Genomic DNA, 279963 nt, shown 5'->3' with positions numbered 1-279963 from the left:
GTCCACGTGCTCTGGTTCCTGTGGCTGGCGCAACTTCAGAGAATTGGCTTGAAGGAGGAGTCAGAGATTTTGTATTCAATAAGTTCTCAGTCTGGCTTTGGGGTGCCTCAGTCTCTCTCTCTTAACTGGGGCCAGTCAGAGATGTCCAGGCTCCCAGAGAAGTCCTTCTGGCTGTCTAACTGCAGGCATTCTCTCATCCTCCTACCTTGCCTCTTCCAACCTCCTGCATCCTGAGAGTGTTGGAGTGAGGTGACAGAAAGTCCATGGAAGTGGCTGACTAGCCAGAGACTACCAAGCGCTGTGGTCTTCGCCCCATGTCCAGAGTGTGGGGCCCAAACCTTGGCGCTACCCAGGGCGAGAAGGCGCGATCTTCCCTTTTAGAGACACTCTGGGGGTAATGAGGATGCAGACAAAGAGAGCCTGGGGTTTGGTCCACCTCTGGGTGACCTTGGGCAAGCTCTCTGGTCCTCAGTCTCCCTGTCTGTAAAACGGGGCGGTGCTACCTAGCTGATTGTGAGGGTCGTTCCAGAAGAGCCACACCTCCGTCGGCGGGAGCGGGGTGTGTAAGGTCCTTAACTGCCCGTCCTTCAGGAGCGGAAGGGGACCTCAGAGGGGGCCGACCCGGCGCCACCGGGCCGGGTACCGACCCTCTCCCACCCACAGTCCCTTCGCTGCACGGAGGAACCCTCTCCACCTGCCCCTAGCGGGGTGAGGCGGACGAAAAAACCCGGCAGCGGACTGTCGGAATGGGCTCCGGGAGGAGCGCCCCTGGAGCGAGGAGGAAAACTCGGGCAGGATCTCGGGCAGGAGCGGACCGCGCGGCCCCCCAGCCCGGGCTCGGCCCCGGCCGGCGGGCGGCGGGGACCGGGGTGTGATGCCCGGTTAGGCGGAGGGGAAAGGGGCAGGGCCGGGCCCCGCGGGCCGCCCGGGGCTCCGGGGCTGGGAGGGTGGGGGGCGCGGCCTCCGCAGTGGGGCGCGGGTCACGTGTGAGGAGGGGCGAAAGTCTCGCAAAGCGGAGCGGGTGCCGCGAGTTGGGAGTTCTCGGCGCGCCGCGGGCGGCGGGAGCTCGGGCTCCCGGGCGGGCGGGCCGGGGACGCGGCGCAGGCGGCGGGGGCCTGGGTCCGAAGGCGCGGGGGGCCGCAGCGAGAGTGGGAGGGAGAGAGACAGAGACCCGAGCGAGACCGAGAGAGACAGAGACACGCAAGGGAGAGACCGGGCAGGGGTGGAGGACGGCAGGGAGCAGACTGGGAGGGCGACGGCGACGGAGACCGCGACCCGCGGGGAGAGAGACCCAGGGGGCGGCAGAGATCGGGAGAGACAGAGCCCAGCGCGCGGCGGGGAGGTGGCGGCAGAGCCCGGGTCGGCCGGCCGCGGGGGTCTAGCGGCCGGAGGCGAGCGCCGCGGGCAGGGATCGGAGCGCAAGGCGGGCGACTGCGCCGAGGGGACGGCGAGAGAACGGTGGGGGCGGCGAAGGGAAGGCGCCCGAGGCGGGGGCGGGGGGGGGGCGCCAGCGCCATGGGCCCCCGGACCCCTGCGCTCTGAGCCCCGGCCCCGGGGCCCGACGATGCTGAAGCCGAGGCGGCGCCGAGGGCGCGGCACAGGGCAACGCTGAAAAGTTGGGCGGCCCGCGGAGAGCGGCGCGGGACGGCCCGGAGACCAGCAGACCCGGGGACCGACGGACAGACCCACAGACAGCCGGAGAGGGGGGGCGGGGCCGGCCCGCCGAGTTCGCGGGGAGGGGGCGCCGGGACTCCCCTCTCCCCGCCCGGGACGCCGCCCGCCCGATCGCGCCTGGGATGTAAAGCCGGCTCGCCGCCTCCCGGAGACTCGTCGGACCCTGCGCCCCGCGGTAAGCCGGGCCCGCGCTCGCCACTGGCGCTGTCCGTCCGTCTGTCCGGTCTCGTGCGTGTCTGTGTGTCCCGGGACCTGGCGGTTCGGGCCCCGCTCGCTCTGAACCTGATCTCTAACCCGGGTTCCCGCTGCCAGGCGCGCGTTCAGCGCGGTCAGGCGATTCCCCGGGATCTGGTGAGTTTTGTCCTCTATCCGTCGTCGTCGGAACCATCGAGGTCTGGGTTTCTGCCAGAAAACGGGGGTAGAGGTGAGGGAAAGGCTCCTTGACCTCCTGTCCCGGCCATGACCTTTCCCTGCCTCCACCCACCTCCAGTTGTCACACTGGGTTGGAGGAGTTTCGAGGCAGGTGACTTGTGGCAAGGGGGGAGGGGGAAGGGTCCGTCTCCTTTTCATCTCCCCAACTGCAGCCTGTTGGCAAACGGCCCTGCTTGAACAAAATCCCACTTGTGTTTCGAGTACCTACTTTGGACCCCAAGACCCTAGGGTGGGTGGACGAGTATCCAGGGAAGAAGGCAGTTCATGTTTCACAGTGTGGGAGGCAGGCTGTGGAGAGAGGCTAGACTGCTTTTCCCTGCCCAGACGGAGAACCCCCAGGAAAGAGAGGTCTGAATGAGCCCTGGAGTAGGGAAACTTCCCTCCAACTGCGACAGTGTCCAGCGTTCCCCGCCCCCCCCACCCCAGCATCTCCATCACACCTCTGTCCCCAGAGCCTAGGCTCTGCCATGGGGAGGGGTCGGGGGTGGGGGAGAGACAGGTGGAGGGTAGCCTGGCTCCGCTGGCAGGTGAGGGCCTTAAGAGCAGCAGAGTGCCAAGAAGCAGGCTGAGGTATTGGGGAACCAAGAGAGCGAGGCCACCCATGCAAGGCTCAGAGAGAAGCTGGGCCGCTGAGGGGTGTGTGTGTGTGTGTGTGTGTGTGTGTGTGTGTGCGCACGCAAAATGTCTATTCTGCTTCTCCCCCACATCCAGTCTTGTGACCTCCAGGGCTTTGGGATTTGGGGGAGCCCTTAGCAGTATTTGGGGGCCTGAGAGTCAAACTGTGGCCCCAGCTTGGAGAAGGATGAAGGGAACAAAATTTAGAAGAGAGCGGTGGGGTAAGGGCTGAGGTGCAACATGGCAGGAGCCAAGGCTATTGGCTGTTGAGCTGACCCACAGCCAAATCGGAAGGCTGGACCTAGAACATTCTACTCTGTTCTCCACCGAGAGGATGGGCTTTCTCTGGGGTTTTCCATGCCAGGCAGTGGGCCTTGTATACCCTCCATTCAGGCTCCTAGAAATCAGCTCAGCTAGCTGAGGAGCCAGCACAGGGGACAAATCCCTCTTCTCCCTGACCCTCAGCCTCCGTATCCGTGGAATGAGGACACCACTGCATGTCCCACTGACCTCCAAGTCGGGGTGGGGGGGCCTTGGCTCACATGAGCTGAGAGCTGTTCACAGGCTGGGGAATGCACTGAGCAGTTGGGAGTGAGGATTCCTTTTACCTTTGGGAAGATGAAGAGCTAATGAGGAGAGGGGAATATGGCCTGAAAAAGGGCTGACCAAGAAGAGGAGTGTTCAGAATTAGAGGAGGGACTTGGGGCTTGGGAGCTAGTTCTCAGGAACCTTTGGGTTACCCTTGAATGAGAAGCTTTTCTCCCATAAAAAGTTTTGGGGGTGACTCGGAACAGACAGAGCTGGCCTTGAATTTCCGCTGGGTGACCTTGGGCCTCTCGCTTGACCTCTCTGAGCCTCAGTTTCTCCACCTGGAGAGTGGTACTGATGGTACTGCCTTCACTGGGTTGCTGAGTGATTTATAGACTATGTCAGGTCTCGGGAAGCAGCGGACACAAGCCCAGAGCATAGTAGGTTCTTAACAGACATTTGCAGAGCTAGAATGAAGTCGCTTCAGGAGATGCTGTGAAAAAATTTCTCAGCTTAGGATCTAAGAGGGAAGGGGAGGAGGAACCGTGTAGGCTTACAGGGCGGGCTGGTTCTTAATGTGGATCTGGGGGAGGCGGGGGCGTGTGCTGTGGGGGGTGTGAGGAGGAGGGGGCCCCTCTGCGGGGACCACTGAGTCACGAGGACATGTAAGCGACATGACAACCAGCAACATGGTAACCAGGAGACTAGCGGCGGTGGGAAATGGAGCTGGAGCAGTGTGTTGTGAGGGGGTGGGGGGGCGGGCAGGACCGGCAGCACCGGGCCTGGAGGGTCCAGGGTGCAGCCAGGCTGGCCTCTCAGAGTGAGGAGGGGAGGCCCCGAGCCCAGGTTGAGCTAGGGAGGAGGGGGGCTGGAGTCGAAGGAGGGAGGCATTTAGGGGTCTGCTGGGCAGGGGGCCTTCTCCCGCACCTCCCAGGCTCCTCGCTCCTCTCCTCCACATCTCCACTTTTCATGCCTCTCCCCCTAGGATGCCAAATTTGGCTCACGCAATCTGTCGTCTCTCTTCTGAGATTGGCACCGGGACCAAAGCTGAGTGCATTACATCAGCGCCGCTCCCCCTGCACGAGGAGAGAAGGAGAGGGAGGGACAGAGGGCTGGGGGGCAAGCGGCCAACCCTCAACTTTCTTTCCTGTCTTCCTGCTCACTCTTCCCCCTCAGTCTCAGGTGTTGAGGGCTTCTGGAAGCCTCCAAGTCAGGCCTCGAGGCAGGATGAGGGTCTAATCGTGGCGATCCCTGGACAGGGCAGGAGGTCAGACCATGTTGCTGTCCCCCTGGCAGGGTGAGGCCTGGGAGGCAGGGAGCCTGGGTTCTGGACCCCAATCTGTCATTGCTTGGCCTGTGTGACCTTGGGCAGCCCCCTGACACAACCCCCCTGGACAAAGCGTACATCTGGATAGAGAACAGTTGGCCATTCAAGATCTTGGTGACTCTCCTGAAAATAGATGCCCTTGAGTCCTGCTGCTGTCTTGATCACAGAGTTGGTGTTCTGAACTTTGGCTCTCTGTGACCTTGAGCAAGTGACTTCACTTTCCTAGGCCTCCATCTCCTCACCTGTAAAATAGGGCTGGCTGATAGAGCCTGCAAAAGCACCAGATGTGAAAAAGCTACTAGATGGAAGAGGAGCATGGGGGAGGAGACAAGGTCTCTGGCTTGAAACCAGACACTCAGAGACCCCTCGGCTCCTGGCACGCCAGCCTGGAGGTGGGGTGCAAGCTGAGCAGCCACTGACAAGACAGGGTTTCAATTCAGACAGAAGGGTTGGCACTTACATCACTGATCTGATGGTCTTATTTATTTATTTATTTTGCAAAATTGAAAACTTAAGCCCAGAGAGGGAAGTAGACCACCCCCCCCCCCCCCCCAGGTCACAGTAATGGTTTGGGGTTGGAAGAAGCAGATCTGGGGCCTGAACCCAGAGCTTCTGGCTCCCAGCCCCAGCTGCAAGCGGAGAGACAGACAGGCACATACACGCCTCCTGTGGAAGGCTGAGCCCAGCCCAGACAGAACCCAGGAGCTCTGAGGAGCTCTAAGAGACCCTTGGTCCCTCCCTCCTCCCTCCCTGCTTCTTGGCTGTCCCACCCCCACCTTCCCTGACCATTAATCCCATCCCTTGCGTGGTCTATTTGAAGAGCTGTCTTTCAGACTCATTTTCAAGGCAGTTTCAGGCAGTCCCCATCAGAGACAGGCTGGATTGAGGGTTAAGATGGAAGATTCTGGCCCCTTCTAGAAGATTCCCAGAGCTGGAGGTGCTTCTGTGGATATTTTGTGAAGTAGTGAGCTCTTCATTCTGGGAGCTATTCAGACAGAACCAGATGAGTACCTGCCAGGGTCCTGAGCTGGTGACTCCTGCTTTTTGGGTGAGGTTGATAACATCCTCAGCTCCAAGATCTCCAGGGTCTCTGCTGTCCCTAGCAGGGGCTGGGAGGCAGCACCGTCACTTACCGGCTTCCAGAAAGAAACAGCGTCGCACCAGACATCAAGCTAGGAGCCTTTGTAAAAAGCCTTCTCATTTAACCCTCCCAGCAACCCCACAATGTCGAGCCGAGGTCCCCGTGTTACAGATGGGGGAGCCACGGCTCAGAGAGTCTCTGTGATTTGTCCAAGGTCACACAGCAGGGAAGTGGAGGAGCCTGGATTTGAGTGCGGGCCAGTCCAGTTCTCTGGGGCTGTCCCTGGGACTTCCTTGAGGAAGATTGGAAAATGTCCCTCCCCTGGGCTGGGGCTTGGCAAGAGATGGCGTGTCGCCCCCACAATATGACACCCCCTCAGAGATCCTCTGAGGGCTCCGTTCTGAAGACATAGAAATAGACATGCACCTAGGAGGAAAACTCATTTTACAAAGGGGAAGACGGAGGCTCAGAGACAGCAAATGGCCTGCCCAAAGGTGACTGGACAGTTAGATTTGGGCCAGGGCTCTGTCCCCTGCACTGGTGGCAAGGAGGGGTCTTTGGGCTGATGGTGGAGTGAGGTCTGGGGCTAGGGGTGCAGACTGCGGGTGGTTTGGCAGAGAGCTGCGTGTGTGGTTCTGGGCTAGGGGAGCCAGCCTTGGAAACAGGGAGAAGGGAGCAGGGAGAGAAGCCAATGGGGATGTCAGGTCCACCTCAGTCCTCCCTGGTCCTGCCCTAGGGCCGCCCACAGCTGTCAGTGTCATACAACGTGCGAGGTCTAGAGAAACCGTGGAAGGGCCTGTCTGGTGAGAGAGGGTCTTGGAGCCAGGAGCCATGGGTGTGGCTCACTGTGTGACCTTAGATCAGCTCCTCACCCTCTCTGAGCTTGGCATGCCCATCCGTGTGGTCAAGAATCTGGGCTGAGCGATCTGTGTCCACAAAGTAGCTGTGGTTGGGCTGTCCTCTAGAAATGCTCCTCCCATTCCCACGAGGACCCTGGGCCCCCGGGCAAGGGGCAGGCAGGAATCCTGGGGCTTGACATAACCTTTAAGCCTCCTCAGAGACTCAGTCCTCCTTGGAGTGTGTATGTGTGTGTGGGGGGGAATCTCGGAGCACAGCCCTTCTTCTCTTTTTCATCTTCATTTTTCTCCTGCTCCCTCTTCTCCTCGCTACGTGGGCTGATCGCTGCTCAAACTTTTAATTCAGATGGTAATTGAAATAATAATATGGGCTGAGGCCCCTCTGCTTGTGACGCTGCAGCTGGTGGAGCTCAGCTATGAATAGACCTTGAGTCACACGCGCGCGCGCGCGCGCGCGCGCGCGCGTGTGTGTGCGCGCGCTCCTGCCGGCGCGCACACAAGGGACTGCCGGGGTGGTGGGTGGGGTGCAGCCAGGGGGAGGGAGGGCTCACGCTTCAGCTAGCTCTGGGTCTCCCTCCTCTCCCCCGGCCCCGCCCCATTCCCAAGGGCCTGGGCCAGTTCTGCCCCCGCAGCCCAGCGCGCCGTCTGGTCCCCATGTTGAACCTGACTTGAGCGTTGATAATTCTGTCTGTTCACAGACAGGGAAACTAAGGTTCTGCGAGGGGGAGGGGCCGACTGGACACAAATGGAAAGCGACCAGACACCGGTTTGAAACCGAAGGGGTTTGCCAGGCTCCCAGACCACTGCTTCTGTTCAGGACTCATAGACCAGGCAAACAGGTGGGAGGAGTGCTGGGGTGCGGCCCCCGGGGCCCCCACCCATGTTTCCCCCATCTCATCCCAACTCACATACACCCCCTCTAACTCCTGAGCTCTCTGGCCTACTATCACACACAATTTCTCTCACATGCTTGCACACACTCACATCTGTTCACTCACACACTCATACATGTGAACGGCTCTGATGGATGGCAGCTGGGGTGACAGAGGTTTTCCCAGAGGTCCAGTTGCAGGAGTGGGACACGGTCCGATGTGCCAGACTCTACACTGGACTTAATGTTTGTGATCTCACTTAATCCTCCATAGCACCCTGTGAAGGCCATCACTCCCACTTCCCAGATGAGAAAACTGAGGCTCAGTGAGAAGGAAGAGTCTGCTCCAGGTCCGACAGGTAGAAAGAGCCATGCGTTGTTTGTCCTGCTGGGAATGCACCCAGCCCCAGTTCTAGGCATCCTTCACCCCTCCATTTGGCCCCCTGAGGGAAGGACAGTGCACCCCATCCAGCCAGGGCTCTCCTTCCTCTCCTTGCGCCCATCCCCTCCCCACCCTGCGCCTGTGGCTACCTGGCCAGTCATTGACCAGCCCTACTCCAGAAGCTGGAACATCTGGCCCATGAGCAGGGGGAGGCATCCATGAGGGGCACTGGCAGGTCAAGGAGCGGGGCTACAAAGAAAGGTAGGCCCTGGTGGTCCAGACCCCAGCTGGAGCTGTGTGGGGAGTCAGCGTTGCCGTGGTGACCCATCACCCAGCAGCTTGGGTCTAGGCCTGCTTGGGTGGGCCTGGTGTGGGGTCTGAGGGACTTCCGAAGGGCAGGGGCAAGATGAGGTGGAGTATGGGTGGAGCTGGGCAGAAACAGCCCCTGGACAATGGAGGCCACTCTCGTCACCTTTACCCTGCAGCCTTGGCCTGCTCCTGTGTCTGTTGTTTCTCTAGCACTCTGCTGGGAGCCCAGAGACCACAGTGATTTGCCCAAGGTCACACAGTGAGGGTGACAGAGTTGGGGCTGGACCAGAGCCCAGGACTCCTTCTGATTCCTTTGCCTCTCGCCTCCTAGGGCTGCTGACATCCCCTGTCTCGTGGGATGCTCCCAGTATCTACGCGGGGAATGAGCTGATCTGGGAAAACCTCTAGGTGGGAGAGAAGGGCAGGGGCAGTAGCCCCCCTTGTCACAGTGGGTGCAGCTGAGCGAAGAAGTTTGCCCAAGTCAGGTAGGCCTGGATTGGATCACTTACTTGTTCCCAGTGACATTCACCAGGTCAACGTCCCCTAGGAACCTCTCTTTGCTCCTCTGTGTGAAGGGACAACCTATAGTGATGGAGTTGAGTGGGGAGAGCCTGGCTTTTTCCTTTTGCTACCCCATCTGTTCTCGTGCCCACCCAGCCCCACCCAGGCTACCAGGATAGGAGAGGACCTTAGAGAGGCCAAGGAGGAGGGGCTATGTCCACCATGAGGGGCTGATCCCATTTTACTGATGGGGAGATTGAGGCCTCCCGAGGGGCGTTCACCCAACCTTGTCTCGGAGGCAGGATCGGCACCAAGTTTTACCGTCTGGCTTCTGGGATGCCCCAGTGAAGTCTCTTCCCCACCCAACCCGGCAACTCCTCTTTAACCCCCATCCCACATTCCTGTTGGAGCCTCCCTTCTCCCACTGCAGCCCTGAGAAGTTTAGCCCTCCATCCCCAGCCTGGAAGAGCTAAGGTGCCACTCAGTCTGGGTCACAGATGGGATGGGGGTCAGAAATTTGGGAACTCCATGAGGCCCCCCAAGGGAGGTGGGAGGCCCAGAGTTAGAGGGGCCCTGCTGTGGGTAACGTGGAGGGGGCAGACACGGCTGCAGTCACTCACCCATGGACATCAGAGCCCCCCCGCACCCTTTTCAGGGGGAGCTCCCCACCTCCTCCAGACAGAGCCAACTTGTGTCTGAAAGGTTCAGCTAATTGCTACCTGCCTGGCCCTACTGCCTTGGCTCTGACCCTGGGGTCCGAGGACTCCAGCCTGTTCCCCTCCCAGAGGCAGACCAGCTCTCCCCTGCTTCCCGCGAGGCTGCGCCCCTTTGGCTTCCGTGATCCCTGTGGGTGAGGGACAGAAAATCTGGGTTTAAGTCCAACCGCACCCCTGAGCGGCTGTGTGGCCTTCAGCAGCCTTTCCACCCCTCCAAGCCTCCATCCCCTGACTCGTTGGGTGGGCTAGTGCCCCTGCACCTACGGGTCGCCAGGGAGATCTCGTGAGCCTGGGAGTATAACCTGGCCTGTTGTGGACACGGGCTTCTGTGTGTCCCGCCCACTCAGTGACCACTCTTGGCAGACTTCCAGGTCCTCAGCCATCACCTTCAGGCTCTGCTGCTCTGGCCGTGTTGAGTGTTGGCACCTGACCTCTCCGCTAAGCCCTCCAGACCTGCTGGGTGGGGGTGCAGGGCTGGCTGAGCACCAGCGCCGGGCTGTGCAGCTGCAGATCCTGAGGCCAGCTGACCTTGGAAGGAGCCTCTCTCTGGCTGGGCCCCAGGGCCACCCCTGAGACACAGGGCAGGAGCCGGGCCACAGGGAGGAGAGGGACCCGAGTGGGGCAGAGAGCAGGCCATAGCCTCATGCTCAAGCTGGCCCAAATCCCTGAGATAACAGGCCAGGGGACAGCAAGAACAGTCAGCCCTGGGAAGGACTTCCAGTCATCAGCTGCCTTAATAGCTTGGCACAGCCTCACTCCCCACACTCGAGGGAGCTGCTGAGAAGCGGCTGAGATCCCTATCATGGGAGGTGGGCAAGCAACTGCTCTGGCGTCTGTTGTAGGGGACAGCAGTGGGTTCTAACCCAGAACCGGGGAAGGGATTGGACCCAGGACCTGAAGTCCCTCCTGTCTGGGCCACAGCGTGGTGGTCCTATGACCCTGAGGATCTGACAGTCTTGTCCAAATATTCCCCCTTGGCCTCCAACAACTCACCCCACAGTTGTGCCCCCCCAAAAGCCCACAATCCAAGAATAGTCACTCACAGTTTCAAGATAAGCTCTAGATCCCATCTCAAACTATTCACAGCTCCTAAGCACCACGAAGGTGTGTGCTTTTCAACCTGTGTCCACGTCCTGACCCATTAATGGTTGTGAAATTGAGTTTGTGGGTCCACTACTTCTGTTTTTTTAATGAAATAAAAAAATTTCAAACACTTATATGTGAGGGCAAATATTACTTTGTGATGCTCCTGTGCGTGCAAGTCACTCAGTCGTGTCCAACTTTTGCCACCCCATAGACTGTAGCCCGCCAGGCTCCTCTGTCCATGGGATTCTTCAGGCGAGAACAGCGGAGTGGGTTGCCATTTCCTTCTCCAGGGGACCATCCTGACCCAGGGATCGAACCTAGGTCTCCTGCATTGCAGTCAGACTCTTTACTGGCTGAGTGAGTAGGGTGAGGCTCCTATTTCAGCTTTTAAAATGTATGGACCATATTGTGTAACAAGTACAGTATGTTCGCTTTCACTCTGGGTCTTGATCAGAAAGCTGGAAAGCTTCTCCTCTGTGTAGAAATCTTGGAGGTGCCACTGAGAGAGGCTTGAGTGTCCAGATTCTTTTTTTCTGGGATGTTTGGTTTCTGAGAATGTAAGTGCCAAGAATTGCTGCTTTTCTCTCCTCAGACCCCTCTGTCTTTGCCCAGTAGCCCACTTAGCTCCAGGCCCCTGAGCCTCCTGGTTAATCATCCCACCCTGAGGCCTAGGTCCCACTTGCTGCCCCTCCCAGCCCTGATTCCCCTTTGGGGAATGTCTTTTGCTCCATGTCTTTCTGGGGACCTTCTCTCTAAGCCTTCTGGTCGTGAGAACCCTTTCCTCCTGTCTGCAGATACTTGCACACAGAACTCAGCAAAGCAGAGTGCTGTCGTATTCATTTTTTTCTCTCTGCACACAGTAGGTGCTCAATAAATGTTTATTCATTTCACAATAATTTACAGAGTGCCCTCTGAGGGAAAGCACTGGACAGTGTTGGACACACACCAGGCAGTTGTTGTTGAGTCACTAAGTCATATCCGACTCTTTGTGACCCCATGGACTGCAGCACGCCAGGCTTTCCCATCCTTCACCATCTCCCAGAATTTGCTCAAACTCAGGTCCATTGAGTCGGTGATGCCATCCAACTGTCTCATCCTCTGTTGTCCCCTTCTCCTGCCTTAAATCTTTCCCTGCATCAAGGTCTTTTCCAATGAGCTGGCTCTTATATCTGGTGGCCAAAGTATTGGAGCTTCAGCTTTAGCATCAGGCATGAGGGCAGTTGCCATTCCAGCTCAGCATGTTTTTAGGGTGATGAAGGAATGAATAAATGGAGTCTGAGAGTCTGGCATCAGGAGGCTGCTCAGATGGTCAAAGATGACTGGTGAGCTTGTAGCTCTTTGCCTGCACATAGTAGGCATTCTGATGGCGACAGTCCCTCATGGCCGTGGATGAGCAGGACTAGTCCTACCGCTGTCTCTGGCCCTTCCGAGGCCTGTCTACCGCTTTCTCCTGCTGGCCCTGCCTGTGGCCCACACCACCACTGCCCCCTCCTGTTCTTAGAGCTTGTCTTCTGGGCCTAGGACCTTGGGCACCCCACTGGGAGGACGCCTGGGGACACCTGCAAAGAAGCCAGTGCTCCATGAGAGCGTGAGGCGCAGGCCCAGGGCTCCAGACATCCTGCCCGGCTCCAGCACCACAGAAGGTCTCCTTCTGGTCCCCGCTCCAGAGGCCACCTCCACTGAGAGGCTCCCCTGACTCTGGTGACAAAAATAGCTCCTCCTGGTCACGTTCTGCCACATCGCCCTCCGTAGGTCCCTGACGGGAATTATGACGAGCTGAGAGTATCTTGGTTTTGGCAGTCATCGGATGTTTATAAAGTGTCCCCGTGTGCCAGGCACTGAGGTTCGGGGTGAAGCCGAGGGTGGAGGTCCCTCAGCACTTGCAGAGATTGCGGGTGAAATAGGTTTGGATCAGACAAACGCTGTGTGGAAGATCAGGACGCAGACGGAGAGCACCTGCGGGACCTCTCGGAGGAGGCAGCCTTTGGGTCAAGATTGGAATGGTAGGAAGGTACGAACCGGGGAGTCTCAGAGGATCTCATCCAGAAGGGGTGGCCAGTGTACAGACCCAGAGGGACAAGAAGGAGGACCCGCATGGCCGGGGGGTCAGGGTGGGAGAGGAGAGGGGAGGTCAGAGGGCAGGAGGACTCAGTGAGAAGCAGAGCTCCGCGCTAAGGAGTGACGTGGGTCCTCAGCCCGTGCGGAGACAGGATTGCGTGGGGAGTGGAGGCAGGAGGCTCAGAGAGGACCCCACGGAGTTGCCAGCGGGGGCGTGGCTGGCTGCAGGGAGGGTGCTGCAGGCTGGATGGACTCAGCGTGGGGCCCGAGTCCAGGTCTCAGTCCCTCCGTTCACCCGTTGGGGGCAGCTCCTGAACTCCCGGAGGGACGGTGGGGAATGAAAATAACAGCACCCAACTCTGGGATGTCATGAGGGTCAAAGGAGCCTCCAGGGCTTGGCCCAGAGTAAACACTCGTTTTAATCGCTCAGTCGTGTCCAACTCTTTGCGACCCCAGGGACTGCATGCAGCCCACCAGGCTCCCCTGTCCGTGGTTTCCTTCTCCAGGGAGAGTAAACGCTAATGTTGGTTATTGTGATGTTATCCTGATGCTTGGGTTTGGGGAAGGTTGAAGGTGTAATGCCTGAGCGGCCCCCAGGAGGTCACAGACTGAGATGGGGAAGTCAGGGGAGGGGCGATCCTCCCATCTTGGCCATGCTGGGTTCATGATGCCTGTTAGATGCCTCCTGACCCCAGAGCAGGAGCTGAATCTGCTTGTCTTGGGAGGGCGATCGGGGCTAGATGGTATCTTAAGTGGAGGCTGAGCCTGGACACTGAGTGGGTTCTGAATAGAGAGGCTGGGAAAGGGGTGACCCGGAAGAGAGGCCTTCAGACCTGGAAGACTCAAGGAGGCGGGCAGGGGCGAGCCAGCGGCCTCCGTGAGAACCGCTGGGAGGACTGTGGGCTCATAGGAGTCTTGGAGGGGCTGTGGAGAGAGCTGGATGACAAGTCATCCCCTTCAAGAAGCGTCTATGCACAGCTGATAATGCTTTACCCTCCAAGGTCACTTTTCATCTTTGCAACATGCCCGTGAAGTGGGTGTAATCCCTCCCCTTTTTATGGAAGCAATCCAGAGAGGTTAAGACATTTTTCCACGGCCAGTCAGCACCTAAGTGAAGTGTTCTCTCCCCTTCCAGGGTCACAGTCCCTTTTGAGGACCTTATGAGTGCTATGACCCTTCTACACATATGTACACATATAGTTTGATATATAGTTGATATGTGATAGTTGATAGTTTTCTATGTGATAGTTGATAGTTTTCTATGTGTCTTTTTTTTGTTGTTGTAGGTGATACATTCAAATGATTCTAAAATTAAAAAGATACAAACGAGAATACAGTGAGAGTTCCTCCTCCCACCCCTTCCCCAGCCACCTGCTTCCCCTCCCCGGAGGCAGCCCGTGTCACCAGTTTCCTGGGTCTCCATCCACAGACAAGCCCAGACGAGCAAATATGTGTATCTGTAAATTTCCTCCCTCTTCTTTTTTGTACAAATGGTAGATACTATACTCAGTGTTCCCCACGGTTGCCTTTTTTTTTTTTTTTTTCACTTAAAAACACATCTTAGAGACCCACACGGCTCCTGACCGGCCTCCCCCTCCTTTTTTCCTGGCTACGTGGCGCGCCATCCTGTTTGGGCTGCTTCCAGTCTGGGTTGGGCACACCCGGCACCTGGCTCCTCGAGTGCAGAACTGTCTGCAGGCCCTGGTCCCAGGAGCCCACACAACTGTCACAGGCAGTCCTGTGGCTCTCCAAAGACACCTGGGGTGGCCTCTGCTGAATTATCCCTGGCACGCAACTCTGATCCCCTTACCCACCCCGCTACATACACCTCTTCTCAGGTTTGGCCTGTGAACCCTGTGGAGAATCCGGGGAATCATGTGTGAGCTAGGGGCATCAACCCTGACTCCCCCAAGTCTGAGAGACCTACCTGCCCAGCCCCAGCTCCTGGAGATGTGTTTGCTGAGCAGCCAAGAATGGGACAATGGGGAAGGGGCTGGTCCTGGGGACAATCAGGGAGGGGCTGGCCAGGATCTCCATCCCCATCCCAGCTGGGGAGCTGGGGTGGGGAGGGCAGTCGTGGGCTGTCCTAAAGTCACCTCTGCTCCTGCCCCCTGCCTTCCCCTCCTCCCCCAGCTTGCCCAGCACCTTGCCCTCTCCTCTGCCCGTGAGGAGTCTTCACCTGTTTTCGGCTGGGGAGAGAGAATGTGTCCCAGTGGGGAGGCAGGTAGAGTCACTGGCTTTGGTGGGCTGGGCTGGGCTGGTCAACTGGTCAACTCTGTTCATCTCCCCCCTTCTCCCGGCTGTAGGGGCCCCACTGTCCTCACATTCCCCTCCGTCTGCCTCTTGGCCTCCATCTGCTAGGCCAGGTTCTCATTGATGTGCAGGAGATGCTCAGGGCTGGGTCTCAAGCCCCCGTCTCTTCTCATCCAGCATTCCTGCCCAGGAGATCTCATCCACTCTCACACCTTACAACCTCCCCGAGGTGTGCCCGCCAGATGAGTCTCTTGGACTTCCCCATGTGGCCATTCCAAGGCCACTGCACACTGGGAACTGTTGCTCCTTAGACCTGGTCCTCTTTCAGCATCTCACCATCACCTGTTTCTGACACCCCTCTTCCCTGCCCTCCACGTAGCCCACCCCAACAGCCTGGGGGCTCTTTGTCCAGAATGTGTCCCCAATCTGTTTACTTCTCTCGAGCAACACTGCCACCACCCTGGCAGCTCCAAGCCGCCCATCATCACCTGCCTGGGGAGCAGCAGTAGCCCTCTTGCCGACCTCCAGCTTCCACTATGCCCCACGCAGCATCCTGGCACATCTCATCCCCCAGTAAGCGGGCATGCTCGGGCAGCGGTGGCCTCTGAGGCCAGACAAGGGCAGGGGTGCCACTGGGGCCATATTGAGGATGGTTTTTTTCTAAAGCCCAGTGGTGGATACACAAGGGTCTATTATAATGACTGCTTATCCCTAGTTGTCTTAACGATGTCATGTGAAAGTTTAAAGGGTCAAACCAGGCAGAACCTGACCGCCTGCCGTTTCCCGTAACCGCGAGGGTGAATTCCACAACCCTGCGCCCCCCTCCCCGGGGCCTCCCCTGGGGCAGCTCTCCTCCCTCTGGCTCCCTTCACTCCTGCTCTCTGGTCTTGCTGCAGATTCTCTTTCTGGAATGTTCTACACCCATCCTTCACACAGATACACAACTCTTCGGATTGTCTTGGCGCCTACCTACTCCTCAGGTCTCAGTTTTAAACGTCATTTTCTCAACGAGGCCTTCAGGGACCCGCATCAAAGCAGGGCCCGTTGTCTTCTTTCTCACATTTCCCCATACTTTTCCTTCAAGCAGCTCGCTACAATCCATGGCTGCCGCCCAGCAAATGCTTGTTATGTGTTACGTAGAAGCTGGGTGAGTCCACGCCAGTGCCTGACCCGAGGCAAGTGTGCAGCAGGAGTGAGTGCCCTTGAGGGATGAGCACGCAGCAGAGAGGGTCCCTAGAAGCCCCAGCAAGGCCTTGGCTCCCCCAGTAGTGAGGCAGCTGAGGTTGTTCTGGGAAAGAGAAGCCTTTGGGGATCCGCCTTCAAATTCCTGTAAGGAAGAGGACAAAAGTATTTGAGGGGCCTCTTTGGTGGGACTGTCTGGCCAACAGAAGGGGTTCCTTTGTGGGTAGGGAGCCGCTGTCAGTCACGGAAGGGGCCAGGCCTCGGCATTTCAGCAGAGGGCATCCCTGCAGGTTAGAGCCGGGCCGTTGGATGCTCCTGCCACTTGGCCATGACCGGAAGGCCCAGCTGGACATTCTGGGGAATTCGCTTTCCAAACCTGCTCACCGGATGGCCAAATGGTTGGAGGGAGAGGTGAGGTGCAGAGCTGGAGGAATGAGCCAGTTGGCCCCACACTGCTCAGACCTGGCCAGGGCTGAAGTCAGGGACCCAAAGCTTGGCTCCAACTTGCCCTCTGACCCAGTTTCTCCTTTCCCGACAAGACTGAACTGGACAGAACTCGGCACGTAGAAGGGCAGGCGTGATCAATGCTTACTAAGTGGAAGAGACTTTTGATGTGACAGCATTACTCCAAGGCCAGGAGAGCAGACTGTCTAACGAATGTGCGCTGGCATCAACTGCTTGGGCCCAAATCCTGGCTCTACCACTTGTGAGCTGTGTGACCTTGAGCAACTTGAGGAACCTTTCTGTGCCTTGGTTTTCTTACTCCTAAAGCAGGGACAGGGAGTTTCCTGGCAGCCCAGTGGTTAGGACTCACGCTTTCACTGCAGGGGACACAGATTTGATTCCCAGTTGGGGAACTAAAAGCTTGCAAGCCACGAGGTGTGCCCCCCCCCAAAAAAAAATTTAAAAAATAAATAAAGTAGGGCTGAAAATGGAAACTTCCTCTGAGGTCACAGTGAGGACGGCAGGAATTGATCAGCATAAAGCACTCAGAACAGTGCCCGCCCAGAGCAAGTGCATACTAACTGCTCTGTGTGGATTTTGCTCCGTCACACCGTGCCCAGTGGGGAAGGGACTGTGCGTGCAGGAGGATTTCGGGGTACCAAAGAAGGTGTCGGGGAGGAAGAGCATTTCTTGAGTCCCCACAGTGTGGCCTGCACTTTTATGACAGTTGACAATCTGCTTCTGGCCCTCAGGACACCACCCTGCAAGGTAGGCGTTACTATGTTCCTTTGCAAATGAAGACACTGAAGCTTAGAGGTCAAGGATCCTGCTGGTGCCAGACAGGACTGAGCCTGCCTCCTGCCCAGCTCTGTGAGAGTCTGAGGCCACTGCTCTTATTTACCTGCTCCCTTGTGCTGGTGGAAGAAAAGTTGGATGGGGCCACGTGATGGTGCAGGGTGGGCTGCAGGGCAGGACATCTGAAATCCAGGGATGGAGTTTCAGGAAAGAACTGTTTGTATTACTTATCAACCTCTTACTCTGTGCTTGGCACCTGTGCATGATCCCATTTACTCCTCAGTGAGGCATACTATTCGTCCCACCTAAGGATGTGGCTCGCAGGGACCAGAGAGGTTAAGTAACTTGCCCAAAGTCACACAGTCAGAAAATGGCACAGAGACTCCAGAGTCAGAGTCACTGCCCTGGGAGGGGGAAGGTGTGGGATCTCGAGAATCGTCAAGAGAAAGTAGTTCAACCTCTTAGGGGGCCTGCAGAGCGGGACAGAGGCCCACAGAGGGCCGTGGGCAGGACGGGACACCCTTGTGGCTGCCATCCCCAGCTGCCTCTTACTCTTAGAGGCACTGAGCTCAGCTGCCTGCGTTAAGTCTTTTTCCTCCTCCAAATCCCTGGGTGTATATGATTAAAGGACGATCCCCCCGTCCCTCAACCAGATAGTCCAGGCCTGAGAGGCCTCAGTCAGAACTGGGGTAGAGGGAGGCCCTGTGCTCCTCAAAGGGCTGGAAAATGGGACAGTGGAGTTAATTCCTCCCACCTCCCCCAGGGAAATTATACCTCCCATCCCGGCCCTGCACCGCCCGCAATGCCCTGTGGGTTTGCCCTCTGGAGAAGAGTCAGTCTCCCGTTCAGGCCCACGAAGGGCTAATGGCATGGGGAGGCTGCTTAGACTCAGAAGCACCCACCCCATTGCCTGCCTAATTACAGACACTGTGCTGGGCCCTTCTTTCATTCCACTTCCTTCTTCCCCACTCCCCTGCTGGAGAGCTAGTAAGGTCCCCCATCTTATAGATGGAGAGAAGGAGCCCCTGGCTGGAACAGTTAGTGGTGGAGCTGGGTCTTGAAGCTGGGTTTCTGGTCTTCCAGGCCAGAGTTCTTACCTCATCCTCGTCATCATCATTTTCATCTCATCTCATTCTTTGCGTTTTACCTGCAATGCCCTGTTGACCCCTCAGCCGATGTTTCTATTATATAGGTGAGGTAGGCATTGTTCGGAGAAGGCGATGACACCCTACTCCAGTACTCTTGCCTGGAAAATCCCATGGACGGAGGACCCTGGTAGGCTGCAGTCCATGGGGTCGCTAAAAGTCAGACACAACTGAGCGACTTCACTTTCACTTTTCACTTTCATGCATTGGAGAAGGCAATGGCAACCCACTCCAGTGTTCTTGCCTGGAGAATCCCAGGGACAGGGGAGCCTGGTGGGCTCCTGTCTTTGGGGTCACACAGAGTCGGACACGACTGAAGCGATTTAGTAGCAGCAGCAGCAGCAGGAATTGTTAGCACCATGTTCATTTTGCAGATGAGCAAACTGAGGTTCACAGAGGACATGCTAGAAGGAGAACTGAGCCCAAGAGCCTAATGTGCTGGTTAAAGCCCCAAATGTGAGGCTTTAACCAGCCCATGTTTCCATACAGTTGAAGAGCAGTTGAGTGATGGCCAAGGGGCTGCAAGAAAGCAGGGCTGGCAGCTGGCAGTGCAGCCTTGGAAGACTTCAGAGAACAGGGGGGCTCGGGCTGAGCCTGGAGGGCGGGGGAGAGGCACGAGGGGGTCTGGGTTGCATAGGGCATCGTGAGAGGTGAAGGGAAGGCCAGAGGCTGGGAATCAGGGTGAGCCAGGGCCTGGAGCCAGCGGGCCTGAGTCAGAATCCTGGTTTGCCTCATCTGCTGTGTGACCCCATCTCTACTCCCCCATCCCCACCCCACCCCCAGCCTGTGATTCTTCAGCTGGGAAGAGAAATAATAACCCTGCTTGTTGCTGTGGTAGGTGCTTAATAAATACTTGTTAAATTAACAAAGAGTTGCAGTGATGCTTCAACGAGGGAGACCAGGCAGCGCCTGGCATAGAGCTGCCACTTCCAGAGTGTTCCTTCTCTGAGGGCGGCCACCACGATGGCAGGTTCAGCAAGGCCCACACTGAGCTGTGTGACCACGGGCTGGTGCCTTCACCTCCCTGTTGTCCCCCTGACATCAAAGGGATGGCCGAAGTCCTGCTGTTGGGCTAGTGTGAGTCGCTCAGTCATGTCTGACTCTTTGCGATCCCATGGACTGTAGTCCTCCAGTCTCCTCTGTCCATCAAATTCTCCGAGCAAGAATACTGGAGTAGGTTGCCATTTTCTTCTCCAGGGCCGGTGGGCTAAGGGCTCCCTGTATCCAGGCTTCTGCCCCCCACCTCCCTCCCGCGTCTCGGGGCTGAGTGCACCTGCCTGCCCTGGGTCTCAGGACACACTGCTGCTGCTGTCTGGGGCCAGAGGGCCTGCATGATGTGCAGAAACCACTGTGACTCCCCCGAGGGGCAGGGTACTCGTGGGGAGACTCACCCCACGGCCTGCCTGGGCTGCTGGAGCCTGCAGGAGCTGCTGCCACTTTAGCAGTTTCTCTCTTTTTTTTTTTTTTCAAAAGGAGTGGTGGGCAAGGAGGGTGCATTCAGTGTCATAAAATCATAAGTAAAGCCTAAGAGGACACAGGGGCGGGCTGGTCCTCCTGCCTCTCCGGACCCCCTGGCAGGCAGGGTCCAGCCCTCATTAACTCCCTAGGAAGGGGCAGGACAGCAAGCTGACAACCCAGCTGGTCACCTTCACTCCCTCCCAGAGGCTCAAGTGTCTGCCAGCTGCCAACTCGCGTGCTGCAGCCCTGCTCTCAGCCTCAGTATCCCTAGTTGTCTAGGATCCAGATGTTCACAGCATAGCGAAATTAACCATCCCCCCCCCCAAATAAAGTAACTTGTACAACATTGTCAATGCTCCACTTTGCCAAGAAAGGACATTACATTTTAAAAAAAGCAACCAGCATCTCCCATCCCCATCATTTCCCCAAAAGCAAGAACATTCACCACGAAAGATGTTGCAGGCTGCACTCTTAGAATAAAGGACAGGAACAGCAGGAAGCACCCAGCGGGGAGGGGATGGGCTTGTCCCAGGTCACCCAGGGAGGCAGCCAGGGGGCCAGCCCTTAGGGCCCCCAGCCTGGAAACCCTGTTCTCCGGTGCTTGCTCATGAGGCACATTCAGTGCGAGCGGGTAAGACCAGCTCCCTGCCTTCCAGAAAAGTACTTAGCTGTACTTTTCTGGAAGGCACCTGAACAGCCAGGGCTCTCTTGCTGTCTCTTTTAATAAAGCATCTACCGTCGGAGGGGGGTGGTACCCAATTGTCAATGCCCGTCGCCTCTCTCCCGTCATCTGTGGCCCTTTCTTTTTCATACTTTTCCCCTCGGGCCCTTGTGCCTTCGCCAGGAAGATCCGTGTGACAAGCGAGGGACAGAAAAGCTGGCCATCTTCTGTCCGCAGTGATCCGCGGGCCCTCGCCGAGCGTCGGACTCCTCGCTTTGCGGTGATCTGGTTGCCGGCAGCACAGCGCAGCCCCGCCCCCAACCCCGACCCGCGCTCCTGCAGGGGCTTGCGGTGACGGGGCAGCGGTGTATCTGGACGGTCACTGCAGACGAGGGGCTGGGCCTCTCACCAGCCCAGGTTCTTCAGGGACACGCGCCACACGCCGGATCCCCGAGGTGGAGGGTGACGGGCCTAGGGGCAGCACCTGCTCTCGGTGTCTCCTTTCCCAGCCGCCCAGGAGTGGACGTTTCTGATCCCGAGCTGATGCACCCGGCGGAGGTGGCCCAGGGCCTGGCCTAGGGCAGGGGCTCGGGAAATGGGGTCCTATGACCGAGAGAGGAGGCGCGGGGCCTGGAGATGAGAGTCTCCACCGGGCTACCGTGTGGGGCTGAGGCTGGAGGACCAGGCTGACAGAGAGCGGAGCTGATGGGAGGGCGGGGCCGATGAGAGGGTGGGGCTGATGACAGGGCGTGGCCGATGGGCGGGGCTGATTAGAGGGCCAGGCTGGGGCTGCGTTGAATTGGAGGGTGTGAGTGTAAAGGGTGGGGAGCATGGGGTCAGGGACATGCGGAGCCTCTTCCTGGGGCTTGGCTGGGACTCCTGTCACTTCCACGCAGGGATGGGAAACAGTGGGCATCGCTGGTGCGGGGAGCGACGTGGAGAACCTCTCCTGAAGCACCAGAGGAATCCCCAAGGTCAGGGCCCGTCCCTTTGGGCAGCAGACAAGGCCCGCAGCTCCGCGGGCCCCTCTGTGGCCTTGGGCAGGGCTCTCACTCTCTCTGGGCCCCACCATCTTCAGCCACCAAAGCCCAGGTCACTGCTCTCTGTCCCCTCTATTTCTATCCTGCAAAGCTGCGGCCACTGGGTCTAGGGCCTGCCTGGCTGGACTGGGGCCCTCTCTTCCCACACCCCACACCCTACCCCAACCCCCTCCAGGGAGGAAGCTCCTCTTTCCAGGAGCACCTTGAGCTTCCAGGAGTGGGATTGAGGTGATCGCCCAGGGCTGGCCCAGCTGCTCTGGGACCCTTAGCAAGTTCATCCCAGCTCTGAGCTTCCTTGGCCTCAGGTGTAAAATGAGGGTCTTGGTTGTTTTTTTTGGGGGGGTTGCTGTGCGAAGTCTACACTGCTGCCCACCGCCCAGCTCTTCTCTAGTTGTGAGGAGCAGGGGCTACTTCTAGTTGCAGGGCTCAGCTTCTCGTTGCAGCGGCTTCCCTTGTTGCAGAGCATGGGCTCCAGGGTGCATGGGCTTCGGTAGTTGTGGTGCGAGGGCTCAGTAGTTGCGGTTTCTGGGCTCTAGAGCCCAGCTCAGTAGTCGTGGTGCATGGGCTTAGTTGCTCCGAGGTGTGTGGGATCTTCCTGGACCAAGGACTGAACCTGAGTTTCCTACACTGGCAGGTGGATTCTTTACCACTGAGCCACCAGGGAAACCCCAAAATTAGGGTCTTGAAATCACTCATCTCGAAACCCTTCCTTTGGGCTCTGGTTCTTTCTGTGGTGCTCATGGAGGCACTGGTGATGATGAGACAAAGTGAAAAGGGACATATTTAGTGAAGGAAGACTTCCCTGAAAGCCATTTATAGCCTAGAAGGTACATCTGGCCCCCAGTCCCTTTGGAACTACCACCTGGAGCCCTGGCCATTGGGATGCTAGGGGAGGTAGCAGAGACGGCCTGACTCCCAACTAAAACCAGGACCTCTTAAGGACCGGCATTGCCCACCCTCATTCATTACCTGTTAGATCTTCAGACCCATGAGTCTCACTGGTCCCATTTTCCAGATGAAGAAACTGAGGTTCAGAGCCGTCAAGTAACTTGCCCAAGTTACATGGTGGATCTAGGACTTCCAGGACTGGGGGGATCCAGGGGGCTCATTTTAAGGGGGGAAGGGAGATGAACCCAGAGTCAGGGTGGGGTGACCGTGGGGGAGGAGGAGGGGCAGGGCTCGCTCTCCCTGGGCTGAGAGAGGGAGTTTCTCCTGGGAAGAGGCAGGCGCTGAAGCCGTTGATCTCTAAATTACAGCGTTGGCGCGCACCGGTTGCTGCGGCAACCGAGTTGTCCTGAACCGGGGAAGTGTATAAACATTGCCACAGATGCACAATTAGATCAGGAAGAAGAATAGAACAGAAAATAGAAACTTCCAGCCTTATATAATTCTGGGCCAAAACGTTACTAGGAACCCGGGCCTGGGCCCAGCCCCAGCCCTGCCAGCCAGCTGGGGCCCTGGACAGCACCATCGCTCTCTCGGGGCCCCATGGAAGGCAGGGGTGATAGGGGGATCTGCCCTCCATGGGCCCAGCTGGTACACCCGCCACCCAGCACGGTGAGAGGCCGCCTCCACTGAAACAGCTGGGGACGCTGACAGGCAAATCCTACCTCTCACCAGCTTCCTCCTGCTCCCTGGGAAACGGGAAGGAAGGCAGGAGTCACTGGCTTTCACAGAGCACCTACAGTCTCCTGGGGTTCCTGTGAGGCAGGGTTTTCATCCCCATTTTACAGATGAGGAAACTAAGGCTCAGAGAGGAGAAATGAGTTGTCTGCAGTTATATACACAGCCAGGTAGTAGTAGTATGTCTGCTTCCCTCCTCCTCCTAACCCCGCCCCAGGCCTCCACACAGTAAACTCAGTGGTAATGACAGCACCTGGGGGCTGAAGAGTTAGACACTCCTGGACCTGGACCCACTTACCTGCTGTGTGGCCTTAGATATATCACTTTTCCTCTCTAAGCCCCCATTCCCTCACCCGTGATATGAAATAGGGATGCCTACCCAGGGGTCAAAACTCAGAGCTCCCCTTCCTTCCGTCTTGACCGCCACTTTGGAGTCTTCATCCACCGCAGCTCCTGACAAGTCTGGGGACAGGACAGGAACTGAGGTGGGGCTGTGGGTCCCAGTGCTACCCAGCAGAACCTTCTGCGCTGAGGGGACTGTCCTGAACCTGCTCTGTCCGGCATGGTAGCCAGTAGCCACACGTGGCTACAGAGCCCTTGAAATGTGGCTAATGCAACTGGGGAACTGATGCTGACGTTTTGTTTAATTTTAACTGAATGTAAGAGGCACAGGTGGCCAGTGGGTGCTGAACTGGACAGCACAAGGGAATGTCCAGCCCTCAAGAGACCCAAAGGGCAGAGGCTGAACATAGGGAGGGGAGCAGGGCCCAGAGCATTCACAACAGCCTCTCTTCAGGGCCAGTGGGATGATCGGTGGGGGGCGCTGCTGAGATGGGCATCTGGAAGCTCCTGGAAGGAAAGGGAAGAGCAATCAAAGGAGGTTCTGGCGGGGGGATGATGGGCAGAGGGTGCAGCATGAGGGGCTGGGACTCGGACCTGAATCCCAGTGGCCTCAGCTACTGGTCCAGCAGGCCCCAACCCTGGAGCTGGGCTGGCCACAGAGGCACTTCCTCGCTGTTGTCAGAACCATCCTAACATTCTGCCTGAGGGGTGAAGGAAACCTTGGGTCCTAGTCCAGGCTTTTCCCCTCCTGGGCATCTTTGGGCAGGTTCCTTGCCACCCTAGAACCTGGGTCCCTGGGGGCATTTGGAGAGCCATCCCCCACAGTACCCACTCGCTCCCTGGCACCTCATGTGTCTGGCTTCTCCCCTGCAGGCCCTGCGTCTTCCCAGGTGACCACGCCGGCTTCAGGACATGCACGGGCACAGCCGCAACGGGCAGGCCCACGTGCCCCGGCGGAAACGCCGCAACCGCTTCGTCAAAAAGAACGGCCAATGCAACGTCTACTTCGCCAACCTGAGCAACAAGTCACAGCGCTACATGGCGGACATCTTCACCACCTGCGTGGACACGCGCTGGCGCTACATGCTCATGATCTTCTCAGCGGCCTTCCTCGTCTCCTGGCTCTTTTTCGGCCTCCTCTTCTGGTGCATCGCCTTCTTCCACGGTGATCTGGAGGCCGGCCCGGCGGGGGCCGCGGCGGGGACCGCGGCGGGAGGCGGCGGGGCGGCACCGGTGGCTCCCAAGCCCTGCATTATGCACGTGAATGGCTTCCTGGGCGCCTTCCTCTTCTCGGTGGAGACACAGACGACCATCGGCTACGGGTTCCGGTGCGTGACGGAGGAGTGCCCGCTGGCGGTCATCGCCGTGGTGGTCCAGTCTATCGTGGGCTGTGTCATCGACTCCTTCATGATTGGCACCATCATGGCCAAGATGGCCCGGCCCAAGAAGCGGGCGCAGACGTTGCTGTTCAGCCACCACGCCGTCATCTCGGTGCGCGACGGCAAGCTCTGCCTCATGTGGCGCGTGGGCAACCTACGCAAGAGCCACATCGTGGAGGCCCACGTGCGGGCCCAGCTCATCAAGCCCTACATGACCCAGGAGGGCGAGTACCTGCCGCTGGATCAGCGGGACCTCAACGTGGGCTACGACATCGGCCTGGACCGCATCTTCCTGGTCTCGCCCATCATCATTGTCCATGAGATCGACGAGGACAGCCCGCTCTACGGCATGGGCAAGGAGGAGCTGGAGTCGGAGGACTTCGAGATCGTGGTCATCCTGGAGGGTATGGTGGAGGCCACGGCCATGACCACCCAGGCCCGCAGCTCCTACCTGGCCAGCGAGATCCTGTGGGGCCACCGCTTCGAGCCCGTGGTCTTTGAGGAGAAGAGCCACTACAAGGTGGACTACTCGCGCTTCCACAAGACCTACGAGGTGGCCGGCACACCCTGCTGCTCTGCCCGGGAGCTGCAGGAGAGCAAGATCACCGTGCTGCCCGCCCCGCCGCCCCCGCCCAGTGCCTTCTGCTACGAGAACGAGCTGGCCCTCATGAGCCAGGAGGAAGAGGAGATGGAGGAGGAGGCTGCGGCCGCTGCCGCTGTGGCTGCGGGCCTGGGCCTGGAGGCGGGCTCCAAGGAGGAGGCGGGCATCATCCGGATGCTGGAGTTTGGCAGCCACCTGGATCTGGAGCGCATGCAAGCCACCCTCCCGCTGGACAACATCTCCTACCGCAGGGAGTCTGCCATCTGACCTCCGAGCCCGCCCTCTTGCTTCCCACGGGAGCCTCGCTGGGGGGTGTGCTGCCAGGACACCCCCTCCACACTCAGGACAGAACTCACCCTGGCTCCGGACCTTCTGGAGGGACGTGGGGGCTTCAAAGACTGGGAGAGCCCTTCCTACTGACTCCAGAACCCAGGCCTGGGAAAGGGCCAGGACACCCAACTCCCCAGCACCTACCCACTGGCGAGCTCAGGAACCCCAGACCCCTCACCCTTTCCCCACCGACCCTTCAAGGACATTCCCCCTTTGCTCTCAGAACCTTGGGGAAGGTGCCTGGACTGTTGGGGGGTGGGCATCTTGGGGTTCTGGGGTGGGCCACTGGCTAGTTTGGGAGGGTGGGAGGGGGGTGCGTTTCTTCTGCATGACTGTGGTCTGTTGCTCATGACTTTCTTTTGTAAATATCTATAAATGGAAAGATGGAGGCACCGAATCCACCTTCTGCCATGTGTGCCCGCAGGACCAGGCGGTGCAGGCCTTCTCTGGGCACCCCGCCCCCTCCCCACCCACCTGGCTGGTTGCTCGAGGCCGTTAGAGCCAGCTGTTTGGCCCCTGGATAGTGTTGGGTTTGGGTGCAGAAGTGGGACCCCAAGGAGCAGGATAAGGGCCGTCCCTCCCTGCGGTCCCTCTGGGCCCATAGGCCCAGCCCAGATTGACAATGGAGTTTGTATCTATATATTTTTAATAAAGTATATGGTCCACTAGGGGTGGGCTGGTTGAAGATGGAGGGTTGGGAAGAAGAGACAGAGAGAAAGAGGGACAGAGAGAGACCAGCATGATGTGTGTCTGTGTGGTATGTCTGTGCGTATGGGGTGCTTGCGTGTGTGTGTCATGTGTCTCTGTGTGTGAAGTGCATGTAAGTGTGGTATGTATGTGTGTGCTGTATGTGTTATGTGTGCGTGTATGTATGTGTGCATGGTGTGTGTATATGTGTGGTATGTATGATGTGTGTGTATGTGTGTGTGGTATGTATGTGTATGCTGTATATGTGTGGCATGTATGTGTGTGGTGTGTATGTGTGTGTGGTATGTATGTGTGTTGTATCTCTGTGTGTGTATGTGTGTGTGGTGTGTATGTATGTGTGGTGTGTGGTATGTGTATTGTATATGTGTGGTATGTATGTGTGTGTGGTATGTATGTGTGTGGTGTGTATGTGTGTGTGGTATGTATGTGTGTTGTATCTCTGTGTGTGTATGTGTGTGTGGTGTGTATGTATGTGTGTTGTATCTGTGTGTATGTGTGTATGGTGTGTGTGTGGTGTGTGTGTGTGTGTGTTGTGTATGTGTGACATGTATGTGTGTATGGTATGTATGTATCTGTGTATTGTATATGTGTGGTATGTATGTGTGTATGGTGTGTATGTGTGTGTTGTATCTATGTGTGTTGTATCTGTGTGTGTGTATGTATGTGTGTGGGGTATGTATGTGTGTATTGTATGGTTGTATATGTGTGTGCCCTTTTCTGAGAGACTGACCCTTGGAGAGAACTTTCTCACCTGCTGGTCTCCTTTCTGGGAGCCAGTGGAAAGGATCCTAAATGGGCATAGAAGGTCTAAGTGGGTTTGAGTCGGACTTTTGCTATTAACAAGCTGTGTGGCTGTCAGCAAGTTGCCCAGCAACTCCTGGCCTCAGTTTCACTCTCCGTAGAATGGAATGAACCATACCTCCTTTCAAGGGACGAGGGACATCCTATGTGGATGTCAGCCAGCCCTTTGTAACTCAGGGAAAATTGGCAAGGGCCCACTTGGTTTACATCCTCGCAAATACACACACACACGGGGCTGGGCTGATGAGCTTGACTCCAGGACACTGCGGTGGGAAGGGCTCTCGGGGCAGCTGGGAGACATGGTCATAGTTGGACTTGGTCTCTCCTCACTGTGGGGCCTTGGATGGGTCTCTTCCCTTCTTCAGGCTTCGGTTAGCTTGTCTGTATAACAGGCCGCCCTAGACGTAGACAACACTGGTTTATTCTTTCTGAGGTGGTGTGGGTGGGCTGGCGGGAGCTCCGCGCCCGTTTCTGTGGGCCACTCCAGCAGCCTTGCTTAGCGTGGAGGTCAGCCAGGCCATAAGGTCCTCACTGACTCGCATGTTGGGCAGTAGGTCTCACTGCCGGCCTGGGGGCCTCGTTTCTCCTCCATTGGCCTCTCCTCCTCCAACAGGCTACACCAGATCACTCCACGGAGTCTTGGGGCAGCAGTTGAACAGGGTGAAGGCAGCAGCTGCAAGGTCTCTTGAGTCTAACCTTGAACTTGTATAACGTCACTTCCATGGCATTTTATTCGCTAATCCAGGTCACGATTCAAAGGGCAGGAAGTTGACTCCATCCTCTGGGAACGTGGTTAAGTCCCTTGGCAAAAGGCATACACACCAGGTGGCCCTGTGGCCTTCCTTGCTATTCTGTCCCAGAACCTTTGAGTTGGGGGTTCTTTCCAGCTCTAAGTCTATAGTATGTGCTAACGGTGTACCCAACATTTGGGGTACAAGAAAGCAGAGGGCACCCTCCTTGTTCCCAGGAATCCGCTACACAGATGGGAACCTGGAGGCAGGCTCAGCTGCTGTCCAGTGCCGTTGGCTGCTTTGTGAAGCCCCACATTTCATGTTGGCCATTTGGGTAAATTATGATGCATTCCGTGTACTTTAACAGTTTAAGAAAATAACCTGAGGCCTCTTTCCTATAAAAGGGGGCCAAGCGCCCAAGAACTCATCACAATGTCTTTTTTTATTTGCATAAGACCTTCCAAGGCAGGTGGGACAAGGATTTGGTCTCAGAGAGGAAATGGAGGCCCAGAGAACTAAGGGGCTGGTCTGAACCAAGGTGGGAACTGTCAGAGCCCCAGGGGCCAGCTTCCCCTTCACTCCCATTCTTCCTGAGGTCGGGGCTAAGAGAGGGTGGAAGGGGCTTCCTCTCTTCCTCCTCTGTCCCTATCCAGATTTCCCAGAGTGCACCCGTGACCTCTGGGGGCCTTGAAGGGGCCACTCAGCCAGACACAAGTGTGGCTGCTCGCCTGCCCATGTTCTCAGAAGGGCCTTAGGTGGCCGCACCCCAGGGTCTTGCTCCCCAACCCCAGTGACATCCCTTCCTCCAGCCCTGCAGGCCCATGGGAGGACTCACTGACCTCATCCCCTCCTGTCTGCTTCATTTCAGTGATGCTCTGGCGCCGAGGGCAGCCGGCAGTAGCTAAAGAGGACCGCAGACTCGGGTACCTTCCACCTGGAACACAGGGTAGAGGTTGTCCTGCCGTCCACCCATAAGGACAGGGGGACAGAGTGTGCAGTCCACCCTAAGTGGGCCTCCCATCCAGAGCGATACAGGGGCCCTTCAAGATCCCTCCTAAACACCTTCCTTGTCACTGCTTGGCCACTTCGCTCAGACACTCGTGACAGCGGCTCCTTAAGAAAGGCCCCTGTCACTGTGAGATGTGCATGTGATACAGGGTAGGCAAGTTTTGACAAGCGCCCGCAGCAAGGACTCTCTGGGGTATCAAAGTGGAGGACACTGGGGTGGGGAGCACCAGGACTCGGGGGGCAGAGCGCGCAACGCAGCCAGCCCAGAGCGCAGAGGCGAGCACAGCGCTGCAGGGAGGCTCCAAGGCTGCAAGCCTGCTGCTCCACCAGTGCTGACTCACCTTGGCTCTCCCACCTGCTCCCTTCACAGCCCTCCCACCTGCTTTCCCTTCCCCTGCTCCCCGGCAGGCAGCTCCTCTGATCTCTCGCTTCACTCCTTCACTCCTGGCTCCTGGCGGCTCTGAAATGGGGGTGGGGGGAGATCGCTGAATCTGGGGGTGTAAGAACATTAGCTATCACGAGCTTGTAGTCACAGAAGGGGCCTTGGAGGCACCGTCACGCCCTTCCTCGGCTCCTGCCCCTCTCTCTCTCCTGCGGGGCCAGGGAGTGGGGACCCTGCCTCTCCCCTGTCTAGCCTCCTTCAGTCACAGCCCTGGCGGGACATCGAGTGGGAGAAAGGGTAGGGGCCAAGGCGTAAGAGGGTGCCACTCATGTAGCTGACAGCCGCCCGCATCCCAAATAAAAGCCCCACCACTGGGGCCTAATTCTTGTAGGTTCATCTTTGCTTGCTTCCTTCCTGCCAGCTTCCCAAAAAAAAAAAAAAAAACCAACTCATTTTCCTTATGAACTCACACTGCTTAAAGAGAAATAAAAAAGAATCTAGAAGGCATTCAACTCAGCTGTTTCACCCTGTCACATCTTCCCCCTTATCTGTGTCAGGCTTTAGTTAGCTCGCGTGGCTGTGACCCTGGCCCCTTCTTCATGGATCTGGCTTTTCTCACTGTAGCTTTTTCTGGTTTTTATTGGTATTGAAAGATTCTACACATTTTCCTTCTTTTTTTTTTTTTTTTAAAATACAGAGTCCCTGTGGCCCAGCACTGCTGAGAAAACCCCTAGCAGGGGTGAGGAGGTAGCTGGTGATACTGGTGGTTTTATTTCTTTATCTATTTATTTATTATTTCGACTGCGATGCACAGTCTACAGGATCTTGGTTCCCTGACCAGGGACTGAACATTGGGCCTCAGCAGCAAAAGTGCAGAATCCTAACCACAGGTTATTGTTATTGTTCAGTCACTCAGTCATGTCCGACTCTTGGTGACCCCATGGACTGTAGCACGCCAGGCCTCCCTGTCCATCACCAGTTCCTGGAGCTTGCTCAAACTCATGTCCATCGATCGGTGATGCCATCCAACCATCTCATCCTCTGTCGTCCCCGTCTTCTGTCTTCAATCTTTCCCAGCATCAGGGTCTCTTCCAATGAGTCAGTTCTTCGCATCAGGTGGCCAAAGTGTTGGAGTTTCAGCTTCAGCATCAGTCCTTCCAATGTATATACAGGGTTGATTTCCTTTAGGATTGACTGGTTTGATCTCCTTGCTGTCCAAGGGACCCTCAAGAATCTTCTCCAACACTGCAGTTCAAAAGCATCAATTCTTTGGTGCTCAGCCTTCTTTATGGTCCAACCCTCACATTCATACCTGACTACTGGAAAAACCAGCTTTAACTATATGGACCTTTGTTGGCAAAGTGATGTCTCTGCTTTTTAATACTCTGTCTAGGTTTGTCACAGCTTTTCTTCCAAGGCTCCCTTTCCCTCCTGTACATGGATGAATTCCAGTATTTCTCCAAGATACACAATGCTGTGATCAACATCTTTGTGCCTTTTTTTGTTTGTTTTTTAACTTTTTTTTCCTTCTTGTGGCTGTCTGGTCTGTGTTTGCCAGACTTTCTAAAAATGCAAACCCCCAGCACATGAATCTTTCCACAAGGACAGTGTAGGGCTGGGGCTCCCAGGATTGGAAAGGGGAGAAGTTTCAAAACCAAGCCCCACCTCCACAAGCTCCTCAAGGGGCTCCCTGTGGACAGGGTGAGAGTAGATGCGGGAGACTGGCAATGCACACAGCGCTAGCACGGGGGCACGGAGCCGAGAGCAACGGCATTTATGTCAATATTTATGAAGACTGTGAGTATGAGACCTAGGGGGTCCTAGCTTTGAATTCTGTCTCTCCCAGTTACCAGCTGTGTGACTTTGGGCAAGTCGATTTATGGCTCTGAACCTGTTCCCTCACCTGTTAAAAAGGGCCACTCGTATCTATGTCACATGCTTTGCTATTTGGATTAAATGAGATCTCATATGTGACCAGGCCCGGCGTGGTCTTGGGCATATTTTTGGATCCAGATCATGTGAACTACTTTCCAGCCAGGATTTTGATGGGCTGACCACACGAGACACAGTTTGCAAAACTGACCTCTGAGCTTCCTGGCAGCCATGACGATAGGGAAGCCTGATAGCTCACTTAGCTCTCAGTACATGAGGACTGGGAGGCTAGAGAAGGAGTTTGGGTTCTGACTTACCGTGTGATCCTGGCTAATCTCTTCCATTTTCTGAAACTCACTCCCCTCATCTTCACAGTTAAGACGCTGGACTTAATGACCTCCAGGGCCCTGACACGTCTGACAACCTAGGGCTCTGTTCCAACATCCTTCAGGACAACTGAAGGTCTTGGGAACATGGTGGGGAAGGACAGAACCGACACCTGGCAGAACTGGGAGGATGCCCAAGTCTAGTTTGGCCCCCTCCTCCAATTATGGGTAACCTCCAATGCCCCCCACACCCCCTACTCCACTCACTGCCTCAAATCTGTTATAAGATCCTACAGAAGCCCTTTGGGATCCCAACCAGAGGCGCTTGCCCAGGTCCTGGCCTCAGCCCCACCCTCTGCAGATGTCTGTTTCTTCCTGGAACAAACATTTGTTGAGCACCTGAGCGAGCAAGGAACAGCCTGCTCTAGGAGAAAGGATTTAGCACTGAACCAAACAGGAACGATGGAGCTGGGGCCCGGGCCCGCTGCCTTTCAGCCTTGCGCTGTGGCGCCGGAAGAGAGCTCCGGGCTGGGAGTCCTGAGGCCTCTGGCCTTGGCCCTGCCACCAATGCCAAATGGGACCATGGGCAATTCCCGACACCCCATGCTCAAGCTTGGGACACCGGCCAGGGATCCTTGGTTACAGTCACCGTAGCTGTCCATTGCACTGCAAGTACCATAGCAACAGGGCGGGTAGGCCAGAGCCCCTGCTGGCTGAGGGCTGGCTTCAGCTCTAACAGAGTCTGCAGAGGGAAGGAAGCCAAGAGGGACCCCTGGTCCCCATGGACGGGGGAAGACAGGCCCAGGGAGGGGGGTTGAGATGTCATACAGAGAGGCAGGTGCAGAGCCCCAAATTCAGAATCAGACCCCTGACCCCCCCCCCACCTGTCACTAGGATTACCTCTTCCTGGGATGTGGCCTCCCTGGAATGAGGGTCCGGAGGCCAGCACCTGTGCCTCGTGCTTCCGGGACCTTCCTTGCCTGGAAGAGCAGAGATTCAGCTGGCTGTCTCCCCTCCTCAACTCTTTCCAGGCTGTCTAAGCCTCTCTTTCCTCTCCTCCTCCTGGACCTCCCTGCCAACACCTGGGCCAAGGGACTAAAGGAGGGATCCAGGAACGTGGGAGAGGGTTCAGGGAGTGTGGACAGTTTGGAAGGCATATTATACAGCGATGCAGGAGCGGCCGTGACAGCAGTGGGGGAGGTGGAGAGACACAGACAGAGAGAGTCAGTGATGGAGTCAGAGACGGAGAAACACGGGGATGGTGGGCGAGGGAGGTGGCCTGTGGGAGAACGGAGGTTCTGAGCAAGCCAGAGGGAGGCAGAGGGCAACTCAGACAGCCAAGCGGAGAGCTGCCCAGAGCAAGGGAGGCAGGGAGGCACCAGCTCGGCAGGGAGACCCTCACTCAGCCAGAGTGGAGGGCAGGGATGTGTTGGGGGTGCAGACGGTGGCCTCCCCGACACATGAGGCCTGGTGGGTCTACGGGGATGGAGCTGCATGCTCTGGGACCCCAAGACGGACAAACCCCAGGCCTGCATCCAGCGAGGCAGAGAGGCATTCTCAAGAAGAAGCCTTGGAGGGGCAGCTCCGTGGAAAAGGCCGAGGCAGCCTGACCCAACAGAGCAGCTGATGAAGAGCCCTGTGCACCAGTGAGGGGGCAGTTTGGGGTCCCCTGTATGGCTGGACTCCCTGCTGAGGCCCTACAGGGGCTGGACTATGAGGCCACTAAAACTCAAGCTGGAAATGAGAAGAAGGCCAGAGAGGACAAAGAAACCCACTCCCAGCTTCTGTGCTGGGGACAGGCCTGGTGCCAACCCTCGCTTAGCAGCTGTGTGACCCCAGCCCCTTCCCTGACCATCAAGACAGGGAGCACGGATGCTGGTCCCTGAAGCCTGTGGGTGGGGTCGTGGCAACTCTGTTCCAGCCCCCGCCGTGAATCTGCCCCTCACGCCCAGTGCACACCCCCCCTTTACAACTTGAAGTTAATCTCAACAACCCCTCACAATGAAATGCCCGTGCTTTACAAGTTACAGAGCCTTTTAACCTCTGATTTCTCATTTGACCGACAGCCCCACATCAGCCCTGGAAGGGCAATGCTGTTATTATGAGGAGGCTCAGGGAGGCCCCGTGTCTTACCCATGGTCACGCAGCAGCTTGGGGCTCCACCTCAGGCTTTCTGGCCTCGCGATTGATGGTGTTTCAGGCCCTGAGCCACACACAGTGGATACCAGCCGAGAGGAGAGTGAGATGGGGTGGGGGCATGGTGTTGGGGGGGAGTCAGCTACTTCGAGGAGGCGGGGTGGCTGCGCCAGGAGAGGAGGAGAGTTCACCAGATGAGGGGGTCTCTCCCTGCAGGTTGTGGGGAGACCTGGGTGGTCTAGCAGCAGAGGAGTGAGAGATGGGAGAGGCCTTTGGAGGCTGAACATGGCCGCCAGTCGGCCCGGGGGGGAAGTGGGCAGGGAGAGGGCACCGCAGACCCGGGCGGGCAGGGCAGCAGCCCTGAGAGGGCTCGGCCTTGGTGCAGCCTGTGAGCCGCTGCTTGGGCCTCCGAAGGAAGCTGGCCGGGGCAATGGGACCCGATGGGGCAGCTTTCTGGGCTCAGCAACGAGATGGGCAGGAACTCCGGGCGCTGCTGGAGGGGCCTCAGCAAGGGATGGGGGTGGGGGCGGCAGGACAGGTGCCTGACGGGGAAATGGGAGGCATGGCGTACGTGGCTCTGGCCCTCTCCCCGACAGATGAGAGGGGAGAGGACATGCACAGCTGAGCACGGCAAGCGGCCAAGGTGGGAACCCGTGGTGAGGATGGACAGGGCCATTTCTGGCCGGGTCTCTGCGGGGGAGATGGGGCTGAGGAGGGGCCTGCAATGGCCTTGCTGCCACCTGCCTCCCTGGCCACCAAGAACCCTGGCTGGGGGCAGGTGGGGGCACAGCCTTTGGCTCAGGAAGGCCCTGGCTCTCGGTGGCATCAGGAAGGAGCGGCAGAGAGGGCAGGGATGGGAGCCGGCAGGGTTGGGGAGGGGCCAGCGGCGCCCCTTCCTCTCTGGGTTGTCCTGGCCCATCTGCTTGCCCTCCCTGGGCTTCATCTGTAAAAGCGAACTGATAATAACCATTCCGCGCATTCACCTGAAGTGCCGGAAACGGGTTTACAGGAAGTGGCAGAGGCTGCAGAGGCTAGGCTTGGAAAAGCCCCTCCAGCCCCCCGCCCTGCTCCCTGTCAGCCTCCCTGGGAGACACAGACCTTGAGCCCGTCTCTTCAAATGAACAGCTGGGGAGACAGGCCAGGAGAGAAGGGACTTGCCCGTGTTGTGTTGCGTTGCGCATTCAGGGCCCAGCTGTGGCCGGGGCAGCCCAGGCCTGACCCTGCTCCTCAGGTCTACCTGTGAAATGAGGGGTCACAGGGGCTTCTGTCCCCGGGGGTAGCTCAGGGGGTCACCGAGCTAGCGTGGGAGAGGGGTTGACTCGCAGTCGGTGCTCAGGACACGGCTTCGCCTTCTGCGTGTTGAGGTCACGCTCGGGTACACCACTGAGGTTAGCACACAGCCTCAGGCACCATCCGGGCCCCTGGCACTGCCGCTGAGCGGCCTGGCACAAGCTACTTGGCTTCTCTGAACCTCAGTCTGCTCTTCAGAGAAATGGGGAGCACCCCAGCTCCCTCTCCCAGGGCAACTGGGAGGACAGAGAGAAAATGAATGCCTCAGGCCCTGGAACAGCACTGTCTTCCTCTCTTCTCAGCCTGAGCCCCCCACCACCACCTCACACCCTACTGTCAAGGCCCACACCTCACCACTCCTGCTGGGCAGAGAGCCTGGCCTCGGAGAGACTGCGGCAACCTCTCCCGTCTGGCAGGGAAGTGATTCCAGCTCGCCTCGGGCCCCCAAAATAGAGTCCTATTTTAGCTTCCAGCTCCTCCGTGGAGAGGCCCAGAGCGCCATGCAAGGGTGTTTGGCTGCCGAGGGCATGCACCAACCTCCCTCCCCGCCCCCCATTCTGCCAAGCACGGCCAAGCTGTGCCCTTGGGCCCCTCCTGCCTCCTGCTAACTTCTTCCACTGTGGCTGGGATGCCTGCTCCTCCTGGCTCAGTTCCAATTATTCCAGTTCTAATGGAGGGTCTCGGTGCCGCCTGGACGCCATTTCTTCCAGAGGTGCATCATGAGAATCAGGACCTCCCCGTTCTTCATCTTGTTTTTCAAATGAGGCCTCCCGGGGCCTTCAGGCCGGTCCTTGTGTCCACAGTCCTATCTTAGGGGGAGCAGAAGCTCTCACAGGGGCACATGAGGGAGACGGATGCTGGGTGAGCAGTGCAGACACACAGCTTACTCACTCAGCCCCACAGACCCTGTGGGCCTATGCAGCTGCCTGCCTCGGGGCCTCTGCATCTGCGGTTCCCCTGACCAGAGAGCCCTTCTCCTCCATCACCAGGTGCGACTGGGTGACAGATGGCTTGTGCTCAGAGGCCACACGTTCAGCCCCACTATGGTCACGGTGGAAGGAGATCTAAGCAGAGGGATGGCAGGAGCAAAGCATGGTCTCATGAAAGAGGGGACTGTGGTCAATGGGCAGGGTATTTAGGATTTCTGGAGGTACAAGGGAATTTCACTGTTTCCCTTGTTTTGAGGACAACAGGCACAAAGAAGTGAAATAATTTGCTCAAGATCACTTTTGAGTGAGGAAGCTGGAATCTGAGCCTGGGGTGGAGGGGTGTGTGCGGGGGTCTGTCTCCAGTGCCACACTCTGAACCCTCTTAACTACCCTCTGGGCAGAGGCTCAAGAGGTTTGCTAGATGGGAAGAGAATGAAAGCCTTGATGGGATTCCAGCCATTGGGCCCACTCACTGCTCACCAGCTGCGCATCTTCGCATATCTTGCTCAGCACACCTGCCTTGCCTGTCAGTGTGGCGCTGGGAACTTTCCCTGTGGAGGCAGGGGGATGGGGGACCCACACCTCAGATCCCAGGTCTGGTGAGTCGGTGGTGGGGAGGCGGTGGAGATAGGTGGGAAGTGGGGGCAGGGCGGGGCGGGCAGAAGGCTGCAGATGGTTCAGCTGCGTCCCAGTACACAAGCCCACAGGTCAGTCGGCTCCTCTGGGTTGAAAGTAACATCAGAGGCTCAAGCAACCTTTCCAGAAGCCCAGGCTCACAACTGCCCAGCAGGCAAAGCAGAGTCCCTCTTCCAATACTTCCAGCCCTCCCAGAATCCAGCCTCAGTGGCCAGGCTTGAGACACACGCCCACCTCTGAGCCCACCACTGCGGCCAGGGGCATGGACCCCTCTGACTGGTGGACATGAGTTGTGGGCACAGAGAGGCTCCTTGTTTTAGTCACCAGACTGGCACCCTGGGGTGGGGGAGGGGGAAGGCAAGGCCAGAGAGGATGAGAAGGGAGGAAGGAAGCCAGGAACCAGAGATGAAGGGCAACAGCTGGGCAGGAAGAGGTCCCCCCTCTCCAGCCTCAGCTAATGTCTGGTCAGATGTGGGCACAGAACCCGGGAGTCAGGAGACAGGCCCTGCTGGCTGTGTAACCCCAGACAAGCCACACCACGACTCTGAGACTCAGCTTTCCCATCTGTAACATGGGTGCTATAGTAGTACCGACCTCATGGGCTATCATGAGAAAGGAGAGGAGATTAAGCACTTAGCTCGTTGCAGTTCTTTTTACTCTCAGCGTTTGAAGTTCACCTTTTAATCCCTGTGCAGGTGTTGACCCTGGATCCCTACCAGATGGATGGCAAAGCCCCTTTCTAGCCATCACCTGCAGTGGCCCTGCTTCTCCGCTGGGAGGTACCGGCATCACACCTGTACTGTCTTACAGGTGTTAAAACAGCCCTGGCAGCTTAAACAGCCTGCGATTCAAGGTTCCTGGACGGGTCAGAGCCGGGACGTCACCAGTACTCTCAAGCCCGAGTTCCTTCCATCACAGCAGCTGCTGGTTGACTTTCAAAAGGTGAGGGAAGGAACTGGTCCTCGCCTCAGTTTCCCCTCCTGCTGCAGAGGGAACCAGAACGATCCCATCCTGCCCTCCCCGGGGAAGTGATTACTAATACCTAGTTCTCGCCTCCTCTTCGCTGGCCCCATGCCAGCCCCAGGGGTCCCTGCGCGATCCCAGGGTCCCTGTCCCACAGCGCCGCCCCGTGGTGGCCTCAGGGACTGCAGTCTGAGTGCACCCGGCGAACTTGAACCCTCACTCCAGTCCCCACGGTGGGGGAGTCCCCGCCCATCGCTCCCCGGGTCTCTCCCTGGAGTCCTGCTCCGCCCTCTCTCCATCTCCAAACCTGTCCACATCCTTGACGCCTCCTTTTCACCAACACTGAGAGGGCGCCACATACCGGCTCATTACACCCTCCTCCACCATCTCGAGGAAGGACTATTCGCCCATTCTAGGCTCAGAGGTTTACGCCCTGGAGGTGAAGCTTCCACTGTCAAGGTCAAGCAGCGAGGAAGGGGCGGAAGCCTGGAGGCGGGATCTGAGCTCAGGTGTCTTTGTGGGCATACTTTGTTTGGGGCACCAGAATCTGCTAAGTGCTCTTCGCAGTCGTTATCCAGTCCAGCGTCGCTCCCCCTGTGGCCCCGGGCATCCAGCCTAGGTCACGACTGCGCTGTCCCGTGTAGTCGCCACGACCCACAGTGTCCTTGACACTTCTCAACTCAGTTGGACAGGACTGAGCAACGGATACTTTCACTTATTTCCACAGGACAGCACTTGATGAAAAGTGCCCATTCCGGTGTCCCACATTAGACCCCTGACACCCTGTCTTGGATGGGACCCGGGGACCTGCATGTTAACAAAGTCTCTTCAGGGGTTCTGCAGACCACCAAAGCTTTAGTTTAAGCTCCAGGCTTAGCTTCTGGCTTGTTCGTGGTTATATTTCTCAGAATCTGGCATAGGGCATGACACAGAGTTCAAATCAGTTCAGTCACTCAGTCATGTCCCACTCTTTGCAACCCCATGGACTGCAGCACGCCAGGCCTCCCTGTCCATCACCAACTCCCAGAGTTAATTCAAACTCATGTCCATTGAGTCGGTGATGCCATCCAACCATCTCATCCTCTGTCGTCTCCTTCTCCTCCCGCCTTCAATCTTTCCCAACATCAGGTTCTTTTCCAATGAGTCAGTTATTTGGATCAGGTGACCAAAAGTATTGAAGTTTCAGCTTCAGCATCAGTCCTTCCAATGAATATTCAGGACTGACTCCCTTTAGGATGGACTGGTTGGATCTCCTTGCAGTCCAAGGGACTCTCAAGAGTCTTCTCCAACACCACAGTTCTAAAGCTTCAGTTCTTCAGCGCTCAGCTTTCTTAATAGTCCAACTCTCACATTGATACATGACCACTGGAAAAACCATAGCTTTGATTAGATGGACCTTTGTTGGCAAGTAACCTCTCTGCGTTTTAACATGCTGTCTAGGTTGGTCATAGCTTTTCTTCCAAGGAGCAAGTGTCTTTTAATTTCATGGCTGTAGTCACGGCTGTAGTCACCATCTGCAATGATTTTGGAGCCCCAAAAATAAAGTTTGTCACTGTTTCCATTGTTTCCCCATCTATTTGCCATGAACTGATGGGACCAGATGCCATGACCTTAGTTTTCTGAATGTTGAGCTTTAAGCCAACTTTTTCACTCTCCTCTTTCACTTTCATCAAGAGGCTCTTTACTTCTTCTTCACTTTCTTCCATAAGGGTGGTGTCATCTGCATATCTGAGGTTATTGATATTTCTCCTGGCAATCTTGATTCCAGCTTCTGCTTCATCCAGCCCGGTATGTCTCGTGATGTGCTCTGCATGTAAGTTAAATAAGTATGGTGACGATATACAGCCTTGATGTGCTCCTTTCCCGATTTGGAACCAGTCTGTTGTTCCACGTCCACTTCTCACTGTTGCTCCCTGACCTGCATACAGGTTTCTCAGGAGGCGGGTCAGGGGGTCTGGTGCTCCCTTGGAGCGGGTGCTCATGAAATGTCTGTCTTGTGCATCATCTCATCCAGTACATACAGTAGGTAAGTAGAGGAGATAAGACATTTTCAGAAAACAGACCCAAAATTGACTTACATGTTCTGAGAAAAAATATGTCCAATATATATTGCTAAAGAACATTACCTATATAACCCCATCAAAAAAATATTTTTATATAAAGGATAAGTGGCCTGATTTCTTCAACAAACAAGTTGCAAGAAAAATAAAAGACAGTGGGAAACTATAAGTTGAATGAGAGTTAGGAGACATTGACCAATGACAGGCTTTCACAGTCCTTATTTGGGTCTTGACTCAAACAAACTAAAAAATTATATTTGATGATGTTAGGAAATTATTGTTACAGGATGATAATGGGACTTGGGTTTTTTTAAGTCCTTTTAAAGATATATATACAAATATTTAAGCATTAATTTATATGACATATGAGACTTGCTTTAAAATAATATGGGATGGCAGAGCTGGTGGGGATAAATATTTATGTTGATTTGGTATGTGTCTAAACTGATTGATGGTTACATGAGAGATCATTTTATAAATTCTGTACTTTGGTATATGTCAAAAATTTTCCATAATATGAATATTTTCAAAATAAGAAGTCAAATCACCTCTCACTAAGAAGAGAGAGGTAGTTTGGAAGTGATCTGGCCCAGATAAGAAGAAAAAGGGAAGTGAATAGTCCTTCTTTACCTGTAAAAAGACCAAAATGAAAAGATTTATTATTATTTAGACAGTCAAGATGAAAGCATTATTAGAAACAAGGAATATTTAACTCCAGGAAGATGTAACAATTCTACATTCTTATGTACCTGATAACACAACCTCAAAATGTATAAAACAAGGCAAAGAGAATTAAACACATCCATTATCAAAATTAGACATTTTTATCACAACTCTTTCAATGGCTGATATATCAAGAAGATAAAAGAGACACTAAGGATATGGAAGACATCTAAGAAGGTATTAAATATCATTAGCAAACAGGGGCATTAAATTAAAGCCAATAACAAGTTGGAATTTTACTCCCACTAGCTTGGCAAAAATTACAAAGTTGAACAGTTCCACATTTGGCAAGGATATGGCTCAGTGGGGACTCTCTTTCCCTTTGGGTGGGAGTAAAAATTGGTTTAGTCTCCTCAGAAAATAGTTGAGCCTTGCCTGATAAAGTTGAACATGTTACACACACAATAGTTGAACAGTTATAATTTTGTTATGTAAGAGCACATATATATGTGACCAACCTGTAAGGAAAGTCAGAAAAGGAAGGCGTGTGCACCTTCCAAGGGGCACAAAGGTGCGTTTCTAAGGTGCCGGCAATGTTTATGGGTGGTGACTACATAGGTGTCTGGGCTTCCCTCATAGCTCAGCTGGTAAAGAATCCGCCTGCAATACAGAAGACCCCGGTTCAATTCCTGGGTTGAGAAGATCCACTGGAGAAGGGATAGGCTACCCACTCCAGTATTCTTGGGCTTCACTTGTGGCTCAGCTGGTAAATAATCCGCCTGCAATGTGGGAGACCTGGGTTGGATCCCTGGGTTGGGAAGATTCCCTGGAGAAGGGGAAGGCTACCCACTGCAGTATTCTGGCCTGGAGTATTCCATAGACTATACAGCCCATGGGATCTCAAAGAGACAGACACGACTGAGAGACTTTCACTTTCACATGGGTGCCTGCATTGTTTTTCTTTAATTGTTTATCTTTCGCAAGTATATGTTACAATAAAAATGCTATCCCTATATATTTGCCTATATCATATCTGTATGTAAACACGCGAAAGTTGGAAGGGGATACCAGATCGTTCACAGCAGCTCAGTGTTGTGCTGAGGTGGGGGTGGGGGCGGATTCATATTTTATTCAAATATTTCTTGGTTGTTTGCATGGTTTTACAGTGTGTATGACCCAGCTGATATCAAAGACCCAATGAAAAGCAACAGAAACAATACCCAAATACAATTAACACGCGTGCTTAGTCGCTCAGTTGTGTCCGCCCTTTGCAACCCCATGGATTGTAGCCCCCCAGGCTCCTTTGTCCATGGGTTTCTCCAGGCTAGAATACTGGAGTGGGTTGCCATGCCATGAGAAGAGTGAGTATACCACAAGGGCATTTCAGGAGGCAGGTCCGTGGAATGGGAGGAGCGGTCACTTTCTGGTGAGTGATTCGATTTCCCTAAGGCTCAGTTTCCTCATCTGTAAGATGGGCCTCAAGGGGTCTGGTCTCACAGGATCTCAGGAGGACTGGGTGGGGATGAGACGGGTGAAGGGCCTGACCCAGGCCTGGGCCCACCATGAATGGTCGATACGCAGAAACGCACATGAGAGAGGGAACGAGTATTCTGGATTTCAGAGGAGGGAGATAGTGTGGGACTAGAAACAGACTCAGCTGGGGATGGGGAAGGCTTCTGGGGAGTGTGTGTGCACCAGGCCTTGGGGGACGGGGAGAATGTGGGGATGGGGTAAAAGAATGACATATTTGACTGGTGAACAGGGGATGAGGAGGAAGGTGCCTGCCCAGGCTGGCCAGGTCTGAGGATGGCAGCAGCGAAGGGGGAACGAGGTACGTCATGCAAATATATGCAAAAGACCATGCAAACTAGCCCGGCTGGTGGCCAGTGGAAGAGGGCCCGGCTGGTGATTTTGTTCCCTAGTGTGGCCCAGGGCCACCTGTAACAGAATCACCCGGGGAACTTATCCGAGTCCCCCGCCACCTAGACCCACGGCTTGCATCCTTTGGAGTTGCAGCCCAAGCGTCTAACGTGTCTAAGGGGCTCCCCTGGTGACTATTTACTTCTGAACTCGGGTATTAAACATGTGCGTAGTACATTATAATCATAACACATTGTAATATACGCACATTATAAGAGCGAAGGTAAGCATTCAAACAGAAAAGTAAACCTCCTTCTCTCCTCACGCTCCACCCCCATACCCAGAGGTAAGCACCAGTAGCAGTTCCTCTGTGTCCTTCTGGAAGCTAGTCCACACAGTCTCAGGTGATTCCCTCTGACCTTTCAGATCCACAGCATCTTGGGAGTCATAAGGTGATGTCTCTGGGTCATTCACAGACCAAACTGTCACTCATTCACGTCTCTGTTCACTCACTCAAACTTCACTAAGAGCCTGCAGGGCCCATGCCAGGCACCACCCTGCCCCTAGGAGCTCAAACAAGATGGGGAGCCATTTGCCAAGGCAGCATTGCCCAATGGTTAGCTCCCACCTCAGTAGTCAAGATGCCTGTTTCAACAAGACCCTCCCTCCCTGAGCCTCCACATCCCCAACTGTATCAGACAGTAACGGTACCTGGTGCTCAGGGCAGTGATGCTGTGTGTCAAGAGTAATGATGGGAGGGACTTGGTGGTGCAGTCGTTAAGACCCCACGCTTCCAATGCAGGGGGTGCGGGTTCGATCCCTGGTTGGGGAAATAGGATTCCATGTGCCATGTGGGGTGGACCAAAAGATTTAAAAAAAGGGGGGGGAACAGTAATGATGGGGACAGAGCAGCCTCTTTAATAAATGCTCGTTTCCTTCCAGAAGACAAGTCCTTGCCAGGAGCAGACCCAACGGGAACAGGGAGACTTTCCCAGCATAGACAGGCTGGGCGCCGGGCCAATAGGAAGGAATTGAGGGTGGGAAGGGGGCTTTGTTATCTCTCTTCTGTCTCGGGCAGAGATCTCTCCAGGCTGGGGTTCGGGGGCCTCCGGGGCCCGAGAGAGCGGCTGTAAGTACAGCATCTTTTGGTCCAGCGCTCAGGGGCCCTGGTGGCAGGGGAGTCAAACGGCTCACTCTGGATCTCTCTGAATCCGTCCTTACCTTCAAGGCAAGCCTCCTCCAGGCTGTTCCAATCAGAAGGGGAAAGGGAGCGGTGCTCATTTCCTGCCAGGCTTACAAGCCAGCTGCCGCTTGCTCTGGCACCTTCATACCTCTTAAAATCTAAATCTTCCCAACCCTTCTAAAGGGAGCTATTTCACATCATTTCACAGGTGAGCAGCTGAGACGGGCTTCCCAGGGGGCGCTAGTGGTAAAGAAGTGAAAGTTGCTCAGTCGTGTCCGACTCTTTGCAACCCCACAGACTATACAGTCCATGGAATTCTCCAGGCCAGAATACTGGAGTGGGTAGCCTTTCCCTTCTCTAGGGGATCTTCCCAACCCAGGGATTGAACGCAGGTCTCCCACATTACAGTCGGATTCTTTACCAGCTGAGCCACAAGGGAAGCCCAAGAATACTGGAGTGGGTAGCCTATCCCTTCTCCAGTGGATCTTCTTGACCAGGAAATCAAACTAGGATCTCCTGCATTGCAGGCGGATTCTTTACCAACTGAGCTATGAGGGAAGCCCTACCCATCTGCAAACGCAGAAGTATGAGACACAGGTTTGATCCCTGTTTAGGGAAGATCCCCTGGAGGAGGGCATGGCAACTCACTCCAGTATTCTTACCTGGAGAGTCCCACGGACAGAGAAGCCCGGCAGGCCACAGTCCACAGGGTTGCACAGAGTCGGACACAACTGAGTGACTGGGTACACACAGAGCTGAGACTTGGGGAGGTGAAGAGATGTACTTAAGGCTACACAAGGAATCAGCGGCCGACTATTTGTTTCCACAGGGGCTCTGAGCCTCCCCTGTCCTCTCCTTGGGACTCTTCCCCAAGATCCTGGATCTCCCGAAGGTAAAGATCCAGGGCCATGGCGGGGCTGGGATAGCTGAGATCCTGTAGCTCACTCAGCACCCAGCAATCCTGGCTGATCTGACCTCTCTCCTCCTCTCTCTAGGCCTCAATCATCTCATCTGTCAAATGGGTAGATTACCTCACCTGTCACAGGAAGGACGTCTGTGATTACAGTCCATCCTGGGCTCCTCCCCCTGGCTTCCCCAACTCCTCCAGCTCAGAAGGCCCCAACAGCTCAGTACCGCCATCTGGCCTTCTCTCAGGCACCCAGTCCCACAACCCCCATCTCCTGGACCAGAGTCCTGAGCTGCCCCTGGACGTTGCCCCTTCCTTGCCCTCGAACACAGTCACGAAGTTCCGTAGCTTCTCCCAGCAAAGAGCTCAGGTGGCTTCCTCTCTCACAAAGTTGCAAGCTCTTCAAGAGTGCGCCCCAGCCAGAGCCTTAGTGTGAGCCACTGAGTCCTGGGAACCCTCTCTGGTTGCAAAGCCTCATGATTTTCAGGCCAGCACACCAATCAGGCAGATTCTTGATGGACCCCTCCAAGGCAGAGAGATGGGTCACCGGCCCTCAGGGCCACTGGTTCAAATGACATCGCCTCCCAGAAGCATCCTTAGTTTCCCAGTTGTACGTGAACGTGTTCAAGGCCCTTCTCGGGGTCGCAGTCTCAGTCCCGGGAGTTTCGGGGCGGTCAGGGCCTATTTTCTCTCTGCCCGTGGCGCTCGCGTCGCCCTAGGCTTGGCCCCAACGAGCACCCGCTCTCCGCCTGACCCAGACCGAGCAGCACCACCGCGACTCGCCTGCAGCGCCCACGGCGGCCACTTGGGGGCAGCAGGTGAGCGCCCTCTGTGCCGCGCTCCTGCCCGCCGCCCGAGTTCTAGCGCGGGGAGGCAGCTGAGATGAGGCTAGAGGGAAAGCTTCCGGGGGTGGGCGAGGGGAAAGGCGGGTCGTGGGGTGGAGGGGACGTGAACTTGGGTCTGACCTGGCCCTGACTTCCCCCGCGGACCCAGGCGATCTACGGAGCCTCACTTTTCCCATCAAGCAAATGGACTATGCCATCTGCAAGGGCCTTAAAAAAAAAAAGAATCTATATTGTATATTTATTTACTCATTTGACTACCCTGGGTCTTAGTTGTGGCATGATGGCTGCTTATTTGCTTTTCATTCAGGATCTAGTTCCCGACCAGGGACCGGACCCAGACCCCCTGTTTTGGGAGCCAAGTCTTACCCATTGTGCCACAAGGAAAACCCTGCAAGGGCGTTTTTGACCCTGGTAATCCCTGAGCTCGGGGCTTCCCTGGTGGCTTAGAGGTTAAAGTATCTGCCACAATGCGGGGGACCTGGGTTCGATCCTTGGGTCAGGAAGGTCCCCTGGAGAAGGAAATGGCAACCCACTCCAGTATTCTTGCCTGGAGAATCCCATGGATGGAGGAGCCTGGTGGGCTACAGTCCAGGAGGTTGCAAACAGTCAGACACGACTGAGCGACTTCACTTTCACTTTCACTTTCATCCCTGAGCTCAGGGCTTCCCTGGTAGCTCAGCTGGTAAAGAATCTGCCCGCGATGAGGTCAACTTGGGTTGGATCAACGTGGTAGACATGGGTTGGATCCCTGGGTTGGGAAGATCCCCTGGAGAAGGGAAAGGCTACCCACTCCAGTATTCTGGCCTGGAGAATTGCATGGACTGTATAGTCCGTGGGGTCGCAGAGTCAGACAGGATTGAGCAACTTTCACTTTCAATCCCTGAGCGAGATTCAGTGACAAATGGAGAGCTCCTATTATGCCTGGCATCCCTGCTCAGAGCAGAGTCTTGTCTTCGTCTGAGCAAAACCTCTCAGGCCCAGGTGGGGAAAAGGAGCCAGGAGAGGGAGGCGAGGGCCCCGAGGTCACTCCTGACTCCAAGCGCAGCGCCCCACCTTTGGAGATCCCTGTGTGCAGCCGGTCCCCGGAGAGAAGGGGATCTGTCTGCTATGTCGCCAGGACAGGGCAGCTGAGCCTCCCTCTCTGCCCAGCACTCTCTGCACTGACCCCCTGGAGGTTTAAGAACCTAGCGGCCCCACTCCTACCCCTCACCTTGACTTGAAAAAAATTAAACAGAACAAGAATTGGCAGCTCACTGTGTGTACAGCCAGAGAAAGGGGAGGCTCCACAGGTACCGCGGAAGTTCCTGGACTCAGCGAACAGCCCCCATTCACTGCCTTCTGAGGGTCTGCACCAGGAGCCTGACCCGGCTGCCAGGACTTGTTTCCACTTGACCCTCTTCGAAATGTCACTTCGGGGCCAACCTAACCCAGGGCCTTCCATCTCCCTCAAGAGGGAGGAGGAAGCCAGGGGTGGCCTCCGCAGCCCCTGAGCATGGCCCTTCTCAAGAGCACAGATAGCAGCCCGGGCAGGCTGAAGAAGATACTGATGTTCAGAGTGGGTCAGAGGTGCGGCCAGGACTTGAACCTCCCTCTCTCCAGGCTGGCTATACCTCTGAGCTGCCCCCTACCCACCTCAGAACAGGAGAGGAGGGCAGAGGGGATATCTGCTGAGACTCTGCCTGGAGCCTGGCCCAGACCTCGCCTCACTGGATGTTCCAGCTGCTCTGAGAAGAGGTGCCATACCAGGTAGACATAAGCCCTGAGTCCCGGCCACCAGGAAGGAGCACAGACTGGGGTTTGAAGCCAGGTCAGCTTGGCTCCCAGCCCTAGCACGGAAGCTAGGGTCTGACCTGTCTCCTACAGGGACCCTGCAAGCTGCTTCCCCATGTGACCCCAGAAATCAGCAAGGGGAACAGCTTTTTTTTCTTCTTTCAATTTTCATTAAAAAAAAAAAAATGTGTAACTGAATTCAGGGAATCCTAGCATTTTACGGACCTCCCGCCTCAGCTATCACACACAGCTATGCCCTCTGAGAAGACCCTCAGGTCGGTCTTCTAAAAACCTCCTGGGATCCCCACAGTCTGCAAGATACTATCCAGAAGCTTTGGTCTGGCACTCAAGGCTCCTGGCCCCAGGAGACCTCTGCCATCACTTCTCTGGGGGTTGCACCAGACCCTGTACCCAGCGCCCACCTCCCGGAGTGGCCCCATAGGAGCCTCTGGTTCTGGAAGTCCTGCTCCCGCCCTCATCCCATGCCCTCACACTCCTCCCCCTGGAGCACCCTCCCCCATCCTCCAGGGGTGACCTGGCTTCCTCTTCTGAGTGCCTCCTGTCTGGCTCACTGGGGAACCTTCCCTGGAGACCCACAGGGCAGGGTTGAGTCTCCACCTACTCCAGGCCCTTCCTGGTGCCAATGCACAGAAGGCGCTCGGGTGGAATGTGCTGAGGGATTGGTTTAAAGCAGCTCTCCTGTCCACCCTCTTAACTCAGTGGGAGCAAGTGGGACTGGTAGAGAGTTAAGTGTCAGGAGCCCTGAGTTCCTGCCCTGAGATTTGCTTTGTGACCTCCAGGCAAGTGTCTCTCCTCTGTGGACTTTGGTTACAGCCTTCTAGGAAATGTGGCCTCCTGGGAAGTCAGTTCCATGGAACTTGCTCCGTCTGAGAGCCTTAAGGGCGGGACAGGCAGAATCATCAAGGGCCATGACCTTATTGACAGGGCCAAGGCCATCATCCCCATGGTGGAGTTTTCTAGGTGCTCACACACTGCCCCCTCCCCCCCACCCCAAGCTATGCCTAGCACTTAGCTGAACCCGCCCTGGGCTGTTAGAATGCCAGGGAGGGGCCAGAGCTCCACCCTTGCCACCATCATGCTCTTCATCACTACCATCATCTTCATTACCACCATCATCCCCGTCATCATCAAGAAGTTGAAAGAATTTCCTACTCTGGATGGCCCATCTCTGGCTGGAGACATGCTTGCTCTCTGTACACACAGTGGGCTGGACAAGAAGACCTTTTTAGACCCCTGGGAGGGGGTGGAGGGAAGCCCCTGTGAGTCTTTGTCCCTGACCTCCTCAGGGGTGTGAGGGAGGCAGGGGACCCCACTTTACTGAGGATCCGGTGTGTGCTCGGCACAGGGCTCTAGCTCCGTAAGCTTCAGGGCAGAATTCTTTCCCCATCTGAAGTGGCGGCTCAGAGAGGTCAAGGCTGCACAGGTGTGAGTGAACAGGGGTGGGGGTGCTCAGGCTCTAGTCTTCTCACCTACAGTTTACTCATCCCCCAGTGAGCCCACGTGCTGCGAGGCCATGCAGTGTGTTAGGGACCAGGCTCAGGCGCCTTCCTGCCCGGGTTCAAAGCCAGCTCTGGCTCTTTCCAACCATGTGCCCTTGAGCAAATCACGGCCCTCACCATGAGTTCTCCAGCCATTAACTGGGGATGCTAATAGGACCCGCTCCCAGGTTGGCATGAAGGCCGGGGCAGCCTATGGAAAGCACGTAGATCAGAGCCCAAGCCGGGCACATGGCCAGGCACCGATAAGCCTTGGCCAGCAGGATTAACATTTCCCTGCCAGGCAAACTCCTCTCCCTCTTCCTCGCCGACTACCCACCCAGGCCAAGCTGCCCTCTCCCTCCTTGGGAGCTTTTCTCATTCTCCAGGGTGAGGGACACTTATCCCCCTGTGCCTCGTCGTGGCAGCCCGTGCCCCTTCTGAGACTGGCGGGTGGCAGTGTCCTGCCAGGCCCCTGCCCGCCTCCCAGGCCCAGCCCAGGGCTAGCCCTGGCAGGTCTACTGATGGTAGAACGGGTGAGTCCACATCCATTTCTTCCTCCCACGACTGCCAGTCACCTCCTCACCTCCCAGGACTTTGTGGAATCTTCCCTGACCTTCTACCACCTCATCTCACAGCTCAAGCCTTGGGCTCCGCAGACCTCCCCAGCCCTCCTCCCTCTACACTTCAAACTGTCTCTACAGTCTCTCCTCTGCCCTGCACACCTCCTGACCTCAGCCCTGTCTTCCAGGAGCCTGGAGTCCTGACATCCCCTACCTGCTGGCTGTGTGATTTTAGGCAAGGCCCTGCCCCTCTCTGAGCCCCAGGATGTCAGGTCTAAAGGGAGAAGAACCCACATCTCAATGCATTCCTCTGAGATTGAAAAGAGGGGGTGGGGAGCTCTTTGTAAACTGGAAAGGGTGGCACACTTTAGAGATCTGTGTTAGTGGACATTAGATGCTGTCTGGAATGAGATTGGAGCAGTGGGCGGCTTTCAGATATAACCCCATCGTAGGTTGGGTTAGAAAGCCCCCCCTCTTCTCTCAGAAGACCTAAGTCGGAGGGAGGCTTATGTCCTGTGGCCTTAGAGTCAGAACACCTGGGGTCCCTTCTGTTGAATCATCTACTCCTGATTGGCCTGAGGCACCAAGACCGGTGCCAAGTACTGGGACCAGGTGAGTCCACAGACTCTGTCCCCAAAGAGCTGAGAGCCTGATGGGCTAACAGTTCTGGAAACCCTTCCCATCACCAGTGTGAACCAGGGAGCCAAACAAGGAGGCGTGACTGCTGTCAAGTGGGAGGGGGATGTCGGGGGGGGGGGGTCCCAGAGGGGGTCCCAGAGTAAGCAGCACTGCCCAGAGTGAACCTGCAGTGGTCAGAGTCTCCATCTCCCCCAGAACTCCCTGGTAAGGTCTCAAAAAGCCTCAGAGAGGAAGCAAATCAAGTCTTAAAAGAAACTGCCATAATTCAATCAGAAAAAGAATCCCATTAATTGAGTCAGAGAACCACTTAATTGAATTTCTTTCCAAATGCAGGCCTATTCAAAAAGTCAGTGAATCCAAATGCTGCTAAATTTAAAGTAAACTCTCGAATAATTTAATAAACAGGCCAGTCCAGTCAAATCCCTGATAAATCTAGCCCGGAGTCATTCCAGTCCTATGACCGCTCATGCAAACAGCTTATCCTTTTCTTTCCTTCTTTCTTTTTTTTAAATAAAGTGTAATTCAGGCGAACAATAGGCCACTTTGGTCAAACAACCAGAAAGTTTGGGATGAAGATGGCTGGCACCAGTTAAATGAGAAATTCGTCACGCCTACTGGCCAGCTGGGGTGACATGGTGTTGGGACGGTCAGTGGGAGGGCAGGAGCCATAGATATGAGCAGGATGTTGGCTGCCCCATGCACCCCAGCCTTGTGCCCTCAGGGAGTCTTTCTCCAGCTCTAAGCCTCAGTATTCACATCTGAAAAATGGGGAGGTAGCTGTGAAGATTAAAACAGGAAACCAAGGCGAGAGCACCCTTTTCCCTTATTCCCTTCTTCACTGGGGGCATTGTAGGAGAGGAACATGCAAACTCTGTTGACCCATGAGTTTCCCTTTCTGTAAAATGGATTCTTAAATTTTTAATTTAATGTAGTTTTTGGAATGGAAAATATTTTCACATGAATCAAAATTCCAAAGTTGCCAAGAAGGATATAGTAAAAGCCTCCCTCCCATGCCTTTTCCCACAGCCACCATTTCTTCTCCTGGAGAAGCCCCCAACAGCATCAGCCTCAAATATTGCCGGCCAGAGATACTCATATAATATACATAAAGGGACTTCCCTGACGGTCCAGTGGTTAAGACCCTGTGCTCCCACTGCAAGGGGCATGGGTTCGATTCCTGGTCAAGGAACTAAGACCCCACACATCTCAAATCATGGCTAAAAAAAGATGATGGATAGATAGATAGAAAAAGACAAATGCGCATTCTTTCTCCTTGCTGTCTTTTTACACAATAACAAACTACATTCTCTTCTCAGAAACTTGTTTTGTTTTTTTCCTACTGAACAATACTTCATGTATTAATAGATCTTTCCCCATTTATGCATAAAAATACTTCCTCATTCATTTATATGACCTCATTATGGTCCATTGGATGAATGTTCTATGATCTATTTTGTTGTTAGAGTTGCTAAGTCATGACCGACTCTGTTGTGACCCCACGGACTGCAGCCTGCCAGGCTCAGCTCCTTACTGATGGACATAAATTCCCAACACACACACACATTCACAGATATAAACAACCCCCTCTTTTTTTTTCACGTAGACCATTTTTTTAAAAGTCTTTATTGAATTTTTTGGAAGGACTGATGCAAAGTTGAAGCTCCAATACTTTAGCCACTTGATGCAAAGAACCGACTCATTGGGAAAGATCCTGTTGCTGGGAAAGATTGAAGGCAAAAGCAGAAGGAGGTGGCAGAGGATCAGATGGTTAGATAGCATCACTGACTCAAGGGACATGAATCTGAGTACACTCTGGGAGATAGTGAGGGACAGGGGAGCTTGGTGTACGGCAGTTTAAGGGGTCACAAAGAGTGAGGTTCGACTTAGCAACTGAACAACAACAATAACTGAATTTGTTACAATATTGCTTCTGTTTTAGGTTTTGATTTTTTTGGCCTCCAAGCATGTAGGATCTTAGCTCTCCAATCAGGGATGGAACCCACACCTCCTGCGCTGGAAGGTGAAGTTTTAACCATTGGACCACCAGGAAAGTCCCCTAACAAACCGTTTCATAAGCTAATTCCCTCCTGTGTGACAATAGTAAGGTAAATACCTGGATTTGGAATTCTGAGGGCAAAGGAAATGTGCAGTCATCATTTTGATGAGAGTCATCATTGCTCTCTTCCAGGACTGTACTTGTTTACTCTGCTAGGGATGAAGCAGTCTAGTTTCCCCAGAGCCTTGTCATTAGTGTGTTAACAAAATTCTGTATCTTTCCCAACCTGATGGGAATCTCTGTGTAGCTTTAATTTCCATTTTCTTAGTTTGAATGAGGCTGCCATCTTTTCTAAGTGTCTGAAATCTTTGCATTTCCTTTTCTGTGAACAGTCTTTCTGTATTCTTAGTCATTTTTATGTTATATTGTTTGGGCTTTTTTTCTTACCGATTTCTAGGTGTTCTTCGTATATTAAAGAAAGGGTGATCCGTAAACATTTTTCTTCTGGAAACTTCCAGAGATAGTCTATGCACATAGAAGCAAAGACATATATATTACAATGAACACTTTGAACTAGAATTTGCTGGAGGTTCTTTTCACTCAGTGGCCCAGGGGTCTGAGCTGGGGGCAGGGGGGTGGGTGGGATCCCTCCAGTCAGAACCTTGGAGCTGGAGCTGAGGATGAGGTTAGACTTTCTCCTTTCTGGGATAGAAGCTAATGACCCCCAGGTCAAGTTTCAGCAGGCTTCCTTAGGCCTTTGAGGGCAGGGGACACTACCTGGGAACAGTAGTCAGGCTTCATGGTCCTCATCATCAGACTCCTGGTCCAGGGCTCTTGGCATTGTTCACTGTGTGATAACATCTGCTTACTCTCAGTATGTGACGGGCCAAGCCACACCCTCCCTCTATTCCCTCTTGCCCAGGGCAGACATTTGTGATCATACGTCCACAGTGAGGAATGGAGTCGTAGGCCACAGCCCAAATCACACCTCAGGCCTTATTCACAGTGGTGGGCTCATTCCTCGGCCTTTACTCTCCACAACAAACTCCTACACGTCCTTGAAGGCCCAGCTTAGTGATGCTTCCTCTGGGGAGACTCCATGACTCTATGGTTCTTTTTGTTTTGTTCTGCTGCGACTGCACAGCTTGTGGGATCTCAGGTCCCTGAACCAGAATCGAACCCAGGCCCACAGCTGTGAAAGCATCCAGTCTTAACCAGTGGACCGCCAGAGAAGTCCCATCTTTTGTTCTCTTTTTTCTTTCTTTAAAATAAAAAAAAATTTTTCTCTATAGTTCTGATCACTTTGTCTATGCCTATATTTACCAGAGCAAGAAAAAACAGTGCTTTAAAAAAAAAACGTATTTATTTATTTGTGTTGAAAGTTTTTGAGGGGGAGCATGTGCCATATGGCATATGGGATCTTAGTTCCCAGAGCAGAGATCAAACCAATGTTCCCTGAGGTGGAAGCACGGAGTCCTAACCACTGGACCATCAGGGAAGTCCAACACTGTTTTTTTCCCACTTCTCTGTCTTTTAGTATCTCCTGAGATGAAGTACCAAATTTTACCAAGGGCACAGTTTTGGGCCTTAGTTTCCTGATTTGAAAAGGAAGATCAGAATATAAAGCCAACAAAGGATTGCTGAGAGGATTAAATGGGTCAGTTCATGTAAAATGCTCAGCACAGTGCCAGGCATACAGTAAGGGTCCAATATGTGCGAGCTATTGGTTGTCACTAACCCTGTGATCTGGGCATAACACTTCTCCCAGCCTAGTTTCTTTATCTATAAACTGTAGCATGAACTAGCAGACTGACTTCATGGTCATCAACGGAAGCTAAAATCACTGGGTAAAAGTTTGATGGAGAACTCTAAAACAGAAGGATGAGATTAATGACTCCTAAAGCCACTGATCAACCTTAGCATTGCAAAATGGTGGGACACCCCAGGCTGTGGCTGCTTCTCTGATGCACTGGGAGGGATACAACATAATCCATGAAACATTCTTGAGAGGATCATTGAATCCAAATCAAATCAAGCCTCCAGGGACTTCCTTGGTGGTCCAGTGGTTAAGACTCTGCCTTCTGATGCAGGGGGCCTGGGTTCAATCCCTGGTTGGGGAATTAAAATCCCACATGCTACATGGCCAAAAACAAATAAATAAGTAAAAATTAATTAATGAAAAGAAACAAGCCTTCAGTTTTTAGAATCTACATCTGATTACCAGTTTATGAGAAACATAGAGGATAGTGGAGCATGTTAAAAGACACCACAGGGATGCAGTCAACCAATTCTAGATGGTGGAAAACTTGGTCTGGACTATTATTCCGCCATGAAAAGGATTGATACCTGTGGCCACATGGTGGAAACTTGAAAGCATGATGCCAAGTGAAGCCAGACACAAAAGGTCGCATATCATATGATCCCATTTATGTAAAATAACCAAAGTAGGCAAAAGACAAAAGTGGCTGAATGGTCACCAGGGGCTGGAGGAGCACAGAAATGGGGAGTGACCGCTGGTGGGTATGGGGTTTCTTTTTCTAGGATGATAAAAGTTTTAGGGGCTTAGATAGGGATAAAGTAGTAGTTGCCAAACCCTGTGAACCTACGGAAAGCCATCAAATTGTACACCTTCTAAATGGTGAATTTTATGATATGTGAATTACATCTCAATGAAAGAAAGAGATTTAAAAGATTTATCCATCATATATAATATGCGGGTCTTGTGTGGATCCTGATTCAAGCAAACCAACTATAAAAAGATACTTTGAAGATTAGGGAAATTTGGACATGGACTGGATGTTAAATGATCTAACAAAATAAATGGCATTATTTTCGACAGATGTTATAATAGTTGTGTGTGGGCCTATGTTCTGTCTTTTAACAAAGTCCTTTTCTGTTAGAGAGAATTACCAAAGTATTTACAGGTGAAATATGATCTCTGTATTTTTCTTTTAAAAATGCGTGTGCAGTTGGGATTGACACATATGTATTACTATATATAAAATAAGTAACTAATCAGTCCCTACTGTATAGTACAGGGAACTCTACTCAGTACTCTGTAATGGCATGTATGGGAAAATAATTTTTTAAAAGAGTGGATATGTCTATATACACATAACTGATTCACTTTGCTGTACACCTAAAACTAACACAACATTGTAAATCAACTATATGCCAACAATTTTTTTAATGTGGGGGGGTAGATAAAACAAGAATAAAAAATGTTGGCATTTGTTGAAAATGAGTATTGGGTAGACGGATTGATTATACTATATCCCCTCTACTTTTTAGTATCATTTAAAATTTCCATAATAAATGATAAGGCGGTGAAAGGATTGACTTTTCTTCTCTACATTTTGCTTACTCTCAATTTTCTGTAAAACATAGATGTTGCTTTTATAATCAGAAGAATACATTAAGGCTATAAAATTAACTGAGGAGGCTGAAATATCTGAGCTGTCAACCTCAGAGCTTGGTCTCCCAGAAGCTGTGTCTGTGCCCCCACCTCTCACCCCACCCCCAGGGTCCTACCAGTGTCTCCCTAGCCTTGGGGCTTCCTGGTGGGAGGGAGAGGCTACTAATTGCTTCTTCAGGACTCTTGCAAGGATTGCTTGAAAGGGGCTCATTCTCAATTATAGGAAGTGCTCAATTAATGGGAACTATTTAAGAGATAGAGGGACTTCATAAAAGTGAAATGATCCTATTAGATGGAAATACAGGAAACAAGGATAAAAAAACAAGCTTCGTAGTGCTCCTACCCAGAAATAACCACAGGGAACTTATTCTTTAAAGGTTCTTTCCCATGCAGGAAATTGTGCTTGGCTTAAAGTACAACTAAGCCTGCTGTCACCACTCACTTACAGCCTGCTTTTATTCTCTTACTATTTTAACATATTTCCTTGTCTGCTTAGCTGTTTGTAAACATAACTCTTCGATGGTTGCATAATATTTGATTGTGTGTTTGTGCTCTTCACCTGACCCGGGTGTTGGACACCTGGGCTGGTTCCAAGTTCACCACTATAAAGAACACCACAGGGGACATGTGTGCCCAAACGACTTCCTCAAGATAGATTTTCAGAATGAAATCGCGGAGCCCAAGGGCCAGCACATTTTCAAAAGGCTTGGAGAGGTGAACCCGGTGGTGCTCTTGGTTTTTGCCACCGTTTTGCTAGAATTTTCAACCCTGAACTTTGCCAAATATAAACAGGCTCTGATACGAAGAAGATGGAAACAGTTCCTGACTATGGATGTCAGATGGCAGGTAATTTCCCGATACCCAAGGGCTGGAATCACCGTTCTTGGCCGTTCACGCACACCCTTAGCAGGAGATGGGGTCAGAGGGTAGTATAGAGAGGGGGGTAAGAAATGAAGAAAATACTCGGGGGGAGGGGAATCACAGGCTACCCCCGTCCCTCCGATCATTCCTTACCCCAGGTGATGTGAACCTGAAATCTGAGAACTCAGCACCTCTGTGTAAGCAGGGATTTGGGGGTGGTTGGTGGGACCTCCCCTCTCAGTCCGCCCACCCCCGAGGGTCGCACTTTGGAGGCACCGCTGATAGATGGCTGGGGGCCCAGTCCGAATGAGGTGTGCGTGTCGGGGGAAGTGTCCCCAGTACCTCACCCCGCAAACACGAGAATCACGAATCCCCGCGGGCCTGGAAGCGGGGGAGTGGCCGGGATGTCGGGGGCGGGACCGATCTGGTGACGTCACGGCCCCGCCCCTGGCCGGCTCCCTCCTTTCTGCGCGCAGCGCCCTCGCGGAGTCCTCACCTGGAGGGACAGGTGTGCGCATCTCGCATCGGAGGCCAGCCCGCGAGTGTCAGGTGAGCGTCCGCAGGAGCTCCAACTGGGGGGGTGCTGAGAGGAGGGTCTGGGGTGGGAGTCCTCACTGGACGCAGGAAAGAGCCTGGTCCAGCGTATGAGGAGGTACTGGTTTCTCCCCAAACTGCTACCTATCTCTTGTTTATAGTCACGTTGTATTGAAAACGTAGACTTTGGAGGGATTTGAAGGAGGGGAAGCTGACGGGGAAACAGCAGATTTCCAAATATTTCAACCACAAATTATTATTTTTTACATGATATCTTTTCTTTGTTGTAAAAGTAACAGACGCTGATTGACTGGCAACTGGGTAAAAGTAGGAAAGAGATCACCCATGGTACTAACACACAAGCAAAACAACTGTGGCTATTTTGATGCATTTCCTTTCCATCTTTTTTCTAGAGGCAATCATTGTAATGTAACTTTATCATAGTGTCTTTACAGTTTTTGTGTCTTCTCTCAACATTGTGCCATATGCATTTTCTTGTGTTGTTGTTAGTCATTCCAGTATGTATAATCATTATTTTTAATGGCTGCATAATGTTACATTTGAAGGATGGGCCGTAGTTGGGTACCATTCTGAACACTTGGAGGAAGGATTTGAAGGGGGGACAGAGATATATAATAGAAAGAACACGGGCTCTAGGTCAAGTAGGCCTTCAACAAAGGAATCTTGGGAAAGATCTTTGCTCTCTCTAAGCATCAGTTTCCACATCCGGGAAATGGCTACATAAATCTGTTTCCCCAGGGTATTGTGAGGATTAAGTGAGCTAATTTATGTAGACAATCCCCATCTCCCACCCAGCTCCCATGGCTCCGACAGAAAAAGGGTCCACTTGTTTGTGAGTTTGGAGGAGGGATTTGGATGAGTGAAAACTGCTCAACGAGTGGAGTAGAGGAAGAGTTGGGGAGGGAGGATGGGTTCTTGGGAAAAACCCCAGAATGGAGAAGCCTCTGGGTCTGGGAAAGATGAGCATGGCCATCCACTGTGTTTGGGACAGGCACAGACAGGGCCCCTAAGGCCCTGCTGGCAACCTCCAGCCTCACAATGGATTCATAGGTTCAACTCCTTGGGTTCAACTTCTCAGCTTCTGGAAAGAGTTCAGAGTGAGCAGATTGGAAGAAAAGTAGAGTGGGCAAAGGTGGAGCTTAGTCATCAGCCCCTTGTACAGATAAGGAAACTGAGGCTCGAGCACAGGTGATTTGTTCAGGATCCACACAGGCAGCAGTAACAGAGTACGTGTGGAGTCCCAGGCTCCTAATACCCTCAGGGGCCTCCACACCGGAGACTACTCAGTGTAGGAAGAGGAAGAGGTCAGGGCTGAGTCACCAGCTGCACTTATACCAGGCTAAGTTGTGCTTAGAAAAAACAGATGTCTCTGTTCTGCGAGCCTCCATTTTCTCATCTGTCAACTGGGGAGAATGACTCCTCACCTACCTACTCAGTACCCACTGCCAGGCCTGCCTATCCACAGCTAGCCAGGGCCTCCTTCTGCTTTCAGGGACATAGTCTATCTCTGGTCATACACCCTCACTCTGAGCCCCTCATCTTCTTGACCCCTAGCCATCTTCAGGGGGCTGAGGGCTGGGAACTTGTCAGCTGCACTAGGCTGTGGCCACACTTCAGTTAGAGTGGGAAACCAATCCATACTCTGCAAATCATGTTTCCTGACCTGGGACGTTCTGTTCTGTGTTTCTAATTTGGCTCTCCTGTAATGTGCCCTGACAGCCTGCTCCCGCTGGAGGATAAGGACTCTGAACCCTGGCAGGAACTCCTGAGGACTAAGAAAATCTTGTATGGAGGGTCTACAATCCTCTGAGGCTCTTTTCTTTATTCTGTTTTGGCCAAGCTGCGGAGCTTTCGAGATCTTAGTTCCCTGATCAGGAATCAAATCCCCCAGGGCCCGGCAGTAGAGACGCAGAGTCCTAACCACTGGACCATTAGGGGAATTCCCTTGAGGCTGTCTGTTTCTGCCAGGCCTGTCACTCCAGGACAGTAACGAGGGTGTCAGGGATCTCTGATGTTCTGAAGCAGAATCGGGGAAGTCACCTTCCAATTCACAGATAAGAACTGATACTTGTTGAGAGCCTCATTTGCCAGCCTCTTGTTCTAAGTGCTTTTGAGCCATACTATGAAGTTGTCACCTTATTGTTCCCATTTTACAGATGGTGAAACTGAGGCATAAAAAGTTAAATAAATTACCCACGTGGAGAATCCTGGCCATGCTAACTCAAGTGCTTGTTCCCGTTACTGCTGCCTCTTTAGCCTACAATGGTGTCTGATTGATGCACACCTGTTGTCATCTTTTGCCTGGACCATCAGGGCTTTCTGGGATGTTGATATCCTGCTGATGTGCTGTTGATGTCCTTAACCCTGCTCACACTGATTTCTAATGACTCATTCTGGGTTCTGAGTCTCCTGCAACTCACACACTCCATCAGAGCAGGGCCCATCCCAAGGCCCAGACCAAGCCTGGCTCTGCTTCCTGTAACTGAGTTGGTAATAACTGCACATATCAATATGTGTCAGGCTCTGGCTACAGACTTTTGGTCCATCACCTCTTTTAATCCACTTGAGTGCTATTACCACACCAATCCCTGAGATGATGAAATGAAGCTTAGGAAGGTTCTATAAACGCACCCTGCCACATAGCCCAGAAGTAGCTGATTGAGGACTTGAATCCAACTAGTTGAAGCAGGGTCTGTACCATCACTGCCTCTCAAGTGAGAACTCATTGCAGGGGTCCTAAACACGAATGCAGACTCTGGCTGCATACCCAGTCTGTACAGATAGTTTTGAGCACGACTTTTGTATTTAAATGTATGTCTGATTGTTACAGCTTAAGTGTGTGCGTATATATATATATATTCTCTGTGTTAATGTGTGTGTGTGTGCTGTGCACACTGTTTCTTCAGTCGTGTCTGACTCTTTGTGACCCCATGGACTGTAGCCCACCAGGCTCCTTTGTCCATGGGATTCTCCAGGCAAGAATACTGGAGTGGGTTGCCCTCCTCCAGGGGATCTTCCTGACCCAGGGATCGAACCCGTGTCTCCTGAAGCTACTGATTTACAAGCGGATTCTTTACTGCTAAGCCACTGGGGAAGCCCCAATGCATGCATTATTAAAAAAACATGAAATTAGAATACTTAGGGGATTCCCTGGTGATCCAGTGGTTAAGACTCCACACTTTCATTGTCAAGGGCTTAGGTTCAATCACTGGGTCAGGGAACTAAGATCCCACAAGCCACCCAGCATGGCCAAAAATAAATAAATAAAAATAAAATAGAATGTTTAGAAGGCTAAGGTGAATAAGAATACAAATTCCATTTTTTCTCTTCCCACACCCCAATGGATCACTGCATGAACAAGTATCTACTTTGGACATAACCACCTTAGTGGGCCCCAGAATCCCCTGGATGCTTCCAGAGTGGGTGAGCAGACTCATTCAGTGGGAGCCTGAGATAAATGGGCAGGTCCAAGTTGGCCCGAGGGAGACAAAGGCAGACTGGGGCCCAGTCCCCGAGGATAGGGTGAGGCTCCAGAGTGGACCTGAGAAGGTAAACTGAGCCTTTCATAGCCTTTATGAACATTAGGTCAGATTCTCCTGGACTCTCTCAGAGTTTTGAGCTGTGAAACAGGTGGGGCCATCTCCAGCCCCCAGGATTGTAGAATTCAACAAGGTTCAATCATGAGTGCCTAGGGCAGCCCCTGGCACGTTGTATATCCAATAAATGTCAGTTTTTCTAGTTCAACTCCTCCCTCTTCTTTTCACCCATGTGTAAAACTGGAAGCTGCTCTGAGCTAACAGTGGATAAATCCCCTATTTAGCTGTTTTGGTTTGGAGACCCTGCTGCCCTCCACCTTCCTTTCCAACCTTCTCCCCAGAGGGAGATTTGACTGGGTGCCATTTGACTGGTTGGCTCCCCAACCCCAAAATATCTGAGGTTCCTTCCATAGGGCATTCACCTGGGCTGTTCTTTTTTAGCTTCTGTCTCCTCGCCACCCTCAAATCCTACCCACTTTCAAGTCCCACCTCCCCCAACCCTCCCCAGTGGCAACTCCTAAGTCACTGGAAGGGCTGGGGCTCAGTGTGCTTAGAAGGGGACTCAGGGACTTGTCTGGATGCCGTATGTGTGCAGCACCTCACTTGAAGTTAAGAAAACCCAGGTTGTACATCTCATAGTACATCTCATAGAACGCCCCAGTGGAGGGCGAGGGGACGGCTGGCCGTCGTTTGGTGCCTCTGCCGACCGCAGGCCACGTGGCTCTGTCTGCATTGTTAGTCTATCTTTTTCCTCCGATGTACCTGGACTCCCCCCAGTGGATTTTCAACCCCTGGCGAACAGGGTCCGCTGAGCATCTCTCAGGCCCAGAGAGAAGTTGGCATCAGGAAATGTTTCTGGACAGACATGTGACACGGTGAAGACATGATGAGTCGCAGCAACTATGCTGAGTTGAGAAGTGCTGTGGGAATTGGGATTATTAGCCATGGCAATCATCGTAATTCCCGTGGCCTGGCTAATGAGTGGTTGTGTATCCTGGGGACGGGATTCCTTGGATTCCCAGAAGATGGAAGGTGTGAGTTTTGGAGAGAGTCAACAGCAGTGTGAACAAGGGAGGTTATGCCTTGTTCAGAGGGGCGGCCAGGGGACAGGCTGAGTTGTCGGAAGGAAGTGGATGGGGGTGGGGGGTGGGGCTAGAGGCAGGGGGATGTGGTCCTTTGGTGATGCTGGGGTATTTTTAGTGCTCACTGTGCCTTTGGGACACATGGGCAGACATTCCTAACTCCTCTGGGAGTTGATTTCCCTTAAGAAGACAGCAGCATAGGAAATGCTGAGAGAGGGTGTGCCCCTGCCGAAGGGCGGGCAAGAGCCCACCACAAGAAGGCAGGGAGAGGGTGAGGAGAGACCACAGGCCTGTCCCTGAGGGGAGGCTGTCAGGCCACATCTGGCCCAGGGATGGAAAGTGCCCTGCCCCGCCTCCACCCCCACGACCACACACCCAGGCAGAGTTTGCTCATTGCACAAGTATTTATGGACACCCAATACCAACTGAGGGCCCACGGGAGCAGCTACAGGAGGGGTCCTTTCTCTAGAAGATTATGTTCACGAGCATTAAAAATAAACAAGCTTGTGTGTTTGGCCTCCAGCAAGTTCCATAAAGACAATAAAGTCAGGGTAATCCAGCAAAGAGAGCTGGAGGACAAGGCGGCCTGCTTTAGATTGTGTGATCAAGGAAGGCCTCCGTGAGGAGGTGACTTCTGAGTTGAGTGTTGAATCACGAGTAGGAGGCAGTCATCGAAGACCTGGGTGGGCGAGATCATTGTAGGCAGAAGGAGCGGAGGGTAAGGGGCCCTGAGGTGTGACAAAAAGGAAAGACAAGGAGGAGAGAGTTTCAGGGTGAGACCTGAAAGGCAAACTGGGGCCAGATCGTGGCAGGCCTGGGAGAGAACATGGATTTCACGCCGCTAAAAGGAGCTGTGATGTATTTTCAGTAGCAGAGGGACACAACTTCAGCATTAACAGACCAGTGTAGGGTCCAAGTAATTCAAGCCAGGTTCAGAACACAGTTGGGAGGCAGAGCTGACAGGAAGTACACGTGTTTTGAATATGGGGGTGGTGATGGGAAGAGAACCCTTTCCCACTAGGCCCAGATGTGTGTGACCTCAGGTATTTCTTAACAGAGTGCCTGGATGTGGAGTGTGTAGGCCATTCCCCATCCGGTCCAGCCTTGAGTTTACGGACAGGAGGACTGAAGAAAGAGCCTTACAGGTCTCCTTGTCCAGCCCTCTGGAGGGGGGCTGTGAATTCTCCAAGGTCCCACTGAAGTTCAGGCCTCCTGGCCCCAGTCCAGGCCTCTTGCTGCCCTGCCCTGCTGCCTCTTGGCTGAAGCTGGCAGAGGAGGGAGGAATCACTGCCGGAATGACCTGACTAGTCATGACGATGTGGTGAGGTCACCCAGACGCAGCGTGGAAAAGCAGTGGAACCTGGAGAGGGCAGGCCAGGGCAGGGCAGCACTGTAGCAGCAGCCGGGGGGTGAGAGGAACATCTTGGAAGGGTCTGGGGCAAAGGGCCAGGGTGAATGGAATAAGGCAGCATTTTCAGGCTAGCATGCCTGAGGACAACCTCTGAGAGCAGAGCCTCCATGGGCCACTGACCCTCGGGGATCTCAGGAAAGACACAAGTAGGAAGACCCCAGATGAACTTCTCCTGGAACCAAGAACACAGGTGTAGACAGAGTGGGCAGGGCCAGTGGCTCACCTGGGCACAGGTAGGCCTGCATCCTTCCAGCCCACTCACCCCAAAGGGACTGGTGGCAGCCCCTCTAGGGGGAGGTAAGGTAAGGAAAGAAGAAGGAATCCAGGACAGGCCTGTTTGCTCCCTAACTGCTCCTCAGAGCAATCAATACCATCAGCATCTTCCTCTTATTTGGGACTTTTTCTGCACTAAGTTGTTTCTGTGCATGCCCATCTGTATTATCCCCACTTTACAAATGAGGCTCAGAGAGTGAAAGGAATCTTCCTAGGGTCACACAGTTCAAAAGTACCAAAGTCAACTTTTTAACCACTGTGGGCTACTGTCTCAGACTCCCTCTGTGACCTTGAGCCAGACTCCCCAAGCCCCAGGCTCTCTGCCTGTGAAATGATGGAGGTGGAGTAAGTGAGCCCCATGAGGCCCCCTGTCTCTCCACTGGGTCCCAGAATTGATTCTCCAGTAGAGGGGCTTCGTGGTCTGATGGAGGGGGCCAGGGTCCTGTCCCGGAGCTGTGTTCTTCACCAGCCTGGGCAAGGTGGTTAAGAGCATAGGCTCTGCCAGGCCACTATTTCTGCGGAGGATACACGTGAAGATTGAATGCAGGTAACAGGGCTCAGGGAGGGCCTGGCACACAGTAGGTGCCCAGTAAGTGATAGCTCTTAGTGTATTCTCAGAGCTAGTGAAGGGCACCCTTTCACAATCCAGCCATTCACTCCTTCAGCATGTATTTGTTAAATCCCTCCTGTGTGCCAGAAGGACATTAGTCTTGATCCTGGTGACCTAGTGATGCCCCCAGAGAGCTTTAACTCTCTGCCTTCTGATATTCCAGTGGGGGAGGCAGACCAAAAAAAACCCACATCAAATAAATACCATATAGAATAAGGTAGATAGTGATAAGTGCCAGGACTCGCTGGGAAAGACCCTGATCCTGGGAAAGATTGAGGGCAGGAGGAGAAGGGGGCGACAGAGGATGAGATGGCTAGATGGCATCACCAACTCAATGGACATGAGTTTGAGCGAGCTCTGGGAGATGGTGATGGACAGGGAAGCCTGGTGTACTGCAGGCCATGGGATCGCAAAGAGTCAGATACAACTTAGTGACTGGATAACAAAGTGCCAGGAGACAAAACGAAGCAGAAAAGGAGAGGGAGAGGGAGGCGGTGTCTGGAGGAGGGGTGGGGTTGGGGGTGGATCTTACCTCAGGACCGGAAGGCCTCCCTGTGCAAGAGACTTGAAGGTCCTGACCTGAGCAAGGGAGGCTGATCCCTGCAGGAAACATGTCCTTGGCAGCTGGAGAGCCAGGCCTGAGATCCTGAGGCTTTGGGACAGCCTTGTGGGACAGATTGTGTAGGGTCATTTTTTTTAATGGTTCTTTTTTTTTTTAATTCATTTTTTAAAAACAGTTTTATTTATTTATTTGTTGTTGGATGTGCTGGGTCTTCCTTGCTGTGTGGGCCTTCCTCTAGTTGCAGAGAGGGAGGGTTAGTCTCTAGTTGCGGGGTGCGGGCTTCTCATTGCAGTGACTTGTCTGGTAGAGCGCAGGGACGCTGGGCTTCAGTAGCTGCGGCTTCCCGGCTCTAGAGCGCAGGCTCAGAAGTTGTGGTGCCCAGGCTTGGTTGCTCTGCAGCATGTGGGATCTTCCCAGATTGGGGATCAAACTGTGTCTCCTTCATTGGCAGGTGTATTCTTTACCACTGAGCCACCAGGGAAGCCCCCATAATTCACTTTTTCAATATTTTCTCGGCCACACAGCACAGCATGTGGGGTTTCAGTTCCCTAACCAGGGATCAAACCCTCATCCCTTGCATTGCAAGCTCTTAAGTCTTAACCACTGGACCACCAGGAAGTCCTAGGTAGGGTCATTTTAAGGATCCTCCCTGCTGCGTGGTAAGTCTACCGTGACCTCCCCCTGCCCCAAGATTCAGGTTGCAGGTGCCTCGGGGGTCATACTGAAATCTTTCTTCTCATCACTGGGCGCCACAGTCTTCCCAGCCCAGTGCTCTGGGTTACCAGAAAAATCAGCTCAAACTCTCAGGAATGGCTGCCCCTGACCCAGTAAAGAGGAGCTGAAACCCAGAGCTGGACTCAGTGATTAGCTCTTCACTGACACCTATTGTCCCAGGCCTGATTGCATCTTCTGGGTGGGTGGGTTGGTGAGGGGAAGGGACGGAGTGGGGCTAGGGGAACTCCAGCCTGACACACCCTTGGGCTTTAAAGTTGGGAGTTAAGTCCTGGGAAGAATCTTCGAGAATCCAGTCTGGAACCCAGCCTCAGGCCCAAAGGGTACTAGACAGAACTCGGTAAGTTTTCCTTCCCTTTGAATCACCTCCCCACCTTGGCTGGGTTTTTCGTCCCCTCAGTTTTCCCCTGAGAGCTGAGAGGCAAAGTTCTTTAAAAGGACTCATGGGTGGTGTCAGAAGGGAGAAGGAGGGAGGAGAAGTTGAGCCCACTGAACAGCTAATTGGAAGGGGTTGTGGGGAGCAAGGAGGGAGAGGCTGGGGGCAGGCCTCGAGGCAAGGAGTGGGTCTGAAGACTGGTTACCAGGATAGGCAGTGGTGTGTGTGTGTGTGTGTGGAGGGAGGTCAGTTACAAGTTTTGGAATGGGAGGGGACATGTGACAAGACTGGGAGGGGAAGCTGGGACATCTGACTGTTAATGTGTGTGTATGTGAGTTGTTCGGTCATGCCCAACTCTTGGCGACCCCGTGGACTGTAGCCCACCAGGCTGCTCTGTCCATGGGATTCTCAGGCAAGAGTACTGGAATGGGTTGCCATTTACCTCTCCCGAGGATCTTCCTGACCCAGGGATCAAACCTGTGTCTCCTGCATTACAGGCGGATGCTTTACCATCTGAGCTACTAGGGAAACCCCTAGTTAATGTGTACCTGGAGGCAAAGGTGAGGAGCCTCAGAGTTCTCTCTGAACCAGGGAAAAGACAGAGGAGGATTCCATCTCCTCTATTGAGGATTGAGAGGGTTAAATAAGATAGTATGTGCTGGTGGGGGTGGGGGATTATCAGTCCCTTCTTGGAGAAAGAGGGCTGGGAAACAGGGCCATGTAGGAAGCATGGGATGGTTGGCGGGGATGGAGAGGACAGTGGCGTAGCCACCCTGCTTAGTAGTGCCAGGGGAGGCCCTCTGCCTGGGGACCCAGGCCTGGCACCTTGTCTTACTCGGGAGAACCTGTAGTCACAAGCAGGGTTGGCCTCCCTGGGCTCTGGAAGCAGGATTCAGGGTTGATGAGAGTGGGTTGGAAAGAGATGACAACAGAAGGGCCTTAGTAGCCAAGCCTGGTGGCTGGCTGCTAGGACAGGTCACACTTGGGGGCCTCCAGGAGATGAGGGAGTCATCAAAATGGGCAAAACAAAGCTGACATGAGGAAACCAGGGCCCTTGAGCGGTGACCAAAGTGGGTGGCTGCCACCCAGGCCAGCTAAGTGTGGCCAGGGCCCAGGGTGAGTTTGGGCCCAGAGTGGCAGTTCTCCCGGTACTTCAAGAGAAATAGGGAATACAGACCTGTCATCTAAAATCTTTCCCTTTTAAAAAATGTATTCACTTATTTAGCTGTGCCAGGTCTTGGTTGCCGTGTGTGGGAGCTTTCATTGCAGCATGTGGGATCTACCCAACCAGGGTAGATCCCCAACCAGGGATTGAACCTGTGCCCCCTGCATTGGGAGCATGGAGTCTTAACCACTGGACCACCAGGGAAGTCCCAAATCTTTCCATTTTAAAACTCTGAGAATCAGTTAACAAAGCAACAGGAACAACAACAAAAAGCACCACACAGGCCAGGCAAAGCCTACCACTTTTGGCTGGTGACCCTCTCCTCTGGCAAAAGTGGCACTGAGGGCAGGTCCCCAGTTGAATGCCCCAGACCTCTCCTGGAAGACTTGTCCTCACTCTCCTGCTCTTGGAAGCAAGATTGTGATAGACTCAGTTTCCCAGGGCCCAGTGGGAGAACAGAGACATCTTGGGCTGCGTGGCCCTGGGCCAACCCCTTCCCCTCTCTGGACTGCGGTTTCCTGGGCTCTGAAAGAACCCAGTCTGTGGGGCTCCGGCCAGTTTGGAGACTGTGTGACTAAGTCTTCAGGCTCCAAGGAAGATGCGATTATTATTGACGTGACTCTTCCCACCAGCCATGCTTCTGGGACTGGATGCAGCGCACTCCAGCACTTTGTGTGTCCACAGCCAGAGTTGTGTGCATGAATGGTTGTGTATCATAATTTGGAGCTTTGCATGGTATAGTGTAAATATCATTGTGATAATAACTCTGCCCTGGAACCTTTCATCCCTTGCTCTGGAAGCCAGTAGGAAGCCTTAATTAATTCTTGGTGGCCTTGGGAGGGGTGCAGGTGAGGAAACCTGAGCCCAGAGCTGGGAGGCAACTTGGCTAAATGTGCATCACTTGGGGGACCCTGACTCAAGTGTTGGTTCCAGGGCAGGGAAGGCAGGAACCAACCCGTGCCAGGCCGTTCCTGTGTGGGGTCCAGTCATTAAACGTGTGAAGACAGGATTGGGTTTGAGGTCAGCTCTGTGCTCACGGGTTTGAGCTGCTGGAAGAGGAAGAAAGCAGGAGAGGTTGTTTTTGATTTTTTCTATGGAGGGGAGAAAGCAGCACAGCCTTGGCTGCCTCTCTGGGCCTTTTGTCAATGTCCCTCCATCTCTTGCTATCTTGTCAAATAGTTGGCCCCTGAGTCAACCTGGCATGCGTGCTCAGCAGCGAGCCCCGAGGCGGAGTAAGCCCTCAACTCTCTAAACAATCTCCTTTTGCAGTAACTCACATAAACACCGGCCTTCGGAGGGGCCCACTGCTAGGGTATGAGAGGAGACAGAACCCGACAGAGGGGAGAGGACGGTCTGGGGCTAGAAGACCCCAGCTTTTCCTCCCCACCACCACCCAGGTTTTTCCACCTGTGCCCCCCACTGGATCAGTGGTGTCCGTGTCTCTGTGCGCTTCCTGGCCCCACACGGAAGACCCCGTTCCGGGAAGGCGCTCCTCGCGAGGCTGGTTGGGGGAACCGTGTTTCCCGGCTGCGGGCCCCCAGCGTCCCCGGGAGCAAGGGGGGCGCGGGCCCTTTAAATCCTCCGGGGCGGCGGCGGCGGGTCGGGGATGACATCAGCGGGCGGGCCCGGGGCTCAATGGGAGCCGGCGGGTGCGCGCCGGGCGGGAGCGCGCGAGCCGGCGGCGGGGGCGGTCGGGCAGGAGGGCCCGGAGGAGGGAGGCGGCGGCTGCGGCGGCGGCGGCGCTGAGAGCCAGATCCTGAACCCGGCCGGGGCGAGCGGAGCGGAGCGCGGCGGCGCGGCGGCGGCGGCGGCGGCGGCGGCTGGGCCGGGAGAGGCTGGCGCGGCGGGCGGCTCTGCAAATCCTCCGGCATCCGCCCCGGCGGGGCGCCCCCGCCTGCGGCAGCCCCCCGAGCAGCGGCCCGGCACCGGTGCCTTCCCGGCGGGGTAAATATTGGGGGGCCGCGGGCTGGCGAAGGGGCGCAAACCTGGGGGGAAACGGGGCTCCCTCCGCCTCTTTGTTTTTGCGCGAGAGGGAGGGGGGAGAGGGCGGACACACACGCGTTCGCACTCGGGTATGGGGGGCTGCCCGGGCGCCGCCCGCTCGGCCCGGCGAGGACAAAGGCGCGGCTGGGGACGAGAAGGAGAGGAGGGTGACTATTTTGCAGGCTTGCCCAGGGGAGCCCCCCCACCCCCAGTCCGGCTCGCCTCTCTCTCCCCAGCTGGACCCTTCAAGGCCCCGGCCGGCCGAGGCGGCCACCCCCGGCTGCGATTTGAGGACGCTGACGGAGGAGGGGGGGTCCGGGACTGGGGTGCCGGGGACACCCGATTCTGTTGATTCGGGATTCTCGGCCAAACCCTGGGCTTCGGTAGGCTTCACCAGCCCATCAGCAGCGCCCCCCACCCCTCCGCTCCTGGCTCGAGTGCTCCAGACCTGGGGGTCAGCAGGGCTGCTCCCGCGTGTTGGATGGGGGCGCTTGGGGGCCCTGGGGTGATGGGGTGTGTGGTCACCCAGCCACCGACTCTTGTTTTCCTTTGTGGAGAGAAAGAAAGGGGTGGGGGTTATTTATCAGATCGGATTCTCCCATTTCTGCGTGTGAGAAATCCATGTTTTGCAAGTCCCCGTGGAAGAGAAAACTATGTTTGTGCCTGGGTGTCTTTAGAGAGTGGATTCCCAAGCTCTTCACACCCAAACTCAAAGTGGGGTGAGCCCCCTCCCCAACTTTTTCTCTTAGTTTTCTTGCATATATTCTTGGATCAGCCTTCCTTGGGGAGAAGGATTTGGGGACACGGCCAGGGGATCCCCAGTGTCTTAAGTTGCACCCGTTCAATAAATGCCTGTGTCTTGGGGCTCCTTTGGCTGGCTGGTTGGGATGTCCCTCCAATTTTTATTTTAATGATCCAGGGAGGGAGGTGGGCAGGGAGTAAGAAAACTGCCCATGTGCCATTCAGCTTGGTAGTTTGCCTCATTTTTCTCAACCAGTTGAAACTCTGGAATCTTCACGTCTGCCTTTTTTATCCCCTTCATTTATTCCAGCGCCACCCCCCCTTCCTCCCCCCAAAAAGAAGCAGCAAAGAACTGGAAGGCCTCTCCCATTCCCGCCTCAAGTCTTTCTGCTCTCTGGGAGGCTTTTTGGGGACAGTGCTGGGACACTCTAGGCTCTCCTTGAGGCCCTGGCCCCTGGGGTGTAGGAGCAACACTGGCAGGTCTGGGTGGTGGCACAGAGCTGGGTGGGGGGTGGGGGTGGGTTGCCTGCAGGGCTAGTGGTTTGCACCCTCTCTTCTCCCCTTCTCTGCCGACAGCCGGGTAAGTGGGGAGGGGCTGGGGGGGTCATGTGCAGTGTATTTATGTAAGACACCCAGACGGGAGGGCACGGGTATTTATATAACCCGGCGTGGGTATTTATGTAATATAGGATGCGGGTGTATTTATGTTCCTTTCCGAACCTGCGGCTTTCCCGGCTGCCATGTGTGGTCTCTGAATTGGCGTTGGCGGAAAACGGACTAGGGGGGTGGCGGTGTTTGTGTGTGTACACACCCGCGTTCCCCCCACCCCACCCCCCGCCCCGTGCCCTCCCCACAGCGGGGCTCCCAGTACATGTCTGCGTTTCTTTCTTCCTTTGAAGTGTCCACACAGGACAGTGTGTGTGTGAGGTGTGTGGCGAGTGAGTTTCCCGCAAATGTGGAGTGGGTTCTCCTGGCCGCCCTGGCACCTCCGCTGAGACTGGCCGGGGCGTGTGGGCAGAGGCCCTTGGTGGAGAGCCCGGAGTTTGGCCAGCGCGGGGTGGAGGCTCCTTCCTTGTGACCACTGCTGAAGGGCTAGCAGCAGCTCCCTGGGAACTGGCACTGGGGTGGACGTCTCTCCTGGGCAGGAGCTGTCGGCTCTTCGCCTCCACCCTGGGGGGCAGAGAGTGACCACGACCTCGTGGAAGAAAGCTCTCCTCCCACCTCCCCTCCCTGGTGGGTCTGGCTTTCCGGATAGTCCTTGATGTGGGGAAGTGGCCGAGACTCTGTGCCGTTTTTCCCCCTTCCTGTGCAGCCTCCTGGCCCTGGCATGAGCAGGTGGGTGGGAGGCCGCCAGGTAGGGCAGCAGGAGCCCTGTCTGGGCCTTAGGGGAGGAGACTTGCTGCTGGAGGGGAGGTGGGCAGGCTGCGTGACCTCCCTGCTCCTGAGTTCCCTGTCTGTAGAGAGCGGCCCGTCTTCCTAGCTGTCTACACTGGCTGTCTTGTAGACACTCTGTGATTTTAGGGGACCCCCACACAACCCTCTCCTTATTTCATAGGCACCCCCCCCACCGCAAAGCAAGACCTCACCTCCCAGCCTTGGAGTTTCCTCCTCTGCTGGCCAGAACCTTGAGAGTGCCCAGACCTTTGCCCCAGGCCAGAGCAGAGGGGTCCCTCCCAGGGTGGTCCCTGCTGTTCAGAGAGCTTGGACACCCAGCGTGGGGCACAACAGGGAGGGAAGTGCTCAGATCGGCACTTTCCCCCCAGACCTCCTCCCACCCCACAGAAGCTGATGGGCGGCTCAAAACTTGGCTTTGGTCCCCTTGGTTGCTCTGCAGGGCTCTCTTAGGAGACCCTCCTCATCTTGAAGAAAGCCAGCCCCAAACTCTGTCTATCCATAGAAGGCCGTGCAGAGTCCTGTTGCGGTTCTTGGTGTTGCGAGGTTGAGAGAGGGAGAAGACCAGAAGCTGGATGTTCAGGGGGCCCCTTTCCGACCTTCCTCCTGAATTGGGGAGACCTCTCTTTGTGGGGCCCAGTGCAAACTTGCAGAGTCTACCTCTGGGAAGACCTGTCCAGGCTGTGGAGACCTGGCCTTCAGTTCTTGGTGCTGGAAGCCTGGGGTGGGAATGGGGTCACCGGGACCCCATCATTTCCACATCCTAAGGGGTCTGAGGAACTCCTTTGGGGACCCTCCATTCACTCTGTCCTCCTTTCCCTGGAGGTTGGAATTAGCTGGTGGTTGCCATGGCAGCACCCCCAAGGTGATCAGCTTCTGCATCTGCCCTCCCCATCACCCGCTCTGTCCTTGATTTTCCTTTCAGGGTCTTTGCCCATTGTGACTAGCCTGCCCTGAGAGACTCCTATTGGAGGGTCCCCAAATGCATGTCCCCCAAGGAACTTGCTCTTTTTCCTGCAACCTGTCTCCAACTCCCTTCTGCCTAGCTACACTGACACCTGTTCTGATAGCCTCACCACCTGTGGAGGCTGTTGGGCTAGCTGACACGTGGTTGCCCTCAGGCAAAGTGAGGCCAAATCCCTTCCAGGCCAGCCTGGATGGAGATCGCAGTGTCCCGAGTTTTTTCTTGTGGCTTTGCCAGACCTTTTTGGTGGGGGAGGGGTGGGGTCTGGGGGCTCATCCCCTTCCCAGCTCCCCTCCTCTCTGACCCTGCGTTTCTCCTTCCCTCTGCAGGAGTGAACCATGGAGCTGCGTGTGGGGAATAAGTACCGCCTGGGCCGGAAGATTGGGAGCGGGTCCTTCGGAGACATCTACCTAGGTGAGTGTTTCTGGCTCCAGCTCAGTGGGTCTGGAGCACCTGGGACAGCCCTGGGGACTTGGAGGAAAGATGCCAAGGTTTTATGCTCTGAAGCTAGAACCTGACTCTGGTACCGTGTTTTGGTCGCTTTGTCCCAGAACCATCCCAGGTGGGGAGGGAAGCTGCAGCCTGCGGGTGAGGCAGGCCAAGGAAGGGACTCCTCCTCAGTCAGGGCAGGAGGGTGGGCGTCCGGGATGTCAGTGCTGCCATCCGGGCTATGGGAGGTATTTTTAACTCCCGGTTTCTAGCTGCAGATGACCTGGGTTTCCAGCTGGGCGTGGGAAAGCCCAGGCTGGGTTAGCACCCCTGTCTTGTCTCCTGGGAAAAAGGATGCTGGTGGACAGAAGTGGCCTGGGCCACTGTTGCTTCCCCCGCTTGGCCTGCCTCGCCCTGTGGTCTGGCCGCCTGGAATTCAGCCCAGGAAGACTTTGGAATGATGCAGGCTCCCCAGTAACTGCGGGGGCGAGGGTGAGGCAGTGGTGGTCTTAACCTTTTAGAATCTCTCTCCCCGGATGTGCTTCCTGTTGAAAGGCTGAGCATGGTCTCCTGTTCTTGATTGAGTAAATCACTGACATCTCATTCCTGCCCTTGACCCCGGAGAATGCCACTTTCTCAGCGGCCCTGGATCGGGGCAGGGGGCGAAGTCAGGAGGCACGACCCTTCCTTGGCAGTTGTTGGTCCAGAGAGACTGTGTTGGTTGATCGGGAGTGGGAGTTGTTAGAGCGAGGTGGCAGCCCCTGGGGTTTCTCCCGGCTGCTGTCCCTGTGCTCTTGGCAGCATCTGTGCTTCAGTTTCCCTCCTGGAAAAAGAGTCGTCGGTCAGTTCTGTCCCGAGCGGAGGAAGCTGACAGGTCAGTATGCCTGGCTTGTTGCTTCAGACCTCAGAGGGTTTCTCTTACCCAGTGGTCTGGTCCCTGCCCTCTTGGGATATGAGATCTGCTTCTCAGTGAGCCACTGCTCCCCCATCAAGGTCAGGGGAGACATGTATGCCCACGTTCTTCCGGCAGTACTTGTGCTGGGAGCCCTGTGCAAATGTGGTCTCTGCTTACAGCAGCCTCTGGGGACAATGCCGAGCTGTTCCCGCTTTACAGATCGAGGCAGGGTGGAACGGTCAGGTTGGCCACCAAGACTTCTCTCCAAAACTAGAAAAGACAAGGCACTCTCCAGTGGTCCAGGGGTTAGGACTCCATGCTTCACTATCAAGGGCGCAGTTTTGATCCCTGCTCAGGGCACTGAGATCCCGTGGGCCAAGTGGTGTGGCCAGAAAAGAAAAGAAGAAACAACTAGAAAAGGCAGACTTTCTACCCACAGCTCTCCAAGGAGTGAGAGTGTAGAGGACAGAACGTGGGAGGGAGCCGCCAGAGCTGGCCTGGTGTGGTCGCGGAGGTTTGTGCGATGCTGCAGGTTTGTGTGATGCTGCCGCCTGGCTGTCCAAGGACCCCAGGAGGCACGTGAGGAGAGCATCTTGTAGGCTGGCAAGTGCCAGCCGGATGTGCACGGCATGGTCAGACACCTAGCAGACCACCCTCCTGTAAACACCGCAGAGCCCAGGGCAGAGGCGGAGGGGACAGCGCGAGCAGGAGCTGATGGAAAGGTTTGGTCTGCCACTCCGAGCTCCTGTGGCGGTGGGGGCGGGGCACTGGCTCACGTCCATGCTTTTGCCCCAGGGCTCAGCACATGGGGGTTCAGTGAAAGCCTCCAAAATGAAGGAATGAGGAAATGATGCTGTGACACGCAGAGGCCTGTGAAGTGGCCTCACTTGTGGCAGGGGAGAAGAAGGTTGGGATGTGGGGGGCAAGTTCAGGTCCCTGGTCTATTTCTCATGGGCTTTGTCACCTGGGATAAGTCATTTTCTCTCTCTGAGCCTCAGCATTCTCATCTGGTAAAGAGGGAGGTACCCCGTCTCCTTCCCGTTTGTGAAATTGGGGTGAATATAGAGGATCCTCTTATCGTGGCAGCTTCGGGCTCAGGACTGAAGCCTGGAGCCGTTGGTTTAAGGCGACTTTTGGCAGATTCACACCTGCTTCTAGACAACGCTGGGCCTTCTCTTTGCAGAAGGGAAACTGAGGCCCCGAGACGGAGGGCAACCCAAGGGCATTCAGAAAGCTAGTGTTCCTGGTCCTCCCTGGGACAGGACTTCTGTTTATCCAGTAATCATCTGTGTGACTTGCTCAGTTGTGTCTGACTCTCTGCGACCCCATAGACTATAGCCCGCCAGGCCCCTCTGTCCATGGGATTTTCAGGCAAGAATACTAGAGTGGGTTGCCATTTCCTTCTCTAGAGGATCTCCCTAACCCAGGGACCAAACCTGTGTCCCCCGCATTGGAGGCAGATTCCTCACCATGTGAGCCACCAAGGGAAGCCTTAATTCCCAGTATTCATCTAGCTCATTTTAAAGTTTAGGTCCAAGTTCACTCCTCCAGTTTACTTTGGAGTAAATTCTCCCGGGCTCTGGGTACTGGCCTTTCTTTTCCTCGCTGGGTGCCCTTGGACAGGATGGGGTCGTGGGGCCTCCAGGGTGGCGAGAAGCAGTGAGATCATGGCACACAGACCCTCTGCACGCACTCAGCCCAGCAGTGGTGCTTTCCTGTGGCGTCCCTCAGCCCTCAGTCTTGGTTAGAATTTGCTACCATCAGAGGAGCTGGGTCCTCTTGGGCCTGAGCGGGGGGTAGGGGCAGGAGCCAGTTCTCCGCTGACTGTCCAGCCTTCGCCGGTGCACAGTCCGCGGGGACCCCGGCCTGGTGCAGTGTCCTGCCAGCTCCTTCCTGGGCCCCTCTCACTGGCGTGGGGGTGACAGGGATTGTAGGGCCTGCCCAGCTGGCCTCGCTGGCTCCCTTTGTTCAGAGCTCTGGCCACATTCTCGTCGCTGGTGCTGGCGCCTGGGCCTGACTCCAGATGGCCTCTGCAGGTGGGGCTGGGCGCGGCCTCCGGGCCCTGCTTTCCAGGATTGACCGAGGGCAAGCACATTTGTGGATGTGGCTTCCCCACCTATAGTGGTCCTCTTCAGGTCCCTCCTCCCTCGCCCTTGGCATTGAAGGGGGCTGGCCAGCAGGGGTGGCCCGCTTTGCTAGGGCCTCACCTTGGCTGCATGGGGTCCAGAGGTGGCCAAGCTTGTGCCACCAACTCTACCAGCCGCTGACCGACTGCCCTCAGGAACTCTCTAGACCTCTTAGTCTCTGGGCCTCAGTTCTAAATGGGAAGGGGATGGCGTGCTGCAGTGGGTGATTGCGGGGGGTGCTTCATCCCCACCTTCTGTCCAGCCAGGTCCCTGATTGTGCCAGTGTCTGAGGGAGCCCCCACGTGAGATTGGTCATCCTCTTCCCCACCTAGGACTTGCCAAGGTCCCAGACCCTCAAGGGCTAGCCAGGGCCAAGCCCTTCTCTGTGTCCAAATTTGTTTTCCAGAGTGTTTCATTCCTGCCCCACCTCCCTGCAGAACTGCTGTATCCAACCAAGGGGCCCCCTCTGCTGCCCCCGCCTGGCACTTTGTGCCTAGTCAAAGTTATCCATTGTCATTGCCACAGAAGGTGAGCTGAGCTCCAAGGCGGGGCCGGCTCAGGGCTCAGTGTGTGTCTGTTGAGTGATGAATGAGATGCTAGGGAATTGAAATCAAGAAAAAAGCAGCAGCTCCAGAGATGAAGTTTCAGATCCTGGCTCTGCCCCAGCTGGTTCTGTGTGACCTCAGGCCAGTTACTTAACCTATCTGAACCTCAGGTCCACAGCTGTGAGAAGAAAGGGAGGTCAGAGAGAGGACTTGTGACTTCCTGGTAAGAGTTTAGGGGCAGTGCGGGGATCTGGTGGGGGTGGTGGGACCCGGAGGCAGCTTGGCAGCAGTGGGAGTCAGACACCTTTGCCTAACAGCTTAGGTCCCTGCTCAGGGATGCTGTGCAGCATTTGCTCATTGATTGACCTTTGGTGTCTCAGTTTCCACACATGTCAAATAGAGATAAAAGCAGTAGTACTTGCAGGATGGTGTGTAAGAGCCCACAGGGCCCAAAGGCCCCTCCCCTTCACTCCACCCCCATCTCGGGGAGGGGCGTTCCCCCTGGACCTCTGCTCTCGGCACAATCTGCTGAATCATAAGTGCTGAAGGCCCTGCATCGCCCAGTCCCTGCCCCCTGCCTGAGCGGGGCCACCGTCGTCTGCACAGTTGCAGCAGCCGCCGTGCAGATACCCCCCAACTTCAAGTCCTCTCCTGTCCTTCCTGATACACCAGTGGTCCCAACAAGGGGTGGGACTGCCAGATTTTGTCACACAGGAGACGTTTGGCAAGGCCTGGAAGCAGTTTTGGTTGTTTTGGCTCAGGGTGGGGGGACTGCTGGCAGCTGGTGGGTAGAGTCAGGAATGCCGGAGAGCACTCTGCAGTGCGCAGGATGGCCCCACCACAGAATCACAGGACCCCTGTAATAAGGCAGCCAGGCTTGGTCCCCAGAGGCTCCGGCTGATGCCTAGGACTGTGGCACTTGAGACCCTTCCTATCTCCTCCCCGCTCACCTCTTCCACTGTCTGCTTCAGCCCCCTCGAGCACCAGCTAGCTGCACCAGAACCACCCAGAGCTCACTGCACCCCACTCCCGTTGGGCCTTTGCACGTGCTGTGACCACTCTGGCCCAGTCCTCCTCACACCGCAGGAGCCTTTGCAGCCTTTCCTGCCACTGCTAGGCTGGTAGACTGCAGTGAGCCCCAGCCCCTACTGCCTGCATCCTTACTGTGCCCCAGAAACATGCGAGGCTTTCCCCAGAGATGAGTGTTGATGTTTCAGAAGCGCCTTAGAGTTTGCAAAGTGCTTTGTCTCTTCCCATCGCGCACTGAATTTGGGGATCTGCTTTATTTTTTAAATTTTAACTTTGTATGATTCAGAAATGAAAATACACACAACCGAAGTCCAAAATACAAAATCATGCTAAGTGAAAGAAGCCAGTTACGAAAGATCACATATTGTATGATTCCATTTGTATGAAGTGGCAGGAGTAGGCATATCCATAGAGACGGAAAGTGCCTCCGTGGGTGCCTAGATTGGGGGAGTTGCTGGGGGAGGTGGGGAGTAACTACTAAGAGATATGGGTGTTTTGAGGATGGTGAAAGTATTCTAAAATTGATTGTGGCCTCGGTTGCATAACCTTGTGAATGTACAAAAAAAAACCCCACTGAATTGTACACTTTATGTGAATTTTAACAAAGGTTTTGGGAAAAAAAAAAAAGGGCAACATATAACTTAGTATCAGAGAAATGTCCTTTCCCTCTCCTGCCCTGCTCCAGCCTTGTGGATTTCTCATGTTTCTTTTCAGTGTTTCTTTATGCAGATACAACCAAATACAGATACATATTGTGTCCTCGAGCATAGAACACATACTGTTCTATACTTCGCCTTTTCACTTCCTATATCTTTGAGATCTTTCCACTTCTGCACCCAGAGAGCTTCCTCATTCTTTCTCCATTGTGTTCCGCTTTATGGATGGGCCTTTCTTTATTTAACCAGGCCCCGCACTGGACATTTGGGTTGTTTCCAAGCTTTCACTGTTGCAAACAGCCTACAGCCCACAGCCCCATCCAGGCCTGTTTTGCCCTGTGTGTGCGTGTGTCGACTAATCTCCCCCAAGTGGAAGCTGGAGGGAGCCAGGCAGCCCTGCAGCCTGGCTTCCCCAGTTCATATGGGGCCTGCCTGCTGGGGAGGGGAGCCCCCTGCCCCTGCAATGCAGGCCAGCTTACATGGACTTGGTCTTTCAGGATATTAACTTAGATTTTCTCTTACAGGAGGTTGGGTGTCTTCATGAGTAAGCCATTTTTATACTAATAATTTCTTTTACTGTGAAGTGTGTGTTTGACTCCTTCAGCCTATTTTCTGTGGAGTTGTTGGTCTCTTTCCTGCTGATTTGTAGGCGCTCAGTATAAGTGTGATATTAGTTCTTTGCCATTGATAAAAGTTACGAGTATGTACTGTAAGTCTTTGGACTTTGTTTCTGGGGTTTTTGCCATGGGGAAGGGATTGCTCTTTTCGAGGGGAGGGAGACTTTTTTTTTTAATGGCTTCTGGATTTTAAGTCAGGGATAAAAAACCTTTCAGTTCAGTTCAGTTGCTCAGTTGTATCCCACTCTTTGCAACCCCATGGACTGCAGCACACCAGCCTTCCCTATCCATCACCAACCCCCAGAACGTACTCAAACTCATGTCCATCGAGTTGGTGATGTCATCAACCATCTCATCCTTTTTCATCCCCTTCTCCTCCTGCCTTCAGTCTTTCCCAGCATCAGGGTCTTGTCAGAACCTTCAGTTCTTCACATCAGGTGGCCGAAGTATTGGAGTTTCAGCTTCAGCATCAGTCCTTCCAATGAATATTCAGGACTGATCTCCTTTAGGATGGACTGGTTGGATCTCCTTGCAGTCCAAGAGACTCTCCAGAGTCTTCTTCAACACCACAGGTCAAAAGCATCAATTCTTCGGCACTCAGCTTTATGGTCCAACTCTCACATCCATACATGACTACTGGAAAAACCATAGCTTTGACTAGACAGACCTTTGTTGGCAAAATAAGCTCTCTGCTTTTTAATATGTTGTCAGGTTGGTCATAGCTTTTCTTCCAGGGAGCAACTGTCTTAATTTTCTGGCTCTAGCCACCATCTGCAGTGATTTTGGAGCCCAACCAATGTTTCCCCATCTATTTGCCATGAAGTGATAGGACCGGATGCCATGATCTTAGTTTTCTGAATGTTGAGTTTTAACCCAACTTTTCACTCTCCTCTTTCACTTTCATCAAGAGGCTCTTTAATTCTTCACTTTCTGCCATAAGGGTCATGTCATCTGCATATCTGAAGTTATTGATATTTCTCCCGGCAATCTTGATTCCTTCTTGTGCTTCTTCCAGCCCAGCGTTTCTCATGATGTACTCTGCATATAAGTTAAATAAGCAGGGTGACAGTATACAGCCTTCATGTACTCCTTTCCCGATTTGGAACCAGTCTGTTGTTCCATGTACACTTTTAACTGTTGCTTCTTGACCTGCATACAGATTTCTCAGGAGACCGGTTAGGTGGTCTGGAAATTCCCATCTCTGGAAGAATTTCCCACAGTTTGTTGAGATCCACACAGTCAAAGGCTTTGGCGTAGTCGATAACTCAGAAGTAGATGTTTTTCTGGAATTGTCTTGCTTTTTTGATGATCCAGCAGATGTTGGCTATTTGATCTCTGGTTTCTCTGCCTTTTCTAAATCCAGTTTGAACATCTGGAAGTTCTTGGTTCACATACTGTTGAAGCCTGGCTTGGAGAATATTGAGCATTACTTTGCTAGTATGTGAGATGAGTGCAGTTGTGCAGTAGTTTGAACATTCTTTGGCATTCCCTTTCTTTGGGAAACCTTGCCTATCCCTAAATTAAAAGCAATGCTCCCTTCCTGTAACATCTCATTGTTTTATTTTTTAAATTAAATGTATAAAACATGGGCACGGTTTAAGGCACTCTTCTCACCACTAGATGGAGGAAGACAGCTCTGTCACCCTGAAGACCCCTAGTACCCCACCCCATCCTGCCCTCTGCTTCCCCCCACACAGAGGTAACCACACCCCATCCTGCCCTTTGCTTCCACACAGAAGTAAGGACCGTCTGAATCTTACATTTTAAGTTATTCCCTTTTGTTGAAGAGTTTAATTACGTTTATATCCCTAAACTATATATATTTCAGTGTGGAATGTTTTGAAATTGAAACAGTCAAGATTGTGCTTGCATCCTTCTGTCTCTTCCTTCCTCTTTTTTTTTTTTCCCCTGAAATTGAGGTGAAATTCAGATGATATACAATTAACCATTTTAAAAGTATACCATTTAGTGGCACCTAGTACAGTCTCAGGGGCTTCCCTGGTGGCTCAGATGGTAAAGCGTCTGCCTGCAGTGCAGGAGACCTGGGTTTGATCCCTGGGTCGGGAAGATCCCCTGGAGAAGGAAATGGCATTCCACTCCAGTACTCTTGCCTGGAAAATTCCATGGATGGCGGAGCTTGGTAGGCTACAGTCCATGGAATCCCAGAGTTGGACACGACTGAGCTGAGCAACTTCACTGACTCTAGTACAATCCCAGTGTGTGTGACCACCATCCCTGTCTAGTTCCAAAACATTTTCATCACCCAGAAGAAAACCCTGCACCTGTTAAGCAGGGTAGCCTGCCCTGTGGCCTGTCCTGCTTCCCCCTGCCCCCAGTCCCTGGCAGCCACCAGTCTAACCTTTGTCTCCTGTTCTGGGCATTGGAGTGTGGCTGATCCACCGTGCGCCGTGTTTGTGAGGTTCGTCGACGTCGCAGCCTGTGTCAGTGCCCTGCCCGTTTTTTAGGGACAGGCAGAGTGGCGGTCCACGCCTGCGCTCATGGGCTCTCGGGTGTCTCCACCTTCTGGCCTTGTCAGCGGTACTGCTCTTTGCCCTCTGCTCAGGGAAGGTTTGGATGCGGAGAGCCACCCCCGCAGCCGTCGTGCTGGCTCCCCCTGTCTGTGGCGTCCCTGGGCGCCTGCCCCACCTCGTGGCTGATTTCTGGCGCTGGACGTTGTGGTCCTTTGCTGCTGTACAAAGGTCCTTGCTTGGCCTCCTGGCGGTCGCGTTTCTGAAAGATGTACCCTTGGGAGTGGCCTGGTTTGGCCGAGGGTCTGTGTGTGTTCAGCTTTACCAGACAGAGACCAACCTGGCCTCCAAAGTGGCTGAGCCAACTTGCACTCCGATCTTTTATCCCCCCGTGTGATCTGCTCTATCAGGACTTGTGGTGCGTGGCATGAGCTGTGTTGTCTCTCCTCAGATTGCCAGCTGTTCCAGGCATGTTTGTTGTGGAGCCCCATCTCGGGCATCCCCGGTTTGAGGTCCTGGCTTTATCCTGCCCTCCCTTCTCCCAGTGGCTGTCTCCTCCTCCGGACGTTCTGTGTTGTCTCTGTGCTGAGACTGCACCGTTTAGTGATGGCAGCTCTAGTTCCCCTTGGCTCCCAGCAGGAGCCGGCCTCTCAGCTTAGCCCCCAGCCCTCCAGCCCAGCTTGCCCGTGCCTGCAGGTGGGGAAACTGAGGCCCGTTGCAGCTTGGGTTGGGATCTTTCTTGAGACGGCCCTGCGTCTCTGCCTGCTCTCCTCCTCGACTCCACGCCCCACTGACGGCGCCTGTCTCCAGCTCAGGAGTCCTCAGTGGCTCCACTCTGCAGGACACAGCTCGCCTGACTGGTCTGGGAACGTTTTTTGGCCCCTCCCTGACCCCCTCACATCCGGTTGCCTGCTGCCCCAGCCTCCAGTTCTCTGCATGGTCCACAGCCCTTCCCTCCTTCCAGCAGCACATGCTGCAGTTCTGGTTCTCCCTTCGTGCCCAGGCTGGGTCAGGGAGCTGCTCTGTGCCCCTCGGTCCCTCTGCTTCCCCTGGATACAGCCTGGGGCCTCCGCCACCTTTCCAGCCTCTTCCTCTTCTCGGGATACCGAGCTGCTCAGGGGCAGACACGGAGTGGTCCTGGCCTGGTGCTGCCTGGCCAGCTGAGTGTGACCCGGGTCCCTCTGCCCCTGCAGGTGCCAATATCGCCTCTGGTGAAGAAGTCGCCATCAAGCTGGAGTGTGTGAAGACGAAGCACCCCCAGCTGCACATCGAGAGCAAATTCTACAAGATGATGCAGGGGGGAGGTGAGGGCCGGAGGGGCCGTGGGCGTCGGGGTGGGAGCTCTGCGCCTGTGCCTTGCGCACTTGCATGGGGAGGGGCCCAGGTACTGGTGGGCTGGGGAGTAACGGCGCCTGACTGCCCCGCCTCCGCACAGTGGGGATCCCATCCATCAAGTGGTGCGGGGCCGAGGGGGACTACAACGTGATGGTCATGGAGCTGCTGGGGCCCAGCCTCGAGGACCTCTTCAACTTCTGCTCCCGCAAGTTCAGCCTCAAGACCGTGCTGCTCCTGGCCGACCAGATGGTGAGTCCCCCAACTCCTCCCTCAGGCCGGGGGGCACTGGGTACCCAGCCGGAGGATGCTGGAGCAGAAAGCAGTGACAGCGACGTGGGACCGGGACCAGGGGACCTTGACCGTCAGCCATGGCTGGGGGGTGGGTATTAAAACACAGACTGCCAGTTTCCACTCCAGACCTGCTCAGCTGGGCTCCCCGGAAGGCCTGGGACTCTTCCCTTGGGTGACTGTAAAGCCTGTGGTCACCCAGACCTCGGGCCTGTTCCCATGCAGTGGCCATAGGTGAGCTGCTGGGCCTTGTCTCCTCAGGAGTGGCTCCCATTTGTGGGGTCACCTGGGACAACCCCTGGCACCAGTGCCCATGGACGAACATTTCTTGCGTCCTTAATTCTTTTATAAATTCAAGGGAGAAAAATTTAAAAAAAAAAAAAAAAAGGTAAAGCACAGGATCCTGGCCCGGGGGACTTTCCTGGTGGTCTAGTGGTTAAGACTCTGCTCTCAATGCAGGAGGCACAGGTTCAGTCCCGGGTCAGGGAACAAAGATCCCACAATACTGCGTGGCACAGCAAGAAAAAAAAGCCCCAAAATCCTGGCCCTGGAATGGAACACGGAGATCTTGTTCCCCAGGATCTGTGTCTGTGTCTGCCCTGCAGAAAGTCTGCAGACATCCTCCAATTTTAGGTTAAATGTGTGTGCGCAGAGAAGGTTGTCAGATTCTCTCAGGACGTGAGACTCAAAAAAGTCTAGGTTTTTTGAGTTTAGGAAATATTCAGAAGCTTGAGGCCCAGGGAGGGGGCCAACCTGCCGGAAGACAGATTGTGTGTGTATTTATTAACATGTGTTTCTAACACATTGTTAAAAGGAAAGGAAGGTCCCCTGTGTCTCCCTGACCTTGGTATCCTCCAGAAGCCAGGGGTTAAATCCTGCCTGTGTGCTTCATCTCTGTCACCCCTACCTACCAAGTTTAGGGTTCCATGTGCTCCTGTTCCCCCCAGTCTGGTTGGCAGAACAACCTCTGAAATGCCTCTCTGGTTCCTTGAGGGCCTCTTCCGTACCCTAAGGGTGTAGAGCCAGGCAGACGAGGCCTGAATGCCTTTCTGGGCTCCCTTCTAGATCTTGCCATTCGCTTTCCCGCCTTGCTTTCTTTCCTGTGTCACATCAAATCCAGTGAACCCCTCCATCAGAGTTTCTCTCTACTGTCACTTCCTCCAGGAAGCCTTCCCTGACCTGCCCCTTTGAAATCGTCGTACATGGTGATTACAGACTGATCTTGCTCCCCTGCCCGTGGCAGGGGTCCCCATCCATTGGCAGGGACCACGGCTGTGTTTTCCATTTGTAGGGCCCCAGCCCCCAGTCTAGGCCTGGCTCCGAGCATCTGGCAAGGCCTGCTCCCCTGCCTCAGCACTTGCTGAGTGACTCGCTGTCCCCTCCCCCAGATCAGCCGCATTGAGTACATCCACTCCAAGAACTTCATCCACCGGGACGTCAAGCCTGACAACTTCCTCATGGGGCTGGGGAAGAAGGGCAACTTGGTGTACATCATTGACTTCGGCCTGGCCAAGAAGTACCGGGATGCCCGCACCCACCAGCATATCCCCTACCGGGAAAACAAGAACTTGACTGGCACTGCCCGCTACGCCTCCATCAACACCCACCTGGGCATCGGTGAGTGCGCGAGGCCTGGGGGCAGAGGGTACCTGTGGGCTGCCCGCCAGGACCTTGGCTTCCTTCTGCAGCCTGGATTTATTCCTTGGCTGGTCACACAGGCAGGTCTTCTCCTTCGCAAGAAGCACTCTTTATCTCGTGCCTTAGTCATCCCCACAGCAGCCTTGGTGGGCGAGGACGTGTCCCCGTTTTTACAGGTGGGAACTGCAGGCTCACGTGTGACACAGGCACTTAGGGTCATGCTGCTTAGCAAGCGTTAAAGTCAGGTCTGGCCCAGCCCTGTCTGATGCCAGTGCTTGTGCCTTATCCACAGGGTGGGCTGGGCAGGGAGGCCCCGCGGTGCCTATTGCACAGTGGCTAAATGAATGAGAGCCTGAGCTGGAGACACTAGGCCCAGGTTGAGTAAGCAAAGCCCAGCCTCAAGCCCCTGCTCTGTAGGAGGGGTAATAATGCAGCAAACCAGCCTGTGGTGGGGTGGGGTGGGCTCGTGCTGAGTGCACAGGGTGGGTTGTTCGCCCCAATCAAAGAGCAGGTCCTGGAGAAAGGGGTCCTGGCCCCATCAGCCAGGAGCCCAGGTGGACCCTGCCCCTCACCTTGTCCTTGACTCCGCAGAGCAAAGCCGTCGAGACGACCTGGAGAGTCTGGGCTACGTTCTCATGTACTTCAACCTGGGCTCCCTGCCCTGGCAGGGCCTCAAAGCGGCCACCAAGCGCCAGAAGTACGAGCGGATCAGCGAGAAGAAGATGTCGACGCCCATCGAGGTCCTCTGCAAAGGCTACCCCTGTGAGTAGCCCGCTGGGGCAACGTGCTTAGCCCGCGGTCCCCAAGGCCCCTTCTGAGGGCCCAGCAAGGCCGCACAGAGCCTGTCCTGGGCCACCACTGCCTGGTGCCACAGCATCCGTCACTCGCAGCTCTGTTGTTGTGCAGGCTCAGCTCGTGTCCCCAGCCCACACTCCTGCCTCTCCTCGCAAGGGCTGAGTGTCGGGACCAACGCTGGACCTTCCTTGACACTAGCTGGGTGTCCTCCGTTTTAACTCACTTCCGACACTACCTCCCGGGAGGAAGCGTCAGACCCTGCAGTTAAGGGCTCGATCCTATGAGGCTGTTCCTGCCACACTTCAGATGCCAGTCCTGAGTCCAGGTTGCTGCCTGTGCTCCTGATCAGCTGGCTATAAATCTGAGTTTTCCCTCTTCGGAGTCGGTTAATTGGGCTCACCAAAGTCGAGGAAATTTAACCAGTTTATGAAAGGGTGTGATAAAGGATGCCGACGAGCAGCCAGTTGAAGAGAGACATGTAGAGTGAGGTCTGGGAGGGTCCCGAATGCAGGAGCTTCTTTCCTGAGTGGAGCTGGGGATGTGGTCACCAACCAGGAAGTCCTCCAGACCCCATGCTGTTGCAGTATTTATGGAGGCTTCATCCTATCGTCATGGCGACCATTAACTCCATTCCCAGCCCCGCTCCCTTCTCTAGGGAAGTGGGTAGGGGGTGGGCCCCGGGCATTCCAAGCTTCTGATCATGGCTTGGTCTTTCTGCTGACCCACTGCCATCCGGGAGCCACCTGGAATCTCCTCCGTTGAGGTCTGGACAGGATGCTCCTCATGCTCTCACCACTTAGGAAATTACACGGGCCATAGGAGCCCCGGGAGAGGAACCTGTGTGTGTGTGTGTGCTCTGTTGTCTCACAAGGGCCCTCCTCTCGCCTCTGATTTTCAGGGGAGGAAAGCCAAGTTTTCCTCCTGTGGCTTAGAATTTCCAGCGAGTTCTTGACTGTCTTTGGGGCTCATGGACCGTGGTAGGGAGGATGTCATCTTGACCCCTCTTGGGTCCGGAGCATTTGTAGGGGCGGGGTCTGGGTAGGACAGCGCCGTCCGGGGGGCCCCAGGAGCGCAGGCCTCACGACGGCACCTTCTGTCCCCCTGCACCAGCCGAGTTCTCCACATACCTCAACTTCTGCCGTTCGCTGCGGTTCGACGACAAGCCCGACTACTCCTACCTGCGCCAGCTCTTCCGCAACCTCTTCCACCGGCAGGGCTTCTCCTACGACTACGTCTTCGACTGGAACATGCTCAAATTCGTGAGTCTCCTGCAGGCCGAGGCGGGCGTGGCGGCCTGGGCCGGGAGGGCCAGCGTGACCCTGTGGTGGGCGGGGCTCCCGGAAGCGGGGAGCTGCGAGCCGGACGGCGCACGTGACCCCCACTCCAGCCTCATCCGTGCAGACGGCCTGTGCCGCCGCGGTCAGCGGGGCCCAGGTGGGGTGCCGCCTCCCAGTGGACCCAGGAGGGCCCGCCTGGGCCTCCTGTCCGTCCTGGACGCCTGGGTGAGCGGGGCCCGGATGGCACTGGTGGGCCCCCCCACTGTCTTGATCCTGGCCTGCAGCGTCTTGCTCTTGGTGCCCTGTGCGTGCCAGCTGGCGGCCTTCGCTGAGTCCCCCTTGGCCAGCCTGGGCCCCTTCGTTGTGGCTTCCTTCCCACTGGTTGTGGCACACTGGGTCTTGCTAGGCACCTCTCTTCTCTCTCTCTCTCTTAAGAGTCGTGGGGGTGGGGTGGGGAGAAGTGTTCGTCCGCTGGGCCTGGGACTCCGGAATCTGTGACATCCTGTGTCTTGTTTCACGTCTCTTCTGGAGAAGGGGGCTTCCTCGAGCCAGGCTCAGCCCCGCGACAGCGGAGCTGTTGCACTGCCCAGCCCCCGCCCCTGTCCCTGTGCCGGGCCGGCGAACCCACCCGTGTACTGGTAAGCGCCTCCAGGATCTGACTTCTCCGAGACTTACCGCTTGGCAGGGTGGGGGAGCCCAAGAGGCTGAGCCTCCGCTGTGCTCTCTCTGTCCCTTCCAGGTGCCCGGCGCCCCTGGGCACCCAGGGCCCTCCACATAGGCCCGTGGAGGAGGTGGAGGAGCTGCCCCCCCAAAACTACTGGCCTGTGGTCTGGACTGCAGGGCCCCAGTTCTGACATCACCGGGTGTGCCCAAGCCCATCGGGGCCAGGCCCGAGGAGACATCCCTTGACGTGGTGGGGGTAGAGTGGAGAGGGCATGCGGAGGAGCCCCTGCTGTGAGATTCTTGGGGACGAATCAGCTGCCTGATGAACAGAGCCTGAAAGAGACACGATGTTCCTTGCCCTGGAGGGCCTGGTGGCAGTGGACCCCAGGAACAGCCTTGGCCAGACCCCGCCGGCAGCCTCTGTATTGAACCTGAACTCATTAAACGCCCCTACCTGGAGTGCGTGTCCTCCTGACTGCCTCTTTTCTTGGCGGGCACCCTTCTGCCGGATGCTCAGGACAAGGCCTTGTTCTCCAGGACCCTGGGATCGGCGGTTGGTCTCTGGTTGGCGCTCTCTCTGACTCTCAGACAGTGGCCTAAGGAGCAGGGCGGAGATTGGGCGGAGGATGAAAATGTCCCATAGGCTGGAGGGCCCCGGGGGTGGGAGATGGGCAGTGGCAGCATCACTGCAGACCTTCTGGCTAGGAGCGCAGCTCTCACCCCAGGGCGCTGCTTAGGGCACTGTGCACACCCTCTCACCCTTGTACAGAGGTGTTCGTGAGTCTGGTTCGGGGTCAAGTTTGGCCCTTCCTCTTAGTACATCTCCGAGAATGGATTTTGCAAAGTCGGCCTGTGCCCGCCAATGTGGTAGCCACTGGCTACATGTGGCTAATTTTTCATTAAAGTTAATTAAAGCTGAAAACATACTTCCTCAGTTGCGTTTGCTATATTTAAAGTTCTCAGGAGCCACAGGTGGCCAGCTAGTGGCTGCCACACCTGTCAAGGTGGATGTGAACACATCCGTCATCGCAGAAAGTCCAGGGGCACCTGCAGCTCCAGATGGCTCCTCAAAGAGCCTCTCATGGGACCATCCAGCCTATAAGATCTCGCCTCAAGCCAGGCCGGGAGCACTGTCTGCACCCGTTGCTGGCACCCTGACCCTTTCCTGGAGTTCCCGTCGAGGCAGGCTCTGGAGCCAAAAGCTGAGCAGAGATGCCAACCTCCCGCACCAATCTCTGACTTGAGGGCCATCGGACTGGATGACTGGGCACCTCTGACCCCGTCCCCACTATGGCGAGCTTGACCACCTCCAGCGGCCCTTGGCGGAAGGATCTGTGGACATGCCCTGGGGACCTTCCATGTTTTCACCTCAAGGCCAAGCTCCTTCCACATCACCCCTCTTGCCCTGCCTGCAATAAGCCTTCACCAGCACCTACCAGCAGACTGGACACCATGCTGGGCACCGAGGGCTGCAAACTCTTCCATGGGAAGGATCCTGTCCTTGACTGAGAACTTCCCTCCTTGGAGGGGCAACGCCGTATTGTTCAGCATCAGGGCCCTGGAGTCCCCGGATACCTGGAGCCTGGAAGCTGCACAGAACCACTGTATTCTGAAGTCTAACCAGCCGGCCAGGTGGAAACTTTGACACTGCCGAGGACAGGGGTCTGCACGACACAGGGGAAGGCTCGTGTGACTTGGACGTTGACTTTTTGTGTCTTCTCATGGGCAAATAAAAGCCAAGAGACCTCCCTGGTGTGCATTTCTTGAGGCGTCACTTGGGTTGGATGGAAAACGGAATGAGTGACTCAGCTCCTCCTGCTGCTGGGCCACTGTGGGCCTGAGCCTGTGGAGGGCGAGGGCTCCAGCCCTCTGCTCAGCCACAGCCCCTGGGCTGGGCACCTCTGGGGAGTCACTTGACTTCACTGAGCCTCAGTGTCCCCCCACCAGAGAGTGAGTTCGGACCTGCCTTGCAGGGTGGATGCGCCCCCTCCCCGAGGGATGTTCAATGATTGGGCGTGGCAGCTCTTGTCACAGGTTTGGCCCTGCTTCTGGCTCAGTCGTTCTCTCTCCCCATCTGTTAACTGAGTGGGTGGGAGCCCCGGGTGAGGACCGGGGGTCAGGCGGTGGCGCCCTGGTGCTTGCTGGACTGCCTGGACAGGCTTGAGGGTGGGAGGACGGAGAACGTACATCTCTAGAATGTTCTGCCCGAGTCCTCTGGGAGCATGGGGAGCAGAACAAGACTGGGACGTAACCCAGCTCTGCCCTGAGCTGTGCGGCCCCAGGCCTCCTGAGGCCTCTCTGGGCCCTGGTTCTTCTGTAGGATCCAAGGATCCTCTCATCCCCCAGCCGCTAGCTCCTGGAGTTGCTTTGAAGTCCAGAGCCAGCCCCCACCCAATTTCTGAAGGACAGTCAGGCCTTCTCGGCCGGTTCTCTGGGAGAGACAGGGTTGTAGGAGCCTGTGGCCCATGAGCAGGCCGCCCCCGCCCCCCCAACTCAGCCTGTAGCTCTCTCCTCCACAGATGCGGCCCCCCTCATGCCAGCCCCCTGCCCTTCCCTGTGGACGACCCCAGGACCAACTAGGTAACGCGGCCGCTGCCGCCCCCATGCCGCGCTCCTCTCTCTGGGCCTTTCTCCTTTCCTCCTGCATTGGGGGTGGCAGTGGCCAGAGGGCAGAGCCCCCCACAGGGGCTCATGTACCTCTTCTGCCCCCGTCTGCCTGCTGGGCTTCTTTCTTCCACGGGGCATCTAGTCCATGCCTTCTCCAGCTCCCATCCCAAGCAAGGCAGCATCTGTGTGGGTCCCTTGGGCCTCTTAGTTGTGAAACCATTGCCAGGTCCAGGGGAGGAGCAGCCCTTTGAAAAGATCCCCCTAACTGGGCCCTGAGAGGCCTGGTTTGAGTCCTGGCCCTGCCTTCAGCTCGCCTTGTAACTCTTTTCTCGGCCTCTAAGCACCTGCCCTGCTGTGTTTGGAAGCAGCAGGGAGCCAAGGGCCTTCTGTACATGGGGGCGGGGGGAACCTAGGTTGGTTGGCCATCCTGGGGCATCAGTCCTCCCAGCTGTGACTCCAGGCCCCACGAGACCAGGACAGAGCGACCTCCCTCTGCCCCCCAGGTCGAGCTTTCTCCTGGGCAGTTGTGTGGCTTTGTGTTTTCTCTGTGCGGTGTGATCAGGGGGCATCTCCGGGTCTCTCAGGCTGCCTGCTTTGTGGGGAGGCGGTGGGACCAGAGGGTTTCTAAGACATACACCCGCCCCAGCCTGCCTCCCCTGCTCTGACCCTGATGGAGTGCCGGATCCTGGAGCACCCCGACCCTGCAGGGTTGACCAGGGCTCTCGTATCATGCCCGCAGGGTGCAGCCCGAAACCCCGAGGACGTGGACCGGGAGCGGCGAGAACACGAGCGAGAGGAGAGGATGGGGCAGCTCCGGGGGTCGGCGACCCGGGCCCTGCCCCCTGGCCCGCCCACGGGGGCCGCCGCCAACCGGCTCCGCAGTGCAGCCGAGCCTGTGGCTTCCACCCCTGCCTCCCGTATCCAGCAAGCTGGTGAGCGAGCACCTTGGGCAGCAGGCGGGGGGCTCCAGGGCGGGGGGTGCAGGGCAGCCGGGGCCTGGTGCTGAGGGCAGCTTCCCTCTCCCTCCTCCCCCTACCCCTGCCCCCCACCTTGCCTTCCAGGCAATACTTCTCCCAGAGCGATCTCACGGGTCGACAGAGAGAGGAAGGTGAGCATGAGGCTACACAGAGGCGCGCCCGCCAACGTCTCGTCCTCCGACCTCACTGGGCGGCAAGAGGTCTCCCGGATTTCAGCCTCACAGGTGAGCTGCCCTTGCCCCCAGCCCCTTCTGGGCCTCACCACTGCCTCAGCAAGGCAGTGGGAGTCAAGACCCAGCCCTCTGCCAGGGGCCCCAGCCCGGGTGGGTAGCAGGGAGCTCACAGCAGAGGGGCTCGTGGTCCCTGCCATCAGCATGCCCCTGCCATCCCCAGTCAGCACAGGATGGAGGGGTGGTCAGACCCCATCGGGTGGCCCCCACATAGGGGCTATGTGTGGACTAGGAAAGTGGGGAAGGGAGGATCCCCGGGGAAGGGGTCTGGCAGAGGTGGGCGGGAGAGCCGCTCTGGGCCTCCGGAGGTGGTGGTGGCACCCCAGCAGGACAGGTCGAGAGCTGGGAAGCCCACGGCCTTGAGCGGCTGCTGGGCCTCCCGGAGCAGCGTGCTTGTCTACAAGATGTGAACATCCGGGGTGCTTGAGATCGCACACTCACTCTGTTCGCGTGAGGGGCCTGGCGGGGTAGAACTCCGCAGTGGGGAGAGACTTGCCGGTCATCCTGCCAGCAGCTCAGCCCCTCCCACCCTTCTGCCTCCCTTCCCCCTTTCTGCCTCCCTTCCCCCCTTCTGCCTCCCTTCCCCCCAGACAAGCGTGCCATTTGACCACCTCGGGAAATGAGGAGGAGCCCCCATCGGACCAGTATTTGCTTAGGTGAGTCGACGTCTGCTGCAGTCACAGCCCAGCCAGGTCTGGACCCCCACGGTCCCTGGAGGAACCCCTGGTTGTGCTCTGAGCAGGCCCGGGCCACACCAGCTAATTTCTGCCGGAAAGCCCTTTCTTTGTGTGGGGCCAGCCTTCCACCCCCATGCTGCCCTAACTGTTCTGGGGAGTTGGTAGTAGAGATGGAACATGAGGGCCCACCCTGTGACCTTCCCCGGGGCTTTAGCCCTGGTCTCAGCCTCTGGGCCATTACGCTTCATTCATGCAAACCACTCAGAGTAGAGCCTTGGAGTCAGGAGTTTACCTCCTCTCCGAGAAGGCCCTTGGTGACCTCCGCAGCCCTGGGGCCGGGGGGGCCTGGGGCGCCCTCTGGTCAGTATGAGCCTTGATGGGACCTGCAGTTCACGAGGCTTTGAGGCGGGATGTTACAGCTCAGCTCACTGGGGCCCCATCTGGAAGGCAGATGGGGCAGGGACTAACTTGGAGGGGTGTGTGTGTGTGTCGGGGAGGGGTAGTCTGAGCTCCCTGGGGAGTATACACGTGGCTGGCAGCAGCTCACATCTCACGGGCTTGACCTCACACCAGCTGCATATGGCCTGCTTTGTGGACCTGCTTTGGATTCCGCAGGTCGCTCTGGGCCAGCATTCGGGCTTTACCTTTGTCAGCCTCACGCCCAGGAACCAGCCCTGTTCATGGCAGGGTGGGGTGCTTATATAGCTGGAGGGTGGTTGTTCACCAAAAGAGAGGAGAGAAAGTGATTCTGTGTCTTTTCTGTGAAAATGGAGCACCTACTGTGACTCAGACGGTAAAGAATCCGGCTGCAGTGCAGGAGATCTGGGGTTCAGTCCCTGGGTTGGGTAGACCCTCGAGGAAGGCATGGCCACCCACTCCAGTGTTCTTGCCCAGAGAATCCCCATGGATGGAGGAGCCTGGTGGGCTACAGTCCATGGCATCACAAACAGTCGGACATGACTGAGCGGCTGAGCGCACTGTGTGCTATAGAGAGGGACTGACTCAGAGCCTTGGGGCCAGGGAGACCGGAGCGGAAGGTGGCTGGCGGGTGGGTGACTGGGGCAGATGCCCACCTATCTGTCTTCTTTCTCCCCCTTTCTAGTGTCTTCACTGTATTTTCTTTAAAAAAAAAACAACAAAAAAACAAAAAGATGGGGAAAAGAAACCACTCAAAAGAACAAAAAGAAAAAAACCCAGCACAAAACCAACGATGGATTCTGTTTCGAATTTTTTTTTCTTTTTTTTTATTTGCCGATGGCAAGAAGATGGGATACCCTCAGCACAGAGAATCCTGTCCCTCACGTTCCCCGCTGCCCACAACCTCCAGGCTGCCAGAGGCTCCCAGATAGCAGACTACACTCACTGGACGCCACAGCCCCACCTAGCCGCCGCCTGACTTGGCCGGGAGGGACATTACTGCACTGGAGCTGCAGCAGGTCCTCACAGGCTCTCAGGAAGTGGCCCGAGGCACTGGGAGGAATGGATCGGCTGGTCAGAGGCAGGTCCCGCTGGGTGTTCATGAGCCTGGGGACCTCAGGAGATCAGTGCAGTCCCCACCCCCCACCCCCGAGATGCAGGTCACCCACTTTCTGTGTTGGGCTTTCGCCAGTGCCCCCTTGAGCGTGAGGGTCCCTTCTCTGCCTCCCCCGCAGAGACCTTGAGGAGTGGGGTGGTGAGGCGGTGGGGCTGAGAGTCCTCGTGGGCGTGTGTGTATGTATCTGACCTCGGTCTCCCAGGACAGCAGGTGTCCCGCCCGCCTGCCAGGCCAACTTTTCTGTTCTTATGCCCCTGACAAGGACATGGGAGTGGGCAGTGACCTCCATGTCCCTCAAGAAGGGCACAGATGGTCTTTGCCACCACTGATCCCCGAGACTGTCCTTGGCCTGTGGTCCCCCCTTTCTGGTGTTGGGACAGAATCCATGGAGACTACTTCCAGAAAGCATCTGGCTCCTGGGTTATGAATTAATTCCCTGGTTCTGACACTCACCTGGGTTCCCCCTGCCCAGTGTCCGTCTCTGTCAGGAGGAGCCTGGGGTTCAGCGCTGGGCACTGGATTTATCCATCCCACCTAGTTAACCCTTTTTTACTTTATTTTTGTTTGTTTTTTTTTTCCGTGTGTGTATTTCCTAATTTATTTACCTCTGTTTCCCGTTTTATTCTTTCTTCTTTTTTTTAATTAAAGAGCAAAGCTTTTTATTACTTTGTAATTTAAAAAACTGAAAAAAAAATACTGAAGAACTTTGGGGGGAATTTTGTACTTTTTTCCTGTGTAAATATTGGACTTTTTTGAGCTTTATTGTGGTTGTTAATTTGAAGTAATAAAGTAGAAAAGGATAAAGTGACCTGGGAAGCCCTTGGTCCACCTCTTTGCTCTGGGAGCTTCTCCCCAGCAGACCTGGCAAACCGGGTATGGCTGGGGACCCTCGAGCAGCGCTTGGTACCTCCCTGGGGCTGTTTTCAACCCTTTGCTTCAAAAACTACACACAGGGACGTTCCTGGTGGTGCAGTGGTTAAGAATCTGCCTTGCATGGGCATCCATGGTGGCTCAGTGGTTGAGAATCAGCGTGTCAATGCAGGAAGCACAGGTTTGATCCCTGGTTCCAGGAAGATCTCACATACCGAGGAGCGACTGAAACCCGTGAGCCACAACTGTTGAGCCTGTGCCCTAGAGTCCAGGGGCTGCAACTTTGAAGCCTGAACACCTATAGAGCCCGTGCTCTGCAGCAAGAGAAGCGACCGCAGTGGGAAGCCTACACACCACAACTAGAGAAAAGCCAGAGCAGCGGTGCAAACCCAGCGCAGCCAGGAAGCAAATAGATAAAACCTGCCTTGCAGCACAGGGGACCCGGGATCAATCCCCGGTTAGGGAGCTAAAATCCCGCATGCCACGGAGCCGAAAATACTGAAGCCCATGCGCTCTGGATCCTGTGTGCCACAGCTTGGGAGTCCATGCACTGCATGAAAGATCCTGTGTACTGCAACTAAGCCCCAACACAGCCGGTCAAGTCAGTTCAGTCAGTCGTATCCAACTCTTCCCCATGGACTGCAGCACACCAGCCTTCCCCGTCCATCACCAACTGCCGGAGCCTGCTCAAACTCATGTCATCATCGAGTCAGTGATGCCATCCAACCATCTCATCCTTTATTGTCCCCTTCTCGTGCCTTCAATCTTTCCCAGCATCAGGGTCTTTTCCAGAAAGTCAGTTCTTCACATCAGGTGGCCAAAGTATTGGAGCCTCAGCTTCAGCATCAGTCCTTCCAATGAATATTCAGGACTGATCTCCTTTAGAATGGACTGGTTGGATCTCCTTGAAGTCCAAGGGACTCTCAAGAGTCTTCTCCAACACCACAGTTCAAAAACATCAATTCTTCAGCACTCAGCTTTCTTTATACTCCAACTCTCACATTCATACATGACCGCTGGAAAAACCATAGCTTTGACTACATGGACCTTTGTTGGCAAAGTAATGTCTCTGCTTTTTAATATGCTATCTAGGTTGGTCATAGCTTTTCTTCCAAGGAGCAAGCATCTTTTGATATCATGGCTACAGTCACCGTCTGCAGTGATTTTGGAGCCTCCCCAAAATAAAATCTGTCACCGTTTCCATTGTTTCCCTATCTATTTGACATGAAGTGATGGGACAGAATGCCATGATGTTAGTTTTCTGAATGTTCAGTTTTAAGCCAACTTTTTCACTCTCCTCTTTCATCAAGAGGCTCTTTAGTTCCTCTTCACTTTCTGCCATAAGGGTGGTATCATCGGCATATCTGAGGTTATTGATATTTCTCCCAGCGATCTTGATTCCATCTTGTGCTTTATCCAGCCTGGCATTTCTCATGATGTACTCTGCATATAAGTTAAACAGGCAGGGTGACAATATACAGCCTTGATGTACTCCTTTCCCGATTTGGAACCAGTCTGTTCCATGTCCGGTTCTAACTGTTGCTTCTTGACCTGCATACAGATTTCTCAGGAGGCACATACGGTGGTCTGGTAATCCCATCTCTTGAAGAATTTTCCACAGTTTGTTGTGATCCACGCAGTCAAAGGCTTTGGTATAGTCAATAAAGCAGAAGTAGATGTTTTTCTGAAACTCTCTTGCTTTTTTGATGATGCAGCAGATGTTGGCAATTTGATCTCTGGTTCCTCTGAGTTTTCCAAATCCAGCTTGAACATCTGGAAGTTCTTGGTTTGTGTACCGTTAAAGCCTAGCTTGGAGAATTTTGAGCATTACTTTGCTAGCTTGTGAGATGAGTGCAATTGTGCAGTAGTTTGAACATTCTTTGGCATTCCCTTTCTTTGGGATTGGAATGAAAATTGTCCTTTTCCAACCCTGAGGCCACTGCTGAGTTTTCCAAATTTGCTGGCATATTGTGTGGCATCATCTGACACAGATGAATATTAAAAAAGAAAAAAACTACACACAAACCACCTGGGGAACTTGTTACAATGCAGCTTCTGACTCAGGAGGGCTGGAATGGGCCTGAGAGTCCGCATCCTAACACGTTCCAGGTGATGCTGAGTAGGGAGAGTTCAAAGCACTCTTCACAGCATTATCTTATCTACAATTCTGAATTATCCATTAATCCTGAGTTAGGTATTAACCTCTCTGCCTTCAGATGAAGGAACACCATGAAGACAGTTGTGCCATAGATGACTCTGGGCAGTCTATTCAGCCAAGCCCAAGCTCTGATAAAGAAACAGCCCTCAGCCTTAGTGGCCTTTGTCTGACCAGCTTATCCAAGAATTGGTCTAGCAGTCCATGTTTACCTAGCACACATTACTGTCCTACTTATTCATTAACCTAAGAGCCTCTGTTACCATGATCTCTGCCCATAGGCAAGAACTCAACCTGGGGAGGGGATGGAGGGCTCTGAGAGGCCCCTTGTAAGTCTTGGGCATCGCTCAAAATCCTCATAATTAAGGTCTCTTCCAGTGCTGGCCTTCCACAGTCTGGCTCAGCCCTAGTGAAGGGTCTCCTACTGGACCTTCCTTGAGACTGAGGAAAAGGTGGGTCCTTAATGCCTGTGTGTGTGTGTTACTCAGTCATGTATTGACTCTCTGCGACCCCATAGACTGTAGCCTGCCAGGCTCGTCTGTCCATGGGATTTCCAGGCAAGAATACCAAGGAAATGGGTTGCCATTTCCTTCTCCAGGGGATTTTCTCAACACAGGGATCGAACCTGGGTCTCCTGCATTGCAGGCAGATTCCTTACCATCTGAGACACCAGGGAAGGCTTAATTCCTCAGTGTCCAATTCAGTCGCTCAGTTTTGTTGGACTCTGCGACCCCAAGGACTGAGGCACACCAGGCTACCTTATCCATCACCAACTCCCAGAGCTTGCTCAAACTCATGTCATCATTGAGTTGGTGATGCCATCCAACCATCTCATCCTCTGTCGTCTCCTCCTACTGCCTTCAATCTTTCCCAGCATCAAGGTCTTTTCTAATGAGTCAGTTCTTTGCATCAGGTGGCCAAAGTGTTAGAGCTTCAGCTTCAACATCAGTCCTTTCAATGAACATTGAGGACTAATTTCCTTTAGGATTGACTGGTTTGATTTCCTTTCAGTCCAAGGAACTCTCAAGAGTCTTCTCCAACACCAGAGTCCAAAAGCATCAATTCTTCAGTGCTCAGCTTTCTTTATAGTCCAACTCACATCCATGGGCTTCCCTTGTGGCTCAACTGGTAAGGAATCTGCCTGCAATGTGGGAGACCTGGGTTCCATCCCTGGGTTGGGATCCTCTGGAGAAGAGAAAGGCTACCCACTCCAGTATTCTGGCCTGGAGGATTCCATGGACTATATACTCCATGGGGTCACAAACAGCCTGATGTGACTGAGACACTTTCACTTTCTCACATCCATACATGACTACTGGAAAAACCCTAGCTTTGACCATACAAACCCACTAGGAAACGCCAGAGGGTCCTGCTTTGCAGGCAGTGAACCACATGGAGACCTGCCTTGGAGCAGGGTCATTCTCAGCCCCTCCCATATGACTTCAAACAGTAGGTGTGAAGTTAGCAACTGTGGCCCCTGAGGGGAAATACAAGGAGCTAATCTTTTTTTTAAAAAAGAGCTTTTAATTTATATATATTTTTTGCAGTGAAAGTTTCAGTTCCTGCTAATACTAATGTGCTTATTTGCTGTACCCAACAATATATGTAAGTTTCGGTTTCCCTGGTGGCTCAGGTGGTAAGGAATCTGCCAGCAATGTGGGAGACACGGGTTTGATCCCTGGGTTGGGAAGATCCCCTGGAGAAGGAGATGGCAACCCTCTCCTTGCATTTGTGTTACCAGTATTCTTGCCTGGCAAATCCCGTGGACAGAGGAGCCTGGTGGGCTACAGTCTATGGGGTCGCGAAGAGTCAGACACAACTGAGCGAGTGACACACGCACACACTAAAAGTATATGGTGTGTTAGTTGTTACTTCTGATTCTGTGACCCTGTGGACTGTAGCCCACCCGGCTCCTCTGTCCATGGGATACTCCAGGCAAGAATACTGGAATGCCTTGCCATTTCTTTCTCCAGGGGCTCTTCCCCACCCAGAGATCGAACCTGAGTCTCCTGCATTAGCAGGCAGATTCTTTCCCTTTGAGCCACTCGTTCAGTTGCTCAGTCATGTCCAACTCTTTGCAACCCCATGGACTGCAGCACACCAGGCCTCCCTGTCCATCACCAACTCCCAGAGCTTACTCAAACTCACCTCCATCGCATCAGTGATGTCATCCAACCATCTCATCCTCTGCCGTCCCCTTCTCCCACCTTCAAGCTTTCCCAGCATCAGGGTCTTTTCCAGTGAGTCAATTCTTCACATCAGTTGGCCAAAGTATTGGAGTTTCAGCTTCAGCATCAGTCCTTCCACTGAATATTCAGGACTGATTTTGGAAGCCCAATACCTATGGGGTAAAGAGTTTTTTACAGACTCTTTTTCTCCCTTAGATTATATTCTGAGGAAATGTGGTCAGAGCACAGTGCCTGGATGTAACTTGAAGTCATTCTTTTCTCTGTGTTCTGTGTGGTAATTAATTTTAATAATGAGTTAGTGTCCCCCCTCTCTTTTGGTTTAATTTTTTTTTTTTTGAGCTATTACATATATGAACATCAAGCTGTATAAGTCAAGTTACGGGACTTCCCCGTAGTCCAGTGGTTAAAACTCCGCCTTCCAATGCAGGGGGTGTAGGTTCAATCTCTGGTCTGGGAGCTAAGGTCCCACATGCCATAGGGTGCAGCCGAAAATCAAAAATAAATAAAAGTCAAATTATAGAGAGTCATTACCATCCCTGCCCCCTCCACTGTGTTCCTACCCACGATCATCACTGGTGTCTGGTTTCTCTTTCCTGTGTTTCTTATTCAGGGAGCTAATGTATATGAGAGGGGGTGGTGGCTGACAGCCTCTGAGGAAGTGATATTTAAGCTGAGGCCAGGGAGTGACCAGGATGCGTCAAGCAGGCAAACAGTTTATTTTTATAAAGTACGCCAAACAATTGCTCGGAAATTTTGCCCAGATTGGAGGGGGCAACATGCCACTTGGTGAATCATTTTTGTTCATGCAACAAACACGGGCTTGTGGGTGCCGGTGCTGGGCTGAGGGGGAGTGGAGTGCAGGGGTGAGGGGTGGAGAGCACAGAGTGGAACCCAGAGGGCTGGCTTGGTCCCTCTGTGACCTGGGCCATTGTCTGGGTCTCAGTTTCCTCTCCTGTAAAGTGGAGGTGCTATTACCTGCTTCAGAGGTTGTAAGATTAAATAAAACCACAGATGCTCGTAAGGGCTGAGGAGGCTCCTGGTGCCAGGCCCTGTTCCCACCCTGTCTGCTCACAAGCATCCTAGGAGGCTGGTGTACTCTGATGCTCGCTGAATGCATGAGGACACAGAGACACAGTGCCCCATGCTCCTAACCTTCACTCTAGCCCGGTGCTGCGTAAGTGCTCAGTAACGGTTACTGCACACTGCAAACACGAGGTGTGACTTTGGCTTCCAAGGGCCCAAGTCAGAGGAAAGACTCAAGTTAACCAATGGCTTATCCCAATCCAAAATCCAGTGTGAGATAATGCAGTGTGAACTAGGGACAAAGGAGGGAGGGGGTGTGTCAGGAAGGTGTTCAAAGATCTGAGCCTTGAAATGTGAGTAATTTACTGGGTGGTGGTGGCCTGGGGGGTGGGGAGGAGGGATGAGGTGGGGACAGTCATTCCCACCAGAGGAAACAGCATGTACAAAGGCCCAGAGGTATGAACGAGGTCGATATATACTCAGAGATCCAAGCACAAAGGGGGAGGGAGGAGATACACAGCCGCCAAGGATGCTCGAGGAGGCAGAGGCCAGAACCCACTGGCCTGACTTCCATCCACCAGCGTCTGCACTGTGGGGAACCAACGATTAGAGAAAAGCCACGACGGCTGTGAACTTGAGGGATATGAATTTGGCAACAGTGGGCAGGGAGATTGGAGGATGGAGAAAGGAGGCAGGGAGAGGAGTTAGGGAGCTATGGTTACAATCCAGGCAGCAGACATCCAGAAGGCAAGGATGACTGAACCCTTTTCAGAACCGGTCTATTCTTAGTCGACTGAAAGAGAGGGAGGAGTCGGAGGCTCTGAGGTGATCTACGTGGGAGCCTGGGAGCATCGCAGGACCACTGACAGAAAGCAAGAACGCAGACAGGGCAGACCTTCGGGGCTTGGAAAACTTCGCAGCTTGGAAACCAAGGAGGCGGGGCCAGGGAGAGAGGAGCCGGCTGGGGCGGGGCTTCAGGGAAGAGGGTGGGCTCAGCGAGCTGAAAGCGAACAGAGCAGAGGAGAGGGGGCCGGCGCAAGCTCCCCACTGACCGTTTCCCCCTAGATCTTCTTTTTCTTTTCTAAAAATTGAAATATAACATATGCACAGAAAAACGCACACATCTTAAGTGTACAGGGATCCATAGCTTTTTACCTGTTTCTATGTACCTGTGTAATCACTACCTGAAACAGATGTGGGCAATGTCGACCCGCCAACAAGTTCCCTCATGCCCCTTCCCACCCCTGCAACTGTGCCCCTCATGCACACACAGGTAACCGCTCCAACAAAAGTCAACAGGTGACCGTTTATCTGAGGGGATGTGGGGAAGAGTGGAGGGGAGGCGACTGGGGTTGAGGTGTGGAAGGAGATGGTTTTGAGGATCCAGGAGGCCTGCTCTTGTTTGGAGGCCAAAGATCGCTGGAGGAAGGGGACTGAAGACCGGATGGCAGAAGGTCTGGAGGAGGAAGGAGGGGAGGAGACCGAGGAGACCCCCGCAGAAAATGATCTAGTACAGAAGGAAGGATTTGGCTTCCTCTGAACTTGGTTCAGTCACTCCCTGCCGTAAAACACAAGCCGCTGGCGCCATGGGGCTGCCCCGTGGCAGCCTCTCTCCTTCTCCCCTTTCCCACCTACCTTCTGATGCCCCCCACACCCCCTGACACCCACCTCTGCCGAAAGCCAGGGCCTCCCGTGGGGGAGTGGATCGGGCAGACCCCTGCCATCAGCTCCAGTAGGAGTCACTCCAGCCTGACTTTAGCCAAGGAGATAGCCTTCCCCTCCTGTATTCTCTCTCATTCCCTTGCCTCCCCCTCCCCCATCCCTGCTCTATTTTGGAAACGGAGATGGGAATAGTTACAGCTAAGAAGGCTGAGGCCTCCACGTCACATCCTTGTTCCCAAAGCCTGCAACACAGGCACCCACAGGAACCTGTCTAATCATTCAGAAGAGTAAACACATTCCAAGCTCCAGCCTCCAGCTGCCCAATCACTAGACATCTCCTCTCTCGCTCAAGCCACACTTGTCTGCGGCCAGCTTTCCGGGCTGTGCATGGCTGGGTGATGGAGAAGGGGTCTGATGAGCCGGGGATGTGTTGCCATGGTGACTGAGAGCCACCTTCCCCTCCTCCTCTTCCTCTGGCCTGCTCCCTTCATTCTTCCCTCCACCCTAGCCCTGAGACACCAACAGCATCTTCCTGTCTGTACTCCCAACTGTTCCATGTGAGGCTGTGTCCCGTTGCCTATTGAGGTGCAGGAAGCTGCAGAACTGGAACCTGGCTTCACAGAGGCTGCACTGCCCATGCAGGGGATGCTGATAGGATGGAAGAGCCGTCCAGCCAGCAGCTGCAGTGGATGAAACAGAGAGCCCAGCCCTGGGGTGCTGCCCCTTTCAGAAGGCCCCACTGGGGACCCCCACAACATATCTCTGCAGATGGTGACTTGGGCTCCTGCAGGCCCCTGAGAGAATGGCATCTCCTGTAATTATGCCTCCCAAGGCCTTTCATCCCTGCATCTTCAAAGCACCTATGATTAAGGTGCCGCCCCTCTGAAGTCATCCCATTCAGGTTTACTGAGTCACAGCAGATCTGAGACTGGGCCACCAGGCCTACTCTGGACGCTTCCCTCTTATTAAAGTCTTTCCTGGGAAACCCTGAACCCAGCCTCCCCAGCTCCTGCACGTCCCTGACCTGTGGCAGAACCTCCCTTTCCCGATCGCAGTGCTCGGGATAGTTGGCAGCAACCTGGGATTTTGTAGAGAACCCTAAACAAGTTCCTAGTGATTCCAAGGAAACTGGCAGTAAATCCTTCTGTTTGTTTTCATTTGCTTGTTGGTTTTGGCTAGGTAAGCTTGAAGTGGGACTCATCTAACCTTTGTTGGAGGCCCAGATGTGTAAGTCTGTGTGTGCGCGTGTGACAGACAGGCAGAAAGAGGAAGCTCTTCTCTGTGTCTCCAACTCAGGCTCTTTTCACAGCAACCCATAAATCCATCACCAGCTACATCTCTGATTCACACACACACACGCACACGTGCATGCACACACACACACACAACTTGGATGGCAGGAATGGCCTTGTTCTGCTTGCTGATGGTCACTATCCCAACAGGAAAGTCTTGGTGAACTCAGAAGCATTTTGTCTTGCCGGTTGATTTTTCCTAGTTCCCTGTGGGACTGGTGTGGGTCCCGGGTTCATTTAATAAACCTGGGACCACTAGGTCTCCCTGTGTGCTGGGCAGCTCAGGTGTGACTTTGGCCAGGTAATGATGCGTCTCTATGCCTCAGTTTCCTCATCGGCCAAATGGCAGTCACCACCACTGCTTATTGAGATAATGAAGAGCTTAGTACATTGCCTGCCACATAGCAACTGCGTAGTGCGTAGCAGTGGTGATGAATATGATGGCCTGGTGTGTCGGGTTTTGAGCAAAGATGACTAACACCCAGTCCTTGTTTGCCCTCTGTTCATGGGAGGGGCCATTCTTCTGCATTCCAGAAAATTACTATGCATTTTATTTATTTTTATTCATTTTATTTTTTTTTAGCTACACTGCACAGCTTGACGGATCTTAGTTCCCCAGCCAGGGATTGAACCCACACCCTCTGCAGTGAAAGCCCCAGAGTCCCTAACCACTGGACTGCCAGGGCATTCCCTATTTTTTTATGTACTTTTTAGAAAGCATTTATTTTTGGCTGTGCTGGGTCTTTGTGGTGTGTGTGGCATCTCTGTAGTTGTGGTGAGTGGGGGTTACTCTTCACTTGCAGTTGGGGGGCTTCTCACTGTGATGGCTTGTCTTGTTGGGGAGCTCGGGTTCTAGAGCCTGTTGGCTTCAGTAGCTGCCACGTGCAGGCTCTCAGCTGGGCTGTAGAGCACAGCTTCAGTAACTACTATGCATTTTAAACCACACACAAATAGATGTACACACATATATTTGCATAAATGATATAGTTAGTACTGTTCTGTATGATATTTCCTTTTCTCTACTCAATGACATATCCAGGGGAACTGACGTTTTATTAGGGACCTGACGGAGGGGCAGAAATTAACTAGGGAAGGAAAAGGGTGTGAGAAGAAGTGTGGTCCAGGTGATGGGAACAATAAAAAGGCCCTGACGCCGGACACAAAGTGGTTGCTGTGGACAGAATCACTGATGCCAGAATTTGAAGTAGGGTCATCAAAATGGACCCAGTTGGGCCTGTTTATGTTTTCAGTTGCAAACAGGAATTTCAGGAAAGGACTTCTTGCTAGTTATATTTACAGATATTAAAAATAGCACTTCCAGGCTTCCTTTGTGGCTCAGCTGGTAAAGAATCTGCCTGCAATGCAGGAGACCTGGGTTCGAATCCTGGGTTGGGAAGATCCCCTGGAGAAGGGAAAGGCTATCCACTCCAGTATTCTGACCTAGAGAATTCCATGGACTATATAGTCCATGGGGTCGCAAAGAGTCAAATGTGACTTAAAAAAACAAAACAAAACAAAAAAACACAGCACTTTCTTGAGGACTTCTCTGGCAGTCCAGAGGTTAAGACTCCTCATGGCCAATGCGGGGGCTAGGGTTCAATCCCTGGTCAGGGAACTAAGACCTCACTTGTTGGCTTAAGTGAAAAGTGAAAGTCGCTCAGTTGTGTCCGACCCTTTCCGACTCCATGGACTATATATAGTCCATGGAATTCTCCAGGCCAGAATACAGGAGTGGGGAGCCTTTTCCTTCTCCAGGGGATCTTCCCAACCCAGGGAATCTGCATTGCAGGCAGATTCTTTACCAGCTAGGCCACAAGCTTGGCATGCCCTAAAAATAGATAAGTAAATAAACACAATACTTTGTGAGTCCTTACAGCATGTCAGGCCCAGTGCTAACAGCCTTCCTTGTGTTATTTCATCTTCACATCAGCCCTGAAATGATGGTATGGTTGTTGTTGCTCAGTTGACAAATCATACCTGACTCTTTTGCAATCCCGTGGACTGCAACACACCAGGCTTCCCTGTCCTTCATCCTCTCCCAGAGTTTGCTCAAACTCGTGTCCATTGAGTTGATGATGCCATTCAACCATCTCATCCTCTGTTGCTCCCTTCTCCTCTTGCCCTCAATCTTCCTTAACATCAGAGTATTTTCCAGTGAGTCAGCTATTCGCCTCAGGTAGCCCAAGTGCTGGAGCTTCAGCTTCAGCATCAGTGCCTCCAATGAATATGCAGGGTTGATTTCCTTTAAGAATGACTGGCTTGATCTCCTTGCTTTTCAAGGGGCTCTCAAGAGTCTTCTCCAGCATCACAGTTCGAAAGCATCAATTCTTCGGCACTCAGCCTTCTTTATGATCCAACTCTCACATCTGTACATGACTACTGGAAGGACCATAGCCTTAACTATAGGGACTTTTGTCAGCAAAGTGATGTCTTTGCTTCTTAGCACACCGTCTAGGTTTGCCATAGCTTTCCTTCCAAGAAGCGATCGCCTTCTAATCTCATGGCTGCAGTCACCATCTGCAGTGACTTTAGAGCCTAAAAAGAGTAAATCTGTCCCTGCTTCCTCCTTTTCCCCATCTATTTGCCATGAAGTGATGGGACCGGATGCCATGATCTTAGTGTTTTTAATATTGAGTTTTAAGCCAACTTTTATACTCTCTTCCTTCACCCTTAACAAAAGGCTCTTTAGTTCCTCCTAGCTTTCTGCCATTAGAATGATATCATCTGCATATCTGAGGTTGTTGATATCTCACCTGGCAATCTTGATTCCAGCTTGGAACTCATCCAGCCCGGCATTTCATATGATGTGCTCTGCATAGAAGTTAAATAAACAGGGTGACAACAAACAGCCTTGTCGTACTCCTTTCTCAATTCTGAATCAGTCAGTTGTTCCACACAGGGTTTAAACTGTTGCTTAATCAATGAAAGAGTCCAAAATGCAGTACTTGGGTGCAACCTTAAAAATGACAGAATGATCTCAATTCGTTTCCAAGGCAAACTATTCAATACCACAGTAATCCAAGTCTATGCACCAACCACTTATGTCGAAGAAGATAAAGTTGATCATTTCCATGAAGACCTAGAAGACCTCCTAGAACTAACACCAAAAAATGATGTCCTGTTCATCATAGGGGTTTGGAATGCAAAAGTAGGAGTAACATGCAAGTTTGGCTTTGAAGTACAAAATGAAGCAGGGCAAAGGCTAACAGAATTCTGCCAAGAGAATGCATTGGTCATAGCAAATACGCTTTTTCAACAACACAAGAGATGACTTTACACTTGGACATCACCAAACAGCCATTGACCTAGGATTGGCCAATTGGAGCGCTGCAGTTCCTGGCTCCAGTGACTGGCTCAGAGATGGGAAAGTGATCCAAGATGGGCCAATCAGAGGCAATTATGGAACAGAATTTTTGGAATTCTTGGGAAAGGTATTATGGTTTTTCCAGTAGTCATGTATGGACGTGAGAGCTGGACCATAAAGAAGGCTGAGGGCTGAAGAGGATGCTGTGGTGCTGGAAGAAGACCCTTGAGAGTCCCTTGGACAGCAAGGAGAACAAACCAGTCAGTCCTAAAGGAAATCAACCCTGAATATTCATCGGAAGGATTGTTGCTGAAGCTGAAACTTCAATACTTTGGCCACCTGATGGGAAGAGCCGACTCATTAGAAAATACTCTGATGCTGGGAAAGATTGAGGGCAGGAGAAGAAGGGGACAACAGAGGATGAGATGGTTGGAAGGCATTACTGACTCAATGGACATGAGTTTGAGCAAGCTCTGGAAGATAGTAAAGGACAGGGAAGCCTGGCATGCTGCAGTCCATGGGGTCACAAAGAGTCAGAAATGACTGAGCGACTGAACAGCCACAAAAGGAAAGGTAGTCTGCTTGTTGTAGAGAGAAAAGACTACCTGGGAACAAGCCCCTCACACACACCCCCCCCCCCCAGAAGAATGAGGGAAATAGTGGGCTAATGAAGGTGTGTGAAGCCTCACACCCAGCTGTGCCTCACACTTGCTAATTAAGTGAGCACTTAAATCCTCTTTCTTTCTTTTTTTTCCTAAAGTTAGTTTGAATTGGCTTTTAATCCGCTGCAAACAAATGGATCCAATTCAGGTAATAAGTTAGTTGGGGCTTCAGCAGCCCCATGCCATAGACTGTAGCATTCTTGTCAGCCATGTGCAAAATTCTGTGTCAACACTTTTGTATGATGGGGAAACTGAGCCTCAGAGAGGCAAGGCCACCTGCCTAAGACCATACCGCTAGGAAGTAAGTGGAGCTGGCCCTGTGCTCTGCCTGCCACACCACACTGCCTCTCCAGGGCACTTGGCCAGAGCTCCCGCAGCATCCTTGGGGGCAAGCGGGAGATGCAGAGACTGCAGGTAAGTGTATCTGAAGTGCTCTGGGCTCTAGGCCACTCATCAGCTAGCACCACTGAGGCCCTGGCTCTTTCCTCTGTACTCTCCAGCAGATGCTAGGAGTGGATTTGGGATCAGAGGTAATCCAACCTGGTCCCCATTACCCATGAGAGGCCCTTAGTCTGGGGGTGGGGTGGGGCGGGGAGCCAGATGCATTCAGCTGAAATGATGCAAATAGAAGGGAGGGAACAACAAATCATTTCTTTAAACAACCTGTTGTCTTACTTTGAAAACAGTGCATGCTTTTTGCAAACACGTTTTGGAAAATGCAAACAAAAATTAAACAAGTAAAAGAGAGAGAAGGAAGAGGGGAGAGAAGATAATATTCATAATCCTGCTACTTAGGAGAACCCACTACTAACATTTTGTTATATTTCCTTCAAATCTTTCTTCTAAGGCTTATTATTTTTTTTTTTAACTACAGAGTTCAGATCAGGCTGCCATGCAAATTTATTACTTTTTATTACAAATTTACTACCTTTTCCGATGAGTAGTCTTCCTAATCACTGTCCGCTTGTTATTTGTAATGTGTAGAGGCTGTTCTGATATCTACACAATATATATCATTGTGTGTGTACCCGCGTGCTAAGTTGCTTCAGCTGTCTCTGACTCCTTGTGACCCCATGGAATGTAGCCTACCAGGTCCCTCTGCCCTTCTGCTCATGGGATTCTCCAGGCAAGAGTACTGGAGTGGGTTGCCATGTCCTTCTCCAGGGGATCTTCCCGACCCAGGGGTCAAACTCCAGTCTTCTACATCTCCTGCACTGGCAGGCGGGTTGTTGACCACTAGGGCTGTGGATCTACCATAGTTACCTAACTATTCTGTGATGTGTTTCAAACCATTTGTGATTTTTTTCTTGTTGGGGAGAAGCTAATTAAAACAGAATGGGGGAAGGGAGGGTGGGGGAGGTGGGGATCTAGAAAGAACCAAAAGATGACATCTGAATTGGCCTTTGAAGGAAGAGTAGCTGGTTGCTGGAGGTGGAAAAAAGACTCCTCCTATAGCCAGTGAGCAGGGATAAAGGTGTCTGGTAAGCTGGGGAACTGTTATTATTGTCCAGAACTAAGGGGGTCCCCTGGAGAAGTAAATGGCAACCTACCCAGTATTCTTGCCTGGAGAACTCCATGGACAGAGGAGCCTGGTGGACTACAGTCCAGGGGGTCACAAAGAGTCAGACATGGTGAGCGACTAACACACACCAAGGGGATCTGAACTAGGACAGAGGCCCTGGGCATGAAAGGGCGAGGGGACTGATGTGAGTGACATCTTTGAGCCAGGGTGAATGAAAATTTGCAAGGAGTGAGGAGGTGACAGAGCAGGGAAACATTTATCTTCTAAATTAGACAGCCTGGGGAGAGGATGAGGAAAGACAAGGAGAAAACAGTGAGGGCTGCCAGTGCCACCTGCTGCCAACCTGCCATGTCAGTCAGGCCAGGTGACTTTCTGTGTGTGAGCCCCTTTCTGAACAACCCAGACCTAAAAATACCCACCACCTGCCTCTGCTCCTGCCAGCCTGGGGCCTCTGTAAATTGAAACTCAAAGATTGCCCTTGGTGAACAGGGACTAAGAACTTGAATAAGGGTGTGGCTTGGTCTGATGCCAGATGTGTCTGTTTTCTAGGTGTCTGTGCTAAGCATAAGATACGGTGATAACTGAGACAAGGACTTTGCCCTGGAGGGCTTCATGTGCAGGGAGAGAGAATCGGGAAGTCATGAACAAGTGAAGATGATGCAACTGATGATAAATGTTGTTTGTGTGCTGGGAAAGCCCTCAGCAACTTCCTACCTGGGGGCTGGGAAGGAATTTGCCTAGAAGACTTTCTCTAGATGATCTCTGTTCCTGCTACAAATATTCTTAAAGCATGTTGTCTATACCAGCCCTAGTACTAAGTACTGGGATTATATCAGGAAACAACAAGGACAAAATCTTTGTTCTTCTAGAATTTATGTTTTATGGGTTGAAGACAAACAGTAAAACAGGCAAACTATGTTATGATAGAAATTAAGTGATGTGGGGAAAACTAGAGCATGAAAAGGGGGAATCAGGACTTGCAGGTAAGGAGTTTGCCAATTTTACTAGGGTGGTCAAGGCAGGCTTCCTGAGTGGGGAATGTGTCAGTAAACCCTAGAAGGAAGTGAAGGAGGTGGCATTCAGGTATCTGTGTGTGTGTTCAGTCACTAAGTCGTGTATGACTCTTTTGCAACCCCATGGACTATATAGCCTGCCAGGCTCCTCTGTCCATGGGATTCTCCAGGCAAGAACACTGGAGTGGGTTGCCGTTTCCTTCTCCAGGGCATCTTTCTGACCCAGGAATCGAACCTGGCACATCTTCTGCATTGCAGGCGGATTCTTTACTGTTGAGCCACTGGGGAACACCAATAGGTATCTGAGGGAACAGCAGTCCCAGCAGTGGGGAAGAGCCAGGGCAAAGGATTTGAGGCCAAGGGTTCATTTGTTCTAGAAACAGCAAGGGGTCAGCATAGAGAGAAAGAAACAGAGGAGATGAAGTCGGACATGACTGGGTGGGTGGAATGTTAGACAAAGCAAGGCAAAACTCAGCAGGGATCTGTAACGTCTTTGGGTTTTACTCAGAGTGAGTTGGGCAGCCAGGGGAAAGCTTTGAGCAAACAAGTGCTATGTTCTGAGTTAGATTTTAAAAGAATCCCTCTGGGGACTTCCCTGGTGGTCCAGGGGTTAGGACTTCGCCTTCTAATGGAGGGAGGTAGGCTTGATCCCTGGTTGGGGAGCTAGTCTCCAACATGCCTCATGGCCATACAACAGAAACAATATTGTAACAAATTCAATAAAGACTTTAAAAAGGTCCACATTAAAAAAAAAACAAAAAACACAACAACTAAACCTTAAAGAATAAATAAATGAATCCTTCTGGCTCCTGCACTGAAGTAAACTGGGGGCACCAGGAAAGCCTGGAAAAATGGAAACAGGTTAGGAAAATATCATAATCACCCTGGCCAGCTTCGGTTCAGTTCAGCTGCTCAGTCGTGTCTGACTCTTTGTGATCCCATGGACTGCAGCACGCCAGGCTTCCCTGTCCATTACCAACTCTCTGAGCTTGGTCAAACTCATGTCCATCAAGTGGGTGATGCCATCCAAGCATCTCATCCTCCGTCATTCCCTTTTCCTCCTGCCTTCAATCTTTCCCAGCATCAGGGTCTTTTCCAATCAGTCAGTTCTTCACATTAGGTGGCCAAAGTATTGGAGTTTCAGCTTTAGCATCAGTCCTTCCAATGAGCATTGAGGACTGATTTTCTTTAGGATGGACTGGTTGGATCTCCTAGCAGTCCAAGGGACTCTCAAGAGTCTCCTCAACACCACAGTTCAAAAGCATCAATTCTTCGGCACTCAGCTTTCTTTATGGTCCAACTCTCATATCCGTGTGCTTTCCTTGTGGCTCAACTGGTAAAGACTACTGGAAAAACCATAGCTTTGACTAGATGGACATTTGTTGGCAAAGTAATGTCTCTGCTTTTTAATATGCTGTCTAGGTTGGTCATAGCTTTTCTTCTAAGGAACAAGTGTCTTTTAATTTCATGGCTGCAGTCACCATCTGCAGTGATTTTGGAGCCCCCCAAAATAAAGTCTGTCACTGTTTCCATTGTTTCCCCACCTATTTTCCATGAAGTGATTGGACTGGATGTCACGATCTTAGTATTCTGAATGTTGAGTTTTAAGCCAACTTTGTTACCTCTTTCACTTCCATCAAGAGGCTCTTTGGCTCTTTAGTTCCTCTTCACTTTCTACCATAAGGGTGGTGTCATCTGTGTATCTGAGGTTATTGATATTTCTCCCAGCAAACTTGATTCCAGCTTGTGCTTCTTCCAGCTCAGCGTTTCTCATGATGTACTCTGCACAGAAGTTTAATAAGCAGGGTGACAATATGCAGCCTTGACGTACTCCTTTCCCGATTTGGGAACAAGTCCGTTGTTCCAAGTCCAGTTCTAACTGTTGCTTCTTAACCTGCGAACAGATTTCTCAGGAGGCAGGTCAGGTGGTCTGGTGTTCCCATCTCTTTAAGAATTTTCCACAGTTTGTTGTGATCCACACTGTCAAAGGCTTTGGCTCTGCATACAAATGGGTATATCTTTCCTTTTCTCCTTTGCCTTAAGCTTCTCTTCTTTTCTCAGCTATTTGTAAGGCCTCCTCAGACAACTGTTTTGCCTTTTTGCATTTCTTTTCTTAGGGATGGTCTTGATCACTGCATCCTGTACAACGTCACGAACCATAGTCATGTTCATAGTTCTTTAGGCACTCTATCAGATCTAATCCCTTAAATCTATTTGTCACTTCCATTGTATAATTGTAAGGGATTCGATTTAGGTCGTACCTGAATGGTCTAGTGGTTTTCCCTACTTTCTTCAATTTAAGTCTGAATTTGGCAATAAGGAGTTCATGATCTGAGCCACAGTCAGCTCCTGGTCTTATTTTTGCTTACTGTAGAGAGCTTCTCCATTCTTTGGCTGCAAAGAATATAATCAATCTGATTTCAGTGTCGACCATCTGGTAATGTCCATGTGTAGAGTCTTCTCTTGTGTTGTTGGAAGAGGGTGTTTGCTATGACCAGTGTGTTTTCTTGGCAAAACTCTGTTAGCCTTTGCCCTACTTCATTCTGTACTCCAAGGCCAAATTTGCCTTTTACTCCAGGTATCTCTTGACTTCCTACTTTTGCATTCCAGTCCCCTATAATGAAAAGGACATCTATTTTGGATGTTAGTTCTAGAAGGTCTTGTAGGTCTTCATAGAACCGTTCAACTGGTCAGCTTGGGCTGCTATAACAGATTATTGTAAACTGAGTGGCTTATCAACAAGAGACACTTACTCCTCATAGTTCTGGAGGCTAGAAGTTCAAGATCAGGCTGCCTGCCAGCATGATAGGTTCTGCTGAGGGCCCTTTTTTGGGTTATAGTCTGCTAACTTCTTTCTGTATTCTCAGGAGGCAGAAAGCAGGCTACAGAGTTCTCTGGGGTCTCTTTCTAAAATCCTATATAAGTTTGCTCCAAAAGTTGCTCTGCTCCACCCAGATGAGCTAATCACCTTCCATCCCCAACTCCTAACACCATCACATTTGGGGGTTAGGATTTCAGCATGTGAATCTGGGGGGATACAAACATTCATTCCCTAACAAGAATATTGCAATAATTATGGACAGAAAATAAGCAAAGTGGTTGGTAGCAGTGGAGACGAAGTGGAAGAGGTCAGAGTCTAGGTGGTGCCAGTGGTAAAGAACTCGCCTGCCAATGCAGGAGACGTAAGAGACGCAGGTTCAATACCTGAGTGGGGAAGATCCTCTGGAGGAGGACATGGCAACCCATTCCAGTATTCTTGCCTGGAGATTCTCACGTACAGAGGAACCTGGTGGGCTACAGTCCATGGGGTTGCAAATAGTCGACACGACTGAAGCGACTTAGCACGCAGCCAACATAATTTCCTGGTCTAGTGGGTAAGCATTTGAGAAGAAGGATCCAAGGATAACTCCAGGAGCTCTGGGCTGGTGTTGGAAGTGGGGAGCTGCTAACTGCTGTTGTGGGTAGGCTATGAGAGTGCAGGTCTCTGCAGTTTGAGAGGAGATGGTTCTGTTGTGGGTCTGTTGACTTTGAGCTCCTATTGGACCTCAAGGATGAGGTGTTGAGTACACAGTTCAGGAGAGGAGTCTGGGCTGAGGACAGAAATAAATGTGGGGATCTTGAACACACCAAAGCCAAACTTGATTGGATTTTCTGTTTTTCAGTTAAACTGCTGTTTGGTGTGGACCTGGCACTTAGAAATGAGGTGAGCAGTTTGAATGATATCTGAAGAATTTGCTAGTTACGCTACCTAGAGCGAGGTGGGGCAAGACGGAAGCGCTGCTAAGTGGAGTGGGAAGAAAAACCTCTTTCTTTTGCAATTTCATTTCGATTATTGCACACAGCACTTCAGCAGACATTCATTCCACAAACGCCTGCATCCTTCACTCAATTAAAAAGCAGTTACTGTTTCATTTTCAAACAGGCCCAAATTGAGGGAATTAAGGTTAAAAGAAGTGAAGTTCCATACAGCCTGAGAGTGCCAGGACAGAGCTTGGAGCCCACGACTCTGTCCCTGCACCCCCAGAAGCTCAGTGGTGGGCGGGGTTGGGGGGCGTCGGATGGAGGCGGGGGAGGCGACTCGACTGGTTTGCCGGCAGCTGGAGAGCCGAGATCGCTCCCACCACCAGGGGTGTGGGGCCGCGGTCCCTTTAAGGCCGGGCGAGTGATCTCAGCCTCGCGTTCGCCGCCCCGCCCTCCCCGGCGGCGCGCTCAGTGCGCAGGCGCGCCGCGGCGGCACTCGGCTGGGCCCGGGACGCGCCGGCCAGCGGCGAGACTTCGGGGCCGCGGTGCTGTCCGCCTGCCTCGCTCTCCCAGTCCGGCTGCCGCGCGTCGCCCGCACACGCCGCCGCCATGGGCTCCTGAGGTACTCTGCCCACCAGCGCTGCGCTGGAGGCCCCGAGGCAGGGGGAGGTAGCCGAGGGCTCCCGGGAGCGGAGGGGCTGCTCCGGTCTGGAGGGGCCCGCTCGGGGGGTCGTCCCCGCGGGTCGCTTTGGCCGCAAGTCCTCAGGCGGGAAAGGGGACGGAGGCGGCTGTCTTGGCAGCGGAGGGAGGGGGCGTCTGCGGCCCCGCCGGCCTAGCCCTGCGCCTTCTCCCCGCCCTGCGAGGTCGCGGGGCCGCCCGTGGGTGTGCCCTGGCCCCCTCCTCGCCAACGTGGCGGGGCCCGCGCCTGGAGTGTAATTGGACCTGCCCGTGGGGCTGGCTGGGGGAAGAGGGGAGGCGGGCTGGACAGGCCCTTTACAAGTGGGATTGTGTGCGCCTGGTGGGTGTGCTGGCGCCTGGCACGACCGAGTGAGTGGGGGAGCTCCTGTGTCGGGGTTGGGGGGGTTCGCGGCGGGGGCGAGCTGTGATCTGGGATGGTGGCTGGCCTGGCAAGGCCTCCCGGGGATGTGTGCATGAAGGTGTACACGGCTTGCATACAGGTCTGCAGTCTGGAGGGGCACCAGCAGGGACCTGGGGCTCCAAGGATGTTTTCGTGGGAAAGGACCCCCGAGACTGGTTTAGGGCGTGTGCATCCCTGCCCTAGGTTTCCTCCCTGGACTACCCTGCTGGGGTCTAGTGCTGATGGACTCCAGGCCAAGGCTGGAGGATAGGGTTGAGAGGTGGGCCTGAGTATCAGTTCCCAACTCATATATGTCCCCTGGAGTTGTGTAAGGCCAGGCATTACACACACACACACCCAGGGCACTTTGGGACTAAGCAGGTGTTTGCACGTCTGATACCTACGAGTGAGGCAAAGACCATGTATTATTTATCTGACTGCCTGGTGCTTTATGTAAGGAAAGAAGCAGCAATCAGTGCCCTGGAGGCCCTTGTGCCGTGGAGGCAAACAAGCTCACACACCTGCCGAAGAGGCACAGGTCTCAGAGGTTTGACTCCTTCACAGGTTACATGTGCAGCATCCCTTCCTATCTCCCTTCCTTTTCAGTGTGCCGTGTGTGTGTGTGTGTGTGTGTGTGTGTGTGTGTGTATCAGAGCTTGGACTGTGGGTGGGAGGGGCCCTGCATTCAGGCCTGTGTGCCCATTTTATCAGGCTTTGAACACGGAACACATGGTGCCTCTGGGATTCAGGACCTCTCCAGTCGGTGGGGGAATCCAACTTAAAACCAGGTAGTCACAATGATGTGAAAGATATAAAACAATAGAGGCAATGCAGAGTAGGTTCAGTGCTGGGGGAGGGGCACATGGCCAGCAGAAAAGGCTCCAACATGAGGTGGGAAGGTGCAGAGAGAGCTGAGCTGAAATGGAAAGGTAACTAGCATTCCTCTGATGCTATGGTGCTTTCCATGTGTGTTTCCCCAGTTAGTTCTCTCTGTGGCTGTCAGAATACAGAACTGTTTGTTATCCCTCTTTACAAATGTGGAAAGTGAGACCCAGAGGGAGCATGTGACTCCTTGTCCATGTTTGTGGGAGGCCCGGATGGAGTGGTCCATGAACCAGCACCACTCTCTTGCTGCCAGGTTTTGCTGCCTTGTAACTTAACCTAGCGGGACTTCCTAGGTGGCTCAGGGGTAAAGAATCTGCCTACTAATACAGGAGATGTGAGTTTGATCTCTGAGTCAGGAAGATCCCCTGGAATATGGAATGGCAACCCACTCCAGTATTCTTGCCTGGGAAGATCCCATGGATGGAGGAGCCTGGCAGGCTACAGTCCATAGGGTCACAAAGAGTTGGACAGGACTTAGCAACTGAGCACACACAGCTTACTGAGCATCTACTGCGTGCCAGGCACTATGCTAGGGGCACAGGGGTTTAAAGATGAATGGGACCTGGTGCCTGGCCTCTGAGGGCTTCTGGTCTGCTGGGAGATGGACGTAGATAGTGACCTCAGTCCAGACACGAGGCCCTGATAGCTAGTGTGCGTGGAGAAGGCACTGTTAGCTCCCTCCAGGAACCCCACGCGACCTGGTTCCTTTGTGCAGCCTAGGAGGGGATGTGTTGTCGGTTGCTCCCACGTGGTAGTAGTGGGTTATACCAGGAACCCCATCTAAAGGTGGCCAAGAGGGTGGGAAGAAGAGCTTCAAGGCAGAATGGGTGCAAGTGATCTTGTCCTAGTTCTCTGGGGTTGGCCGAGTTCTGCAGAGCTCGGGCTTCTGTCTGGAGGCTGTTTTCTCCTCTGCCTTTGAGGTTTTGCTCCTGGTTCCTGGCGGGCCGGCCGTGCTCTCTTCCCCGAGAGGGGCTCTGTGCTATTTCCAGTCCCTGCTGTGCTCATTTCTCCCTGTGAATTCCCTGGAGTGGAAGCAGCCTGGGAAGGCAGAGGACAGCCCTTCATTGTTTTGAAACCAAGTAACTGTGAATGCCCTTCTCACTCAGCTGGGCCTGGAGACTGGGGATTTGGTGAGCTGTGGAAGCAGCTGGGCCCTGGAAAAGCTCTGGGGGGGGGGGGGGGTCTGCCGTTGGACCCTCATAGGTGGTGAGCACTTGCTGAAGACCTACTGTGTGCCCAGCACTGTGCTGAGTCGTGGGTTGTGTCTCTTGCGAGGCAGTGGTTGGCTGAGGCTGTCCACCGGGTAACAGATACATGCCAGACAGTGCTCTGCTTGTGGTGAAAACAGGGCCCTAGCGGAGCCAGAGGACAATGGGAACAACAGCTTGTTTATTAAGCACTTACTGTGTGCCAGGCACAGTTCAAAGTGCTTTCGTGAATTACTGCGTTTCATCCCCCACCACCCAGTTAGGTGGGGACAGTTTTCTCCACGTTTTTCAGAGGAGGCAGCCTGCGAAAGGCTAGGAGGGTAAAGCTGCACTGTTCGGGGAGCTGACCCTGGAGCCCACGCTCTTCCCCTCTAACCGTGGGGTGTGCCAGGCCTGGAAGGACAGGGATACTCTGCCCAAGGAGAGGGAGAGGACCTTGCAGGCAGAGGGAGCCCCCGGGCAGAGGTGCAAAGGCCTGAAATACATCGCCTCCCAGACATGGCTGCAAGGGCCCGGGGCCTGAAAACCTTTGAAGGCCCTGCTAAGGAGTTCAGACTTGACCCCAGAGTATCCAGCAGGGAGTCCTGAAGGTTTCAAAGAGGAAGCAACATCCTCAACTGCATATTCCAGGGCAGTATGTTGGTGCATCTCCCGCTTCCTTCCTTCCTGCAGGTAGCTCCACGGACACTGGGCTTTTCTTCCTTTTGCTTTCCCTCAGGTCAGTGGCATCCTTTTGGTCCCTGTGGCCTTTCCCTTCTGTTCTTCCAGCAGCTTCTGGTCTTGACAGCCTGTGTGACGCAGGACGGGCCTCCGGAGCCCACTGCTGTCAGGGCGGTTCTGACCTGGCCGCTGTGGCTAGTGGTGGGGGTGGCTCTCTGAGCTGGAACTTCGGTCCTTCCTGGCTGTTCTGGGCCTGGCAGGTCCTCCCTGACTTCTCACCCTTAGGATCTGGACTAAGTGGGCGGCCCTCTTCTCCATCTTGCATCTTCCAGGCCCCCATACTCATGAGTGCTGTAAATACAGGCAGTGGTGGGGCTAGGAGCAGAGCGGGAAGTGGGCACAGAGAGCTGGGCTTAACCGCCCGATCCCACTCGTGGGTTCATGGAGGGCATGCCCTCCCTAGCCGCCTGCTTTGCTGGGTGTTGAGTAGCCAGCTGAGTGCCCCAGCCTGTCCCGCCCTGCAGGGCTGAAAGACTAAGGGTCTTTGCACAGGACGTCCGGTGAAGCACGGCAGAGGGGGGTCCACGTCGGCTATGGGAACCCGTGAGTGTAGGTTGCTGGGGGAGGAGTCAGGGATGACTTTTGAGTGGAGTGCCTTGGGAGAGGAGGCTGAGGATTCGGAAAGGGGACAGAAATGGTCACTGGGGACACAGGGCCAAGAAGCGCCGCTTGGGGTCCCGGGGAGAGAGGGAGGTCAGCCGAGCCTTCTGGAGAGCGAATTGAGAGCTGAGGTTCAGTCTTCACTCTCATTAGCTGCGTGGCCTTGGACAAGTTGCGGACCGGGTTCTAATTCCCATTCTTTGAAAATAGGGGGAGATGATGCAATTTCCTTCGTCTGTGAAAGGGCAGTAGTAAGAGCGTAGCCGTCATACGCCGACGATGTTCTAATGTTTGCATGGAGTTCCCACAGCACTCGGCCCATAGTACGTGCTCAGTAAACAGTGGTTTTTATTATTACCTTCCAAACTGTTTATTCAGGAAAGAACTGTTGCACACTGTGTGTCAGTGCAGGGAGCCGAGTATCCATCTGGGCAGAGAACCGCTCCAGGGGTCACGGGTACCCTGAGGGAACATCGGGGCATTGCTGCCTGGGCAGGCAGCTCTCTGACCAGGTAACGTATAAGCTGCCACCTGGTGTGTATGGAAGCAGGTTCCAGGCAGAGGCAACAGCATATGCAGAGCGAAGGTCTGAGTTCTTTGTCTGCAAAACTATTTGGCATCAGGGCTCGGCACATAGTAAGCCCTCAGTTAATGTTGATTGAATGTGATCTTCTTGGCTCCAAGAGGACAGGAAGGGGAGGAAGTACAGTGTGAAGGGCCCAGGAGAGAAGATTTGGATGGTCCCCAGGTTTCAGGTTATCTCATGTTCCTTTCTTGTCTCCGTCTGCCAGGTGGCCTGCAGTTCAGGTACCTTAATTCAGTGCAGTTAAGCTGCTGGGTTGTCATCAGGGACTCAGGCTTGGCCCCCACTTTGCCCAAGTCCTGGGAGGGGCGGCACTGGAATTAGGCAGCACTTGTTCACGTTGCTGTTTGCTGCTGTTTTAGTGCATCTGAAACCCTATACCAGGGCAGAACTTAGAAGGGTGACACGGGCCTGCCTTTCTCTTGTTGGTCGTTTTTCCAGTTTGGGGTTAATGGTGGCTCAGTGTCTGGCATGATGCCTTGCACAGAGTAGGTGCTGAAATAGTTTTTGACCGAACAAGCCAACACTTGGATGGCTTAATATCATTGCCACTCAGGATAAAGCTAGAATTGTTCTTGAGAAGTGACAGGTCAGAACAACATTGTTTATTAGGACTGAGCTTGTATCAGGAACCGACAGGTACATTGAACAGCCTTGGGTCTGCCCAAGGGCAGGCTCTGTCTGATGGCCTGGAGGTCTCGGGCCTGGGCTGGGAGGCAGGAAGCCCCACAGTCACCTCCTTTTCCTTCTCTTCTGGGGCGGAAACCAGAGAGGGAAGATCCCACCCAGAAAGCCTTTGTGCCTAACCTGCGTCACTTCCAGCTTTACTGTGTTTTTAAAAAGTCACACACGATGAAATGAGCATTTCACGGAAAGCTTGTGATGTTTCAGCCTATGGAAAACAATAGGCATCTCTGCTTTTGAAAATAGTACTTGTTGGGTATAGTAAATTTGGAGCACAGAAGAGAGTGGAGGGTAAGAATAAAAATCACCCCGGATTTCCAATAACCAAGAGAGAGTCACTGTGGAAAAGTGGCATAATCCTCCTAGGCATAATCCTGCGTTATCTCACTGTTCATATCACAGCAGGTCACAGGCCTTTACCCATGCCATGAAAAGGTAGCCATCGTTGTGACAGAATTGGAGAGGGGCTAAAGCAGAGCCTCCTAGGGCTTTGTGTCAAGGTTTCTGTGGGAAAGACGGGGTCCCCACCCTGTTTGCTGGATGGCCCTACGGTGTGAGGAGCAGGTGGAACACTGCCCAGAGTCAGAGAGCCTGGTGCTGACCTTGGTGCAGTCACTTGCCCTCCAGTGGGGCTGCTCGTCACCTGCTGGCTGCCACAGGGCCCAGAAGAGGTCCTAGGTTAGTAAACCTTGAACCTCCTCCCACCCGCCAGAGGAGGGGCCTGGTTTCTGTTTTGGAGGGAGAACCCGTCTTCATCATCACGTGAAGATGGATGGAGAAGAGGTGTGTGTGTGCGCGCGCGTGTTTTCTTTTCCAACCTGAAGTGTGTTTGGTGATCTGGAAGACTTCAGTCTCCTGGTTGGGGAGCCATGATCTGTGGGTCCTGTAGCTTCTGGCCAAGGGTGGTCCCAGGATGGCTGTCCTCCACCCTCACCTCCAGGCAGGGGGTGGTGTGAGACCTCTAGAAGTTACCGCATCTGTCACCCTGAAAGGGACTTTCAGATCTGACAGCCTCCGCATCCTGAGTGAAATGTGTGTGGGGGTTGGTACCTTTATTTTTCTCCTACTGCAGCCCCTGTGGGCAGCCTGCACCCAGGGAGGCCCTGTCCTTCTGGCAGGTGGCTGGGTACCTCCATCCTTCTGGGCAGAGCTGTTCACCAAAGCCCTCTGGGTCATCACTTACAGGAAAGCTCCAGGCGAAAATAACTAACCCCATGGCGGCGGCTGCTGTAGCTGCTGGCAGAGGCTCTTGGTCTCTATGTCTCTAGCAGTTGTGTATTTTATTTTCATCTAGAATGAACAGAGAACCTTGAGTTCCACGAGCAGTCGTTTCGGGTGCCTGCAGGCACAATGATAGGTGTTGGTAAAGGGAGGTGTGTGAAGAAATGAGTATTAATCAATGTTCTTATATTAATTAGTACTAATATTCCTAATCCTCACTGGGATTGGTGTTAAGGCTTTGCAGTTTGTGAATGACTTTTCACAAATAACATTTCATTTAATCCTCCCAAAGGCCCTGGCATCTTGAAAATTTTGCGCCCATTTTGTAGATGGATAGACTGAGGCTCAGAAGGGTGAATTTGCCTAAGAAACTGTGGAAGGAAGCACCCAGGTTTTCAGTTTCAAATCCTGTGCCCTCGTTGCTCTGAGTGGCCCCTCCAGCACAGACACTACCCCCAGAGAGCCTACAGTCCCAATGGGAAGCCTGGCAGGTGGAATCGCTTCTCAGACTTGGAAAGCGTGTTAATAGAGAATCTGGTTGAAGCTGTGGGGGCCCCAGGAGGCAGCCCTCTGCTCTGTCTGCCGGTGGGCTGAGGAGCTGAGACTCCCCAGGAGAAGGGCAGCTGAGCTGGGGCTCTGATGGACAGTGGCGGTGGGCAGGTGGAGGAGCCGAAGAAGGCTTTGCAGGTAGGGGGGCCACCCCGAGCACAGGCCCAGGCTGGTGAGTGGAGAAACAGAGGGAGTGAGCTTGTCTGGAACAGTAGGTGTCAAGGCGTCGCTTCCAGGAAGAGAAGTGTGTCTCCCCATGAGTTGGTCGGTGGGTTTTAAACAAATAGTATGTATGAAAGTCTGGACTTAACAAGGCAGTACGTATTTGCTTTACAAAGAAAGGCTGAGGCATGGGGCAGTGGTTAGAAAGGTGTTGAAAGCCATAACCTCAGTGCATCTGAGGATGATTCGATTTACAGGAGGCCCTGGCCATCCAGTCTGCTGGAGCAGAGCACAGGCTGGGAACGGGGAAGGCTGGTGAGCCTTCTGGCCCTCGAATGCTGCCTTTGGTTTGCCAAGAGGTAGCTCCCACTCGACTGGGGCAGAAGACCACTTCTTCTATTTGCAGTTTGGGGTCGTTGAGCTGGATTTGTGAAGGTGGGAGAAAGCCCCACCCTGCCCGTTGCGTTTACCCAGCTGTCCTATCTCACAGGGAGGGCACGAGGCATCCAGAGGCCCGCCTCCATCCTCTGCCGGCCGCCGCTTGATGAGCAAGGGTTGGGTGGCTGTGGCTGTTACGTAACGGGTCTGCTGGACACAGCAGTGAATGGAATGTCATTCAGGTGTCCCTCCAGCTCGTGCAGGTGCGTGTCACTGGATCAGGATGGCCAGACTGAAAGCACCCCGCCTTCCCAGGCTCTGCACTCCCACCCCTCCCCAGCAGGCCTTCTTCGTGGTCTCCCTGCCTCTCCCCTGGCACCTTTGCCCAGAGAGACCAATTAAAGCCGGGTGTCGTGGTGACTGCAGTCTTCGTCTGTACTCCCACTGGCCCTGGAACCAGAGCCTGTCTGTGCCAGGAAGGGCTGAGGGGTTGAGCAGGTCTGGCCCTTCAACCCACAGGTGAGGAAATGCGAGTTCATGGACCAGGGCACTGGCGAGCCAGGGCTGCTCTGGGTCTAGAGCCATCTCCTGACCCAGTGCTCTCTGTCTGCTGAAAATGGGGCTCTGCTCTACTCTCTCTTCATCTGGATGTCCGTGGACTACCTGTTGTCAGTATTTTCCTCAATAATTTGGCTTCTTTCTTGGATGAGTGATAAAATGTATCCTGCGTCTCCAGCAATGTTTTTACAATTACAGATGCTTGAGGCTCTCACCTGGCTGTTGCACTTCTAGGAATTTACCCTACAGATGAAATTCCACGTGTACAAAGTGACTGTGCAGTTAGTCACGGCTGCCTCTTTTTTAGTAGCACAAGGTTGGAAGCAACCTGAAAGTCCATCCGCAGAGGGCCAGGAACAAATTATGGTCCATCCATACCATGGACCACTGTGCAGCCCTGAAAAGTAAGATGGAGACTGCTTGCCATCCACAGATACAGAGCAATCACCAGATAGATTTCTGTGAACGAGACAGGTGCAGGACGTGTGTGTCTGCTGTGCCTCCGTCTGTGTGAAAGTGAAGGGAAGTGGAAAGTGCATTCGCTTCTGTGTGTGCTCAGGGTCTCTGGGGGTTCACACAAAGTCGGTGACTGGGGTGCCTGTGGGGTCGGGGTGGTGCCTGGGAGCTGTTCACTGGAGACCCCTCATACCTTTTGAGTGCCGATTCATGTGACTATGTGACTTTTTCAAAAACTTAAAATGAATACAATTAAATAAACAAGAAGCACAGGAAATGTATCCTCACCTCTTGCCAATGCAGGAAGGCCAAGGCTACCCTGTCAAGGAGCAGCGTCCTCATTCAGGCCCCTGTTGTAGTTGTTATAGTCGTGTCCAACTCTTTGCAACCCCATGGGCTACAGCACACCAGGCTTCCTTGTCCTTCACTATCTCCCGGAGTTTGTTCAGACTCATGTCCATTGAGTCAGTGATGCCATCCAACCATCTCATCCTCTGTCCCCACCTTTTCCTCCTGCCCTTTTTCCCAGCATCAGGGTCTTTTCCAGTGAGTCGGCTCTTCATAACAGGTGGCAAAAGTATTGGAACTTCAGCTTCAGTATCGCCTTCCCAGTGAATATTCAGGGTTGATTTTCTTTAGGATTGACTGGTTTGTTCTCCTTGCTGTCCAAGGGACCCCCTGACCATCAGTTAATCAAGAATGCAAGCTTGGGTCTCACGAAGGGGACCAGATGTGGAAGTTTGGGTGTTTCTTGGGAAGTCTGGCCCCTAGCCCCAGCCCTGGAGAAATGGAGCCCCCTCCCGCTGGTCCCTCTGAAGCACTGCTGTTGTCTAGCTTGGTATTTAAATCCCTGCTCTGATATGCTTATTTTCTGACCTCTGAAATCTTCGAGGGTTCCCCCTCTGACACATGAATGAAGTCCCTGCCCCAGGCCCTGCTTATTGGGCCCCTGGTTGAGCCACACGTGACTGGGCGCCCTTTCTTCCACTTGCCTCCTCACCTGCCCACCTCTGTGCTGTTGCTCACGCCGTTCCCTCTGCCTCCCTGCCTGCCTCTCCCTCCCAGGCGGTCTCCACGTGCCCAAATCCTATCTACCTCTGAAGGCCCAGCTCAGCTTCCACCTCCCTCTGCCCTCTGACCTCCCTGTTTCTTTATCTCTTCCTCTCCGCTGCACCTAACCCTTTTACACTGTGTCCTAGGTGTCTGATTCCCCACTGGGCTGCAGGTTCCTTTAGGGCCAAGTCCACATCACAGCCCCTGTTTTGTTAGACGCTTGCACTTTTGTTAGAGTGGGTGAGTGGTGGCTGCCCTCTTCGTGGTGGGATCAAGAGGCAGGGGAGGGGGGCAGGGCCCGTTTCACATCTGTGAACCGTGGTGCCTGGCACAGGGCGGGCGCAGCCTCGCGGCAGGAATAACAAATCTCACGGCCCAGTGCTCTGTGCATTCTTTCCCTGGTCCTCGCAAGGACCCAGGAAATGCTGTGCTTTCCACTGTGGTTCCCCCGTAGGCTGAAGAAGCAGAGCAAACATCGGGTCCAAGTCACACAGTGAGAAGTAGGATCGGACACAGGTCTGGCTGCCTCCAAAACTCCTGCATTGGATCAGTTTTTTCTACCCCTTTCCCTGACTCAGCAGTGATGCCAGCAATCCCCTGGCCAACTCTCATCACCTGCCCCACTGGTCATGGGCAACTTTGCATTGTTATTTGAGTGTATTAATATTTTCTTCCCTACTGGACTGTGAGCTCTTAAGGGCTAGAGCCTTGCTTGAGATACCCTTTGGACTTAGCACACAGAAGGTGCTTGAAGATGTATGTTCATTAACCTGCTACAGTAAAGTACACAGGTAGGTGTACAGTGTGATGATTTTTACATTTGTAAATACCTATGTAAACCACTGTCCAGCTCAAGCTGCAGAACATTCCCAACCTCTCCTGGGGCTCCCTGGGGCCTTCTCCAGGTCAAAACCTCAGAGGCAACCACTCTCATACCTCACCACTATTGACTGGATCTGGCCTGCTTGAAAATGGAGTCATGTCTTTAGAAGAGTCACCCAGGTTGTGTAGAGCAGTCCTTGCTCACTGCGGCATGGAAGACCACGCTGATTCAATATACAGTTGGTCCTTGAACATGGCTTTGAACTATGTGGGTCCACTTATCCATGGATTTTTTTTCAATAAATGTGCTCACAGTGCTGCCTGATCCATGGTTGGTTGAATCTACAGATGTGGATGCAAAGGGCTGACTGTAAGTTATGCCTGGATTTTCCACCCCCGAGGGCTGGAGCCCCTCACTCACTGTTCCTGGATCCACCATCCCTGCTTATTCACTCTGCGTCCAGGTTTTGGGTGTTTTAAACAGGGCTGCTATGAAATGTCTTGTTCTTATCTGTGGGACACACATGGATTCCTATGGGGTGTGCACCCAGGGTGGAATGCTGGCTCAGCCCACTCAGTACATACATGTTTTCATGAATGACATTCAGGCTGGGATTTCTCACTGGGTACCCAGGGCTGAAGCTGGACTTCTTGCCAGAGGAGTCCCAGGGGTCGGGGCAGGTTCAGCTGTCTCAGCTTCCACAGGCTGTTCTTCTGGGCCAGTGGGACTATTGAGGTTCAGGGTTTCTCATCCAAAGGGGACCCATTTGCTTAGGGCTGGATTGGGCTTAGCTGGCTGAAAAGGTGGTTTCATTAGAGGGACACAGAGTCTAGTTAGAGAGGCTGAGCACTGGCCCATCTGTTCTCAGTTTGGGAGAAAACTGTAAGGGTCAAAATTTGGCCTGGTATGTATTGGAAAAAACAAAACAAAACTTAATTACAAGACTGAATTAAGTAAGCTCTTGCTGAAGGATTTTGGATTACTTTGTTCTCTTTCATTTCGGCACCTACCCCCCGTCCCTACCACCAAGTGAAGGATAGATAGATGATTGGATGGTTTTTCTTTCCTGTTGAGAGATTCGTGGGAACTTGGCCCCAGGAGAAGACAGACAGATGCTGAGCCACTGGACTGGCCTTGGCTTGTCTGTGTTGATCCCAGGGGAGTGGGACCCAGGGACAGGACCCTGCCCCCTCGGGAGGGCATGTGATATTCTTTCCAGAGGCTAACCAGGCAGAACCGCCCAGCCCGTGGCTGCTCTTTCCCTGTAATCCCCTCTGGAGAAAGGCCAGGCTGAGGGCTGCTGACCTGCTCTGATGTGGGTCAGCCTCCCCCAAAAGGCAGCCACCCAGAAGTTCACAGAGCAGACAGCCCCCGGAGACCAGAGGACCCGTCATCCCCCCGGTGGCCGAAGTGGGGGCAGCGGCCAGTTCAGATTAACCGTGCTCAGATCAAGTGGTGCCTAGTGAGCTCTGTGGAGGTGAAAGTTTCTCCATGGATCTTAAATAAAAGAACTGAAATCCCTCCCGGGCTGTATTAATATTCCAGAGGTGTGCGGGTGAGTGTGTTGCCAGCCCCGCTTGGCTCATGGGTGTGTAGCAACCGTCCGAGCAAGCACTTCGTGGCTGCAGCTCAAAAGGGTTAGGATTGGAACCTAATGAATGAAAATATGACCTTGGAAGGTTTGAAACAGAGCTGACCACTGGAGACAGGACTGGCCCGGGTCTCAGAGACTGTTGGGTGGGTGCCCTCCCACCCTGGCCAAAGGAGGGAATGCCTGTGAAACGGGAGCGAGTTGTCACGGATAACGCCATGCCCTCCTGACCCTGTCCTCGGTGCTGTGTAGTAACTTGTTTATTCCCTACAGTTCTCTCGAACCTAAGGGTGGCTGCAGCCCCATCTTACCACTGAGGAAGCTGCAGCAAGGAGAGGTTGTGTAACTTGCCCACAGACACAGAGTGAGTACGTGATGGGCCTGGAAGTCAAGTCCTGCTGTCTGACTCCAGAGCTCATGGCTCTTTAACAGCCCTTGGAAATCCGGGGCCTGACAGGACGGTGCGGCCAGCGTGAGGAGCCTTTTACCAGGATTCCGTGGGCAGATGGCCTTAGCCTTCCAGACCCCTGTTTCCCTCATCTGTAAACTAGGTGTATTAAGTTTCCACTGCGGCTCTCACAAACTGCCAGCAACTTAGTGACTTAAAAGATGGATTTGTTCTCTTCTGGTTTTGCAGTCAGAAGTCTGAAATGTATTCACGGCTCTGAAGTCAAGGCGTTGGGAGGGCCCCATTCCTTCTGAAGGCTCGATGGGGGAGAATCTATTTCCTTGCCTTTTCCAGCTTCTAGAGGCCACTTGCATTCTTTGGCTCAGGGCCCTTCCTTCAGCTTCAAAGCCTTTCTTTTCCCCTCTTGTAAGGACCCTTGTGATTCTGTCTGGCCTACTCAGATAATCTGGGATAATCTCTTCATCTCAAGAGCCTTAACCACACCTGCAAGGTTCCTTTGGCCATTTAAGGTAAAATATTTGCAAGTTCAGGTGAATATCTTTGGGATGCCATTATTCAGCCCTCCACACAGAAAATCTGTAGGGGACACGAAACGGCGAGGTATCGCCCAAGCATGAAGTGAAATGATAGAATAAAATCTGGGTGAGACAGTGAAATACCTAGTTTCAAGGCAGGTGGCTGAGTCTGGGGACTATACATAGCTCCGTAGCTTTTCTGGAAAAGGTGGGTGTCTTCAGAACGGGAGTCAGCCAGAAGATGTCTTTCCCAGAGAAGGACGGGGTGGGGCTGTATTAGCAGCCATGAGCATTTGCGTCACTCCAAGTTGCTTGCTAAGCTGTGGCGTAGTTCATCAAACCTTGCCAGGGCCTGGTTGAATTTTACTTGAGGCCCCCCCATCTCCCTGTACTCTGATCCTGTGATCTCAGGTGCCCTTCTGGGGGCTGATCGGAGGTGTGGAGGACGTTCATAAACCAGCACTCCTCGCTTGTGTGCTGGGTTTGCCTGACCCTGTTCCCCCAGTCCCCTGAAGCCGGGCTTTCTGCACCTGCCAGGTGAGCTCTGTCCAGTCTTGAGGCTTGCTGCTCCCCGAGGCCCTTCCAGAAGACCCTGTTACCCTGCCAAGATGCTGCAACTCCAATAAAACCCACTCCCCACAACTGTCAGGAGTGCTTTGTCAACTGCAGAGTGCCACAGGCCATGTGCCAATCAGGACGCGACACCCCTCACCTGACAGTGTCCTGCTCTGGGTGCACCCCGGCTGAGTGTGCTTGTCACCATGCCCCCACAGCAGTCATTCAGCAGGCACATTTCATCATGGCACTTAGTCCCTGCCCTCATGGAGCCCGACTCAGGATGTTAAGGGAACAGATTTAATGCCAATTGTGGTAGATAATGGGAAAGGCCAGAGAGGACATGCAATGTACAAACTAATGGTCCATAGAAGGGGTGACAGCTACAGAGGCAGGGAGGAGGGGGTGGTGGTAAAGATCCGGGGGTGGGTGGCACAGGAGTTGTTGTTCCTGGGGGTTGGTATAGGGCTGGTGGGAGGTGTCACAGGATGTTAGAATTGGAAGGAGTTGCAGAGCCCGAACATTCATTTGGTTTCCCCCGCCCTTATCCAGCCGAAGCCTGTTGAGTGCTGACCACATCCAGGTTCTGAGGTAGGTGCTAGAGATCAGAGCTGCACATGAGACATGACCTCTGACCTCCACAGGCTAGCAGGCTGACTGGGGAGAAGACAAGAAAGAGTAAACCACCCTCCAGGGGTTCCTCAACCAGTGTCCCTGCACCAGGAGACCTCTAGCCCTGTTTGATTGGGAGCCTCATTCTTCTGGAAGCAGCCAGAACATTTTGCTATCTTGTGCCAGTTGGTTCAGACATCCCTATCTTGGCAGGTTCTCACCTTCTTGTTGTTCACACCAGGTGGACTAAGTTCTGATGGAGCACTTGGGACAAATCCCTTTGCCCTCAGTGGCGTGGCCTCTCCGCATTGGAAGACGTGTGTGAGACAGCGTGACTCAGCCTCCATCCTTTGCCCTGGCCTATCCCTTCCTCCAGCCAAACATCGAGGTCCTTCAGCAGAACTCTGAATGGCGAGGAAGGGACCACGTGACGGAAAGCCGGCGGCCTGCATTATGTGGCTTAATGCCTGGCATTCGTCAGTCATCTGATTGATCCTTCTCTTCCAGGTCCCTGCTGTGTATCTGGTGCTATGCCAGGCTGAGAGATAGATGACTCAGGTGTGGGGAGATGGGAACACTGTCAGAACAAACCTCATGGAGACGGCTGGGAGGGCGTGGGCCGGCCCTCACGGAGGCTGTGATGCTGAGGATGGCTCGTGAGTGAAAGTGGTCACTTGCCACAAGGACCAGGGCTGAGAGGAGGGTGTGTTGGGACAGGGGCCAGGCCACATGTGGAGGGACTCTGTGTTGCCAGCACTCAAGGAAGAGGCAGGGAGGGAGGCTGGGGCCTGGCTGCCAAGGGCTCTGGACCTCTGCATCCCACCATCAAAGCCTAATGTGTTCTCAGAGAATTTCAGATCAGGAGGAGGGATGTGGGCATGTTTGAAGATAAGTGAAAACAAACTGCACTTGATTCCTGCTTCCTGGAGCATCACTCCCCAAAACGTTGGAGGATGGTCCAGGGCCATGTCCCTTCTCCTCCTTTCTGGAATCCAGAACGCTTGAAATCCCAAAGGTTCTTCCTAAGTCTGCAGCACACTAATTTTGTGGCAAAAGTCTGACCTGAATTGATGCGAGACTAATTATGGTCTTTAAAAATATCTCACCTTTCTCTGTGGAAATACTATGTGTTTGATTTGGGGGTGCCACCCAGACCCCTCTAGGGGTGTTACCACGTAAGCAGTATATACAGCGCCGTGCACGTGTGCTGAAGCCGCTCCAGTCGTGTCCGACGGGAGCCCAGAGGGTCGTGAAGAGTCGGACACGACTGGAGCGGCTTCACTTTCACTTTTCACTTTGGTGCATTGGAGAAGGAAATGGCAACCCACTCCAATGGGCTGCTGTCTATGGGGTCGCACAGGGTCAGACACAACTGAACTGAAACGGCGTAGCGGCCGGCTGTAGCCCACCAGGCTCCTCTGTCCGTGGGATTCTCCAGGCAAGAGTACTGAAGTGGACTGCCCTTTCCTCCTCCGGGGGGTCTTCCCCACCCAGGTCTATTCTGTCTACTCCACTGGCAGATGGGTTCTTTACCGTTAGTGCCACCTGGGAAGCTCATAGAAAGAAAGTGAAGTCCGACTCTGTGCGACCCCATGGACTGTAGCCTACCAGGCTCCTCTGTCCATGGGATTCTCCAGGCAAGAGTACTGAAGTGGGTTGCCATTTCCTTCTCCAGGGGATCTTCCCAACCCAGGGGTCTAACCTGGCTCTCCCGCATTGCAGGCAGACGCTTTAACCTCTGAGCCACCAGGGAGCCCATACAGCACCACAGTTCGGTTCGGTTCAGTCGCTCAGTCGTGTCCGACTCTTTGCGACCCCGTGAACCGCAGCACGCCAGGTCTCCCTGTCCATCACCAACTCCCGGAGTCCACCCAAACCCATGTCCATTGAGTCGGTGATGCCATCCAACCAATACAGCACCACAATCCTTCCTTAAATCTGAACAACTCTTGAGTTGGTAAACTCCTTTGGCCCAAGGGTCCTGCTTACAGCATGGTGCACCCAGAAAACCAATTCGGTCACCTGCCCAGCCACGGCTAGGTAGCGGCACCGAGGTTCCAGCCCAGCTTCCCTGACTCAGACCCTACGACCGAGTGCAGCAGGGGCAGGCGAATAAGGCCCACGTCTGGAGCTGCCTTGCTGGTAGGTGGGCTGCTGGAAGAGAGAGGCAGGACCAGACCTTGACGGTGCTTTAATTCTGGTTCAGCCTGGGGCTGAGGGAGGCGGGGAGACAGAGCAGAGGGACTGAAGAGAAAGTTAGGAGCCCTGTCAGTGACTGGCTTTTCCCACTGCTTACAGCATCACTCCAGACTTTCTTTACTCACACGTCCCTATCAGTAGAAGAACTTTGGGGGCATGTGCCCCCATTATTGGAGAAGGAAATGGCAACCCACTCCAGTGTTCTTGCCTGGAGAATCCCAGGGACGGGGGAGCCTGGTGGGCTGCCGTCTCTGGGGTCACACAGAGTTGGACACGACTGAAGCGACTTAGCAGTAGCAGCCCCCATATGGATACTGTTGTAGTTATTATATACTTGTATTTTCTTATTGTTACATTGCGAACTTTGGAGAAGGAAATGGCAACCCACTCCAGTATTCTTACCTGGAGAATTCCATGGACAGAGGAGCCTGGTGGGCTAAAGTCCACGGGGTCTCAAAGAGTCAGATACGACTGAGCGACTAACACACACACACACATTATGCGCTTAGTCACTCAGTTGAGTGCCGTTTCCTCTTGCAGGGGATCTTCCCAACCCAGGAACTGAACCCAGGACTCCTGCATCTCCTGTGTTGGCAGGCAGATTCTTTACTGCTGAGCCACTGGGGAAGCTAGTGTTTACACAAAACCTGTAAAGATACACTGTTACAATACGTGCATCATAAAACCTACACTAAAACTGGAAATCAGAAGATGAGTTAAAGATGTAATGATTTTTAAAAATTAAAAATTGTTAGTAGTTCAAAAACCTTCCGACTTCATGTACTTATTTTTGGAAACTGTGCTCTGATGCTGTGGGAGAGACCAGTTTGTTTAGACACTTCATTTTAATGGCTGCCCTCCCTGAAAAAGATCCCTGCCTGGGACACGTAGCTGCACACAGAGGAAACGCATCACTGGCTTGTTTTCTAAATCGGGTTACTCATTTTTCCATCCCATGCACGAGTATGCAGAGGATTTGTTGAAATTTGGCTAGTACATTTCCATCCTCCCCGAGGCCAATCAGATGTTCCTGTAAACTAAATGGAAGGTATTTTAAAGTTCTTAACGCATGAGTCCAAAACCCACTCAGATGCTTTGGAAATTTTTAAACAGATTAGAAAATTCTGTTACGTAGGCTTTTAGGAGCTCAGTTATGAGCATTTTTTTTTTTTTTAAGTTTCAGCATATTGTTTTGGGTGACATACTCTTATAACAGGAGAAGTGTTTTATGTATACTTTTCTGGAAACCTCTGCCCTAACTGAGGTTTCTTTTAAAGAGCAGTTCCCTTCTCATTGACTGTGATAACAAGCCTTTGCTGTGAGGGACATGTTAAACATGCTTAAAGATGTTATTAGGCTTCCCTCCTAACTCAGTGGTAAAGAACCCGCCTGCTAATGCAGGAGATGCGGGTTTGATCCCTGGGTCAAGAAGATCCCCAGGAGAAGGAAATGGCAACTCACTCCAGTATTCTTGCCTGGGAAATCTCATGGACAGAGGAGCCAAGCAAGCTGCAGTCCACGGGGTCACAAGAGTCGGACATGACTTAGCCACTAAAGTAGCACCAAAAGATGTCTTTGAAACATCCTTGGGAAGCATATCTCTGACAGCCAATGGTCACAGGGAAAAATGGGCGAGTAGAACTTTTCTTTTGTTTTGGTTAAAGAAAGATGTGTTGAGGTCAGTGATTAGGTTTGGCAAATCTTTTTGATTGTGTTTCTACAAGATAACCAACTGGTAAATCTCTGATAGAGATGCTTTCCTGAGTCAGTGCCCATCTCATTACAAATTTGGTGGGAAATTCTCCTGTGGTTGAAAACTTTATTATGCAAAGTGTCTAACGCAGGGAAGTAGAGCACCTAGAAGACTATGTTTCTAGCTGCCAGTCACTCAGCTGCAACAGTTAGTGACATCTGGCAGTCTTGTTGGCCTCTGTCTCTCTCACCCTTTCCAAAGAGCAAAATCCCAGCTGTCATGTTCTTTTTCATCCTGAAGTAGTTCAGTGTGCATCTCTACTTGATAAGGACCTTTTAAAACCTGTTACATTTAAAAATAATTATAAGCTCATAGGAAGTTGCAAAAATAGTACATAAAACCCCATGTACCCTTCCTCCGCCAAGGCTAACATCTCAAAATTGCTGTAGGCCAATATCAAAACCAGGATGTGGACATTAGTATAGTACTGTTTTTTGAAAATATTTATTTGTTTGGCTGTGCTGGGTCTTAGTTGCAGCATGTGAGATCTTTAGTTGAGCCTTGAAAACTCTTAGTTGCTTCCTGTGGGATCTAGTGCCCTGACCAGAGATTGGAACCCGGGGCCGGTGCCTTGGGAGCATGGAGTCTTAGCCACTGGACCGCCAGGGAAGTCCCTATGGTACTGTTAACTAGGCAACAGTTGTTCAGGCGCTAAATCGTGTCTGACTCTACAGTCCATGGACTGTAGCCCACCAGGTTCCTCCGTCCATGGGATTTCCCAGGCAAGAATACTGGAGTGGGTTGCCATTTCCTTCTCCAGGGGATCTTCCCAACCCAGGGCTCAAACCTGCATCTCCTGCATTGCAGGTGGGTTCTTTACTGCTGAGCTACCAGGGAAGCCCAACTAGGCCACAGAGGACAGACCTTCCTCAGTTCCCACTGTTTTCCTGTGTGTGTCCTTTTCTGCAGTTTCCACCTGTAGTCTCCTGTAGCGCCATCACTTCAAGATACAAAGTATCTCTCCGCCTGGAGGGAACTCCTGTGTTTCCCTCCCTGTATCTGTGGCCCGCTTTCCTTGCTGCCTCGGTCAACCACTGATCTGTTCTCCATCTTTATAGATTTGTTGTCTTGAGTATGTTACATAAAAGGAACCAGGCAGTATGTGGTACTTTGAGACTGACTGTTTTCTCTAAACAATCCCTCGAGATCCGTTTAGACTGCTGCCTGTATCGATAGTTTGTCCTCTTTGTTGCTGAGTGGTGTTCCATGGTCTGGATGTACCGAATGTTTAACCTTTCACCTGTAGGACATTTGCATTGTTTCCACGTTTCCCTGACAGTTACAAAGGTAGCTGCTGTGAACATTTCGTGTATAGGTTTTTGTGTGAATGTACGTTTTCATTTCTCTAGGATAAATGTCGAAGAGTGATACTGAGTTGTGTGGTAAGTGCGTGTTAGTTTTATAAGAAACTGCCAGACTCTTGCAGCGCGGCTCTACCTTCTCATACTGCCTCCAGAAATGTATGTGTGAGCCAGTTTCTTTGCATCCTCACCTATGTTTGATGTCACTATTTCGTATTTATATGTGGGGACAGGGAGGCCTGGCGTGCTGCAAATCATGGGGTCGCAAAGAGTCTGACACGACTGAGCGACTGAATTGAACTGAACTGAACTGAGTGATACTTCATTGTGGTTTTAGTTTGCGTTTTCCTAATTGCTAATGTTGAACAGCCATTTACATGTTGGCCGTGCTTCTTCTGTGTGAAGTGTCTGTTTGTATCTTTTGTGAATTTTCTGACTGAATTGTTTGGGTTTTATTTTTTATTTTTTATGTTTTTTTACTGTTGAGCTTTGAGCACTCTTAAGGTGTCGTCACTCAGTCGTGTCCCACTCTGCGACCCCGTGGACTGCAGCCCACCAGGCTCCTCCGTCCATGGGATTTTCCAGGCGAGAATACTGGAGTGGGGTGCCATTTCCTTCTCCAGGGGATCTTCCCGACCCAGGGATCGAACCCGGGTCTCCTGCATTGCAAGCAGATGCTTTACCCTCTAAGCCACCAGGGAAGCCCTGCTATATTTTATATTCCAGATGCTGGTTATTTGTTGGATATGTGGCTCAAAGATATTTTCTTCTGCTTTGTGGCTTGTCTGTTCATGCTGTTCACACAGTCACAGCATGAAAGTTTTTACTTTTGGTGATGTCCAGTCAGTTTTTCCTTTTAGAGGGTCATGCTTTTGGTGTTAAGTCTAAGAAGGCTGCACCTAGCCCTGTGTTTCAAAGATTTCCTCCTATGTCTTCTAAAAGGTTTGTAGTCTTGACTGCGCTGAATTTTTGTTGCTTCTTACGTGGGCTTTCTGTAGTCAAGGTGAGTGGGGGCTAGTATTTGTTGAGGTGCCTGGGCTTCTCCTTGTGGTGGTTTTTCTTGCTGTGGAGCACGAGCTCCAGGGTGTACACACTTCGGTGGTTGCAGCTCTTGGTCTCTAGAGTAAGGCTAGTTGTGGCGCGTGGGCTTAGTTGCTCTGTGGCATATGGGATCTTCCTGGACAAGGGAGCCCATGCCCCCTCCATTGGCAGGCGGATTCCTATCCACTGAGACACTGGGGAAGTCCCTACATTTTGCATTTGAATCCATGATCCATTTTAAATTAATTTTTGTGTATGGTGTAAGGTTTAGGTTAAGGTTCTTTCTTTTTTTTTTTTGGTCTCTGGATATCTAGTTGTTCTAGCTAGTACTGTTTATTGAAACGATTATTCTTCCTCCATTGATAAACACTTTTATTTTTGCAAAGCTACCGTGCACCTGAAGCGGGCTTCCAAAGTGGCTCAGCAGTGAGGAACCCCCCTGCCGACACAGAAGATGCAGGTTCGATCCCTGGGAGGGAAGATCCCCTGGAGGAGGAAATGGCAGTCCACACCCGCATTCTTGCCTAGAGAGTCCCATGAACAGTGGTCCCTAGGGTCACAAAGAGCTGGACTTAGCACATGCACCTAACAAAATTGGCAGGAATTCTTGTGTGCCATCTGTTTCAAAGATATCTTCTTCTATTTTCAATTTATTTTTTATTTTCTTTGACTTCTTATTTTATATGGAGTATAACCAATTAACAATGTTGTGATAGTTTCAGGTGGACATCAAAGGGACTCCGTCATACATGTACACGTATCCATAAAGATATCTTTTCAAATCACTGGTTTGTTAACAGAGACTCAACAAAGTCCACACGTTGCGTTTAGTTGTAATGTCTCCTTGGCCTCTTCTGTTACTGCCCCCCAGCCACCTTTGTTTATAAGCCATCGATTCCTGGGAGAAACCAGGTCCTTCGTCCTGTAGATGGTCCCATGGTCTGGCTTTGCTGTTGCTTCCTCATGGTATCATTTCATCTGTTGTGCTACCCTCTGTATCTCCTGGATACTGGTGGTTAGTTCTAGGGACTTGCTTTGATTCCAGTTCACTTTTGGGGTGAGGGTCCTTCCTAGATGGTGCCGTGTGTGTCCTTTGTACCCCATGCCCCTCTTCAGTGATGTTGACCTTGACTGTGGCTTGTTCCATCCCTTATCAGATTCCTCAGTAGCCTCACCCAGTGGTTTTATCATCTACTGATGATAAAATGATGATGTGATGATCCATATCTATGTCCATTGTTTGTATTAGGAGTTGCAAAATATTAATTTTTTGGTTGCATTCTGTCTCGCTTTACTAATGGGACTTGTGTAAAGTGGAAGCTTTACACAAGTCTGACAATGACATCATTACCCTTAAATATTATAGATGAAGCAACTGAAGCTCTGAGACATGAAGTCAGGCTTGCAGGTGGTGGAATCCAGTAGGAACTCGGCTTGGCGACCTCACAGCTGGAGCTTGGTTATGCTCCTTGAAGCTCTGCCCAAAGCCCCTGCCACTTTGAAGCCTTTCCCGACCCCTCTCCCCAGCCTTCGCCAAGGTGGTTGGCACTTCCTCAGGGCTCCCTGGGTAGTGGGCACTCCCTTTTGCAGTGTGGTGGGGGCAAGGCCTCCAGGTTCCCCAGTCACATAGAGCAGGCGTGTAGAGGAGCCATGCGTCCTTGAACCTGGTCTTCCACGCCCAGCACAGTGTCCAGAGGCCTCAGGTCGTGTTTGCTGGAAAGATGACTCCATTGTCTCCCCTCAGGCTCTCTACCACGACCCTGGCAGTTTAATTTCAGTCGATTAAGAACGTACAGGGAGAAGGCAATGGCACCCCACTCCAGTACTCTTGCCTGGAAAATCCCATGGGCGGAGGAGCCTGGTAGGCTGCAGTCCATGGGGTCGCTAAGAGTCGGATACGACTGAGCGACTTGACTTTCACTTTTTACTTTCATGCATTGGAGAAGGAAATGGCAACCCACTCCAGTGTTCTTGCCTGGAGAATCCCAGGGACGGAGGAGCCTGGTGGCCTGTGGTCTATGGGATCGCACAGAGTCGGACACAACTTAAGTGACTTAGCAGCAAGAACATACAGGGCACCTGCCAGAGCTGAGGTTCTGAGCTCCATCTGTGTGTCTTCCCCCCTCTGGTATGTGTGGGCTGCATGGAAAAAAGGCAGCTATCAGGGTCCTTTCCCCTGGGGAGCAAAACCCCCACTTCTCCCAGGTCTGAGGTGTCACCAGGCCAGCATCCTGCTCACTTGCGGGACCCAGGCAGGCAGAGGTCCTTTCCAGGAAGGTCCCTGTCCCACGTGTGAAAGGGTGGGACTCAGTGCCCACCTCTGCTGCCAGCGCCCAAGTTTGCAGGGTTTAGTGCCATGAAGCAGGGTGACCCTTGAGAGCTGCCTTCACTTGCCTCTCTCGGTGCCGGGGACCCTGCGCCTGTAAGTCAGAACACTGCCGAAAGTATTTGGGGGTTATTATGAAAATCCTAAGAGTTATTTGTCGGTACCCCTGGAAGTATTTTGGGGGTTATTATGAAAGCCCTTGGGAAAAGGCAATGGCACCCCACTCCAGTACTCTTGCCTGGACAATCCCATGGACAGAGGGTCCATGGGGCCGCTGAGGGTTGGACATGGGGTCGCTGAGAGTTGGACATGACTGAGCGACTTCACTTTCACTTTTCACTTTCATGCATTGGAGAAGGCAATGGCAACCCGCTCCAGTGTTCTTGCCTGGAGAATCCCAGGGACGGGAGGAGCCTGGTGGGCTGCCATCTATGGGGTCGCACAGAGTCGGACACTACTGAAGTGACTTAGCAGCAGCAGCAGCAGCAGAATGAAAGCCCTTGAGTCATTTGGTGGTACCCTCGGAAGCTGTAAAAACCCAGTTTCACATTGTTCTCATCTCTAAGATGCAGACAGTCCTACTTACTTCAGAGTTGCTGTGAGAAAAGGCATGAGATCATGTGGGGGGAAATGCTTTGTAAACAGTGAGGGCTGCCTGAGAACGAAGTCAGTGGTCTGTAAATCACGGGGCCCCAGCACGAGACACGGTCAGAAACATGGCCAGGGTAGGTCAGGCTGCAGAAGCGCCCGCCGAGGCCGCGGCTTCCCCTCCTGGGAAGTACCTCCCTCCCCTTCCTGCTAGGACTCGGGCCCTGGTGAGATGGCCGTGACCCCCGTCCTGGAAGGGGGCTCTGGAGCCCGCGGGGGCGGCTCATCCATGGGCCCCCGTTGGGAGACAGTAGGCACCTGGAACATACTCTATTGAAGTCCTGGGTCTGATTTGAGGGCAAGTCACTCGCCCTCTGAGTGGACTTCTTGGGAACTAGATGACCTACATAAGGAGAGCACTCGAGGGAGAGGAAGCAAAGCCCAGCAGGAAACCGGCCACACTGAATAGATGCCCTAGCGGGTCACCCCTTAGCGGGGCCAGAGCTCAGCAGTTGCGCCGTCTCGGGAAGTCTATACACAGTCCCGTCAGCACCGCTGTTAGCTGAGGACAAAACAGCCTTTGACACACCCAGCCCTTGCTCAGAAGGGGAAGATGGAAGCGTGTGTGCACTTCCTGAAACAACCCCCCCCATTTCCTTGTGTTTATTCATTTAATTTGGGATGACAGACAAAGATGATGATTTACAACCCAAATCTTCTCTTTTAGGAAATATTTCTGGCACTGGTTTTCAATGTTGCAACCATACTTACAGGAGCTATTCTTAGACTTGTCACCGTGTCTCTTTTTCAAAGCGCCACCAGTCTTTATATAGACACCTTCTCCAATTTTGAGTTTCTTTATATAGATGCCTTCTCCAGTTTTGAGTTTTTAATCGAGATTCTTCTCTCGGTCGGGCGTTAGAGATCGTTTATTTTTACAGGAAAATAGAAACATAGGGGGCTCTTCCAGGGTAAAAACATATAGCTAAGAGCAGACGTGACTCAGACGGGGGCCGAGGGGTGGGGAGATGTGGGCAAGAATCCTCTTCATCTCGGGGTCAGGATCCACCCCAGGAAGGCCCCAGGAAGCCTCAGATGGGGAGGGCACTGGGAGAGGTCATCTGGGCTGACCGCAGGGTTCAGGCTGAGATGGTTGGGTGTGGGGGATTTGCCGTTTTCTGGGTCAGCCAGTGGAGACCCTCTGGGATCCACTGAGCCTGTGCAGACACACAGCTGGTCGTGGTGGAGCTAAGATGTGAGCCTCAGCCAGGGCTCTTTCTGCTCTCACCTTCGCGTCTGTTTGCATCAGTGGTTGGACGGTCACCTGGTCCGTGGCAGGTTGGTCAGGGGCCTTTGCTGCATGGAGGCTCCGTGACCCAGGATGGCGTTGTCCAACCTGTCAACAGATGGCAGCACTGAAAGGGACTCCATCAGGGCCGTGGGTCTCGGCAAGTCTGTAGAGGGGCGTGGCTGGTCCTCCTAGAGCTTTCCAGGTGCTTCTGATGGAATGGGTTCACTCTTTGAGAGTGGTGCCTGCCCCCAGCCTGGCATTGGTCCTTGTTTGTAAACTTGCCAGGAGAACCATAACAACAGTTCCTCCTGTAATAGATGGTTTCCTTCCAGCGTGAAACTATTAATTTGTTACCCCAGGTACTGAGGCTGCTACCAGGAAGTGTGGGGCCGACATGGCAGCCCACGCGGGGTAACTGCCCAGGACGCTGGAGTGAGTGCCATCCTGTGGCCCAGCCACCCCGTCTTTATTTTCCCCACCCAGAATCTTCTTTTATGTCAGCTGCCTCAACCCTACTCTTTGCTTCTCTCTGACGCACCTCAAATTCCTTTTGAAATAAGGAGTGAAAATTGACAGATGATAAAATAAACATTATAAGTGGTCTTGGTGCTAAGCTTGCTGCTGGGGATTCCAAGATGGAGAAGTGGTCTTGCCTTGAAGAGTGGGTGGATTTAGGAGGATAAATGCAAGCAAATGACAGCCGTGCACGTCATGTAGGACCGCAGAGGCGGGTGAAATGCATGGAAGTACCTAAATGGGGAAAGGGATCAGGGCAGGCTCTTAGGAAGAGCCGTCCGTGAGCTAAATTACAAGGTGAGCAGTTTGAAGGTGGGGAAGGGCCACAAAATGTCCAGCACAGCACAGCTGGTTGGTGAGGACCAAGTGTCAGCCGTTAGGGAAACTGGGGAGAAATGGCGGAGGAAATACACCTGCCAGTAGAGGGGGTGCCTCAGGGCTAGAGTGACCCTGCTAGACCCCAAGTGTAAAGATGGGCGGAGCCCGCAGACAGTCACCGGACACCGCTGCTCCAAGGGCTGGAGATCCAGTCCTGAGCAGAGCAGGGCCCCTGCCCTCGGGGAGCTAGTGTCTGGTGTGGGAGACAGACAGTTAATGAACACGTGTGTGATGTACAGTTTTGTCAGCTGGAGCCAGGTGGTAATGCGTGCTCTGGAGAGAAATAAAGCAAAGAGGTCAGAAGTGCCTTGGGTGAGGGTGGTCATATTTGAATGGGTGGTCAGGACAGAGACCTAAAGCGTGTGTGGGAGCTGCTGTGTGGCGGGGCAGAGGCTGTGCAAAGGCCCTGTGGCAGGAGCAGGTGTGGCATTTTGGAGCCACAGGAGGCTAGTGTGGCTGGAATGGAGGATCATGATGGGAATGGACAGGAGCTCAGAGAGTGCAGAGGGCCCATCAGGCAGTCCGTGGGCCTCTGTAAGGACAACAGCTTGTAGTCTGATGGAGACAGGAGCCATTGGAGGGTTTTGAGCAGAGGAAGGGCTCAATCTGACCGATGTCTTAGAAGGTTCACTTGCTGCTCTATGTGGATGGTGGGGCCAAGGAAGAAGCAGAGAGATTGGTCAGGAGCCTGTTCCATTAATCCAGGGGCTGGAGTGAGGCATGGTCAGGGTCTGGTCACATTTTGAAGGGAGATGTACAGCCTAGAAGGTTTTTTCCAGTGCTGCTGCTGACACTGGAAGAAGGCTAACATTGTGGTTCCCTGTTTCTAGGCCAGCTCGTCATTTATTCTGAGGCTTTCTCTCAGGAAGTCCCCTGCTGCCGGGCACCATGACCGTGAGGGGGGCCGCGCTGGCCCCAGATCCAGCATCGCCCACGACGGCAGCAGCCTCGCCCAGCGTCTCCGTGATCCCTGAGGGCAGCCCCACGGCCATGGAGCAGCCCGTGTTCCTGATGACAACCGCTGCTCAGGCCATCTCTGGCTTCTTCGTTTGGACAGCCCTGCTCATTACCTGCCACCAGGTACCCAGGCCAGGCGAGCCAGCAAGCCCCAGCCCTCAGGGGCAGGTGGGCGGTGGTCCCGAGAGGTTTCTCATCCAACATAGTGTTAGTTAGGCCAGGCCAGGCTACACTGCAGTAACAGATAAGCCCGGAATCTCAGAGGCTTCCCCGGGGGAGTAGGGTTCTTGCTCAGCCAGCCCAGTGTCAGTCAGTTTCCATTCTGTGGCTCCAGCATCTTACAGCTGCAAGACACCATCTGTCTGACAGCTGCAGGGAGGGGTGTGTGTAGAAGGTACTCTGAATATTTAACCTTCTCAACCAGAAAAGGCCCACCTTCCATGGGCCAGAACTGGTCACGTGTCCAGCCCAAGCTATAGGGGAGCCTGGGAACTGTGTACAGAGTGGCAGTAACCCCTTTGCAGATAAGAAAATTGGGACCCAGAGAGGAAAGAGGGAGGGGACGCTAGCCTAGTCACATACAAGTTGGTGGCAGAGCTGGGATGGAAATCAAGGTCCCCATCCCCCGGGCTTGCCATCCCAGGGGAGGCTGCCGTGGGTGGGGACGTGCCTTGGCTGCCCAAGGAAGAAGGTTTGAAGGCTGCTCCATGAAGAGGGAGGCTGAGCCTGTTCCGGTCCCAGGGTTCCCCGTCCCTCCTAGAACTCGATCGCTTCCCAGGCGGCTGGCTCACAACAGATGGGAAACGCTTCATCTTCCTCCTCCCGAGCACAGGGCTTGGCTGGGCCAAGCATGAAGTCATGGGAGCTGGGACGAGGGAGACTCTGGCTGCTGGGACTGTGGCATCGTGGTTAGAGCCGTTCTTGGCATTTGTGTGCAGCTTTTATTTTTTCCCCTGCTTTCTAAAAACTGCATTGCATTCTCCCAACTTGCCAGCGAGGCAGGCAGCGCTGCCCCTGTTCAACAGATGGGAAAGTGAAACCCAGAATGAAGCTGTCGCTGTAGCCACTCAGCCAGAAAAGACTTCCACCTTCTGTGGAAGGGAAGGTCCCGTCTGTCCCGCCCTCTGCACCATAAGTTAGTTAAGCAACAGGGCAGGGTGGGCCACCACCTGAACATCTGTGTGTTAGCTCCTCACCCCAGGGGCAGGTGTTTAGAAAGTCCTGGAGGTGGAGGGACAGTACATGCATGTCAGTCGACTCCTGCATCAGGCACCTGGTTCCCAAACCCAGATATGCACACATCCCGGTCCCCAGGGAGCGTGTCATCACTGTGGATCCCAGCTCATCCCTGACTGATCTGCGTAATCTTGGGGGTGACCTCATGGCCCTGGGTCTGCAAGGCAGCCTGGGCACCACCGCACGCAGCCTGCGGGCTTCATGCACCCCTTGGTCGGATGCTTACAATAGCCTCACCCGGGAAGTGTGTGTCATTACAGTGGAGAGAGAAGGACGCAGAGGCTCAGGGCTGAGTTTGGTGGTCCCTGTGCTAGTTGAGGGCGGAGCCGGACTCGGGTGGGCTCCTCTCCCGTGGAGCGGGCGGGCCGTGGGCTCCGGGGCTCCGGCTGACCGGCCCCGTCCGCCCCCAGATCTACATGCACCTGCGCTGCTACAGCTGCCCCAACGAGCAGCGCTACATCGTCCGCATCCTCTTCATTGTGCCCATCTACGCCTTCGACTCCTGGCTCAGCCTCCTTTTCTTCACCAACGACCAGTACTACGTGTACTTCGGCACCGTGCGTGACTGCTACGAGGGTGAGGACGGCGCGGGCGGCAGCCAGAGGGTTGTGGGGGGCTGGGAGCTGTGCACCCCACTTTGTCTGGGGGCTAGAAGACCCTCTTCCCGGCTTCCTTCTGGAGGGGCTACCTGTCCCTTCTTGAACCCCTTCAGGGTTTTCCATCCCTAGGTTTTCAGGTCCCAGCACACGTGTAACCAGTTGTCACCTGCTGAGACGCTTCACAACGGCCCCCAAACACCTGCACAGACACCCAGGATCAGGGCTCCTTTCTCAGTGCTGGCATCTCTGGTGGGGGTGGGGGCAGCAAATAAGTGGCTCATTGGTAGAAAGGGCTTCCCTTCTGTGGAAGGGAGGGTCCTGTCTGTCCTGCCCTCTGCACCATAAGTTAGTTAAGGGACAGGGCGGGATGGGCCACCTGTGTTTTAGCTCCACAGCGCAGGGACAGGTGTTTAGAAAGTCTTGGAGGTGGAGGGACAGTTCATGCATGTTAATCGACTCCTGCATCAGGCACCTGGTCCCCAAACCCAGCCATGCACACCGGTCCCCAGGGAGTGTGTCATCTCTGTGGATCCCAGCTCATCCCTGACTGATTTGCATAATCTTGGAGGTGACCTCGTGGCCCCGGGTCTGCGAGGCAGCCTGGGCACCACCACACACAGCCTTCATGCACCCCTGTACCATGAGGTACAGGTGGGTAAGGCGCTTGTTCGGGGTGTATGGTAAGGTAGTGTAGTGGCAGGGCTGGGCCTCCCTCCCTGTGTGTCTTAATCCTGAGGGCTTTGTCCCAGGAGGAGCTCGCTGCCTTTCAGGGGGCAGTCCTCATGTGTGGTGTGGACGCGTCACTTGCTCCTGTGCCCAGCTCCAAGCACCCAGCCAGGCCCCATGCTGGGCTCCGGGCAAGACAGCCCTCACCCTGCCTGCCGTCCAGGAATCTGTGCGGCCTAAACAGTCAGCGCAAGGAGACAGGGGTGCTCTCTCCCAGTGGCCCTGGCTGGGGTTGGGGCAGTGGTGGGGCAGGAATCAGGGTCTTAGAGATGAGTCAGCATCTGCCAGGCAGTGGCATGGATGAGTATTCATCCTGGGCGAGAGGAATCTCCGTATGCCAGTTTTGGGGTGCTGGGAGCTGTGGGGGGAGTGAGGGGCCAGCCATGGCCAGAGGAGAGGCCAGTGGCTGGAGGAGATGGACCTGGGAGGCAGGGATGGGGACATACACAGCCTTGGGGGCATAGAAGGAAACAGAGGCTTTCTTTTTTACTGACGATTCACAAGAATAGGACATGACTGGAAATTGCAGTTTAGAAAATCTCCAGGTGCTGAGTAGGTGAAGGAAGGGGAGGCCAGAGACCCCAGGACAGGTCGCAGGCCAGCGATGCTTCGGCCTGTCCCCAGGCAGGCCAGCAGGGAGAGGAAGGACGACCCTTGAACTCAAGACCCCTGTTCTGACGCCCACCCTTCTCAATGGTTCTATGCTTTCCTGGCTCCTCCCCGTACCTGCGCCGATGGTTTTGGGTGGAATGACCAAACATGGTATTCCTTATGCCGAGGCTCTGACCACGACTGGTTACCTGCTTCCCAGACCCCGGGGCAGGGGGGCTGCTTTGCCCTGGCCCTTAGAGTGCAGCATGCTTGGCCCCAAAGAAGCTAGAGTCTCTCCTCTCATCTCACTTTGAACCTGTGTATCCCTGAAGACTCGCAGGGCACAGGAAATGGCCTTTGAACTTAAGGAGAGAATACAGGCACCGGTGGGCCCCCCCGGCCCTGCAGCACCGCTGGCCTCCTTTCCCGCCCAGCCCAGCACATCCGTTTTTCCAGTGCCAGCGGAGCTCTTTCATCCTGACTCCAGCATCCCCTCAGAAAGGCCTTCCCGTGGCTCTGGCTCCCAGCCCCTGTTTGCAGTTAAGCATGGACAGTGTGTGAGCCTGGACTGTCAGCTCCACGAGAGCAGACACGGGCCGAGAGTCCGGGTGACAGAGCCCGCAGGTGAGAGGTGCTCATGCCATCTGTATTTTTTGAACGAATAAGGGAAGATTCTGTGCCTCACTGCAGGGAGTGCAGGTTCGATCCCTGGGTGGGGAACTAATAAGAACGTGTGTGCGGCTTGGCACAGCCAAAACAAGAAAAGACTTTCTTAAACACCTGCTACACGCCTTGCAGTCCCCCACATGACTGCCTCGCTGAGTCCCCAGGCTGGAGGCCCTGCCTGGCTCTGTCAGGTGAGAATGTGGCAGCTGGGCAGGGACTCTAGAGCCAGATGTTCCCGGAAGCGGCGGAGTCCCCAGGGAAACCACTGGGCACCTAGGCAGTGGTAAAGCCTGGGGATGGCGACAGTGGGCTCCCTTTTCTGTTCAGCTGCCAGCCTCACTACGGTGCCCAGGAGCAGCCTCTGCCCACTGGTTTCTTTGGAAGCAAAAAGCACTTCCCTACTGGGGGCCTGGGGTGGGGCTATCCTGTGTGATGTGGGGCCAAGTATAGGCTCCCTTCTCTCCGGGGCCCTGAAGACTGGGGCTCACGGCAGAAGTGGGGACCACCCGGGGCCTCCAGCCCATCTCACTCTGGGCCCCGGAGGCGGCAGCAGATGGTCGGCGGCTACTCCATCCCAGAACCCTTTTGTTCAGGTCCAGCCCGTCCCATTCTTCCAGCCACACGAAGGTCCTCACAGGAAGCTGGCCGCCCTGCGAAGCACGTCTCCTAGCAACGCTATTATCCGCTTGGCCTCTCCAAAGGAGTTTACAAACAGCGCCGCAGCTGCCGTGGAGTTCAGGCTGCCCCCACGTCCACCACCTCGCAGTGTCTGAGTTGGTGGGCCGGGCCCTGGCCTGGCCTTTTCCACACCTCCCTCTTGGTGCTCTTATCTGCAGCTGCCCACAGGAGCCGCCCCCACAGAGTTGATGATGGGGTGTGTGGCGTGCTGCAATTCTTGGGGTCGCAGAGAGTCGGACACAACTGAGCGACTGAACTGAACTGTGTCTCTTAAAATTCAGAAAGAACCGAGCCCACTTCACCTTCATTCTCCCTCCCACCCTTCCTCCTCAGTGTCCCAAAACTTGGGAAGGGACACGAATCAACTGGGCCGAGGGCCTGTTATTTCAGATAGAACCTGCCCGTTGTGTAGGCCGGCTCAGAGCCAGACTCTCTGTCTGGCCTCTTAAAGACATCTGCTTTTTTTTTGAACAAAATTAAAACAACTGAAATTTTACTTTTATTGAAGTAATATATGCCCTTGGTTGAAACAAAACTGCCCCAACTCCTCCTCACTCTCAAGGTCATCCTACTTTCAACTCTTTAAGCTGGTTTCATTTGCTCGAGTGACCTAAAAATAGGTTATTTCTTAGCTTTCCAGTCTTATGTAGGGTTACATAGTGACTTCCTGCTGCAGAAGAGTTTTTGTTTTGGTTTTGGGTTTTGGTTTTGGTCACGCCATGCAGCATGTGGGATCTTACTCAGTTCTCCCACCAGGGATTGAACCCATTCCCCCTGTGGTGGAAATGCAGAGTCTTAACCACTGGACTGCCAGGGACGTCCAAGGAAGGCTTTGAGTGAGGTATCCTATCTCCAGCTGCAGCACACACACACACGCATTTTCTATCCTTCTTCCTTTTAATATGATCGTATCCTCATTTTTCTTCGTCTGTGTGCAGTGTGCGGATTATACATCTGTAACTGTTCAGGGCTCAGCCTTACAATGACCCAAGACGACGTTTCCTTGTTCAACTTTGTTTTCCCTCTGGTTGCTACTTGTCTGCCTCTTTGGCTTGCTGTTTCCTGTTTCTTATCATTAATTTATCCCCCCAGCGCTTCAGTTGAATAAAACAAGAAGCCCTCCTGGCAGTCTCCTAGCTCCGGGTGTTCCAGGTGGCGATCCTCCTGGAGCCCCGCCCTCCTTACTCCCATCTGGACTGGTTGTCCTCGACGCCTCTTGCTTTTCAGCTGTTGTCCTGGGTCTTTCCTTCACCGTCAGTCCAGGAATCCTGCCGTCTTTCCTGTGAACCGCCTGTTCCCTGGGTGCCGTCTTTTCCGTGTCTGAGGTTTGCCCTTTTTGGTGAGCACACATCTTCCAGGGGCTTCCTGAGAAGACAGGTTGCATCGGAGTTCTGTTTTCTGAAATCTGAACATTATCTGCAAATATCTTTATTATAATGTTTAAGTTCATTGGTGTTCAGTGGGAATATGATTTCTGAATTGAAAATCATCCTCCCTCTGAATTTTGAAGGTGTGTTTTTAACCGTCTCTTAGCTCCCAGTGTTGTTTTTGGAAAATCTGCTGGGTCCTTAATGCTTGTATGTAACTTTTTTTTTCTCCTAGCTCTTTAGTATCTTGCCTTTATCCTCATTGTTCGGAAATCTCACAAGAGATGGGGTGTTCATTGTACAGGGCATCTGGTGGGCTCTTTCAGTGTGGATACAACTCATGTCCTAAGGTTCTGGGAAATTTTCCTGAATGTTTCTTTGATAATTCCTTCCCCTCCACTTTATCATCCCTTTCTGGAGTAAGTTAAGTAGGACGTTGCACTTTTGGATTGAGCTTCAAATTTCCTTTACAGCTTCTTGGCATTTTCCATCTCTTTCTTTGTTCCGCTTTCCAGGAATTCTTCTGGTTATGTTTTAAATCTTTACCTTTGAGCTTTCTGTTGAAGGTTTTGTTTCCTGTATCATGTTGTAAAATGTCAGGAGCTTTCCCCTGCTCTTTCTCCCTTGTCCCTGGTTTTGTTCTTCTCTCTCCGGGGATGCTAAGTACATTTTTCTTCTGTTCCCCACGTTATCTCTGTCTCTTGAGTTTCTTCCATTTGTTTGTTTACTTTGCTCTTTGACCTTTGAATAAGAAGCTTTCCTCAAATGTCTGGTGTTCTTGGCTAATTTTTTTAAAAAATATATTTGAGAATGGGGCTTGGGCTTTTCAGGTAGCACAGTGGTATAGAATCTGCCTCCCAGTGTGGGAGATGCAAGAGACACGGGTTTGAACCCTGAGTCAGGAAGATCCCCTGGAGGAGGAAATGGCAACCCACTCCAGTATTCTTTCTTGGGAAATCCCAGGGGCAGAGGAGCCTGGCAGGCTACACTCTGTGGGGTTGCAAAGAGTCGGACATGACTGAGCACACACATAAATAAAGGAAATACCAAGTACACGTGGGAGCCCAAAGTAAGAAATCTAAAACAGTGGAAAGAAGAATGGGTCTTAAAACTGCTGGGCCTTTCCCAATTGGGTGGAGGACGTGGATAGGACGTGGGACATTTCCTCTGCCTTTTATTTACTTTTTTTTTTTTACTGCAGCGTATGGGATCTTATTTCCCTGACCAGTTATTGAATCCGCACCTCCAATAGTGGCAGTGGGGCATCTTAACCACTGGACCACCAGGGAGGTTGCTCCTCTGCTGTTTGCATGCAGTGATGGGGTAGACAGTACATGAAGGCTCTTTGATTCTGGGCCTGTTTCCCCAGGGAATAATGTTCTCATCGCCTTCTAGGAGGAGGAAGCTGAGGGGCTGAGCTATAGCTGGGAAAGGGCCCTGGACATCTTCCCTTCATGTTCAGACTTCCTGTCTATATTTTCTGCAAGTCTCTTCATTGCTGCCCTTAGCTGGGCCAAGTTCTGTGAGGGCAGAACCATCTCAACTGTCTCGAAAGGAAAAAGCCAAGAGCACCACCTGCAGATCTGTAGCTGGTGTTCGCGTTTGTACCCACAGCCATCAGAGCTGCCTGGCACGCCTGGTTACACAGGTTCCTGGGGTTCTTACTGGCTCCCTCCTGTCCCCAAGTCAGTGGCCACGCCACACCTTCCAGAGCTTTTGTGACATCCCCCTGCCTCATGGCACCTGCTGCCTCTGGGACCATGTCCTTGCCTTTGAAGATTTATACCTTTCCCCCCAATTCCTTCTCATTTCAGCGCCATTTCAGGGGAGAATGGAGATAAACCCTGTGAACTGAAGCTAGTGATTCCATTATCTAGGGAGAAATGGTTGCTCGCCCAGTGCCCCTAATGGAAGTGTTAGTTGCTCAGTTGTGTTCGATTCTCTGTGACTCCATAGACTGTAGTCCACCAGGCTCCTCTGTCCATAGGATTTTCCAGGCAAGAACACTAGAGTGGGTTGCCATTCCCTTTTCCAAGGGATCTTCCCGACCCAGGGATTGAACCTGGGTCTCCTGCATTGCAGGCAGATTCTTTACCGCTGAGTGTCTACCACCTGGTAAAGGCCAGAATTCACAGAGCTGGGAGTGGAGCACCAGGGTGCACAGGGCAGGCAGATGGTGCAGCGGTGGGATCCAGCCCCCTTGCCTGCATTTAGTGCTTGATTGGGGTAGGGGTCGCCCCTAAAGATGACTCTGAGACACCCTGGGGAGTTCGGTGGCTGGAGAGGCATGGGTGGCTGAAGCTCAGATGGGGAAACGCGTCCACAGCTGCTCTGGGTGGGCACTGTCTTGTTAATAGGGTTTGGGCAGCACTTCACAGTTCACCACATGGTTTTTCATTACTGTTAGCTCATTCTTTCATCTCAGTTACCTGGTAGAGTATCTGTTATCATCCCCATGTTTCACATGTGAAAAAAAAATTCACGTAGGCTAAGAAATTTGCCCCAAGTTGTTACCTAGAAAGTAGCTGCCAAAGGCCAGACTCTGGTCTGGGTCTCTGAGGTCCAGGAATTGCTCTGCGGCCAAGCTTGGGGAAGGAATACAGGACCAGGTTCTTCCCTGCAAAAGTGTGAACTCTTGTTCAGGGAAGAGGTTTTACATGCACGAGAGAAGCAAAGAATGGCGCTTCTTCCACCCAGTTTCCAATTTGGGACGAACTTGGATTCCTGGATTCGGGTCCAAAGTGAAACTTCTTCCCAGGTGGGGAGAGTACAATTGAGGACCACCAGCTTGAGGACCCCCAAAGACTCAACAACCGGTGTGCTGCCAGCAGGACTCACGGGGCTGGTCATGGCCCTTGCTGGCCACGGCTCTGAGAGAGCCAGGAATCAGAAGAGCTCAACCCATCAGGATAAAGACAGGCAACGAGAAGAAACCAAAGAAGATGGACCGGAGTCAGCTTTTTGGATGGCAAGGAGCAGCAGTGAGCAGGAACAGCAAAGGGCAGAGAAGCCAGAGGGAGGAGGAGCAAGGGCCCGCGCACGGCTCAGAGTCCGGGGTTGGCGCTGAGGGAGGACCCCAACTGCCTGGCTGTAGCACGTGCATCTGTTATTGTCCGTGATGATCAGCAGCCACTGGAAAAGCGGGAAAGAATGTTTGGGTGCCCCCTGTTTGCTAAGCAGTTGGATCTGATCTTTTGCCTCTGATTGTGTGTCTTTGTCTCTAGTTCATTTAAGATTTGGTGTCTAGAATGGAGATGGAAGTTCCAGGTACCTGGCTGTCCAGGGTTAGTGAGAAAGAGAGCGAGCCGTTCTTTCTCTGATGCTGGATGCTCCCTGTGGGCCCCTGTGGTCACTTGTGTGTCTGGGGTCTCTCCAGGGAACCAGAATGGGAGCTGTGGTCAGAAGCGTGGTCAGGTGAGAACCCCCATGGTTAATCTTTTTTGCTCTTGTGATGTTCAGGGCCAGCTTGTCTCTGTGTTTGTCCCCTGGCTGTGTGTTGAGCTGTCCATTTTAAACACACATGCTGGAGTGTGGGGGTGGTATTTTGCATGGCTCTGTCATTTCCTAGGAAGGGCATTGATTTGTCCAGATGGTCAGTGGGTCTTGGTGTGGGCTGGTTGAGTCATCTCCAGGAGATTCTGTCTTGTTTCCCTTCTCCAAGATGCATTATCTATTCACTAATGATTCTTTTAACAGAAACCATCAGCAGATCAGGATTTTACAGACTGTCTGGCCCCAGAGCACTGATCAAAGGTCAAAAATCCTGAATTGGGAGAGATGGATGAAGTTTAGTGATCTCACCAGTTGAATGCAGAGCTGCATATGGACAGAGAGCTGGACCAGACCATGTAATTCAGGAGCAGGCTGACGTATGTTGCGACACAGGAAAGGATGTGAGCTCAGGCACCAAGCTCTTCCCAGAAGGGGATTGCAAGATAGCCTAGTTTGGTGATTCTGGACAGAGGGGCAGAGGAACCTTGGGCCCTGTGGCCTCTCCCTTGGACTTTGGTGACTGGAAGTCCAGTTACCTTGGGGAAGGTGCAGCTTCCCAGCCCGTGAGAGGTTGAGTACCTTGAGCGCAGGACTGAGTGAGGGCCGCACCCACAGCCCTCCTCTCTGAGCCTCACCTGGAGCTGTGGCCTGTGTCCACCCATTCGTTTCTTCCTTGCTGATTGAGTGTGGAAGTGCCAAGCCCTTTGATCGCTGTGGGGGTGGGCCTCGGGTCCTGCCTGCAAGGTGTTTACAGAAGACAGTGGGTAACCCTGCGCAGTATTCACTGTGAGCCCAGCCTCGAGATAAGGCACCACACTCTCGGCCCTGAGCCCCGTCCTCACCGCAGCCCCCACCTGGGAGCAGCTGTTATCCCCGGCTTAGAGATGAGGAAACCAAGGCCCAGAGCTCTGAAGAGATTGGCCACACAGCTCCTAAGTGGTGGAGCCTAAGCGGTGGGACACGCAGGCAGTCTGGCTCCAGGGTCCCTGGCTTGCTGCCCGCTTTACGCTGCCTCTTGTACTTGAAGGAGCAGGCGGATCCACAGAGATTGTGGGGTGTGATGAACATGGCGATGAAACAGGGGACCAGCCAAGGACAAGGTGGCATCGCAGCTGGGTCTGCCTCTGGGATTTAGCAGAGCGACCTGAATGTACCCCCAAGGGGAGGCCTGAGAGATCATGGTATGATGTGGGGACTCCAGAAGAGGTTTTATGTGCATTCCGCTCCCTTGGCTGTATACACAACTACCCCAAAACAGGCTCATGTAAAACAGCCGTTTATTTTGTCCATGAATACTACAGGTCAGGAATTTGGACAGAGCACAATGGGGACAGTTTGGCCCTGCTCCGTGGTACCTGGGCCTGAGCTGGAGAACCTGAAGGCTCGGGGATGGATCATCTGATGTCTGGTTTACTCACGTTGCTGGCAGTTGATGCTGGTATCAGCTGGGGGCCTGGGTTCCTGCCACATGAGCCTCTTCATGTGGACTCTTCACATGGACCAGTGTGGGCTTCCTCTTGGCATGATGGCCGGGTCTAAGGGCCAGCAGCTCAAGAGAGGATAAACCAGAAGAAGGAGCCCTTTTCTGGGCTTCCCTGGTGGCTCGGTGGTAAAGATCTGTCTGCCAGTGCAGGGGACGTGGCTTCGATCCCTGATCTGGGAAGCTCCCACATGCCTTGGAGCACCTGAGCCCTGCACCACAGCCGTTGAGCCTGTGCTCTGGAGCCTGTGTGCTGTAGCAGCCGGAGCACATGCACCCTAGAGCTGGTGCTCCCCAACAAAGAGAAGCCACCGCAATGAGCAGGCCACGTGCCGCAACCAGAGAGGAGCCCCCGTGCTCGCCGCAACTGGAGAAAAGCGTGCACAGCAGTGGAGACCCAGCACGGCCAATAAATAAGTTTTTTAAAAAGTTGTAAAGAAAGAAGCCTTTTCTAACCAGAACATCAGATGTCAAAACGCTTTGCTTCCGCTATGGCCTCCCCGGTTCACCCAGATTTGAGAAGAGGGAAGAAAACCCTCATCTCTCAGCAGAGGAGTGTCAGCGTCTGGGGATGTGTCTGCCTTTGGAAAAATGCCATTGACTACAATATAGCTGGACCGTTTGGAAGAGACACGTCCACTCCTCTTGGCCTTATATGGTTTTGGATAAAACCGTATTAGTAGGCTGACATCAGATTTGGCTTGATGCTCCTCACCTCCTGCCTTCAGATGCCCAAAGTTCCTATCAGTGGAAAGTGATCTGGAGGCCAGTCAGTGGAGATTCCCACCACATACAGGGTGCTCAGCCTTGTCAGGGGACAGCGGGCCCCCAGGGAAGATGGGCAGATAAACAGCCATGACCGCTGATGCAGAGGGTGCCAGCCACTCTCCTGAGCACCTTGCGTACTCACAGAAACCCCACCATCTCCTAACTTGATAGGCGCTTTTTTGGGCCCTGTTTAACAGATGAGAAAACTGAGCCACAGGGAGGCACCCAGCAGAGCCACATTGGGAACCCTCCGCTGTGTGTCTCTAGGGGGATCGTCACAGCATAGGTGGCCGGTGCTATGGGTCCTGTCTATATAGGGTGCCACCTGGGCCCCCGTTTCACAGCCCCAGACATGAACCTTTAGTAGGTTAGACCAACTGAGGGGTGTACAGCCCTTTCCAAGTTGCTAAAGGCCGACTTTTACCTACAGACGTATGGCCAGGGTCTGCTGTACTCCAATTCCAGGCAGTCAAACTTCTGTTAGTATATGGCAAGGGCTGGGCCCATGCTAATCCCAGTCGGTGATCACACTCCAGGGGGGAAGGGCTGCCTGGTGTCTGCAAATCAGCAGGTTCTGTGGATGTGGGATGCACAGGTCCCCATGGTGATGGCCAGGGACTTCTCAGGAAGGGTGATGTCTGACGGGTTGATGGTTCCAGGAGTGCAGAGGGCAGGGCACAGGCAGTGGGACCCCCGAGGGCAGAAGCACGAAGGGCATAAGACCCTGCCAAGGGGAGGGGGGCACCTTGTGTTGCTGGGAAGGAAATGTGAGGGGTGTGCAGGAACCAGGCTACCTGTTGAAAGACCTTGAGCTGAGCCAGGGGCCTGCTCTGGGAGCCTCGAAGGCCTTTCTGCTGCACGCGGATGGCGGGTCAGATGAGAAGGGGCCTGCTGGCTGCAGGGCCGCTGGTGCATCTCCCTAGATCTTCTTATCCCCTGACCCTGCCTTGACCGTCCCCTTGGCCTCACTCCTTTGCTGGACGCCTGTCCTGTCCCTGCCCCGTCCCCTGGTCTGCCTCCTACACCTTTCCTCCATGCATCCTCCTCCTCTCTGTGCCCTGGCTTCCGGCACATCCTGGTACTTCTAGCACCCTGCAGGCCGCAGCCTTCATTTGCTGACCCCTCAGAAGTCCTCTGACCAGGAGACCTATTACAACGTGGTGTTGTATTTATAGCACTCACAGCATACTTCTACTGTGCCCCCGTTGGTGGCTGTTGCAGATTTTGTATCTTTGTGGGCGATGTCAAGCTGTGTCCTGATTCAGAACGCGCTGGCCCAGCTTCTCGAAACATTTGCATTGTATTTTGGGCACCTCTCATACGTTTTGTTGTAGCTTATCGTGCTATAGGCTAAGATGCTGCTACACGCTGATGAATGCATAAGGGTTCTTTCTGTCTCATTCTTGCTGAGAATTTCTCCTGAGATCCTTCTGGAGAATGTTTAATTGTTGCTTGGTCATAAAACTGATCTGTACCACAGAAACAGAAGAGTGTATAAAACCAGTAAACAATTATAAGGCTAAAACCCAGAATGTGCGCCCTGCCAGCTCTTCAAGCCCCCAGCCTGCCTGTCCAGCTCACCCCTCACAATCCTGCATTTGGTAGTAATCACGCTCTTGCCTTTCTTTATGGTGAGACCGGCTGCGTCTGTGAGCACCATGGTTTAGCTGGGCCGGAGTTTGATTATACAAGTGGAATATCCACTGTGGGTTCTTACATTCCTGAGGTCCGCCCCCCACCCCCGCCACTTCCAGTCCTCCCCACCTCCAGTCTCTGCCTGTGACTGTGGTTCATTCACTTTCATTGCTGTTTAGAATTCCACCATCTGTTTATCCATTCTGTTGATCTGAGTGGTTTTCTCTGGACTTTGTTTTCACAGCCTTGGTCATCTATAATTTCCTGAGCCTGTGCTATGAATACCTCGGAGGGGAAAGTTCCATCATGTCAGAGATCAGAGGGAAGCCCATCGAGTGAGTATGAAGTCCCCGGGAGCCCTCCCCACCACCCTGTTTCCTGGGCCTGACGTTCTCTGAGCCGTCCTGGCATCAGCCGGTCACACAGACCATCTCTGCCTGTGACCTTGACCTACTCTGCCTCTCTTGCACCTCCTGAGCGAGGTCATTCACTGGGACTCTGGGGAGGGCCTGCCTGGCTCTTTCTCTTCCTGTCGTTTCTTGTTTGCCTATGTTTTCCCTCTTGCAGCTTTCACATTCAGTGCCTTTCGGGTTGATTTGTTATCCCAAGGGTTCCTGCCACACATGCTGTGTCTCTCCCAGTGCTTGCCCTCAGGCTCAAAGACTGCCCAGGATCTGAGCTTGATCCCCACCCTGCCCCGCTCCACCCCGGCTTGTGAAGGAGAGTGAGGGTGGCCTGCCCCCGCCCTGCTTTCCTGAGTCCCAGCTCTCTCTTTGCTCACCCGCCCTTCTCCACTCGCCTCTTCCAGGTCCAGCTGTATGTATGGCACCTGCTGCCTCTGGGGAAAGACTTACTCCATCGGGTTCCTACGGTTCTGCAAGCAGGTGGGTAGCTCCTACAACTGCGCTGGTCACAGGTTGCAGGCCGGGGACCAGGAGCCTGGGTCTGTGCCCTGGAGCGGCAGCTGCAGGGACTAGGCTACCCCTGGTTGACAGAGCAGCAGAGGCAGGCGTCAGGCCAGGAGGACCCTGCTCCCGGCCCACCAGCGGGGTCCCCATTTCCTGCGAGGCACCCTCTCCCCATGCTGTCAGGGATGCACGAGCACTAGCGGGGTGTCCTCAGAGGAGCATTGGCAGGTACCCCAGGCAGGAAGTGCCCCCAGATGCTTGCTCATTTCATCCAAATCTTGATGTGTGTGTGCGAGTCAGAGGAAGTGCATGGCGATTCTAGAATCTCAGTGTGAAAACTTGTCTTCTGTGGCTAGAGCCAGGAGGGTTTCTGCGTTGAGGAACACGATGGAACAAACCTGCGCAGCCTCTGGTTCTTTCCCCATTTCCCACTTGGCAGGCAGCCCAGCAGCTCCCAGTTTCCAGATCCACCCTCCCAGTGGTCTCGAGTGGCCTGGGAGGAGGCAGCATGGTGTTGTGCTCAAGTGCCTAGGTCTGGGTCTCTGACCGTCTGAATTTGAATTCTGGCTTCTCCTCTTGACTGTGTGACTTTGGCTAAATTACAAAACCTCTCTGAGCTTTGGTTTCCTCTTCTCTGAAATGAGCATAATGATACTTAACCTCAAGGGATGGTTTGAGGAGCAGATGAAGGAAAGCCCTTAACACAGCCCTGGCTCTGAGCCTGCCATCCCTTGCTCAGGAGGGCCTCAGGCACCATGCCCCGCTGGCAGGACCCTGGCTTCATCTCCACAGGGCCCATCAGCCCATCCAGCATTGAGCAGCATCATCTTGGGAAATGAAACTCACACCCCATCCCCAGACCTGCTGGAGGCTGGCCTCTCTGCTCTTGCCTGGGCAGGGCCACGCCCTGTGCACAGCCCCACCCACAAAGCCCTGCTTGGACAGCCAGTCTCCAGTTCTTCCAGATCTTCCTTCCCTCGGGTGTTTCTAAATTCAAAACCTCCCCATGGGACCTGCAGGGAAAGAGTTCACACTGTCCCGGCTTCAGGGTGGGGCCTCTCAGAGCCTTTGTTTACTAGTGCTGACCCAGCTGTGACTCTCTGAGCTTCTTCTTGGAGCATCAGATTGTGTACGAAGTGTTGACGCCAGATCACTAGCTTGGTTGCCTTGTTGGAAATTACTCCCCAGCCTTGTGGGCCCAGATGTTCCGCTGCTGGTCCTGGAGGTGGCGGGGACAGGTAGTCAAAGGCGAGAACTAAAGAAACCTCTCACCCTTTCCCCTTGGAGAGAGGACACCGCGGCTTTGTCATCAGGGCCACTGTCTGGGTCTGAATCTTCTGTTGCTTCAGCCAACCCCCACCATGCTGAGCCAGGGTAGCACCAGCAGTTATTTGGGACATGCTGTTGACCCTCCCCAAAGGTGCTGATCCCGCTTCCTTGAGGGGGTGGGGAGCAGCAGGGTTTGTGGGCATCACCCGTCTAACCCCATCATGCGCGCCTCTCGTCTTGGCAGCCCTGCAGCTCAGGTCGCCCTGGGGTCCCCTGCAAACCTCACTCAAGCCCCTCTCGGATCAGAAACTTAGGGTTCCACAGGTTACTTTCTCTGCTCTGAGGTCCTTGCCCCATTTGGAACCACACCAGCTTAGCCTTTGAAAGCTAATCCCATCTCCCCAAGCAGGACCTTGTGGCAGACATTTATTGGGTTTCTAGAGAGTGGTAAAGTGAAAGTCGCTCAGTCATGTCCAACCCTTTGCAACCCCTTGGACTGTACAGTCCATGGAGTTCTCCGGCCAGAATACTGGAGTGGGTAGCCTTTCCCTTCTGCAAGGGATCGTCGCAACCCAGGGTCGAACCAGGTCTCCCGCATTGCAGGCGGATTCTTTACCAACTGAGCCACCAGGGAAGCCCAAGAATACTGGAGTGGGTAGCCTATCCCTTCTCCAGGGGACCTTCCTGACCCAGAAGTCGAACCCAGGTCTCCCGCATTGCAGGCGGATTCTTTACCAACTGAGGTACCAGGGAAGCCCCTAGAGAGAGGTGCTTCTCATAATTACATGGGCCCTGCAGTTCCCCTTGGCATTTACTGGGGCCTCTGGAGGGACTTGTGGAAACTCAACTGAGGGCTTCTTTCAGTGGCAGAGGCCTCTGCTGAGTGCTCAGAGGTGGGAGACCTCCAAGGGCAGCCTGTGTGGTCTTGTGCTTCAGTCCCTGCACAGCGACCCTGCCACAGGGGGCTGGTTACAACCATCCTTCACGCACAGCCACTCAGAGGCTGAGTGACTGCCCCCTCGAGCTTCCGCAGCGGGTAGTTGATGAGGCCAGAATTCAGACTCATGTCGGGACTCCAGGCCTTTCTTGGCCTTTGGGCTACTTCCTATTTTGGGGTCATCCCCATCATCAGTAAAACCCCAGCTCAACATAAATCCTAGACCCAGGCCCAGAGCATGGGGCAGAGGGCCAGACCTGGGGTGGACGAGGAGGCCCTCACCCACCGAGAGTGGGAGGCCTGCTCCCCGCTGCCGCCCGCACACCAGCACTTAACCCCTCGTCCTTGTCTGCTGTCTGCCCCTGGGCTGAGCTCGTGCCCCTGGCTGCCCCCTCTGCCAGTCCTCCCGTCTCTAGCATGTCCAGTGGTCGCTCCTGTGGGATCTCCGTCTCTGTGTCTCCTCCATTCTTCCTTCACACCCTCCTGTCTTCGCACGCAGCCACATCGCCCTATTACTGTCTCATGTCTTCTGCAGACAGCAGTTCCCCCGGGGGCAGGACACTGGGCCTCTCCCATCCCCTGGCTCCTGGCACCAGCCCAGCTGGCCAGAGGAGGTGCTGCTTCCGTGGTCCGTGTGCTCAGCCTTGCCTCTTGCCTTCTCCCGAACAGGCCACCCTGCAGTTCTGCGTAGTGAAGCCACTCATGGCCGTCAGCACCGTGGTCCTCCAGGCGTTCGGCAAGTACCGGGATGGTGACTTTGAGTAAGTGGCGGGTCCCCTCCTCCGAGGTGCGTGTGGGGAGGAGTGAGCAGCTCTGCCCAGAGGCTCAGGCTCTGGCTGAGGGAAGCAGTGGCCGCAGACTGGCCCCACGCCTGTGTCTGTCGTCCGAGTGGAGGGCAAGCCTGACCCCATCTGTCCTCACGCCTTTCTGCAGCCCTGAGTTGCCAGGGCCGGAGCCTGGCAGTGGTGCCATCACACTTGGCCCTGCCTCTGACAGAGGAGCATCTGTCACCTTCAGGCGACAGAGTGGGGCTCCTGGGGGGAGGGGGGCAAGAAGGGACAGTGACCATTCCCAGGGAGGGGACGAGAGAGCCAGATCCCTGAGGTCCCCAGCTCGAGTCTCTTCTGCGTGGATTGACACACACACCCCACTTGAGGGTTTAGTGAACATGACTGTGTGTCTAGGCCCTGAGCTTGCACACACACCCCCTGTAACCCTGCACGACAGTCCCCGGGGGTCGGTGAGCAAACAGAGGCTCCGAGGGAATGTAATGTGGCTCAAGTGAAAAGAGCCAAGCCAGGTTCTGTCCCTTGGACCATCAGGCTGAGGCCCTGCCCCCGAGGCCGCCTGGAGTCCTCTGCCAGGAGCGTGGGCAATGGAGCTGCAGGTGGCAAGGCTCACCAGTGCCCTGCCCACTTCTATCAGTGGCTTGGGGAGCACTGCTCAGGGAGCCTTCTGAGAGCCATGTGAAGGGGCATGCGGGCAGGGCAAAGGGGGGAGGAGGCCCCTTGTCGCTCAGAAGGGTCTGTTAAAGCCTGAGAATGTCCCCGGTTCCCGCAGTGTCACCAGCGGCTACCTCTACGTGACCATCGTCTACAACATCTCCGTCAGCCTGGCCCTCTATGCCCTCTTCCTCTTCTACTTTGCCACCCGGGAGCTGCTCAGCCCTTACAGCCCTGTCCTCAAGTTCTTCATGGTCAAGTCTGTCATCTTTCTTTCCTTCTGGCAAGGTGAGCCTCCTCCCGGCCCCTGCGAGGCCAGCCCGTGCCTCCCTGTCCCCTCAACCTCGTCCTCTGCCTCCTGCTCACCATCCCCAGTGCCCCGAGGGCCTGGGCCTCGGGGTTGCCATGGGCGATCCTGGCTGGAGCTCAAAGGGACCTCTGTCCACTGAGCACCTGTGGGGCATGAAGTCTGGGCCCCCAGAGCCTTTCACTGGAGCCAGGAGCTTTGGTGGGATTGCTTCCTGGACAGGGGGATCTCAGGGTTGGTGTCCAGCCAGGACCTGGGGGGTACTTTCCTCAAGGCTCCGGCTTGTGTCAGCACTCCCACCCAACAGGAGAAGCCGTGCGCCCTGCTTTCACCCTCCCGGGGGAGTGTGGCACTGGGGCGCTATGTGGAGGGAAAAGGAGAAGGGGATCCAGTCTTGGGCTCGACGCCCATGGCGCCCCTTCCATACCTCCCCTTCCAGGCATGCTCCTGGCCATCCTGGAGAAGTGCGGGGCCATCCCCAAGATCCACTCGGCCCGCGTGTCGGTGGGCGAGGGCACCGTGGCTGCTGGCTACCAGGACTTCATCATCTGCGTGGAGATGTTCTTTGCAGCTCTGGCTCTGCGGCATGCCTTCACCTACAAGGTCTATGCCGACAAGAGGCTGGACGCACAAGGTATGAGCCAGGGTCCTAGAGTTGACCCCCGACCCCCACCAGCCGGAAGAGTGCTTCCCGGCCCTGCCCCTCGGCCCCTCCTGCCTCCCAGGGTCCTTCTGGTATTGATGGATCAGGAGGTCAGGAGGGGACCCTCGGTGTAGGAAAGGGGCCACAGAGGTCCAAGCACCCCTGCCCCCAGTTACAAGGTGTCGATGGGGATGAGGACTGGTCCTGGAAGTCAGTGGGGGTGAGGACTGGTCCGCAGCAGGTCTGGAGTATGGAGACCCTGAGATGATAAAGCACAATATCTCCATGGGAAGGCCAGGACAGAGACCCTAGGATAAACAGATTCCTAAGGTTCCGATATCGAACAGCATTATCCATTTTGTCCTAGAATTTCCTTGTCTCTAAAGCTTTTTTTTTTTAACCTGATTACTTCTAAGAAACAGACTCGGATGGTAATAGCTTTTAACAGCTTTCTTTTTACACCCGCTAATCTTTGCTTTGTGAGAACAGCAGTTGGCAACCCCAGTTGTATATTAAGATGCCCTGGAGACACTCGCCCTCAGAGATTCTGCAGTAGTTGCCCTTGGGTTGGGCCCGGCAGGATGTGCCGACAGCTCTCCAGGCAATTCTGACATGCTCTCAGGAAAAGCGGGGGCTGAGGGCTGCCTCTGGCTGCTGCTGGGCAGAGTGGTAAGGCTCGGGACGAGGAAGAAGAGGCTGGCAATGCCTGAACCAGCTCGCCCCTCGAGGAGGCAGGAGGGTCTGGGGAGGAGGAAGTCTCCTGGTCTAACACATCTTTCCATGGGGTTGGTTGCTGCCAGCTCCTTGCGTGTGTGACTGAAGGCCCAGGGCCCACTTGCCTAGGCCCACCACCTGTGCCCACCGTGGGCTCACTGGGCATGCTGAGCTGAGTGTAGAAACACTGGCCTGGCCTTTGCAGGGCTCCTCAGGGGGCCCCTTCCCACCTTACTTGTCTTGTGCTTTCCCCGGTTGAGAAGGGGCCTTAAAAACCTGCGGCTGCTATAGGTGTGTAGACTGAATCACCTCCAGGCCTCTCAACTCCAGTGCACCTGACCACATTCACCCAACACAGTTTCCACCTGGGCATTCTCCATCTTTTTTCTGGTTCGGATTCTACACTTAGTGCCAGAGGGGCTGTGCTGGCCAGGGCTCACTGCTGCTAGCTGGGATCCCACCCACTTCCCACCAGTTGGAAGAGATGTGGCCAGCACCCTCCCAGTGTCGAGGGCAATGTCCCTGGGACCTGGTCACCCTGGTGCCTTGAGCCTGAGGCCGTGGCTGAGAACCCTTTCTAGACCATTAAGGTCTAACATGGTTTAAGGCCCTGCTTCTGTGGCCCTCCCCACAGAGGCTCTCCGCAGTCACCTGGGCTCTCTTCTCGCCCACTGCCCCGAGACACATCCACCCCCAGCCAGAAACAGCGTGGCCAGGCATCCAGCTCTAGCAAGGACCCCAGCGCAGCCTGGGGAAGCTGCTGCACGCCCTCGCCCACCACTGTGCGGGTCCTAGGCCAGTTGTTCACCTGTTAACCACAGTGCCCGGCCTCTCTCAGCCCCCATCAGAGTTGAGTGCAAAGCCAGCTCTGTGGTGTGGTCTCTACCTGTCAAGCGCCCTCTCCTCCACGCTCCATCTATGAAGTGTTGCAAGGTTGGCAACGCACGTAACACAGGCTCAGGATTTCTAGCCAAGCGTGAAGAGAAGTGGGGTGTGGGGGGTCCCTCCTCAGGTGCAGAGGTTGAACTCCGACCAGCATTCTGGGTGTCCACTCTTGGTCCCCCAGCAGAAGAAGGCCTGAGCCCTGAAGGAGCAGTCTCCTAGATGGACAGAACTGCCCCGGCCCAGGCCTGGAGGGGCAGTGGGGCCACCTGAGTGCCAGCTGGGTGGGGGCGGGACCTGGGGTGGGGCAGGCAGCGTATGCGGTGAGGTGCCCGCCTCGGTGATGGGCATGAGGTGTTCACTCAGCTGTCTCTTGTCTTCTGTTTCTCTGGCTCCCCTCCCTCTCCCCCTGCCCTGCTTTTGCCCCGGGTTTGGCCTCGGGCAGTGCCGACATACGGCCCTTACGGTAGGTTCCACTCAGTCTGTACGTCTGTCCTGCACGCCACTCCTGTCACCAGCATGAGTCTCTCCCTAGCTCCTTCTCTGTGTCCCCGTCTCCTCCCGCACAAGCACCCCTGGGGCATGGAGAACGCCTGCCAAGGGCTGCCCTCTGTAGAGCTTGCCTGCTTCATCCTCTCTCTCATTGTTCTGAAACATGCCCTGTGCATTCTGAGGACACAGTGCTCGTTGATGGGGAATTGGGGCATTTGGTTCTGTTCTGTGGCAAAGAACGCCAAAGGGGAAAGGGCACGTGGATTTGGGTCTGAAGACTGAGGCCAGAGTGGGGCTCGCCCCGTACGTCTCAGTTGGGGGCCTGGGCCATCTCTGCCCCTGCTCCCTCCCTGAGCCCTTGAGGACAGTATGTTAGGGAATTAGGAGAAAGAAAGAACCCGCCTGCCAGTACAGGAGAAATAAGAGCTGCAGATTCGATCCCTGGGTCAGGCAGATCCCCTGGTGAAGGAAATGGCACCCACTCCAGTAATCTTGCCTGGGAAATCCCATGAACAGAGGAGCTTGGCGGGCTGCAGTCCGTGGGGTCTCCAAGAGTTGGACACGACTGAGCGATCAAGCACCTCAAGGCAGGGGCCCCCCTGCCAGAGCCAGGATGTCTGCTCTGCTGTGGGTCCAGGCCCCCGTCGGCCTGTTTGGGTGGAGCGGGCCCTTGGTCTCCTCTCCAGAGTGAAGGGGAGCATCCCATAGGCCTGGACCCTCTCCCGCAACTCCCTGGGGTCCTTGGGTTCATGCCTGCAGCACCCCAGTCTCCACCCCAGCTCCCTTCCCCACTCCCAGGCTACCTCCCCCAACCCCTGTCTCCCTTAGAGGTGCACTGCAGCCAAAGGAGCCGTTCCTTTGCTCGTCCCTTCTCATGCCCAGGACCCTGTTCTCTGTCCCAAGAGGGGTTGGTTAGATGACACACACTTGGGACCAGGGGCGGGGGCCCAGCTGCCTAACCCTGCTGCCCAGACCCCTCACCCTACCTCCCGCCTCCTCCCTGCAGGCCGCTGTGCCCCCATGAAGAGCATCTCCAGCAGCCTCAAGGAGACCATGAACCCCCACGACATTGTGCAGGATGCCATCCACAACTTCTCGCCTGCCTACCAGCAGTACACGCAGCAGTCCACCCTGGAGCCTGGGCCCACCTGGCGCGGGGGCGCCCACGGCCTCTCTCGTTCCCACAGCCTCAGCGGCGCCCGCGACAACGAGAAGACGCTCCTGCTCAGCTCCGATGATGAGTTCTAGGGGTGGCTGCTGCTGGCGGGGCAAGGACTGGCCCCTTGGCCCAGGGCAGGGTGTGCCCTGCCTCCGGCCTCACCTCCAGGCGGGGAGGCCGGGTGGCACAGCCTTGGCATCACCCTTTAATTTATTGGACCAGAAACACTCACATATCGCTTCAAGAGGAACAACCCGACGCCGCCGTCTGCCCAGGGTACGGCCCAGGCTCACCCAGGAGCCTTCAGGAATATTTATACAAGGCCACGGCTCTACCGCCTGGACCATGGGGAGAGGATGGTGGGAGCAGCTCCCCGTGCCCCTGCAGCTCGTCCTGTGAGGACCAGCCGTGCCCAGGCCCCGATGCTTGTGTTGTGGACCAGCGGCTGCCACCTTCTCAGCCCCTCACCCTCCTCCCCCAGACGTAAACCCCTCCCCCAAAGACCGTGCAATACTCTCTCCCTGGGGCTCCTGCCTGCTCCCAACCCTGCCCCCCTGGTCCCGTGCTAGATTAGCCTCACCTGGGCAGGAGGAGGGGGCACAGATGCTCTCTGCAGACCCTCCTCCCGACCCAGGCCTGCCTGGCATGCTGCAGGGATCAGAGCCAGACACCAAGAGCCATGGGTACCCCCCTCAGAGGGCGCCTGGGTGTCCTCCGGGGCCGCCCCGTCTGCCTGCCTCATGCCCCTTCCCCTGGGCCTGCTGAGGAGCCAGCAGTCCACACTGCCCTCCCACAAGGGGTCCTTCTTGAGAGCATCTTGAGCAGAGCCCTTGGATACAAGCTACTCAAAGGGTCAGGGGCTCCCAGCCCTCCTTCCTCTGCTGGATCCTCGTCTCTCCCTGGGGCTCCTTGCTCCTGTTTCACAGGGAGGGCCTGGTCTCTGCATTGCAGACCAGCTTCCGGAGGAGGAGCAGTGCAGGCGGGAGGGGTGGGGCATGCGGCGGGGAGCCCAGAGTTGGGGGACTCCTCTCTTTGGCCCCATATCCACACAGGACCTGGTGTCCTGCCTCATCTGGCCCCACAGCCCATCTCTTCTGTGCCTTAGTCACATATGAAAGCCCCCCACCCCCACTGCCCCTGCCCCCGGCCGTCAGTCTGGCCCAGACACTCCCTGGGGGGCTCCCTGTTAAGCTGCTGGCACTCAGTGGATCCTGTAGTGCAGGGCCAAGTACCCTTGGACAGGCTTCAGGGGTGGCCAGGACCACCAGTCCCCCTCCCTTCACCCACCTCCACGCCCACGTGCATGGAACCTCCCAGGGCCGGAGCCCCCAGGCAGGCCGGGCTTCCACTGGCCACTGTCTTTGGAGGAGCCTCATGATAATGGGACACAACGCATGTTCATTCAGGCAGGAGTTCCTGTCACATGAAACCCAGAGAGCACGCGGGTGTGGGCTGCACCAGCCTGGAGGAGGGGAAGGGGAAGGGGGCCCAGCCCTGAGGGACCTTGGCATCTCTTTACCTTTTGGCCACTCCTGGACTGAACCATGCCAAGGTCAGGCAGGGGGTTCCATCCCAGGAGTCTTCCCCGGCCTCTTTTGGTGACCAAGCCAGCACTGGGGTTGAGGGGCACAGAGGCCAGCTCGTGGGCCCCTGTTGGATGGGCCTGGCCAGCTGGTACCAAGCTGTGCAGGAAGGCAGTGGGTAGGTGCGGGCTGTCCACGGAGAACCTCTGGGCTGCCCCTGTCATTTGCTTTCATAAATTTGATTCTCCTTCCAGGCCAAAGTGGGCTGTTGACTCCCTGTCCCACACCCCCGTCTTTGCCTGCTCTGGCCCCTGGCCACTTGCAAGGTGACGGGAGGTGCCCCATGGCAGGGAGCTAGCAGCCCTCGGGGAGATGGGGGCTGGGAACGCGTGCCCAACCCCTCCACCCCTCCTTCCTAGGATGTGTAACCTACCTTGTCTTTTTATTTTTCATTTTTATTTTTTGTTCCCAATAGAGTAGCTCTTTGTACATAAAAAATACTTGAGAAATTAACTGTATGATGTATGAGAAGACAGAGTCCCCTAGTTTTGTATCTCGTGTATGACTGCCATGAGTTCCACCAGAAAGCCGCTCTATTTTGGTCTCTGTGACATTTTAAATGCGTGACAGAAGTGAGCAAATACAGTGAGAAAGAAATATATATATGAGATAATATAGCTTGTATTGAAATCTTCTCTGCTGGTGGGTGAGATTTTTTTTTCCCCCAGCTCCCGTGTATGTGTGTTTGGGGATGGGTTTAGTGGTTGTGGGTTCAAAGGTGTCCTAGAAAACCCTCTTCTGTCCGAGTTGTAGGTATAAGTGATGGGGGGTCACATTGCCAGACTGAAATTGGGGTCCAGGTCCCCAGAGTGTCTCCCCTTCTTCTGGCCAGTGGGACATTGGTCACTAGGGGTCCACCCACCTCGACACCCAGCAGCAGGTTGGTGCCTCGTGCTGGCTTCAGTCAACCAGCTAAACAGGGTGCACCCTCCAGCAGCCCCATTCCTGCAGGTGTCTCCCTGGGGTTTAAAGAATTTCCTGTGATCCTCATGCCTCCTAGTCCATCGTTATGCCTCCACCCTGGGACCTGGGGCAGGAGTCCTGGAGCACGGCCTGTCCAGCAGTGGGCATGTGCCGGACACCTGGCACCTCCCTGCCGCCTCTGCATGCCCTCTGTGGCCTGGCCCGGCTGACGGGGCGCTCAGGAATGTGGCGCGGGCGGGGAAATTCCCAGCCGCCACCCTCCACTCGGTCCCCGCATGCCTTCCTGCTGTCCTTTCCACGGGCTTAGGCTCTGTGTCTCGGCATCAGGATCCTGGACCCCAGCCTGAGAGGGCAGAAGGGCCTGTGGGCCTGTGGGCCATTTCCCAGCTTTCAAGTCCTCTCCAGAAGCATCCTTCTAGCCCGGCCATCCCTCCATACCCAGCCTCATGGAACTCCTCCTCCTGGTCATCAGGTGCTCTGGGGTAAGCGTTCACTCTGCCTGCGGAAGCTTGCAGCCCCTGGCATACCCACGTATGACCTTACACTTCTTGAGTTGTACAGATGGGTAAACTGAGGCTGCAAGCGGTGACATAAGCCATCGAAGGTCATACAGCTAGAGAAAAACACACCCCAATTTCCCTGACCCCTGAACCACAGAACACTCCTTCCCAGGGTGCCCCAGAAGCGCTGGCAGGTCGGATTAAATTAACAAAGAAGTCTGGCATGCTGAAGTCCATGGGGTCGCAAAACGTCGGCACTACTCAGTGACTGGACGGCAACAACAGCGGGGAGTTTGGGGCCTAGGATGAGACCCAGGGTTGCATTCTAGGCCTGCAGGCTGGGGCGGAGGAAGTCACTTCTCTCTCTGCCTCCCTGTGCCTTTCTGGAACATGAGGAAAATATTTTTTACTTGGCTGTAGAAAGTCAGACCTCAATGTGAAAGTGCAATTCCTCTTAAATCGGGGAATTTTCCTCTCTGGGTGGGACTGTTTATTTGCTGACGGGATGCCCAGGGAATTTAACCCTACATTTCATTGTTCGCCTGGCTTTGCCTTCCCCAGGGAGGCTCCCTGGCTCCAGGCACCCAGATGGAAGGACAAAACCCTGTCTGGTTCCCACCTCCACCCTACATCCCCCTTCACCCCCACCAACCCACCCTACCCCAGTGCAAGCCCAGGTGCTAGATTTAGTGATGGGTCACAGTTTCTTCATCTGCAAATTGGAGGAAACCCTCCCACCCAGCAGAGGGTTCTGCATGGGACTGAAAGCAGAATTCATATTGGGGCCCTCATTCAGAACCCACCCCCGCAAAAAAAAAACAACAACACATAAACCAGGACACAAACTTCTAAACTGTGGAAAAAGAGAACTTGACTTTATTCAGGAAGTCTACAAAATACAGAAGGCGGATAACTCGCTTACTGTAAGTCAGAAAAATAAATAAATTCTGGCGGCCGGGCATTTTTCTTTTAAAACACATTTTTTGGTTGTTTTGCTATCCGGCTTTCCCTAAATATAAGATAAAATGTGTTTTATTTGCAGATATAAAATATAAAGTACAGCTCAGGACTGCACGCCACATTTCCCAGGCAGTGGGCGCTAGGCCTCTGGCTGGGGAGAATAACTTAGACTCGTGCAATAAATAAACAGCGGGAAGGGGCAGCTGTCTAATAGGGAAAGGGGAGGGGCTGGGGCCAGACTTCCCAGGAGAATAGCAGTCAATGGCAGTGACCCGCCCCCACCCAATAGGATGGACAGGTAGGACCCTTTCCTTTCTAACGACCCCTATCCCAAGGTTCAGAACTGTAGGATCTGTCTTCTCATCTCCCCACCTGCCTCTGTGGTCACTTCCTTTGTCCCCTTTCTCTTTGGCCAGCTCCCTGGGTCCAGGGAGAGCCCAGGACAGAGTCAGGCCAGCTCCTTCCCTCTCTCCCATCTGTATCACCTTCTCTTTCCCTCTACTTCTCTTCACCTGACTCACAGAGAGCTACCTCCCAGACCACGGAGGCCCTTGCATCACCTTTTCAGGCCCCGACCACTGTCCCCCTGACAACCACGGCTGGACTCTCAGGGCAGCAGTGGAAAGACATGGTTCCAGCTTAACCGCTAAGCATATGTGGCCTTGGGCATTGTCGGGTCCGCTGGAGGCCTGTTTTCCCATCTGTGAAATGGGCTTCACTAGAAGATTTCTAATGAATCTTCCAGCTCTGGAGGGCCAGGCATCCAGGCCCAAAGCAGAGGCGAGAACATCAACTTCCCAGCTGGACAATCCTACCAGAGGCATGCGGGGTCAAGTCTAGTCTTGTATCCTGGAGGGTGGGGACGGGCCGATGGCACGATCTGAGCAAACAGTTACAAAATGAGGGGTGGCCATCTTCCCCTCGATGGCCCTACTCTAATCAGCTTTGTATCCCATCCTCCCAAACTAAGAAGGCTGAAGTTTTTAGGAAACGCCAGACCTCGACCTCACCCGACTTCCTATCTCACCAAAGTTGACCCTCCCCGGGGCCGTTAGGTCCCAGTTTCAGAGACCACACGAGGAAGACAGGATCTGGGGAGGGATCGTGTGTTCACCATGGAGGGAGCTGGTGGCTGCAGAGAAATGGCACTTGGAGACAGAGGCGGCGCTTAGGCACTTAGGGATGGCAGCTGGGGTCGGAGGGGCGTGGTTTGGGGAATGGGCGTGGGTGGAACCGGCGGGTCTCGGCGAGCACTAGGAGCAGGCGGCGGGGGCGGGGCCGGGGGCGGGGCCCGGCCCAGGGGCGGGGCCCGGGCCGGGGCTCGGGGCGGACTTGACGATGGTGATGACACTGGCCGGCGCCACCAGCGCCGCGGGCCCGCGGGCGGCGGCCACCGAGCGCGCGAAGCCCTGCAGCGCCTCGCACTTGCCGCGCAGCGCGTCGAGCTCCAAGCGCATGGCGGCGTTCTCGCGCGCCAGCTTGTCCACCTCGCGCTCCAGCTCCGACTTTTGCTTCTGCAGCTCCTCCTTCTGGCACACGCGCTTCACGCGGCAGCTGGCCGCGTAGCCGCGGTTCTTGAGTGTGCGGCGCCGCTGCTTGAGCCGCGTCACCTCCTCGGCCGAGAGCCCTCGCAGGTGCCGGTTCAGCTCGCGCACAGACAGCCCCATCAGCGCTTCGTCCGACAGGTGCGGCGTGTTTTCGCTCAGCTCACGCTTGATCTGCGGGCATGGGCGCGTGGGGAAACTGAGGCTCAGGGTCACACTCTACCCTGCGGGCCCTGAGCTCTGGACCCGGCGCGCAGCAGGTGCTGGGGTCGGCTTCCCCTCCACCGCTAGTGTTCCCCATTCCACGCCAGGGACACTGAGCTGGTGGCTGGACTTGCTCCAAGACTCCGAAGGGGAGCAGGAATCCCCAAAGGGGAAACCGGGTGAGACCGGGATCTGGATACAAAAGGAGCCACCCTAGAGCTCAGTCCGGATTCTAACCCAGCGACTCGGCGGGGACTCAGCCAGAAAAACCCAAGAAAGCACCTTTAAAGTCCAACCGTTCCGTGGACATTGTCTTCATGGGGAAGTAGGTCTAGAGAGGGAAGTGACCTGCCCTGGGGCACACAGCCTATGGCCAGAGCCCAGCCCTGCTGGTTCCCAGCCAGGCGGGGCCTGGAAAGGCCCATGAATGGCTTCATGAATGCCTGATGTCTGCTGAGCCCCTCTTGGGGATTCTAGGAACTGAAGGGGAAGCTGGGATGGGAGCTCAGCCCGGGCAGGGAGGGAGGGGAGGACAGGAGACACAATAAGGGCTGCCTTCTCACCTTCAGCGCTTTGCTGGATAAGGGATCCACAGACATGTTTGCAGAAGTTACCCTCTGGGCTAAGACCTAGGGGAGAGAGGAGACCAAGGTCAGTTTTTCTCCCACTTGGAATAAAATCCAAACACTACTATCTTCGCATTCAAGGGCCCTGCTATCTTAGAATTCATCTCATACCACTTCCCTTGGCCCCAGTGGTCCAGCTACAGTGGCCCCACTGAATGGTTCATTCCAGCCTCAGGGCCTTTGCACTTGTTGTTCTCTTTACTTTTCTCTTCCTTTTATCTCCCCAAAGACTTATCATTTAGATCTTTGCTCAGTGCTACCTCTTCAGAGAGGCTGCTCCTAAGTCGCTTCAGTCGTGTCCGACTCTGTGCGACCCCATAGACAGCAGCCCACCAGGCTCCCCCGTCCCTGAGATTCTCCAGGCAAGGACACTGGAGCAGGTTGCCATTTCCTTCTCCAATGCATGAAAGTGAAAAGTGAAAGTGAAGTCGCTCAGTCATGCCTGACTCTTAGCAACCCCATGGACTGCAGCCTACCAGGCTCCTCCGTCCATGGGATTTTCCAGGCAAGAGTATTGGAGTGGGTTGCCATTGCCTTCTCCTCAGAGAGGCTAAAACTGGCTAAAACATCCCTTGTACCATATCATATACCCCCGTTTACTAACCCCCAGGCTCCTTTCACACTACTGCCTGCCTTGATTCTGCCCTCCAGCCACAAGGAATTTCTTTCACTTCCTCTCACCCCATGCTTTCTTGCCTTTGGGTCACGCCAAACCTTGTGACACTTCTCCTCCCACTCTCACTTTATTTGGCAGACTCCTACTATTCAGCCTTCTGCCCTGAGCATGGACATCCCCTCCTCCAGGAAGGCCTCCCAGGCTCCTAGGACTTTTTCAGCACCGCCCACCCCAGCAGTTCTACCCTATGTTGTAATGGTCTGTTTCCTTGACTCCCCACCAGACAGGGACCTCCACAGCCAAGAACCAGGCACAGACAGCTCTGGGTGTGAGGCTGCCAGCACAGGGGCTGGCAGGGAGCAGGCACTGGTGAGGTGTGGATTGGTGGCCTATGACACTTTCACCCAGCTTGTCAAGGTCTGAACCTCGTGCCAAGCCCAAATCTGCTGAAGACCGTCAAGAGAAAAACCTCTTGGCCCTGCCTCCAATTCTTCCTCCTTTCTATCTGCTTCTGCATGGCAGGGATGGCACACAGATACCAGGAGGATGGGAGGGAGACAAAGGGATTCTGTCTTCATAACTGGCTCCCAGGGAGGGTATAGCAAACAAGGAAAGGAACAGTGGATTAAGGGTCAAGCCTGGTTTGAGTCCCACCTCTGTTGTCTCCAGGCTGTGTGACTGGGGGCAAGCCACTCCTCCCCTCTGGGTCTCCACTTTCCCATCTGTAGGTTGGGAACAATACCTATCTCATAGGGTTTTGATGGAACCAAATGTTGCAAACAAAGAGGTCAGTGAGCACCTGGGGGGTTATTAGAATTGCTGAGTCTGTCCAGGAGGGGTTGGGCCTGTAGCAATTCCTGGGACATCGCTTTGACTTGGTGTCTCCTGGCTGGCCAGGGTCACACAGGAAAGGCTCTTACAGACTGTCTGGCCCCTGCCTCCTCACTTCACCCAAGGGGAGGTGGAGACCAGAGAGGGGCCCCTCTTGCCTGAAGTCACACAGCAGGTGAATGGCTGCCTTCTCCTAAGTCAGGAGGAATTCTGAACACCTGTAAAGGTCCCAGGACTGAATCCTGATTGCCTTCACACCATCAGCATGCCAGTTCTCCCAACAACCCTGTGAGGCAATGGCCAGAAAAGTCAGTAGAGTAGCCCAGGGTCACACAGCTAACGGCGGATAAAGCCTGGGTCTGAGGCCACGTGGAACCACATGTCTCCTCGCAGTGAGGTCCTCACAGGGCACCCTCTCTGGGCCCTGTTTCCCCACCCCTGTAAACAGAAGGGCTCGCCTGGCTCCAAGGCTACCCAGCTCTGATGTGCCAGGATCTATGTTGGGCCTGCAAGCGTCACCCAGATATCCAGGCCTCCTGGCTGGCTGTTTAGGGGGCTGGGGTGTTACGTGATGCCCAGGCAGTCTGGGCTACACAGAGAGCCTGATGGGAGAGGTGATCTAAGAGCCTGCTGGGTGCTGAGCAATATGTGGTGGCTGACCGATGCAGAACTCTGGAGGCATGGACCCTAGGACAAGGCATTTTTCCTCTCTGGACCTTGGTTTCCTCACAAAGTGGGGACAATCATCATAGTGTTTGTGTGTAAAAACAAGAGGCTTAGAAAGATCAGAAGTGGCAAATGGTTGGTTTATCTCCCCACATTCCTCCCTCTACTCCTAACACGGACATCAATAATCAATTACCGCACTTGCTCTCACTGAGGTTGGGCACAGTTCCTGGATCTTTCTCAACACAGCGCTGTTATCCACTGAGCTTGGACATAACCTCAGAATCCTCCTCAACACAGCCCTCCAGAGTAGGCCGAAGAGGAAACTGCTGGCCATCCCCTATACTAGATAATGGCTGAAGGTCCCATCCTCTCTGCAATTCTAGGTACTTTGGGACCCCAGGGAGGCTTTGAACCTGTTCTTGTCTCCTTTCCTCTTTCTCCTCCTGTCTTAGCCTCAGCCCCTCAAGCACATGCTACATGTCAGCTGAGGCACCCATGTTTGCCCAGGAACATCCTAGCTCAGCAGAGCCAGGCAGTCACAGAGGGAAAGTCACAAGAAGGTCACACCTCAGACTTTCAGCACTCCAGCTTCAGACCAGGGGCTGCTGGGCTGTCAACCAAGGGGCCGGGGTCCTCCACCAGGCAGCCTTGGCCAGTCTGGTATACCCTGGACTTGAGACAGCAGCTGATGCAACCTCATTGTTCTGTAACTGAAGCAACCAAGCAGGTGTTTGGTGGCAATGGTGGACTGGAACCCTGGAGTCCCCAGCTCAGGGCTCTTTCTTCAAAGCCAGCCACTATACTCCTCTCTCTGAAGGATAAGAGTTGGACACGACTAAGCGACTGAACTGAACTGAACTGAATACTCCTCATCCCCCTATCCCTGCTTCTTCCCTTCCTGAGGCCAGCAGCACTGACCTCCAGGGTCTGCAGGTTCCTAACATTCCCTGGAGGCGTGGCTTAGGGGATTGACAGCTGCATTGCCCAGTCAGCAGCCACGCCCCTGGCCCCCTTAGTACACTCAGAGATATCCTGGAGACGGCCCACCCGCTGGCATGGGCTCCTCTGGCTGCTGAGCCGTTTTGCTTCCTCTGTGAGGACAGAAGGAAAAAATGTGTTTTCCTGGGCCTTGGCAGCCAGCACTGGTGGAGCCTCCTCCCTGTTGGAAGGGGAGCAGAGCTGGGAGAACCCAGCACCACAGGGAAGTATGAGCCTGGGGGTCTGCCACCCACTAACACTTGCTGTGTGACTTCAGGTACACCACTCCCTCTCTCTGGGCCCAACACACCAAATCACCAAGCCTAAGGTACCTCCTAGCGCTGACAATGTCAAAGCTTAGAGAGTCAGATTCTGGCCTGGAATGGGACTCCCAAGACCACCAGCAGAGTAGAGGCCCTGGAGCAAGGTAAGGGAAATCAGGGAAGACTTCCTGGGGGCAGGGGCCTAAGAACACAAACTCAGAGACTATCAGCCTTGACTCTCCCTCTGCTCCATGCCTAACCCTTAAGCATTCCCCCTTTCAGCTGCACCAAGATCAAAACCACCTGCTCTCTGGAGTCCAGTCTGCCTCCACCTCTGACCCCACCAGCTCTCCTCCCTGTCAGAGGGATCATTACTGACATAAACCTACCAACCTGACCATGTTCGGCCCATTTCATAACCCTATGATGCCAGCCTCCCCTCTAGCCCACGTGGTAGGCCCTTCTGGCCACCACCATGTTCTCTCCCCACCCTCTTCCAGGATCCCCATGCTGACAACAAATGAATGAGCAGACAACAAACTTACCATCCCCACACATTCCCCAAAGGGACACACGGGGTGCATGTGTGTAAGAGAAGATGTCACTTGAGCCCTGCAGGATCTGCTTGTTTTGGAGAAACTGCTTCAAGAATCTTACAGCCCGTGCCCAGGAGTTCTTGTTTGCCTGGGGTTCCCAGGCCTTTTTCTCTAGGTGTTGTGGAGTTTTACCAGGACACTGACCCAGGGCTCATTCATTCATTCAATCAGCAAACACCCAAGAAGCACCTACCCTGTAGGTCCCAGGTGTGGTGCTGCACCCTGAAGGACCAAAGCTGAATCAAAGCCTCTGCCCTTGAGGTCTTCACAGATGATTATTACTTGATCTGACATTCTGGCTGACTGTCACCTCCCCAGGGAAGCCTTCCTTGATTACCCTGGCTAAGTCAGAACTGTGTTATGTACTTTGTAATCACAGTGACTTCCTCCTTGTACCACCTATCTCAGCTGTGGTTTTGCATTGAGTTTAGTGGCCCTTTCCTCAACTCTGTCTTCCTTCCTTGACTGTAAGCTCCCAGAGGGCAGCTCGGGATCTGATTTGTTCACTATCTTATCCCCAGCATCTAGTCCTTGGTGGGCTCCATGGCAACGCAGGCTAAAAGTAGTAGGACTGAGGGAGGCAAAGGGGCCAAGGGAGCCCTCACTGGGTCCTGGGCCCTACTGAAGGTCCAGGGGTGATTCAGTGGGAGGTTAAACCTTTCGGTACTAGCTTTCCATCTATGACTGAGTCAGTCAGCCACTTCCTCCTGTTCCCTGCTCCCTAGCCCTGCTCAGGGATGTTTCCTGCCCAGTTTTGAAGATCTGCCTGCCTGATTCCTGTGCTCCTGGTGGCTACCTCCCTTACATATTCCACATATTCCTGGACAACCCTGGCCTCCGCCTGGGGCTGTTGGTTCTGTTTTCTCTTGCATGGTTCCCCTGGAAATTAGGCTGTATGTGGAGGCTGTCACACCTCCGCCAGCCCACTGCCCTTCTACCACCTTGAATGTTGCCTAGCTGCTGCTACAGATGGGGACCCAGAAGTTACCAGCTGTGGTAGCAGCTCAGAGATCCAAAGTTAAAAGATTATCTGGTCCAGCTCAATGCCCTCCCCCCCCACACCCCATGATCCTGTAGCCCTGTGGGTGGGAGGAAGAGAGGGCAGAATAGGACCAGGGAAGCCCTAAGCCCCCGCCCAGCCCTCAACATCCCTCAGCAGGGCATTGATGGAGGAGCAGGGCAGGGTGAGGCGCCTTCTCACAGTAACCCCTCCTGCACCAAGACAGGAATTCCCGCTGCCTGTTAACCAAGTCTGGCCCAAGTCTTCAACTAGCTCCTCAAGTCCAGTCATCGATAGCTCTGTCTGATTAGCCCCACTTGTGAACTGAAACCACCAGAAGGGCAGAAACCAGCTCCACCCCAACCTTGGGTTCTCACCCTTCCTGATCCAGCAGGTACAGCCTCTAGAACCCAGACCAGCCAGAGGAGTAGCCACCAGAGAGAGGAAGCCTGATATCCCTTCCTACCTCCAACCTTTGCCGTCTGGCCGGCCCTCCACACTCCCCCCACCCCCGCCCTTCCTGTTTCTTCTGAGACTGAGGGGCTGGGTAGCTCCCGGGATGAAGGAGAGTCCGAGGGGAGGGTCTGTCTTCCCCAGGCAGCCAGAAAACCTGGGGACAAGGACCTGGACACCAGCCTACTTTGTTGCCAGACCCACCGGGGTGATGGAGCCAGGGGTGGCCCCTTCACCTTGTTCCCCAGGGAAGCCGGGTGGGATCTTTGATATTTTGCCCCACCCCGTGGCTGAAGGCGCCGGCTCTGGGTGGGGGACAAACACCGCAGTCACGTGGCTGCGGTCCTGGGAAACTCCGGGGAGAGAGAGGGCCTGGCGGCCACCGGCTGGTGGGAAAGGGACAACCCGGGAGAGATTTCCCAGACCCTTGTGACTATGGACTGGGCCATTTCTCTAGCTTCTTCTTTTATTTTTGTGGTCACACTCTTTCGGAGGTATGGTCCGCTGGTTATACAGGCCCCGCCTGGGAGCGTTCACACACACACACACACACACACACACACACACACACACACACACTCACATTCCCCAAGGTACGCGGCGCAAGCACGCACCGGGCAGGATACCCAGGACGCTGGCCAGGGAACACACACGCACGCCCGCCCTCGGACGTAAACAAACCGCGCACGCTCGGCCTGCGGGCATCGGTCCAGGGACTGTTCTCACCGAGTCACGTACTTGCACACACCGCCCCCAGCCCCGCCTGGGCGGACGCTGACGCTCGCCAGCCCGCGCTGCCCCTTCCTGCCTGACTTCACCGCCTCTCGGCCCGCGCCCCCAAAAGGGGCCCATTAACCCCGCACCCCGCCAAGTTCGTTTCGGCCGCGTCTCGGTCTCACAGGACCTCCGCCGCCCCCCCCCCCCGCCCCCCACCTCGACACCCTCCCAAGCCAGCAGTCCAGGCGAGGGATCCACGGTAGCACCGACTGAGTCGGGCCCGGGGCCCCGCCCCAGGCACGTTCCAGGAGCGCGGAGACCCTGCCGCCCCCTGGCCCTGCGCACTCGTCCCGCGACCCTCACCCGCCTCTCGTCCTGCTTCGCCTGGCGTCCCTGGCACGCACGGGGTCCCGCTGCCGTCTGAGCTGCTCTCCTCGGCCCGCGCCTCGGTCAGCCTCCCCCTCCGGTCCCGACCGCGGGTCGCTCAGAGCCGGGATCGCCTGAGCGACGCGCCGAGTTTTGTTGTGGGGCGGGCAGCGCTGGGGGCCGCGCCGAGTTGTAAGGCGAGCTTCCCGGAATTACTCACTCACAGGATTCCTTTCATTCATAAAAACCCAGTCATACGGTGACGTCACCGCCCCGGCCGCCCCCCGGCCCCAGAGCAGCCTCCCGACTCCCCAGCCCCGCCCCCGACCGGCTCCGCCCCGGATAGGCCCCGCCCCGCCCCAGGCCCCGCCCCTCAGGATTCTCAATCCCGGTTAGAGCGCTGACTGCGGGCTTTCACGTGACATCTCACCGGAGCCGCGCGGGTGAAGATGTCATTTGCCTCATTTTACAGTCCACAGTCGTGGGCCTCTTCTCCTTTCGACCTACACCCTCTGCCTCGATGATCTCATCTAGTCTCGTGGTTTTAAATGCCATCTGTAGGCTCAGGAGCTCCAGATTTTGTATTTCCAGAGGGAACGGCTTCTTTTTGAGTTCCAGACTGTATCCAACTGCCCACTCAGCGCCTCCACGTGGGTACCAGATGGGGCCCCCATGCCCTGCACGGCCAAGATCCCACTCCTGAGCATCAACCCTAGCTCAGCAACATACACACCCAGTATCTCCATCTCAGCTGTTCAAACCCCAGACCTTGGAGCTTTGCTCCGTACCTTTCCTTTCTCCTCACTTCATGAGTCACTGGCTCCACCTCCAACACCACCCTGCATCTGGCCACTTCTGGCCACCTCCATTTCTGCCACCTGGTCCAGGGACCATTAATTCAGCTGGACCACAGCCAGTCTCCTGATAACGTCCTCACTTTATCCCTAAAAGCTTTTTTCACACACCAGACCATATTCTGCTTGTAACAAAGATCAGCTTGTTTAACACTCTTCCACCCTTTGGCTTAACACTCTCAAAGATTTTCCTTCGCATTTATAATATAAACTATACTCCTCCCTTTGGTCTACAGGGCCCTAAGCCATCGGGTCTCTGCCCAGCCTCACCTCCGTCACTCTCGTCTCACTCTGCTCCTCTTCAGTCACACTGCCCTTTTTACTGTTCATTTAACACACGAAGCTCATTCCTGCCACAAGTCCTTTGCACTTGCTGTTTCCTCTTCTGTTCACTGCCTGGCTCTTTCTCATCTTTCAGGTCAGCTCAAATGTCATGGCCTTAGAGAGGTCTTTCCTGACAGCCCTGGCTAAAGGAGCCACCATCTCTGAAATTTGTTTTTTATATTAGCTTAATATCTCCATGTTAATATTAGCTTAATATATGCTGACAAGGGCCCATCTAGTCAAAGCTATGGTTTTTCCAGTAGTTATGTATGGATGTGAGAGTCGGACCATAAAGAAGGCTGAGTACCAAAAAATTGATGCTTTTGAACTGTGGTGTTGGAAAAGACTCTTGAAAGCCCCTTGGAGGGCAAGGAGATCAAACCAGTCAGTCCTAAAGGAAATCAACCCTGTATTCATTGGCAGGACTGATGCTGAAGCTTCAGTACTTTGGCCACTTGATGCAAAGAGTCGACTCATTAGAAAAGACCCTGATGCTGAGGAAGTTTGAGGGCAGGAGGGGAAGGGGGCAACACAGGATGAGATGGTTGAATGGCACTATCGACTTAATGGATTTCAGTCTGAGCAAACTCTGGGTGATAGTGAAGGACAGGGAAGCCTGGCGTGATGCAGTTCATGGGTTCACTAAGAGTTAGACATGACCTAGCGACTGAACAACAAATATCTCCATAGGTTATTATCTTGCTTATATATTTGCTTATTATAACCAGACTGTAAGTTTCATGAAGGTAGAAACTTGTCTACCTTCCTGACTACTGCAGATCTTTTGCCTAGAGCAGTGCTCGGCACATAAGCAAGCCCTCAGTAAATACTTGTTGAGGAAATAAATGAGTGAAGGCTCAGAGAGGTCAAGTGACTTTCTAAAGGCACCCAGCCAGGAAGTACAAGAACAGGAGTTTGAATCTAGACCTAATTCTTGGTCTAGACATTTGGGATTCTGCCCAGCTGGGTGAGGCCCAGTATAAATGTAGGGGATGTGTTCAGGGCCTGTATTCAGGGATGAACACATTCAGGGATGTATTCAACCACCCCAAAAGAGGTGGCTTTGGGGGCAAAATAGAGGGGTGTCCCAGTTCCTTCTTTTCCTTTGCTCATGGTATTTCCATTGCCTGAAGTGCCTGCTGCTGCTCCAGGAGCCATCAGTTCTTTGAAACGGACATCACAGCACCTACATTATTTTACAAGAAGGACCAAGGACCTTCCCAACTGGGAGGTCTTTCTGTGGCCACCAGCAAGGCTCCTCCTTCCCTTGATCTCAGAGCTCTTGCTTTGCTTCCTCACCTATGAGTGTTGGTCCACCTGGGATTGTGACAGCTATCCCTTACCTCCCAAAGGCCTGGGTTTCATATGCAAGTTGGCCCACTAGCTTCCCAAGTGACCAAATGTTGTAGCAGCTATGTCTGGCAAAGTATTCCCCTCAAAAATTGTCCCTAGCCTTATATCTACATAGCTAAGAGAGCCATTCACATTACCTCTTGGAGTACCAAAGTTCTCAGTTTCAGAAACAGCACAATTGTGATTGTCTTTTTTCTCTACCCTCCATTTTCAATGAGTTTTCAAAAGCTGAGGCCATAGTAGGTGTTTGACTAATGAATGAACCCCCTGTGGATCTGCACAACACTCCTAGACACCATGAAGCCTAAATTCTCCCATCTCCTGCCTGCCTGCACTAGGGGGCCAAAGCTTCAGGAGCTACCCAGCAGGGACTGCTCCCTGCAGATGTGGCTCCCTCTCTGGTCAAGGTCAAGGGACATGGTGCAATGTCATATTTAAAAGTGGGAGCTCTCTGGCTTGAAGCGGTCCCTAGCGGCCAAATTTGGGACAATTTGAGCATCAGAAGAAATAACAGTAAACATGGGTTAAGACTTGCTGAATAAGAGAAGAATCCATGAGTCCATATAATATGAATAAATAAATAAAGAGAAGAGAAAGCTCCATCTTCAAGTAAAAAGAAAGATAGGGACTTCCCTGGTGGTCCAGTGGCTAAGACTCCACACTCTAGATGCTGGGGCCCATGTTTGATCCCTGGTCAGGGAACTAGAGCCTACATACCTGCTGCAACTAAGAGCTCACATGCCACAACTTAGAAAAATCCCATATGCTTCAACTCAAACCTGGCGTAGGCAAACAAATACATAAACAAAATATTAAAAAACAAAACACTGACATGTTCAGAGGTAAGGGGCATCTGTCTGCAATTTACTCTCACATGGAGTGGGAGGGTGGATTATAGATAAAATGTGATAAAATATTAACAACTGAGGAATCTGGATGAAGAGCATATAGAAATTAGATATTGTTCCTGCAATGTTTGTTTTAATTTAAAAAGTAGGATTTTGTTTCTTTGCTTGTTCTAAGTAGGGGCTCTCAAGTCAGCCTGTGAGCTCAAATCCCAGCCTCACACCACCCCCCCACCCCCACCACCAACTAAGTGACTTAACCACTCTCTGCCTCCTTTATAAACTGGGTTCACTGTTGATAATAGTGCCTGCTCTGTGGCTTATGAAACAATTTATTGGGTTCACACTGAGAAGCACTGGGCGCAGTGCCTAGTACTCAGTAAGAGATCAGTAAATAAATACTGGGTTAGAGAGAGATGAGTCCTCTGGAGTCCCCTAGGACACTCCCTCTGAGAAACTGCTTCTCCCCCAGGTGAGTGACGCAAAGCCAGTGGGGACCTCACCTTGCCCAGAGACCCCTCCTCCTGTCAACAGGAAGGAGCCTTGTGGCCTGTGCCTAGAGAGGGCACCGCCCTTTGCCAGCAAGGCCCAGCAGACCTCCAACCAGCCCAGCTGGTCTCTGCTCACCTGCCTGGCTCCAAACCACCAAACAGCACTGCAGCAGGTCCTGACGGGGCCCCGGCCCACAGTGGGTGCTGTGCCTAACAGCAGACGCTCAGAAACCAAGCTCGACCCAAGCCAGGGGCTGTAGCTTGGAACCACCCCTGGCTACCCCAGAGTGGGGTATTCCTTCCTCCCCGCCTGTCTTTCCCACCTGCAGAGTGAGAGTGTAGAATCAGGTCAGTGGTCTCTCAACAACCTCAAACCACAGTGAACTTTCTTCAGATGAAACTTAACTCTGCAGTGTGTCCTGCCTTATAAACCATCAGAAGCCAGGCTGCCACGGAGGAGACCCGGGCTGGCTTTAAGTTTTCCCTTCTTGGGTGTTTTCTGGAGACCCTTCTTGCCCTGAGGTTTGATTTCCAGGCCCCCATGAGCTCCTGACCCTGGACCCTCGGGCCTTCCCTTCCTTGATGTGCAGGGTGGCTCCATCAGTTGGGCCAGGTCCCACATTTCCCACGGATCCCTCTACCTGGTGGGAGTGATCAGCAGGGGCATCCCTCCCAGCTCCTTCAGGTACCTGTCTTGTCCCGGCTCCTCCACCCATCACATACTCCACGTGTACGTTGTATGTATTCTCACTCACTTGGTCACAGCCAGCTCTTTGTGACTGAATGGACTGTAGCCACCAGGCTCCTCTGTCCATGGACTTATCCCGGCAAGAATACTGGAGTGCATTGCCATTTCTTCCTCCAGAGGGTCTTCCTGACCTAGGGATCAAACCCAAATCTCCTGCATCTCCTTCGCTGGCAGGCGGATTTCTTACCACTGAGCCACCTGGGCAGCCCCTCAGATGCCTTGTACCAGTTTCTTACTACTGCTTATCACTTCTTTTTCTTCTTCTTTTTTAAATATTTATTTATTTGGCCGTGCTGGGTCTTAGTTGTGGCATTTGGGATCTAGTCCGGAACTGGGAACTGGTTCCCTGCACAGGGATCAAACCCCGGGCCCCCTGCACTGACAGTGTGCAGTCTAAGCCCCTGGACCACCAGGGAAGTCCCACTGCTTATTACTTCTGATTCTACTATGTCTATTATGCTTATGAGATGCCTCCTTTGAGCCAGACGCTGCGCTAAATGCCTAAGACCTATTTACATGATGTCTATTTTCCCATAGCATATCTCTTCTTCTACTGCTAAACAAACCAATCATCAAAAAAATTATCTGTACTTTTATCACATTTTAGTGTCTTCATAATTTCTATGTCTCCTTCCTACAGTATCCTTCTCCAATGAGGTGGAATGTGGTACAGAAATGGTCAACCCCATCAGGTTTATGGGTTCACCAAATGCTTTGGGAGTCCCCCCATTGCCAGGTGTGGTGTGCCTGATCCCCTTAACCCCCTCTCCCCATCTTAGAAGTTAGGTATTATCATCACTATGTTGCAGGTGAGGAAACTGAAACCCAGAGAGGTGAGGAATCTTGCCCATTATCACACAGCTAGTCCCTGGCAAGAGAAGAACTTGAACTCAGGTTGATCTGACTCAGGGGCCACGCCTTCTGCCGCTGCCCCTGTCAGGAAAAACCTTGGGCTTTGCCAGAGAGAAATGAACTGTTTCACATGGGCCACTCCTCCTGTGGGAGGAATCCTCCCCCTCTTTTTTCCTCCTACTGTTAAATCATAAGAAAACTGGGCGGGGTGGGGGCAGGCCTGACAGATGGTGTCCCTACACTGGGCTGCTGTCTGCAGGGGTCCTGGGTCTGGGCAACAGATTGTCTGTGTGTGCTTAGTTGCTCAGTCATGTCCGACTCTTTGTGACCCCATGGACCCCCACCAGGCTGCTCTGTCCATGGAGATTCTCCAGGCAAGAATACTGAAGTGGGTTGCCACGCTCTCCTCCAGGGGATCTTCCCAACTCAGGGATCGAACCTAGGTCTCCCACACTGCAGGCGGATTCTTTACTCTCTGAGACACCGAGAAAGCCAACAAAGAGAAAAATGACTTTGAACAAATCCAGATAATCATAATAGCTGTTGTTGTGCTGCTTATGAGACATTTCCTCTGTGGATCTTTTATCTCACAAATGCTATGAGGTGTCTTTCTTGTCCCCACTGTGCAGATGAGGAAACTGAGGCTTAGAGAGGCAATGCCACTTGCTCAGAACATGCCAGTGAATAGACTCTCACCACCTCTGTGAATATGAGCGTTTCAATGCCACTTCACCAGTACAGGGTGTTTTCATTTTTTAAGTTCTGCTAGATACTCTGGAGTATCTAGAGGGCCTCAGGAAGCATCACTATGAACAAAGCTAGTGGAGGTGATGGAATTCCTGTTGAGCTGTTTCAAATCCCAGAAAATGATGCTGTTAAAGTGCTGGACTCAATATACCAGCAAATTTGGAAAACTCAGCAGTGGCCACAGGACTGGAAAAGGTCAGTTTTCATTCCAATCCCAAAGAAAGGCAATGCCAAAGAATGTTCAAACTATCGCACAATGGCACTCATCTCACACACTAGCAAAGTAATGCTCAGAATTCTTCAAGCAAAGCTGCAACAGTTTGTGAACTGAGAACTTCCATATATTCAAGCTAGATTTAGAAAAGGCAGAGGAACCAGAGATCAAATTGCTGACATCCTTCGATCATCGAAAAAGCAAGAGTTCCAGAAAAACATCTACTGCTTTACTGACTACGCTAAAGCCTCTGACTGTGTGGATCACAACAAACTGTGGAAAATTCTTCAAGAGATGGGAATACCAGACCACCTGATCTGCCTCCTGAGAAATCTGTATGCAGGTCAAGAAGCAACAGTTAGAACCGGACATGGAACAACAGACTAGTTCCAAATTGGGAAAGGAGTACGTCAAGGCTGTATATTGTCACACTGCTTATTTAACTTATATGCAGAGTATATCATTCGAAATGCTGGGCTGGATGAAGCACAGGCTGGAATCAAGATTGTAGAGAGAAATATCAATAACCTCAGATATGCAGATAACACCACTCTTAAGGCAGAAAGCAAAGAGGAAATAAAGAGCCTGTTGATGAAAGTGAAAGAGGAGAATAAAAAAGTTGGCTTAAAACTCAACATTCAAAAGCTGAAGATCATGGCATCCGGTCCCATAACTTCATGGCAGATAGATGGGGAAACAACAGAAACAGTGACAGACTATTTTCTTGGGCTCCAAAATCACTGCAGATGGTGACTGCAGCCATGAAATTAAAAGACGTTCGCTCCTTGGAAGAAAAGCTATGACCAACCTAGACAGCATATTAAAAAGTAGAGACATTACTTTGCCAACAAAAGTCTGTCTAGTCAAAGCTATGGTTTTTCCAGTAGTCATGTATGAATGTGAGAGTTGGACCATAAAGAAAGCTGAGCACCGAAGAATTGATGCTTTTGAACTGTGGTGTTGGAGAAGACTCTTGAGAGTCCCTTGGACGGCAAGGAGATCCTAAAGGAAATCAGTCCTGAATATTCATTGGAAGGACTGATGCCGAAGCTGAAGCTCCAATACTTTGGCCACCTGATGGGAAGAACTGACTCACTGATGCTGGGAAAGATTGAAGGAGGGAGGAGAAGGGGACAACAGAGGATGAGATGGTTGGATGGCATCAGTGACTTGATGGACATGAGTTTGAGCAAGCTCCCTGAGTTGGTGATGGACAGGGAAACCTGGCATGCTGCAGTCCAAAGAGTTGGACACGACTGAGCGACTGAACTGAATTTTCTAGGCAAATGACATTATCTTATTTAAATTTACATTTCTCTGAATATGAGAGATCCCACTTTCTTCATCGAGCTTCCAGAATAACCCCCAGGTGGACTCAGGTTCCTGTCCTCACAATGGGGATGGCTGCCCGCACCTCACTCTGTGATGGCTCTTTTCCCTCCAAGTTGCTGTTCTGTGTTTTTTTGGGGGGGAGGGGCTACACCTTGTAGAATGTGGGAAACTTCTGCCTCAAGGCCTTTGCTCTTGCTGCTCCCTCCATCTAGAACATTCTCTCCTGGGTTATTACAGGGCTTGCTCCCTCATTTCATTCAGGTTTTTGTTTTACACATTCATTTATTTGGCATTATTTACTTGGACATGAGTTTAAGCAAGCTCCGGGAGTTTGTGATGGACAGGGAAGCCTGGCATGCTGCAGTCCATGGGGTTGCAAAGAGTAAGACATGACTGAGCGACTGAACTGAACTATTTGGCTGCACTCAGGTCTTAGTTGAGGCATGCAGGATCTAGTTCCCTGACCAGGGATCGAACCCAGGTCCCTTGCATTGGGAGCACTGAGTCTTAATCACTGGACCACCACAGAAACCCCTCCCTCAGGCTTTCATTTAAATGTTTCCTTTCTCAATCAGGCCTTCCCTGGCCACTCTTCTAAAACTCTAATCCTCTCTGTCTCCCCTCCTTGCTTTTACCCCATAGCATTTGTCACCCTCTAACACACTGTATTTTTTCCCAACTCTTTAATTATAAAAATGTTCTAACACACAGAAAATGGAAGGAAAAGTACAAAGGCACTCATGTACAAACCCCAGATTCAACGCACTAGGTTTTCGGAAAGATGCTAATATCATGACACTTCACCCAAAGATTTTGGCAAAACACACTCTTATGCCTGACTTCTGTCGCTTGATCATTGTCTATCTTTCCCTGCAACTGTGCTCACTGTGAGAGCAGGGATTTTAGTCTACTGTTTTCACTATGATTTCCTCAGCACCAAGAACACTGCCTGACACACAGTGGGTCCTCCTACAGTTTAGGGAAAGAAAAGTCAAGACAGGTCTTGATTCTAGATCTGCTTCTTATGCACATGCAACTCTGTAAATCATCTCCCCACACAGAATCTTGGTTTCTCCGTCTATTAGAGATAATAGGATTATTTCTCAGGATTGTTGTGAGGATCAAACAAGTTAAAAGTGTAAAACTGCACTGTGAGCATGCTAGCTAATTTCAACCTGAGGGAGGGTACTCGGTCGACCCCTTGGGTTCTGGGGTGATTTTAGCTGCACCTAGTCAGCCCCTCAGAAAAGCTCTTTGACTTGAACTGCTCCAATGCAAAATCCAGCAGAAACCCAAAGGGTTCCGTATTACTAGCCCCTCCCTTTCCACTGCTTGCTCACTCAATGCTACCTACTGACTCCTTCTTCTTCATCTCTTGCTAAATCCACTCATTTAACAGTTTTCACCAAAATACCTTATGGGAGGGGCACTCAATTTCATCAGGCGTTGAACATATTCTATCATTTTCTTCTATTTATTACTTTCTTTCGACTCTATTTTATTAATTTCTTTAGTGGATCTTAGAGTGTTTCTGAAGATTGATCTGGATGACTGATCTCTCTCTCTTTGCCTTTTCTGCATTTCAGATTCAGCTGTGTGTCTGTGTTGCCAAACCTGCCTTGTAGACTCACCTTGAGTACAGGAGCATATTTGCTGAAGAATGGGACCCATCCTGTTGAACCTATGAGGTTTCTCAGGTCAGACTGCTCAGCAGTAGGTGGAACACCCAACCTTTTGCAAGCTCCCTGATAACCATCATTTTAACGTCAATTGTTTGGGGTGTGGAGGGCAAGATATTTTTATTCAGAATTCTGAGTCTTCTTCCCATTCTCTCAACTCAAAGCTAACACTTCTGAACAACATTTTAATCCTAGTTTAAGAGACCAGTTTCTTCACCTCTGAAATAGGAACAAGAGTAACTATATCCTCCAGATGATGGATATGAAGTCACGTTACTTTGTAACTGGTAAAGCTCTGTACAAATAGTAGTTACTGTCCTTAGTCTTATTAACTTGTCTGGATTCTTAACCAAATATTGTCCCCGTTGCATTCGCAGCCCCCAGTCCGGGAACTAATATCTTGGGACAGACAGGCAGAAATATTTTTCTATTCACAGGGAATACCAAACAGCAATCACTTTTCCCATGCCAACAGAGAGCAGTTTGGAGAATTCATCTCGATCTAGAGTTGATCTAGGGAAGAAAACTTGTCCAACTATGCCTGGCAGGCTGGAGAGGAGACACGATCTATTCAGTCAGAAGCAGAACTGTGACTAAACTCCAGTCTCCTCCCTTCTTTTTAAAGCATTCTCAGCATTACTAATCATAACAACTGTCATTTATTGAAATCCCAGTACTGTGCAGGCACCGGGTCTTACTTATTTCTAGTCATCACTATAACCCTGTGCTCACTTCTCCGATGAGGAGTTCGCAGAGACCAAGTCATCTGCCCAGCTCGGTTCAGTCGCTCAGTCATGTCCAACTCTTTGCATCCCCATGGTTCCAATGCCAGGCTTCCCTGTTCATCACCAACTCAGGGAGCTTGCTCAAATTCGTGTCCATTCGAGTTGCTGATGCCATCCAACCATCTTATCCTCTGTTGTCCCTGTCTCCTTCAGGCTTCAGTCTTTCCCAGCATCAGGGTCTTTTCCCAGTGAGTCAGTTCTTCCCGTCAGGTGGCCAAAGTATTGGAGCTTCAGCTTCGGCATCAGTCCTTCCAATGAATATTCAGGACTGACTTCCTTTATGATCTCCTTGCGGTCCAAGGGACTCTCAAGAGTCTTCTCCATCACCACAGTTCAAAAGCATCAATTCTTCGGTGCTCAGCTTTCTTTATGGTCCAACTCTCACATTCATACATGACTACTGGAAAAACCATAGCTTTGACTAGACAAACCTTTGTTGGCAAAGTAATGTCTCTGCTTTCTAATATGCTGTCTGGGTTTATCATAGCTTTCATTTGCCCAAGTTTCTACTAAAAGCGCTGAGATATTTCCTCAGATTGTCTTGGGGCAGCGCTGCCAGGAACAACCAAGGAACAATTTTTTAAGCATAACTATACCTAGTATTTTTTTGCTTATACACCCCAATTTAATCCATTTGCTAAATTTGGCAATCTTAGCTTGGAGGAACATGGCAAGATCAAAGCAGTATCCTGCTTGTTATGCCCTGCACATCTTTGCTGGTTTTATTTTTATCTTTACGAGCCGTAGTTTAAGTCACGTTCAGCCTTCAGGCCTCTGATCGTTTCACGAGGCGTAGGGTGGAGAACACTGAGCCTCTCGCCCAACGTTAACATGTCTGCCCCGGCGCCGTCACGCGGACCTTCCTCCTCTCACAGACGTGACCACGCCCCGCCGCCGAGGATTGGCTCCAGCTCAAAGCCCGGCCTCCCTCGGCGGTGGGAGCCCCTTCCATTGGGCAGTTATAAAACATGGCGGAGACCCGCCCCCCGCCTTGCGCTCGCGAAGCACAGGCTTCGGTGATTGGCGGAGAGCAGTGGCCGGGTTGTCACGTGGCCTGGGCCCGTCTGTTTGCGGAAGTGGAAGGAAGCCGAAGTGCTGAGTCAGCCGAGGTGAGTGACGGCGCTGGGAAGGCGGGGCCAGGGATTGGGGAGCCCTTTCCCAAACCTCCTCTACGCCCCAGACTCCTTGGGCTCCATCGGGACAGTCCTTAGAGCCCCCCGCTTTGTTCACCGATTCTGAGGCCTGTCCTCCATTAACCATAATTGTCCCCTTAGTGCCTCCAGCTTCCATCCTTTGATGCCCGACCGTCCCCAACTCCCATCCTGTGAGCGCTTTCGTCTCGTCTCTTAACCTGTGTGTTCCCTCAGGAACGCAGGCCCGACCCTGGGTACCCCCTCTCAGTGCGTCTTCCCTGTGCTTCTCTTCTCTATCCCTCACTTCCTGCCTGAATCAACCCCTTCCCTTCATCCCTCGACTCTCAGTGTCTCTTGGTGCTCCCAGTTTTCAGCTTGGTTCCCATTCATTGTCCCCAGTTTACTTCCTGTGCCTTTCTAAGTGCTCTGATCTGTCCGCCTCAGTGTGTTCCTACCCGATTCCCCACCTCACCTCTCTTCTGTATCCGTCTCTCCCTGTGCTCCATCATGCAGCCCCCTTCTGACCTCCTGCTGTTCCCTGCTTATTGTCTCCTATGTGCCTCCAGACTTCATCCCTGCCTGCTTTCCCCGCATGCTCCCTCCTTTCCCCTAGCCTGTTACCCCAGAGTTCTCCCTATCCCCCAAACCTGTGCCCACCTCCTGTGCCCACCGGTGACTTGGAAGCTGGTGACGGAAAGTGTGTGACCTTTGTGACCGTGTGACTGCAACAGGCAGGCCAGTGGGTGTGGAACAGGGATCTGTGCCCTTTTTTTTTTTTTAATGGACTACTCACATGACCCCGAAAACAAATACCTTCCCTTCCTCTAAACTTCTGAGTCTTTCCCTCACCTGCCCTGTTACCCACCCAACAGGATGTCAGGCAGGTTTGGTTTGGCAACACAGATGCTCCACCCTGGGGCCGAATGCAGTGTTTTTGTTATTGTCCCTGCCTTAAAAATTTCCTGGAGTTTGTAGGCTGTTTCCTGTCTGAGTCTCAGTTGCCTCATCTGTGACAGGGAATTGTATTTCTTGCCCTCCTAAACCTGCCATGAGGTTCAAAGTTTGAGAAAATGTAGAAAGCAAAGTTTTGTAAACAGCATGGCCCTGTACAAATGCATGGGTTTGCTGTTGTGTCATCAGCAGAAAAGGGGAAGGGATGGAATGAAAAATCAAGGAGGGAAAGACAAGTCTTTCATTTAGCATTTGGCAGGTTTATTGACCATCTGCCATGAGTCAGGCTCTTTCACCGTTTATTCATTCATTCCTCACTTATTTGACAAATATTAGTGGACTGTTTACTATGTTCTAGGCTACCTTCTAGCCAATGTTATTCCCATTTAACATAATAAGGAAGACTGGGCAATTGAGCTGCCTGATTCACACTGATTGATGTGGTTGGAGCTGAAGTCTGAATATAGTACTTTATATAACACCAGAGTCGGGGTGATTGCTCTGCTCTGAAAGGGTCCCTACTGTTGTCTCAGTGCCCAGGGCACTTTTTCTCCCTTCTGTGGGCTACTTTCTTGTTAAATGATAGTAACCTCCAAAGGGAATTTCCTTCTCAGCAGAATGACATCACCAAGAGATAGAGGAAAGGGGAATTTAAATGCTGTGTGTGTGTTTACATATATCTACTGGGTGTGTGTAGGGAGAAAGGGGGAGCTGTGGTGAAGGGGAGACATTGTGTTATGAGCTTCACTTTTTTTTTTTTTAATTTGTATTGGAATATAGTTGATTTTTGGGCTTCCCAGATGGGGCTAGTGGTAAAGAACCCGCCTGCCAATGCAGGAGACATAAGAAACGTGGGTTTGATCCCTGGTCAAGAAGATCCCCTGGGGGAGGAGATGGCAACCCATTCCAGTATTTCTTCCTGGAGAATCCCATGGCCAAAGGAGCCTGGTGGGCTACAGTCCCTAGGGTCACAAAGAGTCCGACACCACTGAAGTGACTTAGCATGCATGCATGCGTAGTTGATTAAAATGTTGTGTTAGTTTCAAGTGTAAAGCAGAGTGAATCAGTTATAAATATATATATATCTCCAGTCTTTTTTAAGAGTATTGAATAGAGTTCCCTCTGCTATGCAGTAGGTCCTTATCAGTTGTCTATTTTATATATAGTAGTGTGTATATGTCAATCTCAATCTCCCAGTTTATCCCTCCCCTCCCCTTAACAGTGGTAACTGTAAGTTTGTTTTCTACATCTGTGATTCTACCTCTGTCTTGTAAATAAGTTTCTTTGTACCGCCCTTTTAAAACAATTGCACATATAAATGATATCATATGACATTTGTCTTTCTCTGCCTAACTTGCTTAGTATACAGTCTCCACGTCCATCCGTCTTGCTGCAAATGGCTTTACTTTGTTCTTTTTTATGGTGGAGTAACAATATTCCATTGTATATATATGTACCATTTCATCTTTTTCCATTCCTTTGTTGATGGACATTTAGGTAGCTTCCATGACCTGGCTATTGTAAATAGTGCTGCAATGAACATTGGGATGCGTGTATCTTTTTGAATTATGTAGCTTTCTCCAGTTATGTGTCTAGGAGTGGGATTGCTGATCATATTAGTTCTGTTTTTAGTTTTTTAAGGAAACACCATACTGTTCTCCATAGTGGCTGCACCAGTTTACACTCCAGTCAACAATGTGGGACTTTTCTACATACATTTATTGTTTGTAGATTTTTTTGATGGTAGCCATTCTGAATGGTGTGAGATGGTACCTCATTGTTGTTTTGATTTGCATCTAGTGATGTTGAGACGAGCTTCACTTTGGAGAGTGTGACTTCTGGGAGAGCATTTTAATTGTTCTATGCCTTAAATGTTCTCTCCCCTGTTTTTGTCCATTCTCATTTTTTTTTGCTGATCTCATTCAGTGACATAGCTTTAAGTACTGTTTCTACTCTGACTCCAACTCCCAATTTATATCTCTAGCCCAGTACAGACATTTCCCCTAAATGATTGACACATACATAGTTGCTCTGTCAGCGTCTTAAACTTAGGCCTTTCAAGTATTTAGTATTAAGCTTCCGCTATCCATCCCCTCCCTGGTAGCTCAGTCGGTAAAGAATCTGCCTGCAGTTCAATCCCCGGTTTCACTCCCCAGGTTGGGACGATCCCCTGGAGAAGGAAATGGTAACCCACTCCAGTATTCTTGCCTGGAAAATCCCATTGACAGAGGAGCCTGGCAGGCTGGGGGGGTCGCAATAGTCAGATATGACTTAGCAACTAAACCACCACCACCATCCATTCCCTTTGGGCTTTCCTGGTGGGGCTCAGTGGTAAATAATCTACTTGCCAATGCAGGAGACACAGGTTTGATCCCTGGGTCAGGAAGATCTGGAGGAGATGGCAACTCTTTCCAGTATTTTTGCCTGGGAAATCCCGTGGACAGAGGAGCCTGGCGGGCTACAGTCCATAAGGTTGCAAGAGTGACATGACTGAGCGACTAAACGACAACAATCCATACCTTTCATCCCGTCCCTCACCCTCCACCAAAATCTGTCCCTCTCATGCACTTTCCCGTCTTTGGGAAATGGCAGTATTCTTTCAGTTGCTCTGCCTAAAACTGTAAGATTATCCTTGATGCCTCTCTGCCCCCCACATCCAGCCAGAGTTAATGTCACTCCTTAGCTCCAAGCCCTGTAACAGCTTCTCCTTTCACTGTACCTGCCTGGCCATCTGTCACCTCTTTGACCTTACTGGCTTCCTTGCTATTCCTGGAACTCACCAGGCATAGTCCAGCCCCAGGGCCTTTGCACATGCTCTTCCCTCTGCCTGGAACACTCTTCACCTATATATCCATATGACTTTTGCTCCCATTTCTTTTAAGTCTTCATTCACAGTCAAGTTCTTGGTGAGGGTTGGCTCACTCTATCTAAAGTTTTAACCCCCACCTGGATGCGTCCTATCTTCCTTCGCTCATTTATTTTTCTTTTTGACATCTAATCAGTATTCTGAATTCAGTATGTCTATATTTTGCCTGTTTATCTTCTTCATTACGTTGTTGTTCAGTTGCTAAGTTATGTCTGACTCTTTGCGACGCCTGCAGAGGACTGCAGCACACCAGGCCTCCCTGTCCATCACAGTCTCTTGGAGTTTGCTCAGACTTATGTCAGTGATACCATCCAACCGTCTCAACCTCTGTCGTCCCCCTCTCCTCTCTAAACAGAAGTTCTCGGAAGGCAGGGATTGTGTCTGTTTTGTTCGCTAGTGTGTTCTCAGCAGTTGTAACAATGCCTGCCACAGAATAGGTCCTCAGTAAATATAGGCAGAGTGAATCGTAAGAGGGGTCACCCTGTACCACGCCACCAGACCAAAGACCTCCTGAAGTCCTGGGGGTTTCTGGTGCTGGGAGCTCCAGCAGCAGCTCTGGGCAGTTTGCTTCTAGCTGTTTGCTGTCCAGCTAAACAGATTGGATGAAAAAGATACCTTTTCCATTCTGGAAAGGCCGTTTTGCTTTGGGTCTTATGAATGGTAGCGCACTGTTCCATGAGGACCTCAGCTTTTGGCGCACAGGGCTCTGTGCATCAAACCTCGCTGAGCCACGTTCCATTCAGGCTTTCTCCTGAAGGCAGCTCTAGGACTACGAGCTGGGGCTGTGGATTCCAAAGAATTAGGTTCAGATTTTGGAAAATTACATCACCTCCTTGCCTCAGCTTGCTGTGTGTGACCTGGGGAGAAGCATACCTTCTCTTATGAGTGTTTTGAAGAATGCTTGTTATCTCAAAACTTGGTGAGGTGTCTGCTACTCAGCACTGGATGAAAGGGTGGGTGCTGGGTGTGAGGCGAGGGGAGCCAGCCCTCCGCTATTCCTTGATGGCTTATGGAAGAGTCTGGAGTGAGCTGGAGTCAGGGGGAACATTTGGAGGGAGTTTTTAAAAATATATATTTATTTATTTGATTGCGTCAGGTCTTAGTTGCAGCGGGATCTTTCTTTGCAGTGCCTGGGCTCTCTAGGGTGGTGCTCTGAGACATGTGGGATCTTAAGTTAGTCCCTGACCAGGGTTTGAACCCACATCCCTTCTGTTGGAAGGTGGATTCTTCACACTGGACTGCCTGGGATGTCCTTGGAGGGACATTTTGTTTGGAGGCGGCCTTGGAGGTCCAGAGGCTCTGGTGGGAGGTGGCAATGACATTTGATCTGATGCCTGTCTTCATCCCATCTTTCCTCGTGCACTAGCTGAGTGCTTGTGCACTGCGTGGGGGCCCTGAGTCCGAGGAAGAAGGCATGAGTCCAGCCACCAGGCAGCACCTCCCATTTCCTTTCCCTGGGCCTTGTTACCCAGTATGGCCAGACAGGGATCCTGATGGCACTACCCCTGTCTCATGGGTGTTTGTGAGCTCCGAGGCAGCTAACAGACGTGAAAAGCCCCTGCCAGCCATAAAGTGAGGTGATCCCGTGAGAGTACATGCCGTGGGCTGGTGTGCGGTGGTGCACTCGTGCGCTGGGAGGTGCAGATGGTGAGCGCTGCAGGAAGGAAGTCCATGGGGGTCAGGACAGGCGGGGTGCTCTGATCCGACCCTGCGTTCTCCTACCATCCAGCCAGAGCAGGGCATGGGGGTGACATCGGCCACACAGGAGGCTGTCCTGTGCCAGTTGTCCCAATCACGGGACATCCTGTCATAAGCAGCCAGGGCTCGCAAAACCCGATTTCCAACTCGAGCAGTTCCACGTGTGCTTCCGGAAGCCCCCATGTGGCCAGTCCCGTGAGGTCAGCTTCCTGGCCGGGGCGCTTCAGGGCTCCTGGCACGCACCTCCCAGACCGCTGCCCTGCTTCTCTGGTCCAGCAGCAAGCTTGACGCATTTCCTTGCTTGGAGTATGAATGAGCTCAGCTTCAAACACCGAATTTTCCAGATGCAAGCCCAGCAGATGCCCCATCAAGGTTCCCCTGGTGCCAGGGTGAGCTTCTGAAGGTTTCTGTTGTGGTCAGAATGGGTGAGAAGTGGGGTGTGTGGTCTTTTACCACTGTGCGGGGAGAAGAGAGGATGGAGGGGTGCCACAGAGGGACTGGGCCCCCTACCCCACCCCCGACCTCCAGGTGGTTCATTCATTTCTTCTCATTCATCCACCAAACATTCATGAAATGCCGACTGTGAGGCAGGAACAGTATGCTAGGTGCTTGGATAAACCAATTTAAAGGAGGAGATGGCCCCCCAGCCCACAGATTCTCTATCACCATCCCAGGAGAAGTGGTCACTGGGCATGCACTGGGTGGGGTAGGGCGCGGGGGAAGGTACCCAGGGCTGGAAGGAAGGTACCTGGGGCTGGGAGGAAGGGAGGTGCCAGGTGTGTTTCTTAGAGGAGGTGGCAGGTAAAGTGAGTCTTGAAGGTCAAGAAGGGATTTAGTTACTTGTCTGACAGCCCTGTCTTGAAAGCAGGCTCTGGGGCAGGTGAAGATGGTGGGGAGGGCAGTTCAGCTGGGGGTTGGGGATGTGGGTGGTAGGTTGAGATGACGGGGTGCACATGGGTCCCCCACACACAGACTGGCAGCTGCTCCCCAGCCCAGTGCCCGTCCCTGCAGCCGTACCGGAAGGAAACAGGGCTCTGGGGTCAGAGGTGGTGGGGACGGGAAGAAAGAGACAGAAATGAGGCCGGCCTGTTGCGATCGGGCCAGGATGTGGCCCGTGTGTTCCATTTCCTCTCTTCCACCTCGTGATGACAGTGGCCACTGTTTGTGTGCCCACGGTGGCCGGCGTCCCACTTTCCCTCCGCTGTGTCATTTCATCCTCACGCCTACCCTGGAAGACTGGAGGAGGGCCAAGTCTGTCCTTTGTGGGGCCAGGCTGCTGTCTGTGTGTGTAGGGGGACACCCTTGCCACTGACCCTGGGACCCTGAGGACGGGGGCTCTCCTTGGGGGTGGGGCGTCTTCCCTCCATTCAGCTTGACCTCCACGGTGACTCTCCTCCTTAACCCAGGTGGGCCGTGGCTGCTGGGTGCTCCTGACTCCCCCACTCCCTTCTCACCAGAAGTGAGCCCCACTCCTGGCACTCGGCCTGCCTTCTGGGAAGCTATGCAGCTGCTCTAAGCCAGGCCTGACCCCCACATTCCCTCCGTCTCCCCAGATGCAGGCCCCAGGGGCTCAGCCTATACTCCTACTTTCTTTAAAAAAATAGACTCATTTTTTTTTTTTACCATTTGGAAAAAAGGTGGGGGAGATTGCCCATAAGCCTAATACTCTCATCTGCCCTTAGTATTTGGTATGTTTTCTATCAATTTTGTTTGTTTGTTCTGCGTAATTTTTACTCAGTTAAGTTGTGTCTTAACACACTTTCTCTGGGCTGAGTCTTGTGTTATGGTTGACTGTCTAGAAGTGAAAAGACCCAGTACTTGCCCTTAAGAAACTCAGTCTCCAGAGCCTGCCCAACTGGGCTTCCCTCCTCCACCTACTAGCTGTGTGACCTTGGGCCTTTACCTCGCTGTCTCTTGCTTGTCTCGTGTAGAATGAGGATAACAGTGGGAGCAATTTCACAGGTGCTGGTGCAGATGAAAATGATTAGTATATGCAGAGGTCCTGGAACGGGGCCAGAGGACAGAAAGAGGCACACACGTGCTTGATGTGGTTTGTGTTATGAAGTGTTCCAGCTAGAAATGGAGACAAAAGATATTCTACATAGACGAAGCAATGCAGACAGGCGAGATGGTGTGAAACATTGTTTTCTGGAATCGTGTGCAGTTTGGAGCCGACAGCGGGGACTGACAGGGACAGGCTGCAGGGGGAGGCAGGGGCTTCGCAGGTCGAGCTTGCAGCCCTGAAGAACACAGTGGGGTGGACTGAGCCTATGACAACACCACATGCTTTTCCTGAGTTGTTACGACCTTCACAGTAGCAGCTTTTACTGACCACGTGGTGTCTCTAGGGTAAACATGTCATAATTTACAGTTCCCCTAATGCTGGATACTGAAGTTGCTTCCATTTTGTGTCAAAACAAAACTTGTTATGATGCACTTTGATGCGTGTGCTTTGTGCTACATTTTGGGGGTTCTTTTTTTGGAATCCAGTCCCCTTGGCTGTCCTTAGTGTCCCGCTCCGCTCCCCGGGCTGTAGGTGCCCCAGCTCCTCTGTCCTTTCAACTCCCGAGTGTGGAAGAAAGAAGGATCCTGACATAGGATAGGTCTAAGCATTCTCATAAGGTGCTCATTTAATCCTTACAACATAGGAGCGGGGAGTGTTGTCCTTGGGTTAAAGGAGAAGAAACTGACTCACAGTCTGCTCACACATCTTAAAAGGAAAGACGTTACAAAACTTCACAGTCTTTTCAAAGCTCTTTAATCATGTTCTGTAAGCCTCAGTTTCCTTATCTGTAAAAGAAGGGTGATGGAGCTAAAGAGGGCTAGTGCTGAATATTTACTACCTGCCAGGTTCTGTTATTTAAGACCGGGAGCTGACTGTGGCTCAGATCATGAGCTCCTTATTGCCAAATTCAGACTTAAGTTGAAGAAAGTAGGGAAAACCACTAGACCATTCAGGTATGACCTAAATCAAATCCCTTATGATTATGCAGTGGAAGTGACAAATAGATTCAAAGGATTAGATCTGACAGACAGAGTGCCTGAAGAACTGTGGACTAAGGTTTGTAACATTGTACAGGAGACAGTGATCAGAACCAACCCCAAGAAAAAAATACAAAAAGGCAAAATGGCTGTCTGGGGAGCCCTTACAAATAGCTGAGAAAAGAAGAGAAGCAAAAGGCAAAGGAGAAAAGGAAAGATATATCCATCTGAATTCAGAGTTCCAAACAATAACAAGGAGAGATAAGAAAGCCTTCCTAAGTGATCAGTGCAAAGAGATAAAAGAAAACAATAGAATGGAGAAGACTAGAGATCTCTTCAAGAAAATTAGAGATACCAAGGGAACATTTCATGCAAAGATGGGCATAATAAAGGACTGAAATAGTAAGGACCTAACAGAAGTTGAAGACATTAAGAAGAGGTGGCAAGAATATGTAGAAGAACTATACAAAAAAGATTTTAATGACCTAGAAAACCATGATGATGTGGTCACTCACCTAGAGCCAGACATCCTGGAGTGCGAAGTCAAGTGGGTCTAAGAAAGCATCACTATAAACAAAGCTAGTGAAGGGGATGGAATTCCAGCTGAGCTATTTCAAATCCTAAAAGATGATGCTGTGAAAGTGCTGCACTTAATATGCTAGCAAATTTGAAAAACTCAGCAGTGGCCACAGGACTGGAAAGGTCAGTTTTCATTCCAATTCCAAAGAAAGTCAATGCCAAAGTATGTTCAAAGTACCGCACAATTGCACTCATCTCACATGCTAGCAAAGTAATGCTCACAATTCTTCAAGTGAGGCTTCAGTGGTACGTGAACTGAGAATTGAGATGTTCAAGCTGGTTTTAGAAAAGGCAGAGGAACCAGAGATCAAATTGTCAACATCTGTTGGGTCATCAAAAAGCAAGAGAGTTCGAGAAAAACATCTATTTCTGCTTCATTGACTATGCTAAAGCCTCTGACTGTGTGGATTACAACAAACTGGAAAATTCTCAAGGAGATGGGAATACCAGACCACCTGACCTGCATCCTGAGAAGTCTGTATACAGGTCAAGAAGAGACAGTTAAAATCTGACATGGAACAAAGGACAGGTTCCAAATTGGGAAAGGAGTACATCTAGGCTGAATATTGTCACCCTGCTTATTTAACTTATATGCAGAGTACATCATGAGAAATACTGGGCTGGATGAAGCACAAGCTGGAATCTAGAGTGCAGAGAGAAATATCAATAACCTCAGATATGCAGGTGACACCACCCTATGGCAGAAAGTGAAGAGGAACTAAAGAGCCTCTTGATGAAAGTGAAAGAGGAGAATGAAAAAGCTGGCTTAAAACTCAACATTCAAAATATGAAGATCATGGCATCTGGTCCTATCAGTTCAGTTCAGTCGCTCAGTTGTGTCTGACTCTTTGCAACCCCATGAATCGCAGCACGCCAGGCCTCCCTGTCCATCACCAAGCAAATAGATGGGGAAACAATAGAAACTGTGACAGACTTTATTTTCTTGGGCTCCAAAATCTCTGCAGATGGTGACTGCAGCCATGAAATTAAAAGATGCTTACTTCTTGGAAGAAAAGCTATGACAAATCTAGACAGCATATTAAGAAGTAGAGACATTTCTCTGCCAACAAAGGTCTATGTAGTCAAAGCCATGGTTTCTTCAGTGGTCATGTATGGATGTGAGAGTTGGACTGTGAAGAAGGCTGAGCGCCGAAGAACTGATGCTTTTGATCTGTGCTGCTGGAGAAGACTCTTGAGAGGCCCTTGGACTGCAAGGAGATCTAATCAGTCAATCCTAAAGGAGATCAGTCCTGAATATTCATTGGAAGGACTGATGCTGAAGCGGAAGCTCCAATACTTTGGCCACCTGATGTGAAGAACTGACTCACTGGAAAAGACCCTGATGCTGAGAAAGATTGGAGGTGGGAGGAGAAGGGATGGCAGAGGATGAGATGTTGGATGGCATCAGTGACTCAATGGACATGAGTTTGAGCAAGCTCTGGGAGTTGGTGATGGACAGGGAAGCCTGGTGTGCTGCAGTCCATGGGGTCCCAAAGAGTTGGACACAACTGAGCAACTGAACTGAGGTTCTGTTATTAGGCACTGTTGTGGTCCACATGTTGTGGTTGAGGAAACTGACTTAGAGAGGGTGAGTAATGTACCCAGGGTCGGTGGTGAGGACAGGATTTGAATGCAGCTTTGCTCCAGAGTTGCACTCTGTGCCTGGGCCGTCTGCCTCATATAGTTTGTGAGAATTAAATGAGACCACTAAGTGCTTATTTAGCTCAGGGCCTACTACCTCATCAGTGCTTAGTGTCCCCTGATGTGGTGATTATTATTGACCTGGCCTCCCTTTTTTGATGATTCTTTGTAGGCCTCTTACTCTTCCTTTCATGCCTGCGGTTGGTCCTCTGTCTGCACGTAGACCAGAGTGTCCACTCTCCTCCAAGACTCCCACACTATGTCCTACATCTCACCCGCCCTTTTGCCAGGTGTCATCCTAGCACAGAGGCAGAGGGCGGCCTCCAGCCAGTTGCCACCCAGATTTGGTGGCACTGCCTGAGGAGGGTAGGGTGTTTTCTGGGAAGCTAAAATCTAATTCTGTCGTCCAAACTGAGACCAATTTCCATGCCAGACAGTTGGGACCCTATGAGTATGAAACAAAATTTCCACCCAAACCTGTGTCACTGTTTCTGCATCTTATGGTCACGCTCATTTCTGAGGAGCGTGCTTTGGTGTTCTCTCAGAACTCCAAGGGAAGCCTGAGATAGCAGACACGGAAGGTTTTATTTCTTATTTTATTTTCTGGCTGCACCTCGTGGCATGTGGGATCTTAACTACCCTGACCAGGGATCAAACCTGTGTCCCCTGAAGCGGAAGTGCTTAGTCTTAACCACCAGACTGGCAGGGATGTCCCCACCGAAGATCTGAGATATATGGCCCCCATGGAGTGTGAGGTGACTCTGGTCCCTTTGTGGCATCCAGTAGAGAGGTGACACTGGTTTTGTCTGTGGACTCGAAATGAGCCATGCCAAGTTCTTTGAGTTCCCAAAAGTCGATTCCATACTTTGCAGAGTGAGAACCGCCATGCCCCCCTTTGCACAGGGAAGTGTCGCTTGTCATGTGTGTTCACGTCTGCCGCCTTCTCTGATCGTGGCTGCCCCGCACCGCAGATGAGGAAACTGAGTCTCTGTTGGGGAAACTGGGTCGGGGGCAGGACAGCGCTGTTCGCTTGTGCACAGTGGCAGCTCTGGAACTTTCCATCAGCCTCCCTTCCGTCCCACTCAGTGCTGTTTCTCTTTCTTTCCCCCACCTTCTTTCCAGGTCCCTCCAGGCCCAGATCCGGGGGACAGCGCTGGTGGGGAGCCAGCGGGGTGCCCATGCAGGAAGCTGCCACGTGTGGTGAGGTGGGCATGGGAGACCGCGCCCGGCTGACCCAGGACTCCATTTTCTTCCAGACTGAGGGGGAAGGTGGTGGGGCCACCCCACCGGCCCCCCAGAGGATGCAGTTCTTCGGCCGCCTGGTCAACACCCTCAGCAGCGTCACCAACTTGTTCGTGAACCCATTCCGGGTGAAGGAGGTGGCTGTTGAGGACTACCACTCGCGCCGCCGGGTCCGAGAGGAAGGGCAGCTGATTCTGTTCCAGAACTCTTCCAACCGCACGTGGGACTGCATCCTGGTCAACCCCAGGAACCCCCAGAGCGGATTCCGGTGGGTAATGGTCAGTCGCCCCCTCCCCACCCCCACTTTGCTCCCTTAACTCCTCCCAGGTCTCAGCCTGGAGGTCCCCTGACCCACAGCAGCTTCTTCCAGTCAACATCTGAGGGGTCTGTGATGGGTGGGGTGGCCGCTCTTAGAAAGGAGGGAGGGACTTCCTGGCCTGGATAACTTCGTGCCCATCAGGGTCCTGGCAGCAGGAACTGGAGCTGGACGACTGTTTTCCTGCCCTGAGGCTTGACCCACGTGGATGGAGGGAGGGAGGAAGGATGAGGAAGTGGAGAAAGTCACATCGGGAAAGGTCCAGGGATCGCCGGTAGTCCTGGGTCGTTAAGGCATGACTGTCCTTGTAGGGGCTGGTTGGCCGAGGTTTGTTGGGGGCAGCCTGGAAGGGGTGGACACCTGTGCTTCTCAGGGCATGCTGGGCCCCCTCCGTGGGCTAGAGGAAAGGGTAGGAAGCCAGGACTGGGCTGAGGGAACCGAGCAGATGCAGAGCCGGTTGAGAAAAGGGGACAGAAGAGGCCAAGGACCCAGAAGGCAAGGAACTTGGGGGAGCTCGGCAGACTAGCATTGAGTTGGGCTGGTGCTGATGGCCCTTCTTCATTGGTTTCACCTGGCAAGTTGTCTTGTGATCCAGGGAATGAGCTGGGAGGTGGGAAGTGGAGGTTAGAGGGTGGAATGCTGGAGCTGGGGTCCCGAAGAGCTGCGGAAATGGGGATGCCAAGGCCTGGGAGTGACCGGGAGTGAGGGCTGCAGCGAGGGCCTGCTGTGCCTGACCCTGGGCTTCTCACTGCGGGTCATCATTGCGTGGCGGTGGGGGTCCACCCCACTGCTCTGAACACCCTGCACTTTGTGGAGAGCAGGCTCGGGGTACTGGACTTCCTCTTCAGGGGGTCAAGGTTCTGTCTTTTAAGTCTCCTCCTTTCCTTGCTGGAGGGCTTTCAATGATGGCCAAAGTACTTAAATGTGTGGGATGGGGCTGTCAAGGCCCTGCTTCCAGGTGGAGGTGCTCCTATTCTATAGCTGCAGAGCTCCGGGATGGGACAGGGGGTTGGGGTCTTCTACATGAATCCTCAGGTTTTATTTCCAAAGGCCTGGGAGTCCTGCGGCATCCCTATGGACGGAGAGCTGGATGCTGGCTGGTATAGATGCAACTCTGATAGTTTTGCATTATATTAGTGTGTGTGAGGCACTGGTCTGACTCTCAGCTCCCTTCATCTTCATGGCCGTCCCCCGAGGCAGGGCTGTCACTGACCCCTCCTTACAGAGGAGGAAACACAGCTCGGAGAATTTCAGTAACTTGCTGAAGTCACAAAGCCGCTGGATAGCAGAGCCGGGCTTCAGACCCAGTCATTCTAGCTCGAGGACCCACCTCTTCCTTTTCATCCAGGCAGGCCCCTTTGCAGTGGGATGAGCTGCGGGGGTCAGTGTCCAGCTCCCCCCGGGCCCATCCTGGGCCCCCAGCCTGGCATATGGGCCAGGCGTCTGGCTCTTCTGGGGTAAGCCCCGCGGCGGTCACCTGTAGCACTGCTGTGTACATTGTGATAACGTCCATGCTTCTCTTCCTGGTGTGAGTTAATCATTCGCTGCTGACATTGACTTGTGACATATGGTCCTTGATGAGCCCCGCCAGCCTCCCACTGGTATCTCAGCAGAAGCAGGGCTGCACTTCCCTGGAATCCTGGGAGGAATGAGCAAAGCACATGTGACACGTGACCTTCTCTTCTCAAAAGGGGACTGAGTTTTTTTCTTTCTAATTATTTATTTGGCTGCACTGTGTCTTAGTTGCGGCATGTGAACTCTTGATTGCTACATGTAGGATCTAGTTCCCTGACCAGGGATCAAACCCAGAGTCCCTGAACTGGGAGCATGACGTCTTAGCCACCGGACCACCAGGGAAGGGGGTTGACTTCCCCCTAGGGGTTGGCCCCTAGGGGGTTGACTTTTGAGGCCCTTTGTGCTGGGACTTTGCCTGGACACACACCCTGGGGTTTACCCATTCACTGTTTATTCAGCCCATACCCTGTCTCCACCAAGGGCAGGTCAGTAGCCAGGAATGGTGGAGTAGGACCTGCATTCAGTGGACTGAGTGTCCTAACAGGCTCATGTGAGACTCGTTCCCTGCACAGACCTCACCTCTCTACTTTCTCTTTGCCCTGGTGCTCTCCCCATACTCCTTGGCCCACGACTCTCGGGCACCTGCTGTGTGAGCCTGTGCTTACCCTTCTCTTCTCCCTCACCACTGCCTGAATTTCTGTCCACCCCTCTTGTTTTAGATTGCCCATCTGTCTCCCCCACCAGCCCACAGACTCCGGAAGGACAGGGCCTGGGTCTGAGTCATTTCTGTTAGCGCTCAGCTAGTATCCAGTACTTGGCAGGTGTTTAAACCCTGGGGCTCTGTCCTCGGAGGTCCGCTGAACTACAACCATCCGTATGAAACTTTGCAGTCTGTCTCTGAATGAAGGGTACAATAAGAACAACATTTAACACTGTTACCATCTCAGAAGAGGTGATGCAAAGTGTGCGTGGCTTCAGTGTACCTACCGCCTACCCTTCCTTGGTTTCTGTATATACGCCTTGAAGAAAGAAATGGCAACCCACTCCAGGATTCTTGCCTGGAGAATCCCATGGCCAGAGGAGCCTGGCGGGCTACAGTTCGTGGGGTTGCAAGGAGTTGAACACGACTGAACACCTACACAGCAATCAACTTTGGTTGGATGGATGGACCAGCCCATGACCACCGAAGGTCAAAGTGTACATGCAGGAGAGATGGGAAAGGCTTCTCTGGGGTGCTTGGATTAGAGGTGGCCCATGCCGGTGAGGAAGATTTCAACAGGAGAAGGCCTAAGAGCGCATCAGAGCAAAGTCACCAAGGGAGGAAGAAGGGAGAGAGTTAGAAACCCTCTAACCCAATGGTTCTTGGCCATTTTTCAGTCCAGGACCCCCTTGAGAATCTCAGGGTTCCCTGTTCCCCTGCTAAATGCATATCCATGCATTTGCCTGCCATTTCCTGAATCCCAGGCCCTCTGGATAAGGGGCCTCCTTATCCACAGGCCGCTTCCACCAAAGCAGAGGCTTCCCTACGCTGATGCCAGGGTGCTTTAGTCTGCAGGCTCAGTTCTAGAAGAGAGAAGACACTGTCCCGTGGGTCTGCCAGATCCTCCCCTTTTCTCCAGATCTTTCTTTCACCTTGTTCTAACCTGGACCTGACTCCACCCGAGGGCACTGCTTCTCTGCAGGCCTCCCAAGAGTTTTCCCTCCCAGGTTCCCTCCCACTGGGCCCGGAGGTGGGGTCGCGTGCTCTTCACCCCTCAGTCGTGAAGTGCACCGCATCCTAGGCTAACACCCACTCTCTTCCCTGGCGGCAGGCATCTCCCCCAGATCCTCGAAGATGTGAGCCCATGGCTCGGACCTGCCTTGTGCCATCACTGCTCCTGGCTTGACTCTTGGTGACTGTTTCATTCACAGGCTGCCACGCCTAACACCCAGGGCTCGTGATGCCTGACCGCACAGCCGTTGCCTGAGCCCAGTCATCACCAGTAACAGCAGCTCTTCCATAGATACAAACGCCAAACATCCCACTTTCCGATCTCTGCCTCCTACTTATCTGCTCCTTCCCTCTGGTATTCTGAATGCCTGGTGTCCCCTTGCAGATGAGGCAATGACCCTGCCGCCTTTTTACCGTCCCCACGCCTATTATGAATTTCACTCCTTCATTTCAGTTCAGTTCAGTCGCTCAGTCGTGTCTGACTCTTTGCAACCCCATGGACTGCAGCACACCAGGCCTCCCTGTCCCATCCCCAACTCCTCGAGTTTACTCAAACTCATGTCCATTGAGTCAGTGATGCCATCCAACCTGTCATCCTTTGTCATACCATCCTCTGTCATCCCTGTCTCCTCCTGCCCTCAATCTTTTCCAGCATCAGGATCTTTTCAAATGGAGTCAGTTCTTCACATCAACTGGCCAAAGTATTGGAGTTTCAGCTTCAACATCAGTCCTTCCAATGAACACCCAGGACTGATCTCCTTGCAGTCCAAGGGACTCTCAAGAGTCTTCTCCAGCACCACAGTTCAAAAGCATAAATTCTTCGGCGCTCAGCTTTCTTTATGGTCCAACTCTCACATCCATACATGACTACTGGAAAAACCATAGCCTTGACTAGATGGACCTTTATTGGCAAAGTAATGTCTCTGCTTTTTAATATGCTGTAGAGGTTTGTCATAACTTTTCTTCCAAGGAGCAAGCATCTTTTAATTTCATGGCTGAAGTCACTATCTGCAGTGATTTTGGAGCCCCAAAAAATAAAGTCTGTCACTGTTTCCCCTTCTATTTGCCATGAAACGGTGGGACTGGATGCCATGATCCTAGTTTTCTGAATGTTGAATTTTAAGCCAACTTTTTCACTTTCCTCTTTCACTTTCATCAGGAGGCTGTTTAGTTCTTCTTTGCTTTCTGCTATAAGGTTCGTGTCATCTGCATATCTGAAGTTATTGATATTTCTTCTGGCAGTCTTGACTCCAGTTTGTGTTTCATGCAGCCCAGCGTTTCTCATGACATACTCTGAATATAAGTTAAATAAGCAGGGTGACAATATACGGCCTTGACGTACTCTTTTCCCAAGTTGGAACTAGTCTGTTGTTCCATGTCTAGTTCGAACTGTTGCTTCCTGACCTGCATACAGGTTTCTCAAGAGGCAGGTCAGGTGGTCTGGTAGTCCCATCACTTTCAGAATTTTCCAGAGTTTGTTGTGGTCCACAGAGTTAAAGGCTTTGGTATAGTCAATAAAGCAGAAGTAGATCTTTTTCTGGAACTTTCTTGCTTTTTCGATGATCCAGTGGATGTTGGCAATTGGATCTCTGGTTCCTCTGCCTTTTCTAAAACCAGCTTGAACATCTGGAAGTTCACGGTTCCCGTACTGTTGAAGCCTGGCTTGGAGAATTTTGAGCATTACTTTACTAGTGTGTGAGATGAGTGCAACTGTGCGGTAGTTTGAGCATTCTTTGGCACTGCCTTTCTTTGGGATTGGAATGAAAACTGACCTTTTCCAGTCCTGTGGCCACTGCTGAGCTTTCCAAATTTCACTCCTTGCCTAGAGTAAGCCCCGCAGCACATTGTCTTTACACACTTGCATACACTCTGCTTTCCTGTTGTCCTCTCCGTTCATCACGTTTACTTGGCAAAACCCCAACATAAGTTAATTCCAGTTCTCCACCGTGGCTGGCGGAACACCCCTCCACACTGACCGCTCTCACTTTGAGCTCTCAGGGTGGATGGGCTGGATGTGAGCCTGTGCGTTTGGCAAGCCTACATGTAGGGACTTTCCTAGTGGTCCAGTGGTTAAGAATCTGCCTTGCAATGCAGAGGACACCGGTTCCATCCCTGATCGGGATGCCATGAGATAACCAAGCCCCCATGCCATGACTAAGACCTAGTGCCTCCAAATTAATAAAGAAACTCTCTGGTTCTCTTGGAAGGCGCATCTGGTCCTCCCTCCTCCACCTCCAGTCCCTCCTCTCCGTGGTCTGATGACCTGGCTTCTGTCTCACTGAGAAAGCAGAAACCAGGGGAAGAGAAAAAGAGCTCCCTCCACCCTACTGACTCCAACCTGTACCCGCATCCGGACCCTTCCCCGTCGTGACTCGAGACTCACTAGCCGTGCGTCTGACCGAGCCCCTTCCCACCTCCAGGTCATCCCCTCTCCGCGTCAGGACATCAGTTCACCAGTTCTTTCCTCTCTCTCCCACATAACTCCCCCCTCTTTACTAGATATTTCCTATCACTGTACAAATAAGCTTTAAAAAAAAAAAATCTCCTTAACTCCACGTTCCCCCTCAGGCACAGCCCGCATTCAGGCAGTTTTCCTCTGACATATTTCACCATCATTTCCTCTCCTCCTGTTTGTTCTCTTTGTTTTTTTATGTTCTGGTTTTTTTTTTTTTAAAGTCTAGTTGATTTACAGTTTCAGGTTTATGACATAGTGGTTCAGTATATTTATAGACTATATATAATCCATTTAAAGTTATTAAAAAACAGTGACTTTATTTCCCTGTGCTGTATAATATATCCTTGTTGCCATCTATTTTATACATAATTATTTTTTAAATATTTATTTATTTAGCCACACTAGGTCTTAGTTCTGGCATGGGGGCTTAGTTGCCCCATGGCATGCGGGATCTTATTTCCCCGACCAGGGATGAAACCTGTGTCCACTGCAATGCAAGAGAAATTCTTAACCGCTGGACCACGGTGGAGGTCCCTAAATGTAGTTTTCTGTATCCCTTAATCCCCTTCCCCTATTTTGCCCCTCCTCTCTGCATGCTCCCCAGTGGTAACCAATAGTTTGTTCTCGGCATCCGTAAATCTGTTTCTGTTTTGATACATACATTCGTTTGTTTTATGTCTTAGATTCCTTAGATAAGTGATAACGTCTTATGTTTGTCTTTCTCTGACTTATATCACTAAGCATAATACTTTATAGCTCCACCCTTGTTGCAAACGGCAGAATTTCATCCTTTTTTATGGCTGAGTCGTATTCCATTGTCCATCTGTCGGTGCGCATGTAGGTTTCTTCTGTAACTTGGCAATTGTAAATAATGCTGCCACGAGCCTTGGTGCACATGTATCTTCTTGAATTAGTGCTTCCATTTTCTTTGGATATATACCCAGGAGTGATGGTTACTGAGGTATTTGTGACGAGTCACACCACCCTTGTCAAGAAGGAGAACATTGCAGCACCCCGGAAGCCCCTCTTCCCCACCCTTCCAAGATAATCATTAATCTGACTTTTATAACTGCTTTTGAGTCTGGCTCCTTTGACCAGCATTTGCCTGGAGGTCTGCGTTTTGCACATTGCTGTGTCAGTCCTTCTCAGTGCCGTGGAATCCCATTGTGTAACTACAGCCTAACTTTATGCATTTGCTGGTATTAGCAGATATTTGGGTTGTCTCTGGTTTTGGTGCATACATGCCTGTATTTCTGCTGGGCATCTATCCAGGACTGGAATTGCTGGGTCGACGCAGTACATATTCTTAACGTCCATGAGTAATGCTCATCTCATGTTCTACCAGCAGCAAGTGAGATTTCCTGTTACGTCACGTCCTCTGATCCATTGGATCTGTAGTAGTACGTAACTGTGGTTTTAATTTGCCTTTTCTTGATGCATATGCAGTTGAGCCCCTTCGATATGTTGATTGACCATTTGGCAGTCGTCTCTGGGCAACTACCTGCTCAGTTGTCTTGAGCATTTAAAACATAAAGTTCTTTTCCTTACAGCGTTTTGGCAGGGGTATTTTGTATGTCTGTATTTCAAGATTGTGTGGATTCTTTACCACTTGTGTGGATTAAGTGGTAAAGTATCCGCCTACCAATGCGGGACACGCAGGAGATGTGAGTTCGATTCTTGCGTCAGGAAGATTCCCTGAAGAAGGAAATGGCCACCCACTCTAGTATTCTTGTCTGGGAAATCCCATGGACAGAGGAACCTGGTGGGCTACAGTCCACGGGGTTGTAAGAGTCAGATGTGTCTTAGCGACTGAGCAAGAGGATGAGCATGATTCCAGATACACACCCTAGAAAAATTACTAGAGCTAATCTATGAATTTAGTAAAGTTGGAGGATTCAAAAGTAATACCCAGATACACACCTCTGTTGGTTCCGTGTGTTGTTCTGTTGCATTGTGAATGTTCCTTTTTATTCCCACTTTCTGAGAGCTTTCATTTTAATCATACAGCCTGTAGTCTTGTGAATCTGCCTTTTTTCACTTAGCGTAGTGCTTTTGCAATTCATGATTGAATGTTTTCTTCTTCTTATTCCATTTTACCCATCTCTATTAGCTTGGAAATCTATACTCTATTATTATCTTTTAATGATATCTTTTGGGAGGTAGTTCTCCATGGGCCTTTTGTGTTTCTGTACATCTTACAAGCAGAGCCTCTGACTGCCTTTGTTCCACACTGTCTTCACAAGGATGTTTGTCTTGTGAACAGCCATGGAAGATAGAGGCAGGGTCTTTTTCTAGAGCAAAGTGTAGGTTTGCTTACTCTACTGTGTAATCAAGATATTTTCCTCCAGAGCAAAGCTTAGACAGATGTTCTCATTGATGATTTTTAACAGATTCAAGTTCCCTGCACTCAGGGTTTCTTCTCTCTTCTAAGGCAACATGAGCAGGTGTCACCTGACCTTCTTCATGTCACCCTCTGGGAAATGGATCCCAGAGAATTGGCACAAATGCTGATCCTCTGGCACAAATGCTATTGCTGTGAATAATAAGTTGTCCTTTGTCTTTGATCCAGGAATCTTGAGCCTTCTGCCAGCATCCATGAAACTGTGTTAGACTCACTTGTTAGTTTGCAACTAGGGTAAAATCTGAAACCCTTCACAAATCTTGATAGAACCCTATAGATTGTAACATACATCCTTGACCTTCAGTTCAGTTCACTTCAGTTGCTCAGTCGTATCCGACTCTTTGCGACCCCATGGACTGCAGCATGCCAGGCCTCCCTGTCCATCACCAACTCCCGGAGTTTACTCAGACTCATGTCCTTTGAGTTGGTGATGCCATCCAACCATCCCATCCTTTGTCATCCCCTTCTCCTCTCACCTTCAACCTTTCCCAGCATCAGTGTCTTTTGAAATGAGTCAGCTCTTCGCATCAGATGGCCAAAGTATTGGAGCTTCAGCTTTAACATCAGTCCTTCCAAAGAACATTCAGGACTGATTTCCTTTAGGATGGACTGGTTGGATCTCCTTGCAGTCTGAGGGACTCTCAAGAGTCTTCTCTAACACCACAGTTCAAAAGCATCAATTCTCCTGCACTCAGCTTTCTTTATAGCCCAACTCTCACATCCATACATGACTACTGGAAAAACCATAGCCTTGACTAGATGGACCTTTGTTGGCAAAGTAATGTCTCTGTTTTTTAATATGCTATCTAGGTTGGTCAAAACTTTTCTTCCAAGGAGTAAGCGTCTTTTGATTTCATGGCTGCAGTCACCATCTGCAGTGATTTTGGAGCCCCCAAAAATAAAGTCTGCCCCTGTTTCCACTGTTTCTCCATCTATTTGCCATGAAGTAATGGAACCGGATGCCATGATCTTAGTTTTCTCAATGTTGAGCTTTAAGCCAACTTTTTCACTCTCCTCTTTCACTTTCATCAAGAGGCTTTTTAGCTCCTCTTCACTTTCTGCCATAAGGGTAGTGTCATCTGTATATCTGAGGTTACTGATATTTCTCCCAGCAGTCTTGAGTCCAGGTTGTGCTTTATCCAGCCCAGCATTTCTCATGATATACTCTGCATATACGTTAAATAAGCATGGTGACAATATACAGCTTTGATGTATTCCTTTTCCTATTTGGCAGTCTGTTGTTCCATGTCCAGTTCTAACTGTTGCTTCCTAACCTGCATACAGATTTCTCAAGAGGCAGGTCAGGTGGTCTGGTATTCCCATCTGTTTCATAATTTTCCACAGTTTATTGTGATCCACATAGCCAAAGGCTTTGGCATAGTCAATAAAGCAGAAATAGATGTGTTTTTGGAACTCTCTTGCTTTTTCGATGATCCTTGACCTTACAGAACTATAATTGGTACTTTGACATCTTCCAGAACAATAAAGGGGTCTTCAGTTCAGTTCAGTCCAGTTCAGTCGCTCAGTCGTGTCCGACTCTTCACGACCCCATGGACTGCAGCCTACCAGGTTCCTCCGCCCATGGGATTTTCCAGGCAAGAGTACTGGAGTGGGGTGCCATTGTTATTTAGCCCACAAATCTGTGAGTTGAGCACACCTTAGTGGGAAAGTCTCAGTTTGATTCTATTGGGTTGGCCAAAAAGTACGTTTGAACTCAAATGAACTTTTTGGCCAACTCAATACATGGTATTATATGGGGTGACTTGACTGCATGATCCAGTTCTAAGATGAGTGACAACTGGCAAGTTGGTGCTGGCTGTTGACTGGGAGTTCATTCAGGGTTAAGGTTCCAGGGCAGAGTCATCCCCATAGGTGCTTCAGCTTCCCTGCAGTGTGATGATTGAGTACCAAGAAAAAAGAGATAGAGGCTTCCAGTCTCTGAAAGCCTTGGTCTAGAAACTAGGGTAGCATAACTCCCATCATACTGTCTTTGTAAAGCAGTTACAAAGCCAATTTAAAGGGTAAAAAGTGAAAGAAAGTTGCTCAGTTGTGTCTGACTTTTTGCAGTCCCATGGGCTGTAGCGCACCAGGCTCCTCTGTCCATGGAATTCTCCAGGCAAGAATACTGGTGTGGGTAGCCATTCCCTTCTCCAGGGGATCTTCCTGACCCAGGGATCAAAGTTGGGTCTCCTGCATTGCTGGCAGAGCCTTTACCATCTGAGCTACCAGGGAAGATTAAAGAATAAAGACACTGCTCAGTGGCTTAGTGGGTGGAGTGTGAGTGTGGATTTGGTGAGGGGGGTAGATTAGTAATTTAGGATATAGGATATTTTATATCCTATATATATATAGGATATTTTAAATTGGTGGAATAATGCTTTCCATCAGTCTTGGAAAGTTCATAGCCATTAACTCTTTAAGTGTGGTTTCTGTACAGTTCTCTTTCTTTTTTGAAAAGTTGGTTGACTAGTTTTGGTTTTGGTTGCACTGGGTCTCTCTCATTGCAGAGGGCGGCTGCCACTGTCTGGTTGTGGCGAGTGGGCTTCTCACTGTGGCGGCTTCTCTTGTGAGGCACAGGTTCTAGTGCATGGGCTCCAGAAGTCGCGGCACAGAGGCTCAGCAGTTGCAGCTCACGGGCTCCAGAGCGCAGGCTCGGTAATTGTGGCACATAGGCTTAGGTGCTCCGCAGCATGAAGAATCCTCTCCGACCAGGGATTGGGCCCATGTCCCCTGCATTGACAGGCAGATTCTTATCTGCCGTCCCACCAGAAAGGTCTTATGTAATTCTCTTTCTATCCCATTTTTGTGGCTCCATCCATCTGTGTGCTAGACCTTTTCATTATCTTTCCTCTGTGCTTAGTCGCTCAGTCATGTCTGACTTTGTGAGCCCACAGACTGTAGCCTGCCAGGCTCCTCTGGCCATGGGGTTTCTATGTCTTTTATCTATTTTCCTGTATTTTCCAAGATTTATCTTTCCATGCTTTATTCTGTTTACTCTCTTCTGACCTATCTTCCTTTTCACTAATTCTCTCTTCAGCATTGTCCAATCTGCTCTTCTGCCTAGCCACTGGGCTCTTAATTTTGGCTATTGTATTTGTCAGTTCTTCAGTTTCCACTTGGTTGGTTCTCGTTTTTAATAGTTTAAGGTGATTTGCCGAAATTGTCTGTTTTGCCCTCTTGAATATTATCACAGTTATTTTGTCTCTGTCAGATAGCTTCAGGGTTTGCAGCCCCACCCCACCCCTATTTATAGATCTGTTTCTGTTGTATATTGTTGCTGTTGGTTTTCTTTCATATTTTCTTATCTCCTCATGTGCCTGGTGAGTTTTGATTACATGCTGGGCCGTGGATATGCAGCAGTGCTTGTGGAAATATATGTGATGTTATTTTTTAAAAAAAGAAAGAAAAGACAGGAAATCTTTGCAGATAAAAAAGAAGCACCACCTCCATGTAAGGGTGTGTGTGGGAGGAAGGAGAGTCCAGCTGGAGCAGGTCAGTCCACACCTGGAAGCAGGCAGGGGCCTGTTGGAGGGGACGCAAGTCCTCGGATTCCACCAAGGGCATGGGCTGAGGGCCTCTCCTGGCTCATTTTCATGTCTTCCTCCTCTGCCCTGGCTCCTCAGACTCTTCCAGCTGGAGATAGAGGCTGACGCCCTGGTGAACTTCCAGCAGTATTCTTCCCAGCTGCCACCCTTCTACGAGAGCTCCACCCACATCCTGCAAGCTGAGGTCCTGCAGCAGCTGACCGACCTCATCCGCAGCCACCCCAGCTGGTCGGTGGCCCACCTGGCCGTGGAGTTGGGCATCCGGGAGTGCTTCCATCACAGCCGCATCATCAGGTGGGCGGGGGACCTGACCAGGTCGGGCGGGAAGGCAGGACCCTGGAGACACTGGGAGTGGGGATGGGGAGTTCTGAGTCCTGCCTCAGTTCCCCTCCATAGCATCAGAGGTGGCCCAGAACGTTTGACTTAAAAGGGGGCAGCACTGCCTCTGGGTTGGAGCGGAGGAATGCTGACTGAAGTCAGAGAGAGCACTGTAATGTTTCTGGAGTGGCTACCAGGTGCCAGGTCCCTGGTTGCTGTTTTCGACACCCCATGAACTTGAATCCTCTCGACATGCCCATGAGGTAGTGTCACTCCAGTGAGAGGTTATGTGTCTTGTAAGGTCACTCAGCTGATGAGGCTCCAGTTCCTTGGTGTCTCCTTCCAGAGGCCTGGTTGCCCTTCTAAAGCTGCAACACTTTCATTCATACCTCCATTCGGCCAGCACATGTCAGTGGGTAGCCCTGGTGAGGGCCCCGTGCCGGCCAGCGGACTCCAGCTCACCATCCTGCCCTGAGGTGGCCATGCCTCCAGTTTTCCGCCTCAGACAGCTTGCTTCCGCTCCCAGCCCCAAAGCTCAAAACCCTTCACTGTCCTTTACAGCTTAACCAGCCTGTTCCCGGACATCATGGTGTTTCATCTCACAATAGTTCTATCCGTTTCCTACGGCAGGTCTGGCAGGTTTTATATTTTATAGTTTTGTAGATAAGGTTTTTGATGCCTAGAAAAAGCTTAAGTGAATTGCCCAAGGTTGGTGAGATTTCTGCCTTCTGCGATTCTTTCTACGCCACGCCACTGCTCACTTCAGGCTGAGGTGGCCTTCGGGCACATCCCTCATACAGGTGTGCACACGGAACTAAAAATGGAGGAGAAAATGACATCTGATACAATAGCTCAGTGACTCAGCCCTGGGTTTGAACCAGACAGCTCGAGCAGGGCATGCATGCTCTTGGACTCCTTGCCCACCTCCTTTGAGCGTGCCCTTGGCTTCCTCAGCACCCCACCCACGTGGCGCCACACCCCTCATGCCCCAGCCCTCCCTCCCCTGCAGCTGCGCAAATAACAAGGAGAATGAGGAGGGCTGCACGCCCCTGCACCTGGCCTGCCGCAAGGGCGACACCGAGGTCCTGGCGGAGCTTGTGCAGCACTGCCGCGCCAACATGGACGCCACCGACAACAGCGGAGAGACCGCGTTCCACTACGCGGTCCAGAGTGACAATTCCCAAGTGCTGCAGGTGAGCAGGCGTGGGGACAGGGCGACTGGTGCTGGCCACCTTACGGGGCCCACGGCTGTCTTTGGGACCCTGGGCTCAGGTGTCACTGCTCCCACCTTGATCCTTGAGGCCTGAGCTCCTCGGTGGTGGGTCTACCCCACACCCTACCTTTCCTCTACAGGCTTGTCACGGAGACACATTCTTGGCCCCTTTGGTCCAATGACCCAGGGAAAGTCCTCCAGCCCAGCAAACTGATCTCGAAGTCCAGACCCGCCCATCAGTTTATCCCAAACACCCGCCATAGCCCTGACTCCTGGGCTGGGTGAATGCATTTCAGCTCCTGCCTCGAGGTGCCTATGCTCCAGCAGGACCTGGGGCTTAGCTTTTTACAGGAACTCAAGCAAATAAAACTCCTTCAGGCTGCTGTCGGCATTTGTGCCAGAGAGACTCCTTCTGTTAAAGTTTTGATTAGCTGGGCAGAAAAATAAAAAATAAAAGTTGTGGGCAAGTAGATCAAGTGACGAAAAAGCTACCTGCTATATCAGAGAGAAGAGACAGACTACTGGGCTGTGTTTTATTGCCCAGAATTAGAAGATTCTTCCAAAGTTATATCCTTCTCTCTGCCCTTGGCATTAGAATGGAACCACATTATTCCAGAAAATGTGGATTCCTGTCTTATGATTAGTGCTCAGAGGGAAGGGAATTCTGCACCCACTGTTGAACTTCACCCTTAGAGACCCCACTGTGGGCCCAGCACAGTGCCACATGGAGCCTGGCTCCAAGCAGAGGGTGGGACACACTCTTATCAGTACCCGTCCTTCATCGCTGGCCTTGTATCTGGCCCTGTACTCAGTATTATATGTGTTCTAGTTAATTCTCTGTGGATGGGGGCTCTTGTCCTCTCCTCACCAAGGAGACCGAGGTTCAGTGAAGTTAAGAAATGTGCCCAGGGAGGACCACAGAGCTGTGAGCGGCAGAACTGCCCTTGAGTCAGGCCTGGATGCCAGCACCTCAGCTTCCCTGCTGGGTCCCCAGCCTGTTCTCAGACCCAGCCAATCACAAGGGTCCACAGGGGTCATAATTAACCTCAGGCAGACAACTTTCATCCACAACCAAGGAAATAAAAGTCTTGCAGTTGTCTTACGAATACTGCTATCTTGTTTTGTTTTCTTTTAAAGAAATCATACCTACACAGAGCAAAACGATATTCAGGCAGGATAGAAGGATATGCAGTGAAAAGCAAGTCTTTTACTCCCACCCAGACCCCCAGTGCCCATCCAGATACAGCCTGCTTTTAAGTTTCCTGATTGAGAAAACTTTCATGCACGCCACAGTCGGGCCAGACCAGCGCCTCAGCCAGCACCGGCACAGCCAGCTTCTTCCTGCCCCTGGAGCCTCCTTTCTCTGTTGCTTCTCTTAAAGTTCTTGGCTGGGTTCTCACCGAGTCTCACAGGGTTCTTCCCTTCCCCTGAAGCCCCAGAGAGGGACAGCCACGGTGGTGGGTGTTAGGGGAGGGACGGGTTGAGGGCCTCGCTGTGTTTGACTCTCCTGCCCACCCCACGGTCTTGCTGTCAGCTCCTAGGGAAGAATGCGTCTGGTGGCCTGAACCAGGTGAACAACCAGGGGCTGACCCCGCTGCACCTGGCCTGCCAGCTGGGGAAGCAGGAGATGGTCCGTGTGCTGCTGTTGTGCAACGCTCGCTGCAACATCATGGGACCCGGCGGCTACCCTATCCACACGGCCATGAAGTTCTCCCAAAAAGGGTAAGACCCTGCCCTGCCCTGCACGGTCCACTGGGCCTCTTGTCTGCACGGCCAGTTCTCCCACCCAGGCGAGCAGCGACCCCCTCTCCTTAGATGTGTGTCAGAGCCGTGTGCCAAGGGCTGCCCTGGCACAAAGAAAGTATGACTATCTGATAAATGGGGAGTGGTGGGGGTGTGTGAATCTCAGTCCACCAGCTCCACCATGCAGGAATAGGACTTCCACAGTTGTTCAGTGATGCACCTGAATTTCTGAACAGGTACCTCCCTCTACCAAACTGGAGAAAAACAATCTTAAACTTTTCAGGGGGTTCTCCTTTCCTGCTCTCCAGGTGATGCCCCAGTGCAGGAGGACCCCCTCCCCTGAAGGAGGGTGGATAGATCCTTTTCCATCCAAGCCCTTCAGTCTGATCTGAACAGCGCCTTCACGGCTACAGGGCTCTACGGCTTCTGCTCCCAGCTGGAAGCCTAGGAACGTTTGGCATAGTGGCCCCAGATCTCGTCCGCCTCATGCGTCCTTCCTTCCTGGCTGGTCGCATGGCTGAGATGCAGGTGCCAGGCCCTTGTCTTGAGTAGCTCTGGACCACTCTTTTTTTTTTTTTTTTTTAAAAGAATTTAGCTGTTTTATTTATTTATGATTGTGCTGTGTGGCTTGTAGGACCTTAGTTCCCCGACCAGGGATTGAACCTGCACCCCTTGCACTGGACACATGGAGTCTTAGCTGCCAGTGGAATCCCTAGACCATTCATTCGTTCCTTTCTCCCCAGCCCTAGAGAGCCCTGTCTCAAGAAAATTCTCCATGGTTGGTGTGTGTGTGTGTCTGTGTGTGTGTGTGTGTCTGTGTCTGTGTCTGTGTGTGTGTGTGTGTGTGTGTGTGTGTGTGTGTGTGTGTGCCTCAGTGCTAGATAAGCATTGAGAAAGAACAGGGAGAGGCCCGCCCTCGGGTGGAAGGCAGGCACTCTCATTCTCCTTCAGAGTCTTCCTTCCTCTGGGGTTTGCACCCACCTTGCTGGCCTCTGAAGGGCCTTGCTGTCCCCTTGAAGGTCTGGTCCAAGCTTAGCAAACCCTCCTTTCCTTGATTCTCAACTTGCACAGCCAAGACAAACTAGTACTTTCAGAAAGAGCTGACCAGATGGTTGGAAACAACCCTAACACCCTCCCCTTAGTCACCAGGTTACCAAGTTGCTGATCCAAATGGGCACATGTGACGGGTGCTGCTCTCCCATACCCAAGGGCTGGCATGGCAGCCCCGCTCCAGCTTGACTTTAGCCACCCTACTGGCCCCAGGAACCTGCTTGTTCTAGGTTACTTCCAAGATACTGTCCAGGTTGCTTCCTCCTCCGACACCCGCAGCTACATCCCAAGCCTCCCGCGTGGACCGTTGCACATAAGACAACCAGTTGTCTCATCCCTCAGTGTGCCTTGTACACAGCCACATGCCTCTAGGACCCCCAGGAGGCACATCCCTCTGCCACATGGCAGCCCCAGCAGTTGCACTCTGAGGATCACAAGTGTTAGGGTTAGTGGGACTGATTCCATCCCAACGCTAATCTGGAGGCCCCTCTGCTGTTGGTGTCAACTCAGCTGAGCTTCGTATAGAGCTGGGTCTGTGAAGCTCCAGTTTCACTTTGCCTAACGTTTTCAAGCTTCATTAGTGTCATCACAGGTATCAAAACGCCCCTCCTTTTTCAGGCAGAGTAGTCCTCCATAGTATTAATCTGTCCCACATTCTGCTTAGCCATTCGTCTGTCCATGGGGACTTGGGCTGTTTCCACCTTTTGGCCATTGGGAATAGTGCTGCGGTCAGCAGTGGCATATGTCTACTGAAGCCTCTGTTTTCAGTTCTTCTGCCGATGAGTCTAGGAGTGGAAAGCTGTACTCTTAACCACCTGCCTACCACCTCCTACAGGGTGCAGTCCCTGCTTGAAACACCAGGGAGGCGGGGGGAGGATGGAGAGCGGCCGTGTGCCAGGCCCAGGCCCAGGTGCTGGAATATCTTTTACCCTTTTATCCTCCTTTATTCCTCATCCCATCCTGTTAGGACCGTTCCCATGTTGCAGACAGGCTGGGCCACTTTCCAGAGGTCACCAGCAGGAAGCTGGGGCTTAACCTCAAGCCTGTCTAACACTGCAGCCAGCACCAGTGAGAGAGATCATTGCTGACTGAAGTCATCAAGGAAGGCTTCCTGGAGGAGGGGGCCTGAGATGTGCCTTGAGGGACTCAGGATACCATTGAAATGCCACGACATGCATGCTGGTTGGTTTTGTTGCAACTCTGTTTGCAGGAGCTTTCCCTCACCAGTTGATGAAGTCATGACCTCTTTCAACATCAGGTTGCCCCCGCCAGCCTTCTTATTCCCACATGGCTTCTCTCTCCCCAGGTGTGCTGAAATGATTGTCAGCATGGACAGCAGCCAGATTCACAGCAAAGACCCCCGCTATGGAGCCAGTCCCCTCCACTGGGCCAAGAATGCAGAGGTAGGCAGGGTCTAAGGATGAGCTGGGTGGGCAGGGTTGAGGGTCCTGGAGCCCTTGGTTCCTTGGCTGTCAACAGGAAGGGGTTCCTGAGAGGCCTCTGAGGATGACACTCAGGGGATTGATCTTGCAGTGGGCCAGCCAGGCGGGTAAGCCTAAGGAGAGGTGACATCCTGGCCTTGCATGGTGGCAGTATCCCCTCCGTGGTCTCCTCATGTGTGAACTGGGGGTCCGTGGCCTACCTTTGGAGTTGTCATGAAGTCAGCAAAGCAGTGCATGAGAAGATTTCTTCATAAATTGTCAAGTACCTTGCAAATCAAAGATGGTAGATGGTGGCGGTGATGGTGGTGCCTGTAACTTCTTCAGAGAGCCTGGCCGAGCATCTCCTCTGAGGCCTGTCCCTGAGCCAGACTTTGACCCCCTGAGAGGATGGAGGCCTCTGGTCTCTCATCTCCAGGAAGCACAGCCCAGCAGTGCACTGGGTGCCCTCAAAGGTCATGGCCTGCTTGCGAATGCGACGGGCCAGGAGGGAGGAACCTGCCAGCCACTGTGGGCACCTTCGTGCCGGGAGCTAGACACCAAGTCAGGCCCTCCTGTAGGGCTTTTGTTCACTCTGTGAGGTGGGAACTCACACCCCCATTTTCACAGCAGAGGAAGCTGAGGTGCAGAGGGGTGCAGTGGCCTTTCCCAGCTTAGACTGTGGGGATGAAGGAAGAAGGCTGAGCTTTGGGCTCAGGTCTGTCAGGTTCCAGAGCCCAGGGCCCACAGGACTGTCGATGAGCAGGGGTGCGTGTTGCAAAGGCACAGAGGGAGGGAGTCACACCTCTGCAGGGTCCCAGGCAGGGTCATAGCGAGCGGGGCAGTTCTGGGGCAGGGTGCCGAGGAACCGTTGCAGGGAAGGATGGGGTCCTGTGAGCTCCAAGAAAGGACCCAGAAGCCCCTTTCAAGTCACCATGTCTTCAGTTTTTTGTCCCCTAGTTCCCAAGGGGTGTGGAAGGCAAGGTCTGGGGCTACCTGCCACCTGGGCTCTTCCGGCTGCTGGAGCTTTCCAGAGGCCCAAGGCCCGAGGATGTGGCTGTGCCCAGGTGCCATCAGGTGCCACAGGCCACAGCCGCTCCGGCCGCCCAGCTGACCGGGGCTGGGACTCTTGTCTCCATAGATGGCCCGCCTGCTGCTGAAACGGGGTTGCGACGTGAATGGCACCAGCTCCGCAGGGAACACAGCCCTGCACGTGGCCGTCATGCGCAACCGCTTCGACTGTGTCATGGTGCTGCTGACCCACGGGGCCAGCGCTGACGCCCGAGGCGAGCACGGCAACACCCCGCTGCACTTGGCCATGTCGGTGAGCCCCAGGTTGGCTGCCCATGAGGCAGGGGTCAGGTGACCACCCGGGCCAGGGCAGGTCCCCCTCTGAGTCCAGAATAGAAACTGCTTCCTCTGCGCTCCGGCACCTCTCATTCCCATGCCTCCATGTGACATCTGGACACAGTGAGAGGGGAAAATACAGCTCTGGCTCCTGACTGTGCCCTGGGCAACTCACATCACCCCTGCCAGACTTGACTTCCTCATCTGGAGGATGGAGGTGTTGGTACCCGCCTGGCAGAGGTGTTGAGTGGATTCAGTGGTAGACACCCTGTGACTCTATGGGGGATGTCTAAGCAGCGCATGTAAGACCCGGCACAGAGTGAGCATGCCCAGGATGTTCGTCCTCATCCCGGCATCATCAGGGCAAACTTCATCTGCATGTTACTCTTATTTTCCTGGAAGGCTCCAAGCTTCTGGAGGGCAGGCCTGCTTACACATCTTGGTGGCCCATGGCAGGCACTGGTCACCTTTGTTGGTTTATCATAGAGCACAGTTTCTGCCCTTAAAGCGCCTGCAGTGAGGTTAGAAAACTACAGCGTGAACATATTAAATGCAGGGGAGGGAGTGTTATTTGTTACAGATGTGTGTGTGTGTGCGTGTGTGTGTGTGTGTGTGTGTGTGTGTGTGATTGTACCCGTAATTCATAAACCATAGGTACCCATAATTCTGTTCAACTTGTCTTAGAGTCATAAACTAGGAAATCTCTCTGGGACTCTAAAAGAAGTAGATTTAGGACAAATTCAAAGACATCCTGTTTTATACCAAAGGTCATAATTGTAGAGGGGATGTTGCCCAAAAGACTGAAACTATAAATAGAACTGTGAACATTTTTAGCACTGAATGGGCCCTTTGAATTATGTAGTTGAACAGTTCTCAAACTTTTTGGTCTTTTATACTCTTAAAAACTATTGAGAATCTCATAGACTTTGTTTATTTGAATTTGATCTATCCATATTGACCATATTAAAGATTACAAATGAGGGATTTTCAAGATACTGATGAATTCACTTAAAAATAACGATGATTAGGACTTCCCTGGCCGTCCAGTAGCTGAGACTGTGCTGCCAAAGCAGGACCCTTGGTCAAGGAACTAGATCCCACATGCCACAACTAAAGATTCTGTATGCTGCAACAAGGATCAAAGGTCCCGCATGCCGCAGCTAAGACCTGGTACAGCCAAAGAAGAAAAGAAAGAAAAGTAATTTTTTAAATTAAAAAATAAAAATCAAGAATGATTTACCAAGCCCATGCTATTGTAAGTAACATATTTATGGAAAATCAACTTTATTTTCCAAAACAGAGAATAATAGAAAACAGTTGGTATTGTTTTATATTTTTGTAAATCTTTTTAATGCCTGGCTTCAGAGAAGGCATGGATTTTCCTGTCTTCTGCTGCATTTATTCTGTTGCAGTATGTTGTTGAATGTGTTAAAAATATGAAGAAAATCTGGCCTCACATAGATGTGTTTATAGTTGGAAAATATAGGTTAACTGTACCTTTCCAAATAATTGTGGATATTCTTTGTTGTTGTTCAATCGCTAAGTTGTGTCTGACTCTTTGAGACCCCATGGACTGCAGCACACCAGGCTTCCCTGTCCTTCACCATCTCCCAGTTTGCTCAGATTCACGGTCTGCACCAAAACTTGACAAGGGGTAGTTTCTGACAAGTTGAGTGCAGTGGACACTCTGAAGCCGTCTCCTTAGACTTTTCACACTTCGTGACAGTCAAATCTATTGGCATCTCTTGCACTTTGCATGGATCTTTTAACCTATGCACAATTCCGTGTCATCTTTGGAAAATACTAGTTCTCTGAGTATGCCCAGCTTCCAAATGTTGACTCGATTCATCATACAGTCTCAACACCCCCCCACATTTGTAAATATCACTAAGGTTTCATCAGAACAGTACTAAATTTGGGGAAACCACTGGAGCCCATCATGGTGTATACCAGTTTTCTAGAATTCCAGTTTTTGTTTGAAAGCTTGAGTTTTATCACTGGCACAAAATACTGCCAGCTGTTTTTCTTGAAGTGACAGCACACTGCATTCATTTTGAGAAAATGTCTCCTAGATACCCAAAGCTGAACAATCATAGTTTGCCTGCCTGTCGTTTCTCAAGTGAAAACAGTGTTTCATGAAGAACAAGCAGCTTGTTCCGCTCACGACTCAGTCAGTCACATGGGAATTTTCCCGAGACAACCGTCATACTCGGTTAGGCCACAGACACGCCGTGTGCACAGCCTCCATTTTATGACACTGAAAACGCCAGTGTAGGAGTGTAGTAAGAGTGACATTTCTTAGTGCCTCATCAAGGGACTGGCTTCTTCTTTTTTTTAAATTTTTTGGCCATTCCTAGCAGCATGTGGGATCTTAGTTCCCTAACCAGGGATTGAACCTGTGTCCCCTGAATTGGGAGTTCAGAGTCTTAACCACTGGACCACCAAGGGAGTCCCCCGAAGCTGGCTTTCTAATGAATGAATCCACTTTTCACTTGAGCACGTGGCAGAGAAGAAAACCATGACAACAGTTAGTCTGTGGGCACTGCTTTGCTTCGTGCTTAAGGCACCAGGAGTTTTATCCCTAGATGTTTCTACACCATTGGTACAAAAGTCAGCCGTGGGACTTCCCTGGTGGTCCAGTGGCTAAGATGCCTGAGTTCCCAATACAGGGGGCCCGGGGTTTGATCCCTGGCCCAGGAGCTAGATCCCACATGACGCGAATAACAGTCTGCATGCTGTTCTTGTTGTTTAGTTGCTAAATCGTGTCTGACTCTTTTGTGACCCCGTGGACTGTAGCCCACCAGGCTCCTTTGTCCTTGGGATTTCCCAGGGGAGAATACTGGAGTGGATTGCCTTTTCCTTCTCCGGGGGATCTTCCAGTCTAGGGATTGAACTCACGTCTCTTGCGTTAGCAGATGGATTCTTAGCTGAGCCACCTGGGAAGCCTAAGAGTGTGCTCGTCACCACTGAAAGATCCCCCATGCCACAGCTAAGCCAAAAAGAAAACAAACAACTATATAAAAATCAGCCACTGCGTAAAGTCAAACAGCATCTTGATATTTCTATGAAATAGTTCTAAGCTCTGGAACCCTCTAAAGGGTCTCCATGTTCATGGGGGTCCACAGTTCCTACCTTGAGGAGTGCTGACCTAGGCCGCTGCTTCCATCCTTGCGTCACCTGCATTCCGTCTGTGCAGCTTCTGGCAGATCCACGAACCGCTTTTACAGTTATGTACTTAATCATTGCTTGAAGTTGCCTTGCTTTTACTGCTGCTGCTTAGTCACTTTGAAAGAAAGTGAAGTCCCTCAGTCGTGTCCAACTCTTTGCGATCCCGTGGACTGTAGCCTACCAGGCTCCTTGGTCTATTGGATTTTCTAGGCAAGAATACTGGTTGCCATTTCCTTCTCCAGGGGATCTTCCCGACCCAGGAATCGAACCCGGGTCTCCCACGTTGTAGGCAGACACTTTACCACTGAGCTACCAGAGAAGCCCTGGCTTGCTTTCAAACTTACTTAAACCTATACTTATTAGAGAAGGAAATGGCAACCCACTCCAGTATTCTTGCCTGGAGAATCCCAGGGATGGAGGAGCCTGGTGGGCTGCTGTCTAGAGTCTCACAGAGTCGGACACGACGGAAGCGACTTAGCAGCAGCAGCAAACCGATAGTGGTGAACCAGGGCCACAAATAAAAGGTAACCAAAGAAGGAATACATAACTAATAGTTGAAACACACATTTACCTGTGCCCATATACCTCCTAATGGGGTGTGAACAGCCATTTGGAAAACAGCATTCTAGACACATCTCTTCATGCTTTAGGCAAGGGAATCCACCCCAAGAGAGAGACGTAAGCCCAGCGCTCAGGTCTCCTGGCAGCCGGCCTGTTGGTGTGTCCTGGGAACTGTGCCCAGCTAGCCCCGCTGCCCCACCTCCAGACATTCACTGCATGTGCTCTGGGGAGGGGGCTGCCATCAGGGAAGACTTGTACTCAGTTTCTTCCTGACTCAACCCACCCCCCTGGACTCAGTGGGGGGCCTTTCCTTGATCACGCTTTCCTGCTATTCCTGCAAGCGATCAGCAGCTGACCCTTCAGTGTCCCCATGTCTCTGGGGTCAGGGGTCATAGACGCATTGCTTCCTTTGAGAAGGAGCTGGCAGGCTGGAGGAGGGGGATGTCATTCCAGTTTCTACCTGGGTTCTTAGATTCTCACCCACGGGGATAAAGCCTATTTGTCAGGGCACTGGCCTTCCAACTGTAGACTTTGCAATATGGGATTGACTGCGGGTGGTCAGAAGGGTTTCAGTGTCTCTTCCCATCTTGGTGAGAGGCCCCCCGAGGTGATGGGTTGTGGGGTGAAGAGGCCGAGATCCTTTCTCTCCACGAGTCCCTGGGCTGTTGCCGATTTCACCCCCCCTCCCCCCATCCCCAACAGAAAGACAACATAGAGATGATTAAGGCCCTCATCGTGTTTGGTGCAGAGGTGGACACCCCGAACGACTTTGGAGAAACCCCTGCGTTCATAGCCTCCAGGATCAGCAAACGTACGTGCTCTGCACTCTGGGGCCAGAGTTGGGGGATGGAGGGGTGTGTAGGGAGGAGGGAGGTCCTAGCCATCAGGTGCCTGCATCCTGTCCACCCCCACCCGCAACTGTTCCCTGCAGGGAGCACCTGGGAGGCCCCGAGGGGAAGCTTCCCGGTTCCCAAGGACAGGGGCCCTGACTGAGGCCCCCGGGGGCTTGCCGAACCAGTGTCCTCTTCCCTGTGACTTCCCCACCACCTCAGGGTGCCGAGACTTGGGGTGGGGGTGGGGAAGGCAGTGGGAGCCTACTCTTCCCTACTCTTGGAGAATTCACTGATGGAATGACTTGTAAGAACAGCCTCAGGCTGGTGCATTGCTATATGGCACGTTTGCCCCCCACCCCTGCTTGTGCACAGGCATGTGCATGTCATGTGTGCCCCCTTGCACCCTGACATGTGCTGCATGACACGTGTGCCCTCCTTGCACACTGGCATGGTGTTTGCACTGCGTGCATACTTGGTGAGCCTTGGCTGCTGGGCTGGAAAGAGCAGATCCTCCTTACCAGCCGCCTGGAGCCCTCTGGAAGGTTCTGGGGAGCTGTGGAGGTTGCTGTGGGTGATACCTCATAGTGCGTGCCAGCAAGCGTGCATGCGTGCGCATGTGCGTTTTCAGTGATCCGGTCCGGTAGGTGGGAGTAGATACCCACTGGCTGGTTCATCCCTGTTGAGCTCAAAAAGCCTTGAGAATTGCTCAACATGGAGGTGGGAGTCCTGCTTTCTTGACTGGCGTAGAAGGGAAAGAGGGGGTTCCTCAAACACCAACCTTCTCATCCATGTTCCAAGTTCGAGACCCCAGAAGCTGTTTTGAGTATAACAGATTAGAGTCCGCACACTGTGTCAGGGTGGGGTGGGCTCTTGGGCACCCCCGACCCCCCAGGTGGCCTGGGATAGGGGATCAGGTGCAAAACGGACCTCTCATATGCATCTGGTCAGTTTCTGATCCTGTGCCATCTCCCCCTCCCCACACATGACAAGTCGTCACCAGGAAGGCGCTCCTCACTCTGCTGAGAACTGTGGGGGCCGACTACCGCTTCCCACTCACGCAAGGGTTCTCGACGGAGCAGTGCTCCGCGGCAGCTCCCTCCTTCTCCATGGAAAGATCTCATCCCCCGCCGATCAGCTTAAACAACCTAGGTAGGCCTGGCCCCTCCCATGCCCCCTCCTCTCCTCCTGGTTCCCAGGTCCCTGGGTCAGGCAGTCCTGAAAGAAAGAAAGAAACCCTGGGGCCCAGGGAAGAGGTTATTAAAGGAAGCAAGGGGCAATGGGCAGCATTTGTCAGCCTTGGGGGACAGCCAGCAACACATAGAGTCCGGAGACTGGTGGGGTCCCTGGCTAATGGCCTGTGGTCCGTTTCCTTGACAGGGTTCCTTGGACACCTATAAGGTGGGCGCTTTGTTGACCTCTCTCTGCCCTGGGAGCTCAGGCGGGCAGCGAGGAGTGCTCTTGGGGGCTCAGAGCTGTTGGGGGTTCTCTGGCTTCTACTAGGAGCCTTTCTACCATGCTGCTGCATCTCCATCAGGCCCGGGGCCTCCGTGCTCCTCTTCCAGTCCCTTCAGTGACCTACTGGCCAGGCAATTAGCATCTGCCCCTGTGCATCCTCGGTATCCATGGAGACAGCCCCCAAGGAGGCAGAGACCTTCTCTGGGCTTCCTGTGGGTGAACCCTGGATTGTTTAGGAGTGGGGGTTCCCTGAACAAGGCAGCCAGGGACCGATCCTTCACAAGCCAGCACTATTCTTAAACTCTTGGGGAGTCAGACACCAGCATCTTTAGACAGGATAGCCTGGCCAACCCTGAACTCAGGACAGGGCAGAGCGGGCAGCCACAGTTAGTCCCTCTGGCTCTGCCTCTCTCCCCCACAGCCCCTCCTCCCCGCCCCCCACCCCCCATCATTCTCTCTCAATTTTACAGGCAATCAGTCACCCAAGCCAGGCCGGATGGTGGGCCTGGGGCGCGGCATCAGATGGGTAATGCCCTGGGCCTAGAGGAGCCGCAGGGCCCGCTGTGCCCTGAGTTAGGTGCAGCTCTAGTCCCCTCTTCTCCTCTGTCTCAGCTGCACGTCCCGCTCCCTGGCGCTCTGTCCACCACCTCTCTTGGCTAGGCTTGTGCTCATCTCGTCCACTCTGGCCCCTTGCCCTGGTGAGGGGGAGACACATTGCCTGGAAGCCTGCTGTCCTGCTTCGCTGCTTTTAAGACTCCATGCACAGTGGTGGGACAGCCTGTCAGAATCCGGATGATGAGGCCTTTCAGGGCCAGGCTGCTTGTCAGAAGAGCAGCTAATGCATTCGTTGGGCATGGGGTGGGCCTCGGACCTAGGCAAAACATGCATGCTGTGGGTGAGGGCACCGCTCTGAGGCCTCTGAGGAAGTTTCCAGACCTGGGATCAGAACAAGAGGTGTCTGGGAAGCAGTCGGGCTATCTCTCTTCCTTCAGGGAGTCAAACCCCAGGAAATGTCCCGACTCAGCCCTTTTGGCTAAACGAGCCTCATCCGTAAATCGGGGATAAGGATTCTGGAGAAGGTGGTTGTCCGCAGCACCGGCTGGCATGCATGAAGAAACGCTGTGTGAAGTGGACACACAGCACACAGGGCAGGGGTGCTTGTGCTTCGGGGCTCTGGGGGGAAGATACAGGAAAATCGAGAGCTTGCCAGGCAGGATGGGGGGCCATGCCCAGAGCAGTGGGCTCCCCTCCGCGTTCCAAGCCCACTGCTCCCCAAGGGGCCAGTTGTATTCTGCGATGAAGAGCCCTTGCAGGGAGTGGGAGGCAGATGTTCCCGCCAGGGACAGAGGGGTGAGGGCACAGCTCCAGGTTTGCCCCCCAAAGGGGAGGGGGGGTGGGGGACCAGCACCTGCTTGGGCCCTGCCCACCCTGCCCTGTGCCCCGCAGAACTGCAGGACATCACGCAGATCTCCCGGGCCCGGAAGCCAGCCTTCATCCTGAGCTCCATGAGGGACGAGAAGCGGACGTGAGTGTTGGGGACAGGGTGGGGCGTGGGGGACGGTGTACATGTGCGAGGCCTCTGGTGGGCCGCCCAGCGGGCTTGGGACTGCTGTCTAGTCTGCATCTGGCTCTGTGAGGTGGCTTGCGCCCTCTGCAGTTCACAGCAAAGAGACTGAGTCTTCAGAGAGCCTGGGTCTACTTCATCAATCGCCCTGCAGGCTGCCGGTCACTCGATGGAGCTGGCTGCGGCCCTGTCCCTTCTCTCCCTGCCCCTGTCCCGGGTCGTCGGGGGAGCTGGCCCAGATCTCCTCTGGAGAGAGCCCTTAGCGGCATCAGTGCTGAGCCTGCTTCCTTCTGATTCCACCTGCTCCCTACCCTCCCTCCCTCCAACAGCCAGTAGGAGTACAGCTGGCATCCCAAGCCCCTGCTGTCCACCCAGGCCCATGCTAGGAGGCAGGCCGGGGTGATGGGTGCTAAGAGAGGCCCAGACCCTGTCCCCGCGGACAGTCCCTGGTGACCACGGTTGTCAGAACCCATGCCCGCCAGCTTGGCGAGTTCCCAGGACAAACATGCCTCCTTACAGCTGTGCTCTCTCCACCCTTCCCTTTAATAACAGAGGTGGTTTATCTGTTCTCTGTTTTTGTTTTTATTTTTTTTACTATCCTGTGTTCCTAACTGCCTTCCTCGGGAGGCACTAATTAGTAACCTTGCTTGGCAGATGCAGAATGTGAGGGGAAGTCACTTGCTCAGGGTCACACAGTTGGTGTCAGAGCAGCCGGGGCTTCTGCAGTCCGTGCCCTTTCTGCTCCCCGCGGGCTCTCTCCTAGCCGCACCCCTGTGCCTGCCCCTGCAGGGAAGGCCCTTCCCTCCTGGAAGCAGAGGCAGCCCCAGCTCCCGGACCAGGGGGCCATATCGGTGGTTCCGCCTCACCTCTGAATGGTCGGCTTCCCCTCAAGCTGTAGCCCACTCGTTTCCTCAGCCACCCTGGAACGTGCACCCTGGGAGTGCGCCTGCTCTAGCAGCCTTCTCACGCTTCCCTCCTTGCACCCCTCCACACACACCCCCCCACCAGTGCAGGGGCCTAGGGGTACCCCAGGGAAGACCAACAGGTCCCTTCCAGTGAGAGGAGGGAGGGTGCAGATGCTCCAGCAGGGCCAGGGGAGTCTGCACAGCCCTGAGAGCCTCCCCTTCCCCCAGAGGAGGAGTGAGGAGAGAGTCGGGACAGGCCTGTGGGGCCCTCCCCGTGCAGGTCTGAGAGCCGCACAGCTTAGCCCTGTTTCCTCCCGGTTGATCCCTCTGTTGCCAGCCCTACATCTTCAGATGGGTCTCTTGCCCTTTTTCTCCAGCCTCCCTGATCAAGGGCCCCACAGGCCTCCAGCGACAGCACAGCCTGTTCTGCCACGTTTCGGGCTTGCTGCAAAGCTGGGCAGCTTGTCCAGGAAACGATGAGGGAGCCCGGAGGCAGGGGTCACAGGCTCCCACATTTACCAGCTGTGGGGGAGACAGACCCAGGTGTCTGCTGAGGTGGTACCTAGCCAGAAGGGCTTACACCACCCGCCCCCCCACCCTTACCTGCCCTTACCTGCCTGGATCCTTTTCTTTGTTGCGCCTCTGGTCTTCTGAAGTCCCGTGTTTGTCCCTGGACTGACTGTGCTGCCCACCCCTGGCCCCCACCCCCAAGCCCCAGTAGCACGTGAGCTCCAGGGCTTGGTCTCCAGGGCTCAAGCTGCTGCCACCGGGCAGATGCTCAGGGACACGGCCTGCAAAGTGCTGGCTGTAATGGGACCCTCTTCTCTCCCACTCCTGTTCCCACCACAGCCACGACCACCTGCTCTGCCTGGACGGAGGGGGCGTGAAAGGCCTCGTCATCATCCAGCTGCTCATCGCAATCGAGAAGGCCTCAGGCATCGCCACCAAGGACCTCTTCGACTGGGTGGCGGGGACCAGCACCGGGGGCATCCTGGCCCTGGCCATCCTGCACAGTGAGGGCTGCCCCTGGGCCACGGGGCAGGATGGGGTGGGGCTGAGACCGGCCCTTGGATTTGGCTGAGTTTGTTTTCAGAGCTTTGCAGAGTTCATGGAGGTGGGGAGGACCCGAAAGCCCTCTTTCAGGTTGGGGGGTTGCACAGAGGGTGTTGGGGTCTGAGGCTGGAAGGAGAAGGGCTGAGGGTGGGCCACGGTGATGCCCGCCTAGCCCAGAGGACAGAGCTGGTCCTCCTCTTTCAGTGTTAGGAGCCACCTTGAGTCATGAATACCAGCGCCCTGGTCTGCACACTTCACTTTACCCCAGGGACATGGAGGTGCTGGGAGAGGGGTGGCCCTAAGTCACGCGGCCCACCCCAGGGGGTGCTGGCCTAGCAGTCCCTAGGGCTCCCAGTCCAGCACATCCCAAGGCCGCAGGCCGTCTGCTCTCCCTGCAGCTTCACTGAGGTCACGGGGGCACTTTGCTTGCTGGACAGACCTCGGGGTCGGCCTTGCCTCAACTCACACGATGTCTCCTTCATGGAGCTGCTGTCTGGCTGCGCGATGCTGCCTATAGGGGGCCCTCTCGGAGCCAGCTACCACCCCGCGGGAATTATCTCAGCATTCCTGCCCAGGTTGGGTTCCAGGCCCTCCAACTCATCCTCCAGACCTGAAGGCATCAGGAGAGGACCCTCCCCTCCTTGACATCGGCCAGGCCTGTGCTTGGTGCCAGGGGTCAGAACGGAGCACGCCCCACCTCAGGGAGCCCCCGGGCATTAGGCATTCACTGTGAGAGGAGGCTGTGGCCCGGCCATCCAGGGTGTTGGGGGACAGGGGATACGGCCAGCCCAGGAGGTGGCCTAGAGCAGCGTCCATGAAGCTCCAGGAAGAGGAGGGTTGTCAGGCAGCGGCTGCTGGGACCCCTCTTCCTGACCTCTGGGGCCCCAGGTCCCTTCTCTGGTTTTCCCTGAGATAAGGGCCAGTTCAGGGCTGACCTCTGCCTGAGGCAGGAGGGTCATGAGGTCTGGGGGTGGGGCAGAGGGCACAGGTCCTTGCTTCTCCTCCAGAGAGGGTCACGTCCTTCTTCAGGGGATGTTTATCCCCCATCCAGGGTCTTCAAGCTACCAGGGGCTATAGGAGGTGTCTGAGAAGTCGCCTAGTTCATCCTCTCCAGTGGGCAGAAGCCCCCACCTCCGTAGCCCCCTGCTTGCACACCCCTGGCCTAACTGAGGGGTGCTTAGCGGTTTCCTTGTCCCATGAGGTGCAGCCTGCCCCGGGACACTGTTCTCACGGGACAGGGCCGGTCCTTCTATTCTGTGGCAAATGGGGTGGATCTAGATTTATAAGCTTTTACACTTTCGGGGCCCATCATTAAAGAAAAAAACACAAATTACGAATATAAAATTAAGTACCGAGCTGTGGGGCCGCTGAAGGGGATTTCTGCCTGTGTGGGAAGTTGCAGAGGGTCCCAGGAGCCTCGGTTCAGTCGGTGCCCCCTCCCACCCCCGGTTCCTGTGCCCAGGCCCTCTGTCGGGGCAGCCCTTGCATCTTCTCCCCACCTCCGCCCTCCTCGTTCCTAGGCAAGTCCATGGCCTACATGCGTGGTGTGTACTTTCGCATGAAGGATGAGGTTTTCCGGGGCTCTCGGCCCTACGAGTCGGGGCCCCTGGAGGAGTTCCTGAAGCGGGAGTTTGGAGAGCACACCAAGATGACGGACGTCAAGAAGCCCAAGTAAGCCTCCTGGGTGGGACGTGGGCGGCTTTGGTGCCAGCCATGCACCCCTTTTGGCCCCTCCTAGGGCAGAAGGCTCCCTGCCCTGGTCTGATTAAAGCTGAGCGAGGAGGGGTTGGTGGGGTGCTGGGGAACACAGGTGGGGAACACCTTCCGCCCATGTCTGATGTTTTTCCATCCACACAGCACATCCCTGGGTCAGAGCCGATTGATTCTCGTCCATCACACACATACTTGCTGAGCGTGTGTGTGTGATAGGGTGATGCAGCCAACAGGTGGGAAGGCTTATTATCTGATTGGGAGATAACTGACCTAAAAAAATGGCAACCAGGCAAAGTACCATGTGCTTAAGAAGTTCCAGAAGAACCTTCAGTACCACCACTTCTTTGTAGTATTTATTTTCCATCCTGGAATTACTTGATTTTCTGCTTCATGCCATGTTTGCCTGCCAGACTGTGAGCTTCCTGAAGCAGGAATGTGACTGTCTTGTTTTTCTGTAGTCCCAGCATCTAGCATAATGCCTGCCCCAGAGCAGGCCCCTGAAAAGTGTTCAGCAGCTGAGTCTCTGTGGGACCAAGAGGGGGAGAAAAGACTGTGGACAAGGTGGTCAGGGAGGGCTTCCTGGAGGAAGTGAGGTGTGAGCAAGCTTTGGAGGGTTAGGAGGATTTCTTTTCATAATAAAGCTTTTTTTTTTTCCATTTAAGAATAATGCATAGTCTTTTAAGAAAATTTGGAAGATACAGAAAGTAAAAAGAAGAGGAAATATATCATCCATGATTTATTAACTGAAAGATAATGTTTTGAAAAATGTTTTTTGTACATTTTATCCTAGACATTTTTTTTCTGTTTTATGGTGAAATAGAACATTTAGAAAAGTACATTAAACAGTTCTGTGAATAAATCTAAAGCAGACACCCATGTATGACCACCAGCCAAGTCCAAAATGTGTGCCCCACCCCATCACAGCTGCTTCTCCCCACCCCCCACGAGGGTAACCGTTATCTTGACTGGCGTGAACTGGATTTACCGGATTTTCTCCCCCGTTTCGGCACCTGAGTGCAGCCCCCAGCATGGTTCGGTCCTGCCTGTCTGGGTTTGGATGGAATCATTTTGCGTTTTACCCTTCCTTCCCTCAGTGCCGCAGTGGTCAGCCTGGTGCCTGCTGATGGGTGAAGCTCTGTGCTTCACTCATTCTTGCTGCTCATGTGATGACACCCCCACGGGTTTATTTCTCCAGGCACCTTTGATGGGCCCTTGGGTTCTTTCCTGTTAGGACCTCTTGAGTCTTCAGTGGACATTTTGGACCTTGCTTTCTGACCCTGTGGGGCACATGCCTAGGAGTAGAGCTGCCAAGTCTTGGAGGAGGCATGGCCTCAACCCTTTGATTCTGCTCCGTGGTTTTTCAGTGTCGGTTTCGGTTTCCACTCCCCTTAGGCATGTTTGAGAGTTGCTGGTGCTCTGCATGGGCTTGCCAGGTGGCGCTACGGGTAAAGAACCTGCTTGCCGATGCAGGAGACGTAAGAGACTTGGGTTCGAAATTCTGGGTTGGGAAGATCCCCTGGAGGAGGGCATGGCAACCCACTCCAGTATTCTTGTCTGGAGAATCCCATGGACAGAGGAGCCTGGTGGGCTACTCCATAGTGTCGCGAAGAGTCAGACATGACTGAAGCGACTTAGCATGCACCCATGGTGCTCTGCATTCTTGCTAACAATGATGATTGTCAAAGCAATTTATCTTTGTTAATGTTTATATCTTTATAAACTGGGGGAGGGGTATGAGGTGCTGTCTGTTGGTTTGAATTTTCATTTTTCTGATTAGTGATGTTGAACACCTTTTCATATGTTTAAAGGCCATCTGGATTTTTTCTTTTGTAAAGTTCCTGTTCATGTGTTTTACTCATTTTTGGCACAGTTGAGTTGGGTGATTTGGGGGATGTGAGGCTTCCTAATTATCGTTTTTATATTTTGAAACCTAGGCCTTTGATGGACACATGGATTTGGAATCTCCCATTCTAGGCTTGTCTTTTCACTCTCCTTACAATGTTTTGTTGATCAACAGATGTTCTTAATGCAGTAGAATTTATAAATATTTTACTTTTTATGGCTTGTGCTTTTCCTATCCATTCAATAACCCTTTCTAACTGAAAGCAGGAAGTTTGTCTCCTGGGTCGAGTCGCAAAGCTCCCTCATTCTGCCTTTTATCAATCAAAGTCTTTTATTAGCTTAGGTCTTTTAGCAACCTGGAATTGATTTTTATATCAGGAGAGATCCAATTTCTTGTTTTCCACATGAACAGTTTACCCAGCCTCATTGGTGAAAAGTCTGTCTTTCCCTCCATACTGAAGGCCTTGCTTCTGAACCAAGGGTCTAGGATCCTTCTTGGGTCTGTTTTTGACCATGGAGTCCTAATTCTACAGCAAGTTTATAGCAGGGCTTCCCACCTTGCCCTTCTTCAGGGCTCTTCTTGGAGGCCCTTTAGAGAAGTGGTTAAGAGCATGGACTCTGATGTTTCCTTTTCTCAAAAATGGGAATAATATACTACCTGCTTCCCGGGGCTTTCATAAGAAGTAAAAACGTCATGTTTATAAGAAAATCACCTAGCACGTAGGAGTGCTGTGTAGGATACAGGTTACTTGTTGCTGTTTGCACGTCCACAGAAACTGTATCAGTGGAATCAGACTGTCAAATTCTACAGAAAAGCAAATCCTGTTGGGATTTTTCTTGTGCTTACACGGAGTCTGTGTGATTACTTTTTTACTGAAGTATATTTGGGGCTTTTCTGGTGGCTCAGATGGTAAAGAATCTGCCTGCAATTCGGGAGATCCAGGTTCAATCCCTGGGCCGGGAAGGTCGCCTGGAGAAGGGAATGGCAGCCCACTCCAGTATTCTTGCCCGGAGAATCGCTCGGACAGAGAAGCCTGGCGGGCTACAGTCCATGGGGTTGCACAGAGTCAGGACTGAAAGACTACACTGCTACTGCGCTAAGCTTGCTTTACAATGTCTCGTTAGTTTCTGACATACGGCAAAGTGATTCAGCCATACACGCCCACCCACACACATTCTTTTCCATTATGGTTTATTTCAGGATATTGAATATAGTTCCCTGCGCTATACAGTGGGATCCTGTTGCTTATTTTAGATATAATAATTTGTTGTAAACTTATTTAGGGGAGAATTGACACATTAAAACACTGAGTCTTCCAATTAGAGAATATAGGAAAACATTCCATTTATTTTTAGTTTCTTAGTACAGTTTTAAAATTTTATCTATAGCGATCTTGGCACATGTGTTATTCTTAGGCACCTGCATATATTTTGTGCTACTGTAACTTATGCATTTTTAAACATTTCATTTTCTAATTGTGACTGGTATTTAGAAATACCATTTGTTTATTTTTTTAAATTTTAATTGTGGCGAGATACATATAACATAAAATTAACTCTTAATCATTTTTCCCCTGTAACCACTTTTCAGCTCAGTAGTGATAAGTATATTCACATTGTCCTGCAGCTAATCTCCTGAACTCTTTCTTTCTGTAAAACTGAAACTCTGTACCCATTAAAGAGCAGCTCCCCATTCCTCCCCTTCCCCAGCCCCGGTCATCTACCATTCTATTTTTTGTCTGTGTGAGTTGACTCCTCTAAGTACGTCATGTAAGTGGGACCATACAGTGTCTGTCTTTTTAAAACGGGCTTATTTCACTTAGCATAATATTCTCAAGGTTCATACATACTACAGCATGTGACAGAATTTCCTTTTCCTTAAAGACTGAGTAATATTTTGTTGCATTTATAGACCACATTTTGTTTATCCATTCATCTTTTGATGGACACCTGGCTCATTTCCATCTATTAGCTACTGTGAATAATGCTGCTGCGCACCTGTGTGTGTGTGTGTGTAAGTCGCTCAGTCATAACCATATCCATCTCTGCTTTCACTTCCTGGTGCCTTTTACAGAGAGGATTCTTATGGGCTCAAATCACTCAAATATGCTAACTTTTAAAAAGTATATATATAATTTTTATTTATTTATTTGGCTGTGCTGGATCTTAGTTGTGACACATAGGATCTTTTTTTTTAGTTACGGTGTGGGAATTCTTAGTTGCGACATGTGGGATCTAATTCCCTGACCTGGGATCAAACCCGGGCACGCTGCATTGGGAGAGCCTTAGCCACTGGACCTCCAGCGAAGTGTCCCTATGCTCATATTTTGTTAGGATTTTTGTATCCGTGTTCATGAGTAAGATTGACCTGTTTATTCCCATTTTTAGATTGCAGGGTTTTGATTTCAAGGGAGTATCTCTCTCTCTCTCTTTTTTTTTTTTGTTTGTTTTCCAGAAAAGTTCATATAATAGTGAGTTATTTCTTCCTGGAATATTTGGTAGAACTTACCTGTGAAGTCATCTAGTACTGGAGTTTGGTTGGTAGGAAAATTTTTAATGGTGGAATCAATTTCTTTAATGTTTATAAGACTATTCAGGGTTTCCAAATGTCTTTTTGAGTTAGTTTTGGTTAAGTTACATTTTTCTAGAAATATATTCATTTCATATACATCTTCAAATTCGTTGGCATAGAGTTGTCCAGAAATTCTCTTATTATCTTTAATGTCTGCAGCATGTTGTTACGGCCCTCTTCATTCCTGATGATTTACACCTCCATTTTTCCTGTTATCAGTCTTGCTACTACGAGCTTTTTAATTGGATTAGTATTTCAAAAAAGTAACTTTGGGCTATTTATTGGTTCTCTATTATATATATGCGTTTTCTGTTTCATTAATTTCTGTACATATATTTATTCCTTCTTGTACTTTTTTAAAGTTTATTTGGCTGTTTTGTTTTTTTTTTAACTTCTTGAAATAAGTGTCTTGCTCATTGATTTTTTGGCCTTTTTTTCTCTTGTACTGTATAATTATGCATATTATACGTGTGCGTGTTTGTAAATCTAAACATTTTCCTCCATAGAATTCCCTGGTGATCCAGTGGTTAGGGCTATACACTTCCCGGTTGGGGAACTAAGATCCCATAAGCTGTGCTGCACAGCCAAAAACCAAAAAAGAGAAATAAACATTTTCCTTCTTTAATTATATCCCGTAGGCACATTTAGAATATGATTATTCAGTTCAAAATATTTTCTAATTTTTACTATTCTTTAAGCATTGTGATTATGATTAATAAATGGCATTTCTGTTTCTAAACTTAGGAATTTACAAGTTATCTCTTTATATATTGCTTTGTAGTCAGAGGACATGCTCTGTTTGATTTTGGTCCTTTAAAATTATTGAGACTTGATTCTTGGCCTTTTACATTCAGCTTTTATAGATGTCCCATGAATAATTTAAAAGAATATGGATTCTTCATTTGTTGAGTGCCAGTATCTATCCATGTGGATAAAGTCATGCTGGCTAGCAACATTCATTTAAAAGTTTCAGATCTTCTGTATCTGTACTAAAGTTTCTGTCCACTTCTTCTGTCAGTTACTAAGAAAGATAAAATCTTCCAGTCTGGGAATTTGTCTTTTGACTTTTCTGTCAACTTTTACATTAATATTTTGAGACTGTGTGATTCAGTTCAGTTCACTTCAGTCGCTCAGTCATGTCCGACGCTTTGCGACCCCATGAATCGCAGCACGCCAGGCCTCCCTGTCCATCACCATCTCCCGGAGTTCACTCAGACTCATGTCCATCGAGTCCATGATGCCATCCAGCCATCTCATCCTCGGTCGTCCCCTTCTCCTCCTGCCCCCAATCCCTCCCAGCATCAGAGTCTTTTCCAATGAGTCAGCTGTTCGCATGAGGTGGCCAAAATACCAGAGTTTCAGCTTTAGCATCATTCCTTCCAATGAAATCCCAGGGCTGATCTCCTTCAGAATGGACTGGTTGGATCTCCTTGCAGTCCAAGGGACTCACAAGAGTCTTCTCCAACACCACAGTTCAAAAGCATCAATTCTTCGGCACTCAGCCTTCTTCACAGTCCAACTCTCACATCCATACATGACTACTGGAAAAACCATAGCCTTGACTAGGCGGACCTTAGTCGGCAAAGTAATGTCACTGCTTTTGAATATGCTATCTAGGTTGGTCATAACTTTTCTTCCAAGGAGTAAGCGTCTTTTAATTTCATGGCTGCAGTCACCATCTGCAGTGATTTTGGAGCCCCCCAAAATAAAGTCTGACACTGTTTCCACTGTTTCCCCATCTATTTCCCGTGAAGTGATGGGACCAGATGCCATGATCTTCGTTTTCTGAATGTTGAGCTTTAGGCCAACTTTTTCACTCTCCTCTTTCACTTTCATCAAGAGGCTTTTTAGCTCCTCTTCACTTTCTGCCATAAGGGTGGTGTCGTCTGCATATCTGAGGTTATTGATATTTCTCCCGGCAATCTTGATTCCAACTTGTGCTTCTTCCAGCCTAGCGTTTCTCATGATGTACTCTGCATATACGTTAAATAAGCAGGGTGACAATATACAGCCTTGATGCACTCCTTTTCCTATTTGGAACCAGTCTGTTGTTCCATGTCCACTTCTAACTGTTGCTTCCTGACCTGCATACACATTTCTCAAGAGGCAGGCCAGGTGGTGTGGTATTCCCATCTCTTTCAGAATTTTCCACAGTTTATTGTGATCCACACAGTCAAAGGCTTTGGCATAGTCAATAAAGCAGAAATATATGTTTTTCTGGAACTCTCTTGCTTTTTCCATGATCCAGCGGATGTTGGCAATTTGATCTCTGGTTCCTCTGCCTTTTCTAAAACCAGCTTGAACTAGGAAGACTGTGTGATTAAGTACATATAAATTTAAAATTTTATGAATCTTTCTGGTGATTGGAAGTAGCTTTCTTTATCTCTAAGACTGCTTTTCGCCTTAAAGTTTATTTTGCCTATTAGTTATACTTTCATGGTTATATTTGCATGGTGTATCTGTGCTCATGCTTTAATTCAACCTTCTTGATCCTTAGGTTTTAGATGTCTTTCTTGCAAGTAGCCTATATAGTTGGATTTGTTCTTTATCTTATCTGTGCGTTGTCTATTTATAGATTTTATTGCATAGTAATATATTTAAGTTATCTAATTAGTTGTCTGATTTAGCTGTTTGGTTTGACTATCAGAACCTTCGTATAGTTAATCTAATACTTTATATGGTTGATCCATTTATATTGACATAATTACTCATATTTTGGGGATGACATATACCATCCTATTTTGTTCTACGTTTCTTGCCTTCTTTTGGATTTACTGAATAGTTTTAATCATTACACTGTACCCCAACCTCAATAGTTTGAAATTTATGCACTCATTTCTGGTTTTTTTTTTTCAGTGTGTAGTATAAAAGTCTAAATTTAATTGATACCATTACCCACACCCTCAGATAATCAAGGATTTTTAAATGTTTAATTCTATTTTTTTCCCCTATCTTATTTATAATGACTTTTCTGTATTTTAAATCTATCTTTTTAAAAAAATTTCACAAGATACTGTTTTTTGAAGTTGATGTTTATTTACATTAATCTAGTGGTGCACTCCCCACTCCAGTGCTCTTGCCTGGAAAATCCCGTGGGCGGAGGAGCCTGGTGGGCTGCAGTCCATGGAGTCGCGAAGAGTCGGACACGACCGAGCGACTTCACTTTCCCTTTTCACTTTCATGCATTGGAGAAGGAAATGGCAACCCACTCCAGTGTTCTTGCCTGGAGAAGCCCAGGGACGGGGGAGCCTAATGGGCTGCCGTCTATGGGGTCACACAGAGTCGGACACGACTGAAGCGACTCAGCAGCAGCAGCAGCAGCAGCAGCAGCGGTGGTGCACTGGTAAACTCGATCTCTTCGCAGGGGAAAGCCCTGGTTTGTATTGTTTGCCAAGTCCCATGGTGAAGATACTCCCACTGTGGCTGATTTCAGGCTACCAACAGTTTGACAACCAGCCCATGAGATTTAGCAATAGGTCTCACAAGCTGGTATGAGCTGGCTTTAGCACACTCTGGGTATGTATGTGTGTCTGTATATGAGTGTGCATATCTGTGTGTGTATATATGTGCATATATGTGTATCACATCTTTGCTTTACAGTCTTTCCTGCAACCACCTTCCTTCTGCCTAAAGTACTTTCTTTTGGTTTTCCCATAGAGATGGTCCGCTGGTAGTGAATTCTCCACTAGCAGAGTTGTTTGAAAATGGGTGTTTTTCATCCTCATCATTTAAAACTGATTTTATTTCACCCTCATCAATTGAACATTCTTTCCTTTCTCTCTTATTCTTGTTGAGTATAGAATTCTAGGCTGGTGATTTTCTTGAACATGCAAGATAGCATTCTATATCTTTTAGCACCCATTGTTGCACTTGTGAAGTCAATTTCAGTTTAACTCTTCCTCCTTTGAAAGTAAGTAGTCTTTTTCCTTTGGGTGCTTTTATTTATGTGTTTATTTGTTTTTGGTGCTCTACAGTTGTACTATGCTGTATCTAGATATGAATTCCTTCCAATTTATCCTGCATTGGATTTTTTGGCCTTCTTGAATCTTTGGATTGCTGGCTTTCCCCAGTTCTGTTCAACCTTGCCTCTGCCTAAATTTCTCTCACCTCTCCTTCTGGAACTCCAATTAAACATGTTAGAGCTTTTCTCTCTTTCATGTCTTTTAACTGCTTCTGTATATTCTTTCATTTTATCTGTGTTGGATTCTGGTTAATTTCTTCTTACCTATTTTCCAGTTCACTAATTCTCTCTTTAACATTATCTGGTTTTCCATTTAATAATTCAAGTGTTTATTTAATTTCTAGAAGTACTGTTTGGTTTATCTTCAAATCTTGTAGGTCATTACTTGTAGTTTTCTGTTCTCTGAAAATATTATCAAGCTTGTCTTTGATGTCTTTCAACATTATAAGCATAGCTGATTTATAATCTTTGTCTCAGGATTCAAATAACTGCTGTCTATATGGGTATGTTTTGCTGTCTGTGTTGGTTTATGCTTATTCTCATCCATGGTGTTTTATTTCATGATGTTCCCCCTCTTCATCATTTTTGAAACTGTGTGGTATTCCTTAGTGTTGAGATATAATATGTGCAGATTCTATGGAGCTTAGAATGAGGTATCTTCTCTCTTATGTGATATGTTCCAGGTACCCATGTACAGTACCATCTAGGGCCACTGTAACTAAATCCTTGGCATGAAGGTTTTGGAACTCCCCCTTCACCCAGGTGGTGTGAATTTAGTCTACAGATCTGCGGGAGGATTCGTTTGTGGTTACACATTTTCAGGGATTTTTTTTCTCCTTCCTTTGTTCAATGCCAGGCAACTTTACTCACAGCTTCCAGGAGTGGGAAGGAGGCAGGTTTATTTTTGGTTTACCCTCATCCAGGTGGGTAGTCCTTTGGGGTTACAATCTAATGTGGGGAGGGTCTTCCATTAGATCCCTAACCTTTGGTGAACCCTGGATTTTGACTTCTGTCCACCTGGCCGAGTGAGACCATCAGCGGTTCAATTGAAGTTCAGATTGACAGTTTGGTGTCTGCCTTCAGGTCAAAGCTGGGTTTCTGCTCCTTTTACCTCTCTGGGTTTTTGCTTATCCTTAGTTTATCCTGGTCTTTCCTTTCTGTCTTGTCAGATCTTCTATGCTTTTACGATTTAATTAAAAAAAATTTTTTTCGAACATTATTTTTTTGTTCAGTGGGAGAAATTTTCGAATAACCTTTCCGCAAGATTCTTCAAAGTGTAAAACGAATCTTATTTTCCTATGCAGAGAGTTTTTTTGTTCCCTTTTCTTTATATTTTTCAATGTAACAAATACATTTCGGTGTTAGACTGAACTCCTTGGTAGCCATTTGAAATGGCTGCAAAACATTCCATTGTTTAGACACTCCCTCCTATTCTTTCCATGTAGACCGTTCATTTTTCAGTGTAATAAATTACACCGCATGAATAGCCTTAAACAAAAAGCTTTCATGGTAACTAAGATTATGCTTTTAGGCTAAATTTTCCAGAATGGAATTCCCAAATCAAAGAGCCAGGACATTTGTAAAGGTCTGAATACATACTAGTTTCCAGAGGGTTGTGTCAGTCTGCACTCCCCTCATAGGAGTCTTCTTTAATAGACTGGAGACTCGCATGGTAGAACATTGATGAAGTATCAGAAATGGCACTCTGAAAATTCTCCCCTGACTCCAGTCTGGGAGTTGCAGCCCCCAAGCAGTCCCGTGCCCCAGAGGCAGCTCACTGTTACACGGGTCCTTCCAGAGTTACTGTCTGACCCTCTAGAGGTGGGAAGGGAGCAAATAGGTACGTGGGGTCTTTTGGGGTTTGTTTTTAAACAAGTAGTGGCATATTACATGTGGCCTTCACAGGTGGTGCTAGTTGTAAAGAACCTGCCTGTTAATGCAGGAGACGCGGGTTTGATCCCTGGGTTGGGAAGGTCCCCTGGAGGAGGGCATGGCAACCCACTCCAGTATTCTTGCCTGGAGAATCCCAGGGACAGAGGAGCCTGGCGGGCTAGTCCACGGGGATACAGAGTTGGACACAACTGAAGCTATTGCACGCGCGCGCGCGCACACACACACACACACACACTGCCCTGAACCTTGCTTTCCCACTTAAACACTAATCTTGGCGCTGGCCACCCGTTAGTACATGCAGCACCACCTCAGCCGCTCTCCAGCAACACAGACCCTCTGAACCTCGGCGTCCTGAACCCTTCTGCTGATGGACATTGGGTCGTTTGCAGCCATTTGCTTTAAGGTCATTAATAGCCTAGTGTGTGCCCATCTCCCACATGTCTGGGAGCATCTTAGGATGCGTTCCCAGAAGTTGAAACGCTGGGTTTAAGGATTAGTGCATGGGCAGTTTGGATAAGGATTGCCAAGGGTGGATTGTCAAGGATGGGTGGGTCGGTGGCTTCAGCGTCCTGCTCCTTGTTTCTCCAGGGTGATGCTCACAGGGACGCTGTCCGACCGGCAGCCGGCTGAACTCCATCTCTTCCGGAATTATGAGGCTCCAGAGTGTGTTCGGGAGCCTCGATTCAGCCAGAACATTAACCTCAAGCCTCCAACGCATCCTTCAGGTGAAAACCATGTTTGATGCATCTGTGGGAAGTGATTGGCCTGAAAGGCTGCAGGGTGGTGGGTGGGAGACGCAGCCTGGCTGCCAGGCACCCCCAGCCCACTACCATCCCGCCCATTGCCCTGGTTTGCCCTCCTGAGTGTATCAGCTGAGGGCAGGCAGAGCTGGGGAGCCATCAGGCTTCAGGCGGGCTGCACCCCACCTTCCACCAAGCATGGCCTGTCTATCCTGTTTCTGAAGCGTCCCCAGCCTCTCCTCTTCACACAGCATCACGTGTACACACACACACATACACACACACACACCCTGAGATTTGAAATGCAGCATCTCTTGTGCCACTGAACCCCCTCCTCCCTTACCCCCAGAGCAGCTGGTGTGGCGGGCAGCCCGAAGCAGTGGGGCAGCCCCCACCTACTTCCGGCCCAATGGGCGCTTCCTGGACGGTGGGCTGCTGGCCAACAACCCCACGCTGGATGCCATGACTGAGATCCATGAGTACAACCAGGACTTGATCCGCAAGGTGAGAGCCACCATAGGTTGGGGGAGCTGGACGTGACTGCCCATGGCACTTTGTTTCTGCAAATCTTACTAAGGACTGACTCCTGGGAGAGCAAATGTCTTTTATTCATGTGATCATTCATCCATGCCCTTGACAGCAATTTTATCTCACTCTTGAACCTGCTTGGTGTCTGCCCAAAGCACTGTGCTAAGAGGAATTCTGAGGTGTAGTCCGGACCAGGTGGTGAAGGGTGTTAATGATCAGTTAACAGCATCTGCTGTTTGTGGGGAGGACCGGTCCATGCCAGTCACAGGCCTAGCCACACTGCCCGGCCTGGAGACACACACTTGCCCTTGGGGTGCTCACATTCAGGGAAGACAGTCCCTAAACAAGCAAACGTCCATCTAAGTGTTGCAAATGCTTATGACAGAGAATGGTGCAGGGCCCAGGAGCATCCCCCGCCCCCAGAGGCCTGGGGGCTCAGAAAGGGCTCACGGAGAAAGGAAGCCCATCCCAAGGCCTTTGGGGAGGGGACAGTGCAGATTCAGTGATCCGGAGGAAAAGAAGCTGCCCTGAGCCCAGGAGCTTAGTGCAGAGGCAGGCAAGGCCCATGCATGTTAGGAGAGGCAGTGTGGGGCCTGGCCCTGCCCATGCTTCTCTTCAGCCACTGCCTGCGACTGCTGTGAGGCTTCCACGGGCTCTTATCTGCAAAGGGTTTAGCACAGTGCTTGACCGTGAGTGTCCTATATCCCTACTGGCTGTGCTTGTCACTGCGGTCAGCACCAAGCCCCAGAGGCAGCCCCACGCTGCAGAGAGATGAGTGCCCTCTAGAGGCCAGATGAAGAAGGGCAGGGAGAGAGAGGGAATCGCTGAGAGACTGTGAGATGGAGAAGGGTCCTCAGACATCATCACCTGTCTTGGTGGATGAGGAGCTTGGGTAGGTGGGTCACCAAGGTCGCCCAGAAGATTGGCAGCCGAACTTGTTCAGAAGCAAAGGAGAAGCAAAGCAAAGGAGAAGCTGTGCTTCTGCCATCGGAGTTCTGTCCCCCATCCTATACCCCTGGGTGTCCCCATCCGTGGAAAGGTCCACCAAGGGGAAGGCCCTCTCTGACCTGTCCTGCTCCCACAGGGTCAGGACAACAAGGTGAAGAAGCTGTCCGTTGTCGTCTCCTTGGGGACAGGGAGGTCCCCGCAGGTGCCTGTGACTTGTGTGGATGTCTTCCGACCCAGCAACCCCTGGGAACTGGCCAAGACTGTGTTTGGGGCCAAGGAACTGGGCAGGATGGTGGTGGACTGTGTGAGTATCGCCTCTCCCCAGCCCACTCCCCTCGGGGTCTCAGCCCCAGGATGAGGCTTCCTGTGGGAACCCTGGGTGTCAGGGAGATGGCAGGGCTCTGTGGACCCTCCTTAGCCAGCTCAGAGAAGGGGGGATCCCCAGTACAGAGTCTCAGAGCTGGCAGGACCCTCAGTGACCACCTGCAGCGGGGTTTTCAGTTATTGTTTAGCTGAGGATTCTTTCCTTCACGCATGGCCCATGTGGAAGCCCAAAATGTCAGATGGACAAAAGCTACTGGGGCCGGGAGATGGAGGCCTGTCCACTCAGCCCCTCCACGCTCACCGACCCCAGACCCTGCGAGCCCCTGTCCCGCCACAGCCCGTGCCGCTCTGATTGCGTAGCTGGAACAGGCACTGCAAGACAGAGCAGTGGGATTTGTCCAGAGTCACCCTGCTGATTGGCAGCTAAGCCGCCCTGGGACCTGGGAGCCCGGGCAGGGTCTCTGGGTGCCGCGTGGGCTGAACACTCACAGGGGCCTCTTCTCACCAGTGCACAGATCCGGACGGGCGGGCCGTGGACCGGGCCCGGGCCTGGTGTGAGATGGTCGGCATCCAGTACTTCAGGTGAGGGCTCGGCTGGCCCCAGCCCCCAGCCCCCAGGCTGGACTGTCCCTTTCCCCGAGAGGCCGCTCTGTGTCCCAAGCCCACCCCAGTCCTAGCTCTCGTCCCCCAACCCGGGCCGAGTGTCCTGGAGTCGTGACCCCTCCTCCTTGCCATGGACAGATTGAACCCCCAGCTGGGGACGGACATCATGCTAGACGAGGTCAACGACACGGTGCTGGTCAACGCCCTCTGGGAGACTGAGGTCTACATCTATGAGCATCGGGAGCAGTTCCAGAAGCTTGTCCAGCTGCTGCTCTCGCCATGAGGCTGCCAGGCCCCCAAACCCCCCCTCCGGCTCTCCCCACCATCACCACGCCACCGCTGGGCAGAGCCGGGCCCAGGCAGCTCTGGGTCCACAGACCCGGCCCGGGGGTGCTGGGCTTCCAGCCTGAGGCTGGTCCTCGGGCCTCTCTCCCCTCGGTCCTTACCTCCTGGCACTTTGTGTCACTCCAGGCTTAGAAAGCCTCGAGCCTCCCTCCGGCCACTCCCTGACTGCCAAGGACGGCCCTCGGGCCCCTTGCCCTGGCGGGTCAAACACTAAGGGTGCCGGGGCCTGTGCCCAACCCTGGCCTCCCTGAGGGCCTCAGGCTCCTCCTGGTCCCTGGGGCTGCACGACCCCTTCCACCCTCGGCCCTCTCCCCTGGGGTGGGGCTCGAGAAACGGGCCGTCACCGCCCCTTCAGGAGGGAACCCTGGAGTGGGGTGTCCCAGTCAACTTTGCCCCTCCGCACACCCCAGCCGTCCTCCTGCTCAGATCCACCCCACCCACGAGCTCTCCGTGGCTCTCAAAGGTCGCTCCTGTGACTTCAGTTACTCCTCCCACCAGGAAGTGGTTTATGTGTAGAGCGGGCTCCAGGGGACAGCCCCTAACTGTGAAATAAACGGTTTGATTCCCGTTGGCCTGTGTTGTATGTGTGAGTGGTGTGAGTGTCCCCCACCCACCAGCCGCCCTCGGCCTTGACCATCGTCCGCCTGGGTCCACGCCAGAAGGACAGAAGCTTTGTTTCTCAGGCTCTCCAGGGCGGGTACACCTCTTCCCTTTAAGTCTCCCCAAAACCAGCCTTGAGGGTGTTCAGAGGCGGCAGCCAGGCCCGCCTGGCCCACAGTGGAGGGCAAGAGAGAGCCACACTTGCTAGAAGAGGGGCTGAGACCCAGAGTGGGCAAGGTGCTCGGGCATCGTCACACAGCGAGGGAGCAGCTGTGCTCTCAGGCCCGTGTAACTCCCAGGTTTGTGCTGCCCCATCTCCAGCATGTGGAGGAAGGGGGTGCAGACGGCAGCCGAGGTGGGAGCCTCGACCCTTGGGGACTCGGGGAAGAGAAGGGGCTGAGAACAGTGAAGAGATGTGGGTGTGTTCCACCCGCAGGGAGGGGCTGTCAGGGAGGGTCCAGGGTGGTCACTGCACAGCTCGAGCCCAGTAGGGTGAGCCCTGCCCAGCATAGACAGGTGGGAGAGCGGGGGGCCCCCCTGAGCACGGGTCCCTGCTGGCCCGGGCAAGGCTCTTCCTGGAGGCGGTGACCTGAGAGAGTGACCATCCACGCGTGCCCACTGGTCCGCGGCTCAGGGGTAAATAATTGAAGGGCAGGTCACATGAACCCACCCGCGTCACAGGATGCCTTCCCCACCGGGTCTGGTTACACCCCAGATCGCATTCTGACATCCCTGGCTGGTGAATAATTAAGCTGCCACCTCCTCCTCGGCCGGCCCTCCCTCGCTGGGTCCCGCTCTGCTGCCTCCTTCACTGCCCGCCGAGCAGTGGCCATCGGAGGGTACCGACCCCCAGCACTCCCAGCCCTGCCAACGCCTCCTGCTCAGTGCCCGGGCACGCCTGCTCCATGGCCCCCGAGATGGACCAGTTCTATAGGTCCACCATGGCCATCTACAAGGTGAGTGCGTTCCCAGTCCGGGCCCCCTCCCAGGGCTCGAAGTTCAGCCGGCTCTGGAAGACAGGGTGAGCAGGGCAGCAGCTTGTTCTGGGAAAGAAGGCCCAGAACCAGGCTGGGCTGAGCTGTGGGTCTGGGGGTGGGGACCCCTGGGGGCAGTTGGCCACTCCAGCCCCAACCTGAGCCTCCCAGAACAGGGGTTCATCCCATGAGTGACAGGCCTGCTGAGATAGCACTCAACTGGAGCCCCAATTCCCAAACACTGGACGCAGCAGGACAGGACCCAGGGTGGCCTAAGCTGGGAGCAGGGGACCCAAAGAGCCACCTGGACCCCCAGGGTGGAGGAGTCTCTCTCTTTGTCTCTTTCTGTCTAGGTCTCCCTGTCTCTGCCTCTCTGTCTCTCTCTGGTTTCTGAGCCTCACACTCAAACTTCCTACCCCTCTCCACAGAGGTTGCTGCAGTCTCCATAGACATTTATTGAGCACCTCTTGCGTATGGGACCCTTGCAATGTGTAAACCTCACAACACACCACCAGTGGAGTAGAGAATAATCACTCCATTTGACAGATAAGAAAAATGAGGCCAGAGAGGTGAAACACCTTGCTCAAAGTCATCAAGGGAGGAAGAAGGCCTGCTGGGATTGGAATCAAGACCCAAGTCTTAAATTCATCACGCAGGGCGCTCTCCACTGGCCAGATGGTGGCTCACGTGACCCAGCCGTAGCCTGGCCCCCGAGGGGCTCTACTCTGAGCAGGGCAAGCTCTGCCTCTGCCCCAGAGGCAGCTGTCAGCGGCCCACAGGTCCTGGACTCAGGGCAGCTTGAGCCATGCCCAGCTGGGCCCGGTGACAGACCGTAGGCTTCAGCCCAGTGGGAGGAGAACCTTCTAGACGCAAGTGCCCACTGGGCAGGTGGTGAGCGGGAGATGACCAAGGGGACATTGGCCTGGATCCTGGCCTCTGAGGCCCTTGCAGCTGAGAGCCAGGATTCTGGGTGACTTCAGGGTTCTAAGCGGGCTCCCCCAAGTCAGGCTTCTCACTGGGGCTAAGGGGCACCCGATCCTGAGGCCCATCCTTCATTCCATCTTCTGCTCCCCTCCTCTACCCTCCCTCCCCCTGCCCTCGGACTCCAGAGCATCCTGGAGCAGTTCAACCCTGCCCTGGAGAACCTGGTGTACCTGGGGAACAACTACCTCCGGGCCTTCCACGGTGAGTGCCCGGCCCCACCCACGTGATCGCACCCTCCACTGTAACCTTCGCACCCCCGCGATCGTCGTCCCTACACACTCCCATGCTTCACGGTCACCCTCATGCCCTGCAGCCGGAGACCCCTCCCACACCTTCATGTGCCCCCTAGATGCTCCCAGAGATGCAGTGCCCGGTCCTGCGGGCTCACAGAACCCCAGCCACACACACTTCAGCTGTTGAGCCCACTGCCATACTCAGACCACCTTGGCACCCCCAGTCTGACACCCTGACCAGCCCCCCCTCCACTCACCTACAGCCAAACCTCGCCCGTCACTCAGCGCCTGTACAAAGAGCTCCCATCCCCACCATTTCCCGACATCCCCGCCCCCACTCCCAGTGCTAATCAGCAGAGGGTTTTGAGCTCTGGAGCAGATGGACAAGCCGGGGACACACCCAGGGCTGAGGGTCACCCAACCCCTCCCTGCTTTTTAGGACTTCAAAGTCCTTGCACCAGCGACCTGAACCCATGCCACCTCACCACTTTGAGCCTCTACGCCTGAGCCTCCCGACACCCCTGCCAACACCCGCCTTCTGACACACACAGATGCCTGCACCCCCATCCACGACAGACGGGCTCAGGTCCTGCCCCCCAGGGAGAGGCCCCCCTCCCCCCCAGCCCCGCTGCTTCTCTGGCCAACGCTACTTCTCCACACACACACACACACACACACATGGCCCAGGCACCCCTTCCGTCTTCCACCCCGCCCCACCCAGAGCCCCCCCCACCAACTCTCCTGACCAAAGGAGAGCCCTCCAGAATGGGGAGTGGGAGCTCACAGAGCAGGGCTGCCGCTGGACGCCTCCCCGTCTCCATGCAGCTCTGTCCGAGGCGGCCGAGGTGTACTTCAATGCCATCCAGAAGATTGGGGAGCAGGCCCTGCAGAGCTCCACCTCGCAGATTCTGGGTGAGGCACACCCCTTCCCCTATGCTCTGCTGACCTCTGGGGCCTGGGGGACACGCCTCACCGCCCACCTCCTCCTGTTGCCCAGGCTCTGCCTCCTGGGCGCCTCCCCTCAGGCCGAGGGCCTGCCTTGCCCCCTATTCTCGGGTCCCAGAGAGGGTTCCTTTTACAGCCTGGCTCTTCCAGGAAGTCCTCCCCAAAGACACAGGCCTTGCAGCCCAAGGGCCCAGCTCCCAGACTGTCCTCTGGAACCCATGCCCCTCCTCACCCCTCCCTGCAGGAGTTCTCCAGGGTAGGACAGGTGCTGCCAGAGTCCCAGAGTCGTGTGGGAAATCTCTGGACTTTGGTCCCAAACCCAGCTTGGGCAGGCCCTTCTGGTGGGAAGCAGGGTGATGAGACAAGCCCCCAACTGAGGCCACTGCCCTCCATGCCTCCAGGTGAGATCTTGGTGCAGATGTCCGACACCCAGCGGCACTTGAACTCTGACCTGGAGGTGGTGGTGAGTCTCAGACTCCGCAGCCCAGAGGGGTCACTCGGGAGAGTGGGCGGCGTTCCGTGGAGGACAAGGGCCCAACCTCCACGCTGTTTCTCAGAGAGGACTCTGGTAACATGACAACTGCAGCTGCCCTTGGGCGCACCTGCCAGGGCCAGGCTCTGCTGGGCACATTCACCTGCACATCAATGACCTAGGAGGCAGGTGCATTTCCATCTCCATTTCACAGAGGAGGAAACTCAGTCAGATCTAGTCATTCACCCAAGATTCCAGAGTGAGTGGAGGAGCCAGGAAGAGAGAGGCCCGTCACCCAGGTGCGTCAGGCCCAGGGCCCTGCCCCTACCGGCCTCCCCAACCCCTCCCTCCACTGTTCCAGGGAGCAGCCAGTGATCTGACCTTATCACTCCCAGGAGAAAACGTTTCCACACCCCCGCCACCCACAGAACTAAACTCAGCCACTTGGTAAGGGATTCCTGGCCCTGCTGATCCAGCAGCCTCCCTGGTAGCCCAGTCACAGCCCAGACCCTCTGAAGAGCTGCCCTCTTGCAGACACAGCCTGGTGTTCCCACCGCAGGCTGCTGTGACACTGTTCTCCAGCTGAGCACCCACTCACCCCTACCCTTGCCGGCCAGCACCATCGTCCCCTCCTCCAGGAAGTCTTTCCTGATACCCAGGCAAGTTCAGTCTCTCCTCCTCTGACACCAACAGATGCTTATATCTGTTCTTACACTTCCCTGATGGCTCAAGTAGTAAAGAATCCGCCTTCAAGGCAGGAGACGCAGGTTCCATCCCTGAGTCAGGAAGATCCCCTGGCGGAGGAAATGGCAACCCACTCCAGTATTCTTGCCTGGGAAATCCCATGGACAGAGGAGCCTGGTGGGCTACAGTCCTTGGGGTTGCAAACAGTTAGACATGACTGAGCGAGAACACACACACGTCCATTCTTAGCAAGTGGTGGTGAAGAAAACCAGCTCTGTGCCAGAGCACCTGGGTTCAAAGCCCAGCTCCGCTAGTTGCTGGCTTTGAGACCTTGGACAAGCTACTTAACCTCAGTGCCTCGGTTTATCTGTCTGTGAAATGGAGATAATCGAAACTGCTTCATAGTATTCTTATGAGGATTAAGTATAAGTATAAATTACTGACCCTGGCACCTGTAGCCCTCTATGTACCTTAGCTATGATTTGAAGCACAACTGATGCCCTGTCTTTACCCCTGCCAAGATTGGGAGTTGTGCCAGGGCTGGGATGTGGTCTTCTCTGTGGCTCCAAGGCCTGGGACGGAGGCCTGGCACGGGGGCCTGGCACCGAGCAGGGCTTCGCTGCCTGGGAAGGAGAGAACAAGCTCTGAAAAGGGAGCAGAGCTGGGCCAGAGGGAGAGGAGAAGAGAGGGCCTTCCGGGGGCGCTGTGGGCCGAGCATGCACAGAGCGTGGCATCGGCAGAAGAGAGCTGGGGACGGGTGTGAAGGGCCTTGGGAAGCTCAGAAGGAAATTTCAACTAACCGTGACTGCATGGCTCCCAAACGTATGTGTGGGAAAATGCTGGATGTCCGGGTGCAATTTGGGGACACCATAAAATATTCACCAGTTTGATAGCCATGGCGAAATGGGGAAGAGTTTCATCAGCAGAAAACAAGCATCCACCTCCACTCTATAAAACCATATCCCTGGCCCATTTCCGGGACACCTTGAGGCTTAGTGCTAAGCCTGTGTCATCTCCCGGGGCTTGGGTGGGGAGTTACAGAGCACGGACCACCCTGGCCGCCAGTGACTTCCTCTCCTTGTGTCTGATGGCTTGTCATGTCACTCGTGGCACACCTGGGCTGGATAGAGACAAGTGTCACCCAGGCCCACTCTGTAAAGATAGCTGCCCTCTTTGGGTACCGGTGTCTTGGCTGTGACAACAGGGCAGGGCCCCTGGCCAGAGCCACATTGGCCCAACACACCAGAGGCCATCTCCCCCTCGGGCTCATTCATTTGACAGCAATTCATCGCCCTATGCCTGGCACTGCAATGGGCACTGCGGGGGGGATACAGCAGATAAAACCCCCTGCTCTCCCCAAGGGGGAACCAGACAAAACCCAGGACAGATAAGTGAGCATATGTGTGATGGGTTAGATGCAAAATGCGCTATGGGGGACAAGAGAACCTCCATAGGGAGTAGCAAGTGTTGGAGGGATGTGATTTTTAACAGATATTCAAGACAACAGCACTAGAGAGCTGACATTGTGAAGAGACCTGAAGAAGGTAGGGAGTGAGCAGGGAGACAACTGCGGGAAGTGTTCTGGGCAGAGAGGTCAGCACACAGGAAGGCTTGATGAAGCCCGCATGGCTGGAGTGGAGGCATCAAGGGCCAGGGCCGAGATGACCCCTGGCTAACAGGGGCCAGGCCCTGTGGACCTTGTCGGATCTCTGGCCATGCCTCTGAGTGTGCTGAGCAAAGGAATGACAGGACTGTTTTTTGTTTTTTTTTAAACCAAACCTTTTTTTTAATTGTAACCTAAAATGCAGGCACAGGACTTCCCTGGTGGTCCAGGGGTAAGACTCTGCTTCCAATGCTGGGGGCACGGGCTTGATCCCTGATCAGGGAACTAAGACCCCACATGGCTTGTGGCCAGAAAATAAAGTAAAATACCGGCACAAAAAATGTCACGGAACAAATTCGAGCTCAGTGAGTCGTCATCAAGCAGGCCGCCTTTGAAACTCCCGTCCTGGTCGGGAACTTTGTCAGCCTCCCTGAAGCCCCTCCATGGGCCCGCATCAAATCGCAGACCCTCTCTTCCTCCAAAAATGACCGCTGGTCTGACACTGCCTTGGGTTTCTTCATAACCGATCACCCAGTCCTATGTCCCCAGACACGAGAACTTGTCTTGCTCTCTCTCTCTTTTAAAATACGTTCTTGAGTCTCTTTTAATCTAGTGTTTCCTCCACCATCCTTTTCTTTTCCTGACAATTTATCCATTGGGGCCTTTTGACTTGGTTTTCTGAGCATTCCTGGTGCAGCTCAGCTGTTGCTTTGTCCTCTGGATCCAGAGGATGGCTCAGACTCAGGTTCCATCCGTTTGGCATGCCTGGAGGGGATGTGTTTTACTCCTTTGCAATCATTATTTCGTTGAAGTTGACAGTATCCCCTCTTTGACCAGCAGAAGCCTCTTCAGTCTGGCACGTGAATTCTTTGGCACAACCCTCACAGTTTTGACGGTTTCCTCGCTGCCTAGCCTGACAAGATAGTTCTCGTCTGGTACTTCTGCTGCTCTGCAAATGGAATCAATCATCTCTCCATGAAGCCCCTTTAAAAATTTTTCTGCTTTTAGTGGAAAGTGATATTCAAGACCATTATCTGCTCACTAGGGGTACCCATTGCTACTGGGTTCATCACTGTTCGTAGACTTTTTCAGTGGCCAATGCTATATATAAAAACATATGTGTATATAATAGATAAGATACATATGCCTAGATACATACACAGATGCATGCATACATAGATACATATATACATTTGTACAAACCACATATATATACACACGTATATATATAAAGATAGAAATCTTCATAATTAATACTGATACTTCCAGTGCAGATTTAGCACCAGGTTTTTAGTTAACCTCTTCTCTATTCCACCGGCATCTCTTTTGTTCCACATCAAGAGTCCTGATACTCAGGAATTCTCTCGCAATCCGTTGGTTAGCACTCCATGCTCTCATTGCTGAGGGTGTAGATTCAATCCCTGGTCAGAGAACTAAGATCCTGCAAGCTGACAGTGTGCCCTCCAAAAGTCCTGATTCCCAAGCAAGCTGACAGTGTGCCCTCCAAAAGTCCTGATTCCCAAGCACACAGAAAAAGAAAGACGAAGAATATCCCACAGTTACCGTTTGCTATATCACATGCTACATAGACACAACAGTCGCTGAATAATGAAACTGATTCTACCACCACCAATATGATTTCTTAAAACAGTTAAAGTCTGTTTTACATTTGCTTTCCGCAGCCTCCCCCGCCCCCTACTTTCAAAGGCATGCTCTGGCGACACTGTGGGTTCTGTTCCAGACCACTGCAAAAAAGCAAATGCCACAATAAAGTGAGTCACATTTTTTGGTTTCCCAGTGCATATAAAAATTATGTTTGCACAACACTGTAGTCTATTAAGTGTGCAATAGTATTATGTAAAAAAAAAAAAACCAATGTACACACCTTAATTTAAAAGTACTTTGTTGCTAAAAATGTTAGCCATCATCTGAGCCTTCAGCAAGTCACAATTTTTTGTGAGAGTAACATCAAAGATCACTGATCATAGATCACCTTAACAGATTGTGACAATAATAAAAAAAAGTTTGAACTATTGAGAGAATTACTGGCGTGTGACACAGAGACATGCAGTGAGTGGATGCTGTTGGAAAGATGGCGCCAGTAGACTTGCTCGACATAAAGTTGCCATAAATCTTCAACATGTGAAAAGCGCAGTATCTGCAGCTGTGCTCTGTCCACACTGTTGGGACCCAGAGCCGCTGCACCATGCCTGCTCCCCTTTCACCCTCACTGATCCTTGTTTACACGTAGCTATACTTTTAATATTCACCTCCAACCCCATGTCCATGTTTTGACTGGTGTTTTGGTCTTGTTCTCTGATTGTCCCCATGGGAAGGGCTCATGTGAACAATGTTCTGAGTTGTGACACCAAGATAACAGCTGCTCTCCTTGTACTGGGGGAAGTCAGTTTTGCTGGATATAAAGTCCTTGCCTCACATTCCTTCGTTCTTTCCTCTTTCGCTCATTCTCTTCCTCCTCCCCTTTCTTACTTTCTCCTTCTTTCTTTATCTTGCATCTTGAATGTTGCCATTGAGAAGTCTAATAATCTATATTCTCCATTGCAAATCATTTGCTTTTTTCACCTTTGTTGTTGTTGTTCAGTCGCTAAATTGTGTCTGACTCTTTGCAAACCCACGAACTGCAGCCCACCAGGCTTCCCTGTCTTCTGCTATCTCCCGTAGTTTGCTCAAACTCGTGTCCATTGAGTCATGAGTCATGAGTGATGCCATCCAACCATCTTTTTTGCCTTCAGTTCAGTTCAGTTCAGTCGCTCAGTCGTGTCCGACTCTTTGCGACCCCATGAATCGCAGCACGCCAGGCCTCCCTGTCCATCACCAACTCCCGGAGATCACTCAGACTCACGTCCATCGAGTCCGTGATGCCATCCAGCCATCTCATCCTCGGTCGTCCCCTTCTCCTCCTGCCCCCAATCCCTCCCAGCATCAGAGTCTTTTCCAATGAGTCAACTCTTCTCATGAGGTGGCCAAAGTACTGGAGTTTCAGCTTGAGCATCATTCCTTCCAAAGAACACCCAGGACTGATCTTTAGAATGGACTGGTTGATCTCCTTGTAGTCCAAGGGACTCACAAGAGTCTTCTCCAGCACCACAGTTCAAAAGCATCAGTTCTTCGGTGCTCAGCTTTCTTCACAGTCCAACTCTCACATCCATACATGACCACTGGAAAAACCATAGCCTTGACTAGACGGACCTTTGCTGGCAAAGTAATGTCTCTGCTTTTCAACATGCTGTCTAGGTTGGTCATAACTTTCCTTCCAAAGAGTAAGCGTCTTTTAATTTCATGGCTGCAATCACCATCTGCAGTGATTTTGGAGCCCCCCAAAATAAAGTCTGACACTGTTTCCACTGTTTCCCCATCTATTTCCCATGAAGTGATGGGACCAGATTCCATAATCTTAGTTTTCTGAATGTTGAGCTTTAGGCCAACTTTTTCACTCTCCTCTTTCACTTTAATCAAGAGGCTTTTTAGTTCCTCTTCACTTTCTGCCATAAGGGTGGTGTCAAATGCATATCTGAGGTTATTGATATTTCTCCCGGCAATCTTGATTCCAACTTGTGCTTCTTCCAGCCCAGCGTTTCTCATGATGTACTTTGCATATAAGTTAAATAAGCAGGGTGACCCCAATTTTTTTTCTTTTTCTTCAAGTCTAGTTATTTTTCCAGAATATATCTTGATATTGGTCAGTCTGGGACAATATTCTTTGTTATGTGCACTCTTTCAATATGTAGTTTGATATCTTTTTTCTTTAATTACAGGTTTTTAGAAAATTTTTTGTTCTTTCTTTGCATTTCTTTCTTAGGGACTCTTATTATCTGTATGTTATGCGACTTAGCAGCAGCAGCATGTTAATACCTTTGTAGCTTATCTTCAGTATTGTTCTCTTCCTCTTGGCTGAAAAGCCCAGATAACATACAGATGAGACTGGAATTTTGGGGAAGGTCTGGGCAGGGATACATATCTGGGAGTCGGCAGCCTGGGGATTGCATGAGGTCACCATGTAGACAGGGAAGGGAAGAGGCCCACGGCCTGAGCCCCAGGGCAACTCAACCTTCGGGGACCAGAGAGATGAGGGGGAATCAGAAAAAGATGGAGAAGAGCAGTCAGGGGGCAATGCAAAGGAAACAAGGACAGGGGGTGGGCTGCAAGCTGAGGGAGGAAGGTGTCTCAGGAAGAGGGAGTGGTCAGCCATGTCTGATGAGACAGAAGTTGGGTGAGTCCTCAAAACTGATCATGGGACTTAGTGATGCAGATGGAATCCTGGTGATTTTGACAGCACTCTTGTGGGTGTAGTTGGTGGGGCCGTAACCTGATGGTGTTCAAGAGAAAATGGGAGGAGGAAAGTTGTGGTCAGCCCACAGAGACAGTTCTTTGAAAGGGGTTTTTCCTATATCGATGGATTCAGTTGCTGGACTGCCTCGACACATGGAACTTACAGGGCACGTTCATGACAGCGGGTCTGCTCTCATCTTCTGTACGGAGGAGCTCACAGGACCTGCTAAAGGAGCGTGTCCTATGGGGAGGGGAGCAGGGACCGCAGTCTCTGTTAGATTTGCTGGGAATTCTCAGCACGTGCTGGAGTAGGCAACTTCCTTGTTTCAGAAGCACCTGCTTAATTATAGGCAGCCCTCTGGTTCCCCAAGAGCAAGAGCTCAAAGGTGTCTTCCAGGATCAAACTTCTTATTAGATCCATTTCTTTAGGAGCTTGATGATGACTTTCCATTAACCCAGTGGTGCTGGTGCCCTGTCTGACTGAGGCATCCTGGGTCTGTGTCCTCTACACGCTCGGTGATCACAGCCAAGCCCTGGTAATGGGAAGAACTGCAATCCACCTGTCCTGCCCTAACACTCATTTCTGTGGTGTGACTCAGTTCCTACGTGACTGGAAGCAGAAGGAGCTGTATCCTATGACATGGGAGTGGCTTATTCAGAAGTGATGTCTCCTAAGCATTGAGGAAGGGAACAGCGCTAACAGAAATAAGAAGAGGAAAGCCCCCAACTTGTCACTGCAGTGACAACAAGAGCCCTTTAAGCTGTATTTTAAGAACATTTTAAAAGAGCTCCTGAACCCAGGCCTCCCTGGGGAGAGCAAGAGCTCCGAGCCTCCTGGGACTCTAAGCTGGGAGCAGATGTCACCACCTCCCACGCTCACTGTGGTGGCAGCCCCACCGCCTCCTGTATTGCCTCGGCATGCCAGCTCTGCAGTAATTAAGGTGTTGCCGGTGTGTCCTTTCTGTTGGTTTCGTGCATTTCTCATCTTTTCCATGGCCTTTGGTGTGGTTCGAGTTCATCCCTCCAGTACCATTCGCTGTCTCTATTAGTGCTCTGGTTGCCAGGGTTTCGAGGGTCTGCCCCAACTCTGCATTTTCCATAAGCCCTGTTTATATATTGGGTGATTTTGCCAGATGTGGGACTTTTCAGGAACATACATCTTGTGTTTGAGCAGAAACCTTGACCTGGGACGTCCCACAGGTACAGATCGGAAGTCTCCCTTCCTTATTGCCAGGATCCAGCAAAAAAGGGCCCCTCTGGGGCAGAAACAGGGACTCAGAGCAGCTTGAAATACTCCCACCCCCAGCACACACACTGACAGCCACAATCAGGGATGTAAGGCCTGGTCAGACCCAAGGAGGTCACACCCAAGCTCCCTTAAAGACTGGTTAACAAGATTTCAGAAACAGTTGTGGAAGAAACACTGATAACTTTTATAATTTGCTGGCCTTTCTGATTATCAGCATTCCTGAGGGACAGAGCTCCTACAGTATAGCCTGGGGACCCCTGGGGCAGGAGGCAGGATCCACCGAGGGTTCCTGAGCAGGGGTTCCCCAGGGAAAGGCCGAGAAGACAGAGAAGGCTGAGCAGAGGTGGAAGGGTCCCCCGAAGTGGCAGTGGTCAGTCTGAACCTGAGAACAAAGGGGGCAGCTGGGAAGATTTAGGTGCAATGTCCCAACAACACTGAGTGACCCAGGGAGCGCTGACAGGGACAAAGGGGAACATGCCAGCTGATCACCAAGGCTCACAGAATTCAAGTTCATTGGGTTCTAGAGCTGGACCCTAGCGAGCATCTGGCCAAAATTTCCCATTACACGTGGGGAAACAGAGTCCCAGAGAGGGACAGCAACTCATCCAAAGTTACAGAGCAAATTGGAGGAAGAACTAAAACTTCTAGAATGAAGCTCTTCTGAGCCTGAGCCCAATAACCCTCCTGGTCCTCCTGGTCACCTGCCATGGGAAGCTGCCACTCCTGTGAACAGTTGTGAGCACTTTTGCTGGGCCATGCTCACCCCACAGTGCCAGGAATACAGAGACGGGACATACCTGGTTCCTGCTGCTCCCACAAATGGGGCTGTGACCAGGGGCCCAGCAACAAATTCCATCCTACAGCTGGAGGAATGAAATTTGGTCATTACCAAAGAAGTTGTACAGATTTTAGAAACAAAATGCAAGAGTAGTGGATTCTGCCTAAGGAGTCAGGAGGGCCTCCCAGCAGAGGTGGTAGGGAAGCTGGTATTTGAAAATTGGTAGGCGTAATCAAGGCACGGAGAAACGGAAGGTATCACACATTTATGGAGGGTGTGTTTCAAGCCAGGTACTGCATTAAATATTTTGTATGTCTAATTGTTTAATCCTGCATCCAACCAGGTTTCTTGTTATACCCATTTCTCTGATGGTTCGTCAGGAGCCTGGTGTGTCAGGAGCAGAGTGGTCAGTGGAACACCGGGGCCGGGGGATGATTGGGTCGCCCTGATCAACCCCACCCTGCACTCCACACAGGTGCAGACGTTCCATGGAGACCTCCTGCAGCACATAGAGAAGAACACCAAGCTGGACATGCAGTTCATCAGAGTGAGTCTGGCACCCACCCGGGCACCCCCGGCCCATCGCCAGCAGGCCTGCCTCTCCCCACTTGACAGATGGGCACACTGGGCCAGTGCTGGGCACTGACTGGCCCCAGGTTGTACACGTTCCCAGCTGAGCGCCCTGCCCCTATCCAGTGCTCTGGCCCACAGGCCAGGTGCCTTGAGCCCTTTGACATGGGGGTCTCCCTCCTCTCTCCACCCCACCCAAGGACAGCCGCCAGCACTACGAGATGGAGTACCGCCACCGAGCCGCCAGCCTGGAGAAGAGCATGTCCCAGCTGTGGCGAATGGAGCGCAAGAGGGACAAGAACGCACGGGAGATGAAGGTGCAGGGGCTAGGGACGACCCGGGCTTCTCGGGGATCCACGACACCCACCCGAGCTCCCCAACCAGCACCGGCCCTACTCCACGAGTGTGGTTTGCCCCACCCCGAGTGGTGAGCATAGCTGGAGGGGCCAGCCGGCCCTGGCGGGCATCCCTGGTCCCAGGGACACCGTCAGCACCGCTCCTTGCCTAGTCACTGTGTGGCCCCCCTCGCATTCCCTCGGCTTCCCCGCCTTCTCCTAGTTCACTGGGAAAACCTGAGGTCCTCAGTCACGCCGCCCCTAATCACGGGGCAAAGGCGTGACCCACCAGCAGCCCCGTCACTCTCCCCCGCACACGCACCTCCTGCCCCCCGCTAAGCCCAGCCCCTCCTCCCTAGGTCAGGGCCCCATGCCTGGCCTCCATCTCCAAAACCTTATCTCCTCTCCTGCCTCCTCTCCTGGCTCCTTTACTAAGCTCATCTCTCTCCTCTTGGGAATCTTTCCTCCCAAGCAGGGGAGGTTATTAGTCCATTAATTTGCATTTTCATTAAACTGGCTTTCCTAGGCCTCACTTCTGGGCTCAGCCCTGTGCTCGGTTCTGGGGACAGAGGGGTGGCTCAGACACCAGCCCGACCTGGGAGAAGTGCCCTCGGGCTGGAGGGCAGGCAGAGCCCAGACTCACAGGAGAGGGCAGGCTCCGAAGTGAGAGTGGGGGCTGGGTGCTCATGGAAGGCCTCCAGGAGGAGGTGGCTGGTTCACGACGGAGAGGGAGGCCTCAGACAGCTGGCAGTCGGGGCTGGATGAGGGACCCATCCCTGAATTCCCTTTCCCCCAGGAGAGCGTGAACCGGCTGCACGCGCAGATGCAGGCCTTCGTGTCTGAGAGTCAGCGGGCCGCTGAACTGGAGGAGAAGCGGCGCTACCGCTTCCTGGCCGAGAAGCACCTGCTGCTTTCCAACACCTTCCTGCAGTTTTTTGGCCGGGTGAGCTGGGGCTGGGGAAGCACTAATGGAACCTTCTAGGGGCTGTGCTCTCTGTGGGACAGCTGTGCACAGGAATTCCCCTCCCTCTCTCCCCGTCCCCTTCTTTCCTTCCACTATGTAGATATTAGATATTTATTTCATTTATTTACTCTTTTTCTTTATTTGTATCATCAGATGGTCATTCATTTACTGTCTTTTTGTTTGTTTGCCGCACTGCACGGTATGCAGAATCTTAGTTCCCCGACCAGGGATTGAACCTGTGCCCCCTGCATTGGAAGCTCAGAGTCTTAGCCACTAGGGCATCAGGGAAGTCCCGATTTCTCTGTGGCCTTGTTTAATTTCTCTTTCCATTTCCCTGTATTCTTCTTTAGTCTCCCAAATACTGCACCCTGGGTGCCAATTCGGGCAAGTGATTTCAGACCTGAGTCTTATTTTCTTATCTGGAAAAGAAGGGAAATAATTGCCCCTGCAGAAGGTTGGCACAAGGATGGAGCTTGGCATAGGCGGGAGCCCAGTGGGATTAGGGCCTGCTGCCCCTGCTCTCTTCCCTCCAAAGATGAAAACAAAGGCTACCATTCAGGAGACCCGACTCCTTGCGGTCAGCTGCCCCCAGCAGCCAGCAGCCACCTCCCGCCTCTCCACCTCAGCGTCCTCACCTTGCCAGGCCCTCTCTGAGTCTCTGGTTCTGAGCCCAGGGGCCCTCTGGCGCTGAGCGGAGGTAGGAGGCATGAATGGATTCAGTGACTAATTCCCGCCCTGGCTGACATCCTCAGTTGTCACCACCACACCCAGCCCTCGACTCAGGGCTGGGCCTCCTCCCATATCCCTCCTCTCATTGAGTGATCCTCTGGGGATGAGCTGCTGCTTCCTCCTCTTTTAAAAATATTTGTTTATGTATTTATTTGGCTGCTCTGGGTCTTAGTTGGGGCCCGCGGAATCTTTAGTTGTGGCGTGTGACCTCTTAGTTGCAGCATGTGAGATCTATTAATAGTTCCCTGATCAAAGATTGCTTCCTTCGCCAGTGCATCCATCACAGATGACTGGCGATGGAAGCAAGATCCGAAGCTGTAAAGAGTAATATTGCACAGGAACCTGGAATGTTAGGTCCATGAATCAAGGCAAATTGGAAGTGGTCAAACAGGAGATGGCAAGAGTGAACGCAGACATTCTAGGAATCAGCAAACTAAAATGGACTGGAATGGGTGAATTTAACTCAGATGACCATTGTATCTATTACTGTGGGCAGGAATCCCTTAGAAGAAATGGAGTAGCCATCATAGTCAACGAAGGAGGCTGAAATGCAGTACTTGGATGCAGTCTCAAAAACGATAGAATGATCTCTGTTCGTTTCCAAGGCAAACTATTCAATATCACGGTAATCCAAGTCTATGCCCCAACCAGTAATGCTGAAGAGCTGAAGTTGAACAGTTCTATGAAGACCTAAAAGACCTTCTAGAACTAACACCCAAAAAAAGATGTCCTTTTCATTACAGAGGACTGGAATGCAAAAGTAGGAAATCAAGAAATACCTGGAGTAACAGGCAAATATGGCCTTGGAGTACAGAATGAAGCAGGGCAAAGGCTAACAGTGTTTTGCCAAGAGAACACACTGGTCATAGCAAACACCCTCTTCCAACAACACAAGAGAAAACTCTACACATGGACATCACCAGATGGTCAACACTGAAATCAGATTGATTATATTCTTTGCAGCCAAAAGATGGAGAAGCTCTATACAGTCAGCAAAAACAAGACCAGGAGCTGACTGTGGCTCAGATCATGAACTCGTTATTACCAAATTCAGACTTAAATTGAAGAAAGTAGGGAAAACCACTAGACCATTCAGGCATGACCTAAATAAAATCCCTTATGATTATACAGTGGAAGTGACAAATAGATTTAAGGGACTAGATCTGATAGGCAGAGTGTCTGATGAACTATGGATGGAGGTTCGTGACATTGTACGAGAGACAGGGATCAAGACCATCCCCATGGAAAAGAAATGCAAAAAAGCAAAATGGCTCTCTGGGGATGCCTTACAAATAGCTGTGAAAAGAAAAGAAGCAAAAAGCAAATGAGAAAAGGAAAGATATACTCATTTGAATGCAGAGTTCCAAAGAATAGCAAGGAGAGATAAGAAAGAATTCCTGAGTGATCAATGCAAAGAAATAGAGGAAAACAACAGAATGGGAAAGACTAGAGAGCTCTTCAAGAAAATTAGAGATACCAAGGGAACATTTCATGCAAAGATGGGCCCGATAAAGGACAGAAATGGTATGGACCTAACAGAAGCAGAAGATATTAAGAAGAGGCGGCAAGAATACACAGAAGAACTGTACAAAAAAGATCTTCATGACCTAGATAATCACAATGGTGTGATCACTAATCTAGAGCCAGACATCTTGGAATGTGAAGTCAAGTGGGCCTTAGGAAACATCACTATCAACAAAGCTAGTGGAGGTGATGGCATTCCAGCTGAGCTATTTCAAATCCTAAAAGATGATGCTATGAAAGTGCTGCACTCAATATGTCAGCAAATTTGGAAAACTCAGCAGTGCCCACAGGACTGGAAAAGGTCAGTTTTCATTCTAATCCGAAAGAAAGGCAATGCCAAAGAATGTCAAACTACCACACAATTGCGCTCATCTCACACGCTAGTAAAGTAATGCCCAAAATTCTCCAAGCCAGGCTTCAACAATACGTGAACCATGAACTACCAGATGTTCAAGCTGGTTTTAGAAAAGGCAGAGGAACCAGAGATCAAATTGCCAACATCTGCTGGATCATCGAAAAAGCAAGAGAGTTCCAGAAAAACATATATTTCTGCTTTATTGACTATGCCAAAGCCTTTGACTGTGTGGATCACAATAAACTGTGGAAACTTCTGAAAGAGATGGGAATACCTGATCTGCCTCTTGAGAAACCTGTATGCAGGTCAGGAAGTAACAGTTAGAACTGGACATGGAACAACAGACTAGTTCCAAATAGGAAAAGGAGAATGTCAAGGCTGTATATTGTCACCCTGCTTATTTAATGTATATGCAGAGTACATCATGAGAAACGCTGGACTGGAAGAAACACAAGCTAGAATCAAGATTGCTGGGGGAAATATCAATAACCTCAGATATGCAGATGACACCACCCTTATGGCAGAAAGTAAAGAACTAAAGAGCCTCTTGATGAAAGTGAAAGAGGAGAGTGAAAAAGTTGGCTTAAAGTTCAACATTCAGAAAATGAAGATCATGGCATCTGGCCCCATCACTTGATGGCAAATAGATGATAAAACAGTTGAAATAGTGGCAGACTTTGTTTTTTAGGCTCCAAAATCACTGCAGATGGTGACTGCAGCCATGAAATTAAAAGACCCTTGCTCTTAGGAGGGAAAGTTATGACCAACTAGACAGCATATTAAAAGGAAGAGACATTACTCTGCCAACAACGGTCTGTCTAGTTAAGGCTATGGTTTTTCACAGTAGTCACTACAAAGAAAGCTGGGTGCAGAAGAATTGATGCTTTTGAACTGTGGTGTTAGAGAAGACTCTTGAGAGTCCCTTGGACTGCAAGGAGATCCAACCAGTCCACCGTAAAGGAAATCAGTCCTGAATTTTCATTGGAAGGACTGATGCTAAAGCTGAAGCTCCAACACTTTGGCCACCTGATGGGAAGAGCTGATTCATTTGAAAAGACCATGATGCTGAGAAAGATTGAAAGCAGGAGGAGAAGGGGATGGCAGAGGATGAGGTGGTTAGATGGCATCACCAACTCAATGGACATGAGTTTGAGTAAACTTTGGGAGCTGGCGATGGACAGGGAGCCCTGGCGTGCTGCAGTCCATGGGGTTGCAAAGAGTTGGACACAACTGAGTGACTGAACTGAACTGATCAAGGATTGAACCTGGGCCCCCTACACTGGGAGTGCAGTCTTAGCTGCTGAACCACCAAGAAGTCCCTTCTTCCTTTTAACAGTTTTATTGAGATATAATTCACACACCATGCATGTCACCCATTTAATGCATATAGTTCAATGGTGTAGTATATTCACAGAGTTGTGCATCCATGCCACAAGGGTTTTTGGTTTAATATTTATTTATTTGGCTGCATCGGGTCATGCTTGTGGCATGTGGTATCTTTGGGAGTGCAGAGTCTTAGCCACTGGGGCCACCAGGGAAGTCCCATCACATTCAAGCTCAGAGCATTTAATTAGCCCTTAAAGAACCCCGGTACCCCTTCCTGGTCATTTCTCAATCCTCCCATTTCCCCTTGCCTTAAGCAACCATCAGTCTACCTTCTGTCTCTTCTCTTCTGGCCATTTCGTGCTTTCCTGGCAGCTCAGCTGCTAAAGAATCTGCCTGCAATGCTGGAGACCTGGATTTGATTCCTGGGTTGGGAAGATCATATGAAAGGAATCATGCAATATCTGGCCCTCTGTAGCTGGCTTCTTGTCACTAAGCATCATGTTTTCAAGTCCATCGGTGTTAGAGCTTGTATCCATACACCAGTCCATTTTACTGCCAAATAGAATCCCATCATCTGCATATACCACATTTATTTATCCATTCATCAGTTGATGGACAGCTGGCTTGTTTCTGCGGTTTGGCTATTATGAATGATGCTGCTATGGGTATCCACGTAAAAGTTTTTCTGTGGCTGTGTGTTTTTCATTTCTCATGGGTATATAGGAGTGGAATTTCTGGGTCATATGGTAATTCTGTTTAAGGAACTCTAGAGGAACTTCCAGATTCTTTTACCATTTTATATTCTTACCAGCAGTTTATGAGGTTTCTAATTTGTCCACATCCTTGCGAACACTGGTTGGCACTTAAAAAAAATTTTATTTATTTATTTATTTTGGACTGTTCTGGGTCTTCGCTGCTGCAGGCTGGCTTTCTCTAGTAGCACTGAGTGGGGGCTACCCCTCACCGCAGCACACGGGCTTCTCTTTGGGTGGTTTATCTTGTTGCGGAGCATGGACGCTATGGCATGTGGGATCTTCCCAGAGCAGGGATCAAACCTGTGTCCTACTGCATTGGCAGGCAGATTCTTAACCACTGGGCCACCAGGGAAGCCCCTGGGGCTTTTTGATTATAGCCATCCTAGTAAGCGTGGAGTGGTATCTCATTGTGGTTTTGATCTGCACTTCCCTGATGGCTGATGATGCAGAGTATATTTCGCGTACTTGTTCAGTTCAGTCGCTCAGTCGTGTCTGACTCTTTGTGATCCCATGCACTGCAGCCTGCCAGGTTTCCCTGTCCATCACCAACTCCCAGAGCTTGCTCAAACTCATGTCCATCAAGCTGGTGACGCCATCCAACCATCTCATCCTCTTCCCGCCTTCGGGGTCTTTTCCAAGGAGTCAGTTCTTCGCATAAGCTAGCCAAAGTATTGGAGTTTCAGCTTCAGCATCAGTCCTTCCAATGAAAATTCAGGACTGATTTCCTTTAGGATGGACTGGTTGGATCTCCTTGCAGTCCGAGGGACTCTCAAGAGTCTTCTCCAACACCACAGTTCAAAAGCATCAATTCTTCAGCACTCAGCTTTCTTTATATTCCAACTCTCACATGCATACATGACTACTGGAAAAACCATAGATTTGACTAGATGGACCTTTGTTGGCAAAGTAATGTCTCTGCTTTTTAATATGCTGTCTAGGCTGGTCATAGCTTTTCTTCCAAAAAGCAAGCGTCGTTTAATTTCATGGCTGCAGTCACCAACAGAAGTGATTTTGAAGTCCCCCCCACCAAAAACAATAAAGTCTGTCACTGTTTCCATTGTTTCCTCATCTATCTGCCATGAAGTGTTGGGACAAGATGCCATGATCTTCATTTTTTGGGTATTGAGTTTTAACCCAGCTTTTTCACTCTCCGCTTTCACTTTCTCAAGAGGCTCTTTAGTTCTTCTTTGCTTTCTGCCATAAGGGTGGTGTCATCTGCATATCTGAGGTTATTGATATTTCTCCCTGCAATCTTGATTCCAGCTTGTGCTTCATCCAGCCCCACATTTCTCGTGATGTACTCTGAATATAGGTTAAATAAGCAGGGTGACAATATACAGCCTTGACATACTCCTTTCCCAATTTGGAACCAGTCTGTTGTTCCATGTCCTGTTCTAACTGTTGCTTCTTGGCCTGCATACAGGTTACTCAGGAGGCAGGTCAGGTGATCTGGTTTTCCCATCTCTTGAAGAACTTTCCAGTTTGTTATGATCTACACAGTCAAAGGCTTTGGCGTAATCAATAAAGCAGATGTTTTTCTGTAAGTCCCTTGCTTTTTCGATGATCCAACCTACTTGTTGGCCGTGTATATATCTTCTTTGGAAGGAAACTCCTCTTTCTGCCTGTATTCTGAACAGTTAACTCCAGCATTAAGAGGAGAGTTGACCTCTCCATTGGCTGCTTCCTGCTGAGTGATCACCTCTCAGGAGGAAGCCGTTGATTGAATGAACCAGACTTCCCGTAGGTATGGGGGAATACGTAGCATGTTTTCTGAGCCAGCTGGGCTTTAGGACATACAAGATCTAACTCCTAAGACAGTTAAATATCAATATGTACCTGCTAACTATTTCTATATGCAGAATGCACAAGACGTGAAAGAATTCTAGGTGTCAAAGCTCAATAAGGGGTCTTTCTCCTGTCTCCAGTGATCAGCCCTTGCTTAGCCCAAGTCTAATCAATAATACACCTTTATACCCTGGGTTTATCGCAGTTGTGCAAGTAGATCTCTAGGATAAGTACCTAGAAATGGGATTAGTGTGTCCAGGAATGGAAACATTGGCTATACCAATTTATATTTCCACCAGCAAGGGCGGAGATTCCCTATTTCCTTGACAACAGTGATCTTCACTAATCAGAAAGGTTAAAATGGTATCTCGGTGTAGTTTTACATTACACTTGTCTTATAAGTGAGATTGACAGCTTTTCATGTTTCAGAGCCATTTGATTTCCTTTACTGTGACAGGTCAGTATCTTCTCTTCCATTTTTCTTATGAATTTATAGGAACTCTTGATATGTTACTGAAAGTAAGCCTTTTCTTGGTGACATTTTCCCAATTTGTCATTGATCACTTGATTTTGCTTATTGTGAGTTTTGCCATGTTAAAAAAATATTTTTAGTTCGATTTACCCATCTTCTATGTTTAGGGGAGTTGTCTCATACTTAGAATGGCTTTCGCTCTCTGTTATGATTTTTTTTTTAATTCTCCCATGGTCTCCTCCATGTTTCTTCCCAACCACTGACTAAACTGTCTAAATGCAGGGCTGAGGGGAGCCAGTCAAGTTGAGTCTTGTCCAGGCCAAGATTCTGAGACTCCCCTAGTACCCTGGCAGGTGCTCTCAGATTGGACAAAAACCCTTCCTTATGGTAAGCAAAATTGGATGCTCTTACTTTGCTTACTGCCTCCGAAACAAGTGTACAAAGGCCTTTGGCATTTTGTCTTTCTGTTGTTTTGCTAATTAATTATGCAAGGCAAAGAGGGGGTGGACACCTAGTGACCAACTGAACTAGTTGTTCCTGTGATGGGAGCTCTGTTTTGCTGCCTGAGATCAGATTTTGAGCAACTGGGCCAGACTGAAGGGAACAATCATTGACAAGTACAGTCACAGGGAGCTTCCTCGGGATAGACAAGTAAGTACAAGCCACTCCACCGCTTACTGGATGTGAGACCTTGAGACAGTCATTAACTGCTCTGACCCTCAGCATCTTCTTTTGTAATAATGACACCTACCCCTCAGGCCATTGGGAGAATCTAGTAAGATAATGGACAGTGAAAGTGAAGTCGCTCAGTCGTGTCTGACTTTTTGCCACTCCATGGACTGTAGCCTACCAGGCTCCTCTGTCCATGGGATTTTCCAGGCAATAGTACTGGAGTGGATTGCCATTTCCTTCTCCAGGGGATCTTCCTGACCCAGGGATCGAACCTGGGTCTCCTGCATTGTAGACAGATGCTTTACCGCCTGAGCCACCAGGGAAGTCCTAAGAAAATGGAAAGTGAAGTGAAAGTGAAGTCGCTCAGTCGTGTCCGACTCTTTGCGACCCCTGGGACTGTAGCCCACCAGGCTCCTCCGTCCCTGGGATTCTCCAGGCAAGAATACTGGAGTGGGTTGCCATTTGGTAAAGCCTTTAACCCTGGGCCTGGCACAGAGCTGATGCTCAACAAAGGGAAGCTTGTTTTTTATTTTTTAAAATTTGGCCATTCCAGGTCTTAGTTGTGGCACGTGGGATCTTTAGTTTTGGCATGCGAGCTCTCGGTTTGTGGTGTGCATGCTAAGTTGCTTTACTCGTTTCCGACTCTGCAACCCTATGGACTATAAGCCCACCAGGCTCCTCGGTCCATGGGATTCTCCAGACAAAAATACTGGAGTGTGTTGCCGTGCCCTCCTCCAGGGGTTTTTCCAGATCTAGGGATCAAACCCAAGTCTCTTCCATCTCCTGCATTGGCAAGTGGGTTCTTTACCACTAGTGCCACCAGGAAAGCCCTTGGTTGCCACTGGTGGGATCTAGTTCCCTGACCAAAGTTGAACTCTGACCCCTTGCATTGGAAGCACAGAGTCTTAGCCACTGGACCACCAGGGAGGTCCCCAAAAAGAAGCTTTTATTTTTCTTAAGGCGACAGTCCTGAACTTGGCCTTGTGGGAGCGAATGTTTGGAGAGACATTTATAACTGGAGAGCAGGGTGTTCTGATTGTACCTAGGATGACCTGAGTGACCACACAGAGAGATCCATGCCAATGAGAGAAGTTTTATTACATATCACACTTCCCAAGAGAAAGGGCCATGCCACGACATGCAGGGCCAAGTTGGGGTAGCACCCGGGTTTGGTCAAGAGGCAGAAGGAGCCAAGGAAAAGTATGGCTCAGAACCTTGATTATGGTTTCTGTGAGAAGGGATGGGCAAAGCAGGGTCAGCAGGTTTAGGACTAGATGATTTGAATGATTTCAGTGAGCTCTGGGCTATAGGAGTTGTCTCTAGTTGTCCAGTACCTGGCTTGGATGATTTAGGGCAGGGGAAATACTGGCTTGGTGGGTATTCAGTTCAGTTCAGTTCAATTCAGTCGCTCAGTCATGTCCGACTCTTTGCGACCCCATGAATCGCAGCACGCCAGGCCTCCCTGTCCATCACCAACTCCCAGAGTTCACTCAGACTCACGTCCGTCGAGTCAGTGATGCCATCCGGCCATCTCATCCTCTGTCATCCCCTTCTCCTCTTGCCCCCAATCCCTCCCAGCATCAGAGTCTTTTCCAATGACTCAACTCTTCGCATGAGGTGGCCAAAGTACTGGAGTTTCAGCTTGAGCATCATTCCTTCCAAAGAACACCCAGGGCTGATCCTCCTTTAGAATGGACTGGTTGGATCTCCTTGTAGTCCAAGGGACTCTCAAGAGTCTTCTCCAACACCACAGTTCAAAAGCATCAATTCTTCAGTGCTCAGCTTTCTTCATAGTCCAACTCTCACATCCATACATGACCACTGGAAAAACCATAACCTTGACTAGACGGACCTTTGTTGGCAAAGTAATGTCTCTGCTTTTGAATATGCTCTCTAGGTTGTTGTGTGTTAGAAGGAGATAATTGAGGACGCAGGCTTTTTCATTTCTTTGTTGTTGTTGTTGTTGTTGTTTTACTGCACCACCCAGCACATGAGATTTTAGTTCCCCGGACCAGGGATGTAACCAGTGGCCCCTGCAGTGGAAGTGTGGCATCTTAACCAAAGGGAAGTCCCAGGATATGGGGTTTTGATAGGTTGATGAGAAGAGTCCTCAAATTGTTTACTATCTCTAGGAATTATCTAGCCCTGTGAGGTGCAGTCTTTTCAGAATTAGCAAGGCCCAGGATGTCAAAGCATTGTCTGGCAACTCGCTCCAGTATTCCTGACTGGAAAATTCCATGGACAGAGAGCCTAGCGCACTGCAGTCCATGGGGTGGCAAAGATTCGGACAGGACTGGGTGACTGAGCACACACACACACAGAGAGGATGTCAAAACATAAAATACAGAAAGTTTAAAACATGGTTAATAAGCACAGCAGGTCTACCATTTAAAGCCCTCCCCTATCCACGTTTTTATGGACTATGTGGTCAGCTCCTGAGTTTCTTGTCCTTGAAGGTATTCAAACAGAGTTAGATGCCCATGTATTTGGGATACTAGAAAAGGGATGCTTACTGGAAGAACTGTTTGAAAGGCTTCTTCTAGGCAACTACTCAAGCTGGCTTACACAAAAGTGTTTATTAGTCACTGGGAAGTTCAAGCCTTTCAGGTATAGTTGGATCCAAGAGTACACAAGCTGTCATCAGAAATTTGCCGCTCTCTGTTGCTTAGCTGACGCTTCCTCTGCCTTCACCCTCTCTTGACATCTAGCAAACTCCATGAGGTGAGAGAATAAAATTTTCCAGATTATTCCAGGGCAAGTCCTGGGACTGGTTGTTCGGGCACAGTTTTGGGGTAGGTGCCCATCCCTGACTCCATCTCTGTAGCCAGGAGGATGAAGTGAAAGTGAAGTCGCTCAGTTGTGTCCGACTGTTTGCGACCCCGTGGACTGTAGCCTACCAGGCTCCTCTGGTCCATGGGATTTCCCAGGCAAGAATACTGGAGTGCGGTGCCATTTCCTTCTCCAGGAGATCTTCCCAACCCAGGGATGGAACCTGGGTCTCCCGCATTGTAGGCAGACACTTTACCGTCTGAGCCACCAGGGAAGTCCTGGTGCAACCCAAGTGGTCAAACCTGTATTGTACCCCTACCCCGGTATCAGATCGAGGCGGAGCCCCACTCAAAGCACACAGACTGAGAGAGGGGCCAGGGGAGGCTCCTCCAGGAAAACTGAAGAGCCTTCGACAAAGGACCGGGAGGCCAGGACGGTGTGTGACCCCAAAGTGACCACGGCGATCTCTGGTTCCTTCCAGCTAGAAATCCCGGCCACCCTCAGCTTGCAGGGCCCGAGTTTCCAGGTCGAGGGTGCCACTTTTCGGTCCCCTGGGCGGTCTGGGGGCTGGCTGCTCAGACCTCGCTGACCCTCGCGTCCCTCCTTGGCCAGGCCCGGGGGATGCTCCAGAACCGCGTGCTGCTGTGGAAGGAGCAGTCGGAGGCCAGCCGCAGCCCATCGCGCGCCCACTCCCCGGGCCTGCTGGGCCCCGTGCTGGGGCCGCCCTACCCCTCGGGCCGCCTGACGCCCACCCGCCTGGACATGGTGAGGCCCTGGGCGCCCCCGCCGCCGCCGTTCGCGCCCCCGCCGCCCCCGGCACCCTCCGCGGGACCCTGGGGCCTGAGGCCCGCCGCCTGGAGCCTCCTCCCCCCCCCGAGGGGGCCGGTCTACGCAGCGCCCCTCCGCCGCTCCGTCCGCCCCGGCGCGGCCTCCGCGCCCCCGTGGCGGCTCGGCCGGCGGCCCGACCACCCCTACGCCGACGCCTGGGACTGGGGGTGGGGGCTGGACTAGGGCGCCGCGGCCCCGCCCCTCCCCGCCGCACCCTCCCCTGCCCGTCTCCCCTCGCAGCCCCAGAGGGCCCTGGGAGAGTTCGGCTCCCCCCGCAGCCGGCACGGCTCCGGCTCCTACGGCCCCGAGCCCGCCGAGGCGAGGTCCGCGTCCCAGCTGGAGCCAGACCACCGCCGGTCCCTGCCCCGGACGCCGTCCGCCTGTGAGTAGCCCCCGAAGCGCAGAGGGAGGGCCGGGGTCCCGGGCTGGGAACCTGGGGCCGGCAAGAGGAACTGAGGTTGCGCTGCAGCAGGAGGGATCGAGGGTGGACGCCAGGGAGGACTTCCCACCCACGTGGCGCGGCGCTCTCCCGCCCCTCCGGCAGCCTCGCTCTACAGCAGCAGCACCCAGCGCTCGCGCTCCAACTCCTTCGGCGAGCGCCCGGGCGGTGGGGGCGGTGGGGGCGGCGGCGGCGGCGCCCGGAGAGTCCGCGCCCTGGTCTCGCACTCGGAGGGCGCCAGCCACACGCTGCTGCGCTTCTCGGCTGGAGACGTCGTGGAGGTGCTGGTGCCCGAAGCCCAGAACGGCTGGCTCTATGGCAAGCTGGAGGGCTCATCCTCGTGAGTGGGAGCCCCGGGGCGCAGGGTGGGTTGGAAGGAGGACTGGATGGCCTGGGTTCCAGCTCCGAGTCTTCCAGGATAGCGGCTGTCCCTGAGGCCTCGGACAGCTCTCCCCTTTTCCCATCCCTCTCCTCGTCCCACCCTATTTTCCTCATCCCTTCTGGCAGGGAAGGAAGAACCTCTTTACCAAGTTCAGGGTGGTGGCCCTTGAGAGGATGGTAGAGGATGGGGAAGGGGAAGGTTCTCTCACAAATGGGAACACTACGAAACCTTACTGCTTGAGCACCTACCGTGCACCTCAAAGTGAGCCAAGGTCTGAGAAGAGACTGGACAGGGAGGTGGGCCAGCTGCAGGGGAGATGCTGGGACCTTGCAAGCTGAGTGTGCTCACCCCCTCGCAGTCAGGCAGGGGGGAAATCCTTAGAGAACATAAACGGGGGCTGCTTTTGGCACCACGCAGTAGAGGCGGGGGAGTACACTGCAGTCGCTGTAAGCCTGGAGGAGAGCAGGGACCACTCTTTCTGCCAGAGAAAAGAGGGAAGGTGGGAGCTCGCTGCAGCCATGCAGTGCCCCCCCAACAGGGTGTTATGGGCTAGACTGTGTGGTGCCCAGGCCCACTCATGCTAAGGAGAGAGGAATGAGTGAGGATAAGAAGAGGGGATGAATGAATGGAACATCCATAGAGGAGTCAGCAGGTGTGTGTGAGGGCGCTCACCATGTGGGTTAGTAGATGGTTACTGAATGAGGGTGTTGTGGGCAGGTGGATGCTTGTTCCTATGAGCAGATGGGCAGATGCAAGGGGGCACAGGAAGATGAACAGATGGGGGGTACACGTCTAGACTAATTGGAGAGGTGTGTGAGTGGATTGACAGAGAGGTGGGCAGTGGGCAAGTGCTGATGGATGGGTTAGTGGATTGGCGGTCCTGGGCTGGTTGCCCTCATGGATGAGTGAAGCTTGGACAGCATGATTGTGTGGATAGATGGGTGGATGGCAGATGACTGCATGGATAAAGAACAGAAGGAGGAGCCAATGGGTAGAGACGTGACCAAGAACACAGGTGGTGGAAAAGACACCTGCTTTGCAGACCCACGTCAGAGGGCAGCAGGGTGCCGCCCTGAAATTTCCCTAAACAGGCATGTAGCCAACCTCCTGGAAAGACCTGATTATAAAACCACCGAGAACAGTATATTAACGCATATATATGGAATTGAGAAAGATGGTAACGATGACCCTATATGTGAGACAACAAAAGAGACACAGATATAAAGAACAGACTTTGGGACTCTGTGGGATGGGAGGATTTGAGAGAATAGCATTGAAACATGTGTATTACTGTATGTGAAACAGATCACCAGTCCGAGTTCTATGTGTGAAACAGGGCACTCAAAGCCGGTGCACGGGGACAACCCTGAGGGATGGGATGGGGAGGGGGGTTCAGGATGGGGGACACATGTACACCCATGGCTGGTTCATGTCGATGTATGGCAAAAACCACTGCAATATTGTGAAGTAATTAGCCTCCAATTAAAATTAATTAATTAAAAAATCAGAGGTCTGATTTTTAGATCAGAGGCCTCAAATCACAGTCCTGGGACATCATTATACTTTCTGTGATTCAGGTTAGGGAAAACGATGGCAAGTTTCACCAGTAGGCATATTATGGTGGAAAGAGAACTAAAACGTTCTGAAAATGGTGTTATTCTGTCAGTTTGAGTTGAAATAGCTTCCAGTTACCTTTAGGTGAGAATGTTGTTGATCAGGTTTGAGGTGGGGCTTCTACGGTGGCTCTTTGGAGAACACTTTCCCAGGTGTTCTGCAAACATCTGATGGATTCCGTGGAATCTGAAAAGGCTAGGGAACATCAATCATAGTGTCTCTCCTTTGACCCTGGCTGCTCTGAAGGTGCAGTAATGAGCTTCCAATCAGATGAAGACTCCACGGGCAGGGTGCCCGGAGTCACCAGAACCAGGGGGCCCAGGGTGGAGGGTTACCAGCCAGGCACCCCTGGCTCCGGTGCTCCTTCCTCTGGGCTCCCACAGCTGCCTGGTCCCCCACCCCAGCCCACCCTCTCCCCTGGGCATCACCCTCGTAATCATCTGTTTGTGGATCTGTCTCCTGCTGGGCTGGGAGCCCCAGGCGAGCAGGGACTGCGTCTGGCTCTCCATGGGCCCTCGTGTAGTGGGTGCTCAGTGAGTAGGGAATGAAACTGTCACGCCATGTCCTCAGATACAATGCTTTCCTTCTCAGATCTCCAGTTCCCCCTCTCTAAGGCACCCCAGCCCCTGGTAGGACCCATGAGTCTGGACGGGTGGCTTTGAGTGACGGCAAAGACTTCCTTCAAAGAATGAAATGAGTTACTCTGAGCCAAGCCTGGCACACAGCAGTGCCCAGTAACCGTCGACCCTTCTTCGAAGTGATATTTTGATCACTGCTCTTGGGCCTTTTGCTTCCACCCCACAGGAGCGGCTGGTTCCCTGAGGCCTATGTGAAGCCTTTGGAAGAGCTGCCCATGAATCCCATGAACCCCTTGAACCCAGTGACCTCCATGAACCCCAGGAGCCCTGTGAATGAGCTGCCTTCCAGGTACCGCTGGTCAGAGGTGGGGCAGGGGCTTCAGTGGGTGGCGGGGGCAGTGGCCCCACCCACCGGGGAGGGCATCTCTGAGCTGCGGTCCTGAGTGGGCCCAGCCTCCTTTGGCCCCTGGAGAAAGGGCGACCCCATCTCGCTACAGGTTGGAGCTCATTGTCCGTCCCTCTGGCTCCTCTCAGGACTGCCTCCAAGCCGACAGTCTCCTTTCACCCAGGGGCAGGGGAAGAGGATGTAGGGTGCTCAGGGGCCCAGCAGATGGGGTTGGATGCAGCAGGGCCTGAACCCTTGACCACCTTCTCTTCCCTCCTTTCTCTGGACTCAGGTCCTACCCACTCCGGGGTAGCCACAGTCTTGATGACCTCCTGGACCGGCCGGGCAACTCCACAGCATCTTCGGAATACTGGGATGGCCAGTCCCGCTCCCGAACCCCAAGCCGCGTCCCAAGTCGCACCCCCAGCCCTGCGCCTACACCCTCGTCCAGCAGCCGCCGGAGTAGTGTGGGCAGCATGGGGGTGGCCAGTGACGCCAAGGTGGGCCCCCTCTCTCAGCCTGCGCTCAACCCGGCAGTGGGCCAGTGGGTAGGGAGACCAGGCAACCCTCCTTGCCACCCCTTGGCTGGCTGGAGCGGGCCCTCCCAGCCCAGCCTCAGCCTGCCCATCTGTTCAGGGAAGGACAGAATGGGCTTCTTGAGTCTGGGGTGGAGGGTGGCAGGGAAAGATTCCTCTAGCAGAGGGGAGCCCCAGGGTCCAGATGGGAGCACTGGAGAAGCTCCCCACTCTCGGGCGGTGTTAGTCCTGGGAGATGGCACTTGGCCCAGAGGCTGCTTGAGTCTAACACCCACAGCATTTTGTGTTTTCAAATGCTTGACCTCATCCCGCAGGAGCTTGGCACTGGAGGGGCCTCTGGGCCAGTCCTCTGCCCTGCTGGAGTGGGGAGCTGGGTGGGGGGCTCGCTTGCTCCTTCCCCACCAAACCCGATCCTCCCTCCCCCTCACTGCAGAAACTTGGGTCCTGGGAGCAGCAACCCCCAGAGCTCTTCCCTCGGTGAGTCCCCGAGCAAGTGTCAGAGGGGGCTGGGCTCGGCAGAGGGCTGTGGGGGAGACATGGTGGGCCTGAGTGGAGGTGACCCCATGGGCACAGGAGGTAGGGGCGGACGCCTGGCTCAGATGCCCAGATGCCTCCCCTGGATCCCCAGCCAGTTGGGCACCTGGCCCTTCTCACTCCCTCTTCTCCCCCCACCCCCGGCAGGGGTACGAACCCCTTTGCTACTGTAAAACTGCGTCCTACCGTCACCAATGACCGCTCGGCGCCCCTCATCCGCTGAGGCGCCTTCCTCCACCTGGAGTCTGAGGTCGTCCCCGCCACCCACACCTGCCCAGCTTGCCTGGAGCTGGCGGCAGCGGAAGCAGCAGCAGTGGATCCAAGGAGCCGGGGCCCTGGTACCGGGGGGGTGACTGCCCCTCCCCAAACCACACCCCAGCCTGAGCAGTTCCAAGGGCACTGGCCTAGGGTCTGGGCCCTTCAAACGAAAGCAGGCGGAATTAGGGAACAGAACCATTTCTTCCCCTCTAGGGACTCCGGACTCTCCCCAGGGGCCTACCTTGTGCCCCCTCAAACTCTTCCCCCCTCTCTGTCCCAGTGGGGAGAAGCCCCTTGCACACCCCCTCTCCCACCCCACATAGCTCCCTGTTTAACTTTTGTAAATGGTGAGAAATAAAGCAAGTACAACACATCAGCCGGCCTGGCAGAGTCTGATTTAGGGGACAGGGTGGGGCAGGTTGACTATGACCAACCTAGACAGCATATCAAAAAGCTGAGACATTACTTTGCCAACAAAGGTCCATCTAGTCAAAGCTACAGTTTTTCCAGTAGTCATGTATGGATGTGAGAGTTGGACCATAAAGAAAGCTGAGCACCAAAGAATTGATGCTTTTGAACTGTGGTGTTGGAGAACACACTTGAGAGTCCCTCGGACTGCAACGAGATCCAACCAGTCCATCCTAAAGGAAATCAGTCCTGGGTGTTCACTGGAAGGACTGATGCTAAAGCTGAAGCTCCAATACTTTGGCCATCTGATGTGAAGAGCTGACTCCTTGAAAAGACCCTGATGCTAGAAAAGATTGAAGGCTGGAGGAGAAGGGGATGACAGAGGATGGGATGGTTGGATGGCACCATCGACTTGATGGACATGAGTCTGAGCAAGCTCCGGGAGATGGTGATGGACAGGGAAGCCTGGCGTGCTGTGGTACATGGGGTCACAAACAGTCAGACACGACTGAGAGACTGAAGCGCACAGGGGCAGGTTGGGATAGAGACCTCGCACTGGGAAGTCCAGAAGGTCCTAACGGTGGGGAGCCCTCGCTCACTCCCAGCCCCTCACATCCCTCCTTTTAAGCAAGACTTGTGCTCATGCTCAGTTGCTCAGTCCTGTCCGACTCCAACCCCATGACCTGTAGCCCTCCTGGCTCCTCTGTCTATGGGATTTCCCAGGCAAGAATATTGGAGTGGGTTGCCATTTCCTCCTCCAGGGGATCTTCCCGAAACAGGGATCGAATCTTTCTCCTCCATTGGCAGGCAGATTCTTTACCGCTGAGCCACCAGAGAAGCCCAAGCAAGTCTTTAGTTCTGCCCTAACTCCTATAGGCTATATCGCCCATCTCTGCCCAGGCTCATTTCTGCTGTGGGTTCCCCAGAGAGGGAGGGGTGGCAGTCACTGAGGCCTGGGACCACCAGCAAGTCACCTTCTGGCACCCTGGGACACAGCACCCTTTGTTCTGCCTCCCCCCACCCCCTCACATCCCAGGCTATCCAGCCTGGATTAGTCTTATCCAGGGGAAAGCCACAGAGGCCCCTCCTGGAATGTGGCCTGGGGGTGGGGGGCAGGCGAGGAGTTGAGGTGATTAGGGCTGGTGGGGCCTCTCCAGGGCAGGGCTGTGCCCCTTGTACCACAAGGACCCCACAGGGCAGGGCCCTGTGTGTCTTCTGCCCAAGGCTCCAGGAGATGAGGGGACCCACCTATCTCTAGCTCTTCCTGGATCGGCCTGGGACAGGGAACCCCACCGTGGAGGGCAGCCTGGCCTTGTGCGTCGGCTGCTGCCCTGTCCCTTCTCCCCTCCCAGCTCCCAGCAGAAAGCCTCTTAGAGGGGATGGGGGTGGGGAAGCACTAAGCCCCAGGCTTGGGGGAGTGAGCTGCCAGAGTCCAGCCAGCACTGATCTGCAGGAAGCCTGGGAGGCAGCCCCCACCTGGCTAGGCTTTCGCAGGGGAGCCGGTGGGCTGGCCCCTTCCTGCAGGCCTCAGAAGATGTGAGGCTGGATACCCAAACCCAAGGGACAGCTCAGGTAAGAGTTGGGGGAGGGCTGCCCGGGACCACCTCTTGTCTTGGTGCTCAAGTGGCTGCACCTGTGGTGAGGGGCTGACACAGGAAAAGCCAGAACTTGGTCCTGGGGTGGGGAGCAGAGTCCTGGACACCTTGGCATTACCCAAGGTCAGGAAGGAGATCCCAACACAGAGGGGTTGCAGAAGGGAGGGAGGCTTCTGACCCAGCTTGGGCTGGGCCATCCAGAGCCCGCTCCTGGTCTGTTACAGAGGCACCTGGGGCTGCTGTGTGAATCCTTGGGTGGAGTTCGGGAATTGTGGAGGGGATGGGGGGCTGCTAAGGGTTTGGAGGGATAGGGTCTCTCTTCCAGTGCCTCCTCAAAGGTTCCCATCTGTCCAGTGGAGCCAGAGATCTGACCACCCCCCCGACCAAGATCCCCGGCTGACCTGGGATGATCAGTCACCCATCTTACAGGTGGGAAAACTGAGGCCTCAGTCAAGGGGAGGGGACTGGCCCAAATCACAGAGCAAATCCCTGGCTAAGCTGGGATGAATTGGAACTCCGCTCCCTTGGCTTCTGAGACAAGGCTGATGTTACGGCGTGCTTTGATTTTTCCTCCATAATGTTCTAAATGACAGTAGACATTCAGATCACTGAAAGGAATTAAGAACATACCTCCTGACCAAGGAGGAAAGTGAGCTCCACCCATTTTGCGGCTGGCACTAGTCTCCCGCTCCACTGTGTCTGTTCCTCTGTCCTGAGACCCTCACATGTGCACACTGGGGACATCTTCGGCCCCCACACATGCCTCCAGTCACACACTGGTGGTCGCCCTCTCCCACTCACCCGAACCCCCTTTTCCTGACATTGCTAGGTCCTGAGGGACAAGGAGTGCCCTCCAGAGGGAGTTTTCCTGAGGTCAAGACTCAGGTGGGAACGACTCTATTACCCTCCCCTCATTCTTCACGTCCCTTGAAGGAGGGGAGGCTTGGGATGAGGTTCTACCTCGGTTTCCGCTCCTGGCTCCATTCTCTGAGCAGGGCTCACCTGTTACTCCCGTACCTCAGTTTCCCCACCCTGGGTCTCCATCCCCTTTCTTGTCTGGGCTACAGACCCTCGCCACACCCTCTTGTCCCCTCTCTTCCACCAGAGACGGCAGCGATGGGCGCTAGCGGTCCCCGGCGGGGCCCCGGCCCCCCAGACGGGGGCTGGGGCTGGGCCGTGCTGGGCGCCTGCTTCGTGATCACGGGTTTCGCCTATGGCTTCCCCAAGGCCGTGAGCGTCTTCTTCCGCGCGCTTATGCGCGACTTCGGCGCGGGCTACAGCGACACAGCCTGGGTGTCCTCCATTATGCTCGCCATGCTCTACGGCACAGGTCCGCGCCCTCTTTCGGACACCTCCCCTCTCCCCCAAGCCCAGGACTGAGGATCGGGATCAGGGACCAGGAGACATCTGACCCCTTGAGCATCCCCCAGACCTCTCAGGGAGGGCATGGAAACCCCTGCCTTCCTGTGGAAGCGTTAGCGCCAGAGAGGGGAGGAGGTGGGCTCCAGGCGGTGGAGCCCACCCCCAGGTGGCTGATCTGGCAAGCTTGGCCAGCTGGAAGGGCCCCTCCATTTCTGTCAAAAGACCCAAACCCGCCTATGTTACAGGTGGGGAAACTGAGATCTAAATAAGATTCCCACCCCAAAGCCATAAACCACCTGGGTGGGGATGGGGGCGATGCTGGAGTTATCCTAGCAAAGCCGTGTGGATGATGGAGGTGAGGGGTTGGGGAAGCCTGGGGAGGAAGGGAGCTCATAAGGGAATGAAGCCCCTTCTGCTATTTACCTTCCATGTTCTCAGGAGGGCAGGGGACCCGTATAGGCTCCACCCCTTGTGTTCCCCCATAGGGATCTCTTTGGTGTGTCCCAGCCAAGCTATGTGACTTTGGCCAAGCCCCTGCACTCTCTGAATTGGGGGCGAGTGACCTCATCCCTTCAAGTCATCTCTTAAGGCTGGGAGTACAAAGCCTGGACTGTCTACCAGAGAGGGGTCCAGCCCGATTGGTGACCCTGCTTTGCCCACAGGCCCGGTGTCCAGCATCCTTGTGACCCGCTTTGGATGTCGCCCGGTGATGCTGGTGGGTGGGCTGTTGGCCTCGGCCGGCATGATCCTAGCATCCTTCGCCACGCGCCTCCTGGAGCTATACCTGACAGCTGGGGTGCTCACAGGTGAGGGTGCCCACCGCTCCCCTGCTTGGGGATGGGGTTGCGCGTGGGATCAGAAGGCCTTGCCACCAGACCTCCTTATCCTCAGTTTCCGCGTGAGGAGCGGTCCTCGTCCCTCGGCTCAGTTCACCCCATCCCTTGGTCTGTCCGCCCTGGGGCAGGGGTGTGTGTCTGGGGGGGTGCTCGCGCCTGCTTCCCGCTGGGGGCTGGGCTGGGAGCGCCCTCGGAAAGACCGGCACAGCACTGCCTCGCCCGCAGGCTTGGGCCTGGCCCTCAACTTCCAGCCATCGCTCATCATGCTGGGGCTGTACTTCGAGCGGCGGCGGCCTCTGGCCAACGGGCTGGCGGCGGCCGGCAGCCCGGTGTTCCTGTCGGCGCTGTCGCCGCTCGGCCAGCAGCTGCTCGAGCACTTCGGCTGGCGCGGCGGCTTCCTGCTGCTCGGCGGCCTCCTGCTGAACTGCTGCGCGTGCGGCGCCGTCATGCGGCCGCCCCCGGGGCCCGGCCCGCGGCCGCGCAGGGACAGCGCAGCAGACGCGCCCGGCGAGGCGGAGGCGCACCGCGCGGGACCGCGCGTGCGCGAGGCGCCCTCTGGCGGTCGGGCCCGCCGGCGCCTGCTGGACGTGACCGTGTGCGCCGACCGCGCCTTCGCGGTGTACGCCGTCACCAAGTTCCTGATGGCGCTCGGGCTCTTCGTGCCCGCCATCCTGTTGGTGAACTACGCCAAGGACGCGGGCGTGCCCGACTCCGAAGCTGCCTTCCTGCTCTCCATCGTGGGCTTCGTCGACATCGTGGCGCGGCCGGCGTGCGGCGCCCTAGCCGGCCTGGCGCGCCTGCGGCCACACGTCGCCTACCTCTTCAGCCTGGCCCTCATGGCCAACGGGCTCACGGACCTGAGCAGCGCGCGGGCGCGCAGCTACGGCGCCCTTGTCGCCTTCTGCATCGCCTTCGGCCTCTCCTACGGCATGGTGGGCGCCCTGCAGTTCGAGGTGCTCATGGCAGCTGTGGGCGCGCCCCGATTCCCCAGTGCCCTGGGCCTGGTCCTCCTCCTCGAGGCTGTAGCTGTGCTCATCGGACCGCCCTCTGCCGGTGCGCCCCGTCGGAGGAGAGGGTGGCCTAGTGCCCCGGGGTCCGAGGGAAGCCCCCCCGCGCTTATCCTGGATGGAACATCCTGGGACGAGGCAGGGGAAGGGACCCTTCGGGAGAGACAGCCCGGTTACACTCCCCTTCCCATGGCCGACTAGTCTCTCCTCCAAGCTGCACCACCCGCTCAGGGTAGGGCCGGAAAAGCCAGGAAATGTGCCAGGAAGAACCCAATGTGAGTGGTCTCCAGCAGATGGCACAAAGGCCTTGTGAAGCGCAGGTGCTTATTGTCCTGCAGAGAGGCACAGAGGCCAAGTTCAAGTTGCCAGTCCCAGAACCAGATCTGAGCCTGCCCAGTGCTTAACGCCCACACCTCTGAAATACTACATCTGAGTGTTTAGTCTCCCCAGCCTCTAGGGGTGACTGGAATAGGGAGTGTCCTTGGGGAACCAGGAGCAGAGTTCACAGCGAGCAGGGCGCTGGGGTCTTCCACTGTGCACACTGCCTGCTGGGTGCTCTACACTCACATAGGAAGTCATCCTGATGAGGTGGTAGGGTAAGGCTTCCTGCAGGGTGGGCATGAGCGTGGCCTTTCAGGACAGGGCAGGACCCCACAGGAGAGGACACAGGGTGTGTCTGGGGGACACTGTCCCTATTCAAGTAAGGCAGGAACTAGGATCAGAAAGGTGGAGGGGGGAGTTCCTAGGGTCTTTCTGGGTGGTCAGGTTATCCCTGAAATGTCAGGAAGCCTGCCCGTGAGCAGGAGAGAGCTGAGGTCACAGGCTCCAGGATTGAGCCACGACAGGGGCCACCTTTGCTGGGACCCAGGCTGCAGCTGAGATGGCCCAGGCTAGCTAAGTGCCTTCATCAGATTTTGCCAATTCACTTGACCCAGTGGGAACCACAAAGCTCCTGAAACCATGTGAACAGCCCCCGAGCCCACAACCAAAAGTTATAAAACCAGCCACAGGCTCAGAGACTCATCTTTCACTTTCTTGTGTGACGCTGGGGTGAATCTAATAGGTAGAGAAGGTATTTGGGGTGAGAAGAAGGTGAGACTGCGTGTGGGGTGGGACTGGCTGCTGGGCTAGGGTCAGGAAGGCAAGTTTAGGGTACTGCTCAGAGGGGCACAGGGTGGGCAGCTGGCTTGAGGACCGCCAGGGAGCCTCCTGAGGCCACTGAGATGCATATGGAGAGGGTCACAACCCGCTGTGGACTGCCACAAGGAGGCCCCTGAGAGAGCAAGGCATCTGAAGAGCCACACTTTAGGGGAAATACTTGGAATCTAAAGATTTTCCTGAGGGAATTCCTTGGCAGTCTGGTGGTTAGGACTCTGCACTTTCACTGTGGGGAATCTGGGTTCGAGCCCTGGTCAGGGAATTAGCATGCTGCAAGCCATGCAGCGTGTCTGGGGGATAAAAAAGATTTTGCCAAATATGAAAGTAACATGTACCTGTGATAGAAAGCTTGGAAAATACAGAGAATAGGAGTAATCTCTCCACAAACCCTGCCTCCAGTCCCATGCTGATGATAGCTCAGTCTGAGTTACATGGGGCCCCCTGGGAGGGGGGATGGCCTGGGAGGTTGGGAGAGAGCTGAACCTGGCCCCTGAAGACCAAGGCAGTTAGGTGGGAAAAGCAATAGTTGGGGCCCCCTGGCTGAGCCCTGTACTCTCCCAACTCCCAGGTCAAATATCCCCAGCTGGGCCAGTTCCAGGGCACATGTGGAGTTTGGATCTGGGGAACAGGAGGGCCCTTATGAAGTGCTGCCTCACCTCAAGCCCCATGTGCTCTGTCACTTCAGTCGTGTCTGACTCTTTTGCGATCCCATGCACTGTAGCCCACCAGGCTCCTCTGTCCATGGGATTCTCCAGGCAACAGTACTGGAGTGGGTTGCCATTTCCTTCTCCAGGGGATCTTCCTGACCCAGGGCTTGAACCCTGCATTGCAGGCAGATTCTTTACCTGCCTGTTTCCTGCACTGCAGGCAGATTCTTTACCCCTGAGCCACCGGAGAATCCCCGTATCACTTAAGAAATTGAGATCCAGGGAGGTGAATTGACAGTTTCAAGGTCTCAAATGGCAGAACCCTCATGGATTTCTGCCATCTGAAACAAAGACTGGGGCGTGTGTGTGTGTCACCCGTGAGCCCCACCAAGACCACTGCGTGTGTGCGTGCCTGTGTGCGCGTGTGTGAAGGGTGGGCTCCCCTGCCTGCCCTCACCTGCCATCCACCCTCCCCGCAGGCCGCCTGGTGGACGCGCTCAAGAACTACGAGATCATCTTCTACCTGGCAGGCTCCGAGGTGGCCCTGGCGGGGATCTTCATGGCTGTGGCCACCTACTGTTGCCTGCGCCGCCCCAGGGACGGCCCGCCCAGCCCAGGCACCGAGGGCGGGGCCGGCGACGGGGAGGAGGCTGAGGCCGAAGTGGACTCTGACCTCCCGCCCGCCGGCACCGAGGAGCCCGGTGGCCTCGAGGCTGTGGAGGTGCCGAGCCCAGGCACTGGGCCTTCGCAACCCGAGGTGAAGACAGAGCCAGGGCTGGACTTTTGAGTCTGTGTAGCACCGGGTGGCAGGGACTTCGGAAATGGGGCTTCCCCTCTCAGAGCCCACACACCGGGTGGGGTGGGGGGCTGCTCCTGGGGGTCACCTCTGGGGGTCCATGAGGGGAGCTGCCACCCTCAACTGCCCTGGGTGGCCCTGGTCCTGCCAGTGAGGCCGCTGTTGCACAGCCTGTGTGAATCTGAAGTTCATAAAACTGAGCTGACAAAGAGTTCTGTTTCTGCATCTCTGGCTGCTCCCTGGGCGTGGGGGGCGGGGGGCCAGGAGGGAGTCCCCAGGGCCTCAGATGGGAGCTGGCGGGCGCTGGGGAAGGAGTGGCAGAGGTGGAGAACGGCAGGGGAAGGTGTCCTCGATCCCAGCCCCGCGCACTGAAGCCCGGCCAGCAAGTGCCACTGGAGGGGCCCAAGGCAGAGAACGGGCGCACACGTCCCAGAGCAGTGGGCCGGGGCTGGATCCGGGCTCCCCTCTGTGTAGGCAAGCTTATGTGACTCCATAACTCCATCTTGTGGCAGCTGGGAGAGCTGGGGCTGAGGGTCGAGGGATGGCACCTACCTTGCCCCCCTCACCTTTCTAAAAGGGACCCTCTCTCTAGAGACCCGGCCTCCTCTCTAGGGGATAAACTCGAGTTTCCTGGGGCCTTTGCTCTGGACACGTGTCCCTGTGGACACATGGCTGCTGGCCTCCCTTCCCCAGCTTTCCAGGAGTCCTAGAGAGAGCTCCTCAGTGGCAATCCTTTTTTTAACTTGACTGCGGTTGGGTCTTAGTTGTCGGAGGTGGGGGTCTTCCTTGCATCGTGCCAGATCTTTGCTGGTTGTGGCGCACCAGCTCGCCAGTGGTGCTGCAGGGTCTCAGCAGCTGCGGGCTTGTGGGGTTAGTTGTTCCGCAGCACAGTGGGATCTTAGTTCCCTGACCAGGGATTGAACCCCGGCCGTCTGCATTGCAAGGCAGATTCTTAACCACTGAACCACTGAACCACTAGGGAAGTCCCCCCAACCAGCTCGGTCAGTGGTACAGGGAGTCCAGTGCGGGGAGCT

At 53.0% G+C, this 279963-nt stretch overlaps 7 protein-coding genes and 1 non-coding gene across 19 annotated transcripts; 6 read left to right on the top strand and 2 right to left on the bottom strand.

The window, feature by feature from the left end:
* Positions 1-24292: 24292 nt before the first annotated feature.
* Positions 24293-25627, top strand: KCNJ4 (potassium inwardly rectifying channel subfamily J member 4). The gene has a single exon (XM_052640806.1). It carries the CDS (start codon positions 24293-24295, stop codon positions 25625-25627), a length of 1335 nt encoding a protein of 444 aa, XP_052496766.1.
* A 42223-nt stretch (positions 25628-67850) lies between these two features.
* CSNK1E (casein kinase 1 epsilon) lies at positions 67851-92560 on the top strand. Of its 6 annotated transcripts, none has more exons than XM_052641371.1 (12): positions 67851-67976; positions 71442-71526; positions 81071-81181; positions 81313-81461; positions 82889-83117; positions 83730-83900; positions 85044-85192; positions 88393-88453; positions 89220-89412; positions 89542-89681; positions 90278-90343; positions 91630-92560. In XM_052641371.1, exons 2-11 carry the CDS (start codon positions 71451-71453, stop codon positions 90292-90294), a joined length of 1296 nt encoding a protein of 431 aa, XP_052497331.1. In that variant the 5' UTR covers positions 67851-67976; positions 71442-71450; the 3' UTR covers positions 90295-90343; positions 91630-92560. The 6 variants fall into 6 exon arrangements, with proteins under 6 accessions (XP_052497331.1, XP_052497330.1, XP_052497333.1 ...); XM_052641370.1 differs by having other exon boundaries at positions 91467-92560; XM_052641373.1 differs by lacking the exon at positions 88393-88453.
* A 19279-nt stretch (positions 92561-111839) lies between these two features.
* On the top strand, positions 111840-162530 carry TMEM184B (transmembrane protein 184B). 2 transcript variants are annotated; one of them, XM_052640133.1, is made up of 10 exons: positions 111840-111953; positions 138195-138444; positions 139968-140133; positions 151804-151894; positions 152368-152443; positions 155343-155434; positions 156234-156403; positions 156862-157056; positions 159107-159127; positions 160160-162530. In XM_052640133.1, exons 2-10 carry the CDS (start codon positions 138253-138255, stop codon positions 160399-160401), a joined length of 1245 nt encoding a protein of 414 aa, XP_052496093.1. In that variant the 5' UTR covers positions 111840-111953; positions 138195-138252; the 3' UTR covers positions 160402-162530. The 2 variants fall into 2 exon arrangements, with proteins under 2 accessions (XP_052496093.1, XP_052496094.1); XM_052640134.1 differs by lacking the exons at positions 111840-111953; positions 159107-159127.
* Positions 162531-164171: 1641 nt separating this feature from the next.
* On the bottom strand, positions 164172-173466 carry MAFF (MAF bZIP transcription factor F). 2 transcript variants are annotated; one of them, XM_052639772.1, is made up of 3 exons: positions 173140-173466; positions 166591-166656; positions 164172-165997 (listed from the first exon to the last, which is right to left on the bottom strand). In XM_052639772.1, exons 2-3 carry the CDS (start codon positions 166624-166626, stop codon positions 165533-165535), a joined length of 501 nt encoding a protein of 166 aa, XP_052495732.1. In that variant the 5' UTR covers positions 166627-166656; positions 173140-173466; the 3' UTR covers positions 164172-165532. The 2 variants fall into 2 exon arrangements, with proteins under 2 accessions (XP_052495732.1, XP_052495733.1); XM_052639773.1 differs by having other exon boundaries at positions 173144-173466.
* Positions 173467-184414: 10948 nt separating this feature from the next.
* PLA2G6 (phospholipase A2 group VI) lies at positions 184415-241025 on the top strand. Of its 5 annotated transcripts, XM_052639437.1 has the most exons (18): positions 184448-184475; positions 196339-196372; positions 196473-196726; positions 208480-208695; positions 209729-209912; positions 211467-211654; positions 214032-214128; positions 215285-215467; positions 219922-220030; positions 221043-221201; positions 222954-223032; positions 224826-224989; positions 226550-226700; positions 237599-237735; positions 238100-238254; positions 239363-239530; positions 240059-240132; positions 240292-241025. In XM_052639437.1, exons 3-18 carry the CDS (start codon positions 196518-196520, stop codon positions 240434-240436), a joined length of 2418 nt encoding a protein of 805 aa, XP_052495397.1. In that variant the 5' UTR covers positions 184448-184475; positions 196339-196372; positions 196473-196517; the 3' UTR covers positions 240437-241025. The 5 variants fall into 5 exon arrangements, with proteins under 5 accessions (XP_052495396.1, XP_052495395.1, XP_052495398.1 ...); XM_052639436.1 differs by lacking the exon at positions 196339-196372 and having other exon boundaries at positions 184415-184475; XM_052639435.1 differs by having other exon boundaries at positions 184428-184475; positions 196339-196726.
* Positions 217866-217939, bottom strand: TRNAG-CCC (transfer RNA glycine (anticodon CCC)). The gene has a single exon. It is a non-coding gene; the product is annotated as a tRNA-Gly (tRNA).
* A 978-nt stretch (positions 241026-242003) lies between the features above and the next one.
* Positions 242004-271085, top strand: BAIAP2L2 (BAR/IMD domain containing adaptor protein 2 like 2). Its single transcript, XM_052641196.1, has 14 exons — positions 242004-242054; positions 243182-243257; positions 244115-244201; positions 244636-244697; positions 253786-253857; positions 254081-254197; positions 255012-255158; positions 266179-266331; positions 266635-266776; positions 266939-267173; positions 269634-269756; positions 270085-270292; positions 270762-270805; positions 271010-271085. The coding sequence occupies exons 1-14, from the start codon at positions 242004-242006 to the stop codon at positions 271083-271085; spliced, it is 1593 nt and encodes a 530-aa protein (XP_052497156.1).
* Positions 271086-274239: 3154 nt separating this feature from the next.
* SLC16A8 (solute carrier family 16 member 8) lies at positions 274240-278920 on the top strand. The gene is made up of 4 exons (XM_052640638.1): positions 274240-274453; positions 275148-275291; positions 275547-276374; positions 278613-278920. The coding sequence occupies exons 1-4, from the start codon at positions 274240-274242 to the stop codon at positions 278918-278920; spliced, it is 1494 nt and encodes a 497-aa protein (XP_052496598.1).
* Positions 278921-279963: the final 1043 nt, after the last annotated feature.

This window comes from Budorcas taxicolor, chromosome 5, assembly GCF_023091745.1.
Source record: "Budorcas taxicolor isolate Tak-1 chromosome 5, Takin1.1, whole genome shotgun sequence".
Lineage (NCBI taxonomy): Eukaryota > Metazoa > Chordata > Mammalia > Artiodactyla > Bovidae > Budorcas > Budorcas taxicolor.
This window is presented reverse-complemented; position numbering and strand designations above follow the sequence as displayed.

Excerpts from the sequence above, each read along its gene's own strand:
- KCNJ4 (XM_052640806.1), top strand. The coding sequence starts at position 24,293 with ATGCACGGGCACAGCCGCAACGGGCAGGCCCACGTGCCCCGGCGGAAA.
- CSNK1E (XM_052641369.1), top strand. The coding sequence starts at position 71,451 with ATGGAGCTGCGTGTGGGGAATAAGTACCGCCTGGGCCGGAAGATTGGG. Across the intron at positions 71,527-81,070 it reads CTTCGGAGACATCTACCTAG|GTGCCAATATCGCCTCTGGT; the intron begins GTGAGTGTTTCT and ends CTGCCCCTGCAG. Across the intron at positions 83,901-85,043 it reads CCTCTGCAAAGGCTACCCCT|CCGAGTTCTCCACATACCTC; the intron begins GTGAGTAGCCCG and ends CCCCTGCACCAG.
- TMEM184B (XM_052640133.1), top strand. The coding sequence starts at position 138,253 with ATGACCGTGAGGGGGGCCGCGCTGGCCCCAGATCCAGCATCGCCCACG. Across the intron at positions 151,895-152,367 it reads ATCAGAGGGAAGCCCATCGA|GTCCAGCTGTATGTATGGCA; the intron begins GTGAGTATGAAG and ends CGCCTCTTCCAG. Across the intron at positions 157,057-159,106 it reads CAAGAGGCTGGACGCACAAG|TGCCGACATACGGCCCTTAC; the intron begins GTATGAGCCAGG and ends GGCCTCGGGCAG.
- MAFF (XM_052639772.1), bottom strand. The coding sequence starts at position 166,626 with ATGTCTGTGGATCCCTTATCCAGCAAAGCGCTGAAG. Across the intron at positions 165,998-166,590 it reads TATCCAGCAAAGCGCTGAAG|ATCAAGCGTGAGCTGAGCGA; the intron begins GTGAGAAGGCAG and ends CCATGCCCGCAG.
- PLA2G6 (XM_052639435.1), top strand. The coding sequence starts at position 196,395 with ATGCAGGAAGCTGCCACGTGTGGTGAGGTGGGCATGGGAGACCGCGCC. Across the intron at positions 209,913-211,466 it reads ACAATTCCCAAGTGCTGCAG|CTCCTAGGGAAGAATGCGTC; the intron begins GTGAGCAGGCGT and ends TCTTGCTGTCAG. Across the intron at positions 214,129-215,284 it reads ACTGGGCCAAGAATGCAGAG|ATGGCCCGCCTGCTGCTGAA; the intron begins GTAGGCAGGGTC and ends TTGTCTCCATAG.
- BAIAP2L2 (XM_052641196.1), top strand. The coding sequence starts at position 242,004 with ATGGCCCCCGAGATGGACCAGTTCTATAGGTCCACCATGGCCATCTAC. Across the intron at positions 244,698-253,785 it reads ACTCTGACCTGGAGGTGGTG|GTGCAGACGTTCCATGGAGA; the intron begins GTGAGTCTCAGA and ends CACTCCACACAG. Across the intron at positions 255,159-266,178 it reads TCCTGCAGTTTTTTGGCCGG|GCCCGGGGGATGCTCCAGAA; the intron begins GTGAGCTGGGGC and ends CTCCTTGGCCAG.
- SLC16A8 (XM_052640638.1), top strand. The coding sequence starts at position 274,240 with ATGGGCGCTAGCGGTCCCCGGCGGGGCCCCGGCCCCCCAGACGGGGGC. Across the intron at positions 274,454-275,147 it reads CGCCATGCTCTACGGCACAG|GCCCGGTGTCCAGCATCCTT; the intron begins GTCCGCGCCCTC and ends CTTTGCCCACAG. Across the intron at positions 275,292-275,546 it reads GACAGCTGGGGTGCTCACAG|GCTTGGGCCTGGCCCTCAAC; the intron begins GTGAGGGTGCCC and ends CCTCGCCCGCAG.